This window comes from Labrus mixtus, chromosome 20 (assembly GCF_963584025.1).
Source record: "Labrus mixtus chromosome 20, fLabMix1.1, whole genome shotgun sequence".
NCBI classification, from domain to species: Eukaryota; Metazoa; Chordata; class Actinopteri; order Labriformes; family Labridae; genus Labrus; species Labrus mixtus.
Genome location: NC_083631.1, coordinates 16092140 through 16343702, shown reverse-complemented (window position 1 = coordinate 16343702; position 251563 = coordinate 16092140). Strand labels below are relative to the sequence as shown.

The 251563-nt window shown below is 40.8% G+C and overlaps 12 protein-coding genes, 1 long non-coding RNA gene and 3 other non-coding genes across 23 annotated transcripts; 12 read left to right on the top strand and 4 right to left on the bottom strand.

The window, feature by feature from the left end:
• Window positions 1–15504: 15504 nt before the first annotated feature.
• Window positions 15505–65993, bottom strand: mybpc2a (myosin binding protein Ca). Of its 6 annotated transcripts, XM_061065602.1 has the most exons (32): window positions 65876–65993; window positions 50249–50293; window positions 49857–49877; window positions 46849–46866; window positions 46560–46580; window positions 44492–44506; window positions 43766–43849; window positions 43486–43634; window positions 42445–42562; window positions 42161–42209; window positions 39687–39743; window positions 39416–39585; window positions 39029–39161; window positions 36538–36662; window positions 32945–33050; window positions 32167–32336; window positions 30501–30666; window positions 29935–30041; window positions 29814–29843; window positions 28895–29034; window positions 28488–28647; window positions 26903–27007; window positions 26554–26742; window positions 26280–26414; window positions 25082–25249; window positions 24702–24790; window positions 22970–23165; window positions 21300–21439; window positions 20491–20650; window positions 19254–19390; window positions 17768–17954; window positions 15505–17491 (listed from the first exon to the last, which is right to left on the bottom strand). In XM_061065602.1, exons 1-32 carry the CDS (start codon window positions 65895–65897, stop codon window positions 17457–17459), a joined length of 3447 nt encoding a protein of 1148 aa, XP_060921585.1. In that variant the 5' UTR covers window positions 65898–65993; the 3' UTR covers window positions 15505–17456. The 6 variants fall into 6 exon arrangements, with proteins under 6 accessions (XP_060921585.1, XP_060921586.1, XP_060921587.1 ...); XM_061065603.1 differs by lacking the exon at window positions 46849–46866; XM_061065604.1 differs by lacking the exons at window positions 46560–46580; window positions 46849–46866.
• An 8416-nt stretch (window positions 65994–74409) lies between these two features.
• On the top strand, window positions 74410–79723 carry emc10 (ER membrane protein complex subunit 10). Of its 2 annotated transcripts, XM_061026334.1 has the most exons (8): window positions 74410–74563; window positions 74693–74759; window positions 75679–75791; window positions 76196–76309; window positions 77186–77370; window positions 77602–77695; window positions 78851–78948; window positions 79435–79723. In XM_061026334.1, exons 1-7 carry the CDS (start codon window positions 74471–74473, stop codon window positions 78935–78937), a joined length of 753 nt encoding a protein of 250 aa, XP_060882317.1. In that variant the 5' UTR covers window positions 74410–74470; the 3' UTR covers window positions 78938–78948; window positions 79435–79723. The 2 variants fall into 2 exon arrangements, with proteins under 2 accessions (XP_060882317.1, XP_060882316.1); XM_061026333.1 differs by lacking the exon at window positions 78851–78948.
• On the bottom strand, window positions 75058–75528 carry LOC132953946 (uncharacterized). Its single transcript, XR_009665682.1, has 3 exons — window positions 75456–75528; window positions 75320–75411; window positions 75058–75099 (listed from the first exon to the last, which is right to left on the bottom strand). It is a non-coding gene; the product is annotated as an uncharacterized LOC132953946 (long non-coding RNA).
• A 6976-nt stretch (window positions 79724–86699) lies between the features above and the next one.
• Window positions 86700–93238, top strand: zgc:195001 (uncharacterized protein LOC567531 homolog). The gene is made up of 5 exons (XM_061065615.1): window positions 86700–86829; window positions 91813–91839; window positions 91954–92016; window positions 92139–92278; window positions 92821–93238. The coding sequence occupies exons 1-5, from the start codon at window positions 86775–86777 to the stop codon at window positions 93217–93219; spliced, it is 684 nt and encodes a 227-aa protein (XP_060921598.1). The 5' UTR covers window positions 86700–86774; the 3' UTR covers window positions 93220–93238.
• A 901-nt stretch (window positions 93239–94139) lies between these two features.
• Window positions 94140–99053, bottom strand: akt1s1 (AKT1 substrate 1 (proline-rich)). Its single transcript, XM_061065613.1, has 6 exons — window positions 98897–99053; window positions 97585–98380; window positions 97223–97490; window positions 96989–97072; window positions 96697–96872; window positions 94140–95579 (listed from the first exon to the last, which is right to left on the bottom strand). The coding sequence occupies exons 2-6, from the start codon at window positions 97975–97977 to the stop codon at window positions 95442–95444; spliced, it is 1059 nt and encodes a 352-aa protein (XP_060921596.1). The 5' UTR covers window positions 97978–98380; window positions 98897–99053; the 3' UTR covers window positions 94140–95441.
• A 1663-nt stretch (window positions 99054–100716) lies between these two features.
• Window positions 100717–110347, top strand: tbc1d17 (TBC1 domain family, member 17). The gene is made up of 17 exons (XM_061065938.1): window positions 100717–100818; window positions 101899–101994; window positions 102082–102159; window positions 102255–102366; window positions 103109–103292; window positions 103375–103486; window positions 103698–103868; window positions 103963–104088; window positions 104206–104309; window positions 105558–105652; window positions 105765–105881; window positions 106672–106772; window positions 107330–107429; window positions 107826–107923; window positions 108588–108704; window positions 108835–108921; window positions 109577–110347. Exons 1-17 carry the CDS (start codon window positions 100792–100794, stop codon window positions 109739–109741), a joined length of 1890 nt encoding a protein of 629 aa, XP_060921921.1. The 5' UTR covers window positions 100717–100791; the 3' UTR covers window positions 109742–110347.
• Window positions 110348–114965: 4618 nt separating this feature from the next.
• On the top strand, window positions 114966–117089 carry ccndx (cyclin Dx). The gene is made up of 4 exons (XM_061027230.1): window positions 114966–115346; window positions 115440–115655; window positions 116008–116337; window positions 116572–117089. Exons 1-4 carry the CDS (start codon window positions 115098–115100, stop codon window positions 116719–116721), a joined length of 945 nt encoding a protein of 314 aa, XP_060883213.1. The 5' UTR covers window positions 114966–115097; the 3' UTR covers window positions 116722–117089.
• Window positions 117090–117532: 443 nt separating this feature from the next.
• nucb1 (nucleobindin 1) lies at window positions 117533–122524 on the top strand. Its single transcript, XM_061026485.1, has 13 exons — window positions 117533–117621; window positions 118468–118594; window positions 118687–118794; window positions 118891–119023; window positions 119503–119603; window positions 119803–119988; window positions 120090–120180; window positions 120295–120353; window positions 120469–120561; window positions 120684–120773; window positions 121587–121757; window positions 121882–121999; window positions 122087–122524. The coding sequence occupies exons 2-13, from the start codon at window positions 118472–118474 to the stop codon at window positions 122179–122181; spliced, it is 1368 nt and encodes a 455-aa protein (XP_060882468.1). The 5' UTR covers window positions 117533–117621; window positions 118468–118471; the 3' UTR covers window positions 122182–122524.
• Window positions 122525–128310: 5786 nt separating this feature from the next.
• On the top strand, window positions 128311–134822 carry gfap (glial fibrillary acidic protein). The gene is made up of 9 exons (XM_061026624.1): window positions 128311–128953; window positions 131117–131177; window positions 131263–131358; window positions 131485–131646; window positions 131775–131900; window positions 132926–133146; window positions 133227–133270; window positions 133822–133904; window positions 134162–134822. The coding sequence occupies exons 1-9, from the start codon at window positions 128433–128435 to the stop codon at window positions 134201–134203; spliced, it is 1356 nt and encodes a 451-aa protein (XP_060882607.1). The 5' UTR covers window positions 128311–128432; the 3' UTR covers window positions 134204–134822.
• A 6641-nt stretch (window positions 134823–141463) lies between these two features.
• Window positions 141464–163146, top strand: kcnh6a (potassium voltage-gated channel, subfamily H (eag-related), member 6a). 2 transcript variants are annotated; one of them, XM_061026698.1, is made up of 16 exons: window positions 141464–141742; window positions 143989–144219; window positions 145040–145189; window positions 145578–145681; window positions 146236–146545; window positions 146752–146954; window positions 154369–154782; window positions 155852–156269; window positions 157084–157283; window positions 158667–158919; window positions 159303–159496; window positions 159647–159746; window positions 159826–160113; window positions 160543–160723; window positions 161262–161469; window positions 161732–163146. In XM_061026698.1, the coding sequence occupies exons 1-16, from the start codon at window positions 141667–141669 to the stop codon at window positions 161996–161998; spliced, it is 3597 nt and encodes a 1198-aa protein (XP_060882681.1). In that variant the 5' UTR covers window positions 141464–141666; the 3' UTR covers window positions 161999–163146. The 2 variants fall into 2 exon arrangements, with proteins under 2 accessions (XP_060882681.1, XP_060882680.1); XM_061026697.1 differs by having other exon boundaries at window positions 160540–160723.
• On the top strand, window positions 144918–144989 carry trnac-gca (transfer RNA cysteine (anticodon GCA)). The gene has a single exon. It is a non-coding gene; the product is annotated as a tRNA-Cys (tRNA).
• Window positions 157468–157539, top strand: trnac-gca (transfer RNA cysteine (anticodon GCA)). Its single transcript has one exon. It is a non-coding gene; the product is annotated as a tRNA-Cys (tRNA).
• trnac-gca (transfer RNA cysteine (anticodon GCA)) lies at window positions 160750–160821 on the bottom strand. The gene has a single exon. It is a non-coding gene; the product is annotated as a tRNA-Cys (tRNA).
• A 1643-nt stretch (window positions 163147–164789) lies between the features above and the next one.
• Window positions 164790–172430, top strand: fam117aa (family with sequence similarity 117 member Aa). The gene is made up of 8 exons (XM_061065630.1): window positions 164790–165187; window positions 166510–166655; window positions 169174–169269; window positions 169450–169566; window positions 170178–170294; window positions 170442–170709; window positions 170800–170974; window positions 171292–172430. Exons 1-8 carry the CDS (start codon window positions 165064–165066, stop codon window positions 171503–171505), a joined length of 1257 nt encoding a protein of 418 aa, XP_060921613.1. The 5' UTR covers window positions 164790–165063; the 3' UTR covers window positions 171506–172430.
• A 932-nt stretch (window positions 172431–173362) lies between these two features.
• Window positions 173363–179805, top strand: slc35b1 (solute carrier family 35 member B1). The gene is made up of 9 exons (XM_061065629.1): window positions 173363–173633; window positions 174577–174680; window positions 174876–175006; window positions 175119–175149; window positions 176151–176311; window positions 176428–176554; window positions 178294–178400; window positions 178568–178721; window positions 179186–179805. The coding sequence occupies exons 1-9, from the start codon at window positions 173506–173508 to the stop codon at window positions 179236–179238; spliced, it is 996 nt and encodes a 331-aa protein (XP_060921612.1). The 5' UTR covers window positions 173363–173505; the 3' UTR covers window positions 179239–179805.
• Window positions 179806–181316: 1511 nt separating this feature from the next.
• Window positions 181317–183235, top strand: ndufa4a (NDUFA4 mitochondrial complex associated a). Its single transcript, XM_061026257.1, has 4 exons — window positions 181317–181476; window positions 182202–182290; window positions 182474–182534; window positions 182949–183235. Exons 1-4 carry the CDS (start codon window positions 181435–181437, stop codon window positions 183003–183005), a joined length of 249 nt encoding a protein of 82 aa, XP_060882240.1. The 5' UTR covers window positions 181317–181434; the 3' UTR covers window positions 183006–183235.
• Window positions 183236–251563: the final 68328 nt, after the last annotated feature.

Below are 251563 nucleotides of genomic sequence, written 5' to 3'. Positions count from 1 at the left end.
GTGGTTCCTCCTGCTGCGCCTGGAGGTCAAGGCCAGCGATAGTCCTGGATGTGAAGGTCAGAGCTGAGAAAAAAAAAAGCGGGAAAAAAAGGGTGCCTCTGTCTTCTTTAATTCAGTCTTCGGTGATGAACGGTGCATGTCAACCTTCAACAGCCCCCGTCCCCCCGTCCCCCCTCCCCACTCTACCGCTCTGCAGTGATACAGTTGTAAAGTGTAACCTTGGAGACAGGGGCTAATCATCCATCCCATAGCTACCCTTTCAATCGCTCTACCTCCACCTCACTGTCTCTTTACACCTCCTCACCTTCGCCTCCCACCTCCTCTCCTCCACTGCAACAGGCTATTTAGCTATTACATTGGGTTTACAGTATTTTCTCAATTATCTACCTACCTCTGTACCTACCCCCCTTCTCCTCTTCATCCTCCTCTCTCTTTGTTTGTCCTGTGGAAGGACGTTTGTTTTCCTGTGGGGGTAGAGGGGAATCGACATTGGAGAGATGAGTTATTGATTAGAAAGCAGGTTGCAGGGGAGAGGTAATGCGACTCAGGAAGAGAGAGACAGAGGAGACAGGATGACACGTACAACCTATGACACATCCTGCATACTGTATGAAGGCAGCATACCCACGCATGCCACTGTAACATATGTGCCATGTGCTGCGCTGTTACATGCACACGTGATTAGAGGTGGCACAAATTGACACCACGGTGTGAAAATCTTTGCTGTTCAGATGTGTGACAGATTAAGGGACGCATGGTTGGCAGCAGGTGGAGAAATCAACAACCTGCCAGGCTATACAAAAAATTTGGCTACATTTACAGTGTTTAAAATCCTTTAAATTTGATCTGATGATTATAGGGGTGTCTTCAGTGGGAGGAGACTGACATTACTCTGCTGGTGTTTGGATCACACTTTCAACAAAACAAAAGATGACTGGCCGTGACAGCTATTCAGGATGTGTTAGCTTTGTATTCTCTCAACTTACCTTTGAATATATTTGAGGTGACAGCCAGGATGTACAGTCGGTAACTCCTTCTCTGTTTTTAATCATTTAAGATCAACAACTACTCTAAGTAAGAAAAAAGAAAAAAAGAAGTACCATCAACAGAGGAGGCCCTGAAAGGCTTTGGCAAGGCACTCAGAGGAATGCCAGAGCTACAACATCGCAGGCTATAATTCTTAAAACAGTCTCAAATTGATCTTTCAGTGTTCACTGTGGGAGACACATTAGTGAGGTCTTCTCTTCTCAAAAACAAATACAGTTGTTTATTAAAACAAATAAAAAAAACATGGTTTTAGAATTAAGTCGTTACCATAATCCTCCAGTTGTTGGAATATTACAGTACTTACTTTTGTACCCTAAAAATAGCAACAAAGGTATTCACGGCAGATTCATTTTTTTTTTTTGGTTTTCAGCAGCCTAAGTGATGAATGTGAGATGATTAGTACACAGTTAGATCTTGTAACTGCTAACTCGTCCTGTGTGTCAGGGTGGAGGGACTTCATTGGATGGAGAAGGTGGTACATGCCCACAGCATGCAGCATGAATCACCTTTTTTTTAACAATCAACCAAACATTGTTATCTCATGACACATTAAATATAGAACGGGTCTAGACTGTAGTAGTTTAATATTATTTACAGAGATCCCACTTCATAACAAACTCTAAATCATCTGAACGAGTATCTAAAAATCATCTTTATGGGTGATTGATTTTTGGGTAAATTGAAGTTATGAGAACATATAAAACAGCATTATGTATTGAAACACTATGAACGTAGAAGGCTTGTTTTTTTTTTTTACATGCCTGGATGACAGCTGACTCTTATGGAAAACTGTGATAAAATATTGCACGACTTACAAGTAAAACATGAATCTTAATTTCCCTACGATAAAACTGCTGAAACATGTTTAGTCGTATCAGTATTGACCATACCAAACAGACATTTGAATCGGATTAAAAGCCCTTGAGATGAGATGCTATGTTTTGGCTGACAAGAATGAAATTGAATTAAATTAATCAGTTAATGTCTTCCCAACTAAAATACATGACAGAGTTTGTAAGAGTGAGGGCAGCTTTGCATGTTGGTCAAATTCAACACAAGTTTTTTTGTTTTTTTTTCCAATTCCTGTGAAGGCGAACACATTTTTCATCTGACTGTGACACATTTTAATCGCGCTGTTAAGCACACCATAACATAATGAAAAAAAATCTACACACTCAGGGCCACATGTGGCTCACATACAAGGGCAGGTATACGACACCGGCAGTTTTGCAGTTAGACAGAGCAGAGAATATGTCATCCCAGGAGAAGGTCGAAAAAATCCAGCAGACAACGCAAGATGTAATTTATAACAAGGATTTACCCAGGGACACTATTTCACGCACAGCTATCCATGAAGAGATGTCTTTTTTTTCCCTGAGAGAAAGCATATGTTCTGCCAGACAGCGGTGGAGGAATGAACGTAGCACTAGTCCATCAGCCAAGGTGTGTACGCAGTAAAAAACAGAGCTTTAAGGGGGGTGCCAGTGTTTGCGGGGTATTAACTTGTGATACCACGCTCCAGTCTGCACCTCAGCTGCTCAAATCCAGACTTCCAGTAGAGCGTTGGAGTTGGTCGGATTGCGGCCTGCTATCTTGGATAATTAGCTCTGATATTCAGCATTCCAGACTAGAGCAGAAAAAGCCAGAGACAATCTGTACAAACAAACACAATGCCATTATGAATGCATTACCATCCAGCAGACAGCCAATCAACACACAAAAACTTGTCGCATAATCCTTCCAAATTAAGAGTCCTCTCAGGTTTGTTACAGATTTGAGATGATTGACGTGCAAACACCACCTCACCCCTCCCACCCTCATCTGGAAATTGCTCTTTTTCCTCGCTCTGAGCCTTCTTGGTTTCATAGAGTAACTGTGTTTTTTTCCCAAGGTGATGTGCATCATGTATGCGCACTTGGTCCTTCAGTTCATGCCATTCATTGCTTGCGTGTGTGGTCACTGCTGCCAACCCTCCTCTTCATCTTTATGCTGCAGCGCTAAACGATTCATGTGGTTGTGGTAATGACTTAAGGTAAGGAGGCAATGGATGAGTTGAATCTCTCTCTCGCTCTCTCTCTCTCTCTCTCTCTCTCTCTCTCTCTCTCTCAATCTCATCAGCGTCTTCAATCCATCGATTAGCTCCAGAAGAGGACTGACAGGCAGCAGCAGCCTCTGCAGTTCTGCAGGATTGCCTTAGTGTGTTTATGTGTGTATATCTGCTGGCCTGTAAGTGTGAACAACAGATAAGGCTGCAGACATCAGACACGGGGGCAGAGCCTATAGTCGTGCACACCTATGCGAGGGAGTGCGGGAGCCTTATTTACTCCACAACCTGGTTTTATTGAGTCAGCCCCCTCAGTCAGGCTCTGATGCAGCTGCCTCGGCTACCTCTGTGAGCTAACTAACTAGGCTTTGGCAGCATTTGCACCCCTCCCGCAGTTCAGTGCAACCACCAACGTCCCCACTTGGTTGCCCATGCAGTGGCCACCCCTGCACCACAAATGCAGCACCTGTTTACGCCCAGCAGTGCATGGCGCTTAATGAGACTACATTATTTATAGTCTGGTGTGACAGCGATGGCCTCACCATTACACTGATAATGAGTCACTAGGATATTGATGGATGCTTGTCTATATTGGTATTCACAGAGGAGCTGCTGCCACTTCTCCGGGTTACCGTGGATACCAACGTTGCCTGCTAAATGACCCAATAACAATAATGATAACAATGACAGCAATGTGTGGATATTGAGTTTTAAAAGCACAGGCAGAAGAAGGATGCCGGCCTGAGAGGATGAAGGGAGAGCGCATGAAAACTAAAAGAGGGGAATGCATGTTGGGAGGGTCAAGGTGCTGTTGCTTGGGGTAGTGGGGTGTTATAGTTTTGGCTTATAGGTGGTGAAGCAGAAAGAGAGAGGGGAAAAACACACAATCAATGATTAGTGAAGTAGCATTAACATTGTTCACACATCCCCAGTCTCAACCCCACCACCACCCTACAACCCCTCCACCCAGCTCTCCACATGCACCCCCACCCCCAGCCCCCTCACTCTTGCGGCCTCTCTTTCTTTTTCTTGCTGCAGCGTTGCCATGGCAACGGAGAATTGTGGGAATACCTCTGTCCTTCAGAGAGAGAGAGAGAGAGAGAGCGAGAGAGGGGAGAGAAGGAAGAGATGGAGTGAGACAAAGGGTGCAAGGAAGAAAAGAAGGTAGGAAAGGAAGAGGAGGGGGGGATGGGGGGGGGGGGGGGGTTAGGGTTTGAGCATTAAAAGGCCGTGTTAAGCTCTTGAAGGAGCAGCTAAAGTATGAAACATTGTGATCTTTAATACTTGGGTACACACATAAACAGATGTGCGTCAGAGTTGGCGCCCCGCTAATGCGTCCAGCTCTCCTCACTGCTCTACTTCCATGAAAAAGAGCCAAAGGAAAGTGTTTTTGACTGAGTTTCAGTGTGCAAAAAAACCACACACATGACCACTATCACATGCATATGCTCTCTGATACACTCCGCTTCTCTCATTCCATCTCTCTTAGACACGCACACAAACACGTGTGTGGTTGCACACTTGTTAATCAGCGGCCAGCCAGACTCCTCTGTATTGTGTCTGTGTTCTGCAGTCTCCTTTGCTGCCATCCAAATGAATAGTCTCTTTTCGGTGTGCTCTCCATTGTGTGGCATGTTTCCCCTCATCTTGTTTACCTTAAATCTCCCCTCTGCCCTGTCCCCAAATCATTTTCAAATGCATGCAACTTACTGCTGCACTCGCTAAGTGAAATGGCCTCCCCTCTTACCCCCCATCTCCGACTCTGTTGTCCCCTTCTCCTGCCTCTCTCTCACCTTCCTGCCAACCTGACGCAAAGATCCTCCTCAAATTCATTTTATTGGCAGCTAGCATTTCCATGGAAACATCTAGAAACCATGGCAACTATTTGAACAGAGCCAAACGCTTAAAAAAAAACTGCTGCACTCGTCCCCCTCTACTACCTCTTTCTCCCTCTCCCTCATGCTGTCTTCACTCCCTCCTTTTTCTCCTCTTCAGTATGTAGAAAATATTGTTGCAGTCGTAGTTATTAGTGTTTTTATTCAACTGTTTGTGCAACCCAAGATGTTAACTTTAAAGCCACATTTCCAAAGCTGTCTCATTGTCCACATGCATGGATTTGAGCTTTGTGTTTTGACCGTGTGTCTGTGTGAGCTGATTGTCTCCATCACACATTGTGTACGTGTGCGTGCATGTTGCATCCTCTTCCTGTGCGCTCTCCGCATGAAGCAAACATGATTATGGGCGAGTGCATAATGCCTAAGCCTCCTCCTCTCCTCCTCCACGACTTACCTTGAGCCTGTCCTTTCAAGTGTTTCAGCTGCATGCCCGCCTGTCAAACTTGAGACTCCTCCCCAGGGATGCAGTCTGATGATGTGAACCGGAGTAAGACTGAGTTGACTGGCGGCATGGGAGTCCAGGCACAGCTTTTACAAAACTTTGTTTGCAGCCACCAAATCAAATTTAAAAAAATGTTTCATGTTGTATGTACATAGTTGTGCAACAAAGAATGAGTTGTGTTCGATGCTGATGCTGAGTGTGTATCAGTGCGTGTGAGAAAGCGAGAGCATTTTTGATTGTGTGTTTGAGCCATGCATATGAGACAACTGAAATACACATACATCTGACTTCAACCTCCGTCTGTTTCAATGGAAACTTTACTGACAATTGTCAATGATCCATTATACATTGTGAGCATATAAATCAACATCAACATGATTACAACCGTATAGTTTATGTTCGGCTTTAATCGACAAAGGCTGAACATGGGCTACCATCCAACATAGCATAATGTTAACGTAAGCCAAACACCATCAAAGTAATTCCCTTGGGATAATGTTATAACTGTAAGTCAGTCTAATATTGTTCATTTCTATGTGATTCTAGTTTTCTGCCCCCCCCCCCCCCCCCCCCCCCCCCCCCTGCCGGGCACTGTTTTCTGTGTTGTGTGTCTCTTTTTTTTTTTTGGGTGTGCTGCAGGTGCCCGCTGCTGATTGGTTGGAAGCTGATGCCGCGTGCCTGCCGGTGATTGATGATTGAGTTGATGGTGTGAACTGTGATAGAAGACTTGCCCTACCTTCATTCCTACACTCCCGACGCGACCATGAAGAGAGCTCAACTGTTGTACATGACAGCATCAGGTAAAAAAGTATTTAGGTATTTGTTTTCTCTGAAACCTGTTTATTAATTTGTGTTTAGTATATAAATCAGGCATTGCATAGTGCATATTTGTTTGCCACCAGAGAGAGTAGCAGAAACACAATGGGGGTGAGATGGTTGCAATGTGTAACGTTGGAAACGGCAGGTTGGCTCAGCACTGTGTGTGCATGTGTGAGTATGTGTGCATGTGAATCTGTTATGAATCTGTGTTTAAGTAAAGGCGTGATGACGACAGAACCTTGTTATTTGCAGAATAACAATCTGTAAAGTGCTTTTGTTGGTATCTGCAGCATGAAAAGGTACTTTGGAAATGTACTTTAGAATATGTTGGTTCAGGATCTAAAAATTAATTAAACATTGTTTAAATATTACATGATAAGGGTTTAAACCTACACCAAAAAAAGACAAGTTCATACCTATTTAAAATTAAGCAAATATATAGATCATGTTGTGTTAAAGAGAAAGACTCTGTTGTTAATTAAGATGGCTTTCCTGTAGGTGCATCATAAAGTTAGTTAAGTTAATACAGATTTAGCCTCCAGAAGAAATGAGATGAACATGTCGTTGCTATATGCACTTAAAAGACAACTTTTTTTTTTTTAAAGTCTTCGTTTTCATTTTAACGTGTGAATAAGCATAACGTCAATGCATCTTAAAGGCTACAGGAGTACTGCATTGCATGAGCCAATAAATATGTTGCCGATGCTCACTTAAACGACAGAGGAGGACATAAAACCAAGGCATTTTGGTTGAAATGGCTTTTACCTCAACATGTTTACTGCATCGTTTTCCAACTCTGATAGAGTCCTCTTCAGATGAAAGATCCTCTGCAGCATATAGTATCAAGTGTCTCAAAATGCTTTTGCAAAAGTCACGTCCCCCCCCCAAAAAAAAAACACATCACAGCTTCACTTGGCTCACACATGGATACATGCTCAGGGTCTGACTTCTCATCTAAGAGCTATTAAAAGTTGCCTATTTTGATTAATCTTTGGTTCACATCTGAGTGTTGTTGGTACTGGGGCTTTTAATGTGACAGTGCTGACTGAGACTAAAGATGTTTGAGAACACACTTGAACAGGAATGGAACTGACAATGCTTTGATTGACTCCTCTCGTGTGCCAAAAAAGGGAAAGACAAAAAAGGGGGGCATAATTGTGAAATTGAATCCGTCCTATTTTAGATCAGTCTGTAATAATTGATATCTCACAACAGCTCTGATGCGACAGCAGGCCTTGATATTATCTGAGGAATCTAATTGTAAGGCTGTATTCATACAAGCGCAGGGAAACTAAAAGCATTAATCTCAACATGAAACGGAAGATAAAATAATTTCCATCCTTAATGATAAAGGAGGACTTGCAGATAGTGGAGAGAAATCTCTGCGTCCCTTTAACAGCGAATGTAGCCCTGATTGTCTTCAACAAGGAAACAAATATAAAGCTTTAATGGCTATTCTGCATGAATCATTGCAATCTTATTCTTGTCCTCTTTCTCACCCACTCTTTCATCATGTACTTTTTTTTTGTCTTTCGGTGCTTGCATTTCCTCACCCTGGATTCCTTCAAATAAAGCGTTTCCACTTTGTCCATAGCAAGTAAAGTGAAATTACTGTAATTGTTTTAATGAAAAGACCCGGAGGTTTTTCTTTCCCTCACCGCCATGAGATAGCAGATGAGTCCGTCTCACCTAAAGCGCAAGGCTGTCTCCAAAATCAGGGGCTGAAGAAAACACATACAGAAAACGTTAACAGCAAAAAAAAAAAACAAGGAAGAAAAAACAAACATCAAAATCATGCCCTTGAAAAATATTACTATGACTTAACCCGAATGCAGATGAAAGCGGCATACACAAGTCTGTTCCCAAAAGAGCTGCTCAGGAATTTCTCATTGGTGGAAATAAAAAACTACAGTAGCAAGAAATGAATCAAAGGTATTACCTGAGTCCTTTGAAGATAGTTAAGGAAAAGTAATCAAATCGAATTCAATGTCAAGGGTTTTCCATTGCAGGGGAGACCATCAGAAGGGAAGAAGTCAGAATATGAAGAGATTACTAGCCGTTTTGTCTTCTCTGGGGACCTCTGTGTGTGTGTGTGTGTGTGTGTGTGTGTGTGTGTGTGTGTGTGTGTGTGTGTGTGTGTGTGTGTGTGTGTGTGTGTGTGTGTGTGTGTGTGTGTGTGTGTGTGTGTGTGTGTGTGTGTGTGTGTGTGTGGTAGTGCTAGGGCAGTGGGATTACAAAGTAGACTGATCCGCTCTGTGACTGGCTGTGGAGGCAAACTTTTGCAGGATCCCCGGCAGTTAACAATGACGAGCCAGCAGAGGTGAAGACACGATGATCAAACGCACGCAGCGAGAACAAAATGAACACATTCAGGGGGTTGACAAAATAACAGAGGCACCCCAGCAATATGTGAATATCAAGCAGCTAATAAGGAGGAGGGCAAACCTTCAGAACGGCTCCAGTCCTCCCCGAGAAGCTTTCATGTGGTGTCATGAACTGCATGTGGTGAGAGGTTCTTGGAGGTTCTTTCAAGAGGGGAAAACCTCTCCATCACCCCTCCGCAACTCATTATAAGGCAGGAGAGAAGGGACAATCTTCTGATGCAGGTTCAGTGATGTTTTGATCTGCTGTAGTTGAGACAATGCTGCTGCTCACAAAATCAAAACATTTTGTTTCGCACAACAACAACAAAAATGTCCAAAGCTCCCTAAGTTATTCATTTTTCAAGGCAACAACATGTGTAGAAGTGTCCTGCCGTGTGTGCTGTCTGGGCCTCAACAGGGAATCAGCACTCTGCGTTATATGGTGAAACAAAGTACCATGAACTATTTATCTCCCATTGTTTTTAGTGCAGTCTGTATACAGCAGTGTTTTTGTCTCCAAGTAGTGAAAACAATGTTCATGCACCAGTATGTTCATTTAAATTGATTTTAAAATGCTTGTAATTCATTATTTGTATATTTTTAAGTTAAATTTGGTTAAGTTGGCAGTTATTCTTCTACTAAAGAAAATACTAAACCTATTGGCATACATTATATATTTCAACAGCTATGAGCCCATATGCAGTAGAGGTCCTCAACTTCAAGTATTTATTGCAAGTGCTGGAGCCTTTGTATAATTTGCCCCTTACCTTGCACACATAAACCAGTCCGTGGTCCCTTCCACTTTGCATTTGAGACTTTTTGTTGCTTTATTTCTGTTGCACCAAACTCGAATTGAACTGTGAACCCAAAACAGAGGTACATACCAAACCATGACTTCTGTGTACCGTGCCTACTGAAAGTCTACTGTTTAAGATACTTATAGTAAACAGCTCAGACTCTCTGCTTAAAAGACAATTGCCTCCATTCGATCTGTTAACATGCTAGTCTATAGTTGTGCAGAACTGATTTTTTTGTTAATTCTGGTTTTCTCTCTGGATTTAGCGGTTCTTCTGATCCCTTTTAGGATCCTGTTTAAATGTGTGTATATTAATTTTTGCTTTTTTTTTGTCTGCTTGCAGTTTAATCCCTTTTTCTGAATCCACCCATGATGGCAGATAACATACAAGCTCATCGTCTGGATTACTTTTGTCAAACAAAGGTATCAATATTAAGTTTAGTCGTTTTATATCTTTATATCTTCTTTAAAATTACTTGAGCTTTCTACATCTTTCTCGGTAGCTCCTGGCAACTGAGCATGATGGAGAGTCACTTGTTTGAAACACCTATCTTACACGTCTTGCTCTAAACTTTTACAAACTGCGGTTCAATCATCAAAGATACAGCTACAGTAAAATAAGTGATTGGGTCACAGATTATTTACAAAGGCTCACCATGCGTTTGCCTTGTTGAGCTGTGTGTTTGGATGCAGATTTAGTGTCTAATGGATTGGGGAGACATCGTGAGTGAGCAGTGTTTGCACCTGAGGCTTCATCTGCAAATTGAAACCTGACCTCATAGTCCTTGTATGTTACATGACCATGCAGATCAATCATCAGACATCATGCCAGAGCATCCCTGACTGTAGATACTGAACACTTACAGATCCACTATCATTGTATACTGATACTGCGCTGAACACATTCTTTAGCTGTATTGCAATTTAAAATAAAAAGTAATGAAAACCACCAAATTCTCTTCTTTATACTGAGCAAATGACATCACCTAAACCATTCTTCTTTTACATTCTAAAGATTACAGCTCAATATGTTGTGTTACTGAGTTTTTAAATCTGTCATAAAGGAGTAGATTATGTGGTGATTATTTTGTTAAATGTGTAGTTTTGTATGAAACAGCCAACCTGCAAACGTCTGTCTTGACCGTACTTTGTCTTTATTATCAGCGTTTGTCACATTTTCCATATGTTTCCTTGAATTTCCTCTCACACTATGCAGATGGACCTACATACACAATATGTAGCTCATTTGTGTGTGCCAACACGTTATACACCTACACACATTTTGTATGTGTGTTTGCACCCACACATGGCACAAACAGGAACCTTCTGTTTGCTGTTTATTCCCTAAACCCTTATTCTTAGCATCGCACCCTGAAAAGGGTTAAACCTACACTGAATCCTAAATCCAGTTATAACGATGACAGCCCACTTCGTATATTTCTAGGATATTAATACATTCTGTAGAATTATCTTATTCAGTACATGTTCATTACAGTGAGTTAAATCAATACAGTGGTTAAGACAAGGCTTAGCGGGCCATTAAAGCTGTGCAATTAAGAAGCTCGCTTTCAAATAAACAGGAGTGAGTAGACACTTAAGTTACCATTATGTGTTATATTTTGCCTCAATCTCTCCCACAGTTCATGCAATCACCAGATTGGTCCCCTCAGGATTGCACCCCTCCCTTTTTGCTGATGATGTCGTGCTGTTCATTGTAGGATGACCTGCAACATATGAGTTTTTGCTCTGAATAAAAATGTTTTCTATAGTATAACTAAAGAGAAAATGTACAACTACAGCAGTCTGGTTGAGACAAAAAAAAATTGTGAATCTTCCAAACTTAATGTCTTTTTAGTATAAAATTCCTTATTTGTGTTGCTATGGCTACTGTTTTCCCGTTGAGCTATATAGAGGGGTATGACACAAAGGCAGAATTCGTTCCAAAAGATTAAAACTTTGACAAATCCCAATGTGATGTCACTTACTCTGACTCCTAAGACTGCACAGTAGCTTTGACCCAACTTAGAAAACAAATATTGTATATAGAATATATATATATATATATATATATACATATGTGTGTGTGTCTGTGTCTGTGTGTGTGTGTTTGCCCTTCATTTAGGCTTCTACAGAATAACCTCTCGAATGAACATGTGTATGATACATAAATACAAGTCTATAAGGTGCGTACTGTATGGATCTATTGTTAATGAGCGACAGGCATATACTTTCCAACCTTTCTGCATAATAGCAATAATTAACATGCGTTAAATGCTATGGAGCGGTCACAGTTTTGTGAGGTGTAGGCACAGACTATGTGTTCCTTTACCTCATCAAAAGATCAGGTGTTTTGGTCAAAATAAGGTTCTTATAATACAGGAGGAGAGGTCAAATGATGTATGTGAAGTAACGTAAGATGGTTAAAACAATTCAAGTTTGACCTTTGTGTTTATCTCTGGTCATCTGGTGATATTTCTGTATTTTTCTATCAATCATCCATCCACCCCAACCTTGCTCAAAAACAGACCTTTTTGCTTTTTATATAGTGTCACCAACACGTGCCATATTCTTTGCTTACACTGTAATTTATAAAGCCAACAAGCCTCACCTCCTTTTTTTTTAAAGGAAGGGACTTTCTATCTCAACTTTAATTGACATATTGTCATGTGATTCACTTGGATCACTAAATGACAGACATCATGTGATGGATATGATCTTAAGAACATGGTGTTTTTTGAATCTGCAGAAAGAACTACGGACAGCTTCATTCTGGTTGTTGGAAGCATCTTTCTGGAAGTGACCGTGTTCTAGTTTTTCTCAGATTTTTTTTTGTGAGAGAGGGTTTGAAGATCGCAAATTAGAACGTGGGATCATTAGCGATGTCGTTGCACTGGACTGTCACAATGAAGAAACTGAAACTGATACCAAGGGGGTGGGGGGTTGGGGGCTGTGGATTTGCGCGTCGATCCGTGTTTTAACTCTAATTCTGAGCTCTCAGCAGTGATGAAAAGTCAAAGATGAACCTCCGTTGCTTTAAAGGACCCATACTCATTCTGGATGCCTTACATGTCCAAAGTTGTGTTGCTCAAGAGAACACACAGGACACTCAAAAGGGATTATGTCTCATCGAGCCAATGCCTCGGGATACTCTGGAAACACCAGGAGTTGGAGGACATAGTTGGGAGAGGGGCATAATTAGTCAGCCTGTTTCCCCTGTGACCTGGACCATGTTAATGAGCAGAAAATTGATGATATACTAAATGTGTAATGGATGAGTGTCCAAGTTTGAAAAGGCTAGAATTATCACACTAACATTTGAAGTTGCAAAACCTAGATTTTTTTTCTCTTTAAACATATTTTCAGCTACATCTTGTTTTTTGTAAAATAAAAGTCTACGTCAAGAAATGCACAAAAACTCACCCATTTGATCCCCGAATTAATAATGATGGAAATTACACAGAATTGGAAAGGAAGTTAGAAACATTCACTTATCTGTAAACCCCATTTCTTATAACACTAACAGCTACTGGGAAAACAAGTAATACAAAGTGAAAAGGTGAGGATATTTAGGGGAATTTCTCTTCGTATAGAAAGAAACTCAAATGCAGCCACCTCGTCCACCTCCTCGTCTGTTTCTGTCAGCCACATGCAGTCATGAAGTTGTCATTATTGTGAAATGTGAGGCAGCTCTCTTTTTTTTAACGCCTCCAAACCTCCCACCCCCCCTCAGATACATTGTGCTCATTATATGGGTCGAGAGCTCGGGGAGGGTTTGGGCTCTTTAATCAATGAAAACGATGACACGGGGTATAAGTCACACAGGGTATTCAATAGAGCATACCATGGTAACGGAAAAAAAGAAAACCAAAAAAAAAGAAAACAGGATGAAGACAGAAAAGTGTGAAAGTTACAGTTGGGTGGTCAAAATGTGACCTAAAAGTAGGTGGATGTTTCTGTATGAAGTGTGAGCGTTCTCCATCTCTTTCATTTAAATCCTATCCTGTAATTACATGGATGAGACTCACTGCAAGACTCTTTCCCTCCAGTGCTCTTTCTCTCTCCCTCCAAGTCTGTGATTTCATGTATAATTACTCGCATAATTATACTTCCCTCCATCCTACTGTTTCAGGAGGTCTGTTTCTGTCTCTCTTGTCTTTCTCTTTCGCACACACACACACACACACACACACAGACGCACACAGACACACAGACGCACACAGACATATCAGAGCGAGCGCCCAACTGATTCTGCCTCCCTTTCGCCTGGTGCTGCGCCTCGTCTTGTCACTCTCTTTTGTCTCGTCTTCGTCTGAGGCAGGCCTGTTCTAATATTGGAAAGACAGCAGAGAAGATACAGTGTGCAGGGAGAAGTAGAAGAAGAAGAAGAAGAAGAAGAAGAAGAAGAGGAAGCTGGTGGTTTACTCCTGCTCTGCCATGCTCCCTCATTAATTATTCATTTAAGCATCACAAACTTAAAGAGCCTTAAGGTGTGTCACATGGAATGAGGGAGACAAACGCTGTGCTTGCTTCTGCCTTACTACTTAGGGCTTTCTGAAACAGTGTGAGCACAGGAGAGGCACACAAACCATGGCATTGTACACTTTCTCGTGTTTTGAAAGTTTCATGAGGCTCGTGGATGATGCCAGTAGATACAATTAGTTTGATTGCTTAGCAACTGAACATCAGTGACAGTGGGAAACGGAGGGTAAAGCTCAGGTGCAGCATAGAGGTTACACGCTGTATTTTCTGACAGATCTGTTCCCTCCACACACGTGCTCTCACACACACACACACACACACACACACACACACGCACACACACACACACACACACACGCAAACTTCCAGGCAAAGGAACATGCAGTGTAGCGTTAGCGCTGCTTTCATGTGTCATTCAGCAGATAAAAACAGCACGCTGTGTCTCAGGTTAGCTGACAATAAGATTATATCAACACCCTGCATAATCCACACGCGCACACACTTGCAGTGTAATTTAGAGCTTGACAGGGTTCAAAAATCTAAGCTTCGCACTGCACTGCAGGTCTACTGTGCAGCCGATTGTGGCCTACTTTCAGGTATCTGGAGGATTTTCCCTGCTTTATCTTGGCTTTTATGCCCTCACCCTATTTCAGCTCATCTTCAGCAACATGCGGCAATGTAAAGGAGGAAATGCAATCTTTTGTGCTCAGAAGTGCTGGATGTTTCAATGGGAGCGCAATAAGTCAGGATTATCCTGGCATATTTTGGAGCGATGCACTGGAAATGTAATGAGCTGCCACTCACGATTACACCACAGGTCCTCATGACGGTCATTCCCTGGTCCCTGTGCTCTAACCCCCTCTGCTGGACAGTCAAGAGACCAGGACCTAACATGGTCACCTGTGGGACCAGCCTGTTGATTGTTACTAACCCTCACATCTCCAGAGGACAGGGGTGTTTTTCACTCTGCAGCAGACACACTAACTGATGCGTTCAGTGTGATCTTCTCTTAGTGTCTTTAAGTTTATCTTCTCTCAAGTCTTCCACAAGTCACATGGTCGAGTTAAGTTAGGGCTGTGTGTTTGTGTGTGTGTGTGTGTGTGTGTGTGTGTGTGTGTGTGTGTGTGTTGGGGGGGGGGGGGGGTCACAAGGGATTCCGGTCTGGGTTTGCAGCACATCGGTGAGGCTTTAATTTGGTGTGCGAGGCGAGCGGCGGCGGACTCTCCCTGCAGAGACGGTGCTGTGTTTGTTTTGCGGGTGTGTAAATTAGCGGTAATTCGTTTGCTCAGTAATGACGTGGGAGAGCTAATTAGGGCAGTGTTGATGGGTGCATTAATTAGTCTCTAGTGTGTGATGCTAATGAGACCCTGATTCGAAGTGTGTTTGTGTTTGCATGTGCATGAGTGTAAGCCATGTATCTGTAAAGGCCTACCACTACAGGTCACGGCATTGGGAATGTAGAGTTAGGACATGTGGGGATGGGTAAAGACAGGGAGTAAGGGGTGGGGGAAACACTGATACTGTATGGTATTGCGATAAGTAATATAGTATTGCTACACAAATGCATTATGGATCTTTAATAACAGAAACAATGACAGTTATATTGAAAATACAAAGAAAAAAACCCTAATTGCTGAAGAGGCTGCGTTACTTTGTGTGTACTTTTAAGTTTCATTCTTCTTCCCACTTGTCTTTAACTTGTACCAGTTCAAATCTGGGGACACCTTTACCTGTAACATTAACATTACATGTGCAACAGGTTCAGTGTGGGTACAGTGTAATATAACTTATTCAGCTCAAACATGACATTTTTCTTCCTTGCTAAATGGAACCCCACTCATGCAATATTAAAGCATATATTCTGTTAAACCTCACACTTTTTTTCGATATCTTCTTAACTATCATCTCACTATGACAGTGAGCAACAATTACGATTAAATTTCCCCTAGGGTCGTTTTTCTCCGACAGTATGATAAGTCGAATTGGACCCTGTTGACTTTTGAAGAAGTTCAGTTTGTAAGCTGATGTTATTCTAGTGAGGAAAACAGAAGGAAAACTTTACTTGCATTTTTAAGATTATCTAGATAAAAATGATTCAATCATTTTCAAAAAAATATGGGTAAGACATCGCACTTTATACATCTTTAAAATCGCATATCATATCGGGAGTTTAATGAGCTGAGACAATAAAATTATATAGTGACAAAAGTATTGTGATTATGTGTTACTGTGACATAGACATCATGATAATATTGTTCTGTGTAAAATATATTGTAATCACATCGCACTGTGACAAAGTTATAACAATAATATTGTACTGGTACAAAGGTATTGCAGAAATGTCATTTTGTTAAAAAGGTATTGTGATAATATTTCACTCAGTCTAAAGTCTCACAGTATTATAGTGACAATAGTATTGCCATAATAATGTATCATTGAGTCTCAGGTGAGTCCCACCTCAGCACATGGCAGAATGTTTATTGCGACAGAGCGATATGTGGCGGCTGTGGCTCAGTGGTAGAGTCGGTCGTCTCTCAAATGGAAGGTTGGGGGTTCCATCCCCAGCTGCTGCAGCCACGCGTGTCCTTGGGCAAGACACTTAACCCAAAGTTGCTCCCGCTGCGTCGTCAGAGGTGATGAAGGTTTATGAACGGATTAGTTAATAACTGATGGACACTTCACAGCAGCCTCTACCATCAGTGTGTGAATGTGGTGTTACATGTACACAACCTCTAGCCCATTAACCTTTCACCATATTACAATTATATGATATAGTTCAAAGGTAAAACTATGATATTTAATTGTGACAAAAGTATTGGGCTATTATTGTATAGTGACAAAAAAACGGTATCATGATTATATTTTATTTTTACAAATGTATTGGGATACATATTGTATTTGGAAAATGGTATTATGATAAAATCATATTGTTCAGACATTGACCGCGTGTGTGGAGATGTGTGTATAAGAACCCCTTAAATCCTGGGGACTCGGTGATGTCAGCCATGCCTGGCTGAGTAGTGATCTCATCCCATCGAGCCATCAGAGGACTGACGGGGGTCCCCGCTCAAACATCACAAGAAGCAGAGGTGTGCAGCCGCTCGGTCACACTGCGGAGGTTTCACTGCCTCCAGCTGCATCACAATCATAAATTCATCCCAACCTATAAAAACGTCCCGGACACAAAACAGACAACACAGGGAGCCGTAATGGATGAAAGGCTGTTTTATAAGTGTGTTCAGTGACAGGTCCACTTCACAGATAAGAGGGATCCATCTGTATGTGGTCACAGCAGGGCAGTGCTACTACACTACTCTACAGCTTCTCTCACTCAGGATGTGACAAGGTGGCAGCTTGCTGGAAGAATTTATGGCATATTACTGATGTGGCATTTGTCATAGCAGCGCTGAAAGGCAAAGCATGTAGAAGGGAAAAGGGGGTTGAGCAGGGGGATTGGCTTTAGAGCTTCACCAGTGATCTATTCTAATCATATTTATTCATGACTATCCCGTTATACATAATCCATTACTATTCCTGTTCGACTGTATCCTCTGCTGTTTCGTGCTGTCGCTCATTTCTTCACCCCCTCTCCTTTCTCTTGAACAACTAGGGAGAGAAAGAGAAATGTAAATCAGCATGTGAGGCCAGTGGACCATCCTGTTGGAAGAAAGAGACTCAGAGACATCTTTAACTGACAATTGCAATAAGGTGATTTATTTTTAGCCAAAGCAGGCTGATTTGAATTTCAAGAGATCAGTCAAAGGGTTGAGAAGAAAGATGGAGATTTGTCATGCTGAGCTTTATTAAAGACTGTCAGGGGCCAGGTTCTCACTTCCTACTCTTTCATTTTGTGTATAAATGGTAGTGAATGAAGCAGCCTACCTCGAACCTCCAGCTTGCACTCCACCTCGTCTTGCCCGAGGTCGTTGATGGCCCTGCAGGAGTATTTACCCCCGTCGAACAGGCTCGGCTTGCGGATATTCAGAGTCAGCACGCCCTGTTTGTTCTGCATCAAATACTTGGGGTCTTCACCGAGGATCATGTTGTTCTTCATCCAAACGATCTTTGGCTGTGTTTGGAGCGGAAGGCAAATTTGGAAGGAGAAAAGAAAGAGGGGGTGGGGTGGGGGGGTTATAAACAGAGCATGGTGTATTGGGAGGAGAGGGGAGTGGAGGGAAGAGGTGAAATTAGGTCAACATTTCGGCTTGACAAATCTTTGCCAATTCGGTGGGATAAAAAAAAAAAATATGTGTGCGTTCAAAGATCTTTCTGCTCCACCTCTTGTTCTAGCCTCAGACATAAAAATACACTCCTGCTGCAAAGGCATCAAAATCCTCTCTGACTGCTCTACACTCTCTGTTTGACTCTCCAAACTTGTACGCTCGCTCTGAAACACAAAGCGTGAAATCTGCTCAGCATACCCCTCGCAGCAATGCTAACAGGGGCCAATGCAGGTAAAGTGGATGCTGGATGGGTGCTGCTACAGTTTTGTAGTGCATTGTCTGCTCTTTACAAGATAAAGTAGGGACACTTTCCCAAGGCTAAAATATCAGGAATTTGCAGAAGAAAATTGTTATGATGTTTGAACATAAATACACTTAAAATTCATTTTCTTCCTAATTTATGCAATGGTTACGCTGTAACATTATGAAGACAAAACTAAAACATTCATGTAATAACGTTTCACATTAGTTTATTTAATACAATAGATTTTTTATCATATTTTCTGTTATCTTTTATTAAATTATATTAAATTAAATAATATTCTGTTATTGTTCTGCATCGAAATCAGCATTTTTTTCATTCAAAGGACTGTGTATCAAACTGTGTATAAAATCGTATCCTGCCTTCTTTTAACGGCCAAACAGATCACACACTGTTTATCTTTGCTGTGAAATAATGGAAAGAAAGATGTTTCTGCAGTTCAGAGTTAATTGGTCTGACACCTAGCCAATGGCAGCAGTTTCCGACATTAAAAAATATTAGAATTCAATTATCAATCTTGTCATTTATTGCCTAGTTTGTTATTTTTGGTGAACTAACTGGCCATTTTTCTGGACTAAAAACATCTCCAATAAATGATTTTTTTGTAAATTAGACAGTGTGCAAGAGTTTGCTTACTTTAAATTGGGAATTTGAAACTAGATCTTTTTTGTGTCATAAATGGCCACCCCTGCATAAGTAATTGCCCCAGTTGGACCACCCCAGTCAAAAAGTCTGGACACGCCCCTGCAGAGAGGGGATTCATTTGTAGAAGATTGACACAAACAGAAGTGTTATCCTGAACTCAAAACTAAAAGTATCTCCAATCTATCAAATAAACAAAGAAAGATAAAAAAAAAAACTAGTTCACTTAAAGATGAAATACCTTGGGGAAGCCGCGAACAGCACAGCTGATAGCGGCTGCGTAACCAGCAACCACACTTCTGTCCACCAGGGGCGCTGTGAACTTCGGGGAACTCTTAATGTCCTTCTCTTTGAATGCTGGAGCTTTTAAATCCAGACCTGAAATTGTGGAAAAGTAAAGTGTAAAGAGCAAAGTTTGGCCCAGTGTGAGCTTCAGATCTATAAACAGTTGCACACCAATACTGTTTTTGAACACTTTGATGTATGAAGCATCTGTTAAAAAATTCTGGGTTACCCTAACCCAGTTTTTGGGATTAAGAAAAATAAATGTTTTTCTTGTGAATATTCTGAAAAAAAAGGTTACGATGTTGTAGGTATTCGAATGCGGAGGAAGAAGACTCAGTATCTTCCTCTGCATTATCCAGTATCCAAATTGTTAAACCCAGTTTACCTCTAGATTAGCCTACTTGTGGGTATGGCTCCTGTATCTAGGTGTGATAATCATAATACGCTAATAATACATCCTGTAAGAGAGAACCGTTTTTTTTCTGTGGATACAATTTGAAAGTTACATCTGTCAAAAGATTCTGTTGAGCATTGACTGAAATAATTGTAATGTAATCCACATTTATCTCTTTAAGCTGGCCGCATCCTGTTAAACTAACAAACAGTTTCAAGATGCAGATTACTATTACAAGACAGAAAACCGACTTTCTCGTCACTATGACATGTGGTGGGACCTACTGACAACAATCCCCAAATTTTAATGGGCCAGACGGCTGCTTGGAACACAGAAGAGATTGGCTGGTTGGCAGCCAATTCCTCTGGTAGAGTAAGCAAAATACAAGAACACAACAACAACAACAGTAGCAGCATTTGGCTGGTGGCAGGTGTTCATTTCCCAGCCTGGTTTGTTGTCATAATCCAGGGCCGTCATTAAATATCATTTTACACTCTGTAAGATATTATTTCTGCATAACCAGCATAATCAGTGGAATTCATTTTCCTGTAAATTATGTTTGTTTTGATTAATCCCATGTAGGTATTATGTTATTAATGTGTTACAGTTTGTATTTTTGGTGTTATTGATATGTGGTGTCTTAATCAAAATACAAAATACCTTCCTTTCTTCTGTTTTGTACCCATTACATACCATTTTGATTTCTTTACATTTAAACTGAATGGTCCTTGGTGGGCTTTGGCATCAACAGAAATAAGATCATACTATTATTGCTCTGCCAGGATTTTTTTTTTTAAACCTGTTTTAGAAATGATGGCGGTGTTCTTGCTGACGCCAGGCTCTTCGCTGAGGCCACAGATGTTTTCGCTGTACACTCGAAAGGAATACTCGTTCCCCATGACCAGGTCAGACACAGTACAGCTGGGCCTGCGATTGTGCTCATAGACTGTGAACCATTCCTGACATGAGAGAGACGGATAGGGAGAGAGAGAGAGAGAGAGAGAGAGAGAGAGATAGAGAGAGAGAGAGAGAGAGGAGAGGAGAGGAGAGGGAGAGAGGAGAGGAGAGGGAGAGGGGTTCAAAGAGGCTTACAGTTGAGATCTATATAAGCTGACGAATCTTATATCCACAGGATCCATGTCCTTCTACTCCACCTTTCTGTCGATTCATACGGCATAATAACTGTGACGGTACAGTGAGGCTTTACAGTCCTGTGACAAATTCCCCAGCAGCCTTTGCTTATAACCATCATGAAGGTCGACTTTCAGGCTGTGGATGTTTGAAACTAGAAATGATGTCAACAATATCTTAAAACGCTGTGGTTATGTCACAGTAACATAGTAAGATTCACATGCAAAACTGAACTCTCTAAACGTTAGCTTGTATGTAACAATGCTAATTCAGACAGCTATAAAATCAAGCTACATGGCTAATGTTATCATCTTCTGGTTGGCCTAAAGCAAAGGCAGTTTTGTTGGGATAAGAGTTTAGTCCAACATTTCTATTTTATACACTTAACTTTATCTTAACTGATTATTTGACACAATTGACTTTTCACAGTCGTTGTCATTCCAACATGGCTGCCTGTAACTTCTGTAGCATAGGTACCTTTGTCTTCATGTCAGCCTTCTGGATGGTGTAGCCGATAATCTCACAGTTGCCGTCGTCTTTCGGCAGCTTCCACTCCAGCGCAGCGTTGAAACCCCAGATGTCCGTGACGTGTACAGCGATGGGAGGACCGGGTTTTTCTGATTGGGTTCGTGAGAGGAGACGGAGTTAAGCAAGAAGATGCTTCCAAAGACGCAAAGCTCAAGCAAATACGCAGAGGTGGGCACATTAAATCAAAAATGTAACTGTTAACCGTCAATCAGTTCATTCTATATATCAGAAGTAAAAATGAACGTGCACCAGTCTTAGCAGTAAACAACAAAAACATCAGCTTTTTACATCCATAAAGATCCAAGGATGGATTTAAACTGTTCAACATTTTATCCTGCACATGTTCATGACCTCTCGACTGACACCTCATTTGACCAATCAGGACCTCACATTCAATGTTTCTCGGCTACTGTAGCCAATGAAAGCCTGAGTAGAAACTGGACTTTCTTTCTCTCAACGGGGTCGGCAGTCTCTTCCCTTCAAAGAGTCAGGAGCAAATAAGTTGGCAAAAGTGAAAGTAACAATAATAATGTTAAAGGAAACCACATTTAACGGTTAAATGTTCATTTAACCATTTCTTAAATCAAAGTCCAGGTTAAAAACGTATTAAAAAATCATTGTTGATAATAAACGGCTCACGGATTAATTGACGTGTGTCCAGCTCTGCAAATACGCAATACAGTAACTGACTCTTTTCTCTAGCTGGGTAGACATTTTGGCAAGCTTTTAGTCAAAGAGAGAGAGAGAGAGTAAGAGAAAGGTGGATTGATAAACATATCTGGAGCAGGAAAGTCAAACCAAGAGAAAGGAATCAACGCTTACAGCGGTTGAGATTTGGCAAAGATTGATGGATTAGCAGAGTCAAAGACAAAGGTTCAAGGGAAGGCGGTAATGGCTGAATGCATTTCTTAGAAAAACTGTGTTGGCATACAACTGACTCACGAAGAAATAGTATTCTTTGTGTGCCTGGATTAGCGGGCAGAAGAATGCAGCGTGTTTATCATCTGTCTTTCTGTGTGGCCTGCACTGTACAAAGCACAGGAGAGAAGTACTGTAAACATGGTAATGCATTTGTCATTAATCTTCCCCTGCGTGCTCTCCTCTATGGCGTGCAGTACAAACTGTGAGCAGCACTGCTTTTTTTTTTCCCGTTAATCCTTCCTGTACTGTCTCCCGCTCAAACGTAGCAGTGACACATCAGCCTCTCATTAGCTCAACCTTCTCAGCAGAGCAAAGTGACAGAGTAGCCCTAAAAATCCCAAACTAATCCCGGGCTACACACAAATAATCCCAGCAGAGCCCCGCTAAATAATCCACCAAGCACCCTGACCCCAGGAGAGGAGCTGTTAGCAGGGGAATGAGCTGGCGGCCACAGTGGCAGTGCAGGATCAAGGATTATTTATAAGAGAGAGAGAGGGAGAGGAATCAGTGCTTTGATGATTTGCTACTTTGAGTCACAGATCAGGAGGAGTTTGAAATTAGGATTCATCATCACATTGAAAAACCCTTGACATGTCACCAATTTAGGCTGAGGTTATTACGCCATTCCCTGACTTCTAATCCTAAATGAGAGAACATGCAACAGGAGCAACGAGGCGGTGCACTAAGATGATACTGACCTACAACCTGGATGTGTATGTCAGCACTGTCGGACATGTTTTCAATCTGAACGGAGAGTGTGTATTTCCCCGAATGGGTTCTCTCTGCAGAGCGGATGAAAAGGATGGTGTCCACCTCACTGGTGCGAGTTCCCACTGATTTGTCCTCCAGGAGAGCGCCGTCTTTGAACCAGGTCACAACAGGGCGAGGCTTACCCTGAGGTCGGAGAAATGGAATCAAAATAAAGAAACTTAAAGAGGGGATGTTTTTCTTAATACTTGCTGCGAAAGGTTTTGGTGCAAGCTATTCCAGTATCAGCTTTAATAACACCTGGGGCTGGGCCACCAAAACTCTAGAGAGGAATGCAATCAAATTGAGATGTTTGAATATGACTTTTTCCGTCCCAATGCTGATTCTGATTGTTAGACTTTGAGTATTTGTCAATATTGAGTAACTTCCCAATACTAGGGTTAGCCTACCATTGATGACACGTTGCTGCATTTGACTAACATAATACTCTATCCTAGCACCGCATTGTTTTTTATTGTCTCCCATTATTTATCTTAAAGTGCAAAAAGTGCGAAAGTGGATATCTCCTGTAAAGACAGCAAAAAAATCTGGGGCTAAATCAACTACAGTGAGAGAAAAATCTATTTATCCTCTAAGGATGCTGCATTTTTAAAAAGAAAAATAAATTTAACATTACATGGACCTCTAGTGAAGTTTTGCTGGAAGCCTACAGTCTTGAAACCCTTTGGCCGCTGAAGAATTTTGTACAGACGCAAATTGTTTTCGTGTTAAAACTGCTTTATATGTTGAAAGTGGAGAAGAATTCTGCTGATATTTAGGCTCCACTTTTAAACATTTTTAATGATGCCCAATGGAAAAAAAAAACATAGCCTACAAAACTGAGCTAATTCCTCTTGATTCATTCCTAGCGGCACCACATATTCTGTCAGTGTGATAACAGCAGATGGAGCAGACTCTGTCCAGCTCTTGGATAAGATGACAGAGATGTGGGTGCTCTGTTCTCACAGGAGAACATCATGTAGCCGCGTCCTCTCTCTCAGAACAGGCTTTTCATCTGCTTCTTCAAAAGCAAGCAGAGCCACGGCTCACTTTTCCTTGTCAATTTTTATTCATAACAGTTGCTTCCCCTTTGCTACTTATGGTTAGCTTCTTTTTTTTACTTTTGCCATATTTTGAAAGTTGCTGTCAAATGCTGTAATGCTCCCTGTGCCCTTTCAGATCTTGCCCTCTCTGTAACCAGCAAAGTATACGGATCTGATTAGCATTTCAGAAGAAGATAAAAGGCCCTTTAAGAGAGCAGCTTGAAAAATCGGTGGCATTTATCTGGTTACTTTCTCTAACCAAAGAACACAAGAGAAGTGTTTTTGGATACAATATACTGACATTAGCAACCATAACAATATAGAGGCTGTCTGATGTTTTGACAGTGGAACCACTTCACTTCTCTTTTTCATCCATTTTGGTCTCTACTTCAACTTAACTACGCCAGGGATCTCTACCCCTCCCCCGACTGCAATTACCCAGGATATAAATGTTTACTGGTTTAAAAAAAAAAAAAAAAGCCAAATTCAAGCATTCTTCTAGTACAAGTTCAATGTGGAGTAAGTCATCTCTTAGCACCGTGTGGCTACAGGTGGTGGAACTGTTTGAACTGTTAATTGGATTGAGTTTAATACTTCACAGTAGAAGGTAAAATGGCAAGTTGGCTGGACTTGGACTAACCTGGAAGGGGATGACCAAGTTCACCTTATCGCCCACGCGTGCGATGAGTTTGGTCCTAAGGTTGCGAGGAACGCGGATCTTTGGGTTCTCTGTGGGGAGAAAATACAAAACACAAAGAAAGATAAATCAGTAAAATCAAAGTGGGTAGATATAAAATATTTTACTTTGAACAGAATTAAATTATTTCTTGTATATATTTTGTCTTCTTTGTAGATGGTGGTTTAAGTTTTGACCTTAGTGATTTTTCCAAAAGCTCTATAACAGTTCAGACACACTGATAAGTTTAATGATTAGATCAAAGTAAATGTATGATATATTTAAATATGAGGCACAATTGGATTTCCTTTAAGAAAATAACAGTTGACAAACATGCCCCTGACCCATGATCTCCCTGATAGTGACAGCCTGGGCGAGAACGGCGGGGGGGCTGCGTCCAGCCTTGTTGACAGCCACCACTCTGAACAGCATCTTCTCTCCCACTGGGAGACCTTTCACCCTGTACTGGTTCATTCCCACTAGCCCCTCATTTGCTTGAACCCAGTCATCACCTAAGGAATGAGTCAAAACAGAAGAGGAGAAAAAGCAAAAAAGAGAGAAAAGATCAGATGTGACAATAAATGACCGTTCAGTAATTCTTTGAACTCACACTTAGTAGGCCTTCTTTTCCCTTGCCTAAAAACCTTTCCATTCTTTCATAATGCTGTTTAAAGTCATAATGGCTGGTTCGAAATAACTTTTGGCAACAGTAGACTAATTTTTAGCAAGCATCTGTCAGGTTTTCTATCTTAAATAATGGCTAGCTAGCTGACTTATAGGATAGTTGACGCTTAAAAGGGCTGAGCAGTTTTGGTTCAACGTAATTTTTAAGAATTACTTTTTGGTTTAAAAGTTAATATTTTTGTATTTTGCTGGTTAGTTCTCCTTACACATATTAATAGCATTGTTAGCTAGTTGAAAAAGTAGACTTTTAGCTAAACAGACAGAGAAAGTGATGCTAAAAGAGAAACACCCAACTGGAAACAAAAAGTTACAATACTGTTATACATAAAGATCCACATTCAATGTATTTACCTTTGGTAAATTAATTCAACATACAAAACTCTCTGCAATTCACTTTACATACACACAAATGTGCTATGACAACAAATATGACAACCGGTTAGTTGCTAGACAATAGCTAATGTTTCTTGTGACCAGTACTATTCAATAGTTTTACATGATAACATTCTACTATGATGCTAGCTAGCTAAGGGAAAGTTAGCTGGCAATTGGTTAAATGTTGACGCTAACTATCATGATTTTGTTGTATATAGTTAATGGGAAATCACACATGTTTTTACTTGAAATATGGTCTATTTTACCTGTCTTTTACAGCGGCTGTTGAATAAGGAAGTGTTAAAATGATTACATTGGTCAAGTTTCCTCCCTTTAAAGTTTGAAAACCTGGACGCAGCGATACCAAATCATGAAAGCATTAGAGCTTACTACCCTGAAGGTCATTTTAGTAGAAAATGGCTCCTGTGTGAATATGGTGAATAGTGTTCGTATAAAGTTTATCAATATTTATCATATATTTACTTCCTTCTTTGCAGTATTCAATGATGTAGCCATCGATGCCGCCTGCTCCGATTTTCTCTGGAGGACGCCACTTGAGTGCACAGGTAGAGTCTGTCACATCTTCCACGGTGAGACGACAGGGCTCACTGGTGGGGGCTGAGAGAGACAGGAGCTAATTAATACGTTAATACCCAGTGTAAATGGGATGGGAGGTAGGTTAAGCTCCCTCAAAATGAGCACTGTGTGAAAAGCCTCTGTTAATTAAGCATTCTGCTAATGATAAATGGCAACGCACCAATGGGCATGAAGGGCTTGGAGTTTTCACTGGGCTGAGAGATGCCAATGCCGTTGACTGCAAACACTCTCATCTCGTAAAGTACACCTTCAATCATCCTCTTTGCCTCATACGTGTTGGATTCATAAACATCGAAGTTGAGCTTGGTCCATCTGGAGGAGCCAGCCTTTTTCCTCTCCATCAGGTACCCTTTAGGAAGCAATACCATCGTAGTCATCATCAGTGGAGTCATTAAAAATGTTATTGAGACCAAAGGTTCCCATTGCAATTTTATACACAGAGGGGATTGGAAACTGCTGTTTTCTCTGGAGACTGAGACATCAGATGTGAACATTAGCTCCATGGGTACCTTTAATAGGAACTCCGCCGTCAAATGAGGGAGGGTCCCATGTGATTATGGCAGAGTCCTCACCAACTGATGTGCATTTGACATTCTCAGGAGGGTTGGGCACATCTGGAGAGGCCGGTTAGAGTCGGAAATGGAAAGAGAGAAGAGATTGAAAAAAGATGAGAGAAGGCACGAGTGCCAGGAATTCAGTTAATACTAAATTCAGACTATTCCACCTTTTATTTGGTTTTAACTTAATAAACTATTTATATTCTTTCATTTACACTTTACTGCAAAAAAACTTTTAGAGGAGGTCTTTTCCACGAAATATGACATAATAAAAACATTTTCACAGTATCGTTTTTCGAAGCAAAGTCTCGTAATACATAGAAAAACACTGTTCAACAACATTGCTGCCACTGGTTAATATTAATTTCTAGATCATCTGATCTTGGCTCATATCTATAGGAGTGACTGAGTGAGGTAAATCTTAGTTACTTTTATTCTACTGCTGACAGTATCTTTTGAATTATTTTTTGTAATGATTAGCCTTTAGGTGTCGTAACAGATGCAAAAAAGGATTTTGAGAAAGGTGAAGTAAAAAAACAAAGGAAAAATATCAAGGTTAATGAGTACTATTTGGGTGCCTGAGTAGTTGTTTGATCTTGCATGGAACTTACCATGAGTTTTGGTACAAGGTTATTTTTTCTGCATGAACACTTTCAGTGGTGAAAACAAGGAAGACAAAGTTGTGCTAAGACACTAGCATAGACCTACAACTCAGTTTTCTTTAAATATACTGTAAACAAACAGTCACTATCGTGGGTTGGCGGCCTGCCAGAACAACCCCCCCACACCCCCTCCCCTCCCCACCGGATTGCTGATGGACGGTCTACCTCCCCCCACCCCCTTGCTCTCTATCCCTCTTCCTGCATCTTATCCCATCTCTCCCCCTATCCCTTTCCAAGCCCGGCGCAGTCTAGGCCTGTGAAGACTGTTTCGTCATGAGCCGGGGATCTGGCCGAAGATTTCTGCCTTTTAATAAGGCAGTTTTTTCTTACCACTGTAACTTTTGCTGCTTTGCTAAAGTGCTCATGATGGATAGGCCGGATCTTTGTAACATAACAATGAGTAAGGTCTTTTTACCTGCTCTTTTGTAATGTTAACAGACAATGAGTAAGGTATTTTACCTGCTTCTTGTAAAGTGTCTCGAGATAACACTTGTTATGAGTTGACGCTATACAAATAAAAGTTGATTGATTGATTGATTGACTATTAGGGAAAATGTTCTCTATTTATCTTTAATTATTTTCTCTCCATTATGCCTCAGAAACCCACTCCTGATCTCATCCTGCATTCTTCTATCACCACCACTGTGTAGACTCCATTGGGGGGGTATCCTATCCTGCTGTCGGCCATGCTACCCTTCTGAGGGCGCAAAGTCAACATGACGGAGTCTAATCGCTAAAGATATTGCATATTTATCTTTCCTAAACTGTCAAATGAAAAATTTTAAACTCTTACTCGAGTCTGTCCTGATTTAAATAGAATGGGACTTATAGAAGAAATTAAATTAAAGGCTGAAAAAGTGAAATAAAGAGCTTACCCACGATCTTGACAAAGAGTTGAGCCTTGTCTTCACCAGCGGGGTTAGTCACAGTGATGGAGTAGTGGCCTTCATCCTCCTTCTCCGCTCCTTCAATTACAAAGCTGCACAGGGTCTTCCTGGTCTCCACACGGACCCTCCCCTCAGCCTCAGACACCACCTACAGTACAACACAGGGCAGGATGGAGACAAACAGAACAAAGCGATTGTTTGAAGTGGTGTCGCATTGTGATGGCACAGCTGTCACAATGACATGATTCAACCTTCCCACTCAAGTCTATGTTTCACTCCTTTTTTTGTGCCTGAGTGACTAACGGTTTGATACCCTGATTGACGCACAAAGGTATAGAGAATGTGACGTTATATTTGACTGCGTCAACGTGAAAATTGTCTCTATTCCTCCTCACTTGGTCTCCTTTCATCCAGCACACAGTGGGGGCCGGCTCTCCTGTGATCTCAACGTCAAGGCGAAGTTTGTTTCCAGCCACCACGATAATGGTGTTCTTGTTGCCGCTGCCGCCGGCGTCCAGGTGTATTTTGGGAGGGTCTTTCATGGGGTAGAGGACAGGAGTCAAGAGGTCATTCAGGTTAGAAGCAAAGCAGGACATCAATATAGTTATTTTCTCATTGAAGGCATCAGTCAGTATTTTTAATTTAATCATTTTTATGATGGAAGTTGTATTCAGAATTGAATTCTAGATGGAAAACTGAATTTGCACAGACCTATTATCATTTTACATTGGCTGTCAATTCAACATTATTTCTTTATCTCTTTTTTTTTAAAAGAGGAGCAGCTTTGGTCAGAATAAAATGTAATACTTTGAAGCACAACGCCTAATATTGAGAGACTCTAAAGAGCAACTTATACACTGGGTGCAATGTTGAGTTTGTCTTTTAAGCATATGATGTTAACTGTGGGTCTGTGAGTCTGAGGAAACTGCTGATATTTTCCCTCATCAGCAAAACAAATACAACCCTTCGGCTAAGTGCATCTTAAGGGAAATGACTCTAAGGGTGCACTCACACTAGGCAAAGTTGTCCCGCACCGTGCTTAAACATGATTACCCCCCCTCCTCCCCTTTCCCCCGCTGGCCTGCACTCACACTTCTCCAGGACTAACCGGGCCTGAGCAGAGTTACCTCTTGTACATAATGTCGTAATACAACACATGCGGGCTTAGCTTACGGGACAGACGAGAATACGAAACAAATAAAAGGGACGCGTGGTGAAGTCTGCATCTGCACATCGGAGAACAAGACATCTACTTTACTGACTTGGAAAAAATAGAAGAACACATTTCATTTATAAAAAAAAAAACGGACTTACCTTGTCTTGGAACATAGTCAATCTTGATTTCTAAGGGGGAAAACATATGAATTACTCTTGACATTTTGAGAACAAATTGAAAATTAAAAATCAAATCTTTTTCGTATTTTGGCTTTCTCACCGAGGAAGTTGAGTTTTGCTGAGAGAGAAAATGCGTAGCCATCAGGGACAAAGGTATAATCCCCAGCATCCGAAGACTTCACGTCATCAATCGTCAGCTTGTGGGTCCTGGGGACATGTTTCCAGATGTTACCAAGGAGACAACACTTTTTGTGACCCGTAATTATGCAAAAGACAGTTGCCCTGGCAACACACTCTGTGAGGCAATATTGCAGAGTGAGAAACATACTAAATGGCTTTCACCTTGTGTGACCGCTGTTGCCTTGGCATATCTCCTGCCACGGGCGGCTCTGATGGAGGGATTACTGAGAGAAACCCCGGACCCTAGGGGTGTGTGTGTGATGTGTCTGTGTGTGTTTGTCTGTGTGTGTTTAGAGGTTAGAGCTTTACAGATTGCAGCATTTCCAAAAAATTGGGTCACACAACTAAGAAAACCCTTTGGTAATAGTTTGGCAAGCCATGTGTCAAACAGTGCCTGTTATGATAGCTATATGGTTTTGTTGTGTGTTTGTTTGTGTGTTTGTGTGAAACATATACACACAAACCTACAGCTGTCTAATACAATACCTTCCAATGTGTGTCATTTTGATGCGATCACTGGCCTGGACCTCCACTCCGTCCTTGAACCATTTCCCTGTCACTTTTTCATCAGACACTTCACACTTGAATACAGCCTGATCAGCAGCCTTCACTGTCAGGTCAGCTATGCTCTGCAGGACCTCAAGCTCCTTATCTGAAGCAAAGACACCACTCACATCAATCAATACATATTTTTTCACAGGTCTATTTATGAACACAGATCACTCCTGCCAATGACAGGAAGCAATGTATAACTGTAGGTCTGAAATTATCTGCAGTGAGCTTGAGGAACTAGTAGTCTGAGAATGCTAAGAATTGAAAGACATTCAAATCAATATTCTTATGTTTCTCTTTTATTTTACAAAAAGGGATTTGCTTGACCATTTGATAATGACCTATGCTGTTTTTATGATGAGACAAAGATAAAATAATAGACAATTCTTCATATGTAGCTGGAGCCAGCAAAGAGCTAAAATCAGTGCAAAGATTGGAAATGGCTAGCCAGGCTTTTAGATTTGCCTGTTTGCTTTCTTGCGTAACATGATCATCCTCTTTTAATATGTAGCCGGCAACCAGTTAACTTAAATTAGATAAGTTTAGCTGAGCTTGGCGTAAAGATGGGAAACAGCTAGCTTAGCTCTGTCAAAACATAATATTTGTAAATCAATTTAATCCAAACAAACACTGGAGTGAAAATTCTACAATGGCTTAATGTTGAATCCTTGAATTCCAAATGATTCCGTTAACACTTAACATTAGTATTTTATTTGTAAGTACAAAATGAAATGAGCTAGCCGTAACCCTGCGACAAGCTAGGAGCTGTAGAGCAGGTTGCTTTTACAGTATATATTTTGGAAACTTATCTTCGGTGATATTTGCCACTGTAATGTGATTTGGTGACACTTAAGGGTGTAAGAAATAAAATCACACAACAATAGAGTTGTCCTCCATTATTTTGGGGTGCAGACAGTCTGGATCCATGGTAGCAACAGCACATATCTTTATCACCTGCTTCACCATAACTATGATTGGTCACACAGCAAGCTCACAAAATCTCTCACTCTAATTGATTTTGGGCCCCATCTGTCTTGGAGGCATGTAGACTGATTTTTGCAGCGTAGAATGACCCAAACGTCAATTTTTGGGAGGTGTAAATTAAAATAAGCATGACCAACAGTGAGATGAACCACTGATACAAGGGATTAACTGAGTAATATTAATTACGACATGAGTAATGACTAATTTATGGCTTTTCATGCTTGTCAGAATGGAAAACATCATCATGTGGTGGTGTGTAATTTTTCTTTAAGTTCCTAATTGAGCAGCCATGTCTGAAATGCTTGTTAGCAAACTTTGGCCACAATCTCATCATCCATAAATTGCTACTTCTGATGCTTTAAAATTTAACCAGACTTTTGAAAGTGTGTAGCTTATGAGATACATTTTCATGTTCTGCTGATGTTCAAAAGAAGTCACACAGGATTTATCAGTTTGAGCAACAGTTGGTAGTTCCATTTTACATGTTGGATTTTATGTTTTCAGCTTGTTGGATACGCACCAGTTATGATTGTATAACTTTGAAAAAGCAATTTCGGCAAAAAATCTTGAAGAAAATAGCCCTTAAACACTAAGATTGAAACAGAGGAAATCAGACCTTCAACTTCCAGTTCTGCCTGTGACTCTCCACCGTTAGTCAGGGCGTGATACATTCCAATATCCTCCAAAGTCGCTTCATTTATGATCAAAATGTGCCTCTTCCCATCCTTTTTGAACCTGTACTTTGAACCTGCTGAGTCTTTGGTCAGCTCAACTCCATCTTTCATCCTGAGGAGAGACACACACACACACACACACACACACGCACAAACACACAAGCTCCAGTGACATTTCGACACACAGAGAGGAAAGGAAGCGCTGATTGACATGTCTGCAATGTTCTACATGACCGGGGCCTTCAGGGATTTCAAGGCGTTGCCACATTTTTCAGATGGAGAGGAAGGAGAACATTTTCTCAGATACATCTAGTGGTTAAAAGGCCTGCATTAAGCAATTAGAGAACTAGAATAGAATCATTACATGGTTGTTCATGGAAATGATTTTTCATTAAACTATCTCAGTCAGAGCTTACGTACATCTGACAAGGAAGTTGTAAAATCCAACAACAAGGAACATGCATTATAATCTTTTGGTATTTGTCAAAAAGAAGTGCTAAATAATGACAATTGGCTGGAAATAGAAACGTTTAAAACTTGCAAAAAGGGACTTGCAGGCGATTTTTTTAAAAGGGCAATGTTTAATATCTTGTATGGATATACAGTAGTATGGATAATTGGATTGATGCACTACGGAAATGTGACCTCATAGATTTTTTAATTGCTAATGGCATTTACGAACTAATTTACATCATATGACCCAAAGGCGTGTTGGCTCACCATTTGACGTTGGCTCCCTCCTCAGACACCTCCACCTCAAACTCCACCTTCTCGCCCACCACGGTGTGAACGTCATCCAGCAGCTTGGTGATGGTGATTGGAGGCTCTAAACACAAAGATAAAGCTTCAAGTCAAACTTAAAAAACAACAGACTTGTTACTGAGTCACTGAAAGACTGTACTGTTGTGTTGTATGAATCATGTATCTAAACCACTAGAGTAATTCTGACCAGGAACATGAGTGGAGGATGAAAGAAGCATGGTGAGCAAACAGCTGTAGGCTACTTGAGTGGAGTGAGTAAGTTTTTTTTTACAAGGCATATCACATAAACATACATGGTCTTTGTCAAAGACAAATTTTGGCACATGCAAAGTCTTGATTTGAACTGAAATGCAGGCTGCCTGTACAGTCCAAATCAAGCAACATTTAGTTTAAAGTGTCTTTTTAAAAATCAGCAGCAAAGTTGGGCTGGATTTAATTCAGATTAATTTTTTACATTAAAATATCTTAAATAATAAAAAATGGACTAAACCTATGTAATATTTGTTTGTTTGCTGAGTACTTACATTTCCTCAAATATTTCCAACAGTTAAGAAATCCTTAATTTTATAGTTGTAACGGGACATGTCTTGTCGTGGCGACCACCTTGACACAGCCGCCATGACAGACACGACATGTTAATTGTTGCCAAGGGAACACAGCATGTAATTCTGCGAATATCTCCTTGCTTGGCCATTCTCTAAAAAAAAAAAAGCAGGCTCATGGAGCAACCCAGCTAATGTAAGTTAAAATACTTGCTGTGTTGTTGTCTGCTCTTGAGTTGTATTATGAGTGTTTGTATGTTCATGGAGGTGTTTAAAACCACAATCTTGCAAACCATATTAACAGTAGCTACAGAGCTAGGAGCTGCAGCTTCAGTTATACAGGACATTATTTTTCTAGATCACACTTTACTGGTTATTAGATGTATTTCAGGTACTTTTGTCCTCCCTTCCTCCACAGATGGGTGGTGGGTGGCATTTTAAAGTGTTCTAAGGAAGGAGAAAAGACTTACACTCCAAAATCCTTTTTTTTTTTAGATTTGGATTAACGGGACAATATGATTTTAGTGTCCTTATCAATGCCACAAAACACAACCGTCATGTAGAGGCGGAAGGTACTGCACATCTCCTGAGGTGGTGGGAGTCCCATTGTGTAACCACATGGTGTGATGTTTTGATGCTCTGCTAGACTGAGCTATTTGTCATCGTCAGCATCCAGTCCCCCTCTGGACATCTCCATTTTTTTCAACCTCCGCTGGAAAGCCCAGAAACTCTCTAAACCACTGTCACAGCGCCATCAAAACAAGCACAATATGACTGCGAGCCCTTACAAAAGTTAGGTGAAATACGCTTAATGTCTTCAGTGTACTGTGTTATTTTTTCTGAAGAATGACTTTTCCCTCAGGAGACCAAGGAGACAGCGAGCACAAAGCAGCAGTTAGACTCTGAAAATGTACACGGCACAGCGTGTGGTCAACACAGTCGGCTTACATAAACGTGGAGGCTATGTTTACCTGCATCCCCGAAGTGAGCCGCATGCCTAACTTGAAAAGTGAAAACACCCTTTATAGATTTGTGGTACTTTCATCAGTTTATCTCCCATAGTGAAGTCTGGTTTGCAATAATCGATTAATTAGTTTTGAGAGGAGGTGTATCGGTCTGTAGCTGTTGAGGTTTTTTTTATGCTGCTAGCTAGCAAGTGCATACAAGCGCAGTTGCTAGCTAGCTTACAGGGCATATAGTATAGCTTTGTAGATTTGTTCAGTACATTGTGAATCATGATGTACCATCACCTACAGCTGTCTTTATGTTAGCTCTAATATATATATGTATAATGAGCCGTAGCGTAATGCCAAATTCTAAAACATGCAGATCTTTTACTTTTGTAACACTTCAGGTGTCACATTCAGTAAAGACTAATATGGTAACTTATTCTCAGGAGAACGTAAAGCAAAGTAATTACGACTTCTAATACTACAGGACTACTACTACTACGTTATAAAGTAAATAGTTAGTTTCATTAAACTATCTCAGTCAGAGCTTACATACATCTAACAAGGAAGTTGTAAAATCCACCAACAAGGAACATGCATTATAATCTTTTGGTATTTGTCAAAAAGAAGTGCTAAATAATGACAATTGGCTGGAAATAGAAACGTTTAAAACTTGCAAAAAGGGACTTGCAGGCGATTTTTTTAAAAGGACAATGTTTAATATCTTATATGGATATACAGTAGTATGGATAATTGGATTGATGCACTACGGAAATGTGACCTCATAGATTTTTTAATTGCTAATGGCATTTACGAACTAATTTACATCATATGACCCAAAGGCGTGTTGGCTCACCAGGTGTCACATTCAGTAAAGACTAATATGGTAATTTATTCTCAGGAGAACGTAAAGCAAAGTAATTACTACTTCTAATACTACAGGACTACTACTACTACGTTATGAAGTAAATAGTATAAGCACATCGTTTTACATGAACATAAATCATCTTGATCATCATTTCACAGAGCTTTGTGAGTGTGAGTGAATTTGATTTAGTTGTGGGAAAATCCTTTCCCATAGTAATCACTTCAAAACATGAACACAGCAAAAGCCCGAGCTTTTGCCTAAGTACTTTATGTCTTATTTAAAGTGATGTCTTATGTCTTATTTAAAACTAGATGACTGCTAGTTTTGACTAGCTGTCATCTGATGAACTCCCTCACTGATGTCGAGATGAATCAACAACAAAAGGCTCTGATGAAGATGTTTACAAAGAGCGAGGTGGATGATGTTTCTATGGACACAAATACACACACGCACAGACACACAGGTTCGCTGCATGGGCCGCTGTGTCTGTGGTGAAGAGCTTACCCTCTTGTACGGCCTCTGAAATTGTAAACGCAGTGTTGAGCAGCAGTGAGCACACAGAGCAAAGCACTGGATTATTATAGAAGCCATAGAGCTAATTACATTCATCAAAATCCTCTCATACAAACAAAGAAAAAAAAAATGCCACAGAGATAAAAGCACCAGAGTAAGACTGATAATGCCATATAGACCGTATAATATGTTATAATCTTTTGAAATACAATTTAAAAAATTGATGTACGAGAAAAGAAAAAGTACATATTTGTAATTTTTCGGGAAGTTCAATGATTTCATATTGTATGTATTCATACTGAATATTGACCAAAAGTATAACATTTCATCTGAACAGGAATCAAAGCGGCCTTAAGAACACACTTATCAGTCAAACTCTAACAAATGTGACAGCACATTAATGCATACATCACAACAACTGTGATACATGACATTAAACAAAACATTGAAATTTCACTTGCCACAAGGCCATTAAAAATGAGTGAGCTGACAACAGAGAGCAGCGTGCTACCGTGCAGCGTAACAGCATTGAAATAAACAGATGACAAACACAGACACAGGATGGTAACAGAGCTGTCAGCCCTCTCTGCGCTCAAATGACAGAATCTGCTAAACTGAGCAGAAAAAAAGCCTCTCCCTGCTGAAAGAAGGATCCCTCAAAGACAGTGACTCATCTACCTTTGACAAAAACCTCCGTGAAGCACTTCTCTTCCCCGACCACGCACTCGTATGCTGCGTCATCAGACAGGTTGCACTTGTTGATAGTGAGTGTCCGCTTGTTGCCCACGCTCTCAAACACATACCTGGACACATGGGGGGATTATACGAGTATAAGGAACGATGGTGGGGAGAGAGACACAGAATCAAAGGAGAGAGACAATAATGAAAAATTGCTTTCAGCCAATCCAGCCACAAACAGACGCTGAGCGCCTGAAAACAGCGGAGTGACTCACAGTTACGAATGAAAAACACACATTCTCGTAGAGACCTTCAGACCTGTTCCTGCACAATCACAAGGTTTTGCTCCCACACATAAACATTTCAGTTGTTGTGCAAACGTAATGATAAAAATCAAAGGACTTCGGTGCCACATATTTATCACATGCGATAGCAGGAAGGGATGAGAAACTCTCATTTGATTTCTGAAATAAAAATGACCTGCTGCAGCGCTAAGCTACAGGTGAGGCAGAGTTGATCATGGGGAGTAAAACACAGAGCCCTATTAAAAGAATCACTAACGTATGATCTGAATTTCAAGCTGCTAAAGTGTTAAAAGAGTGTCAACTACAATGCATGCTAGTTGAAAGGTGCAAGGTGCAGCAGAATCATAAAAAGGTTGTTTTTCTTCTCTTAGTTGATCAAAGGTTTATTTAGAAGGTAATTAATCCAGTTGCAGCGTCATTTCCCATGTCCTTTAAAGTCCTGGTGCATTGCTGTTTTAATGGCGAAGGCAATCAAATGATTTAACTCACAAAGTTTTAGCAGGATGTGACCAGCCTATGTTGGCTCATCACAATACTGCGACTTAAAAAAGGAAGAAAATGCTGCATTACTAATTGTCTTCAAATCAAGATTTTGTTGGTCAATAGCCCAATTACTTTCTGCTGCTACAACACACGATTTCCAACAATTCCCCTGGCCACACCTCATATGAAACCAACACACCCAGGTGAACTGATGGGTGCAAAATTTGCTAACTGAACCTTTGTAATGGGTTGTGCCAGTATTATCTTATCTTATGACATTTATTTTTATTATAAAAATAAAAAGTAAGTTAAAGGTAATGCTACCTGTCTTACTTTTTTTGTTCCACATGTTTTCTCAACTTTACAATTTTTCTTAGTAATTGTTTTACTTTTTTTATTTGTAATTAAAAAATAGATTTAGTTTATTTACCAATGAGTAGGGCTATTCAATAAAACATTCTTCTTCTAGACAGATATATGCATTTTCATAATTGACTGTAAATACAAAATCTCAACTTGATACAAAGTTGAGATTTAACGCAATTCTTGTTATTGTTTTCATATTTCATCATCCTGAATGTAAGAAGTTCCTGTTATGTGGTGTTTTATTTCCTAATCGCCAAACTCGGTACCCTCTTAAACATTTGATTCGTTAGATCTAGCCGGTCGCAGTGCACACTCTGGGTGAACCTCCTGGGAGCTGCTGTTCTGGGCGAATAAATGTCCCCTCTCCATTAGTTACTGTCTAATCAAACAGGAAGAGGACTGCCTTAATCTCAATGAACAGCATGGAGCTACTCAAAATGGCAGATGGTGGGACCATTGAAAAAATACCACTTGCAACAGCTGTAGCCTCTTCAATAAAACACCAAAAGAAGTCTTTGAAGGAGGAGGGAAAAGAGCAAAGAGGAGAGCGACACAGACGCTGAAGAGAGCTCAGCAGGCTGAAAACTCTCTAAATTTAGAGTAAGTCATTTATCCCTCTGGGATAAATAAAGTTTTTTAAGTCTAAGTCTCTAGCTCCTAAACATATTTAATTAACTCCATACTGAATATTTTTCGGCTTATCTCAGTAGGTTTCTCGTCTATTTGCAATGTTAGTTTAGTTTAATATGTTCCCTGAACAGCAACCAACCTCTAGAATCAAGTAGGGCTCAAAGTCACAATATTTTAGTTAGTCCAACCATTTCCAAAGCTAGCCAAAACTGAAGCGCAACAGGCTGTGATTAAAGTTTCTTGAGTAGAAATGGCGATTCTAGAGTCTGTTGGGGCCCGAGGCAAAAATTAATTGGGGGCTCCTCCAACCAGCATTTATCGTGTGCTAGGTTCCCGAAAAAAAATCAGTTTTTAGAGCAAAAATGCAAGCCACACTAAGCAGGGCAATGAGCGGGAATGTTGTCATATGGGGCCACTTTAGGGAGGTTTCCTACTGTCATTGCAAAATTTGCACATTTCTAGCGACTGCTGTGGTTTAAAGTTTGGCATTCCTTGGGCGCCCCCTACTTGCCTGGGGCCCAAAGTGGTTGCCTGCCTTGCCTATTGATAAACAGAATATCTGTTAATGGCCACTAGAGGGAATTCAAAAAATGAATGGCATTGAGTTAAAAAAAAAAAAAAAAGCCAACCCTCATGTACCCCAATATTAAAATGCAGAGCTGGGCACACTCAAGACACATTCACTTGAATAATTGAAATGTGCTTACTTGGCTGATGGTTTGATCTCCTGTCCATTCTTGAGCCACTTGACAGGAACATCAGGGTCGGCCACCTCCACTGTGAGCTGGATCCTCTTGCCCTTGTCCACTGAGTAGGCTGCATCCAACTTCCTCAGGAAAGCTGACACAAAAGTATCTGTTAGTATACTTCTGCTTTTATTGCCAAATAATCCACAAGTGCCAACCAGCGGCCATCATATGCTAAAACACATTCCACCTGTTGTCCCTGCAATATAACTTCTCCCCAGAGGCCTTTAAACGCTGCTGGTATTTACAGCCCGTCGCATTACAGAGCTCCGGTTTCGCCGCCTGTGACCTCACTGTGCTAAGTGTGTCCTCTTTTTTTTCCCTCCTGTCTCTTCCCTCTCTCCTCACCATCACTCTTTTTGGGCTCCACCTTCTTCATCTTCTTCAGCCTCGACAGCATGCCCCTCAGGTCCGTGATTCCGTACTCAAAGGCGATCTTCTCATAGTCACAGGGCTTTGCCGCCTTTAAGATTTCCCAAACATCCACTTCCTCTTTGACTTCCTGATGTTTCTTCTGCCTGAATATGGCCGGGAATTAGATGAAAGCAGAGAGAAAACAGATTTGAGATGTGTTTAAGGTCATTTTGTGTGTCTGTATAGCTGATGAAGATGGTCTTACCTTTTCTTCAGCAGGGCACTGAAGTCTAGATCCCCCGCATCCTCACCTGCATCTCCACTGGAATTAAAAGATTTAGGAAATGATCTTGGTAGGATTATAAACCCATGCTATTTACAACACAAAAGATCATTCTAAAATGAATCTCCTTTCTCTCCCATTAACTAGCACTATAAATACATAGAAACATAAATTACAAAACGCAATTATGAATCTAACAAAGGCAACATGAGAAAATCCACCAGCACACAGCAGATCTAATGAACGAGAGCCTGTGGTTTAAGCTTACCCTTTTTTCATCCTGTGTTCAGATAGATGCAAAAATAGCATGAGTGAGAACATAGAGCAGAGCGATTGATGGGGGCTAAAAGCTAGCATCATGCCCTAAATACAAGTGACAAACAGAAATAACAGTAGACAAGCAGATGAAAGCAACATACAGGTCAAAAATAAGCAAAAACAAAAAAGCATCGAACATTGAAAATATCACAGTAAGTAAAAGTGGCTGAATGCAATCTGATTGAAGGATGGCTAAACTGTCATAAGCATGGAAGCAATGATGATGTATGTCAGTCTGAGATGCACACAACAGAAGAAAAAAAGCAATTTCATGCGTTGAGAATTGAGCTGTGTTTGGCTACATAAACCTCCTATTTTCCCTCACACGACAGCTGACTCACATGGTTTCGAGTCATCAGTCACCCTCTTGTGCTCAACAAGGTGACAAGTGCTGTGTGTGGCACACACCAATAACAGTGCGTGTTGTTCCCCCGCCGTGAGCAGTTTTGTCGGCTCCTTTACAGCGTGGAACGTTTCTCTGGCGTGGTCGAGGCTCATTGAACCCCTCACAGACCAACGTAAATGCCAATAAAATTCAAAAGCAGTTCTGTTTGATCGTACTATGTCCTATGGATGAGCAGTTCATCCAAGGGTAACACCCATCCATGTTGTCCTTGCCGTCCTGATGGGAGGCATTTCTCCCAGGGTGATAACGCTGTCCTACATGTGATCACCCCATAGGTGGGCTGGAAAATGATGTAACTACATACAACCACAGCCATGAGAATAGCTGGATCTCAACCAATTTGCACCCTTTTGAGGGATTGTTTAATACTGCATCCGACATCCAACAAATAAAGGAAGAAAGCAAAGGTGCAGTTTGTGTTGGTTCATGGGTCACTCATGTAACTTCATATGCTCGCACCATGACGAGCAAAGAAGGAGAGGTAAGGGGCGTATTAAGTTCACCAACACTAACCCGAACCCTAACCCTAGCACAACGTGACAATCATGTCCAACCCTGAAAAATTAATGTGGCCTTTGAATTTTAACGACTTAAAATTTGCGGTGTGTTTTGCATGTGTTGCAGGTTGGCGTTCAACATGTGTGTAGCATTGTCATGACAAACACAGAGAGAGAATCATGTATGCATCCCGACAATAAAGAAAATGCTGTCCACCACAAAGTGTGAGGTTAAAATGCAAGCGTGCTGTATGTTTTCCTCAGACTAACTTTCTGTTTCCCTTTGGTGCCTTTTCAGCCGGCCAACAATTCGGCAAATCGACAACATGAAGAAAGAAAAACTCGCCTGACAGCCCAGGGACACATGATGGGGCGCTGTGGCTATTACAGAGTTGAAACACACAATTAAGTCTGGAACTTTAAAATCAAAAAGTCCAGAGGAATAATGAGTGAGTTTGTTGTGCTGCGGCCACAAATGTTAAAAGAACCACACGCGAGTATCCAATTGGATTCTCCACACTTACCTCCTGAATGTGTGACCTCCACATAACTAGGTGTTTGACACACTTATTCATTATCTCTCAAGGAACATATTTCAGTTTTAACCAACTTTTCACATCTTTATCTCTGCCTCCCCTCTCTCTCTCCTTCTCTCTCATATCAGCATTCTGCAAATAAGCACCCTGACATCCTGTCTGAACCTCGATGTGATGCTGTCTTTTTGCCAGTTTTGTCTCTCAGTTTAACTTTGAGTTTCTGCTCACGCTCTGATGAAGGAGGGGAATTATATTTTTTAAGCATAGATTACAAAAATGTGAGTCTCGAAGGTGTCAGTGCTACTGATTTCACACACCTGAAATAACAAAGCTACACAGTCACATAGGTACATTTCACACAAGCAGACAGAAATAGTTGACTGTTAGTTGGAAATAAATCCGTATAAAATAAGAGAGAGATTGACCCTGAGACGGAATGAAAAAACTTGAGATGCCGAACCATGAGGGACTCCAGGTGAAGCAGAGAGCAAGGCATTGAGACGTGACAGAAAGAGAGAAAGATGGCAGACAGACTGACTCGCACAAAGTCGGCTACTGCTGAGGGACAGACAGACACACACGCAGAGACGCTGGTAGAGACTGACAGATACCCAAAGGCAGCAATCTACAGAGGAGCGTTTGTGAGACACTGTGATGGCTGACATGTTGAGTAGACCCCTCGCCGACACTGACACTCACGATCGCTTAAATGCCTCCAAGATGTTGTCCTGCTGCTCCTCTTGTACGGCTGAAACCAGACAGAAGGAGAAAGCCTGGTGAGCGCTCGGCGAGGTTAATTCATTACACAGCAGGCTTGAGCCGCAGAGGAATAATGGAGTGATGACCTCGCTAGGCCGCTAAATGATGGGACCTAATATGTAGCGCACTCGCTGAGTTATTGGCTGACAAAGCCAGTTACACAGTAACTCTGGAGACGCTGAATGGAAGATGACAATAATGAGATTGCGTGTCTCCAGACCTACCCTGCACAGAGACTTCGAATGTGCAGCTGTCGCACTTGTCTTTGGAGGTGACCTCGCAGCGGTAACCACCTGCGTCTCCATCCACTACTTTGATGATGCTCATCTCGTAAGTGTAGATCTGACAGAGAGAAAGGGGGGGTTATGTGTGAGGAACACACGCTAGTAAACGAAACTGAGTACCCACACACACACACTCACACACAAACACACACTCTAGGAGTGAATAGAAAACACAGTTTGACAGATATTGGCTTGCTGATAAAGGAATTGGCTGATAGTGGTTTCATACACATTACTCTTTTAGCTTCATCACCGCAGTTTCTTTACTCCATATTCAGCATTTTCTGCAGGTTTTCAAACTTCATCAGAGATTTCAATGCAAAAACAAACAAGGGTTGCATTTTTAGTAATTCAAAAACTTTCAGTAAGGTAAAGTTTACAACTTTCACTAAATCCTCCAATCAAGCTTAACCAGGCCTATGTTTTTTGTGTGTTACTTTTTGTCACTGCATACAGGGTTTATATTATACAGAAGAACATACATACATATATTTTCATGCATGTTCATGCCTGCATACTGTATATGAGCATGCATGTTACCCAGTGTACTTTACTACTGGAAATAAAGTTTACTTTGAATATGCACTATATATGTACACTAATAAGGCTGATGTAAAATTTGAAATGATTTGTTTATGAGACAACAGTACTGTACTGTACTGTATAATGTCAGGGGATCATTAAAGTGATTGGATTTTATCATACTGGGACCTTGATTAAAAAAATGTCATGGTATCCATTCTTCAATTGTTGTCAACAGTTCACTGACACACAACCTCAGGTTAATAAGTCAAAGAAGGAGTTACTGTAGAGAAAGTCAATAGACATTATTCTCTTGGGACCATGAATTGAAATACATCTAATTATTGTTTGGTACAAATGGTAGCCAAACTGACTAACCAACATCTACTCCTTAGAACCACACTGTTAGTACGTCTGATCATTCCTGTAGGCTTCATTACACAGTGAGAACATATGAACCTTGGTGTTTCTGTCATAGGTCTCTTTGAACTGCAGGTGCTTCCCAGCTTTGCTTCCCAGGTCCAGCCACTTCCCTTTCAGCCACTTCATGACGGGCTTCCTCAGCAGTTTTGAGGAGTCAACTTTAGCCATAAACGAGACGTCCTTGCCTGACAAAAACAAGAATAGACCACATTTGCTTTTAAATAGGTTCATCTTCTGTACCTGAATGCATCAGCCACTCCTTTTCATTTGGTTTAAAATTCTGGAGTTTTGTTCCTCTTTCTTTTGTTTTACCAACCTTTTGTTGCTGTGACACTCTCTGGCTTCAACACGAATATGCCAGACAGCTCGGACATCTGAGGATCCTCGCCTGGCACATGTTCTGTAATGGGGGTTGAAAAGATGAATCACAGAAAACAAATTAAAGCTGGAAACCGTGGGTCTTGGCAGCACTCAAACAACACACAACAAACTGATTTTGGACGACAACAGGAGACAAGTCGACCAAGCAAACCACCGAATCAGCAGTCCTCTTAATTGTGGAGCTTTAAACCTATTGATGATTTGTTGCCTTAAACCATTAAATATCACCCTCTGAGCACAGGGATCTATTTCTTTTGTGATTTTTAGCACTAAATCTGAGCTGCAGTCTTCCTAATAGGCAAAACCATTCAGTGAGTTTGTGTCATGCCTTTTTCTTTGCTTTTTACTCTTCACTAACCATTTGGGACCATCTGACAGGCGACCAAGGAGCCCCCTAGAACAGACTGGCCCCCAGGGAACAAAAAAAACTCCTCAGATCTCCTCTGAAGGCGTCACATTAAGGTTGACTTTCAGCAATCTTCTACCTCCCTGAAAGAACATACACTGAAGTTGTATGCTCTTATCTCGGCGATAAAAAACAAGTTTGTTCTTTTATCCGTTCCCTTGTTTCTCTTGCAGGTAAATTGATGTAACCTCTGTAAGGTGTTTGCTTGTCAGATGCTATGCTATACAGAGATGCTAATGTATTCATTTGTCTTACCATCAGGAGGCAACTCTTCATCGGAGGGGGAAAGACAGAAAGAGAGAGCGGGGAACACATCAGTCTGTACAGTATCTTTGCTTCGTGTTATACACAGCCGTTAATTGGCCCAATGATAATCTTGACTGCAGGTGAGGAACACTCACACATTAAATCACCGTGCTCTCACACTCCAGAAACACTTTTTTTTTTCTGTCTCAGACTCTAATAAAATTCTGCGAGGAAAATGTTTTTCCTCGCCAAAAAACACACAACTGTTAATGAGTTATGTCTTCAACAATCAACTTCAAAAATCATTTTCATTAAGACTGTTAAGTGTGCATAAAAAATGTTTCTCTCCTTTTTCTCACATCCTGAGTATAGGACATTTTGTAAGTGTTACAGGAAAAAAAAAAAAGGAAGGTTTATAGTCAAGCAGGTAAAGATAGAGGCACATTGGACCACCAATCAAGTAGAGTGAGTAGGCCCCTGGGTGGACATCCATTGGACAAGAGTAGCTGCTGAGAGAATGGATCCAGGGTCACGTGTCAAATAAGGTCATGCACCTCCATAAATTCAGAGAGCTACACCGGCGGCGCCTCTTTCTCCCTCTCTGTTTTTATGGGCTCAGTTAATTTGATCTTTTAATCAAAAGTGCCCCTAAGGACAGATCCAGGTTCAGATGTTCGGCATGATTTAAAGGGTTTCAGTTAAAATGCTAAGTGGGTGAAGCTGATCCCGGGATGGCACCCATGGGACACTTTGAATGTTTACTCTTGTTGTGTTTGGGAAATTAACTCCAGACACTGTCCTTGGCACTGGGATTAGAAGTTTTCAAATGTTGTGCAAGAGCCCCGAGGGACTAATTGACTGAAACTCCCCTGAAGACGCTATTCATATTTTGGATAATGAAGACATTTTGCAGCAAGCCATACGTTATTTCAACCCAATATTAATACATATTTTATAGGGTCTGTCCTATAAGGCCATTCCTTGGAAAGGGCTTTATACTTTGATTTAAATGTTAGGGAAATAACTGAAATTGATTATTTAGTTTGTTCATCAATTGGCCTTTTGTCTTTTTATTTAAATTATATTTGTGCTAAATCCCAGGGTTCATTCTAGGAACCTTCCAGGGGAAGCACTGGGAAAGGATTATGAATTAATGAAACTGTATAAAAAGCAGCTATCAAATATTCCATCTCCTTTCCACAACTTTAAAATAGTAACATACATATTTATCCCTTTCTCGAAAATATACTGCTCTACGGAGAATGATGCTTCTGTAATCCCACAGCTTTTATTTATTCAACATATCATTAATTTATCATTAAGGGCAGCAAGAGAAAGAACACACAGCGTCTCCTTCAATCTTGGGACGTACAGACAGTGAGAGAAATCAACTGTATTAGGGTGATATTATTCAGCAGCATTATAATGTAGTAATCTTCAACAATCACACTGACAAATGATATATATGCAGCATAAGAACAGGCAGTATATATCACTGTTTATGAGCAGACGTCATCGGTTCACTTCAGAGTTCACTCTCACTTCTTGGATGCTTTGGTGGAAGCAATCAAAGCGGTATACTTTAACTGACTTTGAAAGTGTGTTTTTATTCATAGACATCTCTTTCGTCTATTTGTATTTTCCTTACTCATTTCACTGTCACCTTGTTTCATCTGACAGTCCATCTGATGAATTATCTGTGACTTGAGTTTCTTTTTAAGTCGTGTCTTTGGCTCATTTTCATCCTTTGCTTTTATGTCCCTTCATTATTCACTGAGATGTTCTTTGTCACTTTTGTCTCCCGTATAAATAAAGTTATTTCACAATCATATTTCCACACCAATTATCATCTTCAAATGAGCCCATTGGCCGAGTGAAACGTTTGATACTAAGCGTAAATGATGGCCGTCACCAGAGCAATCCCAGGCCTCTGGGAGGAACAGTTTCAGTCTGTCACATTCGGTAACAGATCCCCATGTCCACCAACACACAATGTGGTTGTAAAGAGAACAAGCATATAAAAGGGAAAAAAAAACACAAGCAGGCTGGGAAACAGCATGTTGTGACTGTTCCTTACCATCCCTAGGCTCATTGTTCGCTGAGTGAAAGGAAACAGTTGGTACATGGAAATTAGTTGTGTGGACAATGAAGACTTAAATCTGGTTTCCTCGAGCGCACTCAGACTGCAGAAATGTGTGCATATGTGATTATGAATGAGGAAAAATGTTCATCAATAGCTGCAGACAGGCTGGAACTGACACACACACACACACACACACACACACACACACACACACACACACAATTACACATACATACAAAGAAACAAATGAACAATCACTCTAACCGTAAAGCAAAGCGCTTACCTAGTGCAGGCTGGATATCTGTTAATGAAGAATGAGCTCAGGTTAAGCAGATGTTCTGCACCAAATGAGTGGAAGAGCTCACAATGGTATAATGTAATCTAAGTGTTGCAAATGTACGCATTTTGTTCCTAAACACACACAAGTTTGTCAGAATAACGAGCAGACCCTTATATTGTTAAATCAATGTGTTTCATTTAACAGACACACAAAGCCACTACGAGCCTACAAACACACAAGACTGCAGTCTTATAGTTTAGTAGTTGGCCAAGGAAAAGAAAATAAACCTCATATCATAAACACATATTTTTCATGTGAGCGTGATGAAATGTCTTGACTAGTTTGAACTTTTACCAAGAGAGGAAACGGCCAAAAAAAAAAAATCAAATTTAAAAGAGGCAAGTAAACAAGCAGCGCCTCGACTCTGTCCGATTATGTTGTTAGCAAAAGATGTTGTAATCATGCTGAGTTCATCTTTTGCCTCCTCTAGTGTCATCATTCGATCTGACTTCCTTCAACTTGACTTGTCTAGTCTAACGTCTAGAAACAAATTTGATGTTTTAACACGATCCGGTTCAAAGCTTTAGTAAAACTTTCTGCAGCTTACCTACATCTGAAAATTCAAAACCCGAATCAGCACGGCAGTTCTTGCTTTGTAGCTCAGCGGCTCTGATGACACTCTATCGTGAATGTTGTCTCACAATGGTTTATATTTAGAAGGCTATCATGGCTGCGTTCGTTCTAAATAGTGCTTCAATCTGAAGCTTTAAAATGTTCCTCACATTCACACATTCACATATTCACACTCGCACACCTAGGGTCAGATCACGTCGGTTATTTTGGTGCGCATTGCTTAATCCGCAAATGTCTTTCATCTATGATGTGTTATCAGTGCTAACTGGCAGCGGGAAATACAGGGGAGAAAACAGCATGAGAAAACGGGGTTAGAAATTAGCAAAGCAGCGAATGTCATTTTTTGGTTGGTGTTCTGATTCCAACGAAGGAACCTAGCAAAAGTTTAGCTGCGGCGTGGTATAACTCCAGCCTGCACTGGTACCTGCAGACAAGCTAACGTTTAGCTTCTTTCAGCAAGGCGAGGACACTTAACGCAATAATTCAGCTGGAGTGATAGCAAATGAACATTCCCGCTGAAGTATTCACACACACACACACACACACACACACACACACACACACACACACACACACACACATACAGGCACACAAACACACACAGAAACACAAGTAGGCCTACTTGCTTATGCACTCCTGAACAGTTGCCGCATAATGTGAGTTGACATTTAAACCCTAAAGGTGAACTGAATATGTACACACACTCACATACAGACTCCATACATAAATGTACAACAACATGCTTCTTTTTTTACTCTTAGGGGACTCTTTACATATTACATATGCATGCTAGTGGCATAGAGGAAATCATCATAATCATACATATGCATCACTTTCGTCTGTTTGACTGATAAAACTGTGCAATGTTGCATGATTCCACCTGATCTGTTCATACATAGAGCACGTAAACCTCACATATCATGTAACCATTCAGCTGTAGGCAACTACACCCACACACAATTATTCCACACATTTAGCTGAATTCATTACCCTCAGCTATAGATTTGTCTTGAAAGGTCAGGTTTTCAGGCACACGTAGAGCTGAGATGAGAGGCACAGACAGCCATTCTGCATCTATCTCAGGCTTCTTTCTCCCACATAGAAAACACTATGTCATATATATCATATTGTTACATGTAGAAGGTTGGAAGCACATTGACACTTGTTGAGTAGCTAATGAAGTGGCAAAGGAACCCAAAGTACAGCGAATGAGGGCTAACTATCCAGTACATCTCCTTGTCTGTTCTGTTTGTGTCAGATCTGACTGCAGACTGCTGATTGTTGGGTAATTGGAGCTGCTATATTCTTCCACTTTTCGCTGTGTATGAACGCTTAAAATATTAGCCTATATTAAATTAATTGTTACACACTATGTGTCTCCAATTTAATCGAACACTTTAATGTTCCAGATAGTTTCCTAGACACAATATTTGGGAACTAATGGAAGGGAAATGATGAAGGGAAATGCCTTTTCATTTAAAGTTTTAGTTGTATTTGTTTTTTTGTTTTTTTTAGAAAAATTACATCTAACATGATTCTTTGGGGGGCATTAGGTGAGAGCAGAAACAAGGTTTATTCAAATTTTACACATCATGTCACGTTTTAAGTTGATCCGGCATCTTAATCATATGGTTGTAAATTGAAGCAGTTTAAGTTTATATAACTGTAAGCTATGATATGTGTATGTGTATATAATGCTGTTTTTCATTCCTTTTTTAAAGTTAAATTATAGCTTGATACCCCAAATGGTCTTTATTGCTTTGTTACTAAGTCACTTCACCAATTTGTTTTTAAAATGCTTTTATTTATAACTTGAACGGGTCAATCGTTCATTAATCATCAAAACCTTAGAATAAAGCTTCAAACAGCCTAAAAAAGACGGGTTACAAAATATCCCATATTGTGTCAATGTGAGGAGTAACTTTTTATATTATACTTTAATGTAACTAAGTATTCCATCAGCCAAAGCTGTTAGCTATTAGCTCCTTATAAGGTTTAAAACAGGGATGCTAACCCCGCTAACATTTACAGTGTTTGCCAAAGGACAAAATGTGAAAGTTAATTTGCATGTAGTGTTCATGTGGAGAAAGTTCACCCAAGCTAAAATAGAAGAGTCACAAACACAGATACACACCCTCATAGCATGTGATCCTCACCCATAAATTAAACACCTTCTATTTTGCTCTCGACACCTAATTTAATTAGCATCTCTGGCGCTTAAAAATAAACTTATAACATGCCCTCAGTGCTATTAAAAGGATATTATGTATGTATCCTGTGTGTGTGTGTGTGTGTGTGGTTGTGTCATGCATCTCCACTCTCAGTCCCATTACCACAGAAGATCACTGCTTCTGTGTTTGTTTCTTTGCAAGTCTTACCCTCCTCCTCTGTCTGCATCTCTGAACGAGTGGAAAGACACACATTATGTTGAGGATGAGGATGATGAGGATAACATTAGAAAGATGAGGAGGATGATGATGATGATGATGATGATGATGATGATGATGATAAATGGAAAGTTACATTTATGAAACACAAAGTGAATATAGTGTGTTTTTCTTACCCTTCTGGTCTGAAAAAGAGAGAAAGAACAAGCAATGATTGACAAATAAAAAAAAACATTATGGGAAACTTTTACTAACGTATTTTCTTTTCAGCTGTTATAATTTTTTAATTGTATGAAAAGCTGATCACTGAATGTGTATCTTATAAATAGACTGAATTTGTGGAGCACATAGTGTGGGGTTCACATACTGTAAGATGTCATGACGGCACTTACCAGCAGGAGGTGCTGCGGTCTCATCGCCCTCGGCTTCTGCAATTAACAACAATTATGTAAATTAATTTGTACATCCTCATTATTTCATATCACACAACACCAACGGAAGCAGCAGTTTGGATAGTCACGGCTTTCAGAGGTGAGGCACAGTAAACTGTTTGAAGAGCTGCATCTTTTGATCTCAATCCTCCGGAGACCAGAACTAATAATACTTTTTTTTTTTCTATCACAGGGGGCACTTGTTCACTGCTTGTTTTATCTGAGACACAATGCATTGTGTATATAAAAAGGAAGGTATTCTTTTGGTTTCACAACGAGCACAAATGCTTTTAGTTATTTCTGACGGGGCATCCACACGACACACAGATAGGGACTCTACAAATAGCAAGGAGACACCTTCATGAATTCACAAAACTGCACAAAATATACACTTTTAAATAAACACTTTCCTTTTAATAACATAAACACCGATTCTCAAGCATCGGCAAAGGGAAACTACATGCGGGCAACCTCGCTTTATGCAAGATCTCTTCAAGATTTCTGCAGGGTTTGCTCCTGGCGAGAGAGAGAGAGACTACTGGATTCCACCAGGGGAATAGTGTACGATTCAAATGAGGCATAGTTTACAGAAACAGTGCAGCTGAGATAAATATAAGTGCATTTTTCAGAGATCATGAAGAATAATTGGGCTTAAAAAAAATTCTGAGAGGGGCAGCCTCAAGACAAAAATGCTTTTGATAGGATAAGTACATCAAAGTTCCAGGATCCCAGATCTAGGTTACTGCAGAAGCTCAAGGGTGTCTAATGAGATGGCAGATTAGGCGTGAGGTTCTGTCTGCCAGACAAACTAAAGCACACAGCTGCACAGTAATAATTCAACTTTGGCAGCATTCACTTTTAACCGCATGTAGTCAATAATTTCGCTAGTCTATGCCCTCATTAGGTGTACTGTTTAAATGTTAAAATAAGGTTTCTGTCAATGCAGCAAGGCGTATTAAAGGGGCCCAGTCGAGGATGTGAATGAGGATATCGTCTTGACAGCGATCGTCTCTCGCAGACCTCCAACAACAAGCCACAACTGACTGAGGAGCTAAGTGTCCCATGAGCCTACTTAACAGTGGGTCTAAGATATCAAGGCCCGGCCTTGGCACTCTCGGCTGGCACACCATGTCTGGCATACTGGTGGGTGGCGGGGTTGGGGGAGGCAACACTTCTATTTTGGATATGGTTTGTTTTTCAGGCAGCGATCTGTAAATGCTTCTCTCAGCACTTCAATCCGTGTGGGGATCCTCCATGAAGCAGACAGTAAAAACTTTATTCGGGTTTCGTGCTGAAGCATCTTTCCTTGCCCCTCGTTTGTGAACCAGAGAGCAATCAGTTGTTACATTTCAGATTACAAAGATGTTCTTTCTGTTTTTATTGGCTTATTCCATTTTATGTCAAGTTTTCTGCAAATATTTAGTTTAGAGAGACAACTGAGGGGGGGGGGGGGGGGGGGGGGGGGGGGGGGTTACATCAATCAACTGATTTTATAATGCTATTTAGATGTTAATGTCCCAATCATCACTGCATGAATCCCCAGTGAAAGCTTCATATATTGTCAGCGGAGAGGCTGCACATCAATATAAGATCATTTTGATTAACTGCATCGAGATTTACACAAAGTTAAGGGCGTTGAGACACTCTTGAGTCTTCAACGTTAAATGCAGAGAACCGTTTTAATCAATCTTTCACAGTGCTGATTGACGCTTCAACTGTGGCTGATGCAAAATCCTGTAAAAAATCAGACTAAGTTCTTCTAAACAATGCATTCATTAGACAAATATTTCAGTCACAAGAACTGGAAAAGCACCTTGAGTAGCTGGGGAGGATTTGACTTGCTAATTTCTCAGAGGCAGTAAAAAATAGCCTAATTTAAATTCAGACTGACAACCTTTGTCTTTACATCATAACTTAAAAAAATATGCAGACAAAACATCACAGGCTGGCTCTAACAAACATTAGATGTACTGTAAGATGTTTGTACCCTGCAGCAGGCTGCTGTCTCACTGCAAAGAGGAAAGATGTGAGATTCTCAGCAATCACTGTGGATTTTCCTCTTTTACTTCCAGCAATGTGAGTGCAAGAAATTCCGTTTCCACAAAAGAGTTTTTGATTACAAAGAGGTTTTATTCATTATCGGGATTCTTCTTTCATATTAAATCAACTTTCCAGTGCTCGACATTGCATGTTTTTGTTTTTTTTGTTTTTTTTTACATGCAAACAATGTAAACAATATGAGCTACTGAATCTGGTTAACATATTCATGCAGATGATCAGAGTGAAAAAATGCTAATTTACCCACAAGATCAAAAAACACCACACATACATACGCGTTTATATATTCATTTTAAAGCTCCAGTGAGAAGTTTTCTTAACTGTTTATGAAAATTAAGAAATTGATACTGATGTTACTCAATGACCTACAAAAGCAAACAGACAATGATGGAAAAGAGTGACTGTTTCTATTTGGGTATTATTAATGCCTTAAACCGCTGTTATGGGGTAGGTGCAATGATTTTTTACATGATACTTTTTACTGTTGAAAAAGGGCATGGGGATTTGTTTAAAAACATTACTTATACATACTGTATTCAGGACAAGTTTGGCAAAAAGATAACAGTTCCCATTTTGTCAACAGGGGGGTGCCAAAATCAACACAGACTGAACATTCCTCACATGATCTTAATAGTTGTTAAGGGAAAATTTGATGTTGGCAGTTTCAAGTGGCAACAAAGCATTTTACAAAAAAACGAATTTGAATACCTAAAAATAAAAAGAATGTGATTTGTTGTAACATACAAACAATGGCGACTCTGTCTTTCTTGATTGAAACAAAATGGGAATCTTAGATTTGTGGCTTGTGTGTATGTTCTCTACTGTGAGAGTTCATGGTTATTATATATCATAGAGTCAAAAGTGAACGAGTTACATGTGAAACAAAGTTTCTGTCTTATTAATTTCGTTCAAACAATGATCTTTTCTTAACCTTTACAATGATTCTCTTCTTTAAACCGAACCAAACTGCATAATGTAGTTAAATATTTGTTTATAAGTTTAAAGCAATTATACTTACCTACAATTAAAAAGCTCCACTTTGTGATTAAGTGTTAAATGAATGAATCTTTCTTAGTGCTGCTTTAAACAATATATTCTTTCATTTTAATTATCCATAGGTTGCTATCTTTCCATCAGAACAGCGCAGGAGGTACGTTTTACAACTCTTCTTCCCTCACTTGCTTGACTGTCTCTTTGCGTGGGAAAAGCTGTGAGAAACCCACAAAGTCCCAACCAGTACAACTGTGACGGTTGAACCTTCAGCTCTTTTACTGAAGGTAATGCACGGCTGATGAACACTCTGTCCGTGTGGATCCATCTCCGCTCTCATTACCGTCCACGCTTCATCGACGCTCCTCTCTCTGTCCTAGATAATTTCGCTCTAAAGCCGTCTGCTTCTCTGTCTTCCAGGTATCTCTTAAATGGATAATGTCTCTGGCGGTCTCCATTCCTTCTTCCTTTTCACTTAATGCAAATCCCTTCTCTCAGCACTTTTTTGTCCCACCGTTTCTTTGTCCTACTTTAATCTAATTCCACTTTCTTCTGAAGGATAAAAAAAAAAAAAAAAAGAGTTAAGCAAGATGGAGAGCCATGAGGTGGAAACTAAAAACGGGAAAGAGAGAAGAAGAATGATACAGGCCAGCAGGGGTCAAGGATGGCGTGAAGCTTCGCTTTAAGAGCCTGAGGATTGGGTTCTTCCGAGGGGGAGATGAGATATACACCGTTTATATTTAACAAATATCATTTGAGAAGCTTGTTGAAAGCGGATTTTATTTACTCAGTTTTCGCTGACCTCGTCACTGTCAATACTGCCTTTAAATACACACATTACAAGATGCTCTGGGCCTCATAATTATAGACCGATTTTACTTCCAAAAGCTTATCACCGATATCATTTCAAACTTGAGAGCTTTAGTGCCTTACTATATGACTCGGGCTATAAACTGATTAAGGGTATGTCATAATATGGAAGCTGGGACATGCATGGTTTTTTGTGTGTGAAATAAGTACTTGTTGGTTTTTAAAAGCTCAGTTGGTAGTGCAGAGCGCTTATACTGTCTGGGTTGGGGATTTGTTGCTAACAGAGGATACTAAAAGATGTATGCATTCTTCAATCTTCAAGGTGCTTAGGATATAAGTATCCACTAAATGGCGTGGATGGTTCTATTTTTATTGCAATGGATTACAGGGTTATACATATTTTATGCACTGTTTTTATGCTTTGAAATGGGATGTTGCAGTTCAATTGATTTTGAACATGAGGAAACTTTTTTTTTTTAATCATAAAATAACAGCTTTAAAATAATTGTGACAGTACACTGACATGTAATAGGGAGAACGGTGCCTCTTTTCTTTCGCTCCCTGTGCACTGAATTCCCTGACAGAATGGGTTTGCGCTCCTGAGAAGTGTAGAAGAAGTACAGCACTCCGTTTTAGGAGAGAGGTCTGGCCATTCATTTTCTTCATTTGGTATTCTCAGAAAGGAAAACATGGCAAATAGACAAAGAGCCCTCAGAGGACATTGATGGAGAAGATTAAAGAAAGATTGACCAAGCAAGAGACCAGATAAGAGTAAATCACAAACTGGCTTTTACTTGTACGTGAGAAAATGAATTGCACTCCCAAACTGGAAACTGAATTAAAAAAACTTTAAATTGCCTGGAATTTCTAAAACATGTCGTCTGTAATCAATACGGCCTTATAGGGACAGCTTGAAACTGAAGTATGAACAATTCTCAAGGATAGCATGACCATAATTTCAAACCTTCAAATCGGGACATCATTTTACCACAAACCCAAATGTATCGTTCCACAGATCGGTGACCCGCACTGATCACACAAGATGGTAGGTAAAGTTGTCCTCCTTAGCTGCTTGTGTAAGTTTGATGTCACTGTCGTATGCCTCACTCAAGTAAGTCGTAACGGTGCTCATTTCAGCCAGTGCCCACTCTTTGTGTTTGCTTGTTTTGAACGTGGCTTTGTATGTCTGTACTTCCACTGTGGGCGACTGGAAATGGACTCCTGCAGTGTGTGCAAAATGCAGCATATTCATTGCCTGGCACTTTTTGAATGAAGCTGTAACTCTCCATGAGCTTTTTGGAAAACGCTGACTTTCTTTTCAGTATGACAGCTAGCCTACCTGTTGTTACGCAGCAGGTCCTGTTAAAATGAGTAGCTGGGTTAGCTAAGCAACAGCCCATAACCCTGACATCGATTGATTCATGTACAGACAAATAAGTATTGACCTTTCACTCGTGAGATATTAGTGTTGTTTTCCTATTATTTAACATTGATTGACATATATACAGACAAGTGTTGCAATCATGGTGTATTGTTTTGGTCGGTTAAAACTGGGACAGGAACTGTTCAAAAGCAGGAAATGTTAGTAATGTGCAGATATTTGTTGGGACTCTGGACAAAGAGCTTGAAAACAGAACAGTCCAGGTCAAATCGGGATGTATGGTCACCCTATCCAAGAAATCTTGGCAATAAAAAGCAGCAAAACTCTGATATTTTGACACCTTCTAAAGGTGAGGTGAGAAGGTGATTGCTAACATCACAACAACAGCATATTGTAAACTAGAAAGTAAGCAGAATATCCATGGCCAAGTGATATGTTGCTCGCTCCAGGTTTCTTTTCTTTTCCCTGTTTTAGGGTGGGATTTGGAGGTCACGTTCATATTTACTGTTTTTTAGCTTGGTTTTTGTCTCTTCCTGACTACTAATGGAATTATCTCGCTCTGTAGCTGCTGAATGCTGCGCATGTCTAACAGCTAGCTGCCAACTGTGTCTGCTGTTAAGTACTGGGCAGCTAACATATGGGCGTTTAAATGTTTTCCCTTCAAACAGCTCCCTGCTGCAGCTCAAAATATTGTAACTAAAACAAGAAGAGTGAACAAACGCAATAAAGATCAGGGTGGGGAAACCGGAACAAAGAGCTGAAAGAGATTACAAAGTTTGTAAGGCTTTACAGGAACTGCAGATTTCTATTTTTTTTTTTTTTTTTGCTGTGGCAGTTGATTATTTGAGATTATTTATACATGCCAAAGATTATTACAATGCCAATCAAACACTTTCTTATACTGACAAACAATACAAATTTACATTTCTGTGATCATCCTCTGCACAATCCCCCGCCCTCCCTCTTTCTCTCTTTCGCTCTCTCTTCCCGTGTTGCTTTGAAGGCTAACCTCTGTGGAATGTGCTTCGTTAATCTCTCTTGACATTTCCCTGTCTTCCTTTGCTGCGTTCGTCTCCTGCTTTTTTAAAGTCGGTTAAGCCAAAGGAGTCCGGCCAAGCCAAACATTTGAATCTCAAAATCTACCTCTCTCTACGCTGAATGAAGCCAAAGAAGGCACAGACATTTCTCATATGCATTTCTTTGAATGTTTTGATGGTAGATTCTGAGCAGCTGTCTCTTTGCAAGATGTCTAATGCTGCTGCCGAGAATCGCACCACTTAAGTGGTTTTGTTTCTGCCTGATCTTGATGTTGGAGGACTGCTGAATACATTAAGTCACTTAGGCACGTCTACAACCGTAAGCTATGGCAACAGCAGACGTGTTAACTAGAGACTGAGGCCCACGCAGTCTCCTCTCAGGCTGTGCACAACGCCAATTGGTGGTAACATATTTCCCTTGCTCATACTTTGTCACTGCAGCTTGGTGCCCTTCACCCCTCTACACTGGGCGAGTGTGTTAGTCACAGGTGACACTATGAGCTCATGTTACTGTGTGTTTGCAAGAGAGAAGCTGAAGACAGCTACTGCAAGTAACTTCAAAAAGTCACACCAACTGGTAACATTTTTGAGTTAACCTCAAAGTCCACAAACCAGAACTACACAATATATTCTTTTAATACCTCAATGGATATTTCCCATTAGGCACGCTAACTTCAGACGTAAGCGTTTATTTCTTGGCAGATGGTGACTGAGAAAATGCGAAGACAGAGCAGCCCAGAGGTATATCTCTTAGATTTCAACGATCTGTTTCAAACACACTCGGAGAAACATCCCTGCCTTTTTTTTTTTCAAACAACATCGAGCAAAAGATTTCTCAAGTGCCCGTAACGGCCTGTGCTTAGAGTCTATAAGAGTCTTGTTTTGTCCAAGACAATTTGTTTTTCACAAAGACCAAGAAGCAACCTGGGAATCTTGGTATTGATATACAGTTTAGCTTTTTCTTTTTCAAATTTGAGTAAACTGAAGACAAACAACACATAAAAGAAAAGCAACTTTTTCAAAGGGTCCACCAATTATATACCTATATAGAAAAAAGCAGGAGGATGCAATTTCACACCGTAAAAAAAGGGTGTGAAAATAAACGTAATTCCCCGAAAGGCTTTTTGAACATTATGAAAAAAAAACCTAGTGTCTCTGAGTTTGTTCTAAAAACAGAATATTTTACAGAATACCTGCATTACAATCTGGGGAGTTAGACAGACGCATGGTTTCCTGAGGGTGAAATCAAAGAGGCCATGATGTTGCATTATGGGAAGTGTACCTTCCAGAATTCTTTGAGCTTAACCTTACACCAAAGACCCTGTAATCTTATGAGAAAGGACCCTACTAAGCACTAGTTTTTTTTTTTAGTCTAAAGAGCAGCTTTGCTTCAGAGTGATGCTTTTAATCATTTGAACTCCAATCCCCTTCCCTTTACACACATATTTGCCAGCATTATTCAACAAGGAATCTCTAAATGTTTTAAAAGCACCTTAATCCTTCTTTAAAAGCCACTCTTTTCCTTTATAGTGATCACACGTGACCAAGCTGCTGCTGCTGCTGCTATACTTAAACCACATGATGGTGTGTCTGAGATCTGCTTCTGTATTTGCATAATACTAAAATGTACATTAAAATGGGGGAATATTAGCAGTAGAGTATAAAGGGAAGAATAACATAAAAAAAAACTATTTATACCCCTGAATGTGTGGATTAGTATCAATGATATTATTGGCAGTTGGCTGGTATCCATGCTGGGGGCAGAGTGTGACTGATGGAGTTTCACCATTTTTACGATGAGGATGAAGAGCGACGCTGTCGGCAGAATCGGAGTACACTTAAGCCTCTGTCCTCACTTTGACTCCATCTTTTGCCAAGTTAATTTGTCTTGATGGTATGACACAGGACTGCAGCGGGTATTGAATAGTATGTCCTTACTTGCAGGATGAGAGGGTAAAAGGATATATTCAGAGTAACATTTTGATGGTAGGGACATGCAGATAAGGAAAAAAAAAAGATACTGCAGCTCATGGACTGACAGACAGAGCTGGGAGATGAGATCACATTTCCCCTTAACTGTCTCCTCCTGAATTTAAAAGCCTTTTTTTTTTTCTCTCTCGAGTACATAGCTCTTAATGTTCAGGTAGCACATTATCTCAGCCCTCCAAAATATAACACCTTCAGAATGCAGTCTTGCTTACAGTACCAATCATTTTTTAAAACTAGTATGGGAGGCAGAGTTGTAAATTATCCGGTCCCACTCCTGTGGAATCATCTACCAGTCAGGGTCAAGGATGCAGAAACCCTCTCTACTTTTAAGAGCAGGCCTAAAACTTTCCTTTTTGATTAAGCTAATTGTTATAGCTGACTCAGACTTGGACTGGTCCAAGTTATGCTGCTATAGGTTTAGCTGCTGGGGGACTTGGCACAATGGGCTCCTGTCTCCTCCTCTTTCTCGTCATCTGTATGAGTTCATGTCGGACTAATGTGTGTCACTAACTTTTAATATGCCCTGGAGTTTTGGTGCTTCCTTGTCTATGCGGCTGCTTTACTACGATTGTTACAATTGTAAATGTCAGTCAAACTACTCATTTTATATTTCATATACTTGTTACTGCTAATATAGACATACTTCCACAATAATAATTGGCATTGTTATTACAATTCTTTTTATCTTTTGTTATTTTAGTTTCTGAGTGTATATCTAAATGTAATTCTGTTTGTCTCTCTCTTTCTGCATCTGGTCTTTTTCGATTTCTTGGCAAGTCACGACAGATAGCCAACAACAAGTCGGGTTCTGCTTGAGGTTTCTGCCTTTTAAAAACAAGTTGTTCCTTGCTGTTACTGCCAAGTGCTTGATCATAGATTAATGTTGGATCTCTGTAAATTACGTAACAGATTACAGTCTAAACCTAGTATGTAAATTATTATGACGTTACATTTATGGTAAAGAAACATTGTGGCCTCTCATGTTCCGGAGTTAATTATTACACACTAGTTTAAGAGCTGAGAGCTCCTAGTTCTTACTTTGCTGACCAAGAATGGAGCAGGAGAGAAGTTTGCATTTGCATGACCTACTTTTTGGTTTTTGCCTGCTGAGCTGCAGCTTCTTTGTGGGGGGAAAGGGGGGAATATATTTAATGTTTTAAATATTTTAAAGGCTTTCTTTTCTTTTGAAACTCTAAAAACAATGGTTAAACATTTCCAACCAACTTGTCTACTCTGTCCTTCGGGGGGTTTCTTGTTGCAGAAAATGGATCTTGACAGAAATGCTTCTCAGTTTATAATTATTACAAAAGTACAGAAAACAACTGGAAATTTAGTCAAAATATTTCACCCGCTATCATGTTTTTGAGGGTTTTATTGTGTGTCAGAATAACAAGCCCACAATATCTGAACTTAAATTGACATTTCTTCAGTCTGGGTTTGGAAGTAGAACAGTAAATAGATTAACAGAATGTTTATCTCCAACTATTTTGAGAATCGACAGACCATTAAAGGTCACATATTATGCAAAATACTCTTACCATTATTTTTCTAACACTTATTTGTGTCTCTAGTCTGTCTACAAACCCCTTAATTATGAGAAAAGTCCATCCTCTCTGTCTTTTGCCTCCACTTTTCAGGAAATGTGTGCTTAAACAGGCCTTTTGGAGATTTTCCCTTTGTGACATCACAAAGGGCAGTAATCCCCTCCCCCAGGTGGGTGACACTCCTACAGCTAGCTGTTTGTTCAGCCCTCTGAGTCTGTCTTCTCACTGTACAATTTGGCATGGAGCAACAAAACCCAACCCAACCAAGCCCTTCCAGAGGGGCGTGGTCAAACACAGCTCACTTGTGTTTAAAGCTATAGACACAGAAGCAGCCTATTCCGAGCAGGGCTGACATGTGTTATTTTATTATGTTATCTTCTATACTTAAGTTTCCATTTGGTGTTTTTAATTAAATGGTAAATGGACTTGAGCTACTACTCAACTGTTTTTACATTGCAGGTCATAACTGCATTCACACACTGATGGCAGGGACTGCTATGCAAAGTAACCATCATCCCAGTCATACACATTCATACGCTGCTGCCAAAGCAGCAGGAGCAACTTGGGGTTAAGTTGCCGAAGGACACATCGGACATGAGGCTGGGGATCGAACCCCTTGACCTTCCTGTAAAGAGACACGACCGACTCCACCACTGATCCACAGCCACAGCCTTAAGATGGGAAGTTTCAGTAATACATGCCGCGGATATTTTTAGCACATTTGAATACAATCCAAAATTCCTATGACACTATTCTGATCTGCATTCCCTTTCTGTTTGATCTTGATCTGAGGAGCCTGCGCTGAGCTCTGCCAAGACCTTTCTACAAAGAAAAAGGTCACTAATAATGTTTCTCCCGCTGGGACAAGTTGGTAAACCTTTAAAGGTGCTGACATTCCTGCGTTATTCGCTCCGTATGCACGCTGTCAGGGTCATGCATTAAGTGTGTTGTGACGGACGACTTAGGGAACCGACGTGCAAGTCTGCGGAGGGAATGTGAGGGATGGAACTACTGTACTGTATATAACACCGGGCTGTAGAGATGATGAAAAGAATTATGGCTTGTTTGGATTCCACCGGTGATGTTTCCCTCCCCCCTCCTCCCCTCTCCTCTCCACCACACATGAGGAAGAGGATTTATGGATGAATAAGGGAGCAGAAAGGAAAGGATTTGGTAATAGGGCTGGACGAGGAATAAAGGGGTGTTATATTTCATGGCATTGCTGTAAACTTTCCAAAAGGATTTGAATGAACTGTTATTATGCGAATAAGGAGTCTCAATGTAAGAAAACAATTGTTCAATGCAACTCTAATTTAGGGATGAGGAATCTGTGGTGTTCGTTAAACAAAGGCGGCTTTAAATACAGTATTAAGCTTGTCGTCAAACTCAGCCTTCCATTCATTTCCTTTTGTCTTCCCGTCACTAATCAAAATAGGCTGAGGCCTTCATCAAAGAGGAAGCTGTTAGCGTATAGAGATGGATCCTGGGTGCAGTGTTTGGCCCGTGTTCAGAGAGTCTCTGTTAATGACACATCGCAGTCGTTGACTCTACATCTGTTCGTAATCCATCAAGCAGCAAGCGCATACCTGTGGGAACTCGATGATAGCCTCGGTATGAGGTAATGCTACACGGGACCAGTTGCGAGCCGTGCGGTTTGAAGGGTTGAGAAACGACAGGGGGGGGGGGCAGGATGCTGTCCTCCTTCTAGCCTTTAGCTGACTGCGTGACAGCAGGTTTAATCTTCTGCTCAACAACTGCTGCTCCCGAAAAAAATAAAAAGATAGACTTGTTGTCTAGTGGGGACCAGTTTCCTGGACAGATGGATTCAAACTGCAGACTTGACATAATATCTAAATTCAACTGTACCACTAACTTGCCATGTATTTTGTTGGTTATAATAGTTCTGTGGTCAAGGCCACACTAACCAAGATCAAGACATACCCGAGACCGGAGGGCTCCGAGATCAAGACATTTAGGGTTCGAGACAAAGTCAAGATCAAGACAAAGGCAGGGCGAGACTGAGACAAGACCAAGACCATAAATATCACTGAACAAGCTTCATCTTGTGTGGAGCGGGCGTGTCACTCACTTAAACCGTAACACCGGAAAGGTTGCTGCTGTAACCGGCGGGGGGGGGGGGAAATCAAACTACAAATGAATTGAAATGAAGTTATTCGTTCTTTTAGAAAGGGGCGTTTTCCTTCTTATCAAAGTAATGACGTGGAAAAACAGCCTGTCAGTGGTGGTCATGACCGGTCTTGATTTAAAATCCGGAATCTGCCCAGTCCCAGACCGAGACAAGATCGAGTAAAAATGCTTTCGATTCCGAGACCTTAAAAAAGACCGATTTCAAGTACTACAACACCAGTTATTAAGACTTTTTCCAAACTACAAAAAGGCCTGATGGAGCATCTCCTTCAGACTACTCAGCAGACTCCAGCAGAAAATGTTTTCCCCAAAAAAAATCATGAGCTACAAAGACATTTTTCTGTGAAAACTAATCAAATAGTGTAACAATTTAATTTACTCTTAAAACTCTTTCCCTCACCTTAAAGCATTGTCATATAACAACAAATGATGAGCCAAGTGGCGCTGCTGGTTGGCAGGTGCCGCTGATTTTTAAGACTGAAGGATGGCTCCTTGTTAGCTTGAGTAATATAGCGGTTAACTTTATCTGCCAGAAAGCAATCTGTTTCAAGCGGTGATTTTCGGCAGAATAAAGTTTAGTCAGTAACACAGACCAGCGTGAAATTCGTTTTCTGAAATCAGCAAGCGTTTTCATTTAGTTCTTAGATTATAAGGAGAGTGAGACTACTACACCAAAACAGAGACCCATAGCTATTTTACACTACATAAAGTTAGCCCCGCTACAAGACACGAGGCGTCTTCAGAATGATCCCTGGTCCCACCACAGAACAGCTTTTAGGCTATCGTTGGCTAAAGGGGCCTGCTGTGTCTCTTTCTTGCCATGCTATCTCAGAACTATTTGGCAAGGTTTGAAGGTAACTGGCAGGGAAAATTTGGCATCATTTGACAAAACCTGTAGAAATAATGCCTCGTAATTTTTACAGTTGACTCTTTTGAAAACTCAGACATGATTGGTTGTTTAGATTTGGTCTGGAAGTTAATTGTTCTCGTAAGTATTGAGGCATGTACTTTGAATGAAGTTTGAAAGCACATGCAGTCTGACCACTACAAAAGGTCTGATTAACTTAGTGATTGGAAAGAGCTCAGTAGTGACAGAGAAAACAATCTATAGCTGCAATGAGAAGCAATGATTGGCATTTTTTTTTTCATGGGTCAAGTGGGGGCTAACAAAGCAGACACACCCCTCCCTTCCTAGAGGCGTCTTTCCCTTCAAGGGTCCACAAGGCAACAGCCGCTGTTTCATAACTATTCTCGTGGCTGTTTATTGGGATGCGTGCTTCCTCTAGATCCCTTCGGCTTCTGGAGTCCCAAGGCAGAAAACGACGACACTTGCCGCGCGGGGGGTGGGGGGGGGGGGGGGGGGGGTGTCACATGAGTGTTTGACCAGCTGATCGATGGGGCCAGAGGGCTTCCAAAGCTAAGAAAGTGTGAAGAAGTTCAAATGAGGGCCAACAATTCGGGATGGTTGGAAACACAAGAACAAGAGGAGCCAGTGAGAAGGTAGTAAAGTGCTGTCAGGAACCGGATATGTGTGATGTCAGGTCACTGGATTGGTGATACATTTGTAAGATGTAATGAAATGTAGGGATGGAATTACTGAAGGGTATAAGTGCTCTGGAGGGGAAAGAGCTTACTCAGAAAGACACCTTTTGTTTTTAGGAAGCCTTTTTTTTTGTTTATCCTTTGAAGAGAGAAAAGAGATCACTGACTTTTCATCAGCTCATGACAGTGAATGTGAAACCTTTTCCAAAATCCGCAAGAGAAAAAAAAAAGAAAGAGGGAGTTCTGACTTTCCACACAATAATAGCGATACAGTGAACTTCCAGCAGATTGGCACGAGGAGATGGATGCCAGCGGGGGAGACGGTGTAACAGATCGAGGGAGGCAATCAGGGTCAGATAGATAAGGTGTCTGAGGTGCAGAGATACGACGCAAGGTAGTTACACCTGACTTGGCAGAGGTTCCTCCGACAAATCATCCTGCTCATCTCTTTGCTTTTATCTGTTACCACCTCCTCCTCCTCCTCTTCTTCTTCATCCTCCTGCTTGCTTTGCCTCCTTTCCCTCATGCATGCATTCATTTCGCGGGTTTGGAGCGAGCAGCTGATTTACAGCACTTTGAGGTCATTGTTGACAGAGGCAGCGGAGCGTATTTCAGGCTGACACAAACATTACGACATATGCATCAGCCTGTACGGTTTAATGGCACATATTACAGCGTCTATCAACGTTCGCGTAAAGCTTTAGTGCAGAGGTTGTTAACTGTAATTTTGCATATGTGGTTCTGCATGTTGTATTGCAGGAATCTCAGGGAAGAAGAGGAAGGCGCCAATTAGAATTCAAAATTTGATGCAATCTGTACTTAAACAAGCAGCAATACGGTTTCATAACACAAAAAACATGGAGTACCACAACGGTCGGGTTTACTTTGCAACATTGAGTTTGCACCTTTTCAGCATTACCACAATTATTAAAAAAGAATAGGAACATGGACTTTAAATAAAGACAAATGTCAATTAATTTAAAGGTGCACTATGTAGATTTGGGAGTGAAATTTGAAAGTTGGAGAGATTAAACAATTCTATGCTATATTTTCTGAACTAAATACACAAAATGCATTCAAAGGAAAACATGGGTCCCTGGAACACTGTTTGGAGCTAAAAAAGCGACCAGGAGAGTTACAGTTTCACTGTTGAGGCCACCCACCATTACTTCTCCCATAGAATTTTATCTTTAAACAGTGTTTCAGGGACCACGCTTTCCTCTGAGGACAGTTTGTGTTTAGAGTTATGACCATATACCACAGACTCTGCACATTTCTCCAACTTTCACATTTCTCTACCAAAACTATAGTGCACCTTAAAGTTTAAAAAAAAAATGAAATTATGTTGAGATTTTCTCCTTTCACAGTTTTTCCTGTGAGAAAACAAAATATGTAATTTTCTTAATGAATGGCTTTCTTTTTCTCCCTTTTTTTCTATCCCGTTAGCTTTACCACATGCTGACAAAATGTAATTAAAAATGTAGGTCAAATTTTGGTTTTAATGAACATCAGCATTTTGGAATCTTCTTTTATCCCATTGATTTCTATGCTTTTAGAGAGAGAAACAAGAGTCACTTTGTCTTCTGAAATAGAGAGACATAATCCTCATGTAACTTGTTGTCAGTAGAAGAGAAATCAACGTAGGCAATGAAAGTGTGCTGACAAAGACATCAGCTTTAAATGACTAATGAAAGCTAAATACACATCACTCATTATGTTTAACAGCTTTGACTCTCATGCCAACTAATGAATTGCATATCAAGAATTTGTTTTGCTATCGAGATGTGACACTGTAATTTGTTAGTGTTGATTTATTACCAAAAGACAAGCAATAAACTATGAATGATCTTGTAACATTTACTCTTAATGTTTCTTGTTGCATAGATTTAGTTTCACTCTCCAAAATTTCACACGTTTTTTTTTTTTATATCAAGAATAGTTTCAAATTCTAGGTTAGAATATCTTTGTTATTTTCCTTCTCGCTCATCTGAACATCTCGCACTGCACTGTCAGCTGCAACTTTTTGTTTTTGATCAGAGAGTTTTTTTCGAGTGTGATCCTCCCGGTCGGACCAGCTTACCTGGCTTCTGGGGCTCAGGCATGTCTGTGTCTGTTTATAGTGATTCCTCTGAACGCGTCTTCCTCCCTCCTTGTCTGTGGATCTGCCTGCTCTTTCCTCCTTCATCCCTTTTTATCACCTCATCACCCCCCCCCCCCCCCCCCCCCCCCCCAAACACACACACACATTCACACACACACACACACACACGCACACACACACGCACACACACACACACACACACACACACACACAAACCAACACTGCCAGTCACTTCATCCTCCCCCCATCAAGCGGAACAAGGAAGGAGGAGAGCAACAGAATAGCTGTCACTTGAAACCTTGGCAGGAGCCGCAGAGCTTTGAGGAGGAGAAGGAAGACTCCATGAGGGGTAAAACGATTCACAGCCATAAAGAAAAGTCCAACCCTAGGGGGAAAAAAATCCTGCCAGCTTATTAACTCATTAGGCCCTGCAGAGTTCACATTAACAATCTGACTGATACTGATCGGTTTGGCAGTTTGATCGAAGGGTGGGACAGCAGCTGAAAAACAGTTTGGATGTGTTTCTCAATTAGCATGGGGATCACCTAGAGAACGCTCAGACATTATTAGGGGGTGTTGCAATTGGAGAAGGACAAGGTCAGACATTTTTTGTCCTTGCTGAAAAATTAAACCCCTTTTTGTTTTTTGTTTTTACATTTCTTACGGTTATAAAGGCAAATTTAACAGATGCGTCAAAATATTGATTATTTAAACCATGGATCAGATGCAGTGGACAACAATCGGGTATCTAACAGGGCTTTGTTTTCTGGTTACTTACTGGGCTAACATGTCTGTTTGGGATGTAGATGTACAGATTTAACATAGTCCTGTAGAAGAGTGCACGCTTTGTTCACTAACAGCTACCTTGAACACTTTTATAACATTAACTGAGCTAACGGATATAAGTTATGCATATTGTCTTTGGCCTCTCTTTTTAGTCTCCTTATTCATCCTTGGGGTAAAACGAGTTACTATAACCAACAAACAAGAAAGGAATAACGAATAATGTGTCTGTGACAGGCAACTTTTTTGGGATCTGTTGAAATTAAGGTCAAGTAAGCTCTTGGAACACTCCTGCAATTTTCAGACTTTACCATATTATGCTTGAAACAATTTGGACTCACAAAAACAAACAAAACTTTACCAAGAAATTAGAAGTTCTATATGTGCGTAAAAGTTCCCTGATCTAAATAAAATAATAATAACTGTTTTTTTAAATCCAATCCATGATGTATATCTTAAACTTAATAAGAACTTACTCCTTGTCATGGGGTTATTCTCCCTAAACATAACCATGCCTTTCCTCTCTCTGAAGATAAGCACACATTTTCTCTCTCTGTAAGCACCTCCTCCACACTGCAGAAACTTTAGTTCAGTCCTCACCTGAAGAGGACAGGAGAGAAACAACTTGAGAAATGAAAATGAGAGCAAAGCAGCGGCAGCCTTGCATTCCTGCAGGCTCTGACAATCCCATTTGTTCTCCAGCAGCCATAGCTGTCATCGGGGTGTATTTTATGGGGATGGAAGCCCTCGGCGGGGGATGTGAGGGGACAAGGTCAATGACAGCAGGAGCAGGTCGCTGACCTCGGGAGCTCCTAGATCGGTTTGAACTTCCCAACCCAATGCATAGATGACTAAGAACGCACACCTGCTTGCTCATGCTGAGAACGTCTATTTCACATGTTGGTATTTTCATTACACAGAAAAAAATAAAATACTCATCTTCATCCTCCTCTGATTCCAAATGAACATCATTGATTAATTTATTTAAATCATGCAGTCATCTGTATTCAGTTGTTACAGTTTTTTTTTTTTATATTTCCACAATGCCCTAACCTTGGCATTAATAATAAGCTGTTTAATTTTGGGAAAGAACTTAAGTCAGAGAAAGAGCCAGAGATTGAAGAACAGCTATTTCAGGCAAGTGCAACTTGAGATTCAGATGTTGAAGGAGAGCAAAATCCCCTCGGGGAAGATTATAGAGGGCTGTTTGACATAAAAGGTCCTTGAGTCTGTTGCACCTAATGTATAGTCTAACTTTACATTATTGGATATTTAAGCTGAATTATCTCAAATACATCTTTTTGATGCCCTCGCGGTTCATCCCCGGTGATTTATACTGCGATTAAACTCCCTGCAAAGGTTGAAATGAGTCTAATATTGTGGATATAGAGTGGATATAGGAGACTAACTATAGGTGTCCTACATGATCCAGTGATCCTGTGTATAGAGGATGACAGCGGAGTTATTTAACGCCTGCATTAGCTAAGCCTCACTGAAGTACAGATTAAGTCAACAGAAGCAAGTCACCTCCAGTTCCTTTCCCACGACTGATACACACAGGCTTACATACTAAAGCTGTCACTGGGCGGCTTGTGGAGTTGAAACTCAATATTTTAAAATGTTGTTTCATTAAGAATATATAGTATATAGAAGACATGGAAGAAACAAAGAAGTGCAAAAAGGTCTTTATGATAGCACTCTCTATCATAAAGATGTTCCAATAAAAGACAAAAGTAATACATCATATTTTGACAGGATAAACAAGTAATAAATATTTTGATGGTTTTAAAAGGTTTGAGTGGTTAAGATTTAAGTCTAGGGCAACTGATACACTGATTATACTACCTTCTACCTGGATGTGTAAGGAGGATGCTGGCGTATTATTTATGCTCAGCTATACAGTGATCACAAGCGTTTGCATTTGTGCAGCAGCATTCAAAGAGATCAAGTTCACAAGCATTTTACAACTTGTGACAATCCTGGGATGTCTTGAGAAGGGAGTGACAAAACTCGAGATGGGATGAAAATTAAAGGTCATATGCGAAATGCACTTTACCACATCTTATGCCCACTTCACTTTTCAGAAAATGTGTGCTTAAAAAGGCTGTTTGGAGAGTTTCCCTTCGTGACATCACATTCAGGCCTGTATGTGTGTGAAAAGCATGTCTCGCAATAACACAGTGTCAACCAGATTTTCTCTCAGGCATTAATAAAGGCATGTAAAAATTACAAATTGGTGACAAAATGCTTTTTCAGAGGGATGAGTGTCGTTGTGTTTAGGTTATCTTTCATGTAATAATTGAAGTGGTGTCATTACTGTCAAAAGAAGCACCGTTTTATTCAAACCTTCAGATATATTTTTAAACATTTTATTGACTCTTATTTTTCACACTGTTCCATTTTTAATACGGCATTTGGGTTAGGGGCAGCATCTTCCTTCCAAGTGAAAGTCCTCATGTTGCTGTTTGACATCAGAAACATTGATGCTTTCATTTTTGACTAAGAATAGTAAGGTGACACTGTTGTTTGGGGCGATGACAGAGAGTAATGGGCCGTCCCAGTAAGGGGGGAACACATACTGAAGTGGCCGGCATAGTTTCAAAGGCAGAACCCCGGGGAATCGCATGCTTCAGTCGCCATATGCTCCATGCAGACTGAACAACAGGAGCCAGACAGAGACAAACTGTAATATGAGCCCATCAAAAACAATTTGAATTTCAAAAAACATATTATGTAACTTTGATTTATGGGGCCAAATCATAGGGAAACGGGGGCTTCCCTGAAATCATCGGCTGTCTCTTTTAGCTTTTATTTCTGTAGACAGATTTTCAAGAGGCGATGAGATTTTATTAATGTTATGTGACCTTTAAGACTTGTTGAAAGACATTTTTTGAATCAGGTTTGCCAAACTGGGGCACTGGCCTCTTACTTCTTCAGTGGTGGCATTCGTTCTAATGTGGTCTAAATAGTCATGAGGAAGCCCACAGAAATTACATTGTGTGTGTGTGTGTGTGTGTGTGTGTGTGTGTGTGTGTACCAGGTTGACCCTCGGAAACACTTTTGAGGGATAGTTGGATGTACAAAATTACAGTAATTCATGACTGCTTGATATTTCTAAACTTTAAAGGATTGCACCTTGGATCCAAACCTACTTTTCAGCAATTGGATGCACAAATGTTGAAGTTGAAAATGATGGATGCCTCTCTCTTGTATCCACAGAGGTTTTTTCTTGCGTGTCAGCAGAACTCCTCAGCCAGAAATAAGCATCTAGAAACAGATCACATCAATCAAACTCAGCAGAAACCTGCTTCTTCTTCTGCTTCTTCTACTTTATTCTCCTTTTGCTCTACTTTGATACTTTAAGTTTTGGGCTCTCTGCCATCAAGGTCATAGACGTTCTTGCCCAGAGGTTGACTTTTGTATTGTTAAGCAGGGTTTAGGCAACTTCAAAACAAGTTAACTGTAGAAACTCTAGCCAGAATTCAGTGTGTGCGTGCCCAGAGACGTGGAGCAACAGTCGTAAATTCATAAATTGTGGTTTGGAGGTTCCACACATTGGTTTCAGTGATCACTGATCCTGTTGAGCTGAAGGAACGCTGCGAACAAATTGAGCTTGGAGTCGCTGTCATAAAACAAGACACGACTGGAGAACTTGTCTGTGACAGCTAGAGTTGTGTTTGCTTTGCATGTCTTTCAACTTTTAGGTGTTTTAGTACATTCCTGAGGACGTCTTGAAGAAGGCTGCAACAGTTAGTTGACTAATCAAGTGTTACTTAAATAGAATGACCAAACCCCATGAGGATTGTGTTTGAGAATTGCATGGGAGAGTACTTCCCTTAAAGCTCATCTTATAATTATTGATCCTATTTTTTTTTTTGTTGTGTAGCAGACATTGGTCGAAGTTTTTACATGCTTACAACTGTTACAGATGACGGATTTTCTTTGTTCCTTTTTCAGAGCACACTAATTATTTATCTCTGTCAAGAACTGAAGACAATTTCAACCAAAACCTTAAAAAGTGTATATGGAGGTAATTACCAACCCTGCCTTTAAGTCGGGGCATCTCTTACATGATCAATGGTCCTATATATCCTCGTAATTGGTCACAGAGCAGACCTAGTTTGTCATGATAAAATGTAGCCAAGAATTGAAAGTTTTTGTTCATCATAGATTGAGGGAGACTGCTGACTGGACGTGAGCACTCTGACAATATGATCAGTGTGGGTCCTGTAAAAATAGAAATATTGCAGGTATACTCGTGCATAATTGATGAACTGTGGACTGTAGGAGCAGCCGCAGACTATGCCGCATATGAGTGGCATATGAGTGGCACATGTCGCGGCATATGCCGGTCTGGTCTACTCATGCGCCACAGCATATGCCGCACCAGAGCTGTTAAGGGTTTGGTGCCTTGCTCAAGGGTAGTCGGCAGTACTCAGGAACTGACCTGGTGCGTCTTCAGCCACCAGACCATCATCAATCCTTTGGTCCACACAGAGATTTAAACTCGAGTCCAACCTAAGTCCCTACAGTTGTGAATGTCAGCGCATCCCAGGGGAATGATAAAGACACATTAGAAATACAAGATAGTGTTCCAGGTCCACAAATTAAAAGTGCAAACACAGTTTTCTCCTCGGTGTGATTCAGTGCAGATTTACTCCTTAAAAAGACATTAAGGTAAAAGAAAAATCCCTGCTAAGGTAGAAAGTAGAATGCTGACTAGAGCAAGAAGAGTTCAAAAACATGGCAACCCTCTTCATCACAGGACATAAATATTTATTATCCAGCTGATAACATGGCACTTAGAAAGGATTGGAGAGAGAGAGAGAGGAAGGTTGAAGACCTTTTCTGGTGTGTTAGCACCCTCTGCTGGTCCATGATGTGTCAGTGCATTCAGAATGCTCACAACGTTACTAAGTTTAAGATGGAGTTAATGTTGTTTTATATATATATATATATATATAGAGAGAGAGAGAGAGAGAGCCTATAAAAATGGGAATGGAATGATGTCATATATTTATGCAACTCATATTAAACCACTGATATGAAATTATTTACCATTAACATAAAGTAAATTTAGTTAATGCTCCGAATTGAAAGGTTACTTTGCTGTCTAAAACTCAAATATCACACAGGGCCAAATAGATAAGGGCACATTACATTTCAGGCACTTTGACAACTCTACTTGTCTCAAAGGTAAATTATTCATCTTGTACTGCCTTCTTTGCTACAGGCGGAATATGGAGCACCACTAAGCTGAAATTTAGCAGACTCAAAATAGAAATCAACCTATTTATTCTGCCAAGAAGAGGGAAATGAAATTGTACCAGAAATGTCGTCTGACAGGTTACAAGACAGCAGCCTAAATCCAGTCGTGGTTCACTGGTGGCATTCTGTCAACAGACATGAACCTACTCTGTGAGCAAAATGCTAAAAATACTAATTCAAAGACGACAGCAGTGACAACACTGTAACATTAAGTAAGAAGCAGACAATAAAATCAAGATGATGAATATTATATTATTTGTAAACATGATGCATGCAAGTAGGTCATCACATATCTGAAAAAGCTCAGCTTGCACAAATTTACTCTGCATGTGTGTGTGTGTGTGTTTATGTGTGTGTGTGTGTGTGTGTGTGTGTGTGTGTGTGTGTGTGTGTGTGTGTGTGTGTGTGTGTGGGCCATTGTTACTCCGTCCACATACAGTAGATGATTTTTTGATCCTGTGTGGAGTTCTACACTGGTAATGAAACTGACTGAAATTAAGACTGATGACACTTCATGAGCTACAACAGCAAACAAGCGATCAGCAACAAGATCGTTAACTTCTACATAGTTATTTTAAATTCTTTTAACGACTGTCGGCGGGCAGGTGTCAGATGAATTGAGTTAGGGCGCGGTCACACTGGCCATCTGTACCGTGCCGTACTCAAGCACGATTGGCCCCCCTGCTGCGCAATTCCCACACTGGCCAGCACGGTCACACTACACAGGAATATCCGCGTTTGATTACTTCTTGTACATAACGTCGTAATACAACGCATGCATGCTTTATGTTATTATGAAGCGTGCTCAGTTGACAAACAGGCGGACTTGAGAGAGAGAGAGAGAGAGAGAGAGAGAGAGAAAGGGACACGAAGTCGAGTCCGCGTCTGCACATCGGAGAACAACACAGAGAACATGACAGCTACTTTGTGGCTTATATTGTGTAATTTTAGTCAGATACAGACATGAAACTCTGGATTTCACCATAATGAAGGCTGTCAGCGTTGTGTGCCCGCGTGCTTGTGCTCGTGCATGAAGTGTACCGTGCCGAAGCACACCTCTCCGAAGTCTGCCAAAGCCAAGGAAGTGTACCGTGCCTGAGCAGGAGCGGTCACACTGGCCAAACGAACTGTGACCGCGCCCTTACTGCACGCTGCTGAAACAGACTTTGTTGTTATTTTCCTCCGCAAAGTTTCACAGTGAGTGACTTTAATAACCGTCAAAAGACAGCATGAGGAGATTTAACGGTCAGAACGCTTATTACAAATATACAGGATGAGCCAAGAGCTGAAACTTTATCCACATGGTGTGCCAGCATCAATGCAAACCAAAAGTGCATCACAGGAGCAGCTTTAGATGCAAAAATACAATGTCTTAAAAAAAAGGGCTGTCAGCATCAACTAGTTAATCGTGATTAATCAGAAGTTAAATCACTGAATTAACTTAGTTTTTGATCCTAACAAGTTCTTTTTTTCTGAGGTTAAGTAAATGTCCTTTAATCCCTTGATCTACCAGAAGGTCCTTATTATTTCTAAAATAAAAGCAGGGTTGAATTCAAACAGCAAGTTAAGTACTCGCATCTTAAAACAGTACAAAAATTCAAAATAAAAGCCTAACAATTTTGAAATTTCAAACGTGATTTAAAATGCAATTATCGGGATTAACTATTGAACTTTTGTGATTTATTGTGATTGATCATTTGAATCGTTTGATTCCATGACAACCATGGGTACATTTGAAAGTAAAGGTAAGATAAGGTAAGATCTGCCCTATGAGCTAGAGTCTAGACTAACCCTACAAAAACCTCCCAAATGAGCTTTTCAAGACAATTAAAAAAAAAAAAAAACACTCTCATGCTGTTATAGTTGAGTCTTGACAGTGAATGATATAAATATTCCAGTGAGATCACTCTTTGCAGATATATGGAAAACTTTGGAAATGAGGGAGAAATATTAAGGACATAGTAAGGAGAATGGTAGATTGAATTAATAATGTTAAAAAGTGGGGCGCACAGCAGGGATTTGAAAACTCAGTGGAAAAGACAAAAGTTTAATTTGACTTGAAAGAAACTAAGGTAAAGTAGTTTAAATGTACTTTGATACAAGATTGAATTGGAGAGTACATGTGGGCTAAATACAGCCACAATATAGGAATATAATTAATGCCATGAGGTGTATGTCAGAATTAAACTGGGGAGCTAATTCTATATCTTTAATTATGTTGTTTATAGATACTGAATCAGGAACGGCTTTATGAAAAATGGGACACAAGATCAATAACACAAACGTAAATAGCACATTCCTATTTTTCCAAGCACATTTAGGGATTTGAGAAAATGTATAAGCAGACACAATCGCAAAAGGAAGACCTCATGCCCAAATGAGACTGGACAGTTTACTCGACTGTAGGTAGGCTGCAAAAATAGGGGGAGCCAGAGGGTGGCAGTAATGCAAACAAAACGGATATCGACTACCGTTTAACTCCAGCGAAGAAGAAGAAGCCTCCGCTGTGCTGAGCATTTCGAAATGGCTCGTCTATTACACTCAGAAATCGCTGTTATTTTCACTGTTTTGTTTGCCGTAAACACGGATTTTGTTTGTTGTAATACCGGTCGAAGAGTAAGTATTGAAGTGTGTCCATATAACCCAACGACTGCCTCCGGTTAAGCGGAAGCTGCTCCTGTCATTAGCATTAGCTTTGTCCGTCAGAAGGCTAACTGTGGCGTTCACATTTTGTGGCTTTCACAGGTTGGCGATGCCATGGACACTGAATTAAGTGGTTTCTCTGTGCCCCTTGAGCACTCATTTGATGTCGGTGAGAAAGCCTTCTTTTAACTTGTTTTTATTTATCAAATATGGTATGATATTATTAATGCTGGTTAGGTAGCTAGCTACCCCGTATGACAGCGTCTCATCTACTAAATTGTCTATTTAACTTAGTTTTCTTGATGTATTAAAACATTATTTATGCTGTTCAGCAGGCGTGAACATCCTCTAAACTGTCAATTGGTTAGTTCTTGAGATTCCTATGTAAAATATAAAACAGGTGTGACAGGTGCTTGCCATTCAGTTGTTTATTTACACTACCTGTTTAGCTTTATATGCCCTACCTGTTAGGTTTATATGCCCTACCTGTTTAGCTTTATATACCCTACCTGTTAGGTTTATATGCCCTACCTGTTAGGTTTATATACCCTACCTGTTAGCTTTATATACCCTACCTGTTAGGTTTATATGCCCTACCTGTTAGGTTTATATACCCTACCTGTTAGGTTTATATGCCCTACCTGTTAGGTTTATATACCCTACCTGTTAGGTTTATATGCCCTACCTGTTAGGTTTATATACCCTACCTGTTAGGTTTATATGCCCTACCTGTTTAGCTTTATTTACCCTACCTGTTTAGCTTTATTTACCCTACCTGTTTAGCTTTATTTATCCTACCTGTTTAGCTTTATATACCCTACCTGTTAGGTTTATATACCCTACCTGTTAGGTTTATATACCCTACCTGTTTAGCTTTATTTACCCTACCTGTTTAGCTTTATATGCCCTACCTGTTTAGGTTTATATACCCTACCTGTTTAGCTTTATATGCCCTACCTGTTTAGCTTTATATGCCCTACCTGTTTAGCTTTATATACCCTACCTGTTTAGCTTTATATGCCCTACCTGTTTAGCTTTATATACCCTACCTGTTTAGCTTTATATTTCCTTTGTCCTCCTCGTTTCAGATGATGTAGCAAAGTTTCGTGTGCGTGGAGCTCTGGTGTTGAAAGCTGGCAGGGAGCACAGCCTCTCACTCAGTCAGAACCAGCTTTCTGAAGAAGACAGGGCCAAACTGAAGGTAAAACAAGAGGAAGTTGAAGTAATGTTTATTAACAGGATCTTTAGCTTCTTATTTTTCATTTTTTAACTACAAGCTTAATTACCTTTGGGACACATTATGCTCATACTCAGCCACGAACAAAACTGTCTTGTGACAGCAGCAAACTGGGCATTGATGGTTATTAATTACTAGAGTTTGAAAAAACGACTTTGAGCTATCACAAGAGTGTTGTTTATTTTCATGAGTGTTACATTGGTTTTAAGTTGTAAGTTGACACAGTCACACTGTAATGGTTGTTGTGGACCCCAGGAGGAAAGGGGATCCTAAGAAACTAAACTAAACAGAGATCATTTAAAATGGTTATAATTTCAGCAAGACATGATCCTGCATCTCTGACGTGTTTGTTTTGAATGACTCCACAGGAAGTGGCTGCAGTGGACGGTCTGTACAGAATCAGAGTTCCTCGTGTTTTCCTGCAGGCAGACCGACAGACAGAGCGCCAGATGGAGGGATACCTCACAGCATTTGTCAGAGCTGTATGTATTTAACTTATCTTATGTATATAATATATTACCAGGAGAGTATACTACAAAAAGATGTTTACAGTTTCTCTTTAATACAACTTTATTAGAGGAGTGAGAGTATCAGCACATTGAGACATTCTTTGATTTTGATACGTCCTGGGGCTTGTTAATCAAATGACATCTATTTTCAAGGTCTTTATGTATTTAGGGCCATGTACTTTGTTTTGAAAAAAATAGATATTTTTTGGTTGTTTTTGGGATGTGCACAACTAGCTGGCTAAACTTACAGCCTGCACCTTTGCTGGTCGGTCCCAGAATCACAAATCGGTTTAACTTATTATTAACATTTGGATTCATTCAGGACCACAATGCCACTCAATAAATATGTCTGAACTCTTATGCAGCTGGCTGCTACTAGGGTCAGCTGTGGCTCAGTTGGTAGAGTCGGTTTCTCTCGCCTGGAAGGTTGAGGGGTCGATCCCCAGCTCATGCGGCACATATCAGATGTGTCCTTGGGCGAGACACATAGTCCCCAATTACTCTCGCTGTTTTGTGGGCGGTGTGTGAATGATTAGTTAATACTTTTTCTGTGCACTGCTTCGCTACAGTAAAGTTTAATACTAAAAGAAGGAATTTATAGATCCCATGTATAGTGATTTTTATTGAAGTATAATGAAAATATTATTGCCGTAGCAGATATGGGATCATGCTTCATAAAAGAATAATGCATATACTTTTTCAGTATTTATCATAATCTACTTCTTACTATACTTAAATTTATATTCTGGAATGAGAGCAACTGTAATGCAACTTAATCCTTCAGGGTAACATTAAAACCTTTCCTAATGCTTGTTCTGATTATAACTTCTATTCTGCTCTGATCCTCAGTGTGCCATGGTTGAGTCCCATCTGAGCGACGTCATCAGCATCCACACTGACGTGTCTGGGTACCTAATTGGCATCTCCATAGTAACAATACCTGGAGCCTGCAGGGGCACAGAGGTCGAGGATGAAGTTGATCTTGAGATTTTCAACACCACACTCAGCATAATGGCTCCTGTTAATGCACCAGGGTCAGTTCTTGATTTGTTAAATAAGCTTGAGTACACTTCTACCATCCACATCTTGGCTGTCTGCAGAAGTGAAATCCTCTTGGGTGGCTTCTTTGTTTAGATTTCTTTGATTCAGTTTCTTTGCAAAGAAGCCTCACATAATTTCCCCCCACAGGAAGAAACAAGTCTTACTTTCAAATACACCGTCTGTTTTTGTTTTTCTTTGAATACTAATTACCTGCTTTCTTTCAGGCCCGAGACAGCTCTGTTCCTTGAGCGAATGGATCTGGAAATTGCGAAGAAAGAAAAGAATCCACAGGAGCAGAAATCGTTCTTTGCTAAATATGTAAGTAGTCCCGCTGAAAACGGCTGATAAGGCTGGCAGGCCGTTCCAAGATATTCACTTTGCCTTTGGTAATTCTTCTCTGATCTCCGTAATGTGCAATAGCTCATAAAGTTAATGAAAACATGAAATGCTGATTTAGTTCATTCAGTTTTTTCAAGCTCAATCAGAAGCACTCCAACTTTGTATACACAACTTGCCTGCAGCGTTTGTTTAAATAAATGATAAAGGACATGTCAGTAGTTTAAGTCTTTGAAAAAGTTCAAATTATTGCAAATGTTTGGTTTGTTGTTACTGTCTGATTCAGTGATCCTCAGTATAAGAATCATTTCATGCATTTGCTTCAGTTTATTTGGATCAGCCCAAGGGGAAAAGATGCATTGTTTACTTTATTTCTAGACCAGTTTTTTGTTTTATTCACAAAGAAGCCCTAAGGAGTCTCCGTCAGTCCTACAGTCTGACTGGTTACGCACTGATTTGTATAAACCGTAAAAACCCAGTTTTTGTCTACTCAGGGGAGAATGCTTCATTTATATGTTGACATGTTTATGAACAGTGATATGCCCGCCCCCTGGGATGTGTTGGATGCCAGCTCTAGCTGTTCAATCTCCTGCAGACAAAATAATATAATCAAAACTCCCTTTGCCAAAATCAATGTATTGACAGGAAAAGACAAGACAGTGTAGGAGAAAGTGTAGGGCTCAGTTTTTCTCGGCTACAAGTAGGGGGAGCTCCAGGGAAAAAAGTTTGGGACTCAGAACCAAACAGGTTTATTGTTTATTATCATGGTGTCATAGTTTGGGACCCACATCTATTCATCCATTCTTCTGTTTGATTCTGCTGACTTGATCCTAAAAGTTGACTAGTCATCCAAGATTATTCTGCCAGCAAATTGTTGTTATTTTTAAAGCAGTTTTGAGACTCTGATTGTCTTCTTAATGTTGAGCTGCCAGTCGGAGTGCAAAGCTCTCCTCACTCAAGCTCCATGTTTTTTAAACACAGAGAAACTGTCCTCGTCTCTTTTTGACTCGGCTCCTCTGAGCTTCCGTATGACCTCTCCTCCAGCTTGTTGCGCTCTGTGCTGTTTGTGTGTGTGTGTCTTGCTTTGTTCAGTGACCTTGTGACATTTTGTTGACTCGGTGCTGTGCTGTGTTCCAGTGGTATTTGATTCTGGGTGGTGCAATCTTCCTCATGGTCACCAATTCAGCACAGCCCCCAGCAGGGGGAGGAAGAGAGCAGAGCTGATTCCCACAGAAGTACTGTTTTCTTACTCGTGGCTCGTTCTGTCCCCCTTCCTCCTCTCTCATATTATGTTTCCCTCCTCTGTAATATGACTAACCGAAACTCACCTCCTTGTTTCCAACTCATTGACCCCTTTTCTACTCTTTCACAGTTTACTTCAGGTTCAACACCAAATACATTTGAGATGGATAATTGCAAGTTTTCTTTATTCTCAAGTCTTTGTACAAGAAAGCCTCCATTGGAAACATTCAAGACATCTTAAATCTTAACTGTCTGGTTGAATATGCTGAACATGTGTTTGGCGTTTGATCCTGAGATTTCTCTTTTATCTCACCACTTTCGCACTTAATCTTTTCTCCTCCTCTGTTTAGAATATAACTCAAACCTAATCTGAGATGATCTGATCGGGAAAAGTACTCTGTAATCACAGCTAAATTAGTCATCTTGAACGAACATACAGTTTTATTAATATCCTTTTTTGCCCTTGTCTTCTTCTCCAGTGGATGTACATCGTGCCGCTTGTTCTCTTCCTGATGATGTCAGGCGCTCAGGACCAATCAGGCGGAGGAGCCGGGGGTGGGGCAGCTAATGGAGGTGGCAGATGATGGACTGGACAACAGTTTCAGTTTCTTTATTGTACTAAACATTTTCTGAACAATAACTGGCTTTAGGCAGATTAACATTGCTAACAGAATTCTATTTAATGAGGATCAATACTTAAACACAAGTTAAACCCGTAGGTGACTGCATTTTTAATACTGATGTGAAAATAAAGTATTTATTACTTGACACTGATGATGTGACTCTTTGTGCTGAGATAGAGATTCAGATTGAGTTGAAACTCCGTTACATCCATCCATTAGGTACTCACAGTTATCAGGTAACCAATAACATTATCAGGTTCACTTATTTGAAAATCTAATAAAAATTGAAGACTGTCTACTTTTACTGGAGACTGGGGATTTTGTTAAAATCCAATTTATCAAAAATAGATAGAAGTATTAAGAATTCAGTTTGAGATTTGTATTTGCAATAAGAACACCTGGATGATGATGATGATGATGATGCTGTGTTTGAAGTTATGGTGGTATGGGTTACATTCAGTATCAGCACTAGTTGAATCAGAGTGAAGGAATAAAACAGTTTTCTCAATAACCATTATTAGAATATTTCAGATTTGCTACACAGTATCAAAAATATATCACATTGTAGTGCATCAATGTTATATTATACCTGTACTATTACAATCAGAACAGTATAAACTGCAAAAAAAAATGTTGATGTCTTCTTTTGTTATGATTATTTCAGTGTTAATACTGTTAAAGTAGAATATACTGCAATTGGCTTTTAATTATAAATGGTTAGACCAGAGCCTCTTCCGTGTCAGTTTACCACGTTTGAAGTAGAAAGCCTCTTCTGAGCAGTTTAATCCTTCATAATACTGGCAGGGTTTACCCCGATGGGATAAGAACAGCTGCTGCTGTTCCCAAACAAGTGGCAGAGATGCTTTTCCTAATGCTTCACATCAATGTTTACATGGGCGTATTCTAGTTTCCTGTGATTATACAGTGAGTGCAGTTGTCTCTCCTGTCATACTTTTTCTCAACATGACGGTTTTGACATTTCTTGCACAGAATTATAACATTTGGAGAAAGGCATAGTCAAACTTGAAAGACTTGGAAGGAATTTTTCAACAGGTTTTTTTTTACAGGATCAGACAATTTATATTCTTCATTGTTCAACTGTTTAAAATTACTCATGTAAAGACAGGGATTAAACTGACTGCATCACAGTGCTGAAGTTGGCGAGTAGTACAGCTGGATCGCAAACAGACTTCCTGAAACCTATCTTTGTTATGTTTTTCAATCATGATATCATAGACTTTAAACAATATGGCTTTAGAAACAGAATGTCCCAGAACATTGTGTCAACAGAGCCTATCTTCTTCCCCTTGTCAGTCAGTCTGGCTGTTTTTAGTTTCCAACTGTGATAAATATTCACTTATTTAAGGAGACTCAGGGTTGAGCTTCAACACTTCAATGGCCTCTGGCCCTGACCAATCGGCAGGCAGGTCTTTCTCAGAATGACCTCACGGGTCACTTAAGCACCGTCCTTCTCTGTGGCTGCTTTTCATTTACCTCTGGATGAACAACATGAGAAATAAGGTGATAAATACAGTGAAGGGAAACAGGAGACACTAAATGCATAAAGCTGGAGGAAAAGAGTCATTTGTTTGTAAAGAGATCTGCTTCTGTCAGGCGAGGTCAAAGGTTAAATGGAAGTCAAGTTGGTGATTGGATCTGTGTTTTAAGCAACATCATCAGAGGAGCACAATAAGACAATTTTTTTTTAATTTTCCTACCCAACAAAGAAGCCTCTTATTCTGCCACATTAAATCAATCTCAGATGTTTGTTTATGTTTGTTGACCATAAACACCAATGCACCATGGGAGGCCTTTCAACATGGGGTGTGATGTATTTCCATCTACCAGGAAGCTGGTGGAAACTGACACTGAGACTCATGACTTTGTGATCTTCGAGAGTGGAATTTTCTGTGTTTGCACATACATTTAAACCACACACAAACATATGCTGCTTTCAACGAGTAAGGAACATGAAATAGGGCTTAAATTAACACACACCAAACAGGAACAAAATAACATTTTTTTTTTTCCAGTAAAGGATGTTAAAATTATAAGTCACTCGGAGAAGCCTGTAGTCCAGAAATGATGTGCAAATCCTCAAGCGTAACCCTCATGTTATGATTTAGTGGGATCTGCTATTATTGCCTGTGTGTGAGTCAGATCCATGAACTGTGGACATACAGGTCTAAAGAGCGAAGCCAATGTGGAAAAAAGGACATGTTTTAAACTTGCATTCTTCCTAATGCCTGGTAGAAAGCAACCTGAAAATGCCTTTTGAAGTCTTTGGATTCACATGGAGCTTTCACAGCATGGACCACACTTTGAAATTGCACAAAGTGAATTGGAAAGCACATAAAGCTAGCCTGTTAGTGTGGTGTTTAGGGCTGACACATCACAGCAGGCTGGTTCTTTGTTTTAATCCCCATAGGGGTCTTCCCTTGTAGAGATTGAATGTTCTGGCTTCTGCCCACTGGATGCTCTACTATACTTTTAATTTGCAATTATGTATGGGAAAGTTAAAAAAGAAAAACTAAACAGACAAGCAACCTACACAGTTCCTGTGGTTGAGTGTTGTGGATTTCTTTCACTAAGGTCTGAATCATGCCATTGAACTTCCAACATTGTAAAAAACAAAACAGGCGAGCAATGCAAGGCAGGCCAGTCAGTTGTGGGGGATAGTACTATCCCCTTACTGCAATTTTTACAACTATGTAATGGTAGGCTATACACATACTGTATGTGCTCAAGTTGGAGTATTTGTAAACATCTGGATGAAATTGTGTAAAGCGCAAGCATCGTTTTCTAAGTTGTGTGTGCCTCCATAATGTTGCATAATAAGCACCTTTGGATGTGCCTAAAATCATGATTTATCACAGCCTCTACTGTGATTAATCACAATTTGTTTTTTCAATCGATTGATGCACGAAAAACATTATGCATCTGGGTAGCCCCCCCATGACAGCCGAGCACGCCATTAGTAAAGAAACCAGTTACTTTTTATAGCTCTCTTCCTGTTGTGTCATTTATGAATGCAGAGCATTTCCCACTACACTCAAACTGTTCAGGCTGTAAATCATTTTCCTGTAAACCTGTGTCTGTTAAGATGTTTAAGTGCCCAAATGGTTATAATGAAACGAAGAGAAGATAATAGGACCATAATGTAATACAGAAGATCACTGCAGAAGAACACATAACAGAGAGTGTGGATGGGGAGAGGAGGGGAGATACAGTAACATATATGAAACAGGGATGCCAGCATAGGAGCCGTAACTCATAAATGTCATGGCTATGTGTTGCTTGGAGACCACGAATGTCAGCAAGACACCATGTGTTGGGAAGGAACCCCCTTAGTACATGTCATGATTTAGGAGCAGTTACAAGGTTAATGTTGCACTAAAGCTGTGGGGAGGGGCTGTTGATTTTGGCGTGTCGTTTTCACCCTGTAAATCTAGACACTTTAACTATGCATTGTTTAGTAACGATGATCAGGCCGGATCAATTACTCAATTACTCTGTACCAAATGTACCAGTTTTTAGGGAATACAGTATTTAAAAATACTCTAATCGTACCTGTTGTCAAAAGACCTTGTGACTAAAAATATGAACATGTTCACATGTATATTCAACAATATGATCTATGTTGTTTGAGATAGTTATTTCATGTTTCTACGTTCAGATTTTTTGGGGGTTAAATTAAACGAGTGTTATTTCGCTAAATTTGATTTAAAGAATTTAGATTTTGACAGATAATGACAATTATCTTTTATCTTTAATTAGATTACATAACCTCTTAGCTTGGTGTGATACGGTCTCTGAGAATATACAGTTGGAAATATCTATCAAATGTATTTTGTTTAAAGCAATAGAAATACTATTAACATTTTAAGCAGCTGTGTTGGTGAATCGCTATTATTCAAGGGCAGTTTGTCCCCGAAACACATTCTTTTAGCTTCAGCTACATTAAGCTAACATTACTTTTGAACTTTTACTAATGTAGGACTTGAACTTTAACTTGTAAAATAATAATTTTATATAGTTACTTCTGTACAGTCAAAATAGAAAATGCTCCTTTTTTCCACCAAAGACTTTTTTTTTAAATACCATCTACCATTAAACATCAGTTTAATAGACACATAAACACTCTTCATACTGAGAGCAGAACACACTTGCACAGAAACACTGGGGCAGAGAGTGAGAAGGAGGAAGCACCTGCCTTGTCAATCAGGCGAGAGCGACGAAAATGACGAGGGGAAGTCTCGACAGTCCCTGAAAAGCAACCCAGCAAGCCTTCACAGATTACAGCCTCACACTTATTGTATCCCCCGGCTATACATGTCACCATAGCACCATCATGTTAGCGTGTAATGAAGTAACACGATAGGATGTTTAATGGCCAAGCCTGCTAGTAATGTACACTGGTATATTACAGAGTGATCGTTGAGTGTATAGTGTTGTCCAGAGAACCCCTAAACGCACCCAAAGGTCATGGTACAATACTATTTAAGCCTTCTCACTGACAGCAGTAAGCAGCAGGTGTTGAAATTTGTTTTCATGCCTCTCAAAGAGCGTATCTGGTATTAAAGGAGTCAGCGCTAAGCGGGCACTTAGGCTTCATTAAAATTCTGTTTTTAATAGCAAGGGGACGCTTTCTCGTGACAGGGAGCTATTTCCTATTAAGTTTTATCGATTAAGACATGCCTTTGAAAGAAGCCCTCTAGACCCAAAGGTTCACGAGAGACACCAACTACCCGATTAAACATGATGGCTCACTGTTGGGAGAATACCTCTTAAATTCAGCAGTAAAACATCATCTTCTTGAGCATGTATTACTGTCTTTGAGTGCTGAGGAGAATACGAAATAAGAACTTTTATACCTTTCTACTTGTGATGCCATCATCTTGCAGAAAGAGCTGATCCATTCAGTTTTAAAATGCAGTAGAGTATTTTAGCTAAGTGCTATATTCAAGTACAAAAATCATATATTTGTTTTTGTGTATTTTAAAAGTATAAGACACACATCTGATACACTGTGGTTGTTCACAGAATCTGTTATCAATTCACGACTTACCAAGTGAATAGCAATTGAAGAGACATGGAGAAAGATAACATCATTCTGTAAGCTAACGTTAGACAACACTTCATGTTTGAAGAATCAGTACCTAGCTACAATTCTACAATTCTACAATTCACTTAGCAGACGCTTTTATCGAAAGCGACGTACATCAGAGAGTAAGTACAACACAAGCAAGGATCTAGAAAAAAGGGAACAATGTGAGTAAGAGCAAACGATCAGCTTTGAGTCTGATTGGACACACAGGTGCTGACAGGCATTGCACAGAGGCAAAGCACAACATTGACTGCAGTTCTTGAGAGCTCTAATCAGTATAGAAACCATCTTAAGTCGTCGTTATCAAACAAAAACCATTGTCATTACCATCATCATCATCAATAATATCGAGACCATCATCATTAAGTTAGTAGCTAACATAAATTTAACCATATGACAAAACAAAACAAAACAATGTGTAGCTAACGGTCAAGTTAGCTACAGGAATAAACTGAATGCTTCTGGAAATGAGGCTGCTGCCTAATTGTTAGCTTTTAGCCAATTCTTCGCAAACATTTATGTTTATTGTACTTACACAATTCAAATTTCTAGCTAAAGGTGATGTTAGCTAAAAAAAAAAAAAAAACTCTTGAGGGCTTAAGAAATAAGCAACCTGGTGTTCATGTAGATTGTATCCATTTCACATGAAAGATTTTATGAATATTGCCTAGCAAAGCTTGTGATAAATTATCAAAAAGAGTTGCTTTGTACTGTGTGACATGTTTTTTTTTTGGTTTTTTTGCCAATATCCCTTTGTTATAGCCTTATTTGTTTTTAGCTTGTTCGCACCCAAGGGTTCAAGGCTTTTCTTGTGTTCCAAACGTAACCAATAAGGTAAATAAGTCTGCTCTTCCAGTTTTCATAGACATTTCTTGATTCAGTCTACTTATTTGCTATTCATGTATACTCCTTTCTACCCTCTAGTTAGGACTTCCCTTAATCTGGCCGACTTTACACAAACCCACCCTCCTCTGATTAGACCCAGCCCCACAAACAACCCCCATAACTTCCCCTTTTGTAGCAAGTATTTTTTTTAAATTGCACCACAACAAGCTTTCCAGCATTGATTTGTTGATGACTTACTGGACTGTGAGGTTTTACCTGGTTGTTGATTGAAGTTGTGCTTCTGCGTCATTAAGGTTTAACAATTCATACCATTGTATATGCACAATGTTCCCTTAAGAAAATGAATGAAATTCAAACAAAGAAACCTAATGACAATGTTGTATGTTTGGCATACAAAACAAATGGTAAAGTTCTTTAAAAGGAAAAAAGCCATTGCAGTAACTGAATAACATTTTAATTTTGGATAATTAAAGCCAACATTCTGACATTTAAATTGCTCACTACAAATAAACGTGATTAATTAAAAGTGGTCACTTGAGGAGACTGAAATGTCATTAATATCTGTGAGCGCGGACTACTTACAAGCTGTTATTTTCAAGCTCTGACCACGTCAGCAGTTCAGTACACGTTATTCCAAGTTCTTTGCAAGAGTGCCCCTACAGCAGCTGCTGATTGATGGGATCTGGAGTCCGACGACAGGTCTCCCAGTGAGTAGCTGGCTTCCATCTTACATACTGACTGTCCTGGCTCCTCTTTGCAGAAACAAACACCTATAGCATGTTTCAGGGTCAGTTTAAATTAAATTCAGTCACCCTTGGGTCAGTTTTGGTCATGTTTCTAAGGTAACAAAACAAAGCCAACCATTTGAATTTCGTCAACAGAGTCCTTAGAAATATGTCAGAAAAGCAGTGTCGATCTTTAAACCCACTTTGCTGCTAAATCCTTCTTCCATTTATTTAAAAGAAACCTCAGATTTGTTCGTATCATTTCTCATCTTGGGTGTTTAAATCCCTCACATGCTCGTCCCATGTGTATGCAAATGAGCATGCATACTGAGGGTATACTGGGTATTTGCTTGTCTCCATCTGATCCCTAGAAAGGTTCAGGGGTTTCATGTGTCATGACAGTGACCATCCTTTACAACCAACCAAAACTTCCCTCCTCCCTCCCCGTGCTTTAGGAAGTCAATAAGAGTGACCCTCCAGGGACGCACAAGCATTATCAAAAGAAGCCCCCCCGTTTGATGCCAAACAGCACCTGGAGCACAAAGGGAACCATGCCTGTGCCCAAGAAAGCTGGTAAGAAACCCTCCTCCTATTAATTTCTGTGAGGGACTTGATTTAATGAGACAAGATGAGAGCATCACCTGTTTGTCATTTGGCATCAAATACGTATCAATATAAGAAATATAGAATTAAAAAATTAACTATACTTCAGTCTACCTCAAAAGTTAAACTGAAGTGTGTTTGTAAACTACAAAGTGAAGAATTTTAGCTATTCATTTTTTCCACTTTATGAACAGGTTACATTTTTTGATTGCGTCTCATTGTTTTTTTTTTTTTTTTTTACCAATATAAAGTGCTCAATCTGGTGTTTATTTGATGTAATAAAGTTACATCATGCTAATGTATCATCCGTCATAACTAATTTAGTTTGTTTTCTTCGATCCCATTACTCACGTCAACAAAAACCATGAAACTCCTCTCCATCAAGTCGATATGGTATCTTCTGCATTTACAGGAACGCGTTCAAAGTCTACATTTTCTCCCTATGCATCTGTCTCATTGCCTCATGCTCTTCCACTCTCAAGTATGAAGACAGTTTGCCCCTGCTTTTTTTTGTATATCTCTGATCCTTGCGCTCTGTCTCCCATTACAAAATCGCTTTGATAATGAAGACAAACTCATCTTTACAAATGTTACACCTGCCTCCCCTGGCAGCCACACTGAATAAGTGTGAAATGCTGCACAGTAACTCAAGTCAACAAAATATGAAAGACTGCCTGGCTTTGATTTATGACTATTTGATTCGGGCTGTTATGTAACATACAGCACAGGTCTCTGAACTTTGACTTCTCCCTGGTCCTTTCAAGTTTTCTTTGTCTGTCTGACACAAATATCGTCTTATAAACTTGTATGATTAGCTAATGCCGGTTGCATTAAACTCACTAAATATTATTTAAAAAATAATTTCACATTGTAGTTCTGTGCAGGGTGACTCAAATTGTACTGACCAGTCCCTTTTATTTTTCTCTTTCTTTATTCCAATTTCTTTACCCATCCACGTCTCAAAGTGTTGCATTTCCTTTAAAACCAACCATGTGTGGTCAGCGCTCATGCACAGGGCTTTAAGCCAGGACGTCTTGACAGGAACCAGAGGGATGAGTCTGGGCCCCCGCCACATTCACTCATCTTAAGATCTTCTGATCTTGCTGTCTCAGTAGGATGTTTTGAACCTGATCTGCACAGATTATGTAGCTCTGTCCCACTGAGAGGGGAATCTGGGGAGGGTCACTGTCCATCGTGACATTGAAGACAGCATCCAACGTTGACCTTTATGGTTGAGCTCTTCCAAACATGTGCTCACAAGGACAAAACTCATCTGTTGTACCTTGTAAATGACTCGAAATGAAGACCAAACTCTACTTTGTCTTTAACAACAAGGTCTTCTCAAAATCTTCTCATTTTTATTAAAATTCCAGCTGTGTTTCTTTGCAGTTTAAACTCAAACTTCAGCAGTTTCATTTAGATATGCATCCCTTATTCCTTATTCCTGACTTGATTCATGAGGTGTTGCCGTTGGTCCTGCTGCCCTTAAACATTTTTATTCCTCACACTTTGCTCCCCTCAATCCCTCTGTGGCTGTGATGTCAAGTCATCAATCTTTCTGAGCATCTGTTTATCTCTGTGGGGATTTTCTGTTGATCCTGTTGGGTGTGGCGGGCGATACGCAGGGGATTAGACGAACTGGACGGATGGCATATCTCCAATCAGCCATCTCACTTGCCAGCTTGATATCTCACTCCAAGGTCACGAGTTGTTGGCTTCAATCCCCTGGGAGAAGAAGCCAGAAACATCTTATAGATTTGAGGACTCATTTCTTCACGGTGGACGTCTGTCTTCCAGTAATTCCCTCTTAAAGCCTTGATGACACTGTTCCACAAGGCCTTTCTTTCATCATGTCCTAGTCTCACCTGCTCTGTTCCCTTTATGGGCGCCGTCTTGGAAGAAGGGGGAGAAAGACAGATGAAGTGATCTGTCACCACCGCTTTCCGTCCCTGCTAATTTCAAAAGAGGACTGCATGGCCTTCAGTTGATCACTCCCAGTCCTGCCAAATCCCTCCGCTTGTCTTCATGTTTTCTATCCAGTGTACATGGACAAACAATGAAGCTCACTTTGTATAAAAGTCTGACATTATGCACAACTACACTTGAAAACATCCAAAATCTAATTTGGTCTGTAATGCGACCCTTAGCTTCACTAGGTTCTTATTAATAAACTCTGCAGGCCAAATAATTATCAAATTTTCAGGTCTTAGTGACTCCCATGCAGGTAATTGTATTCCACATAATGAAACCACAATGCACTGTTTATTTAGTTCTTTACTTTGAGCGAAAAGTACTGAAAGGAGTGAATCTCTACCTTCAAACAAACAGTTTTTAAAGTCTGCCCTTTGCACTTTGGAAAACAACAACAACACTGAAAATAACCACAGGCCATCACGAACGAATGAAAGTAATGCCACCATCTCATCTCATCTCATCTGGTGTCTGCAGATGTTGTACGAGGCTCACATTTACCCCTGCCAGTTGGTACATGGCTGGCGTCTTTCCCAGCAGAGGGTCAGGCAGGCTGCAGTAGCTAAGTTTCTCAAGCTCAGATATGTGCTGGGATCAACCATCCCTCTTAAAAGAGCTGAGTTGCCTCCTCAGGGTGCTCGTCCTTACTGTGATCACAGAGACACAGTCAGCTTTGAACTCTCATACTGTTGACCACATGTGTTTTTTATTACGAAGACTTTTTTGGATGTCACATTGCAGCCAAATAATTGCGACATATAACTTTGGACTATTTTAGCATGTAGTAATGAGGCTTTTTAAAATGTGGCGACTGCCCAAACCTGAGGTACTACAGCTATGGAGGATTACTAGTGCTCCCTAATATGAAGAAAAATAAACACAGGAGGAATATATAGCTTTTCCGTAAAAATGGCTGTCAAGAATAAAAATTAAATATCGAGAGTGAAGTCATACTTTTCAGTTTCGTATGAAAAATTAAATCAGATTTGAACGTTTATTTTTTATGTACATTTCAACCTTTTTCTCAAAATGGAAAGAAAAAATCTTCCCTTGCTTATTTTAGTTTGAAATTATTCTGTTTTTTGTATTTATTCTTGACATTCAACTTGACTTTTAAAGTTGTCAAAGTAAAGGTAACCTTACTGATTAATTTTACATTTAACTGTTTTCTTCAAATGCAAAAAAAACAACAACCCTATTTTCATGTCTGGCCTCCATACTTCTTTTAGACATATTTTTAACCCAAAAGAATCATACATATAGATAGAAACTCTACACATGCTGTGCTCTGTCTAAGTTTGCATTACAACACAGCAATGGTCTTTTTTGAAAGCCTCCATACATGGACACTGGTAAATTGAGGCGTTTCTGTCTAAATTTGGCCATAGCAAAGGACGACATGTTATGACGATGTAACCATCTGATAGATAAGTAAGAATGATGGGGACTGTGTGAAATCTGAGAAAACAGTAACTTGAGCGCACCCAGAGGGGTGTCGGATCATGATCAGGCCAGTCAGTATTTAGATCTAACTTTTCGGAGAAAGTCTGAAGATGAAATGACTGACATGCTGGAGGAGGAACAAACACCAGCCCACAACATGACAAACATACCCAGTATGAAGCAGTATGAAGTAACCGCATCATATAGAAAGTATATTCATAGAATGAGAATCCTGCTGTCAGTGGTCATGATGTGTGTCCTTAACAAGTGGATGCTCCGACCTTTTAAATTCCTTATGTTGAAACCTAAACCAACGCTGGCCCGAGGGGAACTTCATGAATCAGTGCTGAGCCCACATAGCACTCATTCCCCTCTGTGATTTACAGCATGTTGAGAGTAGTTGATGATCTATTGCGGATAAATGACAGCCGGACAGAAACATCAATGAAGAGAGAGGCTTAAGAAAAATATGAGAAGCCAGCATGGTTTGGCTTTTCATATCCCAACAAGATTTCAAAAAATGTCAAACGACTGTAATGATCTTTCCCTGGCCTTTAAAGAACAACCCAGTTCTAGCTGTCCAGGTGTTTTTTTAACTGTGGTTTTAAAGTCTTTTACAGCCCCTAATATCCTTTTTGTTTTTACTTTTTTACTACACAAACAGTCACATAAATACGAAAATCAGGACCTCATTTGTGTGCACCAAAGTTGTGGATCGCACTACTACTAAGGCTTGAAACTGCGCATTACATTATTTTACACTAAAGTAACAAACACAATTCAACTCAGTCACATGTGCCAGAAACACAAACACAAACATCTTAAGCTCTTTAGCTATTTGCCTTTTTGTAAATCAGGTTTTCACTAAACAACTACATTAACACACACGCTAACAACCCTAGTCATATATCAGCTAAGTTCCAAGTGTTGTTAGCTTAATACGAGGTAATCAGCTAACATTAGCCCTAGCTAGCTAACTGGCCAGCCGAAGTGTATTCGTCATCCATGTTTACTTGAAAACTTGGCTTTTGGCAATTTTAATTCCATGAACTGAAAATATGATGAGTAAGGGTCAGAGTATCAAGGCATTGAATTTAACAACACCCTTGTTCACTGCTATATTTTATTGTGTTACCACCATGTGCTAAATATGTAGGCTACATTGCTGGGTCTTTATTGAGCTGTAATATACAGCCACCTATTAAAGCAAAAATCAAAGTAGGAGAAAAAGTAAGAGAACTTCTCTTAAATAAGCGAAGAACAGTCATTTTTCATAACCTCAAATATAATCAGACTTCCTTGTGTAACTATTGGAGTCCCCCTGCTGGCCGTCAGAAATAATGCAGGTTTAAGGAACTTCTAAATCCAGAGGCTACATCCATTTCTACAGTCAGTGGTTGTGAATTAAGCCTTTTCCTTTTATGATATTCAACATGAAATGAATAAAGAGCCTTTAACATATTTCAAATATGTATTGGATTTGTTGTCAAACTGTGGCATATTGGCAGTGTTACCATGTTCTCTATTTTTCTTTTCCAGGAAGGAAAAACAGCAGCGCTCAAGAAGGTAAAGACCAACATGTGGGAAAGTCTTCCTCAATAACCAAAGGGCAACAATACCTTTAAATGAACTTCAATAGATTTATAATTAATCTCCCCCTTCTGATGTTTGTCCCCTCAGAAAAGCTGCCGATATATGAGCCCAATGTCCCTGAACCCACCACCAGAGCTGACTTCATGAAATGTAAGGTTTCTTAAAAAAAATAGTAACAAAGCTGACGGAAGTAGTCTGCACAAAAATGAATATTGATTTTTTTTTTTTTCTCCAACTATCTTCCTTTCCTTTTTCCTTATTCATGCTCTCAGATTGGATCCCCATCACTCTGGATGATAAAACTGCACAGAAGCTGCTGTGGATTTCAGAGGGTGGTTCAAAGGTGGCTCGTACAGCCGATGCAGTCTGCCCATATCCCAACAGACCTGAGAGATACGAACACTCCCCACAGGTGGGCTAGTCTAAAACCTAAATGGTTACTTGACTTGTTTCATAAGTGTAGTACAACATTTCCATTAGAACTGCATTGGAGAAGAATTGTTGACAATGTAAACACTTCTGCATCAGTGAAGCAGCTTCAAATTATAGGCTACTACATTTAATTAATAATGAATAAATGTTTCTTTACCCCACTGTTCTCTGTAGGAATACTTTTAGAGAACATGTTGTTCCTGTTGTCACTTACATCACATTTTTTACCCTTTAATAATTTTCATTACTCAGCAGCTGACTTACTTGTTGTCTCTGAAGTGTGTTAAATATAATTTAAGAATCAAGTATCTTGTAAAACTGTTAGCTGTTACAAGGCCTGAAACAAACAAGTATTTTATCAGCAAAAACACTTCCAGTGCAATCATGTCAAAGTCCTGCTTTTGTGGCCAAAAGTCTAAAAGAACTATTACATCCAGTTTAGTTTTCTACCAAGTGCCATGATAGTAGAAGTTTAATCTTGTGTAACTTTGAACTGAAGCTCACCTCATCTCCTGTCTTTAGGCCCTGTGTAAGGAGAATCTGCTGGGTCATCGGGGGTACTGGGAGGTGGATTATGATGGCTGGGTGGTGATCGGGGTGGTCTGTGACAGCGCGCCCAGGAAGGGCCAGGACGGGCCCTGCGGCCTTGGAGAGAACAGCGGCTCCTGGGGTGTCGGCTGGTCAGGCTCCTGCTACCAAGTGTGGCACAACGGCGAGAATGTGGACATCACACTCCCCAAGACTTCCAAGATGGGCGTCTACGTGGACCAGCCAGCTGGCATCATCAAGTTCCTCGTGGTGGAGGACGAGATGGAGGTGCGGCTGATTCACAAGTTTAAGGCCAGCATCCAGGAGAAGATCTACCCTGGGTTCTGGGTCGGAACAAATTCGTTCTGCCTTATTCGGAAAAAGGACCAGTGACACAGCAGAGGGTTTAGAACGTGAGGGGGGGGGGGGGGGGAGGGTTGATTTGTGTACATTTAAAAGTTGTTGAGAGGGAAATTAAAAGGTTGTGATGTTTGGGGAACATGTGTTGGGAGTTGTAAAGCACCGTGATATATCTTTGAAGGTTGTGTTTGCTTTCTCTGGTGCATGAACAAAGCATTTTTATTTCATATTATATCCAAAGATGTCTAACTATTTTATTAACTACTGTTTATCCGTTTATATTTCACATAGAATTGTAGGCAAGGTCTTGTTTTTGCGACGCTAAAGGGTTTTCAATTAAGTAGAATGCTAACTGTATCTTTTTCAAGTGCTGAATGGAGTCAATAAATGTTGCGTTGTGTAACAACACCGACGCTGTAATTATTTGCGTCTTGAATCATACATCACTTGTATTTTTCCCTTTTACACGAGGCCCTCTAGAGGCTGTAAAAGATATTGCATTCTTTTCACATGAAATTACACAGTGAGTCATTTCTTTTTTTATTTGGTGTTGCTCCTTTATTGAAACATAAAAGTACTTAACATAATACTTAGTTGCTTCTTTTAAAATGTCAGATATGGACATTTTTTTTTTTTTCCTTTCAAACCATTCTATCTCTCTCTTTTCTCTCTTTCACACAGTTTCTCACGCATTCAGTCATTCTGAACAACTTGCACTACACTGGAGCAAAAAAAAACAAAAACAAAAACTGAACACAACACACCATCCTCTTTAACTCAGTATCGATTTTTACAATCATTCTATCAGTCAGTCATTCATTGGCATAAAAGTAAAAGTACAAACAGGCATGTTAGGAGGAGTTGCTGGTGTCCTCCGCTCACATTTTGAAACGCCACAAGCTTCTTGTGAAGTCAATCATTTCTCTGCTTTCGAACCCTCTAAGAAATAGATGTTTTGGTTTTTTTTTTAGGGGTGAAAGGGCGGGTTGGGGGGGTGAACAGCAACTAGCCTGTTTTGTTTTATTTACCTGTTAAAGGAAAAGAGCATGAAGAGAAAACATCCATATGATTCAGGGAGATCACTGGCTCTTGTGCTACATGCTAAGAATTTAGCATTTACTCCCCTGTATGATAGCAAGGCTTAAAGCAAGAGCTGGAAAATGCTAAGCTTAGCATAAATACTGGTAACAGGGGGAAACAGCTAGCTAAAGGCTACACTGACAGAAATGATATCTCCCATTGGTTGAGTGTCAACAAACATTTTCAAGATTGCAGTAAAACCACCATTGCTGGTAGCAATATCTAAATTAAACCATGTAATGAACATATATAATCAATGAACCTCTTTTAAAACTTAGTTATAGCACTTCTTTTATGTTCCCTTGTTTTACTGCTCAGAGTATAACTTGGCTAAGTCGCCTTAAATCAGGTGTTTATGAGATGCGGCTACAAGGCTAGCAGTTAGCTTAACCCCTTCGATGTCAGTACAGTGGTTGTTGTTCTGTTTTGCCAACGTTACGCTAATGCAGAATAACGCTAAAGACACACTTGGTAACTACAACTTGTGATATTGTATTCCTGTTTGTGTACAGATTAAAAAATAGATTTCCTAAGGTGTTACTTGTGTAATTTTAAAGGTGTTTTGGGAGTAATTTTGAATTTGGACACGGTCAGGCTAGCTTTTATCTTTGCTTCCAGTCTGTATTTTACAGCACTTAGCTTAGAATGGTATCAGCTATTAGAGCAGCACCAAAGCCAACGATCAACCCCGTATCAACGGCTGTTTCTCAGGTTCTCATCATCTCATAGGATTTTTTTTTTTTTTTAAACCAGAGGCCAAGCTTCCGCAAACCTCCATCAGCGCCGAAGGTTTGTAACAATTCACAAGCGGCCAGGTAGTTTTAGTGTCCATGTTGGACATCTTTAGGTCCAATCCTATTGTAGTGATGTGGGATAGTGGCCCTGTGAAATGTGTAGTGACAAAGAGGGGATGGGGGCTAGTGTTTTAGATGTCATTAGTGTTTATAACATTTTTTTTTTTTTTTTGTAAGTTACTCCTCGAAGCATGTGCCGTTAATTTTGGTTAGTGCATGGAGGTACTAGCTTTCACACTGCTTCACATACTGAACGCCACATCTGCCGGCCGATCGGGGTTTTCTCCTGTCATCACACAACATCCCTCCACTTTCTTGTTTTCGCTCTGATTTGCTCTCTTTATCCCTTTCTCTCTCTCTCTCTCTCTCTCTCTCTCTCTCTCAGTGTTTGAGGGAGAAGTCTCCTGTGTTAAGACGGGGCCGAGGCAAGGCCCCAAACATTTCTGTCCCATCGGTGGCTCCGGGGGCCAGCAGGGCCTTCATGCTGGCAGCGATGTGTTCCAGATCAGCGCAGCCCACCTGGAAAAAAAAAAAAAACCCCGATGTTGTGATGGTAGAGAAACACGTCGGGCAGAGTGTCCTGTTTATCAAAGCTGGTTTATTTAGCTGAGATGGCTAAAAGGAAAAACCTAGACAGAAATTTTAAAATTGCAATCCAATTACTCCTTTTTATGACAAACCTCTGGCAGGATTTTATTCCAATTTCTCGGTTATTTGCAAAATATTTTTGACCCACACAACCTTGAACTGTAGTCACAGAGATTTTACAGCCACATTAGTTGACGGTCACGGGCTGTTAGCTGTTGCATCATAAAATGAAATAAAAACAGCCTGTGCTTAAAGATAGAGTGGGTAGGCTTTATCAGTTGTGGTTTGTTAAAATAACACTCACATTCAAAGATGGGCCCTCGCTCTGTCTCAATGATTCCAGCGGCTTCAACATGGACGTGTGACTACCAGTGTTGGGACTAACGCGTTACTAAGCAATGCGTTACTGTAACGCCATTATTATTTGCGGTAACTAGTAACAAATTAGATACTTTACAGATTCAATAATGCCGTTATGATTACTGGCATTTAAAGCTGCTGCTCATTCTTTATGTGAATAAGCCGAAAACAAGCCAGTGAGGTTATGTTAATGTCAGTACAGCAGCATCCTGCAGGCTGTAAACAAACACAGACAGGTGATCATTCCGCTGTGAGCTTTCTGTCTCTACAACACCAGCGTTGTTTTTACCCGCTCGAGTTAAAAGACAAGAACAACACGGTGAGTTGGAGACTGTGTTGCAGGAGGAAAAACTTGGAACGAAGCACCGCTCTAAACAGCAACACGCTTCTACTGAACCAGGTGACAGAGAACCCGGCGCTGCAGACACCACAGACCCAGGTGTAGCTCACGTCAGCTGGGGCGATCGAGGAGGAGACACTCCATACAAAACACCCGGCTTGATTTAAAACACCGCCAGCTCCTGCTCTGTCTGCATCTGACTCAAAATGAGCCACAAAGTAGTTCTCTGTGTTGCTCTCTGATGTGCAGACTCGGACTCGACCGCGCCTCCCTTGCATTTTTTTTAATTTATTTTCCAGACCCCGTTAGTCCTGCACGGTACGGGACAACTTAGTGTGATGTGCTCACCCGTTCTCCACTGCTGTTGTCCCCCGGAGCAGCTCTGCCGCCCCTGCAGCCCCACACAGGCACAGACACGGGAAGCGAGCGGGCCAGAGCCATGGTGTTGGCGTGCCGGGACGAGTACGAAGCCTGCCCCATGGCCATGCCGCGCGTCGGCGGCGGGGCGTCCTCACTCAGAGAGCCTGCGTGACAGGAAGAAGAAAGTTACAGCGTGTGGATGATGCTTTCATGTTGGGATCTGTGCAGATGTGTCTGAACACCAACACACACACACAACAACAAAAAAAAAAACTCTCACCATCCGTGCTCTCCTCCTCCCCATCGGATTCAAAGAACGGCTCACAGTCCCGAGATAGAGAGTCCTCGTCCATCGAGAAGACCCCTGTAGCAAAATGATACATATATTCTGTTTTTGGGATCTAAGATGGAGAAATACCAACATGTATCTAGATATTAGACAGTCAGACCCCCAAATTTATAAACAAAAGAACTCCAGTTTAAAAAGACCAGCATACATGACTTCACTCCTCACCAGCACTTTCATTCCCGTAGGGTCTCCTCTCATCCATATCCTCCTCATCTTCCTCATCCTCACACTCCTCCTCCAAGTCCACGATGGCCGACATCTGTCTCCCCCGCTCGGCCTCCAGCAGGCTCTTCTCCCTCTCTCTCTCCCCGTTGCCGTTCTGCGCGGCGCCCTGACCCATCAGGGCTCCCGAGCTGTAGATCGACGGGTAGCTTTGGGAGTACATTCTGCTGTTGGGACTGACTCCGCCCACGCCGCCGTCTCCCGTGTAGTTCTGGAACGACAAAGCAATCCATCCTGCATTGTGGATTTGATTTTCATACGCATCAACAGAGCGGAATTCAATCAGAAACGCCGAGTTCACTCACCCCTCTATGCGCCAGGTCCGAGGTAAGGTCAACCGCCAGCTTGGTCGCTCCCTCGCCTCCCGCTTGGCGCGTGTGTTTTTGGGCTGTTAGCATGGTCGTGGAGTGCAGCACGCCGATGTCATCCATGTAGCGGCGCGCCGACTCGGCAAGAAAGCCTTGCCCCCACACGTTGTAGGAGAAGTCGCACTCTGTGGGAAAGGCACTGCTGCTCTCCCGTTTCCTCACCCCGTCTCCCTCTCCGGCCAGTGACCTGAACTTCTTACAGGCCGTAAGAATGGCCAGGTCACAGCCGGACTTTTGGCAATATGCTTCCGCTGCAGAAAGTAGCGCCAGCCAGCTCTCTTTGTGGTTGTCTGGGATCTCGGGCTCGGACAAGTAGGTGATGGAGGCCATAATGGTGCTGTGTTCGTCTGCAGGTTTCTTCAGTTAGACGCGACGAGAGCAATGCTGATGAATGACGACGAGTTTTTTTTTTTTTTTTTTTTTTTTTAAGGTTTAGACTAAAAAGAGGTTTGGATACTGAGCTGATTACAATATTGACAAGAAACTTTGGTAGCTGTGGTTCATCTGACTTTGATCAAAATGCTTTTTAAAAAAAAAAAATCACTTCCTTTGTGATTCTTCTTGTCCTGCTGGTGTGTGTTTACTTTTTTGCACTGGTGAAGATGAAGAGGAGTTTAATGATCTATCAGGTACAGAGGCACTGGGTGACTTAATGATATGATGGGTTGGGTGGTGTCCTTTAGCACTGGAGAGCCAGGGGAGAGAAGAGATGTTGCCAAGTTGCTGGTGATACCTTGGAGAAAAAAAAAAAAGATGAAGAAAAAGATGTCACTATTAGTGCAGTAAAGGGTGCATCTTTTTTTCTGTCTTTAAGAGAAAGAATTGGAAAGGGAGTGATTGCACATTTAAACGTGTGGATACAAACATCCAATACAAACTCCTCTGTCCTGACTGTCGCAGATCTAGCCACCTCCACCAGCTTGTCAGCAATCCATGCTAACCACTGAAGCTACTGTAAGGTTAGCTGCTGTGGCTTCACCATGAGTCTGCTCTCTAATCATCCTCTTCCTTCACAATCGTCTATCTCTCTTTAAGCTGCGTGCTGCGGACTCTCCTGCACGGCCGCTGCTGCTGCTGCTGTCGCTGCTTGCTGCTGCAGCTGTTGTTGTTGATCATCACGTTGTTTATTTAGTGTTGTGTGCAACCTCTTTTCTGACGGAGCCACATTTCACCTCCATTTGTCGGGCTTCAGCAGGAGACCGAGGCGAGCGAGCGTAAATGAGAGAAACGAGTCAAGGTGTTCACCTACCTGTTCGGTTACTTTCTTCACCGTTGCCAGATGTCTATCAATCTGAACTTTACTTCTTTTTAATCATACGTTTTCTACCTTCTCCCACGGTTTCTCTCCCCTAGCCAGGCTCTAACACCAGCAGCAAGCCAGCAAGGACTATTTGCGGCTTTTCCGTCGAAGCCTTTCAAAATAAAAGACGTCAATCTCAATGTACAGCTGAGTGAATAAAGAAATTGTATCTATGAGAGATATGTTTGCCAATTTGTCATTGATGAACCTTTTTTTTTTCGGGTGAACATGTTGATTTGATTTCAGTAGGAGCTTATCTAATATCAGTAAATAGCTATTTTTGTTTTGTGTCTCGATAACTTCACAAACATTTATTTTAAATGTGTCTGATTCAGAAACAGTATTTTGAACAAATAAGAATATTCTAATTTTCTTTATCGGTCAGATGATCTTTTACATCAGTCCTATCATATCTTGATGGAATCAGTCTGTAAACATGTCTACAAAAACTGTTTATACTTTTTTTTTGTTCCAATGTAAAGCAAAACAAATTTTCCAATGAACATAATCATGCAATTTTGCAACCTCTACATATTTTCACTGTAAAAAATTCATCAAACATGCTCTATATATTGTACAGTATAGTCTGTATGTATGGTGTGTGCTTTTTGTACATCCAAAAATATATATGTATTGTTTTATAAAAGGAATTATCAACATAAACTAAGTACATCTCTTCATATATATTTTTTCTTAACGTGGTAAATCAAGCTTATTTGATAGATACTCATAAGATGCCCCGATTTTATCTGGGTGAAAAAAAAGTATTTCAACTTGAAGGCTCATAATATCAGCTCACATCCGGTCTTGTTTCTACTACATTGTTGCCAACTTGACGCAGCACTGACGTCACCTGTTTACAGACTTCCAATCGAAGGCACGTTGCACACGTGACCGATATCAATGGGCGGGCTCGTACTCGCCTGGTCCACATGTACGTGCCGTACGTGCACGTACCATAGGCTGTAAACGTATCGTCAAATCCTCCTCACATAAGAGGATAGAAAAACAGAAGCAGCTGTCTGACCAAATCAATGCACTAAAAATAATAGGTAGAATAAAAAATAGGTCATAAAACTTATCGAGGAAAAAAGTAATTTTTTTTTATCATTATATGGAACAAAGTTTCACAATAAATGATAATACAGGAGTACTCACTTTTTTTTTTTTTTTTAAGGTTTTTTACGTATAGTATATGTATAGTATTTTAATAAATTAGCTGTAATGTATAGTTTTTTTAAACAATTAGCAGCTCCAACTAGCTGCTAATTTTTCTCATCAATTTTTTAAATATTCATAATAATAAAAACTTCTGTACATGTACCAGTGGTAAGTATTGGAATATTTTGGAAATTTAACTTGATAAATAATTATTTAAGAGACAATATCATTCCACAATTTTTTTTTTTTTTTAATTAAACATTTTTTGGTTGACAGGTTAGGTTAGTATCCTGTAATTTCTAATCGACTATCTAGCTATTGTTAAGAATCATGAGTGTTTATTGCCCTTTAGCGGTCAGTATTGAGAACTACATTCAAACGTCAAATTAGACATTATAGTGTATTTTAACATCCTTTTAAACACTTTCAAAATAAATCCAAGTTGCTAAACGATCAAATAAAACAAAGAACTCAACAAAGGAGGGCTTTTCCCTCCGACACGGCGTGTTTCTGTGTTTTGTTTGCCACCTTTAAAAATAAAAATAAACCAGTTTATCAACTATGGTCAAGTAACCCCACATTCCTACCGTTGACGTCTCTTTTGGGGGCGGGGCTTTCCGTCGTCAGGAAACGTGACGTAACTTTTATTTTGGAAAACGACTCGAGCCAGAGGTGAGAGAAGAATGGAGCAAAGCGTTGAAGATTACAAGGTATTTTCATGGGTTTTTTAAAATAATTTTAACGTGTCAAGTTGTAAAATGATTGATTGTCCACAGCTTCCCCTGACAAATGCCAAATGTGAAATTATAGCTGGAAATAACCGAGTTTGCTGTCAATGTTAGCTGTTGTTACCACTTCAAGCTAGCGCTCAATAACACATGATAAAGCAGTAACACAACACTTGGTTGCTACATGTGTATTGTTGTCATCTGAGAAAGATGTCGGACTGTGTTGTTTAGCTAGCTGATGGGTGTATGAATAACAAGATGAACCTGAAAACGTGTCTTCAAAGTCAGTCGGTTTTAGTTCGTGATAGTAAAATCTATGAAAGTTTCCTCTTCTGTTTTGTTTCACAGACTTGATCTGACGGGGCAGAAACAACTATCATGTGACCTCTGGCTTTTAGTGACAACCACATTTTAAAAGGATTTATCTGAACTGTCAGCTTGAGATTGTATCTTTAGGCCAATCGTTTATTTTAATGTTATTTTTGCAATTCCTTTTCACACATTTCAGGATTTGTGTGTTTTCTATGTCAGGCACAATAACACTTCACTTATCCTAACGTGCTTAGAATTAACCTGATCATTTCCACTAATTTATTTTTTACATTTCAGATAAATAAAAATAAACGCAGCCAAAAAAAAAAAAAAAAGGGGTTCAGGTTACATAAAACTTGTGTAAATCAGTGTAGTGATGAAAGATACAACAGAAAACTCAATGTACTTTTTCGATTCTCTGATTTTTTTTTTTAATTTTCAAAATCTTCAAAATTTTCAAAATCCAGTTCATATTTAAACACTGAAGTGGTGATAGTGACTTCCACATACCGACAAATGTATCTAATGTGACAGATTATGCAGACTTGTTGAACGAGTATATCTATTATAGAATTTACAATTTGATGTGGTTTTTGAAAATATACCGACCAAGTCATCCAACCTGTTGTCAAGACTCTCCCCCCCACCACCCCGTCCTGGAACATTTGTTGTTGTTGTTTTTTTTGACTTAACAATCAGATGTAATCAATTATAATAATGTATCTTTTTTTTTTGTTGTGTATTCCTCAGCTGATATTCGAGAAGGAGGGGGTGTATCTCCACACAAATGCCAAGAGGAGTAATCAGGAAAACACAATCCCAGGATTCATCCGCATCGTAGAGCGGGTGAGCAAGTCCGGTGTTTATCGAAGTTGTTCCCACACAAAGAGTAGAAACTTAGAAAAGAGTTAATGACCTTGCTTTTTGCTTTAGGTTGGGGTGCCTGCATTAGAGTGGAGCCCGCTGGAGGATGAGGGTCGCACTGCCCCTGCTGTTCTCTACACCAAAAAGGTCGGACATCACCTCCATATAGAAACTGTATGAAGGTTTTTTTTCCTCCTGTGTATTTCCTAAGTAAAGTCATTTAAATCTGTTGTTATTGTCAGGATGGAGAAGGAGGGGAGGAGGATACAAACTTTGACCCGGGGTATGAGCCTGATTGGGCTGTTATCAGCACGGTGAAGAAAGATCGGGAGCAAGTCCCGGTCAGAGACTCAGGTGCAGTTCACTCTTCTGCCACTTTCCCTCACAGTTATAATATGAAAGCTAGGCAATTAAAGATTATTTTCATATGAAGTGTCTGACGTAACTAGGACAGAGATAATATACTGCTCCTTTAAGTTTATAACGTATACATCTGGAGAGAATTTGTATCTGAAGGAGATTTAGGAGTCCCCTCAAGTTGAATGTTTACCTCAAGGTGTTGTGTCAGGGAATTGCCAAATATGGATGTGTTACATGATGGTTTTTATGACCCATGATGAAAAGCAGATGTTTAGGTGCATATAGGCGATTGTCTCTGTATGTTCGAGAGAGATCATTATTTGGCTTCATGATCCTCCTGGTCAGACGTGACTGTTTCTTGCTTAAATAAAAATTATACTCTTTGAAAGCAAGTCAGTCTCAATGGCAAATTTCTTCAACATCAAACATATCAACAACAAGGAAATCCACATCACATAACCATCTAATATGCTGATTATTGATTAAATGATCATTGATTTTGTCCAGTCAGTGTCAAAGAGCTGAGGGATCTCTTTCCAAGATCCTAAAATGATATCTTTAAATTGCTACCAACCATCCCATTGTTTTGTCCAAACATCCCAAAACGAAAAAGAAAAGAAAAAGGCAGAAATTCCCGACAGTTATTGAACTGGTATCAGAATGTTTTTTATAGTCATAGTAGTCAGCGATTGTTTTTTTTTCTTTCAAAAAGTGAAATCCCTTATTTCCCCTGCAGGTCAGTGGTCGTTCTCTCTGCCGCTCTCAGAGTTGTACTCCCTCCGAAGGGCTCGCTTCTCGTTGGGTCGAAACTTCCTGGTGCTGACGAGTCGAGGTGGGGACCCGCTGCCCCCGCTGCACTTCCACAGAGGAGGAACCAGGGAGCTGTTCAGGGCGCTGCAGTACTACATCATCCTGGACCAGTGAGAATGATTGTCTGTGATTTCAGCAGATTGTTTGACTCCCTGTTCTGTCAATCACACAGCCTTTTGTTGTCGTCGTCAGGTCTCCGGTTGACGGGCGGCTCTTTCTGGCCTATCCTCAAGACTCGGGCGCTCTCTCGCAGTCCTTCGACAAACTGCAGCTCCTCGACGATGGAGGCTCGGATCTTGTTTTGGTAATTTGTCTGAGAGTCGTTTAAACGATTGAGCATATGGAACGATATTGGAACATATGTTATGTGCTTGAATGTTATCACCAAAATCAACTCACATTCCAGCCAAAAATCTGACATGATGAAAACAAACAATGCTTTTGCAGGGCAGATCATTTTGGTGATGTTTTTCTTTTTTAATTCTTCTTTGTCTTTTCTTTGATCGCCCGAGTAGAGATTCATCCAGGACCCGTACGCCACCACATTTGGCGGATTCTCAAAAGTCACCAACTTCTTCAAGGCTGCACTTCGACCTCCAGATTCCCATAACCCCTCTCGTACCACTCAGGATCCCAGTTTGCCCCCCCAGTCCGATGACGAGCCAGGCTTCGAACTCATCACATGTGTACGGAGGAATCAAAATCATGTGGAACCAAAATCATGTGTAGAGACATAAGAATCATGAATCAGCTGTTTATGTTTTTTGTCTTTCTATCAAGGGGGTAGAGCTCGGTCCCAGACCACGTGTAACCCGGGGGCGACCTCTGGATAAGTGGGAGGAGTTTCTGGACCCAGAGGGGCGAGTGAAGAACCCAGAGAGGATCAAAGAAATGGTGTTCAGAGGGGTGAGACAGAACACAGCCACAGTCATATACTGAAGAAGACACACTTCTTACTTTTTAACCCCCTTATCTACAAGGAGGTTCATGTTTTTAAAAAAAAATCATGATTGTCCTCTGCAGGGCATCACGCCGTCCCTGAGGAAGGAGGCTTGGAAGTTCCTGCTTGGCTTTTATCCGTGGAACAGCACCACGAAGGAGAGAGAGGACATCCTGCGGCTCAAAACGTTAGTGTTTTTGAACAAGCAAGAAAAAAAGTCCAACACATACATCCATACATTCAGAACCACTGTTTGACTTTTTTTTTTTAAAGGAGTTGTAGTGGCAATTTCTTCTTGTGTGTCATATAAAAATTGTCACTTGTGTCATAGGAGCCAACCTATTCGTTCCTGATGTGTGTCCACTTAAATATACTCACAGATCCGTTGTCTCACTTGATTTCTTATTTTATTCGTAATTCCACTTTCCAGAATAGATCCAAAATGAATATATATCAAAACTCATAAGAAAAGGTCACGATCAAAAAACATTTGCTGCGTGGCTCCTATACCTCCACCACAGTCCACAAACAAAAAAACGATCTACTTTTTTTCTCACCACCTGTGCATCGCACCCCAAATTAATTAACTCGGCTCCACCCATAACACAAAATACCTGCCAAAATATGCCCAAATAAATCCATTATTCACCATAAAGGTTTCTATGTCAAATCAAGTACTTCGCATAAATTAATACTTATTTCTCACAACACAAAAAATATACTCTATTAACACAAACTTAAACCATACTTCTGAAACTAAAGTTATCATGATTAAAATGGCCTCTACAGGAGTGTTTGAACAAATGGATCAATAATAATCTAACCTTTAACCCTGAAAAAAATTATCCTACACAAACAGATACTGGAGATCCTTGAGTGCGTATTTCTGTTTAAATCAATCCAAGAAAAGGACACAGGTTGAACCTACTTTGTTTTGTTGATGATGTCATTGCATTTTGTTTAGTGTAGTGCAAAGGAAATGACAGTGACTGAGGGCCACTAAGAGACGGAGTGTGCTGATAACATGGATCTGAAATGAAAAACACAACAGCTGCGGCTCACCATTAATAACCATCACGTTCAACAGATTCTCGGGAAAAGACATATTTGAAAATGCTCCAAAAACTGAAATCACAATAAGCCAAAAATATGAAAGTAGGCAGTGGCATGAATTTCTAGCTTTCATTGCAGAGTTTTTAGATTGAATTTGGGAATTTTAAATCTGCTGTAAGGTCCGTTTTGTGACCTTTGGACTGAGCTACACTTAGCTGTTTCTCTTTGTGCTAAGCTAACCAGTTAATGTCTGTAGCCCAACATGTAACTTTAAGACCGGATACAATACAGTATTGTATTCTCTTCCTCTAGTTGTTTATCAACCTGAATGCCTGTGTGTGTGTGTGTTTGCCTGTGTGCGTGTGTGTGTGTGTGTGTGCAGGGACGAGTACTTCAGGATGAAGGTGCAGTGGAAGTCAGTGAGTGAAGAGCAGGAGATGAGGAACTCCCTCCTCAGAGGATACAGAAGCCTGATTGGTCAGTGATGTAATCTGTCAAACAAACACATATCTCTCTCCTGGCTATCAGTCAGCTGCCTGTGACAAACGATAAAGACTCATGTTCAGCTGTCTCTGTTGTGTCGCGACAGAGCGAGACGTCAGCAGGACGGACAGAAACAACACGTTCTTCTCTGGGAACGACAATCCAGGACTGACTCTGCTGCACGACGTGCTGATGACGTACTGCATGTACAACTTTGATCTTGGTACGTAGTTCAGTGAACTGACACTACACATGACAGGAGGCACATGATGATCTCACCAGTGTGACATGATGATGACAATCCCTAAAAATAATAAAGGAAATGATCCAATTTGACAAAAAGCTTTAAAAAAAGGAGGGAGGAGGGTTAGACACAGAATATTATTCTTAAGAGATAGGTCAGTTAGGAAGGATTGTTTGCAAAGTGTTGCATCGACCATTCACCCATCACCCAACACAAGTACTATTGGCAGATTAATTATTAATTTCAGCATTACACAAGAAGAAGGACAGACGTCTTAACCTGTCAGGTGACAGCGCGCTGTTTCTCACACTTAGGTTGAAGCCAGGCAGGTCAACCAGGTATACTCACAGCCACTAAAGACACTTTTCTGACTAATTCTAGCTTTTTAAAATAAATGTCTTTCCTGCATTCTTTATAAGCAACTCTAGTTTCATTGCAAACATCAAATCCTGGTTTCAAAAAACCTGGAAAAGGCCTTATCCTGGTTTTGAGGAACTTGCTGCCTAGTCTCGTTTGATGGGTAAGAAACTGGAAATGAGAGCGCATGGAAACACACACACACACACACACACACACACACACACACACACACATATCAGTGTCCCTCCAGTCTTAAAGTTTGACATTTCAACACGGTTACATTTCAGTAAGCCTCTGGGTTGATCTTGATTGTATCTTTAGTTGGTTTGACTTTTTCCTCATGAATAGGGATGTTTGAGATGATCTGAGTTTCTAATGAATAGTTTTCCTGTGTCTTCTCTCTGTCCAGGTTACGTCCAGGGGATGAGCGATCTCCTCTCTCCCCTCCTCTTCGTCACCCAGAATGAGGTGGAGTCCTTCTGGTGTCTGACAGGCTTCATGGAGCTGGTGGTGAGTACAAATATCTTAATATACCTTTTTAATGCCAGACACACAACAAAAAAAAAAAAACACAGTTATTCTTGCTTCTTGTTGAGGTGTGACCGTTGATTCAGAGGGCGTACGTCTCACTGCGTCACTGTGGGCAGAACAAAGAGCTAGGTCTGAATGACGAGAGCTCAGGAGGGTGACACAAAGCAGAACAGAAAGTTTGACTCAAAGCTTTAAAGCTTTGTGGCGTCAGATATTTAGATTCCTGTGAGGTGACTTCATGCTTCATCAGCAGTTTTGAATGAAAACAGACAGCACAAGCCTGCAGCAGTATTTTAATGGTTTCATTCCCTGTTTTCTCTGTTAAATAGTCTAAATGAAGGACATGATTCTAAAAGGTTCTCTGACATCAAACATCTATCAAACTAACTGTGTGACTTAGCCTGGTGCATGCTTTAAGCTTTATGTGTGCATGGTGTAACCTTTCTTTTTCATCCTGTTGTTGTCTACTGTCTAAGAAGATTCAAAAGTAAATTCATATTTAGACACAAATCCAAAATCCCCTTTTGTCTCTGCAGCACCAGAACTTCGAGGAGTCTCAGGAGGCCATGAAGCAGCAGCTCCTGCAGCTCACTATCCTGCTGAAGGCTCTGGACCCCGAGCTGTACGACTTCCTGGGTGAGTCAGCTCAAGCCGGTCCCGTCGGCTTAAAATAAAAGCGCAGCGAGGCCCGAGGCGATACTGCGCACTCTTGGCTACAGTTCTGAGGATAATACAACTGAAAGTGGAGGAGAAAGAAGAATGTGTAAAATAAGAGGCGAATGAAACATAATGCAACCTCCAGGCTAAACATTAGAATCTGTTCAATATGTATAGAAACATTTAGCAGCAGAGTGGTGGCACACCCTGTTAATATGCATGATAAGAATGGAAATGTGTGGCAATAAGAGAATGTGATTTACTGAAACTCCAGGATATAAAAAGGTTTGTTAAAGGTGTATGGGATATAACTTTTGATATGACTCGTTAACAAAGGACACTTCATCAATACAACATGCGTCTTCTGTCCACCAGACTCTCAGGACAGCGGCTCCCTCTGCTTCTGTTTCCGCTGGCTGCTCATCTGGTTCAAGAGAGAGTTCTCCTTCGAGGACATCCTCACCTTGTGGGAGGTGAGAGCGCTGCAGCTGCACACACAGGAAGAGTATGATGACGTGCTCAGACGTCTGCAGGACAGTCAGGGTGGCTCTATTCCTTCAACCTTCATGGCGTTAGGCTTCATACTGGGTCATGACATTATATCCGACAGTAATCAGGGAATCTTTTCCATTTCAGAGGGGAGTGATTGGTAAAGTTGTGGTACTGCTCTGGTTGATTGATCCAGCCAAAAACTGTCATGGCTGACCAGGAGCCTTCACTCCAAAGGATTACATTACAAATGACATCCAATCATAGAGCTCATTTTGGTCACTGTTGTAAAATCTGTGTAACCATACTCTGTAAATGAAAGCTTCAGAATGAGACCTTTTAATAAGGTCAGACCATTTTGATGATCAATAAAAGTTGTTTCCTACATTGCTCTCTTAAGGCCACCAGACTACATTGACAGAAATACACATTATATCTTGCCGAGTGATGGTCTTCCACTGCCTTGACTTGTCAGTCATTTAGTTAGTTTGTTGTGTTAGATCCAAGCTAGAAGCTCTAAAAGTCACACAGAAATACAAACTGGATAAGGCAGCAACAGACGAGTCACTCCTGTATTATGTAAGTGTTAAGTTAGTTACTGTTAGAGTATCTTAGTTTCAAGCTTTCTTTTTTTTTTTTCTTCCTCAGGTCCTCTGGAGTCGACTCCCGTGTGACAACTTCCACCTGCTGATCGCCTGCTCCATCCTGCAGTCCCAGAGAGGAGAGCTGATTGGCTCTGACCACGACTTTAACACTATCCTGAAGGTGTGTTCCGTGTATATTTGGTTTTGAATATATTTTTGTGATGAACAGTTTGTCAGTACATTTGAGGCATGCATTGATACACTTCATCCATAACTTGACACGTTTCCCGGGTCTGTCAAAATCTCCTCAGCACATTAACGAGTTGACCATGAAGTTGGACCTGCAGACTGTTCTGGTGGGAGCCGAGGCGATTTACCTCCAGCTGATTCAGTGCAAGGTAAGAGGCGTTCAAAGGCCAGAAAGATTCAACATCGAGTGTCGCAGTCTGGAGTCACAGTGGGTTTGTTTGGTTAGAAGTGTACCTTTTATTTTGAAAGTTCAAGCTAGAAAAAGACCCTTTACGTTCTGTAAGCTGTTTTCCAGATTGAGAGAAGTAGTTTTAAGAACAATCGGAGTATCCCGCCCCATTCTTATTTTCTATTAGCACTGCAGCTTCTTACGCTGCTGTTTAGAAAGACATTTGAGCTCCTACTTCATCAAGAATCTTTGCTGTTAAAAATATCAGTAAAGGCTTTTCCTTTAGCGTGCTGTTAATCACTTTGTCTCACACCTTCCTCCCAGCAGTGATTTTAGGCATTAAAAAAAACCGATATAAAGTATTCTATAGATTCTTAGGGTCTTGTTTTTAGATCATAAAGAAACACATTTTTATCTATTGATTTTTGTCTGTAAGGGTTTATGAACGTTTGATCAATGCTGGCGTTTTAGGAGTATGCTAGCTGTGTTTTCAGTTTTAAAAAATCAGGAAGAAGAATACCCTAGAATAGAAATATGATTCTCAGGTGATGGAAGCTCTTCAAATGCGTCATATTTGTTGCATGAATATGACAGCAGGGTTTGTTGATCTTCTCCTTTCCTCCTCTCATCCCCAGGAGCTTCCCCTGAAGGTGCAGCAGGTTCTGGGTCTCTACGTCCCGTCCAGCTCAGAGGAGGACAGTCCCGCCTCCCAGGGCAGCGAGACGGCGCGCCTCCTCAGCAGCCAATCAGAGGCATGCGCTGCTTCTTGTAGCTCAGCACGCGTCCCTACCTATCCTTAAAAGCAGCAGGCTGGCTGGTGAACTGACACAAACGATTGGAAAGTATTTATATATGAAGACAATAAATGCATTTGATCAAATGAGAAAGTGACTGTCTGTGGAAAACTGTTGTTACTGTTTGTCAACAGCAGGGGGCGTTGAGGGTTTTTTTTTTTTTCCTTTTCTTTAAATGTACCCATGAATGTTACCGAACACTATGACAGCGTGCAGTGCTCTGTGTCTTTCATTATGTTGTCCTCTGTGTTCACATGTCTCTGATGAAGATGACTGCCATTCTCTCTGCTCTCCTTCCTCCTACTCATGCTGCTCTTTTACCTTCTTCTCACACATTATTTAATCATAGCTGCTTGTCCTTTTTGTCACGACGTACTTTGGTTGAGATGTCCCTGGCGCTCCCCCCCTCTCTCCATTGTACCTGCAAAGGGAAGAAATTAAGGATGAACTCTCCTTGTTAGTACTGTATGATGCCATTCCAGCTCTATGCAAAGTTTTTGCATGCCTTATAGTTTTCATGAGTGGCGTTACATTTTAAGCCTTGTAATTATCTGTATTATGACTTAACGTTTTCATCCTCTCATTATTACGTAATAAAAGGTTGAATCTAAATGAAGAAGAGTTTGTCAAATGTATTTTTTCTCTTCTGTCTTTCTCGGGCGATTTTCTTCCAGCCAGGATTTAAAAAATAAATAGACAGTGGTCTGCCTCTTTAAAATGTAAAGCTGCCTCATAAATATATATCATAAATGTAAAAAGAAATATTGGAAAACTCCTCCCCTTTCCTTCATTGGTCGAAAATATTTGTAGTTGCTGTTGAGAAAAGTAATTAAACTACTTGAATAAATCTGCAAATATTGATGTAAATAAAAAATGAAAACAAAAAAACAGTGCAAAATGGCAACATTCACTAAAAAATTATTTTTATTTTTATTTAATTTTTTTGAGGAGGCGGGTCTCAGGAGGTAAGCCATGAAGTGAGGCAGAGTCTGAGTGTTTGCCTTCATATCACTGCTATGTGTTATTTGATGTTTCCTCAGTGAGGAGAGTGTAAAAGAACCGTCTGTCGATCATAAGAGCATGAAGCAGCTAAAGAAATATAAACATCATCACAACTTTCCTGGCTTTTAGCTGCAACCTTAATACATTAGATCATTCCGACTTCATGCAGAACATTAAGGGGTGCTGGCAGGAAAAGATCGGGGTTAAGTCGGTAAAAGATTAGGCACTTCACAGATGCAGCCCACCATTAAAACATATCCCCAAATTCCAACTAGAAACTACAGTAAGTTTTTTCTCTAAATCTAGACTAAAGACCTTTGATGTTTTGTTGTCTGTTTGAGATGCTTAAAAGGTTTTTGTCTGATGTGGCCGCTGAAACTCACATCTGAGTCCATAAAAACACTAAAGTTTTTAACTCTTAGTTTTGTCTTTTGAGAAAAATCTTTAATTAATTCCTTAATGTTGCAAAAACAATGAAAAATTCCTTCTCATCATTGTAGATATGGTCATAATGGAACGTTTTAAACAAAGCTTTTATTTTTCAGTGTTGTACGCTAAACATTTCAGGATTCTTTACATCTACTTTTGTCTTTATTACCATGTGCTTCAGATACATTATTTCATGTTTACATTGACTGTGGATGATTAATGAGGTTGATGACAGTTAAGTCTTTCAAATTAGATCTGAGGAAAAGCTCAAGTATAATTCACACACTTCTTTAATCAAACATGCAAGGGTAAAGAAGAAATGATAATAAAGTGTTATTTGGGAGGACAGTTGTAAAAAAACTGTAATTGTTTTAAGTGTAACCGTAACAAGTGTTTGTTTATGTGATGTGGTGTCCTAACTTGTGAACTGGTTAAACTTTGGCCTCCCCCCCCTCCTCCCCTCCTCCTGCCAGCAGGTGTCTGTGTGAGGTGAATGGCTGTGGGGAAAATAGGACCTCTGTTCTCCACTGTCCCGGGAAATGAGCTGGAAAATGAGGGGCGGGGGAGACACACCTCCTTCTCAGGACCTGCTGCACTCTCCTCTGTCTGCCCGTCGCTGTCTCTGTCCCCCTCGATCCATGTTGTTTGAATACAGCTGGGACGTATGAATTTAGTAGGGTGCTTAAACAGGCCGACGATCTGTCACTGTGTTTCTCTTAAACCCCCACCCTTTACATCTCCCTCTCCATCCACCCCAACCTGACCTACCAGAGCCAAAGTCACTCCGTCCTTCATTCAAACTCAATCTGCTTTCAGCCCCTCTCAAAGCCTGCTTCAGAGGCGAGGTCCTTGTCGACAGCTTTAAACCTCATATTCTCTCACTAATGCTACAATCGACTGCATAGTGGAGGATTACGCTCTCTTCATCTTGTCATTAGGTCAGATGACTCAAAGAAGCAGATTTAAGCCTCTGGTTTGTTTTTGAGTACCAGGAGGAATAGGAGCTATCCGATCATTTACTGAAGTTAAAGGATTAATACACACTGTGAAAAAAGGGCTGCATTCAAAGCTTCACTTAAAGCTCCTGTGAGGAGTTTCAACTGGTTATGAAACGTCCTGAAACTGATAGTGATGCCTTTACATGAGCCCTAAAGGCAAATAAGACGGTCAGCGATAAGATTAATATTTCTATCTAGTTATTTGTAATTTTTGTAACCACTGCCGTGGGGGAAGGTGTCAGACACAACAGCACTCTGCAGAAACAGACATTAACCCTGTTCAGACTGTTGTTTCAAGCCACAATGTTTACACCCCTGTGATATTTTGCCTTCACTCTGATGTGCAGAGGCGTAATGGGGGGGGGGATGAAGTGATCCCAGATGGATTCTTTGGCCTGACAGTTTTTGTTTTAGATTCTAAACACCAATGTGTGTTGTGCAAAATAAGGAATTTCAGCTATGCAGCAGAAAGTGAGCCCATATGGCAGAAGAGCTGGTGTTCTGTTTATGTGCTGTGACCAAATTCACCAATGAAAACTGTGATGTACAAGACTTTTAGCTCCCATTTGTGGTCTCTTTATTTGACTTTAAGGTTGGATTTTCTCTGTGTAAAACATTTTGTTAATGTACAACCTCTCTGCTGGCCTTAGCTGATCATTTTGGACTTATTTATAAAAAAACACTAAGGACATGGAATTTAATGACTGATACACTTGATTGTTTTTTGTACATTTTCAGTCATACTGAATTGATTGAAAGTGTGTTTGTCTGTTTGGTAGATAAAAGAAAGATTTACTGTATACAATTCATCTGTTCCTTTTTTTTTGTAACAGCCCATCATAATTCAGTTCCATCTTTGACAATAATGCATGTTATAAACACCAGAGATGTCATATATGATGGTATACAACTTTTCTTTATCATAAATACCTTTTTGGTTGACTTTTTTAGTAAATATCGCTCATAATTAGTTTGTATTTTTAGTTACTTGCATTTTCTCATAGTGAACTTTCACTTAGGAAGTCCTTTATTGATGCACTTCAACGTTTTAATTTCTACTTGAATGAAAACTTTGGATTCCTTCTTCCACCAATGTGAAATATAAAAGAACCAGTAACAATAAAGGATGCTTGTTTGAGATGAAGAAAAGTTACTTTAATGATTTATTGAGGATCTATTAGAAACAGTTTCTATGTTCTGCTCAAATATCATTCAATGATTGAAGTTAAGTTTCTTAATTTTGTCTTAAAAACTTTTAAATCTGACCACAGCTAAATACTCTGAGCCCTAGCTGCATGTTGAATAGAGGATGAATAATTGATGCTCAGCTTCAGCCATGGTGTCTGTGTGCTCGTCCATTTAACTCCTATTAGAAACATGAGCTGCCATTGAAGCCTTAATGTGTGAAGAGCCACCTGTAATGACTGTCAAATACAATCTGTGTTCCCTCTCACAGCTGAGTGCGACCCCATTGTGACCGGCAGAGGAGTCCCCGGAGAGCGTGTGAAAAGTGTGTCTACCCTTAGTGTGTGTGTGTGTGTGTGTGTGTGTGTGTGTGTGTGAGGGGGCCAGCAGCAGGCAGAAGGCCAGGAGCTGTTGTCTGACACTGATTTGTAAAGGGAGACAATACGGCTCATTGACCTGCCCAGCTCCACTGTCTGTTGCACATACCTCGCCCAGCCCACCGGCCCTCCACGCTGACTTCACTGCTCTTTAAACACGAGCAGCAGATTGCCACAGGCTCTCGAGGAGGGACGGGTGGGGGGGGGGGGGGGACACAGGTTGCTTTGACAATGAAAAAAAGCTATAGTGATGCATAGCCAAAACTTTTATGAAAACAATACAGAAAAAAAACATGTTTCAAAATCCTCACAAGAATATGAAGCTCAGTATCTGTGACATCTATAAACCAATTCTCCAAATTTAGTTTTCAGTATTTTTGTGTCAGCTTAAAACTTTCTGAAACGAGGCGGGGCTTAACCTTTTAGGATTTCAGTTCCTTGAAAGCATAACTAAATCTTTCACCTAACCCTCATCACAAGTTTAAAACTATTAAATAGGGCAACAATGACTTTTCATAGTTCTCGATTGAGTTGTTGATCGCTTGAAATTGATTCGATTTTAAAATTGTTTGGCTTTTGAAAAAAATTGACCAACATAATTTCCTGGAGCCCGTCTTTTACACCTTCGAATGATTTGTTTTGAATATTTTCCCGACATTAAAAGCTCAAACAGCAATACAAGTAAACAAGTCTTGGTGATGATTACATGGTCACAAATATTGTTAACCAAGTTAAGTTACTGAATATATGAGGGTTTAAAATGAGTGAGTATCACATGTGTGCATGGGGATATTTACAACATCCATCCAGAGTGTGACATCTCTTCTCTGCTGCTCGCGTTGTAAACAAACACGCATCCTTTTGTAATCCATTCCCATTGTCAGAGTCTGGATGTGACCTTTTCTCTCCTCTCACCCCTCACACCCTTTTCTTTTTCCTCCCTTCTCTCTTTCACTGTCGAACACAAGCTGTTGCATCGTCCCTGCGGGCCACTCCCTCACTTGTCTGCCCCCCCTCGCTCTGATTCCCTCTCCCTCTCCCCACCTGTTGGAGCAATTGTTGCATTCTTATTGTTGTCTTCTTATTATTTTATGTCACTCACGAGGGTCCCCGCCTCTCTTTCTACAGGCTTTTTTTCCCCCCTCCTCCTTCCCTCTGTGGTGACACTCCTCCTTTTTTCTCCACCCTGTTGGTATAAAACTCTGAGGCCGACGCGGAGGAGTGACATTCAGCCGAGAACCACAGGAGGTCAAAAACTATTTCCAAAAAGAAATCTCCCAGCTTCCTCGGGTGACAGAGGGACACAAACTTCAATCTTTCTTTTTCATTTGGAAGTAAGCAAGTTCAGATTTTACCCAGAAAGCTTTGCAAATGGACCAAGGTGGAAATATGTCTCTGTGGTGTGAGGAGGATGATCAGAACCAGACTGAGGCACGGAACCAGCTCCAAATCAGGGGTTCGGCTCAGCTGCGGGCCGCCTGGGACCCCATCGTGTCGGGGCACCGTGTGATCCAGAGGCTGCTGCATGTAGAGGAGAGGTACATGCCCTCCATGCTTTACATCAGCATCATCCAGAGGGACCCAGAGCGCCGGGAGGAGCTCGCTAAATGGGCCCTGGAGGTATGAAACACACTTTTGTACTTCACTTTGTCTTTGGCTGAGTTCAGTAACCTCTGTAACTGATATCTCTAATCCCCCCCCCCCCCTCTTCAGGTGTGCTGTGAGTGCAGCTGTGACGAGGCCGTCTTCCCCCTGTCTGTCTCTCTGCTGGACAGGTTCCTGTCTAACTCTCTCTCCATACCCGTCTCGCCCTACTGCCTTGCTGCCGGCTGCATCCTCATCTCCTCCAAACTCACAGAGTGTGACAATGTGACCGCCGACACGCTCTGTGCTGCGGCTGAATACAGCTTCCAGGCCTCAAACCTGCTGGTGAGTCAGACACTCAACACGCCGGGCTGTTTCAGTCCTGAAAGTCAGGGCTGTAATGGAGTTTTTCCTTGACCGTCTGTGATCCTTCCCAGTTACTGCTACCTCATATCATACAGACATTTAACCTCACTTTTAAGGACATTCATTGTAAACTTGCAAACCTCAATTTTAGAAAGTAGAATAAACTTTCCCACCTTTTTGTAGTGTTATTATACATTATGCTAATAGCAAAACAGACAAAGATACATCTTAAAAATGAAAAAAAAAAATATATTTTTTGGATTATTGTGAAGCCGTATCACATTACATGACAAAATATAACTCCTAATCCCACCTGTTTTTCCTCCTGTAGGAAATGGAGCGTGTCATCCTCGCCACCCTCCGCTGGGACACGGCAGCAGTGACACCTCAGGACTTCCTCCCACATTTCCTCATCTCACTGAAGGAAATGAGTGGAGTAGGAGACGGCAGTGAGTCTGAGGGGGAGCTGCTCGCCACACTGCGGCGGCACAGCGACACCCTGGCTGCTATGTGTGCCTGTGACTCTCGCTTTATGGGAGCCCCTCCATCACTTGTTGCTGCAGCCTCACTGAACAGTGCCCTGCGAGGTCTGGGCAACAAAAGCCACGCTCAGCTGGCTGCTATGGGTGAAGCACTTGCAGAGCTCTGTCAGACTGACCTGGTGAGTAGAGATGAACAATTTTAAACTTCTTGATTTGGTTTAAGTTGACTACATTTAGAGTTAGGGTTTTTGCAGGGTTTAGAATCACATAGGCCTAGATGTTTTTTTATTATATGCAAACAGACTTAGAATACCTTTGTTTTGAGGGACCAGTTTGTTTGCTATTCATGCAAAAAGCAGGAAGAATATTGCATTTGTTTCAAAAAGCTTTAATGTCTCTGTCTTGCATCCCAGGCAGTGCTGCAGTGCTACAGTGAGATGATCGAGTATGCTCTCAGACAGCGGCTGAGGAGTGGGCTTCAGCAGGGCCCGATGGAGAAAGATGAAGAGGTGGAGACCGAAAGGCCTGGGACGCCCACTGACATGAGAGAAATTGATTTCTAAACGCTCAACCAACTATTGCATTGAGAGTGGGAATCAATCAAAAAACTCTCAAGTTCATCAGTCAAACTGATATAAAATCTATTATGACCTCAAAATGCTCTGACATGTTTTTATATTATTGAAATGAGTGATGTTAATTTATCATTTTTATTTATTCATGATGAACTTTTGCATCTATGTGTTTTCCACGTGCCATATTTTATCTATTTCTATTAATTTTATTATAGGCCTAGATGTTTTTGATGCATAATATTTATACTTTTAATTTATGATCCCGCACAATTGTTGACCATTAACATGTTAATTTATTTCATTTTGCCATGTCTTTGTGTTTCTTTATTGATATGATACACAACAAATATATTTTTCAAAGCAATTAAACGTTTTAAACGTTTGTATGTACTTTGTCTCCGTGTATTCTTCTTCTTCTTCTTCTTCTTCTTCTTATTATTATTATTATTATTATTATGTATTATTATTATTATTATTATTATTATGTATTATTATTATTATCATTATGTATTATTATTATTATGTATTATTTATTTTTAGATGATACATTCAATTTAGCTTGTAATTTCAAGATGAAGAATGCTTTCCTTTACTAACGCTGGTAAATAATTAGCTTTTAGGGAGTTGACATGAGTTCATTATTTATGATTTCAACTTCTACATATTAAGTCACATTTGTCATCTTTTATACATCACTTTCATTTAAACAACTCACCGATTTAAAAAAAAAAAAAAATAGTCTAAATGTGAGCTCGCAAGTGAAAACTATAGTTTTTCCGATAGTCCGTGAAGGTAGCATGTGGCTATATCTCGTGACGTCATTTTTAACCGACAGCAAAAACAGATCGTGCTCGGAGCATAGGATCTGGTATTTTAAACATACCTGTGGTAAGAGACGAGCTTTTCTAAATCATTGTGTGTCGGGACAAATGTTGATATCGTTTTAATATATCGGAACATGTTCATAGGAGAAAAAAAGAGAGATAATGTGAAGCTAGGAGAGGGACAGCTTAGTAAGAAACACGGTAACATTGTTACCTGTTTAGAGCTGACGGAGGGGCAGGAGAAGATTTCACGATCCTGTGAGGATGACCGTAAATGTTCTGTTTTTTTCACAAGAGATATTTGAAGATTTTTTAATTACATAAAATGATTTATTCATGACGTCGGGTTAATTCCACAGTCACGCCATCAAAAAGGATCCGCATCCGCATCCGTGTTGTCCCTTTAAAAGCTACTTAGCTCAATAGCTACGGACAAACAATATCATTAAATCTTTATATTTTATATTTTATATAGATATCCAATAACACGACAACTCCGCTGCCTTAACGTTAATATATTTTGTTAATTATACCCGAAAAAGAAATGATCAGAACTCTTACTAGGGGTATTTAATAACACATTTCTGAATAATAATAAACATTGTTTACGTGATTTCTTTCTGTTTTTTTAGATATTGTATCTTCAGTATTAGCAGAACACGTGTTGTCAAAAAATTAAAAGATAGTCATAGCAATCTAAAATTTGCAGATTGGCAACTGTGACTGATAAAATATGAATGTGGATTATTTCTGGATGAACTATAATGTACCTCACGAACACACACATCACACCAGGAGGACCTACAAAACTACAAATCTGTCTGTTTTTATTCTGTCTTTAAAAAAGCTTTTCAGTCAAAGTTTTGCATGCAGAGTTAATGACGTGCTCATAAATTGTGTGTTTTTGCAGGAGGATGAACTTAAAACCTGGCTGGCTGCTCCTTCTATCCATCTTCTGTGTTGGGGTCTGGTCGGTGCCTATAGATCGCAATGTAGGCCAAGAGGCAGCTAAAGAGGAGGTGCAAGAGGAGAACGGGGTAATGCCATTTGATGTGTTTTCAAAATGAAAGATTCCCTTCGGATGCAGCTTGGTTTGTCTAACCTCCCGTATCGAACTTCTTCCCTGCAGGACACCGGCCTGTACTATGACAGGTATCTCAGAGAGGTGATCGAGGTTTTGGAGACAGACCCTCACTTCAGAGAGAAACTGCAAACGGCAAACACAGAGGACATCAAGGTTGGTGTCAAAATGTTACTCTGCATTCTCAGTGAAAAAAAAAAAAAAAAAGCTTCCTGTTTTATCTTTTTCTGACGGTCTTGTGTTCTCCGTCAGAACGGTCGTCTCAGCAAAGAGTTGGATCTGGTCAGTCACCATGTCCGGACTCGCCTGGACGAGCTGAAGCGGCAGGAGGTTTCTCGCCTCAGGATGCTGCTCAAGGCCAAACTGGACAGCACCAACATTCAGAGTGAGTCAGCGTGGCAACATTTTCAACCTCTAAAGATACATTCTATACATTTCAATGAAACATCTTTGGTGGATTATTTGATGTTTCTCTAGAGAAATGAGAAAAACATGAAAATGCCTTAAAATCTTTTGTTTAACAAAGTGTCTTTTTAAAGTAGCTCAACTATTTATTATCTTGTGTTTAGTTTATGAAAACTCACATTTTGAAAAATGCTTATGATACCTTAATGATAAGTTGAAATTTTATTACTAAATGTCAGATTCTAAATGTTGTGTGTGCACAAACTTAATTAAACAAATCATTTCCCCAAGTAGCATATGTAAAAAAAAATATATATATGGAATGTGCCAAATTCTCGTGTGTAAAATAATAAGTGACACCTCTATAATATTAACACAAAGAAGAGTAGCAGGGTTAATGTTAAGGCGTGTGCTTAAAGTCCGGCATGTGTTTGACGTTTGATGTGTGTGATTTTGAAGCTCTGCAGATGGACCATGCCTCTCTGCTGAAGCAGTTTGAACATCTGGATCACCACAACCAAAACTTTGAAGCCAAAGACCTGGAGCTGCTCATTTCAACAGTAAGTCTCTCATGAGATACGTATATCTGGATCCCAAAGAGTGAAAAATAAAAAGGCTTTCCCTTCAGCTGGAATATGGATTATATTTATTATTATGTCCAGATTTGAACATCAGATTTGATCAGACTCAAGCAGGTCACAAATACCAACTGTTCCACAAAAACAACTTTGATGATAAATATTTCATTTTTTGGGCTAGGCCACCAAAGACTTGGAGAACTACGACGCCGAGAGGCACGAGGAGTTCAAACGCTACGAGATGCTGAAAGAGCACGAGAGACGGGAGTACCTGAAGGGCCTGGACCAGGAGAAGAGGGAGAAGGAGGAGAAGAGACTGCAGGAACTCAAGGAGAAACACAGCCAGCATCCCAAAGTCAACGCTCCGGTACGCGCATAGGTTTTTTTTTTTTTTTTGCGGTGGGGAACAAAGAGAATTCCGCTGACGGTCTTCTCCTCATTCATGTTTTATTTCTGCCACACACTCAGGGTAGTGTTAATCAGCTGCGGGAAGTTTGGGAGGAAACCGATGGACTGGATCCTCAGGAGTTCAACCCGAAAACATTTTTTAAACTGCATGGTTGGTGACAGCTCTTTTTATTTAGATATCATAAGGATTACACATAAATATACAGTGTATATATATATATATATATATATGAATAAAACTCTGATATCTTCTCTGCTTTTTTAGATACAAATGAAGATGGTGTTTTAGATGAGCAGGAGTTGGAGGCTCTCTTCACTAAAGAGGTAAATGTTGTTTAAACTCTCGTTAAGCTCTCCCTTGTTTTGGTTTTAAAATGCCGTGACTGACATCGACGGCTTCCCTGATAGCATCTAACATCTGTTCTCTCCCCTCGTCCAGCTGGAGAAGGTCTACGACCCCAAGAATGAGGAAGACGACATGATGGAGATGGAGGAAGAAAGACTGAGGATGAGGGAGCATGTCATGAAGAATGTAAGTCACTTTTAACCCTCTGCTTCCCGTCTTCATTGTTAGAAACGAGGCCGTTTCAGGCTTTACGTTTTTGTTTTTTTCTTTGCTTTCTGCTAATTCTGCCCGTGTTTCCGTGTTGAAAGGTGGATGCAAATCAGGACCGCCTCGTCAGCTTGGAAGAGTTCCTCAAATCCACAGAGAAGAGGGAGTTCAATAATCCCAAAGAGTGGGAGGTAAAGAGCGTAGAGGTGGACTTGAGGTTAGGGGGAGTGGTGGCTCATCAAGGAGCGATCAGTGGTTCAAGGGTAGGACAACCAGGGAGTGTGTGTGGTAAAGTTTAATGGGAACTAGTTTCCTTTTTCTTATCACCTCACACACTTAAAGCAGCACCCTCAATTAGCTGCTATCAATAGTCATCAATCAGTGTTTGATCCCGGACACTAATATTCAAGAACCTCAAACTGTTCTTTGACATGCGCTCCTGAAAATTTCAACTAAAAAAAGACTCATCAGCTGCAGATTTAACATCTTCCAAAGCTAACCCTCAAGTGCTCTTGTGTCAGCTCAGGAGATATTCTTGATTTTATTTTACTTCTTCTACTAGCTATAGTTTGTAGATACTTCACAAATGAAGGCAAAAGCAAATATATGGGTGAAGACTTTGGAAGAGAGGCCTCCACGCCATACAGACCATTGAAGAGGATCAGCGTAATAATCATCTGGGTGTAATATTGGACAGGCTTAACTGGTTTGGTGTGTACAAAACTCGTGATTCACCTCCACACCTCCACAAAACACCTAATTATCAACCTGCCTGCGATTGTTTCATAAAGTAATCAAAGGGAAAAGAAGGTTACAACATAAGGTTTAAATATCAAGCAAGCTAGGTTGTTGGTGGTCCTTAAGTCAAAAGTCAGGGGGGAAAAAAAATCATAAAGATGATCCCGGTCACCAGCCACCAATCAAATATCCATCCAGTTTACGAGGCATTTTGATAATCCTGTAGATTTTTTGTTATAACATTCATTCGCCTGCTGCCTCTCTAGACACTGGAAACCAAGCCGGCGTACACGGAGGAGGAGCTCCAGCGGTTTGAGGTGGAGCTCAGAGACAAAGAGGAGGAGCTTAAGAGGAGGGCGGAGACTCTGCATCAGGAGCAGGAACTGCTGAAGGAGAGAGGGAAAGCCCTGGAGGCCCAGAAGAAGGAGTACCAGCAGGTGAGTGTCCCTCTACATCAGACCCAGACATTAAGTTCAATCATTAATGGAATTGTATTGAATGTCCTTGATGATGCAGCAACCTGAACAGAACGTGTTTCCGATGTAATGTCTCGTATTTCAGGCAGTGTTAGAGATGTCACAGAGACAGAAGGATCAGCAGGCAGCAGAAGTGCAGCCCCCTGCTGGTCCTAACGGAGAACTTCACTTTAAACCAGATACAAATAAAGAGGAGGATAGAGGTAAACATCTCTGAGAAATGATATGTGCAGTAATGTCATCGTTTGTGTTTTTTGAATATATTTTGATAATGAAACTTTTTCTTCTAGAACCCACTGGGCAGAAAGTCCCAGCTGCACCTGAAGTAGAAGTCCAGAATAACCTGCCAGCAGAACCTCCACAGAATCTGCCTATACACACTTAATGCAGCACGCTCCAACAGCCTTAACACACACACATACACACACACACACACTCAAAGGCTCACACACACACACACACACACACACTCAAAGGCTCACACACTGATTGCACTGACACATTTGGCTCCTAATGAGTGGAATATGTGAACTGTATGTATAAACTCGGACAGACGTGACTCATGAATCATGACATATTATACTGTGTTTTCATCAGATTAAAGACAAGAGATGTGGATATCATTACACTTATTCCCAGAAATCTACAGTTTCAGGGAAATCTTCATTTCTGCCGGGTATTTCAGTGTACAATCATTAACATCTCAATAAAGTCATAATTGGAAACCACTAAGCCAGAAGCCCTGGGCTCATAGTAATTGTCTTTTTTTTTTTCAACCGGAAACTTCTGCTAAAAAAAGTTAAGAAACTTGAATTCATTGTTTTCGTCTAAAACTTCAGCAATGGGTGTTGTGTGAGATCGCATACCTTAGAAAGCAGCCACATAAAACTGACCCTTTCATCTTTCTTCGATCCCTGAACTCTTGGTACAGTTTATTTCTTCGTTTAGAGAAAGACGTTTTGATGTCAGATGCAGCAAGCGTATTTCCAAGTGTGAAAGAAAGAGCATATAGTTACTCCTATCTTGCAGCTTCCCTATAAAAATGAAAAACAAAACTAGAAAAATCCTAATGTTGAAAGAACTAAAATAATATTGTACCAAGAGGAGGAACTGACATGGACTTAAGTGCGTTCTGTAACGGTTAGAGGTCTCATCAAGATGTGTCATATGACTTGTTGAAGTATAATGTATAGCTTGATGATAATTATTTAAACCTCTAATTACAATCTGAATTTAAGGTTGAAGCAGGACAAAGTCACAAAGTGTAACCAGGGGTAACGGGTTTTCTTCACACACTGTTCTGATTTGTTTAAGTTTTCTTTCCAGTGTATGTTGTTTTGAGGTTGAAACAACAGAGGAAACACAGTTCGGTAGAAACAGATTGACAAAGAACAGGTCAGAAGTGAAGTGTCACAGTGATGTACAACCAGCGTACGGTCCTGCTCCTCCTCTTCCTCCCTGTGTTTCTGCAGAATCTGTCCCTGTTGTCCACTGTCACGGCCCCCGGGGGAACTGCTACTGATCCTCGTTGTCCTGCTGACATGATGCTCCCCTAGTTGACACTCAGGGCATTCCTATCAGCATTCCTCTGACCCGCTGACCTGTCGTGACCCCGCACGGACCCTCCTCTCCTGGTGACCCTGCAGCTGTGTGGTGTCACTCACTGCTCCCAGATCAGTCAAATAGAGGCGTCTTTAGGAAGCTTCCTGGCATCTGTAATTCATCCTTTCTCTGACACACTCTAGTTCAAACAACATTAATCAAAAGGCTCGGATTGGAAAAGAGGTAGGTGAAAGTCACTTGTTCTCAGAGAATAATTTTCAACATTAAAGAAAAGACTTTAGTAAATTTTAATGTTGTGTTTTTTTGGATTATGTCCCTCAATGATACCTGCATCAATTTAAGATTCCCTATGTGCTGGCATAGTTTGAAAAGCTGTGCATAACACAGTAGCTCATAAAAAGAGGGATATGATATAGAAGTCGAAGTAAATATATATTTACTCTCTACTTTCAGAAAAGACAAAGTAAAATGTAAGCGTGTGGTGATGAACGGACCCTCGCACCTTTATGCACCTTGGGCATAAACTAAAAAATGTGGGGTTTGTTGCATGAGCTGAGTTTCTCTGCAGCTTCAACTGTAATCCAGTAGATGGTGCTGTCACCATACCCACATTTATATGTATAGCTGTTCAGGCCAACACTGTCAGCGTTTGAGAAATTTTAGGCACAAAGAACACTAAGTATTACTGGCTTTTACGTCTTGATAGTGGATGAAAAGTCCCCAGAATTTCCATTTTTAAAAAATATAGTTAAATTTAAAAAAAATTTGACCAAATTCCTCATTATTTCCGTCAAAAAAATAGCAACGTATCCCAGAATGAATGACCAAAAATAGCTCATATTTTCAAATGAAAATTCAGACAAAATATTCAGATTCAAATTTCTGACAAAAACATCTGAAGAATATTCACAGGCACAGTAATTGTGTATTCTTCCAATATGTTTTCTCCTTTTTAGTACACCTGTAAGACTATTTGTGTGTGTGTGTGTGTGTGTGTGTGTGTGTGTGTGTGTGTGTGTGTGTGTGTGTGTGTGTGTGTGTGTGTGTGTGTGTATGGATAGGTGAGATATTTTTCCTGGTTTTTTGTCTTTCAAATCATGTCTGATTTTGGCTCCTGCATATTGTTGGTCGAATTCAAAGATTTGTTGCTCGTCAGACTGGATCAACTTTCAAACACTCACATGATTTGAGCACCGGTTTACCATCTCACTTGACATCTGAGTGCTGTGCTAGTGATGTGATGTTGGTTTGGTATGCAGATCTGTCTGTGTGGTGTATTTGGGCCCCTAGTATTCCTGCTGACAGGCAGACTGGAGCTTCGGTCCTGAACCGGCTCTCCACAGAGTCTCTTTGTGACTTCTCTCTGTTTGGGTTCAGTGGTGCTGAGTCATATAGCCGGCTTGTCTGTCCCAGTTAAGCCCCCTGCTTATGATCATTAGGGAAGTCAGGTCTACCAAAAACAATAATAATACAGTAAATAATGCATACTTCACCTACCTTAGTAAGACTTTCAATCCAAGATTTTTACTTGCAATTCCTTATTTTTACATTTTGGTATTATCGCTTATACTGTAGTTATGTAAAGGACCACATTCTTTTTCTACCCCTCAATACAAAGATGTGCAGCGATGAGAGGTTTATATCCATAGACAATTTGATCTTCTTGTGAGCGTGACACACTTGAAGTCCATTTTCGAGAAAGGGATTCCTCTTAGCTAAACAAGACTCGCAATGGCTCAGTCCAAGATGACATAATGAATGAAAATGTATCCAGGACTGGATGTTACCTGCTTAATTGTTTAGCTCATTCAGCTGCCGAGTTTTCAAACTAACTTCTTGTTCAACAAACAAGTTCAGGATTTTTTCATTAGCGGTTATTATTCTGTTCTTTTTTGCTCCATAGCTTTTTCTGTGTTTCCTTTCTCGGGTAGAGAAACTCCATACTTTTTGTTGCCTGACCAAGCACCCATAAGCCATTGCATTGCTTGAGGAACTAGAATTCATGGTAGTGAAGTCTGTGATTGTATGTGGTCTATACTGCTTGTTTAATTTACACATCTTGAAACAGGGCTATGAGGAGGTGATGGAGGTGTGGCTGTGACAGTCGTGTTTCCAGCTGGTTAGTCGGGATTCAATGTGGAATGTGGCCATGTACTGAGCCGTCAGTGAGGTTGACTGATGGTGAACGGAGAGGCTCACACTGGGTATTCTGGGTGTAAAATGTCAAGAGCACAAAGCAATCGCAGGTTATTACACACTCACACTTAGCTGGCGGGCAGCTCCTTGGGCCTCGATCAGTCAGAGTCAAGCAGCATTGAGATTCTACCCTGCATCCTTTTTCCTCGTACGTCCTGCAAATGAAACGGTCTCCTCATGTGGGACACATGAATCAGCTGTTTGACTTGGCCCTTTAGTAACTTCAGCATCAGCGAGGGAGGAGGGAGAGGGGCCTTCACCTCCTCTTTCTCCTCTCTCTCTCTCTGAATGTTTAATCTTCAGGACATATTACCTCAGTGACCAGATCTGAGGCAACGCTCAAGATTGTTAAAAAATCCAGAGAGCAGAAACAATCAGTGTCTAGTTAATGATGCAACCAAACATCAATCCTTAACGATGGAGCCGTTTAAAGTCAACAAATCTCTGCCAGACTTACAGTGTGCCATCTCGTTTAACCTCTGTTAACAGAGTCCAATTGGGATTCAAGACACTGTGTTGTTGTTTTTCGCCCCTTAATAGCAAACAACACTCTGAGGCCAGATAGTAGAGTCGTACGAGGCTTTATTTACTGCCTCCCAGTACCACTGGTTTCCACTCCCTGTGATTTTTACGAGCCAGAAACAAAGACGTTCATTGTGTCCCTCTGCTGTTGTGGTTTTACTACCTGTAGCAACAGCACAGCGAAACAACTAAACCACTGTTTTTACGTGATGTGTCTTATTTAGAATATTTATTTTTAGATAATTTCGTACAAGGTTACGATATCTTCTACTCCATGAAAATAGGTATTAAAGACGATCAAAGAAGCAATTAAATATTTTGCAGGACAATTTCATATTAATATTGTAAAATTCAGATCAATGTAAATGTTTTAGATACTTTTAACTATTGTGATTTTGTTTTTGATTTTGGAGCCTGACAAAACTACGACATTTGTGTTTGTCTCATAGCCTCAAACTATTTCCACAGCATTGGAGTAAACAGTAGTTGTGGTAAATAAGCCACGAAAATAATTAAAGAACACTTATGCCTTAATTCTTCTTGTCTTCAGTGATGCTCACTCGAAGGTAAAATGCATGCGTCAAATCATTTGCTCTTCAAAAAAGAAGTCAGAAAAACAGGATCATTTGAAGTGCTTCATATGTGGCTGTTGTCAAGGTAATGGATCAAACTAGTGTGGTAATGCGGCTCCTTTAAGTCTTTCTGGAGTTCAGATTAGGTCTCACCCTCTCCCTCCCTCTATACATCCCCCCCCCCCCCCCCCCCTCCTTCCCCTTGTCTCCATCCATCTGTCTACAGAACCATCAGGACGTCTAATAACCAGAACACAGGGAACACCCTAAAGTCCCACTGTTTCACTGGAGCCTTGGCTACAAGCTTCCCCTGCGATGTAAGTGTGTGAATGTGCTCTTGAGTCAGGACACGAGATTGGGAAAAAGGGAATCATAAACATATATGTACATTTTCATAGGAATATTTTGTAAGTGGCTACCGTAGAACACAATTTGCAGCACACAGGAAAACAGTGGATGTTGTCAACGGCTTTTTAATTCCAACTGAAGCAGATTCAACAAGCAGACAGGTACAACACAATTCAGTGCCAATATTGGCTCGAGCCTTAAAAAAGTATTTGGGACTGGACAGGGGGCTCGGGCGAGGTGTTCAGAACCAGCACAAAGACGAGTGTGGTAAGGTGGAGGCTCACGCATACTCATGCAACAGTTCAAAAACTGGGCAACAAAAGTGTGCGGGAGATGTGGTTCTGGGAGTAGCAGATCCATAATCAGATGAGCACTTCAGTGTTGTTGCGAGGAAACACAAATCAGCCAAGCGGAGAAGCAAACAGAAACTTTGAATGCCGGGACAGAACTCAAGGCCAGGGACAGAAGGCTGGGGGTAATTTCTGGGATTAGGACAAAGAAGGCAGGTCAGTGGGAAGCACGGTCGTCAACAAGGATTCAGTCTAAGGTCGCTTTCACATATGAAGTCTGCTGTTCTGTCTGTTTTGGGTCATGTGTTTTCTCCAAACTATGAAAGACAGAGAACAGTGACTTTAATTAAAGCCTTATCTGTTTACATTATTCATTTATCCCATTAAAGTAAGCAGACGTTTCATGATTAATTGTCAAGAGTTATGTCTTTGTTATGTAACTGTGCCACAAACTGATCCAAAGAGAAGAAAAAAACGGCCCTGTCCTGCATGCTGTCTGTCTCCTCTCACAAAGAGGAATTCACCCTTAATCCTGCAGGTTATGTGTTGGGTGTTGTCCAATAGCTTACATGTACATCACAGCAATGCATGTGCTTTTCCCTCCCGCCTCTGTGTCTAATTGTCTGCTTCCTATGTCAATCGGCCATTCGGCTGTTTCTTTCTGTGATTACAGAGTGAAAATGTCTTCCCGAACATTTCCATCCCTTTGTTCGATCAAACTTTCTGAGTCTGTTTTTTTGGAGGGCGCATGTGTGGTCAGGTTGAATTGGTGGCTAGACCCCGTCACACACATTCCTTTTCATTCAGCTCGAAGAGAAAGGAGGAGAGTAGGACAAAAAGGGGTGAAAGTAAGAGTGAGACAGAGAGGGAGTGAGTCAGAGGCTGGGGAGAGTAGGGGAGAGAGAGAGAGAGGGAGAAGGCCAAGAGACATTTGTCGTTGAGTGGACGAGCATGGACAATCCCTGGCACACAGCTCTTTGAGTGTCATGTACACCACCCCTTCGCTCTCCCTTTTTGTCCCTTTCACTGCCTGCCACCCTCCCCTCGCTCTGCCGCACCCTGTGGCCTCTCTGCTGTGGGTTTGGGGGGCTCGCCCGCCTCTATAAAAGCCCTGTTTGTGCCCCAAGTGGGCTTCATTCCACATCATGGAGAGTCAGAGAATCCATTCCTCTTACAGGAAGCGTTTTGGGCCTCAGGGCTCGAGCAGCACAGGAGTCCGTATTGGGGGCCTTTCTTCCAGCCGTGCCTCCTGGCATGGCACCCCTCGCAATCTCACCCACTCCAGCCCCATATCCCGGATCTCCTTTGGCTCAACCAACACCGCCCTGCTCCTGGGGAGCCCCGGGGACCGGCTGGACTTCTCAGCAGACACCCTGATGAAGGCCCATTACAAGGAAACCCGCACCAACGAGAAGATGGAGATGATGGGCCTGAACGACCGTTTTGCCAGCTACATAGAGAAGGTGCGTCTGCTGGAGCAGCAGAACAAGGTGCTGGTGGCGGAGCTGAACCAGCTGAGGGGAAAGGAGCCTAGCCGCCTTGGAGACATCTACCAGGAGGAGCTGAGGGAGCTGCGCAGGCAGGTGGACGGCCTCACTTCAGGCAAAGCTCGGCTGGAAATAGAGAGGGACAACCTGGCATCAGATGTGGCCATGCTCAAGCAAAGGTATGAAGGAGCAGGGCGGGACTCCTGAGGGAGGGGGATCAGATTAGCTGTATTTACAGTCACGCTATTCCACTATCCTGTTGTGTTTCACCTTTACTCTTATTTTCAAAGGATAACTCTCATTAGAATGTACAGGTAATGTATAATGTAAGATGTTCTGAAACTCTGGCTTTTGCAAACCTCTTATTTGAAATGCATGCATACTGTGCTGATGACATTTAAGCTCATTCTGACATTTGTCTAATTGGATGTTTCTAGGAATTTCTTAAATACTATATATTATGATTGTACTGTTCTGTGTGCAATAAGAGTGTTATTTTATAGTTTTAAAATGTGATAAAAAATTGTTTGAAATTAACATAGAGGGGAAGAGTAACAAACAACTTCCAGCTTTAACCTTTATCAACAAATCTTTTTCGATACATCTTTTCTGAAGTGTGCTTAACGTTAGTAATGTTTTTTCTGCACCACAGCTTCTTTGCATCTCAGTGGTTAAAAATAGCAATTTCCCCTGACACCATGTCACCAATAGTTTCTGCTGCAGCTCTTGGTTATTGATTCTGCAAACCCATTATTTGAACTTTTTATTAAATAGCTAACCTATAAACAAGGCATTTAGTTTGGCAAAATCTGAAGTCTTTTTTCATCTTTTTCATTACAAATGCATTTATATGCAGATTTACTCTGTCTCCGATTTGCTGGAATGCAGCCCACTGTGCTCCGCCTGAGCTTTACTCCTGGATCCCTCTTTACAAACTTGATCCTGACTGAACCCCTCGCAGCCTGAGCGAGTGCGGAAGAATGAGGCAAACACAATGGTGGCCCTGTATGGGAGCAAAAAGACAGGCAGATGTTCTCTTGTGTGCTGTTACCCTAAAACTCGAAAAAAAAAAAAAAAAAACTCACTGCAGTCTTACAGCCATATTTTCCCACTATAGGCGCAAGCATGGCATGCATTTATGACTTAATGTAGTCAAACTCGTCCACTAAGAGGAGTGAATAGTGATAGGTGGGGCCTGGAAGGTCAAAGGTCATTTTTGTGATTCCTTCTGCTTTTCAGGAACCAAACCATTCAGCAAATGATGTTACAGATGTTAGCCCAAAGTCTGGGACATGAGGTTGTCACGCTTCTTCATGGACCGCAGATGTACTGAATGGGTGGTGTGTGTCTGAATGTGAGGCAGCGTATGGACTGTGTGTGTGTGCGCGCGTGTGTGTGTGTGTGAACTCCATCCCGTGGGAAAGGCCTCTGGCTGTTAGATGTGAGTGAGAGTGTAATGATGCATAAGTTCTCCTTTCAGCTGAGCATTGGTCATCACAGAGGCACTGAGGGTATAGCACAATAACTCTCAGTTAAAAAAAAAATGTTTTTTTGGCCCCAATTATTTAGTTTTCCTTTATACAGGAATTTCATATTCATGATAAAAAGCTTTATGCTCTTGTGTGTGCATGGTGATTTTTTGCAAAAAAAAAAGCAGCAAGAAGAAAATAAATAGTAAGACATGAGAGCAAAACTGAAAATGTGTTCTGAATATTTTTTTGTATTTCTAACACACCTAGATGAACATATCTGTGATTTTTAAACACATGTTTCCCTTCATATGGAAACAATGTCAACATTTTTATATGTTGCTCCAGTTAAACCAAGCTGTCACCTCCAGTGTTGAAAAATGGAGCCAATGCATTTGTTCAAAAAGGCTGCAGTACCTCAAATGTCCACTTGAGGCTGGACGCAACAGCTGGGAAATCCACATTAGATCCCATGATAACATGCCCATTTTTAAAGCATAAATAAACATGTTTACAGCCTGGTTAAAAAATGGCAGATATAGTCTCAATAGCCCATTTCTTAAAGCAAGTAACATTTCTTAGAAACTGATCTGGCTGAGAGCTCTGCATAAACTTCAATAATCAGGTACATAGCATGTCCAATATGGCTACCACCATTGATGGGTTTATAACGGCTCCTCAGAAATGAATAAGACGTCGCTGAGACCACACCCATGTTTTATAGTCTATGAATGCAATTAGCTAAGTTTTGCTAATCATATGTTAATCAATACTAAAAGTGTCCAAACAGCGCTGTGTAAATGTATGTGTCTTGATGGATAAAAGGCAAATAAGCCATGTCATCTCTGAGCTCCCCTTTTCTGTTTCAATCAGGCTGAATGAAGAGAATGGCCTCCGACAGGATGCAGAGAACAATTTGAATGCCTTCAGACAGGTAATTCTGCCATTATTTCAGTGAATTCATAAAATAAGTGTCTGTCTATAGCTTCATTTCTAAATAAGCCTCACTCTTTTCATAGGATGTGGATGAGGCTGCCCTAAATCGGGTCCAATTAGAGAGAAAGATCGATGCCCTGCAGGATGAGATCAACTTCCTGAGGAAAACTCACGAGGAGGTAAGAATCTAAATTGAACTGTTCAAATAAACGTAACCTGTCACTGCCTTTACCTTCACCCACATTCAATCACCGCCTTTCCATGTTTCCTCTTACGTCACTCTATTTCACCTTCTACCTGCTCAGGAGCTGCGTGAGTTGCAGGAGCAGATCGTGGCCCAGCAGGTGCATGTGGACCTTGATGTGTCCAAGCCAGACCTGACGGCTGCTCTGAGAGACATCAGGACCCAGTATGAAACCATGGCAACCTCGAACATGCAGGACACCGAGGAGTGGTACCGCTCCAAGGTCAGAAGACTCACTTATGTCTCACTTATGTAATGTAATAACAAGTAATCACACTGTATGTAATTGGACTAATAGGGAAACTGTAATGACATCACCTATACTCACAGGCTGTTTGTCTTTGTCAACAGTTTGCTGACCTGACAGATGCAGCCAATCGTAATGCAGAAGCCCTGCGCCAGGCCAAACAGGAGGCCAATGAATACAGGCGTCAGACCCAAGTGGTGACCTGCGATCTGGAGGCCCTCCGTGGGACAGTAAGTCCACAAAAAATACACAGAAAACACAACAGTGTATATATTAAGTGGAAATCAAAGGCTATACTCCAAAAAACTATTTAAAACGACATCAGAAACTTTGAGAAATGACTCTCAGCTGAAACATGTTTACATCTCATAAAGAAAATGGCATCCATTTTTAAAAACTAGCAATAACTTTTGCACCAGGAAAATGTGTCATTGATATGTCTTCATATTGTAAGTGTAATTTCTAAATACATTACAATAACCATGCCGCTGGTTTAAGAGATGCAAAGATGGAAGTACAGCTAACTGTAAAGTTTTTTTTTTTTTTTTCAGCTAACTGTAAAGTAAAACGTGTGTTTTTCAGCAAATATTTCAGCCTAAATTAGACACTAATACTGCAACACTGATTGGTGGTAACTTTAAATGGAAGCCACCTGTTAACTGCTTCAAATAATAGTGAAAGCTTGAACATTAGATATGTCACAATATTCCCAAAGTTTTTAGGTTCAAGATATCATCATGACAGCATTAGCTTATTTGGCTGACCATTTACCACTTACCAAGATTAAAGCTGAGCTGACATTTTGGGTTAATGTAAATTATCGTTGTCCAGCAGCACTTTACAAACAAAAAGTGGACTACAATGGAAAAAGTGAGTGTACACGGTTTATCAAATATGAATGTAAACACCTTAAAACTTCATTAAAGCTGACTTTAAACTGTATCACCAATCTTTATTTTATACAAGTACACTGTACTATATAGAAAAAACGTGGTGTAAGCATTATAATGGTTTAAAAATAGAGAGGAGAAATATTGTAGCAGTCGTGTTTATGGTGAACTGTAATAATACATGGTAGATATTATCATCACTAGTAGAAGGGGTAGTTGCTGAAAGTAGTGAAACAAACTGTCTTATCAGCAGAAAAGGCTTTTAAGTAATAATATTGGCCTATACGCTACACTCTGCTACATTAGATGTTTGCTGTCCATTACTGGGTCTTAGCATAAATACGTCTCTTCTTCCCTTCTTTGAGAACGAGTCTCTGGAACGCCAGCTCCATGAGATGGAGGACCGCTATACCATGGAGACTTCAGGTTACCAGGATACAGTGAGCCACTTAGAGGAGGAGATCCATGCCCTGAAGGAGGAGATGGCGAGACACCTGCAGGAGTATCAGGACCTGCTCAATGTCAAACTGGCTCTGGATATCGAGATTGCCACCTACAGGAAGCTGCTGGAGGGAGAGGAGAGCAGGTGTGCCAGAGTTTGGAAGACAAATGTGTTGAGATAGTGAATATTTATGAACTGATATTGTTCCTTCTCTCTTCCTCTAGGATCACCATTCCAGTTCAGAGCTTTTCCAACCTGCAGTTTAGAGGTTAGTATCAAAAATGTTCAATTCTTTAAACTGATATTTCAAGTAAACACGCAAAGACTCGCGAAGTGGACTTGGCCACCATGACTGCAGCACTACACTGTTTTATGGATTTTTGTTTAAAGCTTTAAGTTTGTCACTTTGGTCATTGTCATTTTTTTTGCTAAAGCCAGAAGTGACAAAACCTATTTGGACAAGTGGGTAGCGCTGACCAGGAACAAAGTTAGAAGACACTGAGTTATAAGCTAGCTTGGTTAGCAAGCTGTACCTGTAATTAAAAAGAAACGGTGTAAGAGATAACCGGGATTTTCCTAAGCAAAAAATGAAACATAAAATGATGACTAAGAAAAATTACAAATAGAGTCATTTTCTCAAAAAAAATACATTTTTTTAAAGAGTCACATGTTTTCCACCTTTCATTGTCCATCGCTTATTGTCAGACACAATGCTTGATGGCAGGGGGGAAACTCCTTTGATAGAGTAAAATATTGTATATTAAATAAATTGTTGAGGTACAAAATTGTGCCTTCTCTCTGCTTATACCGATATTTCAGAAACCAATCTGGACACTAAACCCCCAGAGGCCCATGTGAAGAGGAGTATCCTGGTTCGAACTGTGGAGACTCGAGATGGGGAGGTACAGCATGTGCTTTTAAAGAACAACTCACTCACTCACTCACTCACTCACTCACTCACTCACTCACTCACACACACAAAAGCAGCTGATCTGCACATGGACTCTATTCCCTCCGGAGGGCAATGTTGAACCCTTCTGCAGATTTTCAACCATACTCATTGTAGCCCAGCACACCTGATGCCCAATGTTGGCTAATCAGTCACAGAAGATGTAGCTATTCTTTTTTTCTATTTAACTCTCACCTCTTTTCCTTTCAGATCATAAAGGAGTCAACAACTGAACATAAAGATCTTCCTTAAAGTTACACAACCAGAAATGCTTCTTACATTTTTTTATTTCCATACCCCAAAGCTGCCCCAAACAGTCATCACATTATTCAGTGTTACCCTTTTTTTTTTTTTTTTATCAGAATCTGCATGCTAATAAGATAACTACCCTACAGCCATGATTTAACCATTAAACACAGCTTGACTCACTCATTAGGATGACTCTAAAAACATACAGTACGTTTTTTTGACTTGAGTTGGGTGCAGGTTGGTCAACTTTGATTTTAAACTTGATTGATGGACCAGATTTTGTAACATCGTTTCAGATTAGTTGCCATAGCAGAGGCCTTGAAATGTAGCAAATTGTGTTCAGCTAATATGTAGCGTTGTGGAGGTTGACATATGGTATTTGTGTATGTGAAATGAGTAATAGTAAGTTTAAGATGGAGGATGCGGTTTCAGTTAGTTAAAAACAGGGATTGAGACATGTGTGTGTGTATTATAGAGCACCTTTTGGCAGGACAGCAGGTGATGTTGGACGTTTGAATGTATTTAACCCTTGTACGGTGTCATTTTTAATTTCATACATTTGTTGTAGCCACCTAATCTGTCTGTGTGTTTCGTCTTGTATTAAAAATCCTTTATGACTGCTCAGGTGTTTTCGACTGGTGCATTACTGTCTCACATCTGACCGACAAGGAGTGTGCGCACATTACTTCTCTCTTTCTTTTTTTTTATTTTTGGGCTTTTACGCCTTTATTTAGAGAAAGGACAGTGGAGAGAGTTGGACATTGGGGAGAGAGAGAGAGTGGGGACAGACATGCAGGAAAGGAGCCACAGGTCGGATTCGAGCCCTGGCCACCTGCTTGGAGGACTCTGGCCTCCGCACTAACCACTAGGCTATCGGTGCCCCGTTTACTTCTCATTTTTTAACTCCCCTTTACAGCCTGCCTTACATGTCTGCTTCAGAAGGGTAACCAGAAGACAAAAACTAAATCTAGTGTAACAACAGAACTCTAATTTAATGATCTGTGGACATTGGGATCAGAAACATGGCTCCAAAACATATCGCCATAGCAAGCAAAGTGCCATAGAAAGCAAAATAAGTAATCAAGAATCAATCAAGATAAGTAGACACATATGACACAACATTTCACCAATATCAGAATTTATGACTTCAAGTTCCATTCTTAAAGTTCTGAATTCTGTCTAATACATTGACTGTAAATATTACTAATCAATCAGTGTAATATCTTTTAATAGTCACAATGCAGTGTTTCTTTGTTTTACCTTAAAACATCCATGTCTAGATTTTTGTATGTGATCAACTAAGATAGCAGTGACCGTGGCAACCTTTACATTGAGGGCACATGCATATTGTTCATAAAAAATTGTAACAGTGCATTAACAAGAGCAGGATGTGAGGTCTTATCAGTAAACGACAAGATTTTACTTTGTGCAAACAAAAAAATGGTGGTTTCCTCTGTCACTTGAGTGCATCCCGAAATGACCCCATCAAATTTTTTTCTGACACCAAGACATGTCAGGGCATGTTTTATCATCATCTAGCAGAGGCGTGAGGGACATAGCCAGTTTGGGGGTGTTGGAAGAGGTGTTTGGGGACTGCTGTGACCCTTTTGCCCATCTTCCATGTAATCCACTGACATGTTTGATTTACAACAGACAGAAGGTGGTGATAACCTCGAACAAATCCCGCGACACAAACCTGCACAAGAAACCCTAGTGTTGTTCTGACTGTATTTTGAAAGGGAAGATGCTGGGGTAAAAAAAAAAAGGAAAGAGGCTGGAGGACAGAATGGATGGATAGATGTGATAGCTAGAACACAATAATCGCAGCTTCTCGCTTTGCAGGCTGTCAGTGGCTCTCCTGGCAGTTCCCCCGCTCTAATGAGAGTTGTGCGACGCCAAAGATGCCTGTTGCTGTGCTTGTCACCAAGGACACACATGTGAATTTAGTGTTCCCATGTGCCTCCCACCCACCTTCTATCCTCTGCAACGCCCTCCCCTCGTCACTAACAACTTCCCCCGTTTCTCTTCTAACATTCAGCCCCGGTTTGTATTCACTGTCGTTCTTAGAATGACAAAGACAGCTGAATCCTGCTTTTTTTTTAAAGAAGCCTCTGCATCTGTGAATATAACATTAGTTTTTTTTACCAATGCTACATGCTATAGCAGCTTGTTAAATCACCAACAATAAAACCTTTTGTTGGAGTTGATTCTTTCGTGTTTTAGTCGGAAGTCGTGTTTCTTTAATCGTCATGTAATTGCGACACATGCCTTCGCTGATCAGGTTTTATTCCACTGAAATGTTATGACAGCTAACTTGGGGGTGTTAGAGGTTTGACAGCAGGGGTCAAACACTGTTCATCAGGACTGATTGCTTCTGACCATTGGCTAGGCCCCACTGTTGAGCAGATGGGTGATAAGAAAAAAAACATTCCGGCTTAAAAACAAAAAACTTGACATGAATATCACATATGTTCTGTTTTTCACACTTTCGTTTGATATGGTTTTGATTCAAAAGAGACAGAAACATTATCATATTTTAAGGAAAGTCATTTCAGATTAAAATTTGTTGTATACTCATGTATGTTTTTCAACTGTTTTTGAGGTCAAAGGAAAGTGCCACAATCTTTCAGGTGTAAATTAACAGTGCTTTTTTTTCTTTATAGTTTTCCTTATAGTGTGACAGAGATGACACACCCAACCATTTAGAACAGTAGGGGATGGGGGAAAATTGACATTCAATAATCTAAAGGGAAAAAAAGAAAAGAAAAGGAAAATTACAAATAAAAAACAAATAACAAATAAATAAAAAAAATCAAGGTAACGTTTTGACTCCTCACCACAGCTCCTCAAGGGCCCACTGTCCAGGGAAATACAGAGGCAGAGGTGTAGGTATAGGCAACGGTATAGGTACCCCCCCCCCCCCCCCCCCCCCCCCCCCCCCATGTGAAAACTTAAGTTAGTCACTTAAAGTTGCCGGTGCTGACAGAATTTTTAAAAACATTCTTACATAATGGCTATTAAGCCCTAATTTGACTGGATTGCATCCCTTTCAAACAAAATACTTTTTAAAAGGTCGGTAGGGAGGAATGACAAAAAACAAAGTTTGTTTATTTGCTTTACACTTTAAAAAATAATTTAAGTTTTGCAATATAACTGGGGAGGATGCTTGGAAAAGGACAAAGTAGCTCAAAAAATATCTGAATAAAGAATGAAAGCACATATCTTAGAGTAGAATAGAAAATTGAAAACATATAGGATATGGCTTAAACTAGAGTAAAAATGTGTATTTATTCTGTAAACTAAATATCAGTAGAAGCATGGGGACAATTATTATAGCATAACTAAAACCAGATATGAAGTCCGGTTTCACTCCGAGATTGAGAGAAATGCACTTATGATGTGTGTATTGAAGTGTGTTTCAGTTACTTGAGGTGTGTAAAGTACAGTGAGTATCTGTTTAGCCTGGCTGCTATCAGAAGATTGGATGGTCTCTGGTCTGCACCGAAAGGCGACTCTGAGCTGAAGGAATTTCAGGGGAGATAAGAGTCCGCTGTGACGTCTGACTCTCAAACTATTTCCCATCAGTGCTGTTACACGGAGCAAAGAAATCGGCATTTGCTCATTATCTTTCCATAGCTAGTGTCAGGTGATAATCTGTCATGTAGACTTAAACATGGAATTCAAACACCAAAATACTAGAGGCTACTTTTTGTTAAAATACATGTGCATTCAGTGTTTTAAGTGTTCTCTCAATTCATACTTTTTCTCAATAAGTAATGCCTTTGTGCACTAGAACGTAATGGAATTCCTATAAAAAAAATTTTTGTATATGAACTCATGTGTACATGCATTTGGTTATCAAAGCTATTCTGATTGTGTTTCCAATGATATTTCTTGTCAACATTTAGTGTATCAAAAATGTAATCAATTAATGGAAAAGCATGCTTAATCAATATCTTTATATAATTATTGTGACAGTTTGATAGCTGATTATGGAACTTTCCAGGTGTGCTTTTTTTCCTGTAAAGTTAAGAAAGTGGCAAGACAAAAAACATTATAGAAAAATCCCAAATATGCGACTCAAACCCTTTACTGGACTTACACCTGTAGTCAAATATTTTCACACCAATTTTTGAATTTGACAAACAAAAAGACAAACAGACCAAACACATATAGGTCAAGGTCATAAAAATAAAGTGTTTTCATATCTATGAGGACATTTCTATAAGGACAGAATCATTGGGATGCTCTACAGCACTGAACACACAAAATGTTGTGAAAGCTTTCAAGGGCATGTGTGAACGCAAGCAGACATTTCTTTTTTCTTAAGATTTATTTACCAGGCTTTTAATTCCTTTAATTGATACAGGAAAGTGTAAGTGTCAGAAATCAGGGAGAAAGACAGCGGGGAATGACATGCAGGAAAGGAGCCGGTCATTTTCAAACCACATTCATCGGAACCACAGCCCTGTACATGTTAGGCCACTGGCGCTCCAAACAGCCAAATCTTTCCAGCCATCTTCTCAGTAAAAATGTATGCAAGAGGTCGGGGTGAGGCAATGAACGAATGGAGCAGGTAAAATTCAGGAAAATTCCATGCAATCAAGTTTGAGGGGGTGATGACATTTAACCCTGCAAACGATTCGGCTTGCCAGTATGTTCTTCCCTGATCTTTTGTGTATAGATACAGTGAACGCATCTTAATTACACGTGATTGTATTGGGCTAATTTTAGCACATGCCATCGTTCGATCCGGGATATGCGTGAACAAGCCACTCAGGAAGACCTGAGAAAGAAATGTTCTCTAAACTGTCAGGAATGATTGTGTAATAAAAAAGTTTAACTTACAAATATCATGCAGCGTAGCAGCTCGTTGTCTCTCGCAAATGCACATCTCACACGGTTCTCACACCAAGGGGTCATGGGAAGGCATGCTCCTTGGTTATTTTTAGCTCTAAATTATCAAAGCTGTTGAGACAGAACACAGAACAAGCACCTCAGCCTGTCTGCTGAAGCACAGAGCCACGTACCCTCTGATCTCCAAACACCTCACAGAAGGAACATCTATATAAATAAACACGGGTTTATGTTGACCACTTTTCTCGAAAGAAAGTGGAGCTGAGACATCTTAGATGGAGAGGTCATAAACCTGCTGATTTAGACTTATTAATTATTAATTATTATTATTATTAATAATAATAATAATAATAATAATAATAATAATAATAATAATAATAATAATAAGAGGAAGAAGAAGTAGGACAACAAGAAGAAGTTTTATGGCGCACTCACACTAGGCAATCTGTATTGTGCACAAGAACGCTTCACCCCTAAAGTCCAGTTTGTTTGACTAGTGAGAGTACTCCGATCCTTGGCCCTGAAATAAATAAATGTGGAAATAAATAAATGTAGAAATAAATAAATGTAGAAATAAATTTAAGACATTTAATTATTTATGTCCCATTTATTTACCAGTTTTTATTTATTTATTCCAGTATTTATTTATACATTTATTTATACATTTATTTATTTATACTTTTGTCAGGTCTCGTCCTCCACACTGACACGCTTGGAAGAGGTGTGCCTCGGCATGGTACCTTTAATGCACCCTCTCTAACCTCTGTACCCATCTGCACTCTGCCTGCCTTCAATCTCCTTCAGTGAAACTTGATGCAGGCCTCATGTCAGTGTTGTAGTTGGAGAAACTTTAAGTAGCAGGAAGTGAAGCCAGTGAACAGAACATACCTCCCAGCAGTAAACATCACTCGGCTGGTCTATAAAACCTGTCTGTGGCAGCTAAACAAGTCTAACAATGTGCGAATCTAACAAATAGTCTCGGACCTCCTTGAATACTCTCCATGTGACCTTTAAGTAGGTATACAATTGAAACTGTGGCTTGAATGTCTGCTCTGTCTCTAAATACGATGTGTGTGCCAGCTAAGTGTCCCCAGTTTTGGTTCAGAGATGTCATTAGCATCCAGGTGAAAGTACAAGTTGTTAAAGCTAAGTTGCTTGTCTTTTTGTATGTTGCATGTTTGAATTAATCATATTTGCTGCTCAGTTCTTTGACGGTAAGCTTATATGTCTGTAAAGCCATAGCTTCTCTTCTCCTCATCTGGCCGTATTTTGGACCTTTTCTGTATTTGGCATGTCTCTTTCTGCTCTAGTGGCACTTATCAAGCTCATCAGTGTGTTCTGATTCACAATGCCACCCCTCAAGCTCACGTTTTCCCTTTGTTCCCAAAAGAAACTTTGCGTATAAAAGCAGAGCGAGGACAATTTGCTTCAACTTACAAACTGAGGTCCAAAGGTTTAAAAGGGACGGGACATCTCACACAAGACAACACATGCCATTTTAAAGCTTAGCATGAATATAGATTTATACATTTTCCAGAAGTGTGATGGCAGTCACCGAAAGAGAGGATGCTGCTATTTTTGAGCCCAGAGACTTGAGATGTTGAGTGAAGCAGAGTAGACAGATAAAGGGGTCTGCACTATGTCATACTCACACCACAGTCAAGTCGTCCACAGCAGAATAAACGTTAAGGCAGGGGGTGGTTTTCAGAATAAAACATCCGATTACTTAAAGAAGTCATTTCGGATAAAATTGGGTCAAGCCATCCAAAATGACTTACTTCTATAAATGATGATAGGAATGGAGGACATTTATGATTTTTGCTTAATTTTAAGTAGAGCTGTCAATCATGATGAAGTTTGTCCCATATCTGTAAACATAAAAGAGGCACAGGTTATGCCAGTCAGGAGGAGGAGGAAGAGCTCTGAATCATTTGGCTTCACTTCCTGGGAGCTACTTGTGCTGTCATCCAATGGTGAAAACAATGAAATGGCCTACTTGGCGTTTAATTTGAAAGTAAGTCGCATTGTGTTTCCGTTCTGGTCCTGGGTGACTCTTTCTGAACTGACGCTGCTGACAACAGCTGCTGTCAAGCCAGGGGGCAGTGGAGGGGCCAGTAGGCTATATGAGGGATATTTAACTAATAGCGTCTTCTCCGTCGTCTCCACCGTGTTGTGTCCAGACTCGAGGGAGTAACTTCGACTGAAGAAATTCTGCGCTTAATCCCGACTTTCTTTCACAAAGCAGGCTACTGTAAATGCAAAGGAAAAACAAATGTTGAGAATGATGTGCGGTTTGTTTTTACGTGTTAGCGCACATGGCTTTTGTAGCCTCACGTAGTCTACTTTTTTTTTTTTTTGTTATCCGCGTGCACCATCCTGCTTGTGTTATCGCCCGGGCAACCAGGCAACCAATCATCCGTTTCGTCATCCTCTCGCGCTCCATCCCTCGCCATCACTACCATCAAAACCAAAGGGAGTGGAAAACGTGCTTTTGACGCGCCTTCTACAAGAGGAATCTGATACTTTAATTAGAGCTCTCTTTTCTATGATACATATTTATTATTAAAAGCCGTACATGTGTCGGGGAGCTGTTCTCTCTCAGCAGCAAAATGCCTGTGAGACGCGGTCATGTTGCGCTCCAGAACACCTACCTGGACACGATCATCAGGAAATTCGACGAGCAAAGTAAGTGCAAATGAAATTAAATACCCCAAGTTTTGAACAACTGCTGGTACGTAGTTGACCCTACAGAAAGTGGTGATGAAACAGACACCAATGAGCTTTATAAAAAAACGCTCGTCATGGCATGCTTTATCGTGGCAGATGTAAGGCTTTTTGGTTATGTGGAGTGAGAAATGTATTTATTGATTTAAATCAATCTCCACACATTTGCTGACAGAGAGTGTGTGGAAATAGTTGCTTAGTTTGCCCTCCATTATGTTGCAGGGTTAGTGCACCTGCATGTGAGTGCTCACCTGACGCCTCACATTATGTTCCATTAGCTCACAGCTGTAATGGAAAAATAAATCCTTTTTTTATGGGTCTACAGCCGCTGAGGCTTGTGATAAAACACAGATGTTGCATTTAATCTCCTCCTTTGACAAGTTAGGCTCATTTCGATATTCATTTGTAAATCTAACATCAGTTATTTACTTGTGAAATTACTTATTTAAATTAAATTAAAAGCTGCTAATTTAGTACCCCAATAATTTTCCATTCAGTTTTTCAGTTTTCTCCTTGGTACATTTCCCCCTTTGCCTGCTCTATTTCACTTTGGACCATTAACATGATTTTAAAATTGCTGTGACATTCTAATCAGAAGCCAGCTCGACATGGAAAAATAGCTGATTGGTGACAACTCTAATAAAGAAAAGCTCATCATTACTTATTTAAGCTATTAAACCCCTTTAAATGATATCGTGCCTCTACTGTATGTCTTTGTGTGTACTTGTGCACGTGCAGCCACAATAGACCACCAGGTGAGTGCACATGCCACACAGACAGCAGTGCTGCTTAGCAACCGTGTGACAATCAGTGTTTCCGCTCCGGGTCCAACATAATGACTTTGGACTGAATGTGCTTTCCATCAGCGGGGCTCAACCTTTTACTTAAGAGAGAGGGGCTGAGTGAGTCCCCCCTCTCATCCGTGCGGCCTGCAAACAGGGCGAGCTGTTTACCCCAGTTCACCACATCAGGATAATAAAAAGGCCGTTCAGAGGCTGTAGAGGATATGTAGGCCTGCTGTATGTACATTCAGCACATTGAACTCCTCCATTAGCTACGCTCGAACAAAACTGGCCCAGTTCACTTTCCTGGTGGACAGTGGTTTTTGGCATAGTGACTGTAGAGGCCCTTTGTAGGCTACAGGCACTACAATAATCAATAACAGGAAATGGGTGGTATATGAGCTTTAAAATAATCCTGAGAATGTTTGTGAGTGAGTAACTCATTTAATCAACAAAAAAAAGAGTTCAATAATGCAGGAAAAAAACATAACTGTGGTCCAGTTTTCACTGTACTCAGTCAAACCACTGTAATAGTTTTACTTTGAATTAAACATCAAAAAAGAAAAAATATTTACTTGTATTTTAAAGTTTAATGAGAATAACTTAAATGGGAAAAACATTGTTTTATATCATGAAATAGATATTTGAGCCAAATTAATTCAATATACATTTTAAAACTTTTAAAAATATTTAAAGCTAATAGATCACATTTTTGCTCCTTACATTAAAACACACCCAGAACCATTGAAAGAAAACCAAAAAATGTCAGACAGAATTCATTATAAATAGAAATATGTAAATATATAAACAATTATTATTATTATTATTAGTCTAAGAATATGGGCTAATTATTAACAAATACAAAAGAATGACAAAAAGTTAAGGATACAATCTTACAGGCTTATCCTGATCGACCATAGACAACTTGTAATTTCCCACAATTAACAATGCAGCAGGCGTGACGCCACAGACGCTCTTTAAGAGGCCACCTGCTCCTCCTCGGTCCTTTGGGAGAATTTGTGTCGCTTACAACATTAGCGTCATGGAAAGATAGACCTCATCAACTCTTCTTCAGCTGATTGTTCAGAGCAATAATTCAAAACACCTGTACTTAAATACATTAGTTGAATCAAAGGGTTTAGTATAAAGTTTAGTATTATAATAGATACTTTTACACAATTTGAACATTGACTTGTGTGGTAACTTTAATAAAGCAACTGTAGGCGTATTCAAGTATCCTCCTTGATACTTTAAGTATTTTTGTATTTTTGGGGGGTAAGGGAAGGTTAATGGAAGAGCTGGGAGTGAGTTCTGAAAAGTATGTGTTGTTAACAATTCAAGTAGCATCTTTATGCCACACTACATTAAACTACAACATGACATTTCCGCTTTTTTAAACTGGAGTGTGACACTTCTGTCCTTCAGATCGCAAGTTTCTGATTGCCAATGCCCAGATGAAGAACTGCGGCATCATCTATTGCAACGAAGGCTTCTGCCAGATGTTTGGCTTTGCCAGGGCAGAGATCATGCAGCAGCCCTGTACCTGTCAGTTCTTGGTCGGCCCCGGCACCATGAAGAGCGCCCTCGCCCAACTGGCACAGGCTCTGCTCGGCTCTGAGGAACGCAAGGTGGAGATCCTCTACTACGCCAAGGAAGGTAAGACTGCAGAAATGGAGAAGAGTTATACACAGGAAGAAGAAAGGTTCAAACATCACCCCTGTGAAGCACTTACAGTGATATGCCATGCTTTTGAAAACTCAGGCTTTTATAATCCGGCTTTAAATCAGGAGCTGGGTTGAGACCTGGCATTCAGACTCAGTACCCTATTGTTAATCTATTCTTAAGACAGGCTCCTATTAAAACCCATTTGTATTGGCTCTGCTGTATTGCCATATAAGTTATTTTTTGTGTATTTTTAACCCCCTCTCTCCTTTTTACCCAACGGTCTTTACCATGCTTTGTTTCCTAAATGTCCTCACAGGATGAACAGGCAGACATTTTTAAAAACAAGTGAAGTAAAAACAAAGTCAGTCGGTCTTCCAGGCTGACCTGTTTTTCCTTTACCCTGACACAAAATCCTGCCACAGTGGACACGTGCCTGGGAGGGAAAGCAGGCACTTTAGTGTGTGTGTGACGTATGGCGTGTGTTTGTGTGAGCGTCTCTCTCCCCTGTTTCTATTTTTAGACCACGCTGATTGCAGAGTGAAGTTAGACCTGACAGGAGTGAGCTTATTTAGACTATTTTAGCTTTGAACTTCTCTCCATCCCCCCCCTCCTCTTTGAATCTTTATAACCTTCCTTAAAAGCCTTCCCTCATAAAAACTATCAGATGGAAACATCAGATATTTACATGTGGGGGTATAGCTCAGTGGTAGAGCATTTGACTGCAGATCAAGAGGTCCCCGGTTCAAATCCGGGTGCCCCCTTTATTTAAATCTGCCTCTCTCTCCTTCTCTCTCTCTCTCTATTCCTATAGGGACGTGCAGACGGTGTCTTGTGGACATTGTTCCCGTTAAAAATGAGGAAGGCGTTGTCATCATGTTCATCCTCGACTTCCAGGAGCTGATAGATCGTTCTCTGAAGAAGTCAGGCCTGAGGCAGAGAGTCACCCAAGGATTGATTTACTGTAAACATTACTCTTATATTTTACCTGCATGATAAACATTCAAACTTAGGAAGTCGTACGGATGAATGTTTTTTTTCTGTACCTGTAAACAAGTGTTGATTTTCTGTTTGCACGTATGAAAATGTTTTGTAGAGTTACATGACATCACAGTAGTCAGCACGGACATTTTAATTATAAACTTAAATAGAGTACAGTCTTTCAGTTTACAAGTATGTAGTGGAGATTACTACCTGCAAACAACACACTCTCACAGTAAGCATTGAATATATAAATGTACTAAAGTGAAGACCGTGTGAAAAATCTAGTTTTGGTAATTTATTATACAAAAACAAATGTATAAGTACTTTGAGTTTTGAGAGCTGAGCTGAATAAGAATTTCCCTCCTCAGGTCAGAATCGCAGGTTGAAGATGAGGCTACCGGTGCTGCGCTCCATGAGAAGGTCTTCACTTTCAAAAGATCAGTTTGAAGGTGTGGTTGTGGACTACCTGCAGGTTAGCTCTGGCATAATCACATTTAAAAAGAAACACACAAAAGTTGTTTTTCAAACATGCTTGAAGCCCTGAAAACCTCCAATTGTCTGTGTCTAAATTGTTGGAAGAGCAGCTTTTATTTTGGTACGGGCTACTCATAACCATTCAATGTAAGCACTGTGCACTTTCAACTGTCTTCTTCCTCAGATAGCAGTGGGAATTGTTTAAAATCCAAGGACTGATATCTCAGCCAGAAACGCACCAAAGGGAAGAATAAGGGAAAAAAAATCTTCCATTGTTGAGTTCATCTGTGTCTGTTCAGTAACCCCTTTATTTATATTTTAACTTCTCTGTTGTTTTGATGAATCACTTCTTGTTAAAGAAACTATTTCCTGACAGTATCCACACCTGACTCTGGAACTATCTGACTAAGACAGGCGAATGCTCTGTACACGTTGGGCCTCTTTGGCAGGGAGACATTCCTTTCTTTTTGTGTATTCTATGCATAGGTATGGTTGCACAATTTATCAAAACAAAGATTATTTTTTTGTCCTCCTGCTCCATGTTCTCCACAGCCAAACAGCGAGGAGGTCCCTCTCAAAGAGTTTCGGATCCCGTCTAAAGAGAGCTGCATGCAGTCTGAGACGGAGGCTCTAATCGAAGAGGACCGGGACCATCCCTTCCCTACAGCCCAGTCCTCCACCGCGCAGCGCTCTCTGCTGACAGACAGGCTGGACCCTGGCATCCCCTTCCCAAGGGGAGCGTTACCTCGGAGCTGTTCTCGGGACAGTGTCCGCAGCCTCCGACGCGCCTCCTCGTTGGATGACATTGATGGCATGAGAGCAGAGTGGAGCATCGGACCCGGAGACCCCCGAGCCAACAGCAGTGAGTGTCTGACATTGCTGTATTTGGCTTTGAAATCAACTCAAATAACATCAGTTCAAGGAAATTTATTTAGGATTAAAAAAACGGTAGTATGCTAAATAAGACAACGATAAGCAACATTAACAACTCATTTTGGGCTGCTTTAGTGGGACTGGCTGCAAATTCTGCTACAATATATTTTTTCTTTCTAATTGTTGATGCTCCAGATCTAAAGCCCAGCACTCTGAACTCCACGTCCGACTCAGACCTAATGAGACACAGGACAATCAGCCGGATCCCTCAGGTGACTCTCACCTTTGGCTCGGACCGCATGCGGCCTCCCTCGCCCACCGAGATTGAAATCATCGCTCCGAGCAAGATTAAAGACCGGACCCAGAACGTCACAGAGAAGGTCACTCAGGTCACGCAGGTAAGAGAAATCATTTCTCCATCTTGTCAATATGAATGGTTTCTTACTGCACGCGTAGAACGCCTGATGAGATTAGAGTCGAATGAAAAAGAGTATGTTGAAACCGGACAAAATCCATCATGAGAAGTACAGGAAGAATTTGGGCCTAGATGGTTGTTAGTGCACAAAAAGTTTTTTCTAGAGAGCCATCAGGTGGACTCTTACAACATAACCAAAAGTGATTATTCTTGGAAATAATTGGGCAAAATAACACAAACCTGTTGTTTGTTCAGCCTGATATTTAGGAGTGAGATGATTTCTGATGAAAAGTGTCAGAATATATTTGACTGCTGGCTGTCTCCAGCACCTGGAAATGACAGATTTATGTAGTGAACTGGTTTATGTATGTTTGGGAAAGGAACTACAAGTCCTATCAGGTGACTTGTCCTGTTGTATTCTTTGATAGCAGGTCATGTTTTGTCCTGTTTTTTTTTTTTCTGTGTGTCCTCGTTCTGCCTGCACTTTCACATCCAGTCATCGCCTCTGCACAAATATAGTTCATTGACGTCTATAAATGGTATTTTGCTTCTGGCTCACTCAAGATGTTAAATGACATCTGCAGTCACGGGGTGAACGTGTGAAAGAATAATCTCACCTGAGGTGTGACATGTATAGCACCAACAGTGGCGCACACTCCTCAGCCACCTGTTATCACACCAGCGCGTCCCAGTGTTCACTGTAATCTGTCGCACGATGGAAAAATACTCCAAAAACACGTCTGGTTTCTGCTGGAAATCAATTCTTCGAGTAACGTTTTCTCGGTAATGAAAGAGTTAAATTACTAATTGCAGGATTGTGAGTCTGGTTGAGTGGAGCTTTTGTTCCCAAAACATATTAAAATATTCATCTGTCATATGAAAGATTGTCTTTTTTAGGAATTCTACAGAATTGAATACTTAATAAAAATTAATTAGAATTTTTAGTACTTGAACACACCTGTTGTGTATTTGCGTGTTTTGTGCAGGACAGAGGTGGAAGTGTGACACCGTGGGACTCCCAGATTGCAGCACATTAACCTAGTTTACCACAGGGGCTTCCACAGAGGGTAGTTTACTGGTTTTGTCCCACTTTATCTGTTTGGCTGTTGGTTTATTCTTTAAGAAATACAGCTCATAAAACCTGCTCAGAGCTTTACGAGATATTCTGATGATGTCGGAATCTGCACGACTTTGCTTATAGAAACCCACTGTGTCATTATTTTACATTTATTTACATATTTGCATGCTTTTTGACAAGTTTGCAAATGTTAAAGCTTGGTGATTGAATGTTGCTGCCTTGGCGACAGTGAGATCTCACACCAGGAGTGAGAGTGGTGAACACAGCAGACTGTGACTTTCTGTACAAACAGAGAGCAACATGGCTTCTGTGGCCTTTGGAGAAATCTGACAGGATGAACAGAAGGCCTCCTCGGCTCGGCAGAACACTTGTTATCTCAACTCTACTAATGTCTCGCAAACTTTGGATAAAAACTGAATGGTTTGGTAGTGGAGTGTTTGTCTCTTGCTATGTAAGGTATGTATTTTCTTCTTTTTTTTTTAAGGTGTTGTTTGGGAGACAGATGGCTTTTATTACATTTATCGATTTTCGGCATGTCTTCTGATGACACACAAATCTCTTTTATTTTGTGATATTATTTCTTGTGAAGAAATGTGTCCCATGCACAGAGGCTATTGTATTCATTAGATACGGGTTCTGGTTTGAATCTGACCTTGGGCCTTTGCTGCATGTCATCCCCACTCTCTCCTCCCAACATCTCCCGTCTCTCTTCAGCTGTCCTATCCAATAAAGACCAAAATAGCCCAAAAATACTTTTTTGGGGGGGAATGTACTACGCTACATGACTTTATAGAGGATTGTCTTCCATCTTTTTATTGTGATGTGTTTTTGGATCGCTTTGTGGACATTCCATTGGACATTAAAGCAGATTTTGTGGGTGCGTCTGTGTGGGGACCACAGAGTGTGAAGGTGTTGTTGAGAGTAAAAAAAAAAAGGGGTTCTGGTGAGATGCAGTTATGAAAGTGAGCGAAAAAGCACAACAACTGTGAGCTTATTGAGCGGCTTGTTGCTATAAGTGACCTTGGCCTCTGGAGCTAATGGCCGTGGAGGGCAGTGTGTGCATGCTCTTGTGTACATCTGACAAACCACCAACTGAAACGTGCTAAATCATACCGCGGCTCCATCTTCTTCTTGCCCCTTTTTTGTTGTTGTTGTTGTGGTAAACAACTTTAATTGATTGGAGTGGTATCATAGACATGGGGTTCAAAGACTAATGTCAAACCCTGCAGGTCAGCTTGGAGGTCAATCCCTGCTGCTTCTGCCATGTGTGAACAAACTTTAGCAGTGGTCAATAAACTTACCGATGTGTACATTTTTTTAATAACTATCATTTTTTAAAAACCTGTACCAATCTATATGCTTAATTTGCTTTTGGTTATCTTTAGTTATACAATAAAATGCTTGGTTATCCAGCCTTTATAATTGGATTTCGATTGGCACCTTACAGAAAGGGAAATGAAGGTTGTCATTGATCTTTGCTCGCATTGATTAGTCTGTGTAACATGAGGCACACAGTGTGATTGATTGTAAAAGACTGGTTACTGCAGAGAAGCCCCGGTACACTCTGACTAGTTGTCTCTGTTTGTGTCCGGGAATGAAGTATGTCTATTTGGCGCCCCCTGGCTGTGAATGAGGATACTACAAGAGAATGTGGAAGAATCTGGATACAGTTTGAATCTACTGGAATTTCCTATTTGATGCACCCTTTACTCGTGGCCATATACTGTATGTCTGCAAAGCTGAAGTGTGTGTGTTTAACATGTTTATATTCATACAGTGATGTGATTCAAACATGCTTATTGATTAAAACTCATTATTCAAAGAGAAGTCATAACTTTGCATGTGGCAGACATTAAATAGTGATCAGGAATAAACTTAAAAGGGATGAATATCTATCCTCAAATACACTTATTTTATTAGTTTATTACTAAGCCACATGACATTTTTGAAAAGTAGGAACATCTTAAAGCCATTCTTTGAAGAAATAATTTAAATACAAATACGATATCTGAGTGACTTTGAGTTTGTTTAAGAACAACAAATGAACTCTGTAAAACTACAGCATGACTTTACACTGGCCTGTCTGTTTGAACATTATGATAATTGGCTGTCCTGAAAATGGTAATACAAAAAGTGAAATCACAAAATTAACATGTCATTGTCGCTGCAGCCACTTTGCATGCAAATACAATTATTTCCATGTTATGTTAAATATTTCCACAAGTCAGGATGCCTACAAGTTGCAGACTATGATGCAGAGTGTTAAATCCAAACCTCTTAAACACTCCATTTATTCATGGTAAACATCAAACTGTTTTATGTTATGTCACGCACAGGACTCTGCTTTAGGTTGTGTGGAGGAGGCGTCATTCATAGAGCCCGGGGGTTTTGCTTTCTGTATGTTTTGAAAGAGGATCCTGTGATGGGGGCTGGGCTACACACAGGGCAGGCAGCAGGAGAGAGAGGGGAGGTACAAACTGATGGACCGAGGTTGCCTGCTTTTCTTCCTGTGTTTGCCCTTGTGTCGTGTGATTCAGCATGAGCCTGAAGCACAAACTTCAGCCTGTGAGTACCTCGAGTAGCCTTACTGACTCTCTCAAGCGCCCTGGTGTCCTCCCCAAACTCTGCCCTTTCCTTCCCTTTGTTGCTTTCTTCTCCTCTTACCTAACCCTTCTCCCTCCACAGGTGAGCGACATCATCTTTATGGAGGTTAAGCTGATGCCATGTCACCGTGCTATGGCAAAGACCATTATTTGTGCACAGAATCTTCATCTCATTTTGCATTTATAACCTTTTGCATATCACTTACTCCTGCTTCAGGTTTATTTAGTGTTCTTAAAGTGCAGAAATGTGTTGTGTGTTACTGTGTTTATGTTTGGATTAAATAAAACATGATTAGGACGACGTACTGGCTAAAACGTTAATATTAAGTTACATTTTCAAGGGAGAAAAGTAAGTATTTGAAACGAGTTTTATGTGACAATGTGGGCCTTTGCATTGTTGCTTTAATCCAAATTGAGCATAAAAGAAGATAAAACACAGTTCATGTTCTTTTTTGAAGAGTAAATATGTGTTATTTCTCCCCCCTTTACTAACTATAATCTTGCACTGTCTCTATGCTCCCTTCAGTAAAGCTGAATATCTGTGAGTGTTCATTATGAACTCTGCATCATAATGAAGGGGGACACCATTGCGTGCAAACTGGCGGTGACAGTTCTCTGGTGATCATTATGAGCCAGAGTGGACAACATCAATACCTTGACATTTCTTGGATGAATGAACTTTGGCTCGTGTGTTTACTTTCTAATTACAGTGTTGTCTTTTTGCATGTGTGCAGCTGCTGCGGTCGGTTACTGACACACAAATGTTGTTGTTGTTGTTAGGATAAGTGCAAAATCCTGTGGAGTCAACCCTGTTTACAAATATTGTACTCTGTCTGGGCAGAAAGTAGAGAGAAACAGAGCCAAAGCTGAAGCAGAATTCATTCTTCAATATAAACGTCTTCGTTCTGCGGTTTTGTTTATCAAATATTGTCAGGTACCTTTGACCATGGTACCTTTTCTTCGACTATATCTGGTCATTTCAATCCTCTGTTCTTGGAAAGTTGGAGAGACTGAGCTGGATTTTGACTTTAATAAAAATTGAGTCCAAATAGATTTGACAATGCCAGACTTTACTTGTGGTCTCTGTGTTATTGTGATGAAGACCTGCAGCTTCTCATCATACAAATCCAGCCTCTATTGTCATGGTGACTATGACCATAATTATGCAAATTAAACATGCAAATATTGTTGGACTGTTTGCGAAGGTATGAAAGGAAAACAATGCGTGCCGTTCATTTTTGCATTGGGTAGCTTCATAGTGGAGCTGTGGATGTCAACAGTTGGGCTTCGGACCGAATTTTCACACCAGTACTCTAATTACATCAGCAACCGTGTCCTGACCTTGCAGTTAACAATGAATTAAAAACACTCCTCTGCATGGCGCCCAATCAATGTCGGTACTTAATTCTGGTTCACGATTGACGAAACTCTGATAGGAGTGGTCACATGGCGCAGATAAAAAGGGAGACTTAGTGAGTAGTCTGGGTTAAGAGCAGTTAAAGCTACGCGGGGACTCTGTCAGCTGCTGAGTTTAAGGTTTTTCATAATAGTCCGTATATTTCTATACAAGAGGGTGATGCAGCAGAGAAGATGGCCGCTACACAGCAGGCAGGTAGGGCTGCAGAAACTCTACCTCTACTGCTGTGGTCAAGACCAGGATGAAACACTGGACAAAGAGGCTCTAACTGTAGTACCGGTCAGTGGGATTATAAAACTAGTTCTGCTGCCACAGTCACTGTTATCTTACTGTTTTTATTGTTGGTCTGCATGTTAATGCAATTAGGGAAATCCATCAGGAAGGTGTGGAATCTCTGGATGAGGATTTGTATGCTGGTCTTTTTTGTCCCGCGAAATAGTTGAGTTGTTTCTGACCTTATTGCTGCTTTAGAAATGACGCATATTGAGAAACTAACTGAGTCTGAGAAACCGATAGAGTCTGAATATGTTTCCCCTAATGGGGTGGGGTAACTTATTCACCTGCCTATTTTTGTTAGAAATTTCATTTTTTTACATTGATCATGCATTTAACACACTGAAAAGTGAATTGGATTTCAGTTCTCAGCTTCACAAACAAGCTGTGTTCATTAGAGTGTGGAGCATTTTATCATGAATGCATACGACATTATTAACAGCTGCTTTCTAGTGTGATATTTTTCTTCTGTTCATCAGTTAAGTTTGCTTAATTGAAGTGACGTGACAGGCATTTTTATTCATCATTCAGTTTGAGTTCCGGAGTGAATAACTAGTGGTACAATAATGCGTGTCTTGCCGTGTCATGTTGTATCGCATTGTTTCACAAAAGTGGCAACCTCCAGTGTTGAAAAAAGAAGCTCATGCAGAAATGGGAAAAAACTGCAGTTCCTCGAGTGTGCACTTCAGACTGGCTTCAAAGCCCCAGACATCTCGTAGGCGCACATTTTTATTTAAAGCCAGTGTTTACAGCAGAAATAACTGTTTACTAAATGTTTACAGGTTTGTTCAAATCATGAATTTGGTCTTAAAAACATAATTCTTTATCAGCACACACAGTACGGAGGAATACATTTTTCTTTTTACAACTCAACTGTTTTGACTTTATGAAGGATAAGAGTTATACATAACAAGGGACATGGCTGATCTGACTGAGCTTTACCTGGAGGTTTAGGCTCGTCTCACTCCTGCTCTTTGTTTGATACTAGATTCAGATAGACAGAAAGTTAGTTCAAGAGAGCATTTCCACTTTGGCAACCGCCATCGATGGGCTGAGACTTAGGGCATGTTTACACAGTTTATGCTTTCACATCATACTGAGCGTACCGTACTGTATGTATGTATGTATGTATGTGTATGTGTGTGATGGCAAACCGTGGAAGCAAATATAACAGTTAAAGATTTTTGGCATTTGTGGCTCCAAACGGGAAATATTAGTAAGTAAAGTGCGGCGAATAAATCGAGCGGGACAGCAGAAACTGAAGTCAGTGGCACAGAGGATGAGCCCAGTGCACAGTGCGTGGTTTGCGGTCTAATAAAGGATATGCATATCAGGAATAAAACTGCCTCCTGTGTTAACTGTATGTACGCTACTGTAAGTCAATGTTGGCCGTAATGGTGGTACTTACAAATATTTGATGTGGTGGTATTCATTGTGAAAAGTTTGAGAACCAAGCAGTATACTTTGACTGCTAGAACTTTGAATGTGAGGTCAAAGAAACTGTTATTACAGGAATAAAGAAATTCAAACTGTCTAGTTTGGTGTTTTTATGTAAAATAGAAACAATACACTGAGCTGAACCATTCCAAGGGACAGTAACCTTTCTGATTCACAGTGAGTACATGCAAAGTAGAAGTAGTTGAGTTAGAAGGATGGTGCAGTTTCATGAATATTAAACCTCATCTGAAGAATGAAACCTGCTGAAAAATTTAAAACTCCTCAAAAATTAAACCTGGTCATGAAAGCTATATTTAGTGAATGGATGATAGTGAATGATAATTAAAAGTTGGATAGTTGTAGATGCTTAATAAATATAAAACTTCCAACTTTTTGTTACTTCTGTTCCGCTGATTTATTGTTCCCTTCTTTTTCGGTGTCCCAAGTATTTGCCGGAGTGCAAGCAAAGAGCGCCTCCCATGTTCCTGTGAGAGATAAATCAGCTGTTCTTCCTTTCTGAATAATCTACTCTATCTCACTTGTAATTGATGGTAATATCTTACCCCCATCCGTTCCCTCTGTCCCTCAGGTTTTGTCTCTCGGTGCCGACGTGCTGCCAGAGTACAAGCTCCAGGCTCCCCGCATCCACAAATGGACCATCCTTCACTACAGCCCCTTCAAAGCGGTGTGGGACTGGGTCATCCTGCTGCTGGTTATCTACACGGCCATCTTCACGCCGTACTCGGCCGCCTTCCTTCTCAACGAGGTGGAGGAGCCCTGCGGCTACACCTGCAACCCGCTCAACGTGGTCGACCTGGTGGTGGACGTCATGTTCATCGTGGACATCCTCATCAACTTTAGGACCACCTACGTCAACCACAACGACGAGGTGGTCAGCCACCCGGGACAAATCGCACAGCACTACTTCAAGGGCTGGTTCCTCATCGACATCGTGGCTGCCATTCCCTTCGACCTGCTCATTTTTCGCTCAGGGTCTGAAGAGGTGAGAAAGAAGAGGAGACACCCAGAAGATTTAGGGGACATGATCTCTTTAAGGTTACCATAAAAGAACCGTCCTCAGTTTGATTCTGGTTGTGATCTGGTAAATTACAACAAACATGACAAGGTGTTCAATTTTAGGGATCAGTTTGATTACATACCTCATCTTTCTGTTAATATGCTAATCGAACAGAGACTTTAGGACTGTTGAAGAAATTACTAAGACTCCACACAATAAGACTCAGCTGACATCAGATGGCTCACGTTGATGAAAGTTTATTCATAGGATGAATACTCATGAGGAGACATGATTCAACATCACACTTCTGTACTCGTGTCTTGCTCAATCACATCTGCCGAACTTCTCGAAAAGGCATCGCATATATCCTAAAAGACGTTATCATTATCAGGGTCGTGTCACATTGACCCACCGAGACTAATCTGTGACGTCTATAACACTGGAGCAGACAGTAAGTTTACCAAACATCCTTGCAGATATCAGGAAGAACAGATGACACTCTCCAAGCTGTACTTGGTGTTCTAATAACAACTGAACTCTGTCAGGTCTGGCTGACATTAGAGAACAGTGAATAAACCTAATGACATCTGCACATTATAATCTAAATAACTACAGAAATTCCACCACAAGGACGACTGAGTGGTGCCATTCAGAGTGGAAAAACGGCCACTTTTCTTGCAATGTCCAACTTTCTTCCTTACAGTTGACCAAAATTGGTGTTTTATCACAATTCAAAGTTCAACATTTAGAGTTTTTGGAGACTGAATGGTGAATCCATCACAAAGTTCACTGATTGGTCCAACTCTCAGATCCTGGATTCAGTTGATTCTAAGTGTTTCTCAGACTGAGTGTGTGAGAGTTTATTGAGTGTTTTTGAGGCCGTTAGTTGTAATTGATCATTGTGGTTGATTTAGACCGTCAGGGGGTCATGCTGTAATTATATTCTGTTTTAATACCTTCCATGCTTAAGGCTACATTTAGGTCTCAATACACGTTGTTTCTGCTCCACAAAATAATCCTCAGGGATTAATATTCCACCTTCTCTCTCCACCAGCCTCAGACAACCACTCTGATAGGACTTCTGAAAACTGCCAGACTCCTGAGGCTCGTCCGAGTGGCCAGGAAGTTAGACCGCTACTCAGAATACGGAGCTGCCGTTCTTTTTCTCCTCATGTGCACCTTTGCCCTCATCGCTCATTGGCTGGCGTGTATCTGGTACGCAATCGGCAACGTGGAGCGCACTGGCTCGGCCCGCATCGGGGGAATGAAGATCGGGTGGCTGGATAACCTGGCCGAGCAGATCGGAAAACAGTACAACGACAGTGACACCGCCTCGGGCCCCTCCATCAAGGACAAGTATGTCACAGCTCTGTACTTCACCTTCAGCAGTCTGACCAGTGTGGGCTTCGGAAACGTCTCGCCCAACACCAACCCGGAAAAGATCTTCTCCATCTGTGTCATGCTTATCGGCTGTGAGTAGAGAGAGTGTGAGTCTGAAATAAGAACCCTTTGAAGACGAGCACTCACGAGAACAAATCAAATACCTCCATTAAGCGACTTTAATTGAATGTGAATGTAGTAAAGATATTATTGTAAAAGGACCACACCTTTTATCCTCATGTTTTTTTAAGTGAATGCTACAAAATAGACACATTCTCAGTTTCCTATGGACTTATTTTTTTGCCATGTTGGAACTGAATGGGAACAAAAACTTAAATCATGATGGGACACTTCAACTGTCCTCTTAAATACAGGCATGTAAAAAGAAATCTTCATATCATTCTTCTTTCTGGCAGAGTGGGATATGTCATGCATTTATTCTCATGCATTTATAAGGCAGGTTTAAAATACTTTTTTACTTCAAACAATGATGATGCAGCTTACTCTTTAAGACTTATATACTTATATATATTGTAGAGATAGGACAGTAGAGAGTGGGGAATGACATGTGAGAAAGAAGCCAGAGGTTGGATTTGAACCTTGGCCGCCCACTTGGAGGACTAGATCCTCCATACATTGGGCGTGCGCTCTATAACCACTACGCTACCAGCGCTCCTGATGATGATGTTTATTACTCTTAATATTGCAGCTGACAATCTCCTTATCGTTATACCTGATTTTCTATTTTCTATATTGTGTTTCAGGAGTTGTTTTTTTCATGACTTTGTTTTGGAAAAGTAGGGTTAGGATTAGGTTATCTGCATATTGCTGAAAGACCTTCAACACATCCAAACATTTAATAATGAGTTCCTCCAAAATAAAGTATTTGTCTACTGTTCTCTGCAGCTCTGATGTACGCCAGCATCTTTGGAAACGTGTCGGCCATCATTCAGAGACTGTACTCTGGCACGGCTCGGTACCACACCCAGATGCTGAGGGTCAAAGAGTTCATCCGTTTCCATCAGATCCCTGGAGGCCTGAGACAGAGGCTGGAGGAGTACTTCCAACACGCCTGGTCCTACACCAACGGCATCGACATGAACGCTGTAAGTCACGCTCACACGTGGTCAGCCACGAGTTCACAAGAGCTTGTTGTCTGAGTTGTGATAAATTGATTGAAAGATTTTTGTAGGAAAGTTGTTTGTTGGACTGTTTGGAAATATGGAGCTGTATAATAGTGCCCTCAAGAACTTTATTCCAGATCACTGTTTCTGGTTTTAAACAGCCATGGGGGGTATAGCTCAGTGGTAGAGCATTTGACTGCAGATCAAGAGGTCCTCAGTTCAATTCTGAGTGCCCCCTTTCTTTAAATACCACATCTGATCTTCTTGTCTGCAAAATCCAAAACTCTCTGACACTCGCTGTCCACACTGCATTTGTTAAATATTTACATGACTTTTCTCTGTGAATTCAAATCTGAGATTGAAGTCAGAATTCTGCCTTTCAAAACAGACTTTAAAATCAGAACTCTGATGTTTTCTCTTCTCAGTATTCAAAGAAGGAAAAACAGAATTATGAAGTCAGAATTATTATTTTGTTTTATTCTGAGATAAAAGTTTGAAGTCAGAATTCCCTAATTGTCTTCCTAATAAGTAATCCAGAAGGGGGAGGTTCATAATAGGAGGCAATCGATGCCTGCTTATGTCAGTGCACTTCCTTCCCTCAAATTGTCAACCTATATATCAGTTGTCATGATTTGCCACTGTTACCAGTCTTTGACCTACATGGTTTGCCCACCTTGTTTCTGCTGCTGCACTGACCCAGTTTTTCCACAATAAACCTTTACGCATCTCTATTCTCAAGGGAACACAAATACAGTGCATCTTTCCTGTGTTGCTTTGAGTGAATTTGCTTTGTGAGTAAGAGTTAATTTTTCATATTTTTGGGTTAAAACCCCAAAAGCTTTATTAAAGTCAACTTTTGTTTCCCAGTACTTTAAAGGTTTTTGGATTGTGTTAGTTGTTAATGAATCAAAACAGCTCTGCATGGTAAAGAGAAGGTGGTATAACTCAGTGATAGAGGGTTTGATTCTAAAAGTCCCCAGTTCAAATATGGGTGCTCCTTTGACAATTCCAACACAGATGAGTGTTTCCATTGAGACTGCAATTTTAGAGCTGATGTGCGTCATGTTGCTACTTAGGGTTGGGCTGCCAACAGCATCAGAGGGCACTGATAGCCCGTGCCAATTCAATGTGAGAATAGATTCTCACTTGGAGCCACTGTCCTTTGTGACCAGCCTGAATCGATCTGACACATTGCTCTCCTTCTCTCAGCTCTCACTCTCTTTTTCTGTGAACCTTTTAGATTCAAAATCTATTTTTAGACGACGTGTTTTTAGGGACAGAAGACAAAAAGGCCGCAGGGAAAATTTTAAAGTAACAAAAATACATTTTCAGCAGATTCACCCAGTGCTCACTGTCTCCCTGCAGGTTTTAAAAGGCTTCCCTGAGTGTCTGCAGGCTGACATCTGCCTCCATCTGAACCGGAGTCTCCTACAGCACTGCAAAGCCTTTCGAGGTGCCAACAAAGGCTGCTTGCGGGCTCTTGCCATGCGTTTCAGGACCGCCCACGCTCCTCCTGGTGACACTCTGGTTCACAGTGGGGACATTCTCACCGCCCTCTACTTCATATCCAGAGGCTCCATAGAAATCCTCAGGGACGATGTGGTGGTGGCCATACTAGGTGAGCTGAAACCCCCCCCTAAAAAAAAACAAAAAACCTTTTCACTTTGTTTTATCTGTTCTTTCAACCTTTTGTACCACGAAGCCCCAATTCAAACTACACCACAAAGACACACTCACTTTGTTTTGTGTCGCCAGGGGTGTTTGGGCACAGCTCCACTTTCATTCCACTGTGGTATTGATCATCAATTGGCCCAGCACTCGGGTCCAGGCTGCATGCATAGGTCGTTTCTTTCCCAGCTGTGTTTTAGGGAACCAATTTGTGTTTACAAGAAATGCTGTTTAGATCCCCGTCATCCTTATGCTTTGTATTGTCACTTCGTCAAACAACTGCTATTATTGTCGCTACACAAACTTTGTTTTTTGCCTTGTCTGTCACTGTAGGAAAGAACGACATCTTCGGGGAACCCATCAGTGTGTATGGGAGGCCGGGCAAATCCAGCGCTGACGTCAGGGCTTTGACCTACTGCGACCTCCACAAGATCCTGAGAGATGACCTGCTTGAAGTGCTGGACATGTATCCCGACTTCTCTGACATGTTCTGGAACAACTTAGAGATCACCTTCAATCTGAGAGATGTGAGTGCCACCACAGAAAATAAATGTACACATAGCCACGTCATCCTGAAAGTGATGACGGTCCTTTGGCATTTTCTCGAGTGTTAAATATGTCCTTAAAGTATGAGACCTGCTGTGTATTTCCAAATCACTGAAGCTGATATGTATCAGGCAGATAGAATAAACCAGACATCTCCTGGCAAGGACTCTGAATGTGGCTACCGCCGGGCAAGGCATCGGAGAAGCTCCCTGCGGCGCCGAAATCGACCAGGTGAGTGAAGGTCCTTTCATTTCCTCATGTTTCTGTTCCGTGTACTCTCGCCACATCGTCTCATCTGTTGCCTGCACAGACGGCATGGACCGTGACGACTCTTATCCTGACCAGTCCTGTTTGATGGGAAACCACCATCAGGGTGTGACGACCGGATCCCACTGGGATGACCTCTGCAGCAGCCCCAGTATCTGCTCACAGTCGAGTGATGAGGAGATGAAGCCCATGGGACAAAGTAAGGTGGAGCTGTACCCCCCCGGCAGTGACACCAGAGACTACCCCCCTGCAGTGGTCAACCTCCTGCCTCACAGCGGACCCTCGGCTGGAATGGGGCCGCCTGTAGACCTTGGAGGGCCACCATACTCAGGTAAACATTCCCTCATCCGTCAGGTCTGAATAATGCCAAATGTGTTCTCATTTAAACTATTTAAGAGGTGCCACAATACTTCAGGTCCATCTTAAGTACACACATTCAGCCTGTTGTCATCTAAACATTCAAACTTCCCAATAAGAATAGCCAAAAAAAAAAATTGTGAGTTGCATAAAATCGATCTATTTTCCTTAGTTGGCTTTACATCAAGGGCTTTATGTAAAAACATCTACTTCTTTATGCATTTCTCATCAAATGGATACTGTTAGACTGTATGCAGTTGTTGTGCTATACTTGACTTGATAGTCCTGTTAAGCACACACTCTTACTGAATCCTCTGCACACATATTCAATTAGATTTTTTTTTAATAGCAGACAACAAGCTGTGTGAGAAATTAAAAAAGGGATTTTATTTCCTCCCAGCAGCGGCACCAATCCGCATGTCGGGCCTTTATGGCTACTGGCCAGACCGCAGGGCCAGTCAGTTCTCGGAGAGCCAGAGACGAGCCTCCTCGCTCAGGGCCGGTTTCCACCCTCCACCCTGCACTGAGGATCGGCCTAGCGAGCTGGAGTCCAGGCTGGAGCTGCTGCAGTCCCAGCTAAACAGGTGAGACAGGAAGAAAACAAACGGGCAGGGGGCATCCGGATTTGAACCGGGGACCTCTTGATCTGCAGTCAAATGCTCTACCACTGAGCTATACCCCCTGATGACTGTCAGTATCCACACAGTGTGATTCATTGTTATTGCTCTGTAGCCAATGTTTGCCTCTGACTCATGCTTCTAAACGCTCCTCCCTCTACTGCTGTGTTTGCATATCAATTCCCATCTGCTTGTGAGCATGTTGTTAATACCTCCTACATGTATATGACACAAAAGAGAGGGGGGAGGAAATGCAAATACAGGTAATAAAGTGTGGAGGACAGTCCTCTGTAAAGGTGGGCAAGCATGTGCTTATTTATAGCTGCCTTTGTGAATGTATGTGAATTAGAGTGAGATACTTCAGTGAGTGCAAGAGAGAGACCTAGTGGACATTTTTGAAATAGCAGATGACAGGACTACAAAAAAAAAAAAAAGGTTAGAAAGAGATCTATTTCATTGAGATTCCTGAATTCACATCGGCTGATTTTTTTTCTTCTTCTCGCAGGCTGGAGACCCGGATGACAGCAGACATAAACGTGATCCTGCAGCTCCTCCAGAGGCAGATGGCCCCAGTGCCTCCAGCCTACAGCGCCGTCTCCCCGAGCCCTCACCTGCCTCACCCCACCACCCTGTACGCCACAGGAGCACCCACAATCCACACCGTCCCCCCAATCCAGTCGGTACAGATGGACAGCACTGCCTCTCTCCTACAGGTGTTGTGTTTATACTTCATTTTTTAAAACTATTTCACATAAAACAAGACATGTAAAGTGTCAAATGGTGACTTATAGAGATACTAGTTAATGGATTTTTTTTAACCTTGGACAGTGACATGCTAGCTGTTTCTATTCTTTATGTTCAGCCAAGCTTAGTTCCAAAGTATTTAACTATTTCTTTGAGCGCTAAATTAGATGAAGGTTCAGCACATTAAACGATTGCTGTCTGAGTAAGGCTCAACTCCCGCTCTCTTTCCAGAGTCCAGACTCTGACTTCAAGCACAAATCCAAGGACTCGCTTTCCAGTGGGATCCACCTCACCGTGGCCTCTGATGACACCGTGTCCATGTCGCCAGAGACCGACCCTCCCCTTCTACCATCCATGAACCTCACCCCTCCTCAAGCTCTTCCTGGACTGATGTGTGGCAGTCAGCGTTACCCCTCCCTCCCTGAACACCTGGAGACCTCGACAGAGATGCAGGAGATCCAGAGGCATGTCTCTGACCCCATCCTGCCCGGCAGCTAGAACCACAACTACCACCAACACCACCTAAAAAAAAAAAAGCCTGATCCTTTCGGATGGGATAGCCATATGTTCTCCTCTTTGCTACATCCTTTATCCTCCTTGGAAAACGCCCCTCCGTCCTGTTCAGATACTGCTGTAGAACGTGGGACGTCTGAGGGTTCAGAGTGCCTCCTCAGTCTAAGTTTTGGACTCTGTTGCATCTTCACAGGCTGCTGTGATTTTATGCTCCAGCATCCCTTCACTCATGTGCAATAAAGAGATTATTCCTGCCCAATAGGGCGGGGTGATGGTTAAACTTGAGATACCAGTTAACACACATTTAATGAACTTCTGTCATGCAGTCACTGAATCACCCCAGAACAAGGTTTCATTAAAAATAGCTGAAAAGTCAAGGACTACTACTATATCTGTATGCGTTCACTTTGTATCAGGATTAGACTTTAGATTAGAAACAAATCTATTATTTTGAAGTGAATTTATTTTCCAAATGTTAGAGATATATCTGTTGTGTAAAGAATGATAAATCTAGTTTTATGAGTTAAGAGATTCACTATTTTTTACGTTGGTGTATGTAAAAGATATCAAAAGGCATGACAGAGTTGGGAATGATGTCGGTGGCCATTTTGAAAACAATAGTTTTCATCTCATATTTCAATGTCAAGACATTTTTTTTTGACACGAGTCAGCAGTTCTTTTTGTTTGTGTTATTGCATCACGAGACGGTAGAACACAATCGCGCAAAGCAGAAAAACACCATTCTTGTACACTTAGGACGTAGCCCTTTATTTGGAAAATAACTGCTTTGCTCTGGTTTGCCCTGTTTTTGTGTCTGTAGATCTTCCACTCAAATACAATGACGAGCGGGCTCACATGGTTTCATGAGGTACCTCGTGTGTTTTTTTCTTAAAAGTGCCAACATTAGAGGAATTCTTGCCTAGATTCACATAGACTGTGGTATGTAAAGAGGTGAAGTGAAACACTGCATAGAGTTGTTAAGTGACAAACTGTAAGATGATGTCACAGTTTCATCCACAAGGTGAATGTAATGACTTTGTAACATTTCTTATTCTCTGTATAATGGTTCTTAAGCACAAATACCTGTTATTTATCTTTTCTGTTTTTTTTAGATTAAAGACACACTACAGTCACACCTGGAGTCCAATATGCATTATTTTTATGCTTCTTTTTTTAAACAGATATCCTCACATTGACGTGCAATACATGCAGCCAATTGCCAACAAACCTTAGTAGTTCAAGGTATTCACAGGGAGTTACACCATCAACCCACTAGGTGGTGGTAAAGGAAGCTGCTCTTGTACTTGTAACCCTGTCGCCAAAGGAAAAAGTTAATGATTTTCAGAAACGTTGAACATGTACCTTATTATTTCTATATTTCTAGGAACGTACATTTCAATGCTACAGTATAGATTTAACTGCTTCTGGTGCTCTAGAGCATTTTGAGTTTAAATAGGTGAAATAAAAGCTTTAAGTACAGATTCTTAACCAAAGTTTTTTTTTTTTAAGATTTAAAAAATTGGCCCAAAACATTGTCATATGAACACATTGAGCAAACAAGTGTTCTAGTGTTCCCTTTATACATTTACAGGAGGAGCATTTTTTCTTCTGTATTAGGACGATATTTACAAATAATGGAGTCTATGAGGTAATAGGTATACTTTTAAAGAGCAGTTCTTTAATTTGTTATTATACATTTGTAGGAGAGAGCGATCAATTCTATTTCGTTATGTGCCATTCCTGTCACTTTGTTGTAAAGTTAGAGGTGAAGCTATTTGAGTCAAGTGTCCCATCATTGTTTAAAAATGTATCTTTCTGCATTGTCGTAGAAAGCCCTTAGAATGAGCACTTATTGCAAAAGTTGCAATATCACTCAATCAAACTATAGACTAATTATTGTAGTTAAGAAGAGAGCAAATAAAACACTGCATTTCCATCTGACTGCTTTTTAGGAGTTATGATTTAATCAGGACCTTCTTTATATTTTATTGAAAATGTGAATAAAGGTCCTCCTCATTAAATAGTCATTTCTGAATCTCAACCACATCCTCCATTATTCTCAATGAGAAACAGAAAGTTTACACTTTTCCCCCCGCTGATTGATTTTATTTCCTGTATTGAATTTATTAAGTTTTAATAATTGTATTATTTTTTGCTTCGTCTGTTTAAGTATTGTTCTCCAGGCGTTTTATGACAGTTACAAAGTATACGTTGAGAAAAATCATACATCAAAATCATCAGCGTTGCATTCACTGTTTAATAGTTTATTAAAGGCAAGCTGATTACCTGAATACTTTGGAATGATTCAAATATTACCCCTTAATTCATCAACTAACTATTGCCATGTTATATGGACTTTACAGTCCAATGCAAAGAAGGCAATTAGCTTTTCTTAATGATGTTTAAACTGACATTTCAAGTGAGCTACAGACCCTTAAAGCGTCGTTGGTGACCTTTGGAGGTCCCTGAACCTCACTTTGGAGACCACACGTACGCAGCCCTATGAATGGATCTAGGGGTATAGACCAGGCGTGGAGGTGGAGAGAACAGTGAATAGGGAACTTTAAGTTTTGGGAGGAGTTTCCCTTTAAGCGACGGATGGATGTGGAGACCAATAAGTGCTCAGTAGTATTCTGAAGCAGCCAACTAGCTCGTCGACTGAAGGCCTGCTTACCACACTAGAGAGTTCCACACGGGGCTGAGCAGAGCTGTTGTGTTGTCGCTTACAAGAAAAAGGAAACAACGGCGAGAGAAGCTGCGTTGTTTGTGCAGGATGAAGGACAAAAGTCGATTTTAAAAAGGAGGAGTTGGACGCTCTGCAAACCCCGAAATTAATTATTAAAGCCTCAGAAATATCATGTTCATCTTCACAAAACAAAACTCGAGCTGGTTGCCCGGTCAGAGTTGTGGATCAGCTCTGAGGATGGATTGAATGTGGGCAGAGAGGGGTGCCTGTGCCGAAGAGGAAGAAAAGCAAAGCCAGCTGAGTGTGTGTGTGTGTGTGTGTGTGTGTGTTTTTTTTTTTTCTTAACCCGAGATAGAAGTGGGGGATGTCGGGCAGAAGTGGAGGAGCACCTCGGGGGTGCAGCAACCCCAGCCTGCTGCCCCTCAGAGCCACAGTCCCGTATCAGCTCCAGAGGGGTTCCGCTCTCCTCTGCAGGGAGGTCAGGATGGGTAAATACACACACACACACACACACACACACACACACACACACAGAAAATGAGGAAGGGGTTAAATCTGAGTTTACCTCCATGTGGTCCAGAGCTCCAAAATGTATCTGGAGTCAAGGTATCATCAATAGACCGTTTGGTGGTTAAGGTTACATTATTGGTGGTAACGACCTACATTTAGTGGATTTGATTGGTGAAAAATAAAACCCTTTCCCAACTTTTATGTGTCACAAAGGAAAGTAGGTCAAAGTAATTAGTTGATTCATCGTGATAAAAATGAAGCAGCAACTATTTTTCAAACTATCTGTTTTATTAAAAGCTGTAATAGCTGTTGATCTGATGAAAAGTGGTGCTCTGAGAAACTTTGATTGGAAAGTCTACGGGCGAAAAGTCAACTAGTTGTTTCATAAATATAATATTTTTCAGATTCATCGATAAAATTATCAACAAAAAAAAAGAATCAGCTGGTTGCATCCCCAAAGAAACTCATCCACCTTACTTGAAGTAGTACTGAAGTTCTTACATTCTGAATCACAGAAATGGTTAAACAATGTAAAACTATTCATACTAGAAAGTAGAACAACTATTGGACTTCAATCCCAGACTTGACACTCAAACAATTTGAAACAAAAAAAAGGGTTATGCAGGCAGCGAACTTCTTCAATTTCAATTATCTTTGTTAGTTGAATTTGTTCCAAAAGTTTCCAGCATGCTATGAGATGAAAAGTAAAGTCAACACTAGAAAACGGCTAACCCTGAAACACAACACTATGCTAATAATAATGTTATTTGGACTCTGAGTGGCACCCTGTGCACTCTGACCTGTGGGATCTATGCTGCATGTTTCATACTCACGCAGCAACAGCCTCTTTGTTTTACGCCGAGCTTGTCGTCATCTAACTGTATCCGTCAAAGTCAAATGTGCATGCTGTGCTGTTTATTTATACATCCTGCCTGGCCTGTAACCCGGGCTGATGACAGCATGCTTTGTGTTTGTGTGTGTGGTAGATATGCTATATTCTGTGTGATGGCTTAGCGCCAGGTCAATAGCGTGGTCCACACCTGTCAGAGATTACAAAGAGCTGCCGACAAGCACACACACAACTCTGCACACTGCATTCTTGTTGGTGGGGAGGAAGCCTTGGAGCAATTTTGTGAAACACTGGTGTTAAGATAATGTTTGTCCACATTAAATGTCACATGCAGTGCTGCTACAAGCTAAACATGATCTCACAGGCTTTACACGTCGTTTTCTCCAGAACCTTACACAACTTGATACACTCCCTGACTTATTGTGTGTCTCTTTTTGTGTTCCCAAAAAGCTGACAGAACGTCAGCACGCCCGCCCAAACCCACCATCCGCCGCACTCTTTCTTTGGACACCGTCGTTGGACCCTATCTGCAGGGACAGTGGCCGAAAGAGGCAGAGAGCTCTGCTGTTAGCTGTGTCAACGACAAAGCCACACAGGTGAATATTAAAATACACCATGACACAGGTCACATTAATCGGTGTTATCACTGCAATGACACAAAACGGGTCCAAAAAGTAACAGCGGTCTACTCGACACCTTTGCCGTAAAAACCTGTTGCTTCGCGTTGCAGAAAAGACGCACACAGAGGGGGGGAAAAAAGATTCTCTGCTCTGGCTTCCTTAGTGTTAACAATGTCTATAAAAGACGAGATATGTGACGTCGGCTCTGCAGGTGTCTTGTTATTCTAGTTTGACGCTGCGGGTAGAAGGCAGTCAACTGGATAAAGTTGTTTTTGTTCTTCTTTAAACTCTGCTGCCCTCCCCCCCCCCCCCCCTCCACTGTATTTGCTCCTAACTGATAACACACACGGCACAAAGCCCCAACTAAAAAAAATCAAGCAAGCTTCCACATCCTCACCCTCGTTCCTCACGTAGTTTAAAACCCCAAAACGAAACCCCCTTTGCCCCCATTGTGAGGAGCAGACCCCTCCTGACCTCATTATACAGACACCCCATCCCCCAGCACTCAACCTCAACCACACACATGCACCCCACCCCGCGGCTCCTTGAGCAAGAGTTCCTCTGCGTTACTTCAGATGATATTGCTGATATTGTTCAATGCTTTATTTTAGACCCTTTACTCACAGACCCTTAGTCAAATTTCAGCGTAGGTAAGTAGGGGTAAACTTGTGTGTAAACATCAGGTAAAAGTCAGGAAAAGTCACCATGACGTTTATAACCCGCTACCGGTGTGACCTTCATTCAAGTAACAAGGCAGCCTCATACTCTTTTCCACTCTACTATGGATGCGTCCGAATGCAGTTGATGCGAAGGCAAAAAGTGTCATTTGTAGCTTCAGCGACTGCTTCGCCCGCCATCTTGGATGTCTGGTGAACATTTTAACTGCGGGATCCCTTTTGTCTTTGTCCTGCCTCCTCCTGCCCAAACTTGCGTCACACAGCGAGGGGCAAATGTGTGAATAACTTTCAGGGGCAGGTCTGTCCCGAAGTCAATCGAGAAATGTTCGCCGAGTGCGCACATGAAAAGAAGTTCAGGTCGATCAGAGGGAAATGAGCGCCAACACATTTGACATCAAAGCAAATTTACGAGGCTTTTTTTTTTTTTTTTTTTTTTTTTTTTTTTTAAGCAATAACGCCAAATATTTTCTTCTCCCTGCCTTTTGAATGTGAGAATTTAATGCTTTTCTCTGTTTCGCATGATGTCACTGAATGTCGTTTAAGTCTGAACTGTTAAGGAAAAGCAAGCATCTTCTCACTTTAGACAGCTGACTGAATCATTTATCCTTTAATAAATTCCTTTAATCTTTTAATCCCATGACTAGGATTGACAGATAAATCAATCGGCAAAATAATCAAGGGAGGAAGCACTATTTATATTCTGTACGCCATATCGCAAAACAGGAATTAAATACGCGTTAATGAGGCGTCCAAAATGGAAACACTAGCCCTGCCAGACCAGTGCGTCTTTTTATAGCTTTGAGTCCCGTGATCCCACCCCCCCCCCCACACCCATGTTCATGTTTTGGATGATTGTGGGGGTCACCAGCTGTAACTCAACACCCATGTCTCTGTACGACTGACTCTTACGGCATTCTGACTTATTTAGCCGAGCGAATGGACTGCATGTGAGTCAACAGTAAGGTGCAGGAGATGGTGTCTGCAGGCTGTTCTGGCACCGGTAGGATTTCTCTGAGTTGTGAGGCCGACACCTAAAGACCAGGATTTATTTCAGAGGGGGGGGGAAAGGAGACCGCGACATAGCCGCAGGTCAGGCAGTGAGAGCTATGTGGCTGTGTGTAATGTTAGCCACCTTTTATGAATGGCTTGATGAAGAAGTGAGGGGATCAGATTGTTGCTAAGTGTGTGAAAGGCAGCTGACTCGGCGCCTGGAGGGCTACGAGTCTTGGTCAACTCGGCCCGGGTTTTAATCGATGATGAACTGCCAGCCGTCGGGAGCAGTTGACCGGACGCAGCCTGGCAGAAGATCCAGAGTCAATGTGAAGAAATCGGTATGACAATAGGAGTGAAAATTGGATGCGTTGGAGCTGTGATTAACAAAAGAAGAAGTGGCTGTTTTTCTGAAAACGTTTTTCCTCCACAGTTTATGACTTTGTGAATAAGTGTGGTGTCTTACAGAGTGATAACGAATGCTTTGAATGCCCTTCCTTGCACTATATTTAGAGTGTCTACAAAGATGTGGTTTGGATGTTTTCGTTAAGCGTGTTGAAGCAGGGCTGTTTTGTGGTTTTCTCGTTGCCTGCCTCTGTACAGCTGCTGTGAGGCAGGGCACAGCTGTGGAGATGTGGAGCTCCACTTCTGTTATGCACCTTGGGTTGTAGTGTTCATACAAACTCAACGGGTTTAACGAAGAAGAAGAAAAGAGAAGCCCTCTGAAACATGACAAAAACAGGCCATTTTGCTACCTTGCATTTAAATGTTCAAACACTGGTACTCTTTGTCCGCACACTGTGATCAGATTTTTTTTCCCCGCATAGACTCCGAGTTCCTGGGCCGAGGAGACGCGAGGAAGAAGGAGCGCCGTTGGACACAAGCGCTCGGCATCGTGGGGCAGCGCCGAGCACCTCAGGGAGGCGAGTACTTCTTCAGCAGTTCTTGAATCGATTGTCCCTTTTCTCGTTCTCACACCCCTTACTCTGAACGCCTCCCACTCACGGTGTGAAACATTGACGGCCCCCGAGGGGGAGGCGAGTGACCTCCCTCTTTTTTCCGATGAATCAAAAAGTGACTCCCCAATCATTTTTTTTTTTCAGGTGGCAAAGCTGAGGAGCCAGTTGCAGAAGCGCTCCCGCCACGCCCCTCCCCCTGCCGGACACGAGCTCCCCCACCGCCACCCCCTGCCAGCAGGTCACGCTGCAGGCATCTCTCAGGTGGCTCTTTTGCGTTCTGATTTTCTTTTGACAACATGAAAAGGATGAATAGAACAAAAAAATGTCCATGCCGACCACCAATGCCAAAGCACAGGCAGACTAGGAGGAGCTTAGTAACAGAGATATAAAAAAAACACACAGGTGCTTTTCTTAGGAACTGCTGTCATCCAAGCTCGTGTGTTGGTGACAAGCTGTCACAGAAAGACTATTTGAAACCAGCATATAACACCGTGCCAAGGGCAATATCTCAAGTCAGTCATTGGGGTTTTACATGAGACATGGGTGAAAACATCAGAAAGAAATGTTAATAATACAAAACTGAAGTCCCTGAGCAGCCTTTGGCGCGTGAAATCCAGGCACTGCTACACTACTATTAGATGTCCTTTTAGATTAGGAGTATTTTGATCACCATTCCTTTTAAATATTTGAATATCTGGCTGAGAATCTTTCATTTTTAATTAACTGTCCCACAATTCAAACCCCGGAAGTTTGAAGCGAGACGCCATTAAGTGATTTTAATTAAATAGAAAAAAAAAAAAAAGGGTTGCGTGAAGTCCACGACCAGGCACGCTTCTTCTGTATTGATTTTCATTTTTCTCGTATTTCTCCAGACGTTGCCCCTGATGCCTCTGAACAGACTCGCCTCGCGCCTGAGACGGAGTGTTGAAGGTTTGAACTTGGAGCTGGAGGAAGTGTTTGTCTCTGATAACGCCGACGATCAGCATGAGGTGAGGTCTAGAGCACAGAAAGTGGAATATAAAATCCTATTCCAACATAATTTAAACCATTTATGTAAAACATTTGGATTGTTATCCCACCTAAAACTATCAGTTTTTACTCTAATCCTTTCTCTTCTTTTCTCCTGTGTATTTCAGATATTAGATATCCCAGATGGCCACAGGGCCCCAGACCCTGCCCAGAGATGCAGCAGTGGCTCTCAGAGTGAGCCGTCCCCAGGTCCCCTGGATCCTTCCCTCCTCTCTCCTTCTCACTCTCCCTGTCCTCTAGATCCATCGCTCTTGTCTCCGTCAAACTCCCCCTGTCCTCTGGATCCTTTGCTACTGTCACCTTCAAACTCCCCCTGCCCTCTGAACCTGTCTCTGATATCTCCGTCACACTCACCCTGTCCCATTGGAAAACCAGGTTGGACACTACGCAGTACATCAACTGTATGCTAAACCTTTGCACGATGTCCACTGTTAAAAGAGTCGTATACTTCTTCACTCCTTGCAGAGCGAGTGTACTGTGGGAACCTGCATCTCTCTCCGTCTGTGTCGCTCCCCTTATTTGCACTCGACCCTCCTCTGATGCAGACCTGCTCCTCCTCTCCTCGCGCCACCAAAACCTGCTCTTTCCAGCGCGAGCCGCCAGAGGGCTGTGAGAGAATACAAGTATGTGACGAGGCAATGTAAGTTAACACACTTTAGACCAAAGCATCCTGCGTTGACTGTATGAGTATGTTAGCAATTTCTTTCACTATGGCTGGAATAATCTCCCTCAAGAACCAGGAATAGTTATGAAAATAAAATATACTTTTTTCATTCTGTCCTATAATCTGGCATTGACTACGACTTATTTAGCAAAGAAATATGAAAATGAAGGTTGTTTCTGACTTGTTATTTAGATTTTCTGAATATGTTTAATTATAAGCAATGCTTTTCCTGCCCTTGAAAACAAAGTATCCTGAGGTACATGCCAACCGTCTCTGCATCTCTTTACCCTCAGATCTGCCTGTCAGGATGAGCCTCTCCTCCAGCCATCCTGTCCTGACCCAAATAAAGTCAACTTCACCCCCCATGGAGGCTCTGCTTTCTGCCCCGTCAGTCTTCTGAAGCCCCTCCTGCCCTCCATGGACCTCCTCTTCCGGGGCCTGTCAGTCTCTCCAGTCACAGGCTGCCCAGGTCAGGCTTCTCCCACCAGGCACCTTGGCATGCAGTAGGTGGACGTGTGAGCAGAGCCTCTTTCTGGACTAAACCGCACTGCACCATCAGGACCGGCAGAAACCAGATGTATTCGCCGAGGTCATCACTGCTGCTGTAATGTACAGTGATCACTGAGATCAAATAAAGAGACTCTGCGACTGTAAGCCTTTTCAACATCACATTTGAACTCTGGCCTAAAATCTGGCGGCTTTATTAATGACGTCCTCTGCAGGATGCTTGGAGATACTTGATACAAACCTATTTGTGCTATGAATAACAAAAACAAGGCTCAAGTTCTGCAAATGCTGGAAAATGACTTTAAAAAAAATGGTTGAATTATATATGAAATTGCTCTTTTTGGTATTTTTTTTATTTCTATCAGCAGTTCTGACAAAAACTGCGGTCAGATTAAGATCTTTTATGTCAGTGAATTTAAAAAAAAAAACAAAGCACTTGGAACACACAAGTATTACTTTTCTTATTAGCATTTACAATTGAATATCTTTAAAAAGCATTGTTCAGATAAAGATAATGTGATACACTTTTTCCGATTTATTCTTGTTATTTTTGGCCTTTCGTTTGTGGTGGCTAGTTTTCTACACATGCATGTATAGGAAAGATGTATGGAAGACATATATATTTTTGTATCTTTCTATGCTGGTGATACCTCTTCTGTATTCACCGAAGAAACATTTGGATGCGTTTGTATTTTATACACAGGAACAGGTTTGATAGCTTTGCCAACGGCAGCGTTCGCTCTTACCAAAACTGCTGCAATTTCTTTTCGCTATGAATAAATTTGAGTCCATAACGGTGATTTTTATTTTGTTTCATATGAGCTTTTTTTTTTATACTGTGCGGTTCTGTCTAGAAAAGAGCTGATGTTTAAGTGTTGTTCTTGGCATGGATGTGTTCAAGTTAATGTTCATACGGATAGAAAAAGCTGTTTCTTTCAGCATGATCCTATAAAAAACTGATTCAAAATGTATATGTCTGCCCTGTGTTTCATCTGGCCTGATAATGCAGTTTACATATTAAGGTGATAAAAGTAAAAATAAATGCTTAGTGTGCCATTTTGACGACAAAAGCTACAAATTACAGGCATCCAGAATGTTGTTGTTGTGCCTGATTTTGACACGTGGACTTGCGGTTTTTTAAAAGTAAGCCCCTCCCATTTCGTAGAAACCTGCTTTGTGATTAGCCAAAGAAGGTTCTCTTTGGCCCTACATGGACCAATCATTTTAATCCACATCCTACCGACGACATAAAGGGTTGCGACAATCTCAAAGAAGGCCCTCGTATTTGTTATTAGGTGCCTTTACCACTGCCAAATTAAATATAGAGCCATTGATCGGGAAGAAGAAAACGCAATAACTCACCTCTCTGGAAGTGTTTTGTGCTTTGTGTTGACGTGGTGACGCAGAACATATTGTTTTGTTGTTTTTTTTTTTGCAAAAAATGTGACATATTTAATTAAACTAAATTCATCAGGCTAGACTGGTGACATCAATATGGTCCTTTCTCAAAACGATTTTCCTGACGCCAATGCTTTTCTGCAACTAAATATAGGCTTTAATTTCTCAATGGAACCACATTGACAGTGTGTTTTCCAATATCCCAGCTGAAAATGGGATTTATATGACTGTAAAGTTTTTGAGTGGAAGTAGTAGTAGTAGTAGTAGTAGAGGAAAAAAAGATACATTAGAATAAGACGCAATGATCAAATAGCCTGATAACCTGCTGTCTGTCTGCAGCTTCACCAATCCGAGGAACCACTAGCGAGCTTTTGAGACACACTGTGCATGTGCACGACACGTTTTTGACGATATTGAACTTGATTTACCACCGAGACCTCAAATAAAACAACGGGGTGCAACCCACAAAAGACTGTAAAGAAAACGCGAGCACCATTTCCGGGCTCGTCACGTCGGCTATAGTGGAGCGGGACGTCGGTCTGCGGGGCTCAGGGAGCGCAGCGGTGTCAGTTTCTATCCCCGCCGGGCTGCTGGACGACAGCATGGCTGCGGGAAAAGGAGCCGGGGGGAAGTCCGCCTCGCTGTGGGACAACATGCGGGTACGGTTCGCCGTCTGCTTCCTCGGAGTCTTCGTCTGTTACTTTTACTACGGGATATTACAAGAGACCATGTAAGTGACCACTTTCAACCTGTTTCTGTTCACGTCTTTACACCCCCCCTCCCCTCCCCCTCCTCCTCTTTCGTTGTGTTTCCAAACTCAAATCTGCCACAAATTGTATGGTGTCCTGAATGCAAAGTACAGGACTGTGCTTACTCACACTTGTCTGATTTTGGCGTTCACATTAACAAAAGTCGAAGAGTTGGCACGGGGTTTTAGATGTGGTAATGCTTTTCTCATCAGCCTGCAGTACAATACTTGTCTTTCATTCTTCCAAGTGAAAGTCAATCTAACAAGCTACTTTAAAAGCCTTTTTATTGCAGATCAGATACTCAGGCACCACACAGTTGGTAAGGGTGTTGCTTGTGCCACGAGTAAAAGCAGGGATCATATCACATTTCAAAATGATCATTTCATCTGGTGATACCTTTTCTAATATTGTTTTTCCCCCCCCTCAAACCTGAATTGTTAACACCTCTATTATTGTCTTGTGTCACTTGTGTGTCCTTTTTGTATTTTATTTGTAATTTGTCTTTCTCTTACCTGCCTAGGGACAACAGATGGAAACTAGCACTTCTGCTATAATCTGGCATTTTTTACAGCTGTGATTGTTACATGAATATGCACTGTCCCTAGCAAATAAATAAATAAATGAATAAACATCAATGCTGACACTAGTTTCTTGCTGCCCATTGACAACAGCAAGCAACACAGCTGCTAGAAATTCTTGATCCCCAAACAAAATGTCACCACTAACACCCCACCCAGTCTGTTGTAATGTAATGCATTACGGCCTCTCCTGTGTGAGAAGCCTTTTTTTATAGTTTGGAGAACTGTGAAAGCACTCCACTTTCAAACCCGTGTTTCTACCCTGAAGGATACTTCAGTTTCACACCCATTGTACTGAAAGTGACACCTGCATCTAACACAGAGATATTCATTTTGGCCTTTCCAGCACCAGAGGGGATTACGGTCAGGGCGACAATAAGGAGAAGTTCCGATTCGCCCGGACGTTAGTCCTCATCCAGTGTGTTATCAGCGCTCTGTTTGCTAAATTCTGTAAGTATGTCCTGGATATATGTTAAGGAAGTTGTGACATTCCAAAGAAATCTCTTTTGGATTGTCATGAATGAGAAATTCACTCCTTTTTTTTAATTTTAACTTGTGAACCTGACTATAATATTTGCATTACAAGCGACCAAGTTGTGTGTGTTTTTTAAAAACATAAAATAAAATATTCCTCTTCATCATCAGTGATCCAGTTTTTTGAGGGCTCCAAACCGGACACCACTAAGAGCTGGCTCTATGGAGTGTGTTCCCTGTCTTATCTTGGAGCCATGGTCTCTAGTAACTCTGCCCTTCTGTATGTCAACTACCCCACACAGGTGAATCTGCCAATTTCAAAAACTTACCACAATTTGTTTGTGTTGTTTTTTTGCACTAATAATACATTGTGCTATAGTATCCTAAAGCTATGTTTTTTTTAAATATTTTTAGGTATTGGGGAAGTCCTGCAAACCCATACCAGGTACATCTGATGACGTTACTATTTACCTGCCTAAACTACTACTTATAGAAAACTAGCTGGTATTAGTAACATGTGATTACAAGGCCTTTATATATATATATATATATATATGTTTCTCTGTTCTGGATTCTACAAAATCTTTGAACAAAACAGAGAGTTAGTTAAAACACCCAACTCATGATCAGGTACAGTTCATTCATACATCTCGTGTTCTTTACATAACAAAATTGCTTATTTGTTGTTGTATCATCTCTAATGAAACACATTAATAATGATCATAATTGTATTTCTTATTGCACGTTTAAAAAAACAGGTGTTTATAAAGTGCTTTGAAAGACAAGGCAGAGTCAGGAACTCAGGAAAATAACACAACAAACATCAACAGTCAAGCCAAACAGAGAGAGTGGTGTTTACAATTCAAACAATAAGGCAAGAACAAAATGCAAACACCAAAGATCAACAAGGAAAATGCATAAAATCAAAGAAAGAATAAGAGCAATTAAAAATCAATCAAAAGATTCTTAAATGGACTTATCAAAGTTGTGTAGATTTTGTCATTGAAAAAATGTGCAGTCATTTCACCGCCCTCCTTTTAGTCTAAACTTCACTTCACGCTAATCTGTGTCAATATTGACGGACCCAGAACCTTGCAGGTGTCATAGTGTAATGTGCTGTGAATAGAGTACAGGTTCAAGTGAAACTGTTTAAGCTGTTCAAGGAGTACACTGAGTACACTTTTTTTTTTCTTCTCCAAATATACAGTATATTCCTCAGGCTACAGTATGTTGTGTTTGGACGTTGAATGTTATATCCCCACTCTTACTTCTCGGTTATCTCTAGTTCACATTCTGACACTCAAACACACTCCATCCATATTTGCCCCTCACAGGGTTGGTAGACCTGACACTGTGTCCAAGGTAGGATTAATGCAAACTGTAGAGATGTCCCTGTGATATCCATGGCTACAAACCATCCGTCATGCTGTTGTTGTGCTGTTGCAGTGATGATCCTTGGTGTGACAATACTGAGGAAGAAGTATCCTCTGGCTAAGTACCTGTGTGTGCTGCTCATTGTGAGCGGTGTTGCTCTGTTTCTCTACAAACCAAACAAGAGCTCAGCGGTTGCAGACGACCATGTGTTTGGGTTTGGAGAGATTCTGTTGGTGAGTTCATGCGCCTTTGTGTCCCATCCATTTCATAGCACATTTATTATCATGCGTTGTAAATTAATGTGACACTTCTCTTTCGTTGTTTTGCGTCTTGTGCTGCTGCGTCATAGCTCGTCTCGCTGACATTGGACGGCCTCACTGGCGTGGCGCAGGACCACATGAGGGCCCGCTTCCAGACGAGTGCCAACCACATGATGCTCAACATCAACTTGTGGTCTACTCTGGTGCTGGGACTAGGTGAGTCGGCTGTGCTCTCTGCCAAACTCCCGTCTCACTGAACGTGTGCCTGCACCAAGGCTGTTCCCTGATTGGCTCCCTGCTGTCAGAGAGGAGAAACTAATGAGAAGAATCACCTTGATGTGGTTCAGTACTGCCAAAATATCACAGAATGATACAGAAAGACTGGTGCGCTGAGTGTTCTGTTGTCAAGCTTTCCCTTAATAATCCCACTTTAAAAGATTTACAGGTAAATCAGTGAACTTTTGTGGCATCATGCACTTTTAAGTTATATTTTCATCAAACTGATGTAGTGTTACTGTGCAGAACCTGGCACTGATTGGCATGTTGTTGCCTGTTGCTTGAGCTTAAACTTGTAAATGTCACTCATTTGGTTTCCTTATCCTAAATCCCAGATCAGATGATTTTTAGAATCCACCCACACTGATGTTTAACAGTGTAGCCAATGGCAGATGACATTGTTTTTCCATTTTGGTAATTATTCACGTCTATATTTGAGGGATGTGATGATGTATCTTAACTGTTGCCAGTCCCTGAAACATGTTTTACATATTATCTTACCCAGAGATTGTGTAGGACTCCATCACTGCCAACAGTTTCCTTCTCAATTAACATGAAAACAAATAAGAGTTTGTCAAACAGGTCCTCTTCTGGAATCAACAGTTACGCATACTAACAGGCATTACATTGATGCGACACAACAGATACACATCAGCCACTGACACGGGGGCACGCGACATTATTTGCTGATAGGCTGATGTCTGTCAACAGGGCAGCAATCGGCCAACACCGACGCATCGGTGCAACACTAAGTATATCTTAAATTCGGGGGTTAAGCTCTTTTTTTTGACCATGCTGTCTTCTTGAGCTGCTCGTAAACTCAACACATGATCAAACTGCAGCTTGATGGTTTATCTTTTGAAGGTGATTGATGGTTACAGCTGAGTTGTGTCATAGCTGTCTCTGTAATGTGCTGCGTTCCTTTTGACCACAACAAACAGCTGCTGCGATGCTCGAAGTAATGGCGATCCAATAAGTAAGAAATATGATCTGCATTAGAGGCTTTTTCTGGAAGGTGAGCACAATTCTCTGAGTTGCAAAATCTCATTAATTCAGTGGATAAGGATAGATCGATAAGGAATGCTGCACCTTTTGTTGCCACAATACTCTAAAGACTAAGGTGCATAAAACAAATGGAGTCTAATGAGGTGTTTTCTAATGTGAGGCACTAATGGGCTGAAAGATACAATCAAAAGCAGTATGAGAACTGAGAGCCTGTTATCTGTCTTATAGCAAACTAATTGGCAGCGTCTTCTATCTCTGAGAAAGTTTCCATCTCTGCTGCATATCTGCTTCTTGCTTTAAAAGGGCGTATCACAAAAAAAAAGGCTGTATTTGTTTTAAAAGTTAAGCTGCGTTATAAAGTCTTCAGACGTCCTCCGTTTTAAGACACTTTCGCTACCCTTGCAATAATTCTGCCTTTGATCGCTTTGAAGTGCTGTTATTTCCCAAGATAGGAAGGTTTTCTAGTACCTTCACTCCCACGGATTAATGACGCCCCCACACCAAGATTTCAATCTAAATGTTGTTCCGGCATTACTCCACACGGTGGTGCTATGTGACCACGCTGTGAACATTGTCCTTTTCATTTGTTTCCTACACGTCCGTGCCAAAGATGATCAAGAACAAATGTGTGACACTAAATTCGTCGTCAATACTTTTTGTTCTTCTGCTTTCAGCTGTGTTGTGGACAGGGGAAGTTTGGGACTTCCTTAGTTTTACTGAACGCAACCCGAGCATCATCTACAACATTCTTCTGTTCGGAGTAACCAGTGCTTTAGGCCAGGTGAGTGTCTGGAGAAGAGGGCTTGATGATGAGAGTGCACGTAGATGATGAGCCATATAAAGCTTTGGAATTACTTATTTTATGTCATGCATCTTTTGACTGTGTGTGTGTGTATCCAAACGCCATCCCTTGATGTGTGTTTTTTTTTTTTTTAATTCCATATCCAGACCTTCATCTTCATGACGGTGGTGTACTTTGGGCCTCTGACCTGCTCCATCGTCACCACCACCAGGAAGTTCTTCACCATCCTCGGCTCGGTCATTCTGTTTGGCAACGTTATGAGCACAATGCAGTGGGTTGGCACCATCCTGGTGTTTCTCGGTGAGAGTTTGTTCTGATTAAGCACATTGTTGCCCTCTCTGGATTCAGTGTCACTGTCTTTTTGGCCCAGCTCCAAAGATCCCATATTTTTCTAATTGGTGCATGGTTTGTTTTAAAATCGACGTCTTTAATGGTAAACTGCTTGCAAAAACATGTTTGAATCTGTAAGTTGTTGCCCGAGATGGTCACTGTATAGGTTTATAAAGAAAAAAAAAAAAAGGCCGAATTGGGGAACACTTAGACTTCCTATGTAAACTGTATGGTAAATAATGCATTGAGAGAATAGCTGTAAGTCAGTAATTAAATTTAACACTGACATGTTTCAATAAGATGTTCAAATGCTCATTTTAAAGGTTCAATTTGTAAAAGCTAATAGTGAGAACCTAAGTGTAACATCATTTGTGTTTAGCTGCTGATGCTAATCCTTACTGTTTAATCACATGTCTTTGGTTTTCTCACTTCAGGTCTCGGATTTGATGCTAAATTTGGCAAAGGCCCAAAGAAGACGACCCACTGAAACATATGGAGCACCTGAGGGAAAGATTGCAGAACAAGAAGAAACACTCTATAGCCAGTATCTTATTTTCACATGACATCATGAACAGGCATCCTGTATGTGCCTAGGAGTTTTTTGTTTTTTTTGCTATGGTCAGATCTTTAACTTCACTGTATTTAAGGGAGCTCTTGTAATTTTCAACTACAGCTTCTGTTGTGTACAGTGGATATGTTGAAGAGACACAGTTAACTTGGGATCAAGTCCTGGATGAACTGTAAAGAAGCCACTCGCATCTTTTTGTTTTTAACTGCAAGACGCCGCACAGCAGCAGAGGAAGTATGATGGGCTGTAAGACAAAGAGACAAGTATCTGTTTTTGAAACCAACTCACCCCCCCTCGGATAGATACTGAAACAAGCAAGGCCTGAAACAGAAATCTCCTACATTTCAATCATAAACTTCCAACCAAAAAGGTTTGGTTTACAAGTTGATGCTTGAATATGTGCAATAATCACACATGTAGTCAATTTCTTGGCAAACATTTGGCCAAGCATCATGTTGTTATAAAATATAAATGGTTGTATGTAAACTATTGTGTTATGTCCAATCTTACTATTGAATTGTTTCAACTTTATTTTCTTCTAGCTGAACATAACTTAAAAGGGAAATTGTTATAAAATCATGGTGTCTTTTGTTTTGTTTTAGGAAAACTTGAATGGATTGGAAATCTTTAGTTGGTCTAGATTCTCATCTCTGGTTGATTTCTGACTCAAAAATAGCAAACAGGCACATTATATTGATCAGCACTTATTAATGCTAGAAGGGAAAATGATAATCACAGGCAACCCACTTATTCAACCTGTTTTTAATGAAATAGTTTATTACCAAGGTGTTTAACCATTCATTACTTAAACTCATAAGTCATTTTGCCTGTGATTTTGCGAAATTATTGAAAAAAGATGTCACTACGCCCCAAGCCTGTGTGGTCTGCTTAAATAATAGTGTTTAATCCAATATAAAAGTGGGAATGTACCGAAGATATAACCGTTTAAGCACGGGTGTTATAATTGTTATAATTTAGGTCAGGGATGGGCAACTTTGGTCACAGCAAGGGCCACATTCATTTAATTCTCACTGCCAGAGGGCCAAATTGTAGTATACAAAAACAATTACGGTCAATTATGTCTCAAATTTATCTTAACATATACCAGTTGTCAAATATTATTATGTACATATTTCTGATTTTCATGATTTCATGGCAGATTTTGTCATGTTTTCTAAATGTTTCCAATTAATTGATATGTAAAAAAATGACCTGAGGGCCACGTTGAGGGTTGATGGGGGCTGCATGTGGCCCACCCCTGATTTAGGTACTGTTGAAAATAAATGTAGCTTCTCTCTTAGCTGGTGAAAAAAACAGCGCCCCCTGCTGTTACATTGTTGTAAGGACTGTTCAACTCGCATTGATAAAGGAGACTGCACTGGAGCTATAAACTGATTATCTCCATCATGTTCTTCAAATAAGTGCTTTTCACTTAATGCTGCATTATAATCATCTAAAATTGAACAATTAATGTTACATAAGGTAAAGATAATAGCCTACTACCACCTAAAAAAAAAAAAAGATAATCTCTTCTGAACCTTACTTACATTATTATTTTAAATTATAAAGTAAGACGACTTGGTGAGTGACTTAAATCAGTCTTGGTGTTTGGGTTGGTTTTGTTTCGGGTGGAAAGCAGATATTATAAGATTAATCTTCTTTCTGCTCCTTTTCATTCAAAATTTGAGATTTTATGTTTGTTTTTCTTAACTTTATTGTTTTTTTTTTTATGAAATAAAACTGACAAATAAAATAAAAATAAATAAAAGCTGATGATTTCGCGACATTTAAAAAAAAAAAAAAGTTTGTTTTGCCAGAATAAAATGCTGTAAAAGTTGAATCCACAAAACATTTTAATGAAACAATACTAAATAAATCTGCATTTATTACATGCAGTTTCACATATATACATCACACGTGTCATATAATAATTACTAAACGTGTGTGTTTTCGCTGCTGACGGTCAGGCAGTCTGTGCAGCATCCTACTTCTCCTCTTGGCCTTTTCTTCCGCTCAGACCTGCACATTAAATTGCGCACCGCTCTGGCAACACTGCTGGTAATCCGTTTATTCCTGTACAAATTGAGATAAATCCCGTCTTCACAACTAGCAGAAATGCTCGCCACAGTCCGCAAACAGCTAAGAAGCCACCCAGCCGTGAGTACAGCCCGTTTATTTACAATAAATATTAATTTCAAGAGTTGTTATTGTATACCTTACCCTTAACTAGTTAGCATCAGCGAGCTAGTACTGCGACTTTGACCGCACTGACTTTGAGACATTTTGGTCCAAAAAGAAGGATGCTTCATTGTTTATTTTTCTCCTTATTTTTACAAATTAATTGAATGTAGTATAACACGAGTGCAAAGACTTGTGGCAGTCGATGCTTAGGAGTCAAATCAGGTCACCAGAAGCTGAAAATAGCATTTGATGCTACTAGTTAGCAAGTCAGCTGGCTAGGTAGCAAATAGCTACTCGACATGTTTACGTACAAGAAAAGTATATATTTAGCGAAGTATACGCGATGTCCCTTAAAACATTTGAATTCCATTTGAATAGACTAGCTTGGTCAAGAAGTTGTGACTGAAAAAAAGATATAAATAAAGCAAAGAATGGGTATAAACTGACCAGTCTCAACACATGACAGCTGTAGGTCGCAAGGGCAACTGGCTTGAGGTTATGTTGAAGTGTCAGATACTGCATTACAGTTACATTTAATGGGCATTTGTTAGTTGCAAATGTGTGTCAGCCTTAGTTAGTTTAGTAGGGCAACTGTTTCTGTATATAAAAGCTGTCGGTAGTCTGTGTTTTCTCTCCTTAACCCTGTGACAACTTGACTTTTAAGTCGATAAAGGGTCTAACCTTCTTGTCTGACGTCACAGCTGATCCCACTCTTCTTCTTCATCGGTGGAGGAGCAGCCATGTCCATGATGTACCTTGCACGTCTGGGCCTGAGAAACCCTGATGTCTGGTGAGGAGAACATTTATGACACAATAAATGTGTTTTTTTTTTTTTAAATTTGAATTCCTTCTCCCTCACAACATCCCAAGTATGTGGGTGAATCTACATTTAATTAGAAGAGAGGAATGTATCTTACAGTTTCTCTCTGTTGATTTAGCTGTCATGACATGTACCCTGTTTTCTTCTCTGCAGCTGGGATCGCAAGAACAACCCAGAGCCCTGGAACAAGATGGCCCCCACTGATCAGTACAAGGTGTGCCCCAGTCCCCCTCTCAGAAACCCTTACGATTAATGCTGTGTTGATTTCAATTGCTGTTCAGAGAAGGTGTGTTTGGTTCAGGGCTCACGATGGAATTTTGCCAGGTTTGTGCTGAGCCACGGATTTAGTCTATTAGTCTGATTAATCAAAGGACATAATCTGGTTAAAGCTGACCTTCACTAACAAATCTGATGAAGTCATTAACTTCAAAAGCAATAGTGGGAGTTTAAAGAATCTGTAATATTGCCAAGAGCATCTAAATTTATTACAAGAAGCTTTAATGAATCGCCTTTTAAAAAAAAAAAAAAAAAAGATTGAAGGACAGTACCCGAAAACAAAAACTCCCCATTTCCCATTATTGTATTGAAAGTGTTTGTTCCTGACCTTTACATTTGTTTGTGTTCTCAGTTTTACGCAGTTAACACAGACTACAGCAAGCTGAAGAAGCAGGGCCCAGACTTCTAAATGTCACATCTGCTGGACCAAAAGTACGAAGACGAGCTGATCCGCACAGCGCTACGTTAAACTATCTCCAGGAACCTGAGGGATGCAGAGGCTTCACCCGCACAACGATTCATATTTAAGTTTCCCCATTGCATCTCATTGGTTCTTTTGAAACCGTGTCTATTGATTCTGATTGTCAGTGGTTGTCAATAAATTGAAGGAGTCTTTTCTCCTCCATACAGAGAAAATAATTCGGTCCTTTTTTTGTGTTTTTATCAATGGGCATTTTGCTTTCCATCTACTACATCATGCATCATCTTTGTTTGTTTTGTCTTTTCAATGCATATTGTTATACTTAATTTGCATTACCACCCAGACCACACTGTTTACAGTTACATCATGCCTGGCTGTTATTGAAGCAGCGTATTGCTTTCTCCTCGTTTCACCTCCGTCCTGCCTTCACTCAGCTGCTGTTGCATTACGTGGCACAGGTCTTGGCTGCTTTCCAGAGCCTTATCAGTATAGCAGGGGCAGACTTCAACCTGGTGACGTTTAAGCGGGTCCCTCTGGTAGTGGCTGTGACATTCCAGATAATAAGGTGATGAAACCTCAAGTATTCAGTCCAGTTGTTAGGCCAACCGGCTGTCCTGTACATCAACTGCAATCATTCCAAGCTTTCAAAAGATTCTACTGACGCACACTGGAAAAAGATGAGCGCAGTAACCTGGTCTCTCCAGTAAAGGTTGACTTATGTTTGTTTAAAGCAATAACATGTCCGTGTGTGACACTAAAGCAGAGGAAACAGGACTCTATAGTGGGAGACGTGTAGGTGTGACTCCTTATAGAATGCCATCATTCTCATCCAGATGAGCTTGTAAATGTCAACAGGTCGCGCCGTCCCTGCAGCTCTGAGAAATGCGACAAGGATGAGCAGCCAACGCTGTGCAGAAAATGTCAAGGAGACCTTTGTATTTGAGCAGAAGGCCACATCTAAAACTTAACCCGCCTCAATGACTGGATATGTTTTTCCTCATCTGGTGAAATGAAAATGTACTTTGGCACAGTTTGTAAGAGCTTCATTTTCCAATATTTCAAATAATGTGAAAATACATCGATTGCGCTGAGCTCATTTATTTGTTGATGTGACTTGTGATTTTCAATTTGGTGAAGGCAAAATGAGAATAAGTGACATGCTGTGTGGCTAGACAACAAAGACCTGTTGTAGGATCATAGAAGGGAAAAAAGATGAAAGTAAATAACTAATGAATCACCTCTCAGTTAAAGGCAGTGTTATTTCATGCTGCCAGTGTAGTTGGAAGTTATTAGCTACCTGTCTATGTTTTTTAGTGATTATTTTAAATTGCCAAGCAAAAGTATCTCACCTTGAAATGCCAAGTGAAGCATCCGGTTTCTTGTATTGAATGCAACAACAGTCATAACGGGTTTACGTGACATAAACGGCTAAGTTTGTATTAAGGGTTTTGACAGTACAGATGATCCCTTTGTAAATCAGGGCTTTTATATACTTTTATAAAAACATTATGAGGATTGTGTTTGAACATTTTGCATTCATGATTTTGAAAGTCAATATTTTGACGTCTGAAGAATAAAATGCCAGAAATTGTTCCTTTGTTTATGTTGTTATGATTGTAAAAATACAAAACAAGTGGCAACCTCCAACATGCAAAGAAGTGAAGCTCCTCAATTGTCCACTTCAGGCAGGCTAGGAAAGCCCGGGAAGCAGCTGATTTGACAGACAGATGGGCTGAGAGTGAGACCCGCCTTAACTCAAACTCTTTGCCTGTCACTAGACTGCTTGAAAGTTAGGTGGAGATAGCCCTTCCAATATGGCGACCCCCATCAATGGGCTTCAAAGCCCCTCTTTAGGAAGTAATGGGTGATGTCACTGAGACTACGTCCATATTTTATGAAGTCTGTTAAAAACCAACAAGTCTACAGTCGTCACTACAGCTCACTGAGGCTCTGCAGTGATGGGCTTACTAACAGTAACATGCATTATAACATGCTTTTTACGACGACGGTAGAAGGCGAAGAGTTAACATAAAATATGGGGGTGTATTGCCAGTTCAAATCCTTTTAATAGTTGTCATACATTATGAATCAGAAGCACAAATTTCAACTGTAGTCGTGCTAAGGAAAAGTTTAATAATCTGTGAATAAGTCATGAGAACTTTGAATATTCAGGCCATTAATCTCTGTGAAAGATTATGTGTGTCTAATGTAACAGTTTGCATATTGTCGGTCTGCTAGAGTGCACTGATCAACATGCCCCAAAGCCGTGCTTGCAGCATGACTAAAAGGACCATTTTAATACTGCTGGGATAAAAAAAGGATTTCCCTTACATGGGAAGTTATTGTTTTCTGACAATTAAGACCTCTAGAAAACCCCAACACCATGTCTGCTTGCTGAGGAGCTTTCCTGACCGCCCAACCTAAAAACAGTCACCACTGAGGGTCAGTTTCTGACAGACAGCTGGAGGGTTCAGAGTTTAAATGGCTTCATGGCAGTGAATTCTCAGAGGACACAGGCGGAACACAACTGTAGAGCCAATCTGACCTGCATCTTTACCCTCTTACTCCTGACCCCTGACCCCTGTGTGGAATCCAACCCTTCTCTGCCCCACTGCAAAGGTAACATTGAAAAAATAATGAGGGAAAATAATGTGAGGCGAGGCGCAGAGCGATTGCTACGGCTGCAAATTGTCTTCTAAAGGTCACGCCAAAGGTGAGGCAGAGCAGCCACAGGGGGAGTGCAGAGAATCCTGCAGTTTTCATACTAACAAAGTCCTCACTAAAGCATCTTGATAGTGGCTGTATGAGTTTCAAAGTGAGTGCAAGACAAGGAAGGCTGGATAAACTTTATGTACTTGTTTCAACATACACACAAGTGTTTTAATTGCTTAAGAGATGGATCTAAAGTGACCTTTAAAGCTCCTAGCAAAGAACTACAACACACCTGCTGGCGGATTAACCACGCCCCTAGTTAAGCACAACCCTTAACCTTCATAAAAACCATCCCCTAAACAGTGTGGGCTGATGAAGATGTGAGTTTTAGCACCAGGCTGTAAACCTGTTTAATTCAGCTGTCAAATGTCCAATTTTGGATGTTTTGGACACATGAGGAACTGCAGCTTTTAGTACTTCTGCAATAGCTTAATTTTTCAACAACTTGCCGCTTAAGAATGATGGCCTCCTGAAGAAAAGTGAAATACAATTTACACGCAATATGAAATTTGTCTTTTTCAAACTTCATGTTATGAACATAAAATATACATGAGGCTAACGCAAAGTTGACCAAGTGCAGAACATCAGCAGTAGTTAGAGTCCTGTGCAATCTTTTCAAGAATTATTATCCTGAATATTTTTATTTCATCATCTCAGCTGTTTAAGATTATGCAGAAATTCGGATGACATTTTGTTGGCTGGAAATTCCCTCTTTTTTAATCATTCATGAAACCATCCCTGCCAGGAAATTAATCCCAAAAATATTTTGGCTGCTTTCTTTCCTGACAGAACTGGTATTACTGACTTCATGCTTATATAAAAAGGTGCAGGTTTAACCCTAATTAAATTGTTCTTTTTTTCTCTCTTATTTCTTACCAGTGTGACTAACTACAAGCAAATGTGTTTACAATGTTGCACTTTACAGAGGAAATTAAGCGAACACAATCAGTTTCATGTTTTAAATCTCTTCTCAAAACAGTTTTTTCAAAATAGATTTATCAACTCTTCATGTTTAAACGTGTGACTTACGCAAATGTCACGTTTGCATAGGTCACAACTCTGCCTTTTACAGTTTTCATAAAGAAAAAGTCTGTAGACCTTAGAATTTCTGTAGAACTTATATCTGACTAAACATGATCATTTCTACTGCAATGTTTGTCTTTTTACCATGTAAGACTTGGGGATTGACTCACTTTAAGAGCCAGCCTCAGGTGGCCATTTGCGGTGCTGTAGGTTTCTTTTTTTGCACCTTGGTGTTTTTGCACCAAGTTCACGTTGTCAGCCCCTGAGGTTTCTTGCTTTGTGCTTGACAAGTTCACACATAACACCTGTCCCCATTCACTTTTCTTTAAGAAAGATGATCTCATATCATTCCTAGACAAAACTTGAAATTTAAATTTATCGCCCGTTTGTTGTGGAAAAAATGAAACATTTGCTGTGATAAACAAAATTAGATTTTCTTCACAGATAGTGCCTCCAAATAGATTGTTGGCTGCATTTTTGCTCATTCTATGCCTTCTATTCAAAATCACGAAACAAGATTCAATTTGCACTCCATCACGGTCGAGTATGGCAGAGCGCCCATATCTTGCAAAAAAAACCAACAATGACGCATGTGAACAGTGGTCCCACTGGAGCCACGAGCTAGTTTAAGCTCTATTACCATCCCTTTTGTTTCCTCACATGTCTCCTCTTTTTTCTTCTCTGCTGCTGGGCACAAGCAGAGACTTGGTAATTTCCACTGTGATCAAGTCATGAATGTTAATGGCTTGATTATTTAGTGAAAATTGCATCTTGTTAGATTGAATTGTTGATATAAACAATTGACATTTCCCCTTGTAGGAACTGTGTTGTTGATCATATTAAGCGTTCAGCCTATTGAGAATTGAGACAATTATTCAGAGTAAAACAAGTCAACAACAAATTTCTGATGTGTTATCTTTAAATTATAACATTTCTAAATTGTATTGGAGAACTGGAGTCTATGGTACGATTTAACAAGCTGTAACTAGATACCAGATTTCTAAATAAAACAAAAAAAAAACAATCTGGTAAGAAATAGTGGATCTCTTCAATCTGTGTTCTACTTGGGAATAAATATTAAAAGGGCTTGACATAGATGCAAAGTTATCATGTTATCACACAGTCTGGGCTCTAAAAGATATCTCCTCCACTTTACCGCTCCTCTTAGCGCTAAACGCTTATCAATTATGTCACCTTATCTTTAGTACGCCTGTGTTTAATCTATATAAGCTACTGCTTTGCAATGATACTTTACTTAACATGTGCCGTCGCCATTATACCCAGTCTTCATTTTGTTACTTAACAGATATTTCTCACAGTATTGTGGTGAGCAGAACTCGACAGAATAAAATACGCTGTGATACATTTCATCCTCTTTTATCTCTGTCAATACTGCCTGTTTAATGCCTTAGTAACATCTCAATTACCTCTTTATTTCCACTCAGACAGACTTACACAGACCCAAACTCTCACAGATGCATTACCCAAGGAATAAACTGCTTTCACTCGCCTGCTGTGAGCTGTGTAAAGTAATGACTGAAAGCCTCTCTCCCTCTCTCTCTGATTCTCGCCGAGGGGCTCTTTTAATTTTACGCCATTCGGTGCTCAACTCTGCGCTTCTCTCCACTCGTTTCTTATGTGTTCTATCCCTTCCTTTTCCTTTATTTTTTCCTCCCTCTTCTCTTCTTCACTCCAGGTTCAAAAGTTTTCTGAAGCACAGATATGGATACACACGAAGCCTTTAAAGAGAGAGAGAGAATGAGAGCGAGAGAGAGAGAGAGAGAGAGAGAAAGTGCATTGTAGAAGTTTTATTCCAACAGAACCACATTGATCCTTGTGCTTGCTCACTCACGATGACAAAGTGCAATTTGCAGCAGATGCACAAAAAGGTCAGGGTTGTCGATGTATTTTTGCATGAGGGATTGAGTAAGGACACTGCAATCTAAAAGCCGTTTCAACATGAATACCACAGGAATTAATCATCCCCGATATCTCAGGGACAGAGGAGCTTGGTGAGCACGCTTTATGTGCTGTTTCAGAGCATGCATCACTCACTTCAGAGCCAATTCGGAGCTGGGGCGGTTGGGATGCTTAGAGGTTGTTTCATAAATACAAGGTCTCAGGTTTGATCCCTGAAACAGCCATTGTGTCTTGTTATAGAGTCCTTGAGCAAGACAGTGAACGCCTCAGAACAGATTGTCAAAGGGAAATGTGAGTTAAAGAGCGACATTTATTGTGTGATTATTCTATCAGTGCCTAATAGGATGGAAAGATGTAAGGAGTGCTGAAAAAAAACCTATCAGAAGCACCACATTCAACTTCCCATCATCCTTGGCATCTGTGTTTTGATGGAATCTTATTTTTTCTTTTTGCATCCATGCTAGGAAAGCAGGTCAAAATTTAAATAGCTGAAAATAGAACATCTGGCTGGGCCTTGTCAGTCAGCAGTGCGTAATGAAATATGGAAATTGGGGCGCTCTTCAAAGAGACGCAGGCCTCTTGGTGCTGTCCTGGGTCTCCAGCAGGCCCCTCAACAGCCCCGGCGGAGCCCCGCCTCTGTGAAACGTGTGCTACATTTCCAGGTGCTGCCGCTGCGGCCCAGTCCGCTGCCAGTGCCAGCTCGTTAGCGCTCACAGCCTGGCGGAGCTGGCAGCTGGCATCATTAAACTTCAAACCGGCTTTCGACCTGGGGTGCCGCTGCGGGGAGAGACCGCCCGCTCATCCGCCTGCCAACAGCTGATTAGAGCCCCACTGACACCAGCAACCGGACTGCATCCACACAGCATATCCTTACACCACCAACACCACAAACAACCAAATAACATGTCCTTACACCTCCAACCACACCAACCAACTATCCAAACAGCTTATGCTCACAACAGCAACGCCAATAAACAAGCCAAACACTCACATCTCCAACAAAAACACAAAATGCCACATCTTCCTCACACCGCACCACAAACCATCCGAACAGCACACTATCTCACCTTCAGCCATACACAAAGTGTTCTTAATGCATCAGAGCATCGAAATAATCACTTTGGACAAAATGGTAACATCAGTCTGTCCCATATGGTTCCCACATAGAATGTAAGCCAGATTGAGATAAAATATCAAAACAAAATCAGCTTCCAAGAGGAGATAGGGGAGCTTAAAGTGTCAATCAATCAAGAGCTGGAAATTATATAAAGCAAAAATAGAGAAAGAAGCCATGAATCCTGAATTTGAACGCAAAACTCCAGTTAAATGTCTTTGAAAAAGTAAATGTTTCAACACGGTACATTCACTCATCGGCCACTTTATTAGGTATACCTTGCTAGTACCGGGTTGGACCCCCTTTCACCAACAACCATACCACCTTCAAAGTCACTATAATCAACTTTTTTTCCCCATTCTGGTGCTGGGTTTGAACTTCAGAAGATCTTATTGACCATGTCTACGTGGCTTAATGCATTGCGTTGCTAACATGTGATAGGCTGATTAGATATTTTCACTAACAAGCAGTTGAACAGCTGTACCTAATAAAGTGGTCGATGAGTGTCTATTCCTCTACTTTAAAAACTGTCCTGCTACTAGTCTATCTTTTCAACAAAATCTTCAATCTACAACCCCTTTGGCCAGGAATCTTAATGTACCATTCCCCCATGTTTACCCACAGCAAGCTTTGTGGTTTTCCCCAGTTTATGTCTAGTAGGAGGAGTGTTGGGAGTAATTTAGTAACGCGTTATTGTAACTCCACTACTTTTGTGAAAGCCAAAATGAAAAGCCCTCGTTACTTGTTACTTTACACGAAATAGCCGACAACATAGGTTACGCTAACGGCAGGATAAGTAGCATCCTGGGTGAAAGAATATCACATGCTGTTTACGCACACATACAGGCTGATAATGATTCATTGGTGAGCTTTCATGTACCGACGTTATTCCCTACTCAGTTTGAACAACAAGAATATAGTGTTGAGCTGTAGTCTGTGTCTGTCTGTATGATTTTTTGAGTTGTTTCCTCTCACACTGTCACAGCAAAACTAAATAACAAGTACATTCATATGAGTATTGAAGCTAAGCTAAAGTTACTTGCCCAAGTAACTAGTTGCAGTAACTCAGTTAGTAGTTACTTTTTTACTATTTTTCAGTAATTTGCTGATCACTGGTGGTAAGACAAGCTAACTTGGGTTACTTGCAGTAGTGACGTTAGCCATGTTTTGTGGACAACAGTTTCAGAGCAAGTTCACGTTTGAAATGTTGGCCACTATACCAATGGTTTTGGGAGAATGGAATGGGAGAGGAGAAGTTAGCAAAGGTTAAATGTAGGATTTTGCATCTGTAAAGTTAAGCCCATTGCTAGTTCACTGTCTGGCTGATTAGCTTGCTGTAGACCAAAGCTAGCAAGCCACGGTATTGGAAGCCTGGATGCTTATGCCTTATCAAAAGGTCAAACATATGAATCAAATCGTCACTAACAATGCAAAACTAGACCTGGTTTTAGAATAAGGTGTATCTGCTTGGCGTTTGCCTCAAGATTATATTTTATCTTCTTTGCCTCTGCATCCGCTTCCATCATATTTGCTGGTTTATCACGTCCAATCGCTGACTTTTATCCACTTCTAAACTCACCTGGGTGCTATAGAATAGAATTTTAGCAATTTTATGTTGGCTTGATTTGTCATGAACAGATGTTTCTTGCAGCTTTGCTTTTGAACAGTTCACACATAATCACTGTACACTTTTTTTGTTGTTGCAGATTACCTTTCAAGTGATATCTTTTATTACTTTTCTTCACCAAAAAATCTAAATCTCCCTTCAACAACTGTATAATGGGGAAAGTGAAACAATATGTTTATGTTCTTTTTCTCATGATCACAGTCGGCGTCCCTGAATGCGCTCCTGATGTGATTTTTTTCCACAGATATTGCCTCCAAAGATTTTGGTTATTTTTCCCCCCATCCTGTGCCTTCCATTCAAACAAGACTTAATTTGCACTCCATCAGAGTCGGGTATGGCAGAGCGCCCATATCTCAGCAAACCCCACTGACGCATATGAACACTGGTCCCACTGGAGCCACAAACTGGTTTGAGCTCCATTATCGTCCCCGTTGTTTCTTAACATGTCTGCTCTTCTCTCTTCTCAGCTGCTGGGCACAAGCACAGACTTGGTAATTTCCACTGTGATTGAGTCATGAATGATAATGGCTTGATTATTTGCCGAAAATTGGTCTCTTTGGATTCATTTCATGTTTGTTGATCATTTAGAAGCTTTGTCCAGACTGTTCCACTGACTGATTTAACACATCCCTCAGCCTTCATATTGTTTTACTGCTGAAATCTTTTGGCCAGTCGAAAGCTCATTTCAGTTTTTGTGCGATGGGAAAATCGTTTACATTAAATCAATGCATAAAAATGAAACAAAGCATAATAAAAAAAAACGTAAAGCCAATTCAAAAATCTCTATGTCTCTCCTCTGAGGAAAGACAGACCTCCCATGATGCCCTGCAGCTCGTTGAGGATTTTCTCTCACACTTCTCTACTCTTAAACATATATAATGAGTATCTACGGTGGCTGACCTGTGCAAATACTTGGCAACAGCTGAAACAATGCAAATTCAAAAGCAAATGCAACTGCTGAAAGGCACTTCTAATTAAAAAAATCATTAAAAGCCAAATAAACTGCATTAAGTGTCTTAAATTGAAATGCCCCTTTAACTTGAAGGAAGAGGGGGGCAGGTACTTTATTTTTTGTTTTTTTCTGATAGGAAAGTGACATATTTTGCAACACAGAGAGTTACGTCGTAACTGAAGCCAACTAGGAAGTTTAAAGTGTGTCCAGCCTAGAGTCTGACACTGGGGATTATGGAGTTCCACAGGGGTTCTGTAGGGGCAGCCTAAGGATGCCTGGAACTAGCACTAGCTTCAGGGCTAACTCTAACACACCTCTCTCACCGGTGTCAGAGCCTGACCCCCTGTTGCCTTCACCATCCCTGCTGTAAGAATCCAGGTTGAACTCCCTGTAAATCTCTTGGCTACAGTTTAACACTACTGCCTGTCATCGAACGAAGCCTCAACTCCCACCTAGAATCCCCTGCCCTGAGCCTGACAACTTGAGTCTCCTCAATCTTGAGCACTTGAACTTGCGGACCCCCGAAGACATCAAAATGTACCACGGGATTTGGTCTCATATTTGAATCACTAAAAATTAAGATTTTTCTTACGCAATCATTTTCCTCATGAATGGCAGGGAATCCATTAATGTGCTCTAAAGGTTCCTCTGGGAGCCATATAGGCTGCCGGGTTGAGAAACAGCTCAGCAACTCAGCTTTTGGAGAGGGGATATTAGTCATAATTCAGCTCTACTGTACACGAAACAGACTCCCACGAATATCGAGACCAACTTAACCCAAGCAGGAAAGAATGTATGTGTCTGCAGAGAGATAGAAAAGAACCTTAATGATTTTAAAGTGTCCACGAAGAAATCATTTTGGGTTAATGGGTTAGGGTTAGGGTTAGCATTTTCCCCTTTGTCTCTTATTTTAATGAGAGCCAGGTGTATTTTTACATACAAATAAGCAAGGGGTTAATAGGAGGTCCAGTAGAACATGTATTGTGGGTGGCTAACTCCTTAATGAGCTCATCTCGCTTCTTCATACACCCAGTGCATTGATTTATCACATACCAGTGACACAAAGGTCAGCAAGCGAATCCATGATGGACTTTTGTACGTCTGGGTTTTGACATGACCCTTTGACCTCCACCTTGCATCAGGATTCCTTTCTTATCTGTCACGCAGTCCTCATGCGTCACAACACATCCAAAGCACTCCCTGGGGATGATACAGCGCCACATCAATATGTACAACATATCCAATTTAGCACTTCTCCCTCTCTGCCTGTGAAAAAATGAGCATCTTACATGAAGGCTCAATTCTTGATCGTTTCAAAGCGGCATCGCTGAGAGACCTTGAGAAGGCATGTTATGTTTGCGTAAAAAAAAACTGCCTCCGCTCAGACAGGACTTCAAAGCAAAGATGCAGTTGTTGCCAGCATCCACGAGGAGGTAGCAGAGGGGTTTGTGGGAGAAAAGGGGTGGAGGTATACGACCCCTCTCTGTAAGCAATTGACCCTCGTGGTATGGAGGGCCGAGTTGCCGGGTGCTTTGCGGCGTCTCCATGTTCCCCTGGCATGGGGCCCTCAGGCCAGAGCTGGACAGAATGTAGAAGCAGTGCCGGGACCAGAGCAGAACCTCCGGACTCCATCTGTCGCTTTCTACACAGCAGAGGGAGAAGAGGGAGACGGGGAGAGAGCCAGAGACAGGTGGGCCCACCCCTCACCAGCTGGCAGTGCAGCCAGCATCTGCCCAAAGCCAAGACAACTTCTCCTTTCTACTCGTCAGCTCATGCTTCCTTTTCCTCTCCTCCTTTATCATCACTCCCTCCACCAGCTACACTCCTCTAAGAGGCTTTTATACTCTGTGCTACAGTTTGGGTACACTTGTACACTGTTCTGATAAAAGACTCTGCTGTCTATATTGTTCTGAAGTGCTTTGCAGCTCTACAGTCGATGCTAAATCAATGACAGAAAAAAAAAAATATGAAGCTTTAGGCGCGTGCAGAGGGATGTAAACAGAAGACAAATAAGGAGAAGACTTTTATGCTTCGAGACAACTGAGCTGTGAATTGTGAAAGAGGGCTGCAACTTATATTAGATCAAAGATATACCTAATCTCATACTGTATACAGGCAAATAATAAAACCTGACCGCCAGAACAAGATTTAGAACTTGTAAGATTGTGTCAGGCCCCAGCGACAGCTCTTCACAAAGCTTTTTTCATAAGGCTTTTTTAGTTATACAGAAAGGGAAATACACTCCAACAATAGTCTCAAGCAAGATTAAAACCAGGGTTTAGCAAATGGTTAATATCTAATAACCAGGTAAGCTTACATTTTTGGTGTTTTTTTATTTATTTTCTCATATTTGTGGTTGATTTTTCAACCATTCTATAGTCATTATTCTATAGTTTGTGAATGGAAATACTAATAGAAAAATGCAACAATATGCTGTCAGAATGTGACATTGTCTTCCTTTTGTCCTTAATTAAAAAAACGCACAAACATCCTTAATTTAGAAGCGTTACCTAAAGCCTTTTGCTGTTAAATGCTAATTTTCTGAGGTAGCGGAAGAATACAGGAAAATTTAGAAACTCTTTTCTGAGAGTAATTATTTGCAAAAGGTCAAAGCTGTTTTATGTTAATTTAATTCTGTTCTGGGGTTGCTTGACCTTGTTTTCATTAAAGTGGTATTGAATATTTGCAAAGATTATTTAGAAGATAATGCAGAGTATTCCCTCCTTCAGGGCTCATTTTCCCAGCTCTGGCAGTTTAAAATGTCATGACCGGCTTTACAGAACTCAACAGTCTTTGCAATGTCACCTCCACTACCCTCCCCACCCCCACCCTAGATGTGGAGAGTATAAAAAAACAAAACATTTGGAGAGTACAAGAAGTACAATCCTGAAAATATAAAAACCTCTAAAACTCCGGTCCCCACCCAGGAATTTGCTGTATATCACAATTGGCCCGACCTATAGGGGGTGGTATAACCTTTCTGAATAATTGACTGAACTAAAGCAGGACTACAGTGTGCTTCTGACATTTATATGACAACATAGGACACACGCTAGATTCAGTTGAAGCCTAAAGACTCCTAGTATCCTTCACTGAACGCTCTGACAGCAAGACAGGCCCCCCGGCTAATTCGGCTACATATCTTGTGTACCGAGCTCATTTAGTTGAAAATTGATACCAAGTGTGGGGATAAGATGTTAAGCAAGACAATCCAGCGAGTCTGATTAGGCTGTATGCAGCCAATTAGGCCTACTGGATCCATCTGAAGCCATCTGAGTGGACAACAAGCACAGGCCCATTCGCCCATTGGAGAGCTTTTCGTCTACCACCGTGACACAATTACACCGGAACTCTAACATTCAGTCAGATATCTGTCAAGTTTAATTTTCTTTTAAAGTTCAGACCAACAATAACAGCAAAAGGGCAAAATGCAGCTGGTAGATCTATAACTCCAGTTTGGACGAGTCCACATTACATTTTCCTCTGGACTGTAGTCTCCTAAAGGTTCCTCTTGGTTTATGGTCTTCCCGCTCTTGAGTTGATTCCCCTTCAAAAGAAGATGAATCTCATTTAGCTTGCTCCATATTTCCTGTAATCTTTGAGTGAGTTTAAAAAGGGAACAGCAGTCGGTGGACGGCTTGCCCCGAAATAACATGCAAATGAAGTCCTATAGGCTGCTTTCACCACATCACGTCTTTCCTCCATAAAGAAATAAGAAATACATCACAACACTTGTTTCCCTTTTTTTATTTTTTTATTCGAAGTTAAGACACAGTGTACCCATTTTATACGCAGCTTTTCTGTGCAAATAAATTCATCACCAGAAAACATCAGCGGTCACGTATAGACATGAACGAGTGATCAGTAGAAAAATAATATCGCTCGTGTTTTGTTTTTCATTGCATATTAACTTCAGTTCCAGGTACTGTTTGTCGCTGCCGCCTGCTGGGTTTAATCTCAGCTCTCAGCGGACCCTGAGGTCCATCTATTCACTATGATTAGCCTTAATAGATGTGCAGTTGGTTTCTGTTTGATGACCCGGGTTATTTGTTGACAAAGCCTTGATGCGTTCTTTTATGAAATGCATTAGGCTGCAATAAGAAGTTTTCCTTGCGTGATGACTCAAAGCCCACATTAATATGCAGTCCTCATATAAAAGATGTATTTATACTCTTGCCAATCCTTATTACAGTGCTCTACTTTGAAACCAGGTGTAATAAAACAGATTTATTTCCACATAACAAATATAAAAGAAAAGGTGCACAGAAACCTGTGTGAAAAATAAAACACTTTACTAAATGAAATGGATGAGACAGAACCCACTAGGTCAAAACATTCTGATTATTTAGTTTTGTCTAACAATTATTCATTAGCTGTTTAAAACCCTTGTATAATGTTCCCTGCAGTAATAGGCGAGATGTAACAGACTCATATGAAATGAGGTGTAAATCTATATTTCAAGGAGTGATAGCACACCTCCATGAGCAGATGGTCTTATTACAGATACTCTGAAGTATTTGATTCCTCCTGCAGGTAACAGTGTGCACTGGAAGAACAAAATGACATGAAGTGAACATAGACTGCTGGGAGGGAACGTTCACTTCAAAAAGACATCAGGACATTTGTTTAGATAACACAGAAGTGTCATGTCACTGATTTTCCGCTGAGGGACAAAATTAATAGAGGTTTCATATGGACATCGCTTTCAGTGACTTTAGGTTACAAGGGGAAGTATTAACTGAGACAAATATATTAAAACCTTTACTTTAGCACATTGAAATTTCAAAAAGTTTGAAGTATTCCATGGATTTCCTGGACCGGAAGATCCCAACTCAATTTAATTCAACTTCATGGCACCTTTTATACAAACATGCCTCCCATGAGTGAGTCTAATATAAACAAAGAGATGAAGAACAAGACCAAACCTTGCAGATAGAAGATAGAACAGAAATTGCAAGACTAAATAAATCCAGCTGTGAAAACAATAAAATGTAAGAAAGACAATCCAGTAGAAATTAAACTAGAAAGAATAACAACCAGGGATACAGGTGTTGTAGAATGCAATAGAAAGAAATTGATGCTCATTCAGCTTGTATTGGTCAAAATACTATCACAATCTCAGGCACAGAGCGCCTAGCGGCTAGTCCATGTACAGAGGCTGGGGGCAGTCTCCAAGCGGGCAGCCTTGGTTTGATTCCGACCTGTGCTTCCTCTCCCGGATGTCAAGCCCACTCTCTCTCTCTCCGAGACTGCTGACTGCTGACTGATATTGGCCAGGTCACCCTTGTTGGCCAGGTCACTCTTGTGAAAGAGATCTTGATCTCAATGGGTTAATTACCTGGTTAAATAAAGGTTAAAAAAATAAACTAAATACATTGTCCTATCTCTAAGTAGAGGCACAAAAAGCCAAAAAAAAAAAATCTCAAACACCAAATCTTAACATTTTGGATTTTAAGTCTGCTTCAAGTTTGATGGAACACATTTCATAAGCACATACACTAAAAAAAGGCGCCGATAACATCAGCCAAATGTGCCCCATTAAACACAGTCTCACACTCCCTGTCACAGCTCGGCTCAGCCACGATGGCTCTGAAGTGGAGGAGACAAATGTCCCAAATTTCCCTCTTTCACACTTTTATAAGAGGTCTAATCCCATTGCTAGTTATTGCCTTCATTTGTCTCCCGTGTTATCATTACCAGAGGTGATTGGCAGTCCCTGGAGAGGCTTTTTGGCGGGCCCCCTCGCTCTACTTGAAATGTGCGATCCAGGCGTGACGGAGACGCCTCTTGGCACCTCGTACGTAGCACCTATCGCCTGACGATCTGTTATCTCTGACTGAACATATTGGATTATTGATTTGGAAAGAGAATGTGTTTTTGTAGGCGTTCAAAGACCTGCAACATATGTGCAAGACTAACATGGTCTTTGTTGGCTAAATGTGAACTCATTAAAGGCAAAGTGGAGGAAATAATAATCCCTATCCTCTGTGTTCACCAGTGTTTGACAAATTCCAACAAAGGAGCTGTCCATGGTGCTGAATCTGAGATTTGTTCATAGCACATTAAAAGCAGGAAGGGAGAAAGAGGCTCGTGTTTGAACCATCAAAGCTGAAATAGAATATATAATTTTCTTCTCGTTAGAGTTTACAGTCTGGTTTAACTGAGGCAAATAGTTAAAGCTCAAAGACTATGCCTACAGTTAGATTGTTATCTCCTCCAATATGCAGATATCTGCTTATTAATAATAATAAAAAGCTATATCGAATCGAATCGTATGATAGCTGATGTGTCCTAAGATTGTATTTTTGCCAAGCGTTCCCCATCTCTTACTCTCCACATGTTCTCTTTTCCTGCATACAGCCTGCTCAAATGTGATGGTTCACTGGTCGTACTCCAAGTGGAAATTATAATTCTTCAGACACCAAAGCTTCAGAGAACAAAATAGAACAAAAATTGTTCTCTCTCTCTCGGCTTTGGATTGTGTATGAAAATGCAGAAATATGTTTGTAAAGACCTTCACCTGTATGGCTCAAGCATATACGACTATTGTTTTTTCTAATGCCGTCACTCAAATGCCCATGACTCAAATGACATCACTTGAGGCGATTAATTTGTTTTTTGCAAGTGAATAGTAAAAGCTCTACATCACTATTCTCATATATGTCCTAATCCTCTCCAAGATCTGTAAAGAGACTTTATCAGGCACAATTCTTGCAGCTCCTCAGTGAACCTCCTTGTGTAATCAACTTTTGGTATAACACAGTGGTCCTAAAAAAGGCTTTCTATGCTGAAGAGTAGACACAAGCAAACAAAAATAAACACACTCTAACCCTCACGATCTGCGAGTACTTTTAGTTTCTAGACTGTTACTTAACCACCTCTACAACACATGCACACTAAGGGGTAAAGTGAAGAAGTAAAGCAGAAGAAAGCGGTCTAAAAACAGGTAGCCCTTTGATGGTGCCTTAGGAGGATCTATAAATCAGGACAGCCTGAAGATCAGCAGAAGAAGAGACGAGGAGTCTGTCAACAGAGTGGGAGCAAAGGGAGAAGATGCTGCGACATGGCAATGAATTTTATCGATATTTCTCCTGCCTTTTGTGCCTGCGTGTGTGTGTGTGTGTGTGTGTGTGTGTGTGTGTGTGTGTGTGTGTGTGTGCGTGTGCGTGTGTGTGTGTGTGTGTGTGTGTGTGTGCGTGCGCTCGTGTGTGTGTCTGTGTATAAAAAGAGGGAAGGAGAGAGAGATTGACCCGAGACACCAACCTAGCCTGCTGCCAAGTTGCATTAATGGAATATCACTAACTGGCTTTCATTCCTGCAGTCTGCAGCGTATCTTGATGCTGCTTCATGGAACACCATACTTATTTTGAAAAAAAGGCTCAGGGTGAGCGACCTCTGACGGTTAAAATCATCCTGTAAGAACCCATCAGTTAGGTAGGCCTTCACTTCTTATACCAAACAATTTCATTCATTCATTGTATTACATTCAAGCTGTACTGTAAATGTGAAATTCAGTCCTGCACACTTCATTTTTTTTCTTCTTCACATTCTTCCCCTCTAACTAGATACTGCACGGAAGAGTTAATAATGTATATTCATGAACTGGGAATAGGTTCAATCAATTTTATGCTATATCCTCTTCGCTGCTGATTGATATAATCAGGCTCAGAGATTGCTGCTCACAATCCGAATGCAATCAAAAAGGAAGAGTATTGTATTCTGCAAAATATTTCTTTAAGCTAAGAGCTTTTGTTTCTCTCAGTGATTTTTGACCTCTTCTCCTTCTGCATGTTCCCATGTTGCCTGGCATGCAGAGTTTTAGTTAAAAAATCTGATTGGTATCTTTAGCTTATTTCTCTTTTGGAAAAAGTGAATTTAATTTTTTTTAACTCAACCCTTTGGATTATATTTATGTTGTGACTTGTTCAGTTTTGCATAAATAGGGGCATAACGAATTTGACTGACAGGTGGGTGAGTTGTAGCTGTTGACAATGACGCTTAAGGGGAGCCTTAACTCTTTGATTAACTCGTTTCTAATATGTGAACCGCCGCCATTGGGCTGTAAAACAACCAATGGTTGACATCGCTGAGACTGCTTCATGTTTTATGCAGTGAGGGTTCAATGTCTCACTGGAACAATGCAGATAAAAGTGTGTCTGTTGTGTTGTGCTATTACCTGCTTCCTCCTTTAACACCGGCGTGTACACACACGTGCCCCGGCAATATTAGATGACAGCATGCTGTCTGAAAGCAAGCAAAGCACGAGGGACCTGCTACTACTGTCCCCCAGCTGTCTATATGAATTAGTAACACAGAGTGCTGCTAATGCTAGCAGATGACAGTCTCAGGCCCGGCAACATCTGTGCACACCTGAGTACATCATCACTGTGACTGCGAGAGTCCTTGAACCTAGCAGGGAATTGCCCAGAGGACTCATTCAACTGTCAGACAACCAGCAGGGGGCACTCTCTGGTTTAACCTACAGAAGAGAGCAATGTTTTCTTTTTATTTCCTTGTCCCGACTGCGAGGGGAAGGTGGAGACGGTTGTTATGTGTGCTCAGGTGAAGTGTTGAGTTCCTCATCTTCCCCTGCCAGGTCGTCACTTCACCCCAGAGCTCTGCCTCACTTTCTGCTCATCACTTCTTAAACACTCCCCTCCATCTCCCTTTTCTATTTTAGCTTCCATCTGTTTGTTTATCTCCCTCTCCTTCCTTCTCTCGCCACACGGCCCCGTCCCCCCCCGTCCCCCCCCCCCCCCCCTCCTCCTGCAGGCAAACAGAAGCATTGCCAAGAACGGCTCTGTTGGCCTGCTCAGAATTTACATATGTAAATGAGAGCCAATGTTGCTCGTAAATCTGCAATTAAGCAAACAGCTGAAGCTTACAAACAACGTCAGTCCCCATTACTTTACCAATAATAGAGTTTTCTTGTGCACTGATTTATATTGCCAAGCCTATTACCTTCTTTCTTGAAGATAATGTCCTGGACCCGGCTGAAGGTCTTTGATTAGTGGAGCAGTTCAATGTGCTGAGGAAGAAGAGACGATGTGGACTCCCTCTCTAGATATATGGGAGAGAAAAACATGTGACTTACTTTTTATGCTTTGAGGTGGAAATATCTCACCAGCATGTGTTCATCAAAGCGCTGTAGAACTATTTACATACTGTAATATTTAAAGTAAAATGCCACTTTAATTAATTGCATGGATCAAAAGTCATGACCTATATTTAGGGGTTATACTTAGGGGTTGTTTTTAAATGTATCAACAATCTGGCCCCTGAACCTCTCTCCAGATATGTTCGAAAACAGGACGGAAACAGGGTAACGAGAAGCACTGTGAATGGAGACTGTAGCGTTCAACATCGTAGATCTACGTTTGGTCAGTCAGCCTTCTCCATCAAAGGCTGCAAACTCTGGAACACATTACCACCTGAAATAAAATTAATGTCCGACTTAAAATCTTTTACAAAACAGGTGAAATGCTGGCTCAAAGCAAGCCAGAGCTGTACCCACTTTTAATTAATATCTTCAAACTTCATTTTAAACTGGTTTATAACATTTGTATTGTTGTACATGTATTTTAATGTATCCTCATATCGTGTTATGGGGTTTTATGTAAATGTTAATGTGAATGTTGTACATTTTAATCTGTTGTTTACACAAAGGCCCAACTGGGGACACGAGTTGGAAATTAGCAATAGCTATATACTCTTTATGCAGCGCATCAGTTTCATGCTTTGTATTGAAATTATGTTAAATTGCATTGTCCCTATTAAATAAATAAATTCAATTCAATTCAATACCATCAAAACAAAGTCATTTTTATTTTAGTGTAGGACATTAGCAGATAACCAACATTTTTTAGGGAGCTGGTTGATTGCTCAAATTACTTTTTGGACATTTTTTTAATTTAATAATAACTAAAACTTCAAACTACAATGGACCAGGAGGAGAGGAAGTGTTTTTATTTTATTTGATCAAAGCTTCCTAATTCAATGTTTTGAAACTCCCCTTAACCAGCACAACCCTGGATTTAATTCTTTCTGCGGTTTGTCCAGGAACAACTCTAATCATAAAGCTTTATTGCTATTTATTAACAAATGTTCAGAGATGTTGTTCCATAATATTTCTGAAGTTATCTATGAGTCATTCTGCTTTTCAGCAATTCCAACCTAAACATTGTATATTCTGGGAAAATATGTGGGATACTAAATCTTTTTTGGTTGATGTATGATCAGTGGGTGGCAAGATTTGCAGGAAACAGACAAATAAAACACACGTTTAATTTGAGGATGAATCACATAATGTTTAGAGTATGACGTGAAAGGTTGACATTATATCACATATCAGAAAAGAGCATTTAGAAAATCTCCCCTTAACCGTCATCTAGTGTTTGACTTGGATTCCCTTGCACATGCACTGTTCCACAACTCATTTCTCACAACTTCTGGATACAGCAGAGGAGGTCTTTCTGGAAGCAGTGCTTGTTGTCAGTGAAGATTTGAGGTCAGTGTGACCTGCCCCATGTGTGAAGTCACCGAAGGTTCTCCAACATCATCTCCCCTCTTCATGATTCCTCCACAGGCGGAATAAGAGAAGGGATTCAAAGTCTGTTTGAGGATCTAGGTTGTGATAAACAGTTTGCTTACTTTTGAGATGTAGAAAATAAACCGACTTGATGAAAAATTACTTTCTTTTAAAAACTTTTTCTAATTCATTGAGTTCTTCCTCCATCTCCTCCTCTGTTGGCTAGTTTTGATATCCTCATATGTCGGCATTCCAGATTTGGAAAAAGACTTAATTTTTAGCTGAATCTGGATCCAGCCAAATCCTGCGGTCTCCCCAGTGTGGCTGAAACTTTCTTTACCTTCTGTTTTCATCTCTCTATCACTCACCCTCAACCCTTCTGCTGATTTATTTTCTCTAAATGCTGATTTCTGAACCAGTGGTTTTAAAAACAATTGACCATACAATTTTAAGGGAGAAAACATGTCTGAGTGTATCTGAGTGTTGCGAGTGCACACATGAGGGACAGCAGTGAAGCTGTTTGCGATGGCTGTCTTTCAACTATGAAACAAAGTCGTGCACAAGGCGCTTACGAAATGTTGAAGCTGTAGAAGTAATGAATGAGATGTCACAAGCATCACTGACAAAACATCAGTGTCACAGGAAAATGAAATATGTGTAACTGTTCAGGCCAGGGGAGCATGCAATCAGCTGGCCGGGAGTCTTACAATCGTGCTTTTGAGCCAGTTAGAATATTGAGCTCTGGTCAACATATCGGGGGAAAATGTTCTAAGAAAAATAAGTTTGAAGTAATACAGGCAGAAAAATGAAACCACAAATGTCCATAGGACCACACACTCATTTTATAGAGAGAATCTTTTATCAAAAGTGACAAGACCAGCGTATTTCACTTATTGTTACACACAACTTTTTGATTGAAACTCTTCTTTTTCCAACTGCTTTTTATTCAAATCTTAAGTTACTCATACATTTCCTCTCTTTTGGGAGAGACTTAAACCTGCACTTTCATAATTTCTTGGCCTTTTGTAAACAGCAAAATGTAAAAAAAACAACAACACCACATATGACATATAAGCACTATTTAGGCTTGAAATGGTATTTAGCATATTAACACTGTGATTTTCATATTCCTACTATCAAAGCCGATGTATGTCCAAACTCTCCTTTTATCTCTGGCTAATAGGTTGAGCTAGCTAGCAACCTGCTGACTTTGTGCAAATGTTGCTGTTTAATGCTTGGCAGGGACCTTGGAGACTGTTTTTAGAACTCTATCAATGAGAACAACTTCCTTTCTTTCTATACCACGCTACACGATATGACGCGATACAATATGGTAGTATACGATATGATTCGATACCCAACTGTACCGTACTGTACCATAGGATGTGGTAGGATATTATAAGATGGGATCTGGTACGATCCAATACAACTGTAATGATCACACGATATAGAAAGATGTGATATAACAATACGCTATACAATACGATATATTTTTTAGTTCTTTGGGGAAATGTCTCTTTGACTTGAATGCTGCATTCATTTACCTGAGCACCACAAACAGCATATATTGCAAATTGCCCATATTGCACATGCTTCACAAATCAAATGTTGGATTGTGGGAATTGATGATGAATTACACGGAGACTCCTGAGATATGTAGTGATACAATCCCAGACCTTTGCTAATAGAGTGAAATGAGAAAAGATCTGTTAAAGTCCCAAAGAACACAGAAATGGGATGGGATTGGCTTTACGCCGCCCTACATTACCACCCTCACACTGATAGGCCCTTTATGAGACTTAATTAAAAAGTCAATGGCACCTTTAATGGCCCCAGCACAGGTTGTTTTTCTGTGTTTTTAAAACGCAGGTTCTCTAATGAGCAGAGGCAGCCTCATTTGGGGGAGAGAGTACAGAAAAATGTTTCGACCTGTGGGGTGAGGTCATTATGCCAGCTGTGTCAAGACAACAGATCACCCTAGCTTGTGTGACTCCAGTGAGTTTCCACTTCTGGTGAATAAGCAGAAGATTTGATCAAACAGCTGACGCCCTTTATATACACCACCAAGAAAGAAATTAAGTGTTTTTAGTAAATTAATTTTTCTGTTGACAAATTGCTGCTCGGTTTGTTCTTCATGCTGTGACTTTTGGGCATTTTTTTCATGTCCTTGTTTATCTTCAGGATTGGAAAGAGTGAAGGCCTAATTACGCAACATGTTTGAAATACAGCCAAGCATGTCAAATGTTTGAAAGACAGCCAGCGTCCTTTGTGTCAAAGCAACTCCTTTCTTTAAAGTTGATGACAGAAGTTTGAAAGACACAGAACATGGCATCTTTGGGGTTGAATTCATCAGGCCATATTGTCCACTGATGATTAATAATACCTACTGTCATTCAGAACCCCCAAAACAACGGATGTGTTTTTATCATTTCTGCCATTCCTTTTTGTCAGTGCATTCTGTGTCATTCCTGTTCTGTATTTGCCTCATGTTCAGATATATGGCATCATCCATATTGGTTTTCTGAAGCCAGAGTTAGCACATGTGGACATCTGGGTAGCAGTGGAAAGTTGGATGGGTCTACAAACGAAGCTTTTCAAACTACAGTCTACTCTTGGGCAAGCTCATTAGCTGGTGTATAAGCTAGTAGACTATTATTTTTCTACGGGAAAAGATTCTATTTGTGCTGGTTGTTGAGCAGTTCAATATTCATCAGACAAAATAAGCCAACAGAGTGTGTGGACATGCTGACAAGCTTGCTCTCAGCATGTAAACTACACTAAACGGATAACTTAAAATGACCACTCCAGACGCTGCTGCAGCCCACCATCTTCTCTATCTTGAGAGCCAAAAGCGATCCGGTATTTTAAGACAAGTACATTTTGCAAGAATTAATATTACAATACATCTCATAGTCACAGCAAATTGTCAATCTACCATGCTAGCTAACAAGCTAGATTATAGCGTTTGCCAACTATTCCCTCATCTCAAGCTGCAACCTTTTGTAGAAATATACTTGTCTCTATACATAAAATATAACAAAAGTCTACAATTTGTCCAATGGTTGACATCACATGGCTTTGTCCACTTCTTAGATACAGTGTATGGTCTTTGGATATTATTTGTCAATGCACACTGTTTCCCAAATTTGTCCAATGTAATTTTATGCAACTCTGTTGGTGATAACAACTCCGTCACTATCAGCTATAAAACAAAACAAGTGGGATTGGTTGATCAAGGTTGGTCCAAGATTGCATGAAGTATAGAGTTCCTCATGTTATGCTGCATCAGCGTCTTTGGGTTTAACAGTGTAGGAGTTGCCAGGCTGTGTTTTGTTCACAATAATTGACAGCCTGTTGCCCTTTAGTCTGTATGTGTGACTGTTCCTATGAAACTCAAATGTACACGAGTTTCCTGTGAGTCCCCCAACTTTATAGACTAAAAGTACCTCAATTCATCCTTTCAATTTTAACGAGTCAAGTTTGCTAAACTGTAACACGGAACTGTTTGATCTTTGTTTCAGCAAGTTAATATTAAAAAGTCCTCAAAACCTTAAATGTGCTCTTGTGCCTTCTTATGTAGTACTCCACATATTTTTACCCTGAAAACATTTCAGGTCCTATGTAAGCCTTTACTATGCAAATGTCTCTGTTTCAGTGCTGGAGGGGAATTAGCTTTTGGAGTCAGTCAAATTTAGCTGCATAGCTCATTCTCTGACAGCCTGAAAGGAACAAGCATCTTTCATTTTGCTTGTGTGTCTCGCACTTTTTCCCGTATTGTAGTTGTTAATTAAGATATTAATAATTTGGTTCACTGAGGCAAAGTACGCTTCAAGCAAGGATGTGCTTTTTTTTTCCAACATACAAAAATATGCCTAACTCAGAGCAACACATCTGCAAGTGTGCAACTTTTAGGTGCAGCATTTTTGTTGACAAAAAGAAAACATCATTAACCCTTGCTTTAACCAGAGTTTGTCCAAACTGAACATCAAAGCCAAAAAAAGTAATTGACAAAAACAAAAATATGAAGAAAAAAGAATAAAGGGAAGTGAAGCACGATACATTCAACTCTCTGCTTTGTATTTTCTCTGTTATCTTCTGCCTGCCATTGTTAAAATATTCTCCCACCTTGATTATTTGATGAATTTCCAGCCTGTCAAAGCCTGACATAAGCAAGGGACCAGGACCAGGCGTCAGCACTTCCTTTTTGAGCCTCTATAGTAGAAGCGTGATTCTGTCTCTCAAAGGATGCCTCTAATTGGAGAAAAAAAAATTGCTTTTTTTTCTGACGTCTTCGAGATTTTAAATATAGCCCATTTGCCTGCGTCAGGAGTCATTAAACATGTCATTAAACGCAGCTTTATTGGATATAAGTAGATGATGCTTTGAATCATATTCAGTCTTCAAAAGCAGTCGTGGAATTCAATCTGGTCTTATGGCAGTAAGAGACACATGCTTGACTTTGCAGACACCTGAACACACTTGTGTTCCTACACAATATGTGCGTGTTGTGCACTCAAAGGAAGCCTCTTAAAGTCTATCATTGTCATACAGGAGGGCACCAAATCATCCCATTACTGCAGGAGGAGAGTGTGACATTCAGCCACCAAAAAAAAGACGAGTCCTTGATGTTCTCAGACTGGTCACGCTGCTCTGTCTCACTTGCTCTTCTTTGTTTCACTGTTGCAGTTGATTTTTTTTTTTTTTTTTTTTTTTACACTCAGCGGTCTGATTTGGCCTGCAGCGAGCGGCTGGTAACTCCCAGTGGAGATGTCGGCCTAAACAGCCGGGTCTGAAGTGATTATGTGAGTGCAGTGTGAGAGATTCCTTTAGGGCCTGTGGGAAGCCTGCACATTCTTTGTTGACAGTACCAATGAGAGAGAGAGGGAGAGAGAGAGAGGGGAAGAGAGAAAGGTGGAAAGGAGGTAGATGATCTAAACAGACACAAAATAGCAGGAGTCTGGGAGATTAAAGGTACGTGCAGATATGAAATCCCCATTTTTGTACAGAGCCAAAAGGCATTTCTTTATTTCTACAAGACCGATTAGCATTAGCTTTCATCCCCCTTTACTGCCAGATATCTTATAACAAATTGAATCCAGGTAACCTCTACACATGTATCATACCAGCTAAATTTTGTGTTAAGTAATTGAAAGTGGTTTCTGAGTCAAAAAAGGGACCTTAAAACACTTGAAAATCTCACAATCAAAAGAGCAGTCTGAGGACAAGAATTCCTCATCAGGCTCTATTACAATGAATCATTATTCACATTTGTATCATCTCACATCACTTTTATATGCATCTACAGCCAAGTAATAAATGTTCCCTTTTTTCTTCACTGCCACTGGCACTGTTTACTCTAAAAGCATGTCCTTCAAGCATCTTCTTCTCCGAATCGAGGAGCTAAGCTGCAGCAAAGCGAGCTGTCGTTTATCGCTGCCTCGCAGACAAATCCACTCTGAATGGCCGGTGATTTTCACTCATTGGCTCAATAATCCATTTGAGAATTAACTCAGGGACTCAGACGCATTGTCGAGGTTGTTTTTTTATGCAACTTTTTTTTTTTGTTGTTGTTGTGCCTTTTGAACAAATTCCTCTGTATACCCTCATCAACTCTGAGAAGACTTGTTTAAACAACACAGGCAATGGACATGAAAGCAGTGCAGGCACGCAGGCGTTACAAATCAGTGTAGTGGTGGCAGGCAGTTTAAGAAACTGAGACGGTTGTGTGTTTTTAGACGTCCTTGTGGAGTCCATGGCCAGAACTTACAGAGAGGAAGACCTGAGTCACACACTGATGGATCTCCGTCCTATTTTTCCTCCTCGTTTCGTCCCCTTAGTTTATCAGCCTTTGAATGGATCTGATTAAACACTTGGCTCAACATCTCTTAATTTTCTTTTCGCATCGTCGTCCGCCACCTTGCGTCTTCACCCCAATGCCTTCACTGCCCACCCCACCCCTCCGTCCCTCCCCCCAGCTGCTGTCCCTCCTCCCATAATGCTTGGCGGTAATAGAGTGAGAGCTGTGGCCCCGAAGTCCTTGTGTAATCCACACTTTATAAGCACTCTAATTGAAGTGCAAATTCAATACTCCCTCATCAGCCTTTTTTTTTTTTTTTTTTTTACTGGCTGTTCCTTTGCCTGCACCCCTCAGGTAATTACAAAGAGACTGGCAGTTCAATCATTTTGCAAAAAATAATGAAACAAAAAACATGGCCGAAATCGTTTGTGTGGAGAGTGTAATAGCAGTTTTACCTGAATGCAACACAGGATTACTCTACAGATACATTCCCCTCCTCCTATATTGATTTGCCTTTAAAGACGTGCACACATGGACGGATGGAGCAGTGTGGATACTCACACTACATCTTTTGTACGGTTGCAGTTAAAGACAAACTCTCATAAAGGCAAGAGCACATGCAAACACAATAAACTGGTTATGGTTTGCCTATATTACTGTGTGCCTCTGTTATTGTGTGTGTGTGTGTGTGTGTGTGTGTGTGTGTGTGTGTATGTGTGTATGTGTGTGTGTGGGAGTGCAGATTGCAGCTTTAATTAAACTTCCTCTATTTTCTCCAAGCCTGTCCCCATAGGGCCCTGTCTTCTTCCCGACCACATGCTTATTTATTTATAATTGCATTAAACTCCAGCGCCGAGCCACGGCTGAACACGGTGCCAGACCTGTAGAGTAAGCCGGGATTGTGGCACAGTAATACAATTTCATGTACTGAAACATCCCACCAGCTGGGAAAATTCCACATTATGAATCATGCAGGGATGCGCGTCACATTAAAACAAAAAAAAAAAAAAAAGTTTGTATTATTACCCCAAGTGCCAGAGCAGAGGATCAACGGATGTCTATAATTCAAACTGTGGGAATGTGGACTGTTTCACACAACAGTGGTTCAAATTCCACCTGTGAAAAGATCCTTTGAATTTCTTCCCGACAGCATTAGGCTCCTCGTGAGATCAAACAGAAGAAAACAATCCAGGTGTCATGACAACTTTTTCTCTTCTCCTCTTTATTCAATTGCCAGATTCTTCTTTATTTATTGTTCTAATTTCCCTTGCCTTAAAAGTAAATATCACACCAGACAACCTTTTGGATGAGCTTCACAGCAAACTCGTTGTGCATCCCAAGCGCTTTTGTTGAAGTTGGATGAATTTGATTTAAAACCATCAAAAGAGAAAATCATATCACGATATTCGTGTATCACTGTTAGTTCGCCAAGTTACCCTACATGGGTTGCTACCCACATGTGTGGTGACTTAATATCTGCATCACTGCCTACTTACATCTGCAACAACATAAACACGCTTGCACACTATTCTTTTCAAAACCAATTTACATGCTGGCATCAAGATCATAATCATATTACGAAATGTCTTTCCATGCCAGATCATCAAAGCCAGTAAAGCTGCACATCTTCACAACACAACTGCACTGTGATTCATGTTTGCATTATTCTCAGTACATTTTTAATTGCTTGTTGCATTATCTTGTGTACCCTGACACATCTTGCATATACAGTATCTCGAAGTGATGACCCACTTTCATGTGGGGGAATTATTTACAAAAACATATATACATGACAAGCTTCCCGCATTTCATAGTGCTTGCCAGGAAATATGTTTTTGTCTTGTATTGACAACAATTCTGGGAAGAAATTAAAGTCAATAACTGGTTGTTATGTCTATCTGTTTCCTTCATTAAGATGTCATGTATATTACAAAACACCAAGATCCAAAGGGGCATGTTACAATCAGGAAGAACCATGATGAATAACCCCCTTTATGCATGCAGGTAGACATACTTATAACAAGCTTCACTAGCTTTTATACTTCAAACAGTATAGATACTTTTGCACATATACATAAATATAACATTAAGATTATAAAACTAGCTCCACCTTCAAGTACTGCCACAGTCCTACACAATAATGCAACATAATACTGTTAAGCAGGATTGATAACCTTAACTTGTGGAAAGTTACTTAACACTTAACCTGAGCTGCTCTCCGTTTTCTTTTTCTTTAAATAACTATGATGCCAAATTTGGCCCCTGGGTGACTTTTTTTTATTTTTTATATCATTACAGCCGAATTAACTTGATGAAAGGTGATTTAAAAAAACAACTTTAATTTCTCTAATCACAGACTGAGCATATAGGTTTAATTTCAGACATTCAAAATCAGAAATGTATTGAATATCTAGTGTTTGCAAAACCTAAACAAACCCCGCGTGGCCAGAGCTTTATGATAAAGAGGGCACGTCGCGTGGCCAGCCGCTGATTGGGCGACTGAACACACCTTAACCCGGAAGAACACCTGACGCTCCTTTTGAAAATACCTTTCTCCGTTACGCGGAAAAACGAATGAAAGGTGAGTTTTAAAGGCCTAAATGTGTTTTTTATAATTATACTATGTCATATTCCTAATGTGACGTATGTTTGTACTCTGTGCTTGGTTAAAGCACTTTGTGGCGCTGAAATATTAGCCGATACCTTGCTGTGATTACCAGCCTATTAATAGCGCAGGTGTGTTCATGTGTGATGCCAAACTGGTTGGAGGAACTTCTCGGCTCCTTTCGTCATTTTCCGTGTGGATTTAATTAGTGCAGGAGGGATTATTGGTGTGAAAATGTAAAAAAAAATTCCAACAGGCTTCTTCACCGTGAGAATTATAATATTAAGGGTGTCAAAATACCAGGAATTGATTAGATAATAAGAGCTGAGCTGACAGTGTTTTCACTATTCTTCTATGTAAAAGTTAAAAATTCAGTTGCTTTGTGCATGTGAAGAGAGGAATGTGTTTCTTTCGGATATTTCTGAATGAATGTTTGACTCTTAACAGTAAATGTGTGAAATAATTGAATCTTCTCCAAGAAATCTCAAAGGCTGCCTTTCCTTTCTTCTCCATTCACTGTTTCTCAACAACGTCACAGTTTCTTTTCATGGTTGGTGCTAAAAAGAAATTCCTGACATAGAAATTCATGACTTTCAGTATTTTGGTCCTTGCAAAAGTATTTGAAGTTTTAATGAGCTGCAGCTCTACTTGAAAAAAGGAAACAAACAAAACAAGAAACAGTGTTTTCTTCTCGGGGCCTTTGTACTGATTTCGATTGAATGCCACTTAAACCGATTCCATCGTCAAACAAAGTGAACTTTTTTTTTTAATCGAAAAAGGATCTGATATCTTTAAGCAATAAGAAATCTTTGCAAGAGCATTCATAAACTGTAATATTGTACAAAAGCGTGATGACTTTCTTTATTATCATAATGCTTTACATTTTAAACACACGCTTAATAGAGGCAACACTTCCACATTTTATGCTAAAATTTTAAGAAAAAATACATCAGAAAAAGTTGTAGCAACCGTGTTGTTTGCGTCTCCGCTACCAACAACATTCAGTGAAAAAAAAAAAAAAAAGGCATAAAGATCCCAAAATAATTTTGCAGGTAAATCAGCAAAAAATAACTAGACTAATAGCTCACTTATTTCTCCAGCAGAGAAAAATCATTCTAACATGACAGGTCCATATAGTGATGCCAAATCATTAAGAGCGCCCCCTACTGACTGGCTGCAAACATTTCTCTCCAACATGGTTTCTGTCATTACTGGTGGTTCTAAAGCTCAATTAATGCCTGAGTTTTCATATTCTCAAATTGCAGTTTTAGTTTGTGATGCTATAAAAGGGGGTATAATGCCATGATTGACAGCTCTGTTGTCAAATGTTTCTCCTGCAGCACCGGCTGAGCAGAGTAGAGGAGGACGTTCAAGAGGAACCCTGCAAGGGCGGGACTGCCAGAGTAAAGAACTTTTCAATACTGTAAGTGTCTACTTCAAACCGTCACAAGAATCTGTTCTGATGTGGTCTTTATGGACCTGAAGGATATTTTCCGTTTAAACTGTTGATGTATGTTTTGGTTTGTGGAAGGGGCGGGACATCAATACCTCTGTCCCTGTACCCCACTGCACAGACTCTGTCTGGCTCCAAAATGCACAATATGTCGGCGCGTGTCGCAGGGGATAACTCTGCTTCACTTCTTGTACAACAGGAGGAAATGGAGATGGTCAGTGGTTGAGCCCAGTTGCTGGTGTTTGCTTGCTCAGTTACAAAAAATCTTTAGAGGAGTTAAGTACTCCTGTGCATTTCCTGACATGAAAAACATCTGCTGTTTAAAAGTCCTGTACAGAACAGTACTAAAACAATAATGTCAAAAGTAAGATTTGTGACATATAAGCATCTACAACTAATATTTACCTCCTGCAGTATGTTTTCATAATGCTATTAATTCTTCAAAAGCAAAAACTGTAATATAACCTCCTCCATCTATTCTTCCCCCTGATATTGATTCATATTTATCAGCGGCTGGATTTAGCCCTTATTCTGCAACAGCGCCGTAACAAATCTCTGCTGTCATTATGTCCTTCATTGTGATTCCACAGCGTTGTCGTAGTCTGTAGATTCACATTGCCTTACAGCGTTGCGAATGTGCGACAGGTAAAGACACCGCGGGTGGTGAAATTTCACTTCTTGAGCGGGCAGTCTGAATAAGTCTTATGATTCCATGTAAGAAAAAGTCTCACCAGCCTTTCTTTTTACAGCAGTCATCTTGTATTTTCATTAGTCGAATGAAATGTTTTTCAAAGGCCATCATCTCAGAGCCATTAAAAAACCAATTCAACCGCAGCATGTCAGGAACTGCAATCTAATTATTGGTATTAGTATTTTTCCATGTTTTTGTTTTACCCTTGGGGCTTCTGGTTTCTACAAAAAAAAGACAGTTTTTTTTTAACATAGTTGGTAATGAACATAATAACAAAAAAAAAACCTATCCTGATGGAAACACTGTGTGCTCCTCGACACCTGGCTGTCGAGAGCTGGTGCGAAACATATTGCATCCTCAAGATATGATTGCTTGTATTGATAAACACAAAATTATTTTTTGGGATGGGGGAAAACCCAAATAAATCGGATAAAAAGAGGAACAGAGTTTTGCAAGCTGTTAACAAGATCAGTTTGGAGGGCAGCGGCCAGATGCTCGGTTTCATATTGCTGAGCTGTACGCATCAGAAACTGTTATTAGACAGGTGGCCTTTTTTAGACTTCCACCTGGCAGCTGCTGGATAGACACATTTTTCTTTTTGTTTATAGGTGTGTGTTTGTAGAGGAATGAGACCACTTGTCTTGATTTAAGAGTGCCTCTCTCCCCTGGCTGCTTGTATTTCTTCTTAAATGCTAGTCAGATTTAAACTCTCTCACTGATGCATTTCAGCTCGACTCTGTCCTTTCAGCTCGATGCTCAATATTAAACTACTCAACCACTTTGTCAGATCTTTCTTCCCACAAGAGCCCCCCCCCCCACACACACACTACAAGATGCAGCCATTTGGTTTATTTACGGGAGGTGCTTCAGTAACTGCTGGGAATAGGCCAAGAGCCAATCGAAACACACGGTGCAGACCAAGCTAATAGAATCCGACAGGAATGGAGTCATAGAGGCCGCTCAGGCGTCGTAAAGCTGTCGTCGTTTAAGCCACTAAATTTGTCGCTATTACCCGCCTGCTTCTCCCTTTACATGGCCAAAGAGTCATGAAGAAAAGGGGAGCCAGGCTGATTAAGAGCAGGTGATGTTACTCAGAGGTTGTGTTAGACTTTCCTGCTTTCCGTCATTTTACAGGACAGGGTGGTAAATATCCCGCCAAGGAATATAATACAAATTAATGATAATAAAACACAACCTATTTAATAGCATAGACAGTAGACGCTAGAAAGATATACAGAAGCTCAGTCCATATCGGGATTTGGGTTGGAAACCAGAGGCTTGCCTGTTCAAGTAATAGTATGGACCAAAGCATGGGAAAATGGTTCTGATGGCTGGGGAGGATGCAATTTCACAGAATCATACCGATAATTACATCTGAACAAACCTTTAATTAGATATTAATTAAACTAATGTAATTGACCAGTTTGTCTGCATTTTTGTTTGCATTTTCAACAGTGAGTTGGAGGACAGAATGCAATGATCAATAATAAACTGTTCACCAAATCACTATCAAGTAAACAGCAAGTGTTCTTTTTATATTATGGTACATTTGGACAGTTTAACTGGTACTGCTCTGCAGCACCTCTCAGTCTGACTCTGCTGCACCCAGCTAGCCATGTTCTGTATTTGTTTACACTCATATTCTTATTTGGCTGTGTTCTTCAGGGAAATGGCTTTGTTGATGCTGCTGCAGGGTGAGGCTGTCAAGATTCATGTGCGTTCTAGGTTTTTATGTTGTAAATAGCTTCAGCAGTTAGTGAACGACATGCCAGTCAGTTCGGAGAAAGCTATCGGAAATCTTTCACTTGTCAGATATCCTTTGTAGAATCTAAACCGATGGAGTTTGACTGAATAATTCTGCACTAATGAGCCTGATAAGAGAATATATGGAAATTCAGCTGAAATTGGCCATTTATGGCCAGTCTTTCTTTCTCCTGTGCTGTGATCAATTACAAAACGAGTCGGAAAATGCACCACAGCCTACAGCTTTGGTGTTTCTGTGATGGACTTCCATACAAATCTGAACTAAGGAGTGCAGAAAATAGATGGCTGTTGATATTAGCTATAGCTGATTTCTGTTATGTCGCATTTGATTGTTTTTGATGCTGATACGTTCAGATTATTCATCTATGTGTCCAATGACATAACTTCATGGATCCCTACATTTATAAACCAGTTTGTAGGGAGTAGCAAGTTGTTTGCAAACCATAAACTGTTGTTACATTTTCTTTTGAAAAACCTTAGACTCATCTCCAAACACAAAAAATAAAGATGTTTTTACCTTCCAGAACAAATGGAATACCTTAATCAGATATTTTTCGGGTTATGTTTTCACACATTCTCACACAGAAAGCAAACAAACAAAACTAGTTGATAGCGGCCAACGTAGACCAGAAGCTGCTGTGTTCTGTAAGCCAGAATAAGTGTTTCTGTTAATGCATTGTACTTGCTTTAAAGCGAGCCATCTAACAGCTGTTTCTTGATCTTACTTTAACAAATACCTGCTATCTCAGTCTTCATCCTTTCAAATTACATTCTGAGCTTGTCAGTGGCAAAAAACATTTTTTCTTGGCATACTATGACTGGCTGCAATTCCTTGTTTTGAGGCTTCCTGCTGAAATAAACTACTGTTCCAATTCTGCAAATGTTTTTTTTTTTATACCTTTTTAATAATTTAGATGACACAATATATAAAAGAAATAGGCACCCAGCTCAAAAAAACAACCTAAATTGCTTATGGTTAAAACACGAGAAGTTAAGCTCTTGACTTTCGCTCTGACAAAGCGTGATGCAAAATAGCAGTTTGAAATGCAGATAATGTGGGCTGAATGCATTTGGAGTACACAGAATATGGAGGAAAGTGATTTGCATTTTGGATGAAGAAGCTGCAAAGCGCTGATTTTCCATCCTGTAATGCTCGATCCAAGAATCTGCCTGTGCGGCCCTACAAAAACATAATTGATATAGGCAGAGGCCCACTCAAAAAATGTCTCTGATTGGGCCTTTTATAGATGCAGCATGAGAAGAAGCTCATTTCTCACATTGCCGATCGCTTGTGAGGGAAGGCAACAAGTATTGAATTAGTTTGCATGAGAGGAGGGAAATTGAAATATGGATTGAGGTCGCAAATGCCTGCCAGTGCTATTGGCTGTTTCGGATATGGAGGATGAAATGTATTTTCTCTGTGTATGTGTGTGTCAGCGTGTGACTGATGCAGACAGTGCAAGCATCGAATGGTTTTCCACCTTTCCTATTTTCCAATAACAACTTCGGAGCAGGACTGACACAGATGAAGTGAATGTTTTAAGAGGAAAAGTAATCTTAAAGACAAGCCGAGCCATTCGTCTCTCTAATGTGCAGCCCCGCCCTCTGTTTCCCCCACATCACTGCTTCTGTCTCAGAGGCAGACATGAGCCAGCTCTCTCGCCATCTGCCATTTAGATGTGTTTAAATCATGCATGCATGCTGGGTTTGGACCTGTGATTTGAACTGGTCAGGTCCCCGGTCGCTGCCAGGCTGCTCTGCACAACTCGTGACCCAGAGAAGCCACGTGCATATGAATTAATGACACACTGTTTATATGTCACTGCCCAAAATTCAAATTTAATTAAACAGATATCATCATATCATGCGTGACAAATGTGACCCATCCCACTGGGTTGATTACCAGATCCAGCTCTGTGATCTGGCATTTGAGAAGGGTACATTTTTTGTAAAGTAAAATGTTGAAGGCAGAGGGAGTAATGTATGAAACAAGGTGGAGAGAGGCAGTCCCATGAAGTGTGAAGTATTCCAGTGAAAACTACAGCATGTGCAAGAAGTTCAGTCATGGAGTTTAGATGTTAAATGCCAACAAGTCAATAAGATATCTAATTCTGGTCTGACAGAGCTCAAGCACTCACAAAAGAGGATAGCTGCTGCATGCAGAATTGATAAGAATATCACAAACTTCTAGAGATACAGTGTTGTTGATTAAACACTTAAATCAATCAAAGACTACTGGTAGTGATTAATTGCTTTAGTATTAAATCAAAGAGTTAAGCATTTGCCGGTGCCAACAGCCTATTTGAAGAGTCTTTGGGCTTTACACTGTTTTTCGCACAAAACAAACGATTTGAAGTCCAATGTTGCTTTGGGGAAAAGAGAAAGTGAATTGAATCGCCCTCTGGGCTTGTTGTTTCTGGTTCTGTGTTCATACGGGACGGCGCTTCCTTCAGCTTCAGTTCAGGTTTTGCTCAGGGGCTCAAACATGTTTCATTCGCGTGAAACCCTCCCTGTCCACTAAATTGGCCCTGTGGAAGAAGAGAGACGGCCCCGCCTACTCAGGAACGCTGTTAGTAGAGGCATAATGGCAAGAGTTTCATTGCAGGGTACAATTCAAGGAGAACCAACAGACTTTCCAAACTGTAGATTAGACTTTTGATGAGCAGAATCACCCTTGGACTGCATATCTGAATGGAGATCTGTTGTACAAACTGATGCAGTTTGTTGAATGATGACTAGCCTTTCATCACAATCTGTTATGAATACTGTGATATGCGTTTTTTCTGTTATCCCCCCCAAAAACACAATGCTGTTCATTTTTTAACATTCCAAAGAAGTGTTCAGCAATTTATTTAAAAGTAGTTGCTTATATCACATTTCTACTATAGATGTTGAACATTTCATTCAAGTAATTCAATTGTAAATGCTTTGAGAGTAATGATTGAACTCAGTCCAAAGAAAGAGAAAGTATTGAAACAAACAGTAAAAAACAAGGCATCTAAAAAGAGGTTCATTGATACTTTTCAAAATGAATAGGAATTTGAGTAAAATGAATTTCTATAGTTCATTTTCATGTTACCAATAGGTGAAACTTCTCTTGCAGAAAAACCTTTGCCTCAAACCCATTGAAATGAAGCCATGGGATGCCACTTGTCAGGAATTTGCATGGTCCAAAGTTGGGAAGATCACACGTTAGGACCACTCCACCCTCCTGAACACCCCAGTTTCTTTTCACAGAGAGTTGGAGAGGAGTTTGGTGTCAACGCGAGGGGACTGGCAAAGAGAGAGGACGGGAGGAGGCAGATGGAGAGTCGCGGCTGTGAAATCAATAGTTCATACCGTTCTGAAATTGAAGATTTTTTTTTTTTGTCAGAAATGGTGTGTTGTAGAAGGAGGAATATGAAATAGCCCTTGGTGGGGGCCCCTGATGTAAGCAGCAGTATTGATTTCCAGAGACCGGCTCCAATTATTGTACCGCTGGTTTTGTCAGTGCCCTTTAAAGGACCGGAGTGACTCTGGTGGGGCAAGAAATTTGGGGCCATTGTCTGACTTTGCCTCAGCTGTTTCTGTCTCCAAAGCCACGGAGAGAAAGTCAAGGAAATAAGAGTCTGTTGTTTCCACACTCTCCAGAGTCTCTCTGAGGACACAGCTGCAGAATGTGAGATTTCCCCTGTTGGCAGTTCCTGTTAAGAGATTCACTGGCATTACAACATAAAGAGAAGATAATCCTCTCACCATGTGTGGTCATATCTGTCGGCATGTGTGTCTGTTGGCAGAGAGAAAGCGTGTGACACAGAATCACTGTCTTCTTACGAGAATGGGTCGTTTTTTTTTTTTTTTTTTTTGTTACTGAACAAGGACAGGGGGGTTGCTTGAATGTACGGCTGCAGCTTGTGATGAGGTGTATTCACACACATCCCCTACAGTTTGGTAGTTACCGTGAACACACAGACATTAGCAGAAAAAATTGCAGCTGTTTTGAAGCTTTCATTGCTCGAGGATTTGCAGGGTAAAATGGTCTGCAATTCCCCATCCTGCGCTCCTGCTGTGCTATCCCTGCTGCTGACGCTGCTTTCACACCGCCGTAGACTGGCTTCATAAGGAAAGGCGACAGGAGGGTATCAGCTCCCTGAACAATATAGGACCCCCCCCCTCCCGTCCCCTAGCATCCACTCTTGAGATTTAATAAAAGTTTTCTGGCAATGAAAAGAAAGCTGTTTCTAACTCTGTCACTCTGTCTTCCCCTTTGCATCCTCTACAGTCGCCATGTGCCCATCTCTTCCTCCCTTTTCCTCTCTCTCTCTCTCTCTCTCTTGCTCACTCTCTGTCTAGTGTTAATGAGGCATATGAATATTCATGAAAAGGAGGCTGACATCGCTGTATGGCGATTGTGTTGATGTTTGTGTGCACAGGCGCTGTGGTGGCCACGCTTCTTTGGGATCCGGTCCGCTCTGACATCCCGGGACTCTGGGCTCCTCTGCTAATGATGCAGATGTGCGTATAGAAGTTTTGTTTTGGTCGTCCATAGTGGATGACCCCTCTCTGAGGCCTGTTTTCTCTCCCTGGTGGCTTCTGGCGGAGCTTAAGTTTTAGCCTCCAGCTGCTTTGGAGGACAGACCGAGAAGAGGAGCTACCCCGCAGTCTGCTGCTTGCATTCCTCTTCCTCCCTGTGCTTCTGCTTTCTGACGAGAAGATGCCAAGGGCCGCATCTCTGGGGGTCATCTTCCTGTTGTTGTGCCTCTTCCTGTTGTTATGCCTCTTTCTTTTTACCTCTTCATCTTTTCTTTTTTTTGTGTCTGTCTTGTTGGAACATGCTGTGCTTGATGTCCACAGACGTTGGCACTTCATTTTGAAGGACATATAAGAAAGCATAAGGCTCATTTTAGCAGTAAAAAGACTTTGTGACATGTGCACATCATGTCTCATGCGTTGCCATTTCATCCTGCGCTCTCTTTCCCCCCCCTCCTTGCCACACTTTATTTTATTGTCAGCTTTGTACTGCTCCTCAGATTCTGTTCCAACAGTCCCTATAGTCATCTCTTACGTTCTTTCTCCCTTTCTTTCCACTTTGCTCGGCAGCCTCTAATTTGCATTTTCTCACATACTCGTCATCCACGTCTTCCTTCTTTCCCTCCCCACTGTCTTCAGCCTGCGGCTTTCACTGCTCCCCTTTCCCCCTCTTATTTGCCATTACTCAGTTTTTCTCTCCGTCTCTCCTCCCTTGCTTCTCTGTGAGATATCCGACCCCTGCAGTGCACCTCTGAAGGAGCTCCTATGCCTCTGTTAAACATCTGTTAAGTCTTTGATCTCCCCTCCCCGCCATTTTTTTTTGAGGCAATGTGGGTTTACGTCTGCAGCAGAAAGTGGAAATGTGTGTTTGTGTGTCTGTCTCACGCTGCTTGTACTCGGCAACCTTTAATTTGGAGAAGGGGATTCAGTTGGCGCAGCAGAGGAGGACGGAATCTATTGGATGACATAATAGAGGCCGTCCTGCTCCTCATTGCTCTTGGCCTCCCTATGTTCATGAAAACGGTCACAGTGCCACTTAATATTGTCAGTTCCAGTCTAGCAGGCGTCCATGTTGATTCTCATGAACACACTTTCCTGCAGTTGGGGAAAGGAAGGAGGCGGGCCGATTTATCAGTGCTCTGACTGTTAGGCCACAGGGAGCCCTCCGTCTTCATCAGTTCACTCAGCAGAGAGGCACAGCCCAGTCCCCGCCACTAGACGTACCTCATGTGTCTCCATTACACGTTAATAACGAAGCTGTGTGAGGCTGACTAGGATTCATGTTATTCCACGTTAAGAAACACAAGTTAGGTCAAATCACAGATGGAGAAGGTTAAATGTGTTGATTACCTCTAAAAAAAAATGACCATGTAGATCTTTAAAGTGTTTCCCACAGGTTGCCAGTTTGTTAAAATGTACACTCTGCAAAATATTATAGCAGTCATTTTATAAAAAAACTTAGAATAACGCCAAGTGTAACTTCAATACAACCAGACTGTTATGCTCCATTTTCATTATTAATTAACTGATTATAATAACTAATTACAGAGAGGTTAACATCCTGTACTGGCTGCGTTTATTTAAGGATGCTGCTTTTACTGTGTATTTCAAAGCATGTGCACCAAATAACTGTGAGAAATGGTGACATGTTTGCTAGTCCTTATGTCGTTTTTAGGATTTTGGGAAGGAATAATCTGTATTTTCTAAATTAAAAGTTGAATTTTTGAATAAAGGCCAAGCTAAAGCCAGTCAGCCTAGAGACTCAGGAATTGATTCACAATATTTCAGTGGAATCCCTGCACAGGTCTCTCTTCAACGTGACTTGATTTTAAGCAGTCTAAGAAGGCAGCTGCACATACAATAATATTTGTGTTTAGGTGGAAACACAATGTTTGCAGTAGTGATGTGCTGGCTCTTTCTAGTGAATGATGGTAGCCGGCTGCCGTTTGAGAGCTGTTGTCCTTTTGACCTCAGCCCGCTGAAAAAGTTACATTTATATACTGCAGTAAACAAGCGATCGGGTTGCACTTTGTACATGGGAGACGCCATTCTCCCTGTTGTGCTATTAAACCGACCTTTGAAACGAATATTTTAAGATGGAAAAGTAACATATTTCTTTCTTAAGGCATTGTGGGACGTGACCTGAGCAGTTGGATTACATTTGCTGCTTTGCTAAAGTGCTCATGATGGAGAGGCCGAGTCTTTGTAACATAGCAATAAGTATGGTCTTTTTACCTGCTCTTTTGTAATGTTAAAAGACAAAGAGTAAGGTATTTTACCTGCTTTTTGTAAACTGTCTCGAGATAACACTTGTTATGAGTTGACGCTATACAAATAAAAATTGATTGATTGATTTGCTCAGCTCTTTTTTTCTGGAAATGTAAGATCTGGATGTGTCACATAGCTAAAATGCTTCCTCCTGTTAGCTGATGTGGATAAACATTTTGGTGACACTGCACCAACATCAAAAGGGAGTTGCTTTAAGTGTTTTGATGGACAGCAGATCACTGGCCTTCAAGGAAACCTCTGATAAACATGAGATATGGAGGCTTGATAGTGTTATTCGGTTCGATGTGGGGCTGAAATAAAAAATTTAAATGACTAGAAAAATGACAACTTCAGCCTTAACAGACCAAACAATTTCAACCAATCTAAGTTAATAGCCCTAAGTTTTGTTTCACTGACAGTCAAAAAACCCAAATAGATGTATTATTCATTGTTCAAATGCTTTAATGTTACACAACAAATAAATAAAATCACATGAAGGTCAACATCTGTCTGAATGTATGGTCACTGACTGTTCTTTACAAGGTTATTGCCTACGATAAGCTCAAGTAATGCCATGTTATGCGATATCTCAGGGACATCCTGCAAAAGCAAAGGATTGCTGTCTTCTTTCCATCCTCCTCCTCCGTCTCTCTGCTGTCCTTGGCCTGCTTGCCCCCCCCCCCCCCCCCCCCCCCCCCGACTTTCCTTGGTCCGCCACTGATCAAAGCCCCTTTGAGGGTTTCTGAGCGGGTCTGGCCTTATCGTGATTTGATGATATGTGTACGTCTTCAGAAATCTTCTCTTCTTCTGTGATTAGAAGGCGTGTGACAGGCAGCGTTGGCTCCATCAGCTCACATTAAGCCCCGGTGCTTTGCTGCCACACACACCGCTGCCGTTTTTGTCCTTTAATGTAACACCTTCCTCACCAGCCGAATCAATTATCAGTGATTATGTTAGTGTCAAAGTCTTTAGCGCCAGGCTCAGCCCCATCGCTTCCCCCCCTCCTCCTTCTCTTGTCTTGTCGCTGTGGAGCAGGGGCCCAACAGAAACCACACTTCACACCTTTTCCAGTCACAACCGGTTAAAATGATAAACTGCACCACTTGCGGTTTGTTTTAGAGATGTAACGGATGTTTTATATATCGTGCTACAAGTATTTTTTCATCTTGTGCTACAAGACTATTCAACCTGTGTAGCATCAGTGACACCACAAAAAGGCATCAAATACAGTACAAAGGGATGATTATTTTACTTAAGTCAAATTAAATTATGTAGGCGAGTTACGCATGTGAGATATTTATTTGACTTGTGTATGTGAGTTACTTCTGTGACTGACTTTAAAAAATGGTAATAGTCTTGTGTTTTTCTGACCAGTAGGCGACCCCAAATGGACCTATAGTTGCTCTCTGCGTCACCCTACTTTTGCTTTAGTCTACTGTTAGAATTACTACAGCCACTAGAGGTCCTTGTCTGACTATGACTTATACATTAGTCATAAAGCTGTTGTAGAGTATGCAATGTATCTTTTGTGCAGTGTCAAAATGAGTGATCACAGACGGCTTTTTCTTCATCACACCTGTGTAAGCTGCTAAAGGCAATTTTTTTTTTTTTAATGCAGAATCTCTCCTCCACACTTTCCCATGTATCCCATTTCTCTTATGACTTTTCGTTAGAAGTACACAGACGGCCTTGGATTTACTGGGGTTGCACAGCGTGTGTGTTTTTTGTGTGTGTGTATATGATGTCCACTGCAACACACGGGAGCAGTGAGGCGGCTCGTTAAAAAAAAAACCCTTCTCGGCTGCGAGGTCACGGCTCTGGCTTTTCCACCTTTTTTTTGTGAGTGTCAATGCTCTGTCACGAACAGGTTTACACTCTTCTAGAGTCGTTTTAAATATCACAACGCAGTAGATTTATGTTTTCACACTTTCTATAACACAAACACACCTACACACAAGCAACTGTTCGCTTGAGGTGTGCTTTTACAAGTAAATAAACATCAGCTGCTCTATCACATTTTCCACATTTCCCTGTTGACTCACAGACAAGCTAGTGCAGTCAGTATGGTTGGGCTCCATTTTCAGTCTAGTTCCCAATTTTGCTGAGCTGCTAAACAAATGTCTCAACTCATAACCAGGTGTTTTATGATGGCCAGCACTGACAGTTGTTTTTACTGTTCAAATTTTAGACATTCAAATGTGCATATTATATGTGCTGTGTAGCGCCCTATGATTTTCGCAATGCTGAAAACACGGACAGTCATAGACTTTGACAAAGGACGTCTCGACTGAGTGATTTGGGGACCAATCCTGATTGAACATTTCATTATTAAAAAATGGGGTAAACACTACAAGATAATCGGGACGATTTTGGGCCTGATTATTGCCAGATTCTCCTGTGGTGTGAGGTTTGAAATCGTAAATATTTAACGTGTTCAATATTTACGATTCGAAATCCCGTTGTGTGGGGAGAACACGGAGGACGGCTGAGCACGGACTCTGTGAATAGTCACGAGGAACGGAACAATAGCCAATAGGGAGGCAAGCTGACTGAAGCAGGAAGCACGACACGCATAACCATGGCGACGACAGCAAACGCTAAGCATGAAGTTAGATGGTCATAATTTCAGGACCAACTTGTCGATTTGTGGCAACAGCACGAGTGTTTATGCAACATGTCCTGTAAAACAAACCACAATCAAACTGACAAGGAAAATGTTTTGGATGCACCGACTAACAGCTATAGTTGTCAATCTATTAGCTGTTTATTTACTTCCATTTTCATTTTTTATTTAACCAGGTAGTTAACTCATAATCTCTTTCACAAACGGGTGACCTGGCCAAGAGGAGAGCAGCACACGTCATAATGAATATCACATGATTTGCAATCAGGCTTGTTTTTGGAATATCTTTTCAGGGGATCACTTTGGATTTAGAAGTTGATAATGAGGATTTTGTTGACATTTCTAGATGAGTATAACTGTTAAATGAACTGATAATTAAACAATTGAGGACAAATTAATTCCTATAATCCCCCCATATTTAGCTGGTAACACAGATGAAGCTCATGTCTATCCGGTTGCAGAGTTCTTCATGGGAATAAATTAGGGGTCAGGTTTGGATTTGCCAGTTAGGATTAGAGTTTTAACATCTAGCTGCTGTGCTCCTTTACTTGACAAGCGTCTGCTTTTAAGATCTGATGTGTCTGCGTGCTATCTAAGATTGTTTCCCGGGCTTGCTCTCGACCCTCCCTGCCTCTCTTGTCTGCCCGTCCTTCTTTTCCTTATACTCCGTGTTGAGTGGGGGTAAGGAGAGATAGTAATCTGCTGTAGCCTTGGCACTCTCTCGCACTCGGGTCTCATTGAAGAAGATTGATGGGCCTCTTTCTAGAATGGCTGTTGTTTTGGAGAGAAAAAGATGGAGGCAGAGAAGTGGATTCAGAATGAGAAAATGAACGAAGGAGGTGAGGGGAGGGAGGGCCAGGGGAAAACAAAAACGAGGCCTAGTTGTAAAAAAAAATGAAGATGAAGAAATAGAAGATGAAATGTCACTGTGGAGGCGCTCATTCAATGTAGTTTGTATTTTATCGAGCGAAGGCATGCATCCACCTGTGATTGGTCACAGATTCACACATCATTTTCTTCTTTTTTTGTCTTGTGCACGTGTGCTTTATGGACTTGGCTTCACTTGGTTTGCATGTCAGCAGGATTATATTTGAATGTCAGCTTTTCTCTCAGAATGCAGAGGAGCAGGGAACATGCTGCGATGGAACGATTCGGGTTTTCTACGAGTGTTCCTGTTGCATTAGAATGCTGTAGCCTTTAAGCCTTTAAGGAATCTGGTATTCACTATTAGCAGTCTGTGCTGCATTGCTAGAGGGAATTAGCATGCCTTCATCCCTGCTCATGATGGGTCTATTGCTCTGTGTGTGTGTGTGTGTGTGTGTGTGTGTGTGTGTGTGTGTGTGTGTGTGTGTGTGTGTGTGTGTGTGTGTGTGTGTGTGTGTGTGTGTGTGTGTGTGTGTGTGTGTGTGTGTGTGTGTGTGTGTGTGTGTGTGTGTGTGTGTGTGTGTGTGTGTGTGTGTGTGTGTGTGTGTGTGTGTGTGTGTGTGTGTGTGTGTGTGTGTGTGTGTGTGTGTGTGTGTGTGTGTGTGTGTGTGTGTGTGTGTGTGTGTGTGTGTGTGTGTGTGTGTGTGTGTGTGTGTGTGTGTGTGTGTGTGTGTGTGTGTGTGTGTGTGTGTGTGTGTGTGTGTGTGTGTGTGTGTGTGTGTGTGTGTGTGTGTGTGTGTGTGTGTGGGCGGCACTGGGTTGATTGGCTGTGATGACAGTTATGCTCTTAATTGTGTCAGTTATTATTCCTCTGTGGCTCTTTTCTCATGTAGTGAATCGCTTGATGTAAACCCCCTGGCGTTTTGTTCATTTCTACATATTGGTCTTTTTAAATCAGTGCAGGTTTTTTCGGAGCGGTGAGACGGAGAGCAGCAAGCCTTTCTTCTTCCTCCTTAATTCTCCTCTCTTTTCAGAGCAGAATTGATTCTGACATTTTTTTTTTATTCTCTGGGCTTCCCCCCGTCTCTTCCTGTCCCTCTCTGCCCTCTGCCTAATTTGTCTTCCCTCCCTTCAGTGTTTCCTTTTTTTGTTTCCTCTTTTTTTTTTTCCCAGACTATTGTTTGAGCTGCTGTTGCGCTCCTTTCTCTCCTTGTCTTTCTTGCTCTATTTCATCAGCCTGTTGTACATCAACCTATCTTTCATCCTGACTCGCCCCCTTATGTGCCTTGTCTGTGCGTCATTTTTCTGCTTTCTATTTTTCCTCTCTCTTATATTTTTGATTCCCAATCATGTCTGGCAGCCCTTTCCTCCTTTTCTTTTTATATCTTCCAATACATATTGTGCATTCTCACTCTGCTCAGGCGTTGCTGGGTTCGCCCAGTCAGGCCTCGGTGTCTTGACTGTTTGGGTTGTCCATCGTCATCTGTCTTCGTCTTAGCTGACCACTTGAGACCCCCAGATTCACAGGAGAGCAACAACACAGGGCAGGGAAGACGGAAGGGTACAAAGTCAGGTTCCCATTCAGCTTTTCCAAACTGTTGATGGGCTTGTTACAAACTTCAGGTCATACCTCATTTCCTGTGGTCACCAACCAGTGTCACACCTCTGACCGCTGTAAGTATTGGACAGAGAAAGTATAGACTACAAAAAATAGGCCAGAAATGGAACAAAGAGGAAGGAAGAAGTTTGATCGTATCCAACCTGGAAGTTTTGGAGCCCAAAACTAGCTCACGTTTTATCTCTGGATGGGATGCCTGTTTTAAAAAGTTCTGGCTTTTTAGCTGCCAAACCTTCCACTCTGTTCACCTGCTATGTGCGTCCATTTCTTTTTCCAATTACCAGTATGTCCAGGTCCATTCTGAAAATGTGATGCAAACACACATCAACAGAGTGGTGCTAGGAGAGTGAGATCTTCATCCAAGCTCACACAATGTCAGCCATGAGTGTTTTTCCATCAAAACATATAAGGTTCATAAAATGTGAATAAAACTATGAAGGATGTAGGACCATTTAGAAAAAATAGATTTTACTGTACTGTAGGCGGCATGTTCAGGAGCTCCCAGGTTACCATGTTTAATCAAACTTGGTTTTTATTTAATAGATTCAAATTTCAGGATATGCATCTGCCTTGTGCAGTCAGAGAGAACTGCTTTGTATTCATTTCAGGTGATCTATTGATCAGAAGGTGCCAGGCCCGTACACACTTCATGGCGCCAGGCTCCCTTTTTGACATTTCTTTCAGGGATCAACGTCTGTATTTTGCATCTGATTGACATTTCCTTGGTATGTGTGTAAACATGTGGATCTTAAGACATTTCATTCATTCATGGAGATCATTTTTCTCTCTCTCTGTCTCTCTCTGAGGTACAGGTCCATAGGCACTTTGGATGTGTGTTATGAATACAAATAGCCTAAATGCATGAAGTACCCAATTCTTTTCTGTACACCAAATGTAACCGATAAGTCTTAGTTGGTGTCAGAATTTACAGCTCATGAGGCAACCTTTGACTTACTTTTCTCAACCTGTTTTTAAAATGCATATTTGAACTTTTTGAGCTTTTTTTTTTTTTTTTTTTTTAAGAAGAACCCAATATCAAATCAGCCTGCTTGTTATGTTAAAATGCCTTTATTGTCAGGCATCTTTATGGATTCTGTGTCAGCCACTGTGGCTCTTAAGACGTTTTCTTACAATCCACAGACGTTTTAAGAAGACTGTTCGGCCTAACACAACCAGTCTGCTCTGTGAAATCCTGTTCATCTGCCTTTGGCAGGCGTGTGGAGTCTGACTAAGCGTCCTCGGTCATGTTTATTTAGGTAGAGGTGGTATTTGAAAGAGAATTAGACTTGGAGGATTTTAATGAGACTGCCAGAGCGTACCTCTATGCTGGAGTTTGTGCCGCTGTGGGTTTTTTCTGTCAGATGGCTGCACTGTTACTGGAGTCTCTGCGGGCCCTTTATTTCACATTAAAATGCAGCGTGTACTTCAGAAATATATCCAAAAAGATTTGTATCCGTATTTTTAGGTCAGTGTAAATACACCCCAAAAAGTATTAAGGCAGCATTAAGCCTGCTTTGAATCTTATTACTATAAGCGCCATGAATTGATTTGTGGAAATGAGATTGTACTTTTCCATGGCTCTGTTTACACCTGTGGCTCACTTTGCAGTTTGGAGCCAGTCCAGATGCAGTTTGTTTTCGGATTAGTGTTTTAATGCTGGGTGTAATTGCACGAGGAGTCCCTGTCCCACTTTGTTCCGCCTGGCTGTGTAAACTTCACTACAGCCTTTATTTAACATGTGTCTTTGTCATATCTTGACACACAAACACAAGCACACACACACACTGTCTCAAAAATGGTTCTGTATTCAAGTCTCCTACATAACAGATGCGCAGACAAACAGTCAAGTTGACAAGGAGTCTATTGCAAGAATGTGATAAGGCACTGGCTCACGCCCACGCGCACTCTCAAAACTCCAGTCTTGTTGATTCTTTCCGCTGTTTGCGTTTTGCAGCTTGCCAAGAAGCTCAGGCTTTTGGACAGACATGCAGCACTGACGCTCATACAGACGCAGAGACCTGACGGACGGAGTCCAGCTGGCGAGTCATGGCGGCAGCAAGTGGAACAGATGTGTGAGGGACTTTGATCTAGGTGAGTACCAAATGGGGTGAGGATCTACGGGATGAAAGGGAGGGTGTTGGTCTGTATCAATATAAAGAAATGGCAAGTAAAATGCAGGAGGGGGTGTGTGTGTGTGTGTGTGTGTGTGTGTGTGTGTGTGTGTGTGTGTGTGTGTGTGTGTGTGTGTGTGTGTGTGTGTGTGTGTGTGTGTGTGTGTGTGTGTGTGTGTGTGTGTGTGTGTGTGTGTGTGTGTGTGTGTGTGTGTGTGTGTGTGTGTGTGTGTGTGTGTGTGTGTGTGTGTGTGTGTGTGTGTGTGTGTGTGTGTGTGTGTGTGTGTGTGTGTGTGTGTGTGTGTGTGTGTGTGTGTGTGTGTGTGTGTGTGTGTGTGTGTGTGTGTGTGTGTGTGTGTGTGTGTGTGTGTGTGTGTGTGTGTGTGTGTGTGTGTGTGTGTGTGTGTGTGTGTGTGTGTGTGTGTGTGTGTGTGTGTGTGTGTGTGTGTGTGTGTGTGTGTGTGTGTGTGTGTGTGTGTGTGTGTGTGTGAAGTTAGATACCGTTCAGCCTATAAATCATTTAAGTAAACAGGAACCTATTTGTCTACTTGCCTGTAAGAGTCTTTATAAGTGATTTAGACCTTAATATCAAGAGTTAAGGCCTTCAACAGAAGGTCAAACTTTTTAAAAGAATCTTATTCATCTAACTTTGACCTGTTGTTCAGCTCCTTTTTATGGCTGTGAAATTTCAAGAGTTACACTACCTTTCAAAATAAAGGTTATAATTCAATAACTTGCTATTTTAATGCTTTACTGAAAAACATTTATTTTTATCATCTAATTTGAGAAACCATTTAATTGTAAAGAGCACACAATCACATGCAGATTATGTGAAAATAAGTTATACATTTGCTATTTATAATTACCAATAATAATATTTCTTAAAATTAAATCAGTATCTCATCGAAGCGCATATCCCGATATACAATTTTATTGAAACCTTCTTTCAAACAAGTATCCTCTTGTGCCTTTTCAGCCCACATATGCAGACCCCTATAGCAAGAAATCGACATGCTGTGTTCTTTTTTGCTTGAGCAGTCTATAAATCTGCAGGTATAGTCGTCATATCCTGGAAAATACTGAGTTACTGACTTGAGCTTATTCTTTGATAACTGGCCTAAACCAAACAGTAAGTGATTGGAAGTTTATTGTCTGGAATAAGGAATAGGGTAGATGGTTTGTAGGGTAGATGGTTTGAATTGAGAACACAGAATGACTGATAGAATATCTAAAGGCTGCCATTGAAGCAAAAAAAAAAGAAATGTAGCAGGAGAACAGAGGATGCATATCATATAAGTTTTGTGAGGAGTTTCAGGTTGCATTCAGGCGTCATTTAAAGTAGAAATTGCACTCTGTTCTAATAAAAGACTAAAGAGTGTGGAGAGGGGAGGGAGATCTGTTTTTTTAGGGGAAATGAGAGTACAGGCAGGGAGGATGTGCCAACATGAGAATAAAATATATCCTTCAGGGGAAATTATGTGGGCCTGTGTGTTTCACGCCTCCCCTGAAAACTTTTCCATGTTAATTAGGTAATGTAAAACCAGCCAGAACAGCAAGAAAGCCAGAGAAAAGGCTAGATGAAAAAAGAGTGTAAAATAGCACAGTTGGAGGCCATGAGACACACATTTTCTGTATGCTGAGAAGAGAAAATAGTAAAAGAGAGTGCATTATTGATGTGACACATGGGCCTGCTGCTGTGTACAGATTTGTAAGCTGCCTTTTAGTTCATAGAACGTTTTAACAAAGTGAAGCAAATTTAGAGACACAGGCAATACTAAGACACATTTTCAGTCTATTCATCATGTTGCTCCATATTTGGAGTGAGAATTACCGTCAGATAATCAAAGTGAAACTCACATTTGCCTGTGTCCTCTAACATCAGCATCACAGGGGATATCCATGAAAATTAAATCTGTGCAGGATTTGTCGAGGAATGCTGGGATATTTTAATCACCTCTTCTCTATATTATCATACAGACAGAGCATCCTGCAAAATCAACACGAATACGGTTTTTCAGATGTATGTGAGGCAGTGTCTGCGGTATTGGATTTCCGTGCTTTGACTTAATATCTGTTCTCTCAGGAAACTCAAAATAGCTTCAGTATTGAAAACGATGAATACTACACAGGGCCGGCTCTAGCCATTTTGGCTCCCTTGGAGAGATTATGATATGGTGCCCCCCACCTTCCAAATATATCATCTTCACCTTGAATACGTTGAAATAGCAGTTCTATAATTATTTATATACTGGGCAGTAAGATGCAAAACAAGAATTCAATAGAGACCTAACTATTTGATTCGAGCTTACTGTAATGTGCAAAGATTTTAGGACATTTTTGTGCCTTTAAGGGCATAGTCAAGACCTCTGGGGTCTGGGCGATTCCCTCCAGCATTTGTTTTGAATAAATGCTCTATTTCGATGGTATTTTATGCACTCTGGGTATTTCTGTTCACTATAAAATTTTTGTATTACTGTTGTTGTTATTCACTCATAGCAATCACAAGACACGTAATCAGATGCACTGCAGCACTGTTTAAGGTTTCTCTAGGCAGCCTACCATATCACATTAGCTGGCCCTGATACAGTGAGCATACGCATGTATACACAAGTGTGAGATCCTCCTCACTGACCCTGCAGTTAAAGCCAATTTGCTGTGATCACAGTGACAAGTGTCTCTGTATGGATACTGAGTAATTAGCTAAGAGGAGATGGGGAAAGGTTTGAGTTGGTGGGGTATTAGAAGACCTGTCAGATGGCCCCACTTATCTTATCCCCCTCCCAAAATATGGCAAGAGGCTAGTCTGGGGCCTGTACCCCTCAGTCCCCTCTCTTACACTTGGCTGCTCCAGTTAATTGAAGCCACTTCAGATCAGTCAGAGGAGCTGGATATGCACGCCTGAGTGGACCATGACGCTCACCTGACCTGTCAGTCACTACTGCCTGCCACGTGCAACAACCACATCCCAACTCATTTAAAACCTGCATGACACAAGGGGGATGCCACCCCCCAAACCTACCTCATTGATTTGTCCTAGGTTCAAAGTCAGGGTGCACCTGTCAGATTACAACCTTATTTCCTAAAAAGTTGGTACACAGTGTAAAATGTCCATTAAAAACAGAATATGATGATTTGCTAAACATTGAAACACTCAGTTTGATCGAAAATAGAACAAAGATATATATATATATATATATATCTTTAAATAAACTTGAATTGACTTGAAAACAAGATTTTCTAATGCTTTTGGAAAATGATAAGCCCAATTTGAATTGGATGCTGACATGTTTCAAATGGCAACAAAAGACTGGAAATGTTGTGAAATGCTGAAAAAGGCACCAGATGGAACATCTCACTGTCAGTAAGGTTAATTGCCAACATGTTAGTAACATGATTGGGTATAAAAATAGATTATCTGTCTTTCTGAAGCAAAGATGGGGAGGGGTTCACCACTCTGTGAAAGACTGTCCAAGCTAATATTGCAAAACTTCATGAATAATCTATTATTATCCAGAACATAATAATGTTTAAAAATCCTAATAGCTGAAAAAACATCTGGGACAAGTACCAATATTGGACAGCCGTGATCTTAAGCCCTCAGACAGCCCTGAATTAAAAACATGATGTGTAGAGGACATTACTGAGTGGTCTCAAGAACACTTTCAAAAACCATTGTCTATGAACACAGTTCATCGCTGCATTCAAAAATGATAGCTAAAACTACTATGCAAAGAAGAGACTGCATCCAGAAATGCTGCCTCTGGGTCTGAGCTTATTTGAAATGGATTGAGTAGTAAACAACTCCCATAAGGTTTGACAAGTTGACTTTCTGTCTGGAAATGCTATTCCACTGGAAGGCCCATTTTCTGGATTAATGAAGAGAGGGACAATCAGGCTTGTTATCAGTTCGCACAGTTCAAAAAACCAGCATCTCTGACTGTATGGGGGTGCACATGGCATAGATAACCTGCACATTTGTGAAGTCAACCATATTTTGTGGAAACTATATAAACCGGCTTTGGAGCAAAACACGTTCCGCCCACCAAGTCTGGAAATTGATCTGGTAGCCGGAGAGGTGCCAGTTCATTGTCTGAGCACTGCCGAGGTGCCCTTGAGCAAGGCAGTGAACCCCTCCACCAGCTCAGGACAATCGTTGTCGTCAGCCCACTCACTCTTACATCTCTCCATTAGTGCATGTCCACAGGATCCTGTTTGTACAGCCTATGTGTGTGTAGCTTGTTCAACAACAGAGTGTACAATTGATTCCCCTCGTAGGATGAATAAAGTACATCTTCTTCTTCTTCTTAATAGACTATGCTAAACCACATTCTGGATGTATTACAACAGCATGTTTTAGTAAAAGAGTCCCAGGGATAAACAAGCCTTTCTGCAGTCCAGACTTGACACCCATAGAAAAATGTTTAGAACATTATTAAGCATAAAACACAACAAATAGGGACTCAGAACTATTAAACAGCTGAAAACTTGCAGTATGCAAGAATGGTAAAATATTTACCTTTCAGAATTACAGAAATGATTCTCCTCAGTTCACAAAGTGAAATGAGAAGTGTTGTTAAAAGGAAAAGTGATGCAACAGAGAAGTAACCCTGACCCTCTCCCATTTCTTTTGTAATGTATAGCTGGCATTATATTTAAAATTGGCATATTCATTTCCAGAAATATGAAATTTCTTTGTGCACAGTGCTATCTTTCTGCTGTTTCCAATTAGCAACTATAACATCACGCTCACTGTACATTATCCTGCTGAATGCACAGCTTTCTTCTTAAAGACATCAATAACTTGACACAAGCTTTGGACATGGAAATGTTTTTACTGATTAAAGAAGATTATATTTCTTCCACTAGTACCTCAGATTCTACTGTTGTAACTCCTCCTACAAGGGTAAACTCTGCAGCCCTCTTTAAATCAGTTTATGTATCTCTTAAAACTCAAATGAAGCTGAATAGTTCCCCTGATGGAGAAGTAAATCACGGCAGCTCCTGATTGAGGTGTTCTGCCTCTTCACAGTCGGAGGATGTTGACATTTCTTTTCCATTCAACACTCTTTAAACACTGTCATATCCCATATCATGTTCTTTCTGTGTTAACTCTCTGTGCTTTCTTCACTTATTCAAGAATTTCTCTCAAAAAGCAGATAGCTTTACATCTCTTGTGTTCCCTTTCACTATTTCTCTGCCTTTTTTTGGACTCTTTTCTTTGATTTTTCCCTCAAGTGAAAGGACGACACCTCAAATTACAGGAACAACATGAACTTGACATGCAGTGAAATGCTTCTTTACTACTCAGCTGAAAAAACGGATGCAAAAGTATTGTAAAAGCTCAGTGCAAAGAAAGAGTCCATTGGAGTGCTAAAGTGACACCCACTGCATTTTGATTTGTTGTGACTTATTTTCTTCCCCTGTCTTTTGTTGATAAGCATGCTGAGTGATTATGGCTGAATTGAAAATTGTATTCGGGTATCATTCACAAAGCTACTACTTGTTCCCTTATTTGGACCAGAACAAGCCCACTGCACTTTGCAAAGGCCACTGAAGAGATACTCTCATTATCCCTGCAGAATAATTTGTCCTCCTCTTTGGCCACAGCTCATGCTTAGATGCAGAAGCACAACTCCAGTGTGTTGAAGTCACACTACTGTTTGCCGACAATGTTTACATAGCCACAAAGGGAAGACTGGTCTTACAAATACAGTAAGTTTTTTTTTGGCATCAGTACGACATCAGGTATTTCGGGCATACTGTAAATCTTGCATTTGTTGGCATACTGCAGTTTGGCCAAATCAATACGTACTACTAGTATAGTAGGCGGTTTTGCAAACAGCCCTTCTCTACCCAAGTATGTTGTTCAGCTTCGAACAACATATGGCTTCTATATTTATCAATTCCAAATGGACAGGTTAACTCATAAAGACATGCACACTGTCAAGAGATATGTTCTCACAAGAACATATGGCTAGTTGCCATTTTGGTTGTTTACTGTTCAGGTTAATCTACTTGTGGCTCAGTGGGTTGTTGATGAACAGGGTAGATGCTTTACTGCTGACAGTTTGCACCTAAAGGTCCTCCAGTTGAGTGATTGTCACTATGACAACCTGTTGCCTTAAAAGGGTAAACTTCTCCATCAGACATCCTGCAGGAGATCTGCAGATTGAAATGCATCCGTCTTTTTAAATGTTGTGCTCCTGTGTTGGATGCGTGATATTGCTTTCCATAACACTGAACACCAGGGATGTGTGAAGTAAATCCACAGGGAATAGATCTTTCTGAGACAACCCACTCGGGAGTGAACGTCAAAAATGAGAAGCGGAGCTGGTGTATTGTTTTAAATGCCGGCCTTGTCCTCGTGTGGTGTGTGAGCCTTCAGTTGTAGCTCAGTCAGCTGACATTTAATGCTCAGCCGTTACTCGGCTGCTTTAGTATAGGCCTCGTTGTTACCAGCATGAATACGAACGGACAGATGTGACAGCTGGCCAGCCATATGTGACAAGCCTTTTAGATCTTTATGCCTTAATTATCGCCTCCCATGGGACCACTATTGACATTTTAGGTCTTAACATTCAGACCTTACAAACTGCCAGCCTCCTGTTGGCATTATCTGTCTCTTGGCAACCTCCAAGCTGACAGAGGAAGGTGCTTGAACACTGCTCACAGCCAAATTTTTCTCTGTCAGCTGTGTTGAGGTGCATGGGGTTTTAAAATTTTATCCGTGTCGTAAAACCCATCTTAACATAATGAAGTTTTCCCTCATTTTCAGTGAGGGCGTGATGTTACAAGGTGTAATTTTCATTTATTTTGATAACGGGCAGCAAGACTTCCAACTCCCTCTGCATTGTTTATAGTCTAGTTAGCAACTTGAGAAGCGACCGTGTATTTATTACAAAAGCGAAGCCCCTTCAGACATTTCTGTTAAATAGATGTCATAATATGTTTCGATACATCCTGAAAAAGTAGTAGTTTGTGTGAAATTTCTTGTTTTCTACTTATGTAGTTGATGTCATTCCACAAGAGGAGGACATTCATAGTTTGCTTATGTCTAACTTTTTAGATTTTGAAGAAAAATAGTTTTATGAAGTGTATTTACATGATCGGATGCTAGTATTAGAATATTTTCCTACTTCTCTCTCTCTTTCTTTCTCTCTCTGTCTATTCCCCGTTGGTGTTTGTCTCACCTGGGTCGTCCCACACAATCTCATTTTTCTTGTTATCCCAGGTTCTAATTTCAGTTGCCGCGGCAACCCTGTGGCTCCCTCCACTTCTTCCTCCTCCTGCCTCGTCTCTGTGAGCTCCTTGTTAAGCGTGGCAGAGCTGGTTAATGATCGTTTTTTATTTATATTTTCCCTGTGGTTGAATTTCCTCTGATGAGCCACACATGCATTTGACTCTTGTCCGTGTGGCTTTCTTCATTTCATGTCTTTCTTTCTTGCCTTCATCTGTTCCTCTTTCTTGTTTTGTGTTGGAGTCTCTCTTTGTATTTTTTTGTTTTTCTTGTGACACTGCAGACTGTTACTGTTGGCTGTCAGTCAGGAAATTGTGGTCATTCAAGGACACTGGATGGACCATCACTGTCCATCCAGTCACATACTTGAATGTAAATGAGTTTGCCCAGTGTGCAGGGTCCCATTGTTTGCCGTTATGCTGATCAAGTTGAAATGGAGTTCAAACTCTTGTTTCTTCAGTGACAGCTCACAGAACTGTAGCCTAAATAGAGGGAAGAGATACATAACATTAAAATTTACAACTACTATTATTGAACAATCTTCATATTTTTTGGGGTGTGAACTGTTTTTTGTATTGTTTCATTCAGAGATGCACCGATACCACTTTTTTGCAAACCAAGTACAAGTACTTACATTTGGGTACTCATCGATACCGAGTACCGTTACGAATACTTAATGCCCTGATCCGCGTCTGTTTCTTTGGTCAAAAGTCTCTGAAGCACGGTCACAGCAGGAATTACATCTGATGCTAAAGCATCGGACGAGCTCACTTTTCGGGTTAACTCCTCAAACGGAGCCAAAACAGACAACGTTTTTTCCAGAAGTGTCCAGCGTGGTGCGCTGTAAGATTGTCGGGGAGTTCATATTCTGAGCCAAATATTCCCAGAGCCCGCTTCTGCTCGGTGAGAGACTGTAGCATGTAGTACGTGCTATTCCAGAGCGCCTGCACGTCTTGTTGGAGTCTTCTTACGGGCTGGTTGAGCTGCAGCTGAATGTCTTCCAGGCGGGAGTAGGCTAATGCCGAATGCTTAAAATGTCCAACAATTTTACGTCCGACTGACACCGTGTCAGCTACGCTCCTCTGAGCCAAAAGTCCTTCGTTAACAGCTAGCTGTAGCGTGTGAGCCACGCACGGGAGGCTGGGGAGTCCAGCATCCCCAGTTTGCAGGCTGCTCTTCTTTTGTCGTCATCGTTTACGCTGAAATATCTCCACACTGCTGACGTCTCGCTTCTCTCCGCCTACCCGCTCAACTGAAAAGAGGCGCACGCCCGCCGTAAAGTGGTATCGGTGCTGTTGTATCCGCATAGTTTTACAAGTACGAGTATGAGTACTTAAAGGCGGCATCGGACCGATGCCGAATACTGGTATCGGGTCATCCCTAGTTTCATCGCACAGTAACTAAGGATGCACATGGATTTTATTGAGTCGATACCAATATGGCCAATACAGATCTTACCGACACTTACAGGGGCCACTATCGGACTGAATGTAGTCGACAAACTTTTGTGCCAATCATTGCCTGATGATAGAAAACCAATATTATCTGCACCTCTGCAGGTAGCCTATATTAAGTGAGATTGCCTGTTTAATTTAGCATGACACTGCACAGTTTTAGTGCTTTTTACTGGCCATCAGCTGTGAAAACTGTCGCTGTCTTTCTGCACATTACAGTTTATTGTGTGTTTAGCATATATGTATACATTCTGTGGGCATATGTGAATGTTTATTTCAATACTGTATATATACTACCTCACTATTTATGATGATTTAACTATTAATATCCTGTGCTTGTAGCTTACAAGGAGCTTCAACTTCATTCTATTGTGATATTCCAAACTGCTAAACGTAATGGGTTTAACCAAGTGGACGATACTCACGTCAACATGACTAAGAATACTGGTATTTTGAAATTCTTTGAATGGCTCCAAAGAGAACTCCTCTTTCTCTTTTTTTAGGTTAACTCTTTAGGTCTGTGTTGCTTATCCAAAGGTACATGGACTGGAATCTGATTTTGTTTTGACGTCTGTCTTCCGAGTTTGCTTTGCTCTCTCAGTTTCTGCCCGTCAGTTTAGTCCTGGATCTGTCATTTTTGTTACTCTTTTTTTCCTCTTTGGACATATTATTCTGTGGATAAAAAAAAAAGGCTTGCGTTTGGACACATCTGTGTAAGAAATAAAAAATCTCCACTTGATCTTCTTTTGTCTTCACTTTATGTATTTATTTTTCTACGTGATTTAGGATTGGTACTGTCTGGATTTCCTTCGGTCGAGTTCTTTTCTTGTTTTGTCTGTTTTTCTGCCTCTGCATCTCCGTCCATCACCATCTTGGCATCTGTCTGAGCACTGAGAGTCTCTGTGGTGCTTTTGAATGGCCGTTCAGAGACGGGAATGTGCCTTCTGACTCAAATGACTTCATTAGAGAGCGATAATCTCAGAGGGGGTCTCCACCAAAAGGCCGCCTGATGTGGCTGATTTACCAAGGCTATTTAGACAAAAGAGGAAACGTGTGTAATAGTTAAAATGAGTCATTGTAAATGGAAAAAAAAAAGCGATAGACAATGAGTTTGCTGCTGGAAGTTTGGTAGTTGTAGGAGTGCTCTCAGAGATAGCGGAAGAGAGGAAGATGAATGAGGAAGGTTTGGATTCAGAGCGTAACTCTTGGTTACGGTCCCAGAGATCTGAAATGTCACGGTGTGTGTGTGTGTTTATGTGTGTATATGTGTTTATGGTAGTCTAGCAGCTTTATCTGCCTGGCATTTCCTGCTTTCAGAAGCGACTACAGCACCCGGCACCATCTGATGACCCTCCAAAAGGCTCAGCGCTGCACAGAATATTGAGGGAAACATGTAACCTTAACAGAAAATCAGGGAGGCTTGGATTTGGAGGATGACATGCAGGGTTTTGTCGCCTTTACCAACACCAGAAGTTATTTTTCAGGCGTTATCTTAATAGTGTCATAGGGGTTCAGATTTGATTCCTCTTTGGCGGCGTCTCCGTGAGCCCCTATGTGCAGGTAATGAACTGATCTGAAATCAGACTAGGGGCTGATTAATACAGACGATATGACACATTCACAGTCCTCCTGCATCATCTGCAACTTTGCCATCTTTTCCACTTTAGCGCTGCAAGGATAGAGGTTGACATTTAGGTGCCTGCAGCCAAACCGAAACGTACGACTTGCAGGCACTCAACGCCAACCACTATCTCTACCAGGGTTCTTCAGGGAGTGCATATTGAAAATGTCACCTGAGAATCGTTTATTAATATGGACACTGTTTACGTTTTTAATTAAAGTCACACAGCAGAAAGTATAGTAGTGTCACTGAAACCCCATTTACGTACTGTACTCTACACACGTTGAATATACTGATGTATTTTTTTAATGGGTCACAACTTGCTGACAAGGTGAGAAAACAGAGAAAGAAACAAGTCCAACTCATGCCTGCTCATTTAAGTTTAGCTCATGATCCTATTTTAAAAGTTTCCTACATTTTGACTTCTCCCAGTTATATCCTTAATGCCTCATCTGACAGCAATATTTTCCCTCTACTTAGCATTACTGACATTCACTTTTTTATATAATCAAGGCTCTGCTTTGACACTTTTCATTTTCAGCCCCTCACTGTATAATAAATGTGCTCTTAAATGTATAGATAACAATGTATAAAAGGTGAGAAGATCACTTATGGCTTTAAAAGAGTATCCATCTTTTATGAATTTATTGGAAAGCATTTAAAATTCTCCCTGAATATAAATGAATGAGGGTGTGTGTGTGAATGTGGTAATTGGGAGGCAGAGTGACGTCGGGGCACACACAGAAGTAACCCTTGTCGTACCGAGTGCAACCGATGGATAGAACTGAACTTATTAGCGGGGCTACCTTTTCCTCTTCCTTTCCTTCACTGAAAAGAGCAACAGCAGTGGAACGAGACAGAGAGCACCGTGTGCACCTTTCTGCACAGTTTTGCAGCGCTCTGTGAGACTCAGTCTGGGTTTCCATACTGTGGAAGTGAATTAATATGAATTCTTTGTGAGTGAGCCAAACAACACTCCAAAAATAGTCTCTTTTATTCTACAACATATATATTGAAGAGTGAGATACATGCACTCACTCATAAAACTGTATGTGCAATATTGGGAATTGCTTTATTTTGTGATTAATTCCCTAGCTTCTATTTTTGAATGATGTGAAATAAGACTTAACATGAGTAGAAAGCCGAAGAGCAAACACAAAGGGTGATCAGAGATGACAGGGCTAGGTTTTCAATTGTTTTGAGTTTTCAAAGAACTGACATTTTATGTTGACCAGTACTCTGAGGATCTTCATGCAGTTGGCCATTTTCACCTCAGTTTAGCTGACAGCAACACATCTGATTACATTCAACATTTTTGCAGCATTTAAACGTTACTGAAGACTTAACTTGATTTGAATTTGAAGTTTGTTTCCCAGCAGCGTTTTTTGTCTTCACCTTCCAAAATTGTTCTAAAATCACAGTTTGAAAATAAATCAGTTATTGTGATGGACAAGGTCTAGGTAGGTTTAGAGAGGACTATCCCTGGAGGATGAATTAAGTTGTCTGAATAGGGATCATGGTTCGGGGTGGAGATAATTACTCAGTGAAGATTTAGCAAGATCATGATTTGTGTTCAAATGTCCAGGGAGGCGAGAACACTCTTGTCATCGAGTTAACCATCCAGCAGAAGTATGTGTGGACTCTCTGTGTAGCACAGATGAGTGAGGTTTCATTTGTATGTACTGAAGTGAGAATTTAACAAGCAGACCGTCATCTGATTGCAGCCGGGGTATATGACTGCCCCGTCCTGCATGAACTAACACAAAACTTTATGGTCATTTTTAAAGAATCTGCCTTGAGATGGTTTGAAACAGGAAACAACCTTATCTTATTCAGTCCATTGATGCCTGTGTGCTGCTCCTTGCCTCATCTATTACTGGCCAATGGCTTCACGTGTAAGCTTCTCCAGCGAAAGAAAGATATGAGGTGTGACATCTGTTAAGAAGCAGGAGCATCGTCTCCTGGGGTGTGAAGCTTGACTGTTGTGAGGAAAAATGCCAGCACCCCCCCCCCCCTCTCCATGATGGCTTTAGATTGACCTTGATCCACTTATTGCAGCACGCTGACAATATGACAAGTCCATTGAACAGTTGATCTTAATTGGCTTCTTTAGTGTGTGTGTGTGTGTGTGTGTGTGTGTTTGACGTACCTATTCTAATGAACAGACCAACAGTAGGGACACATCTACCTAACAATTACACATTTACTTTTCATTGATATTCTCTTCATCGATGGATAGTCAACGGCTTAAACAGGTTGTTCTGAAACACCTCTCTTCAATCATTCCTTCCATATTTGAGGATACATTTGAGCAATCAAGTATCTTTGTTTGCTCCCTTTCCCCCTCTAAAAGCGGTGGCCTTTGATGGACAAAACTCATCTTTGGAAACTTGTTTTTTCCTGATTCCCATGTGACTCATTGTTCCTCTATTCAAGACAACATCGCACAAAATCTGGAACTGGCACTGCTACAGACTCATTCCACTATTACAATCATTGGTGAAAATGGAGACAAAATGTGAGTAAAACTTAAAGCTTTTGAAATTGCTCCCTTATTTATTCTATTCTAAATATTTTGGGTATTTTGAGTTGATTTAATGTTAAAAGCACCATAAACATCAGACATGTTTTACACAATGTACTCTGCAGAGACAGACATACACAAGCATGAAGGCCTGAGATGCATGTCTAAGGGAAAGAGCAAGAAATTAAAATAAAATCTTCTGAAATTCCAAGGAGGGGTTTTCATGGCTTTTGTGGACAGAATTTATAGGTGAATTTAAGTACAGACTCCACTTTGCAAATATAATCTGTTCTTGACAAATCTCCATAGTGGGCTGGACTTGTCCATGGCTGAAATGAGTAATCATGGGTATTAGGGGGAAGACTTTAAGCATTTTTACATGAAGCTTCATTCTTCTGAGGCGGACAGCAAGATTTTCAGTCTGTACTTAAAATGGAAATAACATGAGGTGACCCAAGTTTGACAAATGTTTGGACACACTTTGAACGAAAGTTGGGAAAGTTTTCTTTCATTCTTTCTTCAACTTAACACTCCCCAACATGCTAATAAGAAACCTGTGTAACCTCTTTGTGAGTGCACATGCTCTATTGTTACGTTATTACAATATTTGGGACGTAAGAATACATTTTCCCCTGGAATTTTGTGCTCGGTATTTCAGAAATAACTGCTATCTTAAGTAAATATGTTGAACGCCGCATGTGTCATCATTTACAGCCAGAAGCCAGATTCCAAGCATCTCCATTTGCGTCATGCTTTGGTCTCTAAAAGCTGAAACCTGTTGGCATCTTAAGGTATTGACTGAGCACACACATGATGTACAGCCCCCGCTGTGACAAAGAAACAGGATCAGAAGAGATTAGACAAGCCGAGGCGATAAAGATAGCACTGAAGACAGGCTTTTGTTTTTGGCCCTCCTTATGAGCCGGGGCTCCTGCTAATTAACCAGCTCTCTGGTCCTTGCAAAAAGTGTTTGAAATCCACTGGATGCAGATAATTGAGCTGGAAATGTGTTACATGACAAAGTCACGCTGAAGGACAACCACTAAAAACAGGCCTTCTCTCCTCCTCTTCCCCCTTCTGTTTTGTCTGTCAGGCTCACTTTTGAAATAAAACTCCCATCAAATGATTCATTCCACAGCGTTTGTCTTTGTTGTTTGTGGAGATTGAAGCTTAGGGGATGTTTGAGGCACCTATTGTGATAAGCTGGAGTCAAAACAGAGACAGGCCGGTGGCAGATGTGTCACACAGGCCTTGAGTTTTCTTGTTGCCCAAATAATTGCTTTTAGCCTTCAGTTTAGGAATGTGAACCTTTTAAAGGTCCCTCACACATCATCATCTTAAAGTGGAAAAATGCTTCATAGCTACAGGCGGGATGTGTGTGTCCATGCATCTCACTTGTACTGATTCTGTATAGCCTCAATCTCAAATTGATTTCAGTACTTCATATAAAATTTGACTTCCTGGCTCTGAAACATTGATCCAAGGCAGAGACTCCCCCGAGACTGTTGGAGTAAAGTGAAAACAAGGTGAGGAGAGACTCCCTGTCGTTAAAATTAGCATTTTAATTATAAATTGCATCATTGCACTGAGTGCGGTAACAAAAACAACTCCCCTCGCTCCACCATTCACTCCTCCCTTTCGCTTCCAGCTCGGCTGGCTTCACGAGAATGAAACTCCATGCAGAGAGCCTCTGTGGGTCGGGAAAATAAACAGGCAAGCTAATACGTAAGAGCACAGCCGGGAGCCGTGCGGATGAAGGTGAAAGATACTTAACCTCAGTCGCTGCACAAATATTGTTCCCTATCAGCTTAGTTCAGAGGAAGGAAGACGTATATTGTCAAAGAAGATTTCTGTTTTGATGGTTGAGCAGACCGTCTGAGAGGCTGTCTGTGTTTGAGAAGAAGAGACAGAGAGAGTGCTGTGGACTGCAGCCAGTATCATTTTGTCATTAAGAAAGTGCTTTACTGTAGTTATCTTGGCTTTATGGGCCCACTGTGGTTAGAAGTCTGCCTCTGAGTTTATAATTTCTATCTTTTTCAAGTTTCAAATTTCCTCAGTGGATTTGGCTCTCTGTTTGTGTCTGCGTGTGTAGAAGTGTTGGTATGTTTTGCTCTGTGAGTATAGAAGGATAACTGATCACATTGGAGGGGTGTGTAAGTGCTGACTGAAAAGGCTTAAGGTGTGCAACTTTAAGCAGCAGTCTGTTTCACAAGTGTTACTCTGCTAAATGCTATCCTTGTGCCTAACGCTAAGGCCAGTGAGCCCGTAACTTAATGCCTCTCCTTACGTGTTGCGTAAACGTGACTGTGTATCCTGCCTTACCTGAATGTGTGTGCAGCGACCAGCTCACTCGGACGGCCCGATCCACGGAGCCACTTGGGTACGATCTCCTCCGCCAGCAGGAAAGATATCTCTTTCATATCAGTTAAGTTCATGTGCAAAAAGCACCCGTGAAAGTGTTGAAACAAAAACAAACGTTACTTCAGATTCAGTCTCTCAGGTGTCTTGCGTCCTCGCGTCTTCCTCGTGGCGTCTCTTCGACTCGAAACCAATTTCCGCCGGCTCCTCCGCAGGTGCTGCTAATGAAGATTACAGAGACAGAGCCACCACACCCCCCTCAGGTGTGTCATCAGTACTGACCCTGCTTCTCCTCCTACCAACCACGCCTACCGCTAAAGACACTGAAGTGAATCCTCCTAACGCATTATCATAACACAAGACAGTTAAATGTGTGTGTGCACATACTTACACACATTTAGACTTAACTTAGTGCGTGTGTAACATCTGTCAAGTAAGTACAACAGCAGTGCAGAACAGTGGTTTCTTGAGGATTGTGTCCGTCAATGAGCTCTTCCTCTCTCTCTTGCAGGTCGGTCTTATTGAATTATGTGATATTGGATGTTTCTGAGCATGATTTGTATGCAGTAAATGTAGTTGTTGGTATGAAAAAGTACAGCAGACAGTGTACTTGGTTATCAGACATTCATTCACAGTTTTAAACTTTGTGCAAAAGGATGGAATTCTACAAACAGCGGATGTTGAAGATCCGGAATTTAAATGAGTTGAAATGTTAAGTTAAATATTGTCATGTGTATGTGGTTTTTTTTTTTTTTTTTTTAGGGTTAAACAATTGACTTTCATACTGAGGCGGTGAGTCCGATGGCAGCTGGTCAGCTCTGCAGAGCTTTAAGAAAGATCAGAGAGGATGGAGAGAGATAGAAGAAGAGCGAGGCAGGAAAGTATGATGGCAAAGACTAAATGTTGACCAGCTGCTCGCTTCTTTGTCTTTGCATTACATTTAGCTGACACAGCAATTTGCCATCTGAAATTTCACATGATGAAAATAAAGTAGCAGTAAAAGGTTTCCAAAGTATTGACATGTAACCCTTAATCGTTGAGTCTTTGACTAAATTTAAATCTTATTTTCAAAGTGGAGTAGGAGAACAATTTAAAACAGTTTTTAAAGGATTTTAAAGTCTATTTTTTTATTTTTTCACACACAATTTGAATCATTAGCATCGTCATTTGCAGGTAGCTTAATTTGTACTTTTGAAATCTTAACTTTAAAGGCTTATTATTACAGCTTTTGTCTTGCAGCACAGATTTTGTAAGATCTTTTATCAAGTTAATCTTCAGTCCTGATTCTCAGACAAATGTTGCATCCTTCCAATTGATATATTTTTAAATGATTAAACTGAGACGTAAATATACGGCAACTCGTTGACAAATCGGTTGAACTAAAATAAACATGAACAAAGTATCAGTGACGTCACCCTGTGGTTTCTGAAGGGCCGTTTGGAAGCCCATCCATGGCGGTTGCCATATTGGAAACGTTGACTCTATCAAACTTTCAGTCAACCTGATAACAAGAGGCAAGAGCTGGAGCTGAGGCGGACCTTAAACCTGATAAACTGCTACAACGTGGCCATTTGCAGTTAGATCAGACATTCAACCCCTTTACAGTGTGTGCCAATAAATAAACTAACTATCTTAAAGGTTAAGACTTTTAACCAAACATCACACAGGCTTAAAATTCCATTTGTGACATACATGTCTAAATAATTTAAAATGTATGAAATTATAAATTGATGTTGTGAAGTCATTTAACTGTTTCCTTTCATGCATTGAAGATATGACAAACTTTTCACCAGGGTTTGGGTGCTGCTGTTAGTCTCATGTCAAAGAATGGGCCACACTGTGAAGCAATCTCTTAGAAATCAGTCGTCAGTGCAATGAGTGCTTATCTCTAGAGCTGACACGAGAATTAAGTTAATTAGCATTGGCTTTTATAGCAGTGATAGGTAAACTTAATGCTGTCAAGTGTAATTAGGATATTAGCATTATTAATTAAGGCTCAGCTATCTCATTCTCCTGATGGGAGACTTCATATGGTTTTTTTGTTATCTTAGCCGCACATATTGGACATTTTTTCAATTTGACATCCTCTGAAGTAGGAAGTGTGACCAAATGAGTAACTGAAGTATGTGTGAGGTTGGTTTTATAGCAACGTAAACTGGGTTCCAGAGGAAATGAGGAGATAAGGTGCAGATTTAAAAGAGGAGGTGGAAAGAGAGAGGAGGCCTTATGTGATATGGAGAGGGATAGTGATGTTGTTTAATCTGGGTTTGCGCCACGGTTAAGGGAGGGCCTCTGTCTCTCCGCCGGCGACTCTTAATCCATCACACCTCCTGTGGCCCTGGATCCGACACACCGTGACATCTCCCCAACCCGCGGCTGCTTCGTGCTCGGCCCTCTTGTGCATGTGTGCTCGCTGTTCTCTTATCCCTGTTTTTACCCTCCTCTTCTCAGTCTGAGAGAGTGTCAGGGTTATCAGCAGAGCCTCTGGCAAGATGAACATGTTTTCATATACGCTCCACACCCAGTCGTGCGTGCGTGCGTGCGTGCGTGCGTGCGTGCGTGCGTGTGTGTGTGTGATGCCTTCTTGTTGTATGACCCTCTGCAGCCAAATCTCCTCAAACTGTTATAACACAGACATGGAATCCTTTCCTTGTGATCCCTGTGTGTGTGTGTGTGTGTGTGTGTGTGTTCCTCTAGCAACTGTATGTTTGATTTAAAAGAATTAGATTTAGCTACTTCCCTTGATCAGTCTTGCTGATCCCTCAGATGCGTCTGCACATGCTCGCTGTACGCTTTGATCGACTTTTAATGGTATCTGACTTCATAATGAGCAGGCTCCATTTACCCTCTGTCAAATTTCGAACCACAGTTGGAGTGACGAAGATGGTGGGGATGCTTAAAAAACAAACAAAAAAACCCACAGGGTTGACTGAGCTGTGGAGGAGCGAGCTAGCATGTGGGCGTCTGATTTACGTTCTGGCTTGCGTCACGCACACGCTCAAAGCAACACACTGCCATTTAGCCCCGGCTCTTTGGCATGTTTTCACACTTTGTTGTGTGTTCCTCTAAACTCTGCAGCCCGTCTCTGTATCTCACTGTTTCTCTCGCTGCCTATTGTCACACAAGGTGACCCTCGAAACACTCCAGGAGCCCTGCTGGGATCACTGCTCTTTTCTGCAGCAGCCAAATCACACAGCTCCTCCCCCTGTCTACCTGGTGATGGCAATTCAGCATCCACTACCCAATTTTTTTTCCCCCCCTCCCAGCAGGAATCATGGCCTAAAGGAAGAGGCTAGTGGGTGGTTCTGTGTATTTGATGTTTCCCTTTCAATTTGCAAGTTAAAGGGAATTTAGATGAAGTCACATTTTGTGTGTGTGCGTGTATGTGTGTGTTTGTAAGTGAATGTGTTTATTGTTGTTTTTTTTTGTGTTAGTTTGTTATTAATTTATGTTTTCTTTTTGACAGTCTCGGCTCCGGCTGTAATGAATTCCAGGAGGCTTTCCATTTCTCTGTTCTGTCGCTCTTCACCTCCTATTTCACAGCAGGCCTGGTCGCCTGAAGTCCCTGCCATATGGCCGTACTGAAGCAGTTTTGGGATAAACTTCATACAAATCCATTGATATAACCGCATCGAGAGGGCTTATCATCATTATCACTAGCAGATATTGAACTGTGTGTGCAGCTTTACAGTGAAACTAGTGCAAAGTCACCTTATGTGCCTTTTTAGGATGAATAATTGTACAAACTAAACCTAATTAAATATAACTTAAAGGGCAGAACAGTGTCTGCATATGCCTCGGAGGAAAAACTCTTTTCACTCACTATTTATAGGGATAGTTAAATACAAAGTTTTAGTTTTTTTGTATTTTGCTGTGATGTGATAATTTCAGCAGAGATCAGATAAGAAGACCTTGTGACTTTTGTAGAGCGAGGGTTATGACATTTAACTCAGGTCTCTGACTGAATGTTAAACTGTGTTATATTAGAGGGAGCATGTAGCTGTGGCGTAACTCACCTCAACTGAGCTGGGAAAGATTGATCTGCTGGATTAAAGTGAAAATATGCAAACAAACACAGACATTACATAAAGTTATAGGCATCATAAAAATGTCTCCCTTGTTCGTGATACTTCTAATATTAGACAAGAACTAACTAAATTGTATCTGACTAAAGTCAAAGTTGTTGCTAAGCAATACATATGTTGGCTACATGGTTCTATATATGGCAGTGTTGTTCAGTCTGTTACAGCAATACTGAGTGAAATGTACTGCACATTCAAAACTTTAGAGAGAGCTGTTCCCCTAGAGTGGATGCCCACGCGGGTTGCCATGTCGGGGACACTGAAGCTTCAGTGTTTAGCCGACTCTGCATCAGTCTTGAAACCTTTCTGCATTCTAACCTGTCTCCATTTTTTAAAAACGCTCTTCAATATTTATCCTAGTTTATCACGTTTCTGCTCGTGCGGCTTATTAGAACGAGAAACTTAGGAGGACATACTAGCTGCTGCATTGTTGTCAGAGAAGCCAGCACTTTAAACATAGCATGATTCTTTGATGTCTGATTATGAAGTAAGGTCATTTTATGATGTAATTGAGTAGATATCTTACATACTGCTCCTTCAAAGTTAAATGCTCAAACTCAAGTTATTACTTTTCAAGAGTTGACATGCATAGTTGAAATAGTGAACTTTAGCATGCAACTATAAGCTTCATCTGGTCTAAACAATTGTTGCTACCATTTTAACAGCAACGCAGTAAGCCTGGTAAGATCACTCTAAATTTCCCATGGTGGCTCAGACCAAACATTTGTGTCTAAATTGTGGCAGATATCTTGTCTATCTTTTCATATTGAACCCTATATTTTCTCTACCGGTCGTTCTGCTACACTTTTGATACTATTAAAGATAAAGCAGTAGGTGTTCTAATTTCTGTCTTTTCTATTGCAGAAGGTACGTTCAAACAATCAAACTAATGACCCCAGTTTAAAGGCTGAACATGTGGAGAATAAACCAGTTCAGTCTGCATCGTCTCTGTAGACAGACTTACAGGTTGGGATTTCAGTGCAGATGTCAGGAGCATCAGCAGCTATTCAGACTGTCGAAAGCACAGATGGAAAAACAAATGAACAGAAATGTGTCCTCGGGTGTAAATATGCATTGTAAGCTGTTCACATTATCAGATTTGCAGATGGAGGAAGCATATGCACAGTAATATAAGCTCTCGCCATGTAGAAGGTACAGATGGAGTTCATATCACAGAATCAGCATCATGACACAGTGTGCTGGGTATCATGTGTGGAGCCAGTGATGTGGCTACTGTATGTGACGGAGTGGTCAGGATCTGGACAGTTGGGGCCTGGCAGTCTTCACCTCTCACACTGACGGGGTGGGGTGGGGGGTGCGGTTTCACCTCGCTTAGCTCTTGTTTATACAGAGGAAGTTGAATCTATCTGTCTGTTGGTTTGTCAGACTCTCCTCCCTGGCGTGTTGCGGTGTCTGACAGAGAGATGGAGAGAGATGGAGGCTGGACTGGCAGAGTGAGAGCACACTGTCTCTCTGTAATGAATATAAATGGGCTCCAGGTCTCACTCTCTGAAAACAGGCGTGGGGCGGTGAGGATGTGGGATACAGACGGCCCCTCCTTCTTCCATCCCTCTCTATACTTTCGCACACTGGCTGCATTGCACAAAGAAAACACGCACAGTCATACACATCCGTTTCCTTCTTGGTTTTGTGGCGACTGCTCTGTGGTTCTTAAAGTCCCAGCTCATCCGAAAGAGCTGTTAGTAAAACTATAAGCACAATCGAACTTCATCAAAGATGATGTGTGTTGGCTGAAAAATTTAACTGAAAATCCTTCCTTCCTTCCTTCCTTCCTTCCAGTGTAAGCAAAATGAACTTTTAAGCCTTATTCTGTCTTCCAGAGTTGTTGTTCACACATGCATAGGACAGAGAGGCTATCCCTCTCAGAAAATAACTCAGAAATTGGGGATGAAGCTACAGAGTCGGGTCCTATGATGCCAGTTTTTTCCTTTGTATTAATTGCGCAGGTAGTTTATATTGACAGTATCAATAAAGGAGTGTGAACAGAGATCGCACCTCTCACACACTGGTTAAAGAATATAAATGTCATCACCCCCTCTTGCTCGTTCACGGTACATTTTTCCTGAATATTTGTGGCTGCATTCTCACATCAGGTCACCCCGATTTTTATCCAGAACACAATTATAGTGGAACAAAAAAATGACCTGGTCACATTTATTATAGTAACCACTTATCCTTATTTTGTCTTTGGCTTTTAGATGATGTCTGAAAAACATTTAAAAAAAAGAATGAAGAATAAGTTGTACCGACTGGGTAAATGTGGACATAAACAACTATTTAATTTAGTTCCACTGAGAGTGATGGGCATGCAGAGAATGCTTTCTTTGTGAAGCTCATGGTGTGCAGCTCCTAGTATGACTAGAGGGTAAACACTTCACATTGCATGGGATTTGATAACATCCTTCAGAAATTGTGTACTTTACAATGTCATACTCACTGCAGGCCCTTTATTACATGAATGCACTGGGATAAGCAGTTGTCTAATGTATAAAAGATTTAGACTGTTCGTTATGAGTAATAATTTGCTCTCTTTTTGTATCCTTCACCTTTATTTCTTCTGCTTTTCCTCCAACCTGCGTGGTGCTGATGGAGCAGCAACACATACCCTCTTATCTGACGCACAGGACCTCCTCTACCACCTGACTTTGTCTTTTAATTGGCCTCAGGGAAGACAGTCTTTGTGAATCTAATCCCAGCATACCCTGCGATTTCACAATATTTATTTACTCTATGCCATGTGCATTATCACCTATTAGGCGTTCTCAGTGTTCATGCTGTCATCGTGTGATTCCCGCGACAAATGAACTGTCTGAAGACGTTCTTTCTGAGGCAGTCCTATGATTAGCACACATCTCCTCCATCTCTGCGAGCTGTTATTTCCGCTTCGCTCTTGATGTTTGTCATGAAAAGGATTGGGGGAAAAAAGCATCCTTAGCTTTATTCTGGTTAAGTGTCATCTGGGTCTATTTAGAAAGCTGTGAGGCTGTTAGCAGCGCTGCCAGTGTTGTCATGTTTTCTTAAATTGAAACCCTGTGATTACTTGGCATTTCTGGTGCTCTTTAAGGGACAG

What these genes read in the sequence shown, in the direction of transcription:
- mybpc2a (XM_061065602.1), bottom strand. Translation starts at nt 65,897, where the DNA reads ATGCCTGAGCCCCAGAAGCCAG. An exon ending in GAGATCAAACCATCAGCCAA is followed by an intron (nt 36,663 to 39,028) that starts GTAAGCACATTT and finishes CCATGTGTCCAG; the next exon opens with GTATGTGTTTGAGAGCGTGG. An exon ending in ACTTGGTCATCCCCTTCCAG is followed by an intron (nt 23,166 to 24,701) that starts GTTAGTCCAAGT and finishes CTCCGACCTCAG; the next exon opens with GGTAAGCCTCGCCCTGTTGT.
- emc10 (XM_061026333.1), top strand. Translation starts at nt 74,471, where the DNA reads ATGGCTCGTCTATTACACTCAGAAATCGCTGTTATTTTCACTGTTTTG. An exon ending in AAGACAGGGCCAAACTGAAG is followed by an intron (nt 75,792 to 76,195) that starts GTAAAACAAGAG and finishes ATGACTCCACAG; the next exon opens with GAAGTGGCTGCAGTGGACGG. An exon ending in TCACAGCATTTGTCAGAGCT is followed by an intron (nt 76,310 to 77,185) that starts GTATGTATTTAA and finishes TCTGATCCTCAG; the next exon opens with TGTGCCATGGTTGAGTCCCA.
- zgc:195001 (XM_061065615.1), top strand. Translation starts at nt 86,775, where the DNA reads ATGCCAAACAGCACCTGGAGCACAAAGGGAACCATGCCTGTGCCCAAG. An exon ending in GCCTGTGCCCAAGAAAGCTG is followed by an intron (nt 86,830 to 91,812) that starts GTAAGAAACCCT and finishes TTTCTTTTCCAG; the next exon opens with GAAGGAAAAACAGCAGCGCT. An exon ending in AAACAGCAGCGCTCAAGAAG is followed by an intron (nt 91,840 to 91,953) that starts GTAAAGACCAAC and finishes TTGTCCCCTCAG; the next exon opens with AAAAGCTGCCGATATATGAG.
- akt1s1 (XM_061065613.1), bottom strand. Translation starts at nt 97,977, where the DNA reads ATGGCCTCCATCACCTACTTGTCCGAGCCCGAGATCCCAGACAACCAC. An exon ending in CTACGGGAATGAAAGTGCTG is followed by an intron (nt 97,073 to 97,222) that starts GTGAGGAGTGAA and finishes ATTTTGCTACAG; the next exon opens with GGGTCTTCTCGATGGACGAG. An exon ending in GGAGGAGGAGAGCACGGATG is followed by an intron (nt 96,873 to 96,988) that starts GTGAGAGTTTTT and finishes CCTGTCACGCAG; the next exon opens with GCTCTCTGAGTGAGGACGCC.
- tbc1d17 (XM_061065938.1), top strand. Translation starts at nt 100,792, where the DNA reads ATGGAGCAAAGCGTTGAAGATTACAAG. An exon ending in GCTTCGAACTCATCACATGT is followed by an intron (nt 103,869 to 103,962) that starts GTACGGAGGAAT and finishes CTTTCTATCAAG; the next exon opens with GGGGTAGAGCTCGGTCCCAG. An exon ending in TCCAGCTGATTCAGTGCAAG is followed by an intron (nt 108,922 to 109,576) that starts GTAAGAGGCGTT and finishes TCTCATCCCCAG; the next exon opens with GAGCTTCCCCTGAAGGTGCA.
- ccndx (XM_061027230.1), top strand. Translation starts at nt 115,098, where the DNA reads ATGGACCAAGGTGGAAATATGTCTCTGTGGTGTGAGGAGGATGATCAG. An exon ending in TCGCTAAATGGGCCCTGGAG is followed by an intron (nt 115,347 to 115,439) that starts GTATGAAACACA and finishes CCCCCTCTTCAG; the next exon opens with GTGTGCTGTGAGTGCAGCTG. An exon ending in AGCTCTGTCAGACTGACCTG is followed by an intron (nt 116,338 to 116,571) that starts GTGAGTAGAGAT and finishes CTTGCATCCCAG; the next exon opens with GCAGTGCTGCAGTGCTACAG.
- nucb1 (XM_061026485.1), top strand. Translation starts at nt 118,472, where the DNA reads ATGAACTTAAAACCTGGCTGGCTGCTCCTTCTATCCATCTTCTGTGTT. An exon ending in GGACAGCACCAACATTCAGA is followed by an intron (nt 119,024 to 119,502) that starts GTGAGTCAGCGT and finishes GTGATTTTGAAG; the next exon opens with CTCTGCAGATGGACCATGCC. An exon ending in AGAAGAAGGAGTACCAGCAG is followed by an intron (nt 121,758 to 121,881) that starts GTGAGTGTCCCT and finishes CTCGTATTTCAG; the next exon opens with GCAGTGTTAGAGATGTCACA.
- gfap (XM_061026624.1), top strand. Translation starts at nt 128,433, where the DNA reads ATGGAGAGTCAGAGAATCCATTCCTCTTACAGGAAGCGTTTTGGGCCT. An exon ending in ATTTGAATGCCTTCAGACAG is followed by an intron (nt 131,178 to 131,262) that starts GTAATTCTGCCA and finishes CTCTTTTCATAG; the next exon opens with GATGTGGATGAGGCTGCCCT. An exon ending in TGGAGGCCCTCCGTGGGACA is followed by an intron (nt 131,901 to 132,925) that starts GTAAGTCCACAA and finishes CCCTTCTTTGAG; the next exon opens with AACGAGTCTCTGGAACGCCA.
- kcnh6a (XM_061026697.1), top strand. Translation starts at nt 141,667, where the DNA reads ATGCCTGTGAGACGCGGTCATGTTGCGCTCCAGAACACCTACCTGGAC. An exon ending in CCTCTACTACGCCAAGGAAG is followed by an intron (nt 144,220 to 145,039) that starts GTAAGACTGCAG and finishes CTATTCCTATAG; the next exon opens with GGACGTGCAGACGGTGTCTT. An exon ending in CACCCAAGGATTGATTTACT is followed by an intron (nt 145,190 to 145,577) that starts GTAAACATTACT and finishes TTCCCTCCTCAG; the next exon opens with GTCAGAATCGCAGGTTGAAG.
- fam117aa (XM_061065630.1), top strand. Translation starts at nt 165,064, where the DNA reads ATGTCGGGCAGAAGTGGAGGAGCACCTCGGGGGTGCAGCAACCCCAGC. An exon ending in TCAACGACAAAGCCACACAG is followed by an intron (nt 166,656 to 169,173) that starts GTGAATATTAAA and finishes TTCCCCGCATAG; the next exon opens with ACTCCGAGTTCCTGGGCCGA. An exon ending in ACGCTGCAGGCATCTCTCAG is followed by an intron (nt 169,567 to 170,177) that starts GTGGCTCTTTTG and finishes GTATTTCTCCAG; the next exon opens with ACGTTGCCCCTGATGCCTCT.
- slc35b1 (XM_061065629.1), top strand. Translation starts at nt 173,506, where the DNA reads ATGGCTGCGGGAAAAGGAGCCGGGGGGAAGTCCGCCTCGCTGTGGGAC. An exon ending in TAACCAGTGCTTTAGGCCAG is followed by an intron (nt 178,401 to 178,567) that starts GTGAGTGTCTGG and finishes TTCCATATCCAG; the next exon opens with ACCTTCATCTTCATGACGGT. An exon ending in CACCATCCTGGTGTTTCTCG is followed by an intron (nt 178,722 to 179,185) that starts GTGAGAGTTTGT and finishes TTCTCACTTCAG; the next exon opens with GTCTCGGATTTGATGCTAAA.
- ndufa4a (XM_061026257.1), top strand. Translation starts at nt 181,435, where the DNA reads ATGCTCGCCACAGTCCGCAAACAGCTAAGAAGCCACCCAGCC. An exon ending in AGCTAAGAAGCCACCCAGCC is followed by an intron (nt 181,477 to 182,201) that starts GTGAGTACAGCC and finishes CTGACGTCACAG; the next exon opens with CTGATCCCACTCTTCTTCTT. An exon ending in CTGAGAAACCCTGATGTCTG is followed by an intron (nt 182,291 to 182,473) that starts GTGAGGAGAACA and finishes TCTTCTCTGCAG; the next exon opens with CTGGGATCGCAAGAACAACC.